This window comes from Equus przewalskii, chromosome 9, assembly GCF_037783145.1.
Source record: "Equus przewalskii isolate Varuska chromosome 9, EquPr2, whole genome shotgun sequence".
Taxonomy (NCBI): domain Eukaryota; kingdom Metazoa; phylum Chordata; class Mammalia; order Perissodactyla; family Equidae; genus Equus; species Equus przewalskii.
In genome coordinates, this window is record NC_091839.1 from 22,536,150 (window position 1) to 22,788,311 (window position 252,162).

The window sequence follows — 252,162 nt, forward strand, 5'->3', positions numbered from 1 at the left end:
TTTGTTATGGCAGGCCTAGAAACTGATAGAGATTTTATTTTACTTTTTGTTTCTTTTTTGCAGGGGAAGATTAGCCCTAAGCTAACATCTGTTGCCAATCTCCCCTCTTTTTTCTTGCATTTTCCCCCCAAAGCCCCAGCACATAGTTGTGTATAGTTGTGGATTCTCTACCTGAGCTGCCACTACAGCATGGCTACTGACAGACAAGTGGTGCGGTTCCGTGCCGGGGAATCGAACCTGGGCTGCCGAAGCAGAGCACACTGAACTTTAACCGCTAGGCCATCAGAGATTTTAGTACCTGGTAATGGGGTGCTGCTGTAATAGAAACCTAAAAAGGTGGACGTGGCTTTGGAATTGGGGAATAAATAGAGACTGGAGGCGTTTTGAGGTGCATGATAGAAAAAGCCAGATTGCCTTGACGAGACTGTTGACAGGAATATAGACAGGAAAGGGAATTCTGAGGACTCAGGAAGAAGCAAGGGGAGCTGCAGAGAAAGCTTCTATCGTCTTGGAGAACACGTTTATCGTTGTGAGCAGGTTGGTAGAAGCTGGAGTAACAACACCACCAACAGATACCAGCGAATGAAGACCTTCGACTCAAGTGCTCGAGTCCCTCGGGCCGAAGGGCCAGACTCCTCCCTTATGAAGATCCATCTGTGTGTTTCAACCCAAAATCACAGCTTGAATGAGTTCTTCAGTTACATGGGAATTGCCGAACATGATCTGTTACCTCCAAAGGCCGACATCTCTTAAATGTTTTAAAATATTTAACTTACAACTAGGATATATGACCATATACTGGGGCTTTGAGGAGGAAAAAAAAAATGTTTAACACAGAATTTGTACTGGATCATGAATACAAATGTACTGGTGTTCTGAGTTTGATTTTCTTAAATGTTTCTATATTTAATTATAAATTATAATTGTATAGAATAATATATATTATATATTATACTAGTATTATGTATAGTATATGATTATATTATAACCAACAGATTATATTAATAATATTATAGATATTATATTATGATATATTAATATATTCCCAAACATGTCTATATTTAATTATAAATTATAAATACAATTAGATATATAAGTACATATAATTATCACATGTAATAAATTATAACATTTACATAAATATATTAATATATTATATATACAGCATTCATAATATTACATATATGTAACATAATATTTATACAATATATTATGTTATATTGTATAAATATTGCAAATTTTATAATATAACATATATGTAACAATATTTATATAATACAACATATTATATTATTATATATAAATATTATAACATTATCATTGGGATAATAATTATAAATTGTAATTGTATTTTGACAGGGGGCTGGCCCTGAGGCAGTGTGGTTAAAGTTCCGTGCACTCCGCTTTGGCAGCAGGAGTTCGTGGGTTCAGATCCCGGGTGTGGACTGACTCCACTCATCAGCCGTGCTGTGGAGGCATCCCACACACAAAGGGGAGGAAGATTGGCATGGATGTTAGCTCAGGGCTAATCTTCCTCAAGCAAAGATAAAGGAGGGTTGGCAACGGATGTTAAATCAGGGCAAATCTTCCACACACACACACACACACAAACACGAAATTGTAACTATATTTTGACAATGATAAATTGTCCCAGGGTTGAAAGCGGTTCCCCTGAGGAGATCATTTTGCCAGTTGAGGAAACGTGGGGATAAGCCTTTCTTGATTAGCTGGGGTGGAGCCCTATCTCAGATTCAGTGGTGCATATGTAGGCAGTCTATTCTTTTCATATCTTTTGTGTGTGTATGAGGAAGATTGGCCCTACTTGAGGAAGGTTAGCCCTGAGCTAACATCTGTGCCCGTCTTCCTCTATTTTGTATGTGAGATGCCGCCACAGCATGGCTTGACAAGCAGTGTGTAGGTCCGCGCCTGAGATCTGAACCCACAAACCCTGGCCGCCATAGCAGAGCTTGCGAACTTAATCACCATGCCACCGGCCCGCCCCTCTCTTCATTTCTTTATGCACTGAACTCAGCATCGTGAGACAGCTGGGGATGGGCATTCGCTTCTTCATCCAAGTAGAGGAAGTGCCATTCGTGGTTGAGAATGTGAGCTCTGAGCACGGACTTCTGGTGTGAAACCCTGGCTCCATCTTTTGTAGCTTGAGCAACTTGCTTGACCTCTCTGTGCCTCTGTGTGTTCAACCCTTACAAGAGCTCATGGCAGTATTTACTTCCTCGAGTCACCACGAGGAGTAAATGCGGTAATAATCCTTGCAAAGCCCTGGAAGACCGTCTGGCACACGGTCATAACTAGATCAGTCTTGTTGTTGTTATTATTTATCGAGTGGCACTTTGGGCCTGGCATACAGTAGAGAGTAAAACGGGACCCCCGATGAGCTGACAGTCTGATGATGGAAACAGATATTAATCACATCGTCACACTAATGAATGTGTAATTATAAACTGAGATAAGTGGTAGGAAAAGGGATCATGAGCAATTTTTTTTCCACTTGACTTTGTGCCCTGCTAGCTCAGAGAAGCCCCAAGAGACAGCTGCCTCGGGGGAGGGGTTCTCTGGTCTTTGTCCAGTGGGGTCTTTACTCTGCACCCTCTTTCTTACTGGGGGGTCTTCATGAATTCCCTAAAAGTGGGAAAAGGAAATAGAGACCCCCTCAAAGATGAATAATGGGAATCACAAAATACTACGGGATGATTTCTCAAAGCATTAATTGCATCTCATCATCATATTTTTTCAAGTGAAGGAAAATAGAAGCTTCTTGAAATCCACAGCCCTTCCTGTCTTTTTTGTGCACATTTTAAAACTTTTTTGAACATAATTTCAAACTTCAGAGAAGTTGCAAGAAGCTAAATAATTTGCAGAAGACCCGCATGCTCTTTTCTCAGCTTCATCTGTTGTTAACTTTTCACCTTACATCCAAATGTGTCTTTTAAAAACCCAACAAACATTTATTTTTAAATGGGAAATGCCTCATATATGCAAAAGAGTGTGTAAAACTCTAACATCCCAATTAAAGAACTAAAATTTAAAAACTCTCATTTTCTCGGAACGTAGTATAAGAAACGGAGCTGGGATCTTGGAAGCTACTGGTCTGATCCTTGCTGGAACCATCCCCACCACGCCCAACACTCACAGATAATCAACCACCAACCTGAATTTTAAAGAAATCATCCCCTTGCTTTTCCTTCTAGTTTTGCAAACTATAATTCTATTCTTTTAAAAAAATGTTGTTACATTTTGCATATTTTTGAAGTTCATGTAAATGGAATCTTACCGTACATATTTTCCTGTGTAATGTATGTCTTTTTTTTTTTTTTTTTTTGGTGAGGAAGATTGGCCCTGAGCTAACATCTTTGCCAACCTTCCTCTATTTTATGTGGGGTGCTGCCACAGTGTGGCTTGACAAGGGGTGCTAGGTCCACACCCAGGATCCGAACCTGCAAACCCCAGGCCTCTGAAATGGAATGCCTGAATTGAACCACTAAGCCACCAGGCTGGCCCCAGTTTGTCTTTTTTTTTAAGGCCAAAGAAGAGGATTCAGACTCATAGCCAGAGGGCCAGATAAGACTCACACACATGTTTTGATAGCCTTCACAATGTTTACAAAATTATTTATTTCATTGAGGTAAAATTCACATAACATAAAATTAACCACTGACCACTCTAAGTGAACAATCCAGTGGCATCTAGTACATCCTCAAGGTTGTGCAACCATCACCTCTAACTAGTTCCAAGACATTTTCCTCACCCCAAAAAGGAAATCCCACACCCATCAAACAGTTACTCCCCATTTTCCCCTTCTCCCACCCCTGAAAACCAGTCATCTGATTTCTGTCTCTATGGATTTATCTATTCTGGATGTTTCATATGAAAACAGACATTCAGACAAATACTTGCACACAAGTGTTCCTGGCAGCGCTATTCACAACAGCCCAAATGTCCATCAGCAGAGGGATGGACGGACCAAATGTGGTGTATCCATAAAATGGAATACTATTCGTTCACAGAAAGGAATGAGGTACATGCCTCAACATGAATGAATCTCAAAAACAAATTTATTTTTGAGTTACTTTCCCATCTTTAAACATCAGAAGATTTTACATCAAAATCTGGGTTTCCAGGTTCTGTTGAAAAATGGAAGCTGGCAACATGGTAACCATAACATGGTATTTACACTTGTGGTTTTATTTCTTTATGTGAGTAGTCAATTTACCTGCACGTTGGAGGGAACCCTTGGTGCCTTAGAACTTTGTTACATGCCCCCTGAACTTTGCACAGCTCTAGCAGAGGCCCAATAACGTCTCACACCAAATTTCCCACCAGCCCTGCCTGCCTGGGATGGGTTCATAATATGTTCTGTTTCCTACATTGCTTTTTTCCTTAAGTGTATATTAAAAATTATTCCATGTCAGTTGTGGTAGGTCAGCCCCCGAGATGGCCCATGTGAGTCTTGACTCTTGTTTATTCACACCTGTTATGGTTAATTTTATGTGTCAACTTGGCTGGACCATGGTGCCAAAGATTATTCTGGGTGTTTCTGAGAGGGCATTTCTAGAAGAGATTAACATCGAAAACAGTGCTCTGTGAGTAAAGCAGATTGCTCTCCATAATGTGGGTGGGCCATATCTAATCTGTTGAAGGACTGAATAGAATAAAAAGACTGGCCTCCCTGAACAAGAGAGAATTCCTCAGCAGCCTGCCTTCAGACATCATCTTCCACATTGGCTCTTCCCGGTACAGCAGACTGCCTTCACACCAGAACTGCAGCATTGGCTCTCCCGAGTCTCTAGCCAACTGGCATGGATTTGACTTGCCAGCCTCGATAATCACGTGAGCCCATTTCTTACCATAAATCTTCTTCTATATACACCATACATCTTATTGGTTCCGTTTCCCTGGAGAGCCCTGACTAACACAGCCCCCTGTATAGTCCCTCCTATGCTGCATTAGGATTGATCTGTGTGACCGATAGCATATGGCAGAAATGATGGTGCGTCCGTTCCAAGATTAGGTTGCAAAAGATATCGTGGGTCTCATCTTGGTCGCTGTTTTATATTTCTCTCTCTCTCAGGCTCTGGGGAGAAATGTGTCTTGAGCAGCCCTCTGGAGAGGCCCAGGTGATAGGAAACTGAGGCCTCCTGCCAACAGCCATGCGAGTGACCTCAGGAGCCCATCCTCCAGCTCCCATCACAGCCCTGGCCAACAGCTTGAGAGGTCCTGAGCCAGAGCCACGCAGCTAAGCCCCATTTAAAGGTGTACAAACCAGTCCTAGCTTGTGGACTGCACAAGAAGAGTTTGCAGGATGGGTTGGGTGAGGTTTGTTGACCTCTGGTCTTGTTCAGGGGGACTGGCTCCTGGGACAATAGCCTTCAAGGACTCTTCTCCGTCCCAGCCCTTGTTGGGTCATGCCTGGCCCCGTCTCTGTCGCCTCTGCAATTGTCTGGAATAGCAGTCTGAGCTGACTGATACATATGTATATACCACATTTTATTCAATACTCTGTAACAGCAGTCTGAGCTGATTGATGCGTATGTATAGACCACGTCTTATTTATCCATTCATCTGTTGGTGCACACTTGGGTTGCTTCTACCTTTTGGTTATTGTGAATAATGCTGATGTGAACACAGGTGTATAAATATCTGATGCAAATAGACACATTCGAGTCCCTGCCTTCAATTCTTTGGGGTTATACCCAGAAGTGGAATTCCTGGATCACATAGTAATTCTATTTCATGAGTTCGAATCTGCTGGTCTGGATTTCTGTGGTGTCAGCTGAGGACTCCCAGCAAGAGAAGTTCAGCAAGGAATGGCTTTTAAGACGTCACAAGAGACACCATCTCATTTCCTGAAGGGTCAGCAGAACACAAACTGCGGGGCAGAAGACAGAGCCGGGGAGAGCACGTGACCTCCCCAGCTTTGCTCCGGTTCTCAAACTGCGGAACTGAACGAGGGTCTTTGGAATAGGGCAAAGGGGCGCCCATGTGCCTAGACCCCGCTCTGCTTTGGGGAGCCTCGTGGGGCTGGGCAAACGGCTTGAGGCTGGAAATGAGGGTATTTGTGTGGACACATGTAGGAGGAGATTGGGTTTCGGTAAGGAAATAATGATTACAGTCCTAAGTGATGTTGTATTAGACACCCGACTTAGGGCAGGAGCAGCTCAGTCTTAATTCTTCTCCATCTCCCTTTGGCTGGAGACAATCATTGGCCGCCACCTAGCTGCAAAAAATGGCAGCAACGACCTAGAGCAGAGACCACAGGAATAAAGGCTTTCGCCACTTCATTCCTTCAAATTGGGACAATTGCTCCTCGCAATGCTGCTTCTGTGTTCTGGTTATCTATTGATTTATACCAAACCACCCCAAACTTAGTGACATAAAACTACCATCATTTTATTACGCTTATAGATCCTATGGGTCAGGAATTTGGACAGAGCACACTGAGGATGGCTGTATCTGCTCCACGATATCTTCAGCTTCAGCTGAAGACACGGATGGTTGAGGGAGACATGAGCGGTAGGGTCCTGGAATCATCTAGAATCATCTGGAAGCTTCTTCACCTACATGTCTGGTGCCTAGGCTGGGATGACTCCAAAGCTCGGCTCAGCTGGGGGACAGTTGACTGGAGTCCCCACACATGGCCTCTCTGTGCGGCTTGGGCTTCCTCACAGTACAGTGGCCTCAGGATAGCTGGACTTCTTGCACGGTGGCTCAGCAAACAGGACAGAAATCAAATCACATTTCATGAATGACCTGGATTCAGAAATTGCATAAGATCATGTCTGCCAAACTCTGCTGGCCGGATCCACCAACATCTGAGGGGACAGGGTCATAGACCCCACCTCTTGAAGGATTGGGTGTCAAGTAATGTGCAGCGATGTTATAAAACTGTCACATTCTCCCTGAGGGTTTGATTGTAAAGAATAATTGCTTCATGGGGTGAAGCCAAATGGGAGTGATGATAGGGGGAAGGGGTGTCAGATGGACCAAGAATTCAAAATATGCATAAGACATATACTAAAAGAGATAAGGAAACACGTTAGCAATGTGAAACAAGAACAGTAATCCATAAAGCAAGAGTTTCATGGAAATGATAGATATGAAAATATATGATGGCAAAATAAAGGATATAATATTCCTCTGTAACAGGATATACAGTAGAATGGATACAGCTGAAGAACAAATTAGTGAGAAAATCCGGTTGAGGAACTTTTCCAAAAAGCAGGTATAATGATAGCAATAGCCGAAAAAAATAAGGAGATAAAATGTGTCGTGAGGTATAGAAGACAGCTCTATATCTAACGAGCTTCTTTGCTAAGAGAACCCTGGTTTTGTTTGGATGTCAAGTGACCATCCACCAATATCTTGATGATACTTGGCCCTTTTCTGGTCCCAGGTGTGAAGCTTGATTAGTCTAAGGCTTAGGAAGCCGGTGGTTCTCAAAGTGTGGGCCCCAGATCAGCAACATCAGCATCACCTGGGAACTGGTCAGAAACGCAACATCAGCGTCAGCTGGGAACTGGTCAGAAACGCAACATCAGCGTCACCTGGGAACTGGTCAGAAATGCAACATCAGCATCACCTGGGAACTTGGGCCCTCCCTCCCCCGCCCCCTGGGCCTGCTGAATCAGACACTCTGAGGGTGAGGTCCAATAATCTATGAGCCCTCCAGGTGATTCTGACACACATGAAATTTTAACACTGTTCTTAGCCCATTGTGTTAATCCCTCACCTACCACCAGAGGTTACTTGAGGAAGGTGCTGGATGCGAGTGTGCTTTGTGGGATGTGGGCAGAAATCTTATGAAGGCTTCAGCACGTTAGAAAGGGTCTCAGTGCTGAGATATGCCCTTCATCGGCTTCTTTATCTCGTCCTTTAAAGAAATAAACTCTGTTTTAGAATCGTTTTAGATTTACAGAAATATTGCAAAGATAAATAGAGATGCTCATTTACTCCATTATCTATTCCAGTTTCCTCTGTCTTTAACGTTTTACATTAGTGTAGCACATTTGCCACAATTAATGAACAATATTGATGCATTATTACTAACTAAAGGCCATACTTATTCAGATTTCCTTAGTTTTTGCTTAGTGTCCTTTGTTCTGTTCCAAGATTCGTTACATTTATATGTCACGTCTCCTCTTGATTGCAGCTCTCAGGCTTTCCTTGTTTTGAATGACCTTGACGATTTTGAAAAGTACTGGTTAGGTATTTTGTAGACTGTCCCTCAATTGAATGCTCACCTTGGAGTGCATCTTTTTAAACTTGTCATCTGTTATGTTTTGGGGGGGGGGGGTGTTTGTGTGTGTGTGCTGGGGGGTTCAGCTGAAGCGCTTTAATGTAGTTCTCAGTTGGAGAGACCAGTGGCTAACGGCTCTGAAGACATTCTGGGACAGCCAGGAGAGGGAGGAGAGAAAGAGAGAAAAATGAGTGAGTCAGGGGGTGTCTTATATGCTTTCCGCGAGCGCCACCTGGAGGTCGGACGCGAACCCCGCAGAAAGAAGCTGGAGACGTACTGATGGACCCCCAACTGGGGAAGTTTCCTTGCCTGACCTACGGAGGAGATGCATTTAAGGCTTGGGGGAATTGCAGGTGAGAAAATTGCAGCCTTGAGAGAGAGGAGGAGGAGGAGAAGAAGCTCTAGATGCGGAAACAAAGACAAAGCTGACCATGCCCACTGCAGCTACAGGCAACCTGCCAAAAGCATTTCAATTGCTGAACAGACACTGTCTTTTCCCTGCATGTGACTAAAAAAAACCCCTAGTGACTGGAAGTCTTTATTACTTAGGATGACTATAAAGGTCATGGAACTCGCCTTAGACGCCCCCCAAGGGCACAGGTAAAGATTAGACTTATGAAGTGAGTGTAATAGGGGAATGGGGAAAAGGAAAAAGTTCTTGGAAGCAATGTAATTATCACGCTGACGTCTTTATAACTCATATGCTTGCAGCTAGGGCAACCGACCCATTCCGCTTTGCCCAGGACTTTCATTTTAGCCCTGAAATTTTCTAGTCTTGGGAAAAATTGTTAAAATTAATTAAACCGTGCACTTCTGAATGTGCACCTTTATGCACATTTATGTTTAACTCCAAAATAGTTCAAACATTGCTCTGGAAGTAAAGGAAAATATCAGTGGACACATTTGGAAATAGAATGTACACGCTGGAAGAGATCATTGGGGAACTGGAATATAGGTCAGAACAAAACACCTATAATGTAGAATAAAGACAAAAAACGGTGAAATGTACGAAGAGAGGGTGAGAGATGTAAAGGATGCAGTGAGAAGGGCAGCATGAATTTGATTATCATTTTAGAGGAGAGGAGAGAGAATGGGGCAGAGGCAATATTGAAAAGATGATGGTTGAGAATTTTCCATAACTGATAAAAGATACCCATCCCCAGATTCAAGAGACCCAGAAAATATCCCAGGACATATCAACTGATTCCAAACTGGGTATATCATAGTGAAACTGCAGAATACCAAAAACAGTGAAAAAATATTCAAAGGAATAGGAGTTCTAGAGACTATAAAAATAATAGCAGAAAATGTGATTTTCACTTCAATCTATGGAAAGAGAACATCTTCTTGACCTAGAGTTTTGAACTCATTGAAAATTTCAAATAGTCTTATATGTAAATGAACAAAACAATCCAGTTAGAAGGAAATGTTTGATGGAACTGAGAAAATTAACATTCTGTTTCGAAGATACACATCAAAAACATAAAGATGTACAAGGCTAAAAGTAAATAAATAGAGACAAGATATATGATGCAAAGACTAAGCAAAAGAAAACCAGTAGGTGTCAAGACTCACTGTAGTGTTTGCTAAGAGGGGAGATCTTCTGCTAAGTGCTCTCACCACAAAACCAAACCAAAACAAAACAAAACAAGAAAGGGGGCAGGAGGAAACTTTTGGCGGTGGGCATAAGCATTGATTGTGGTGCTGGCTTCATGGATGTGTACTTATCTGCAAACACATTAAGTTGTATACATCAAGGGGGAGCAAAATAGCCCACCTCAAAATATGCCACTTTGGTGTATTCATTATTTTGAATTAAAGTAACTTAAGAAACAGCAGAAACAAGAAGCACACTCTGACCCTCCTTTGTCCCCTTGAAAACAGGGAATAAATCTCCCATGTGAAATTTACCCTCCCTGTACCAGCAGAAAGAGACACATCCTTATCACTGGACATGGAAATTCAGGGCCAAGAAGGCTGTATGAACAAACCTTGTTACTTCCTCACTAATTAGCTACCTTAAGCCCAAACTTCTTTGTCTTGTCAATTCTTCACAAATTTACTATATCTTTGTCTACAAGGCATAAAAGCTTCTGGCTCTGGTAACTTCTGAGAGGCTCATATCGTTGGGGCTCCTGTAGGTACAAAATTAAATTTGTTTTTCTCCTCTTCATCTGTCTCATGTCAATTTAATCATTAGACCAGCCAAAGAACCTAGAAGGGAAGAAGGAAAAATTTTTCTTCCCCTACAACATTAAATATCTACAGCTTATTGTATGTAAAAAAAAAAAAAAAGTGTGCAAAAAAACAAAAACAAAAACAAAAACAAAAACCAGGCATACTATGGCAATTAAAGGAGGAAGAACACCAGAGTGGATGTCCATAAATGTTTTCTATTAGGGTCATCGATTTTAACGAGGTTCGTCAAGACTGTTTGACCAAAACAAAATCCCTTCTCGGACTAGGTTAGATTCAAAGGTATTTTGTGTATTTTGTTGTTGCTGTTGTTCAGAGAGTTCCAAGAATGATTGAACAAGAAAGCTACAAGGAGGGAAAGGATGCTGAGTTTTGGAAGCAGTTAGAACCAGGAAAACCAAAGCTGAAGGCACTGTCACTCTGTCTCCTTTTCGGATACTCCCTGAGTCATCTTTGTGTTTCTCATTAAAGACCAGCTTCCTCCACATGGTGAGACAGATGGTCGCCAAGAGCTCCCAAGTTTTAGAGCGAATGACTTCTGTAGCGGGAGGAACAGAGAGATACTCCTCCACGCTGCTGCTCCCCATATGACTTCAGCACCTTGTCAACCAGGGACTGTGTGGTGAGGGGAGGGGAGCAAAGCGGATGCTCCCTCAGATGCACCATTCCTGGGAGCTTCTGGTTGAAGCTGGGATGCAAGCCTGGTCCCGACTGGATGCAACTGGTCCCAACAGGACCTCGCACTCAGAATGGGACCCCATGCTTTGGGTTGAATGCTCTGTGGTCGCCATCTTGAAGTTCTTAATCATTTCTCTTCCAATCTGTTTTGTTAATGAATTCCCACGGGACGATGGAGCATATGCGAGGGCTTGGAGCTGTGGCTTATACAGATCTTTGCTGCCTGCTGCCTCCCTACCTCCCTGTATTAATCCATTCAGGCTGCTACAGCAAAAGACCACAGCCTGGGCAGCTTGAACAGCAGAAATCTATTCTTTTGCAGTTCTGGAGGCCAGAAGTCCAAGATCAAGGTGTCGGCAGGGTTGGTTTCTGCGGTTCTATGGCTCATTCCTGGCTTCTGGTGTTTCGCTGACAGTTGTTGGTGTTTCTTGGCTTGTAGACAAATCCCTCCGACCTCTGCCTTCATGTTGACATGGGGTTCTCCCTGTGTGTGTGTCTCTGTGCCCAAATGTCCTGTCATATTGGGTGAGGGGCCCACCCCACCAGGGTAAAAAGATGACCTCATCTTTTTAACTAATTACATTGGCAATGACCCTATCTCCAAATTAGGCCACATTCTGAGATACTAGGGGGTTAGGACTTAAACATATGAATTTTGGGGGTGGACAAAATTTGGCCCATAAGAGTGTGGGTTGGTGTGTGATTGTGTGTGTGTAGAGGCTCTGTGTAGCTCTCTCTTTGGGTATCTGCATAGAATAGTGTGTATGTGTGTGTGTGTGTGTTATGGACTCAATGTGTCCCCCCACAATTCATTATGTTGAAATCTTAAAACACTGCGTGGCTGTATTTAGAGATGGGGCCTCTGAGGAAGTAATTAAGGTTAAGTGAGATCATAAGAATGGGGCCCTGATCCGATAGGATTAGTGTCCTTATGAGAAGAGACACCAGAGAGCTTTCTTCTCCCCTCGAGAGCGCGGAGGAAAGGTCATGTGAAGACACAGCGAGAAAGCAGCCATCTGTAAGGCAGGAAGAGCGCTCTCAACAGAAACTGAATTGGTTGGCACCTTGATCTTGGATTTCAAGCCTCCAGAACTGAGAAAATAAATGTCTGCTGTTTAAATCACGCAGTCTATGGTATTTTATTGTGGTAGTCAGAGGAGACTAATATGGTCTGTGAGGGTGAGAGAGAGAGAGGGAGGGGGAGAGAGAGTCTTTGTAGAGCAGAGAAACAGATACACCTGGGGGAGACATAAAGAAGGTGAAAGAATCAGGGACAGACCAGGACCCTGAGATTGAGAAGGCCTCTCTGCTCTTGGCCCCTTCACCCCCTTCCCAACATGGTGTCTTTTGCTGTACCCCCCCCCCTTTTTTTTTTGCTGAGGAAGATTGGCCCTGAACTAACATCTGTGCTCATCTTCCTCTATTTTATATGTGGGACGCCACCACAGCATGGCATATTGTGTGGTGCATAGGTTTGTGCCCAGGATCTGAACCTGCGAACCTCAGGCCACCGAAGCGGAGTGCATGAACTTAACCACTACACCACCAGGCCAGCCCCCTTCCCTGTATTTTTGATGTGACTTAGGCTATAAAAGCAAAGCAGCAAGCTGCAATGCTTCCTAGGAAACAGGCTCCATCCTAGCTGCAGAACCAGTTGGGTCTGTTTGCAAAGAGATGTTGGTTTCCCACTTTTACAGATCCAAAAACTGAGAAAGGGGCAAAAAAGTGTTTCCTGGCACTCTAGAACACATATTTCCCGGCTTAATTCAATTCTCATTCTGGCAATTCATTCAGATTTCAAAGAGCATTGGTTTGGACAGGGGTTGGCAAACTACGGCCCACCAGTTGTGTTTGTAAATAAAGTTTTATTAGAACAAAGCCATATCTATTTGTTCACATATCAGCTGTGGTTGCCTTCATGCTGCAACAGCAGAGATGAGTAGTCTCGACAGAGACCCTACAGCCCACAAAAGCTGAAAATATTACTTTCTGGTCGTTTTCAGAAGAAGTTTGTTGACCTCTGGTCTAGGAGTTAGCAGGCATGAATTTTAGATTGGATCTGCTGCTGTTGGGTATGATTTCAGAAAAATAAATGCCTTTGATTCTGACCATCTGATGTCCCTTCTGCTTTTTCTCTGGATGGTCTATCATGTGCGTACAGTTTCTGGGTGGAAAGAAACTAAACCACATCCTCTGTTATTATCCCTATGAAGCGGGCATGCAGTAGCCACAGACAAGACTTGGAGGTTTTCTTCTTTATGTGTTGGTTGTAGTAATTGTATGAGGAGAAACTTCGCCTCCTCAACTCTTTGGTTGAGGTACAGGTTATAAATGAAAGGCAGGATAAACGCTTGGGTTTTTTTCCTCTGTGTTTAACACTGTGAGTTGGCTTTCTAGCATCTACCATCTTCCAAAGGTAGCCAATAATATCTTTTTCTAAATTGATCCAGTAAGTAAAAGCCTCTTTTACATTTTTGGCTAAAATTCTGCAAGGCAGGCTGTATGTCTAGAATTGTCCCCATCAGTTCCAGATTCACAGGGACAGCTGGTCTGAATAATATTGATCACACAGAAATAAAAATAAAGATTAAAGACATAGAGAGGAAGAGCCTAAATGATATTTAAGTATACAGATATGGTTGTCTGAAGATATCTCTAGCTCTGTCTTTTCCTTCATTTGGTTACATGACTCAATTCCTTCCTTCCTTCCTCCTTTATTGTTTTTAAGTTTCTTCATGTTACACTTTTCCTTTTGGCATTTCCATCCAAGAGTCTGAACTACTCTAATAATGGAAGGCAGTGTAGGTGGAATAGATGTGATCCTATTGCATCAAACTGGAGACCCAGTTTGAATGAAAAAGAACAGGCCTTTCAATAAAGGGTACTGGGACAATTGATTATCCAAATGGAAATATTAGATCTCCACCTCACACCTTAGACAAAAATTAATTTAAAAAATTTTGAATTTAGAAGAACATATCGGAGAGTATATTTCTCATGTTAAGCTCATCAAGGCACAAAAAAATATACCTTCAAATATAAGTTAAAAGATGAATCACTTTGAGTAGCTCACATTAAAAGATACAAAAAGAATGAAAATACGAGTCATAGACACACAGGAGATATTTGCAACATGTAGCTTACAAGAGAAAGGTGTGCCTACTGTATAAATATACCCTCCAAATCAGTAAGGAAAAGACAGAAATTTGACAGAGAAGTGAACAGTGAATAGAAACCATCAATTCTATTCATCCATGATCAATTCATCATCCAATTCAAGAAGAGGTACCCCAAATAGTCAATAAACCTCACTCCTAATCAGGACAATGCAAATTAATGCAACAATGAGATATCTTTATATAGGTTATGATATATTTATATCTTTATCTTTATATAGGTTATCTCTATATAGGTTATCTTTAAAATGGGTTATGAGTTCACATACTTTAATAAGTAAAAATTATAAAGTTTGATATATTTGTGAATTGGCAAGGATGTGGGGAATTGGAAACACATACGTTTATCCATGGAAGTATAAATAGATGAAAGCACCTTAGTTATCAGTCTGCCTCTCCGAGTGGGATTAAAGATGTGGACCTCACAGAAGACAGGTTTTACTTCTAAATATATGCCCCAGAGAGATCACACAGGTGAACAAGCAGGCAGACACAGGATGTTTATTGCAGCATTTTGCTAATGGCGCAACACTGGAGAAAACCCAAACATCTAGAGGCAAGGAAAGAATAAAGAGAAACCATGGTTTGTGCAGACAACCAAGTTCTTTTTAAAAATTTATTTTATATTGAGATGGAATTCACATAGCATAAAATCTATGCTTCTGAAGTGCACAATTCAGTTTTTTGTAGTATATTCTCAAGGTTGTACCACCATCACCATAATCTAATTCTACAACATTTTCAACACTCCAAAAAGAAACTCATACTTATGTGCAGCCACTCCTCGTTCTCCCCTCCCCAGGCCGCCTGGAAACCATTAATCTGCAATCTGTCTCGAAAGATTTGTCCGTTCTGGATATTCCATATAAATGGAATCCTACATTCTGTGGCTTTTTGTGCCTGTCTTCTTGCACTGAACATCATGTTTTCAAGGTTCATCCATGTTGTGGCATGTGACAGTGCTTCATTCCATTTTATGGCTGAATAGTATTCCACAATGTGGTTAATAACTGAATTCTCTGCAGTAAACAATGAGCTAGACCCACAAAAACCACCTGGATGAATTTCAAAAAGCATAATGTTTAGGGCAATTTAAAAAGCCACAGAATTGTAATATATAATATAATTCCAAATATATATACTTTAATAACACTATATATTGACCGTCAATAGATGCCTATATAGTGAAACTATGGAAACATACATAAGCATAATATACACTACCTCGGATAATGTTTACCTCTAGGGGAGGGAGAAAGGAGAACAGATTGGGAGGGCAGAAATAAAAACACAGCAAAATGTTGATGTCTAGAAAACAAGGTCAGTGTGCACATTTCCATTTATATTATTTGGTGTTTTCCTTTATGATCAAATTATTTCATAATTAAAAAGAGAAAAGTTATCCAGCATATACTTATGATTTGAGGATATTTATATATACATTCCAAATCTTTACGCTTTCATTTATTCATATATTAAAAAATAGCTTTCAAACCTGATTGAGCGTTATAACTTTGGAAGCAAAGCTCGTATATTGGTGGTGTGCATAAGTGATCATTTGGTGCCTCTGTCACAGAAAAAAGACCACACTCAGAAAAATCCTTACAATGATGTATTAACGTAAATTAGTTAAGCTATGGGCACCAAGTGTCAAAATCTACATATATTTTGTAACTCTAACTTCACTGCATATTTTGATTTTAATAATAAAAATAATAATCTAAACAGAAATATGATGGCACTAAGGAAACTCATTTATGTCAGAGAGAAAACTGGGCTTGACTCGGGTCCAGATGGCTGCCCGGCACAGCACAAGAGAATCATGAACTAAATACATCTAGCTGTTTACCTGGGTGAATGCTACGTAAGGATGCTTTTGTTAGTTCACAACTGAATGTCTTATATTTTGTGCTCCTCTTCAAAAATCACTGTGTCTATAGGATGCCTCACCCGACAGCAATCACATGGGCTTCTCTGGGAAATCATTTTCTACTTACGTGGTGTCGTCCAGAACTCCCTAAGTGAGTATTATGAGTACCACCAGCCCACAGGACGTATTCTTAGCCTGTGTTTTGAGTCAAACCATACTAAAGTCAAACCCCAAATTCTGGGAAACCCATCCAGTAATTTTTGAGAGGTGTGGAAGCAAAAAGAGAGAAACTTAATTTTACGATTATGGATTAGGAGCCAAGAACACAGCATGACCTGGATTTCCAAATGTCCAGTCATCTCAGCTGTCTTCGTCCAAACTCTCCTTCCTAGGGAAGAAGCTCTTCCTGCAGTGGCTCCTGCTACCCCCCTTCTACGCCTTCGGCGTTGCGCATTCACAAGATCCTGCGGGCTCCTCGGCGGGGACAGACGCTGCCTCAGATGGCACTTTGGTGTTTAGCTCAGCACAGGTCACTTCCTGAGGTTCTTCGGTCTTTGGGGAAAAGAGGTGGGCATTTAGAGCTTAGCTGTCCAATATGGTAGCCATGAGTCACATATGGCTATTTAAATTTAAATGAATTAAAATTTAATTTAGTTTAAAATTCAGATCCTCAGTTGCACCAGACACACTTTAAATCTGCAGCCGCCACATGTGGCCGGTGGCTGTTGTGTTGGACAACGCAGCTATAGAACATTTCCACCCTCATAGAAAGTTCTGTTGGACTGAGCCATCCTAGAACGGCCGTGTTTCTGAGAGGATGAGGGCTTTGACTCTCAAATTAATAAAACAAAACTAACAATCAATAATAACTGACGTGTATGAAGATCAGTGCAAATGTATGGTTTTGAAATGAGAACTACCATCCTATGAGAATACCTACTGGTTATGTAATATATTATTTTTAAACAATTTTATTGAGATATAATTTGTACATCATAAAACTCCCTTATTATAAGTGTAAAATTTGATGACTTTTAGTGAGATTTTTAGAATGATGCAGCCATCACGATAATATAGTTTTAGAGCAAAAATTCCCTTATTCCTGTTGGTGCCTAAACCTTATGCTCCGCTCCCCTAATCCCCATCCTGGCTTTTTTTTTTTTTTTTTGGAGATTTTATATAAATGGAACAATACTATATATAGTCTTTTGTATGCAGCTTTTTTCACTGAGCAAAACGTTTTTGAAGTATATCCATTTATCACATGTATAGGTAATTTCTTCCCTTTTTTACTGCTAAATAGTATTGCATTGTATGGAGGTACCACGTCATAATATTATATTATTATACTCATTATTATCAACAATTTGCTAATCAATGCCATTAATCCAACATTTAAAATAGACAAGATTTGTTAATTGTTGCTTAATTTGTGAATCTGTGAACTATGCTTTTTCATATCTTTAAAAAATATCTATGTCTAAATGAATGCAATATGCATACATATTTTTTAAATGCAACAGTGAACTATTTGCACCTTTTGGTAATGCCTCTATTTACTTGCTTTGGCATAAGGAATGAGCCAACGGGGCTGGCCCCGTGGCCAAGTGGTTAAGTTTGCGGATCTGCTTGGGCAGCCCAGGGTTTCGCCAGTTCGGATTCTGGGCATGGACATGGTGCCACTCATCAGGCCATGTTGAGGTGGCATCCCACATGCCACAACTAGAAGGACCCACAACTAAAAAAAAACCACATATATACAACTATGTACTTGGGGGATTTAGGGTGAAAAAGCAATAAAAAAATTTATTATTAAAAAAAAAAAGAATGAGCCAATGAACCTCTGTGTCGTATGGAAAAATGTATGAATGTTATCTGATATTGCTCTTAGATACAATGTTAAATCACAAATAAACAGTATTTTAAATGGAAAAATTGATTGATGTAAATTGATTAACATTTGTTATTTGATGCTCTCATACCATCCACCTGACATTTAAAATTTGCTTGAAACTCCAATAAACTCTTTATGTTTATGACATTGCCAGATGCACCCAAGCTGTTCCAATGGAGATGTTGATTCCCATTAGATATGGAAAGAAATGAAGGGTACAGATTAGTGGGAATTTCATGATTTGTCTCAGAGCACACTGGTGATAAATAATGGGCACTGGGAGCTGGAATCCAGCTACTTTGGAATTCAAAGCACATGGCTTGTTTGTTTGTTTTTTATTATTAAGATACAATTGACATGTAACATTTAAGAACTGTGTAAGTTTAAGGTGTACAAAATATTGATTTGATACATTTATATATTGCAATGTGATTACCATCATAGCTTTAGCTAAGGCCTCTATCACAGTTACATAATTATCCTTTCTTTTTTTGCAGTGAGAACAATTAAGATCTAGTCTCTTAGCAACTTTGAAGTTTTATAGTACAGTATTGTTGACTATAATCACTATGCTGTGCATTAGGTATCCAGCACTTATTTATCTACTAGTTGCAAATCTGTACCCTTAACATCTCCCAAATTCCCCCACCCGCCAGACCCTGGTTACCACCATTCTACTCGTTTTTACAAGTTCACTCAAAGCACTTGTTTTTAAACATGCAGTCAATTGGCCTCCTGTCAGTTGTGTGAGTTGGGAGCATCCTTATGACCAGAGCACAGTGTGGGCTAAACCAGGAGGCAGACGTGAGTAGCCTGTGATAGTCCGTGAGCTCTTGGGGAATCCCAAAGGGGAGAACTCACCAAGATAGATATCCTTTCCATCTTGGATAAATCTGCATCTGAGTGAGAGAAAAAAGATTCAGTTCTCAGATTGCAGGAGTCACACAGTCTTTCTATCCCATCTCTTCTGGTTTCTTCTCTTGTCACTTACCTGTAGCCTCCTGTTCGGAAAATTTGGGATGGCTGGTCCTGCAAGAGAAACACCTCAAAGTATGGGATCTGAAGATCTGGGGGAGAGGATAAGGGCTTTGGAGAGGATGGAGGAAGAAGATCACAGCTCAGGCCGAGAGGTGGTGCTGGGCATGGGAATCATTGACGTGCACGTGGGGTCCCTGAAGAGCGGAGTGCAAGTTAAGGGGGACACGAGATATGTTAGGTATGTTTACCTCTTGGTAGGTTCTTCATTTGATGAACCTATTAAAAAAAAAAAAAACCCAGGGAGGAATTTATCTAAGGAGAAAATCCTTCCCTTTACTCCCCTTCCCCACCATTTTTAACAGGTGCTTCTCTGAACTCACCATGCCTAGTGCATCTGTAGATGAAGAGGACTGAGATGAAGAGGAGAAAGATGGAGAGAAGGCTGAAGGTGGTGAGAATGATGATGCTGGTGTCTGGAGAGAGAGAAGCAGGTCAGAGAGTCGGTTTGGCTCCTGATACACACTGATAGAGTTAAGCAGAGCAGCTACGAGGAGTCAGACCACCTGGCTTCAAAACTTGGAGCTGCCGCTTCAAACTGGCACTTCCGATTGCTTTAGGGAATTTGCTTAGTCTCTCTGAGCTTTCATTTCCCCGTTCAAAGTGAGGATAACAACAGTAGATACTCCACTTGGATGGCAGGGAGATGAAACGAGTCAGTAACTATAGAGAGGGTTAGCACAGGGCTTCACACGTGGAAAGTTCCCAATCGATGTTTCACCCATAGCAATAATACTGATCATCTGTTGTGAGCCACTCTGTGCTAGGTGCTTCATATATGTTCTTCCTCATCTTGACGATACGCGCAAGAGATAGGTTTACTGTTCCCATTTCATTCAAACGTAAACAAAGTATGAGGAAGTAAAGAATTGCCCAAAGTCAGACGGACGGGATGGGCTGTGGATCCTGATATGTCTAGCCTTTTAGGCCAGTCAGGCACAAAGTCAGGGCAGCTCTGTGCTGGCCACTGGGTATGGAAATACGAGAGAGATGGTATTCCAGGGAATTTATAATCTGGCGAGAAACACATTTCCCCAACGAACTGTAATGCTACAGAGGCAACAAGTCCAACCACGGAGGAATGAAAGTCCAAACTCTCACCAAGTTCAAGAATAATTTTCTATGTAGTGTGTATGGTGGAATATTATTCAGCCATAAAAAGGTGGAAATCCTGCCATTTTTGACAACATGCATGAACCTGCAGGGCATTATGCTAAGTGAGACAAGCCAGATAGAGAAAGACAAATACTGCATGATTTCACTTATAGGTGTAATCTAAAAAAAAAAAAAAATCGAACTCATGGAAACAGAAAGTAGAATGGTGGTTGCCAGGGGCTGGGGGTGGAGGAAGTGGGGAGATGTTGGTCAAAGGTTACAAACTTTCACTTCCACTTATAAGATGAATATGGTCTGGGGATCTCATGTGTAACAAGGTGACTATAGTTGATACCACAGTTTTGTATAACTGAAATTTGCAATTTCAGTTTGAAATTAATTTGAAACTTAAGAGAGTAGATCTTAAGCATACTCACCACAGGAAAAAAAAAAAACAGGATAAATAGGTGAAGTAAGGGATATGTTAATCAACTCAATACGGGGATCCTTTCACAATGTACATGTATATCAAATCATCACATTGTACACTTTAAATATCTTGTCATTTGTCAATTATCCCTCAATAAAGCTGGGGGGAAAAGGAGGGAGGAAGATGGTAGTAATACCTAACTTGAAGAGACAGGTAATGAGGAAAGATACTGGCTTTAAAGAGCTCAGTCTGGAATCTGACTCACTGTGTAGGATTCATTATCCTGCAGCGATAATGATTATTTTCTCACCCAATATTCCACCCACACCATCTCCCCCTGTGGCAGATGCTGTCATGCTCCTCCCTCCGTGTTCCCCAGATCCCTCTGCCATTTTTACACGCTCCAGATGATGGCTTCTTTCCCTTTCCAACGTGAACACTTGCATCTCTGCCAGGGGACTGCCTGAAAGGATCTGAAATCCCTTGGGATTACGTGCCCCAAGGGCACCCCTTTACCAATGACTGCCATTCGTGGGAAAATGGATGCCCTAGCTATGGCTTCCTATATTGGTGACTTTCTCCATCTCTTGTACTTTCCTGCAGGGTTGAGCAAAAGATACCAGCTGAGGGACCTGAATATCCCACCTTTGTTTGGTCTCTTTTCCTCCTAACCCTTCTTCCCCACTCTCCTAAGATGTCACTGTCACACTAATACTTATTTAAGAGTCTGCTTCTGGTGGCACTGAATCCAAGAGACCCTCAAAAGCACCAATGATATCGGTGCATCTCCACGGACGTATGAAAGCAGGGCAGGAAGGTTGTTCCTGGACCATGAGGGGCCTTCCATGGAAGAAGAGAAACGTCAGCCTTCCTTATCCTTTCAACTCTCTCTTTGCCCAACCTGCGGTTTCTCTCATGCAGAAATTCCCCAGAAATGAGAAGTAAATTATTACAAAATTGTGCTCTTCACAGGGCCCCACAACCTGCCTATCTGGGTTCACCCTGAGATGTCCACATATCCTGGTCAAATTTCATATCACTGTTTACAAATTGTCATAGTAAATTACAAAGGGTCTATGATATTGATCTGAAGGAATCTGACTGAGCAATGGGATACAGCTTGACATGGGACATAAATGAAGTCACAGGCACCAGAAAGAAAGCCTGGCCTTGTGTCAAAGTTAGGTGATGAAATTCATCGTCAGTCTCTGCACAGTATTGGAGCAGAGGGTCCTTTTCTGGTAGCTGTGAGGCTGGGGACAGCATATCTGTGCTTAAAAATATTTTATTCTGTTTAGAATTGTTGTGATATAAATCTGAACTCAGAAAGTACATCTTAAGAAATTATATACACATCCCCTAGGATGGCTGTAATAAAATAAAAGGAAAAAGTGTAGGCAAGGGTGTGCAGATATTGGAAGCCATTTTTATTACTGGTGGGACTACAAAACGGTACAACCACATTGGAAGACAATTTGGCATTTCCCCAAAAAGTTAAACATGCAGTCACCATATTCTCAGCTATTCTGCTTCTAGGTAGATACCCAAGAGAATTGAAAGCAGGAACTGAGATACTTGCACACCCATGTTCATAGCAGCATGACTTGCAATAGCCAAAAGGTACAAACGACCCCAATGTTCATCAACTGAAGAATGGACAAACACAGTGTGGTCTATCCACACGGTGGGATATTTGTTAGCCATGAAAAGAAATGAAGTGCTGATACACATTAAAACATGGATGAACCTTGAAAAGATCACGCTAAGTGAAAAAAGCCAGTCTCAAAAAAGAGCCTATATTGTGTGAATCCATTTATAGGAAATGTCCAGAATAGGATATTTGTCAATTATATGTATGTCTCTCTCCTACATCACTACATTTCCCACTTCATTTCTGATACTCCCATGCTCCTTCACCCTATCAGATCTCAGATCTCCCCAAGAAAACATTCCTAGTATGAACTATGCTCATAACTGGAGTAGAAATCATTTCCCAAGCCTGCTAATACTGAATGAAACATTTTCAAAGCCTATTACTTATTTGCAAGGACATTTTGGAGGATACCTTTTTAAAAAAAACCGGATTATACCAACATAGATTCTAATGACAACCTTGAACAATTTTGGCTCTTTGGAGTAGATTACAGGGAAGTCATGAGTTGCTGAAAGAAAGGATGATTAAGCATCTTGCTGCCAATTTGTATGCTTGGCCATTAAAGTCCAGATGAGCTCCTGTTTCAGTCTAAAGGTGCTGAAAGCTCTAACTTTTATGAGAATCTCTGAGGACAAAATCTTAGTCAATTCTTCATGGAAAAGCAACATCAAAGAAAAAGAATTTAATATTCATCTATTTTTGAGAACTTTAAACTCTTAGCAACATATTCCCAAAGAACCTGGACTCCACGGGTCTCAGTCTTGCTCCCCAAACCAGTCACACAAACTCACCTCCATTCTTCACGAAACTCTACTGCAGTTTTTCGTTACATGAAATGGCAGACGATGCTCCCTGTGCTGTTTTACTCATTAGCTTTTTCAGAACCCAGGAGTGGCTTGGAGGTCGTCTCCCTCCAAAAGGAAGTCGTTCCTCCAATAGCATTGAGAAAGTGGGCATTAAGATTCTTCTTGTGCCTCTTAAATGAAGAGGATCCCTGCCCCATGAGGTGGATGTAATTGAAAAAACAACTCCTCTCTAATTATTTTACCTGTTTTTATTGAAGGAGCTACACGTCCATCGTGGTAATCTACAAAACAGAATGCAAAAGAAGGAATCACAATGATTATATGGAAACTTTGGGGACATAAGTGCTCATGCTCTACTTAGGGACCCTATGCCCTCTTTGAGAAGCAGAGAAGAGAAGGTATTTTCCATTCTCTAGATGCTCGCTGTGTCCCCAAACTAGGGCCAGCATTGGATTACTCTTCTTAGTACTCCTGGAGTTTGATGTTATTTTTAGTAAAAATATTTATGAATGACACCATTAATTTCTCCCCTTCCAATCCTATTCCTTGCCAATCTTCCCTATCTCAGGAATATTTTCTCTCATTTGGTAGGTTGCCTTTGTATTTTGTAGCTTGTTTCCTTTGCTGTGAAAAAGTCTCTTAGTTTGATATTGTCCCATTTATTTATTTTTCCTTTTGTTTCTTGTGCTTTTGGTGTCATATCCAAAAAGTCGTTGTCAAGACCAATATCAAGGAGATTTTTCGCTGTTTTCTTCTAGAAGTTTTATGGATTTGGGTCTTATGTTTAAGTCTTTAATCCACTTTGAGTTATTTTTTGTGAGTGGTGTAAGATAGAGGTCCAATTTCATTTTTCTGCATTTGAATATCCAGTTTTCCCAGCACCATTTGTTAAAGAGATCATCCTTTCCCATTGAGTATTCTTGGCTCCCTTGTCAAATATTAGTTGACCATGTATACTTGGGTTTATTTCTGGGCTCTTAATTCTGTTTCATTGGTCGATGTGTCTATTTTTATGCCAGTATCATGCTGTTTTTTTTTTTTTTTGAGGAAGATTAGCCCCCTGAGCTCGATGCCTGATCAGCCCCCTGAGCTAACATCTGCTACCAATCCTCCTCTTTTTTCTAAGATTTTATTTTTTTCCTTTTTCTCCCCAAAGCCCCCCCAGTACATAGTTGTATATTCTTCGTTGCGGGTCCTTCTAGTCGTGGCATGTGGGACGCTGCCTCAGCGTGGTTTGATGAGCAGTGCCATGTCCGTGCCCAGGATTCGAACCAATGAAACACTGGGCCGCCTGCAGCAGAGCACGTGAACTTAACCACTCGGCCGCGGGGCCAGCCCCAATCCTCCTCTTTTGTGCTGAGGAAGACTGGCCCTGAGCTAACATCAGTGCCCATCTTCCTCTGTTTTATATGTGGGACGCCTACCACAGCATGGCTTGACAAGCCGTGTATAGGTCAGCACCTGGTATCTGAACAGGCAAACCCCGGGCCACTGAAGTGGAACGTGCAAACTTAACCACTGTACCACTGGGCCAGCCCCATACTGTTTTGATTACTATAGCTTTGTAGTATATTTTGAAATCATGCAATGTGATGTCTTCAGCTTTTTTCTTCTTTCTCAGTATTGTTTTGGGTAGTCAGGATCTTTTGTGGTTCCATAAATATTTTAGGGTTGTTTATTCTCTTTCTGCAAAAATGCCATGGGAATTTTGATAGAGACTGCACTGAATCTATAGATGGCTTTGGGTAATATGGACATTTTAGCAATATTAATTGTTCTGATCCACGAACATGAGATATCTTTCCATTATTTGTGTCTGCTTCAACGTCTTTAATCAGTCCTGTAGTTTTCGACACATAGATCTTTCACTCCCCTGGTTAACTTTATTCCTAAGTATTTCGTTGTTTATGATGATATTGTGAATGGGATTGTTTTCTTGATTTCTTTTTCAGACATTTTGTTGTTAGTATATAGAAACAGAACTGATTTTTATCTGTTGATTTTATATCCTGCAACTTTACTGAATTTGTTGGTTAGTTCTCACAGATTTTTGGTCGAGTCTTGAGGATTTTTTTATATATAAGGTCATATCATCTGCAAAGGCAGCTTTACTTCTTTCTTTCCAATTTGGATGGCTTGTATTTCTTTGTCCTGCCTGACTGCTTTGATTAGGAATTCCGGTATTATGTTTATTAGGAGTGGTGGAGAGTGGGTATCCTTGTCTTCTTCCTGATCTTAGAGGAAAAACTTTTAGCTATTCACCATCAAGTATGATTATAACATTGGGCTTGTTGTATATGGCCTTTGTTGTGTTAAGGTATGTTCCCTCTTTACCCAATTTGTTAAGAGTCTTTATCTTGAAAGGATGTTGTATTTCATCAAATGCTTTTTCTGCATCTGTTGAGATAATCACACGATTTTTATTTTTCATTCTATTGATATGATGTATCATATTTTTTGATTTGTGTATATTGAACCATACTTTCATCCCAAAGATAAATCTGAGTTGATCATGTTGTATGATTCTTTTAAGGTATCGTTGAATTTGGCTTGCTAACATTTTGTTGAGGATTTTTGCATCTATTTTCATCAGGATATTGGCTGTAGTTTTCTTTCCTTTTAGTATCCTTATCTGGGCTTGGTGTCAGGGTAGTACTGGCCTTGTAAGATGAGTATGGGAGTGTTCCCTCCTCATCAGTTTTTTGGAAGAATTTGAGAAGGATTGGATTTATTTCTTCTTGAAACATTTGGTAGAATTCACCAGTGAAATCATCTAGTCTTGGGCTTTTCTTTCTTGGGAGGTTTTTGATTACTGATTTGATCTCCTTGTCCATCATTGATCTGGTCAGATTTTCTATTTCTTCCTGATCCAGTCTTGGTTTGTAGACTTCCACAAAGGCTTTCTCATCCATAGGTGATTACCCAAGTCCGTGTTCTCCAGATGCTCGTGGACCACAGCCAAGAGAGGCCAGAACTGGTTTACGGTCTCCTACAGGTTCCACAGCCGACGTCTGTTGCCCATTACCCAGTGCACAGCTGGGCAAGACTCTTAGTTGCCTTGGTGTATGGTGCTGGATCCCACAACTCCCAAAGAGGCACTTTTGTTCGTGGATGGATGCCGAATTTTTGTTGCTGGAGTGGAGGACAAAAACAAGGGATGTCTTATGCTGCCATGATGCTCAGTTTGGTTTCTTCCTATGTTCTTGACTTGTAACGGTTCTGGGATCCCCATTTTCAGCAGAGCAATAATGATGCATTCAGTTCCATTGTGTGGAATCAGACATCAGAGTGTGATACTGCAAACTGGAGTCATCTCAGCCTCTACGTTGACTGAGAGGGAAGGTTTTCAGACTGATCCTGAAGAGGAAAAGGCACTAAGGATAAAGGGAAGGGCAGAGAGCTTCTAGTATTCCACTGCACCTGGGGAAGTTCTCACCCACCTCTCTGTATTAACCCTGTCTTTTATTTTCTGCATTTGATGCTTTGATATCTTGGAACTTTGCTGAGCTTGAAGGGATTCCCCTTCCGGGGTTATCCAATTCCCAGAGATGGGAAATAATTCTCCCTGGAGCACACCTTTCAAATGCAGACCAACCCATCCAGAGCCCACACTCCCAACCACCTCCTTCACTGGGCTCTCACACTCAGGGCCACTATTCCCCTGGCCTAATCACTCCAGGGTCATGTCCTGGACAACCAGGGACAGCCTCTATAGCCAAGAGCCAATCTTAAGCCTCTTTCTTCTCACAGAAACCACAATAAAGGCTCTTGCCCACAGTTCTTGCCCCCTGCCTTCTGCTTCCTGACCGACCCTGGTGCTTCTCTGTGTGGTCCTGCATGGCACAGCATGTCCCCTCTTCTTGGAAACTGTAACAAACTATCTTTTCAATGACAAGCATCTCTCCATCTTTGGCCTTACTGTATGTCAAATTTTCTATTAATGCCTCTCTTCTAAAACACTCTCCCACATCTACATCATTGAGATCTACTCAGAATCCCCAATAAGAGCCTTATCCCCACACTCGGTCTCTATTCCCCAGTTCCCTACACTGAAAGTGTTGCGTCTGTCCTTTTGTTTCCTGAATTCCTTCTTCCCCAGTCAGATCTCGTCACAAGAAAAGAAACATGTACATCAAAGAGTAAACCTGAGTCTGCCCTTCTCACCTGTGACCATCAGCTGCAGGTGTTCGCTCTTCTCTGAACACTCATGGGAGGCCATTGTTTTGTAGGAACAAAAGTAAGTTCCAGCATCCTTAAGCTTCAGGTCAGTGAGGAGGAATTCAACATGGTGTCCTGCTGATCTCTGCTCCCGCTTGTACCCAGAATCCTGCAACTTCTCCAATATGAATGTCACATTCTGGATGCGAGACTGGCACTTCAGGGTCACGTTACTACTGCGTTCAACCATTGAGCTGGGCAAGGCGATGAGGGAAGGTTTAGGAAGCTTCTCTGGAAAGAATTCAGAGTTAGTCTGACTCTTCACCGCGCCCTCCTAGAATTCAATGGTTTAAAGGGAATAGGTCATGAAACTTGGGATGCGGAAACAAATAGAGTTTACGTAGGAGACAACTCACCATTCTTTTTCTCATCTTCATGGCCCAGACAAAGTCCTGGAAGAGAAAACCTCATGACAGATGAATGATGTGCTTGTCTTTGAGTACAAGTCAGCAGAGAACACATGACAAATTTGTTAAAGATCTGTCCTAATCCTTCTAGCTATTTCCCTGGGTTTATTTTTTACCTTTGATTTTCATCCCATTGTGTGTCCTTCAGAAGTCATGTTTATGTAGAAAAAAACAGCAATCTTTTCTGATTTATTGCGTTGCTTTCATGATTAGTCCTTCTTTTGCCATCTAGCAATTGTTGAATGTTTACCTATATTTTCCTCGAATGCAGTTTTTACTCTTATCACTTAAATAATGCAAGGGTTATTTTACTGTGGAGCGTCGAGGGAGTATTTCCTCCCTCATTGAAACAGAGAGAAATTGCTCTCCCTGACCAGGTCATTCTCTTCACAAAGAATTCAAGACATTTTCTCGTCTCAAAGGCTCTCCTCACGTGTGGCTTTGCTCTTTAAATATTTTATCCCCTATATCTTCTGTGCTTTGTTCTCTATATTTCTTTCTGGGATGAGAACATCATCCCATAGATGGAAATATGGGACCCCAGCCTCATTTTCTGGGGGAAATGGGACACTGATCTCAGAGTCTGTTCATAAGTGAAGTTAGAATTTCTTTAGACACAAGAAATTTGACTCAGGAATCAACTCACAGCACAGACCCCCAGGCTTCACTGAGAAGGAAAGAGGTGGGAGCTTGACAATGGACCGAGGCTGCAGTGATGGTGAGAATGGTTGGGATGAACAGGTAAGGAATTGGCCTCTGAGTGGTCAAAGGGTCTTAGGTCTCATGGTCTCTTTTCAGTCCCTTCCCAAATCCTGCCCTCAGACTCTTGTCATCTCAGCTCTGTGATCAGTCAATCTTCTGTTCAAATAGTGATTCCTATTTCTTTTTTTAAAAATAAGCACACAGTTGCCCTTAGCTCGTTTTACATCACAAAACCCTGTGGGGGAATAGGCTGTTAGAATTGGGGGAGCAGTTCTATTTTTTGACAAATAAAATTGTAATATATTTAAAGTGTACAACGTGATGATTTGATGTACATATACATAGTGAAATGATTATTGCAATCAAGCTGTTTAACACATCCATCGCCTCACATAGTTACCTTTTTTGTGTGTGAGAATGCTGAAAATCTACTCTCTTAGCATATTTCAAGTGTACGATACAGAATTATTAACTCTAGTCACCATGCTGTACATTGTGCTGATCCTCAGAACTTATTCACCTTTCTTAGTAAGGGACCACACTTGATTAAGACAAAGAATTGGCTGCAATGGAGAAGTCTGTCATTAATGAGAAGAGACCCATTGTCATCCAGGATAACTTGAAAAAGTGAAGAATAAAGGTAGGTGTATAGATAGTTTTTGGAGTATTACTAGAATTCCCAGGTAGGGAGGAATGGGCAACATCAGGAAGCACATTTTTCGGGAGATAATTACAATAAAAAACTACCAAAGCAGAGGTCAAGATGGCCACATGGGAAGATCCTGAGTTCACCTCCTCCCCCGGACACAACAACCTACAACTACATTTGGAATAATTCCCTCTGAAAAGGACCTGAAAATTGGATGAACAGAGCCTCCACGACAAATAGTAAAAGGACAGCACTGAGAAGGGTCCAGAGGCAGACTCATGGGCTCACCAAGAAAAAACCACCCCTCAGCCACAGTGATCCACAATTGGGAGTGATCTCAAAGGAACGAAACCTTTCCCTGAGGAGCAAGGGATTCCAGCTCCACATCAGGTATCCAGACCCTTAGATTCTGCACAGGAAAGATGAGCCCTGAAAACACAGTTGGAGGCATCACACTCCTTGAATTCAAAATATACTACAAAGCTATAGTAACCAAAACAGCATGGTACTGGCACAAAAACAGACTCCCAGATCAATGGAACAGATTTGAGAGGCCAGAAATAAACCCACACATCTGTGGATAGCTAATTTTCGACAAAGGAGCCAAGAACACACAACGGAGAAAGGAATGTCTCTTCAATAAATAGTGTTGGGAAAACTGGACAGCCATACTCAAAAGAATGAAAGTAGACCAATATCTTACAACATACACAAAAATTAATTCAAATTGGATTAAAAACTTGGATGTAAGACCTGAAACCATAAAACTCCTAGAAGAAGAGAGAAGCAGTACACTCTTTGACACCAGTCTTAGCAGCAGCATCTTTTTGAATATCACGTCTCAACAAGCACAGGAAACAAAAGAAAAAATAAACAAATGGAACTACATCAGACTAAAAGGCATTTGCACGGTGAAGGAAACCAGCAAAATGAAATGGCAATCTACTGAATGAGAGAAGATATTTGCAAATCATATATCCAATAAGCGGTCAATATCCAAAGTATATAAAGAACTCATACAACTCAATATCAAAAAAATAAACAATCTGATTAAAAAGTGGACAGAGGATCCGAACAGACATATTTCCAAAGAAGACATATGGATGGCCAATAGGCACATGATAAGATGCTCAACATCACTAATCATCAGGGAAATGAAAATTAAAACCACAATGAAATATCACCTCCCACTTGCTAGAATGGTTATTACCAAAGAGACAAATAATAAGTGTTGTAAGGGTGTGGAGAAAAGGGAATTCTCACACACTGTTGGTAGGAATGTAAATTTGTACAGCCACCTTGGAAAACAGTATGGAGGCTGCTCAAAAAATTAAAAATAGAAATACTACATGATCCAGCAATTCTACTTCTGCATATTTACCTGAAGAAAATGAAAACACTAATTTGAACAGATATCTGCATCCCTGTGTTCATTGCAGCATTATTTACAAAAGTCAAGCTATGGAAGCAACCTAAGTGTCCATCTGTAGACAAATGGATAAAAAGATTGTGGTATACTGTATATATACAATGGAATATTACTCAGCCATAAAAGAGAATGAAATATTGCTGTTTGCTACAACATGGATGGACCTAGAGGGTCATATAATGCTAAGTGAAATAATCAGACAGAGAAAGACAAATACTGTCTGATTTCACTTATATGTAGAATCTAAAAAATGAAACAAACAAACAAAACAAAGCAGAAACAGACTCATAGATACAGAGAACAAACTGGTGGTTGCCAGATGGAAGAGGAGTGGGGGGTTGGGTGAAATAGGTGAAGGGGATTAGAGGTGCCAGTTATAAAATAAATAAGCCATAAAGATGTGATATACAGCATAGGAAATATAGTCAATAATATTGTAACAATTTTATAGGGAGACAGATGGTATCTAGGTTTATCGTGGTGATCGCTTCATAACGTTTATAAACATTGAAATGTTGTACACCTGAAACTAACATAATGTATGGGAATAATGTAACAGCAGGCCCTCCAGGACCGGTTCAACTAACCCCATCTCTTATCAGCAGAGTGGCTAAGAATTGCCTTTCAGAAAATCTGCAAAGTCACGTAGCCAGAGCATGCGCAAATGAAGAAATCTTGACTTGAAATGACCGTGGAACCAAAGATCCTCCTTCCCATAGAACCCAAGGAGTGGACGTGACCAGAACTTGAGAGCTGGACTCTGATCAGAAGGAAGGAGTCCCTCAGTCAGGGAGACCTGGTGTTAAAATTCCTTCCTTCCCTCATCAGAAATGTTTAGAACCCTACTATAAAAGTTTAGAATCTCATCATCAATGTTTAGAACCCTGTCATAAATGTTTAAAACCTTATCATAAATGCTTGAAGCCCACCAATTAAAAAGTGTCTCACCAGCATCTCTCCATGTCAGCCTGTTCTCCCTAACCTCTTAAATTTAACCTCAAATCCCGAATCAGGGAGACAGATCTGAGGGTGCATGCCCCCTGTTCTCCATGCAGATTGATCTCACAGAATAAAGCTGATCTCTTTTCCCAAAGGCTGATGCTGTACTTGTTTATGCACGTCAAGCAGAGCACCCCAATTTTCTGCAGTAGCAGTAATAGTTCAATTGGAAAAAGTAAAAAGAAAAAAATACCAGATATCCAGTATCTATTATTTGGCAGACTCTTTACGTACATCCACCATTTGCACGCACATTATTTAGCAGGTCGTTTACAGACAGCTATCATTTATGGTGCAGCTACCATCTTTGCTTTTCTCTGCCACTTGTCATACATCTAACATTTAGTAAGGTCTTTACATGCATCAAATGGAGATGTGTACAATCTCCATGCTGGTTAGATGCTATTACCTTCAACTGAGATAGGGAGGAGTGGGAGAGAACAGAAACCACATTCCCCTAGAAAAGATGACAATAAAAATTGCTGTGATATTGTGATTTGTAATAAGAAATATATATTTGGTGTTAGTCCCCATTCCTGGCACAGAGCTCCTAAAACCCTCGGAAATTCCTAAGAGATGAGAGCAGTAAAGGTGTGTTTTGCTATGTTAATGAGTTGACTGTTGGAAAGCACCTAAGGATGGGGCCTGGTTGACATTGGAGCCAATCATGTGATTAGCGGGTGTAAACTTTCAGTCCCACCACCTCATCCTAGCTGGCGAGAGCGGCTGGAAATTGAGTTCAATTACCAACGGCCAATGATTTAATCAATTATGCCTATGTAATGAAGCCTCCATAAAAACCCAAAAGGACGGCTTTTCGGTTGGTGAACATGTGGAGATTTGGGGAGAGTGGTACATTCAGAGAGGGCGTGGAAGCTCCTTGCCCTTCCCCCATACCTTGTCCTATGCATCGCTTCCTTTTGGCTGTTCCCTGAGTTATACCCTTTTATGATAAACTGATAACCTGGTAAGTAAAATGTTTCTCTGAGTTCTGAGAACTGCTCTAGCAAATTAATTAAACCCAAGGAGGGGGTCAGTGGAACCTTCCATCTGTAGCCAGTTGGTCAGAAACACAGATGACAACCTGGGCTTGAGATTGGTGTTAGAAGGGAGAGTAGTCTGGTGGGACTGAGCCCTCAACCTGTGGGATCTGACACTATCTTCAGGTAAATATTGTCAGAATTGAGCTGAACTGTAAGATACCCAGTTTGTCTCAGACAATTGCTTGGTGGTGTGGGAATGCCCCTCTCTCTCCACATCAGAATTGGGTGCAGAACCCTACTTGATGTCAAGATTGGAACTACTAATAACTGGATACCTACAATTTCACAGATCCTTTGAATACTTTATCAGAAACCTTAAAATTTTTGTGTAGAATATTATTCAGCCACGGAAAAGAACATAGCACTGATAAGTGCTACATCAGGGATGAACCTTGAAAGCATTATGCTAAGGGAAAGAAGTCAGACACAAAAGGTCACATATTATACAATTTCATTCATAGGACATATCCGGAATAGATAAATCTAGAGAGACAGAAAGCAGAGGAGTGGTTTCCAGGGGATGGGGGAAGGGAGCATGGAGAGTGACTGCTTAGTGGGTACAGCGTTTCCTTTAGGGGGGATGAAAACATTTTAGGACTATGTAGTGGTGATGGCTGCACAACATTGTGAATGTACTAAATGCCTCTGAATTGTGTACTTTAAAATTGTTAATCTTATGTGAAGTTTACCTCAATACATTTTTAAAATTTTATGTAAGCTGGGTATTTTTACCATCTCTAATAAAGATTCATACAAATTCAAATATCATAAGTCCACCCAAAATAAGATTAAGTCTAAGAATAATTAGTTGTTTTAGTTCATGCAAGCAACCTCAATAAGGACAGTGGTGGATGTGGTGTCCAGAACAGCCTGATCCAGAGGTTCGATTCTGTTAGGCTCTTTTCTCTTAGCTCTCATCTCTAGCTCCCTCTGGATATTGTCTGGATAGGACCAAGAGCCTGGAAGCAGGACCATGGGCTGCTACAGTCTTGCATCTTTGGAAAGTTGCTCTTGTAGAGGAAAGAAGTTCAAATCTCAATGCCAATTTGAGAAATTCCTGACAGAATTGGACTGGCTTGTCTTGCATCATAGACCCATCCCTGGAAAGTGATTATAGCCAGAAGGAAGGTGTTATGGGTTGATTTGTGCCCCTTCAAAAGATCTGTTCAAGTCCTAACCCCCAGTACCTGTGAATGTGATCTTATTTGGAAATAGCATTATTTGATCTTCATAGATGTAATTAGTTAAGTTAACATGAGGTCACAGTGGAGTAGGCTGGGCATCTAATCCAATATGACTGATGTCCTTATATAAAGAGGAGAAGAGACATGGAGAGAGAACACACAGAGGGAAGATGGGCATGTGAAGATGTGATGGACTGGAGTGATGCATCTACAAGCCAAGGAACGCCAAGAATTGCCTACTGTCCCCTAGAATTGAGGAGAAAGGCTTGGAACAGACTCTCCGTCAGAGACCTCTGGAGGAACCAATCCTGCTGGCACCTTAATTTTGGATTTGTGGCCTCCAGAACGGTGAGAGAATAGATTTCTGTTGTTTTAAGCATCCCAGTTTGTGGTAATTTTTTACCGCAGCCCTCAGAAATGACTACGGCAAGGATGAGGTCAGTCTCTTCACTTCCTGGCTTATACTCCCTTGAAGCTGGAGGTTTGGGGTATGGTGACCGACAGCCACCTCTAAAGCTCAAATGTGTGTGGAAGAGGTGCATACCCCAAAGAGAATGGCTGTACCCAGAAGAAGGAGGAAGGAACTGGGGCAGATGGTGAGTCCTGATGTCCTCCACAACCCCCACTCATGAAGGAGGAACTGGGGGCTTAGTGAGGTGGAACTGAGTCAACGCTGGAGCTCTTATGAGACTGAGCCAAGAATATAATCCAGGTCTTCCTTTTTACAGGCTGAGGTCTGTTTGATTACATGATGTTCAAGTTGAGGATGGTAAAAATTAGGCTAAGGATAGTGCTGGCCAGAAAATTTTCTTCTTACCCGTCATCCCCATGCATAGGACTTTTCTATATTCTTCATTTATACCCAAACTCACAGCTTTTCACACCCTGTAGACCCCGCCCCCTTATATGCCAATGGAACATGCATGACAAGACTGGGGTATTTAGACGATACAGACGAGGAGATCCCATCTGAGCTCTGCATTTCTCAGCCGAGTAAACAGAGGGTATTATTACACATCTCTGAACTTCAGGTTCCTCATCTCTTATGCGCCAGCAGAAGGGAGGCATGTTGATACCATAGCCCACAAAACTCTGACAGTTAGCATGTATCCAACACACAAAGCCATCATATCTGTATTTTCCATGTTTCCCCTGTTCACCCCCACTCCACCGTGAATTTTTCTCACCCATCCTAACCCATCTGCCACAGTCCCAGTCTTGGAGACTCACCGAGGCAAAACAGGGACAGAAATTCTACGATCATAGCGTCCCTTCTGCCAGGACCAAGATCCCGTCTTCAGTTTTACAGTTCAGAGGAAGAAGTGAGCCGGGGACAATTGCAGCTCCCTCCTGCCTGCTTTGTCCCCAAGATGTGTGAGGTGAGGTTTTGTCCTGACACTTTGGTTCACCATGACCTGGTGTAATTTCCTTCTTGCAACCGACTCAGGAAACAAGAAGTCATCAATGATGACATCTTCCCCACAAATCCGGTGTGTGTGGCTCTGGCTCCAACCACCCTGAGATCCATCCTATCTCATCTGAAGTCTGGCCCAAGACATTTTCTTTGAAAAAGCTACTTTGAAATAGTTTTAGAGTCACAAAAAATAGTACAGAGTTCCCACATACCCCTGAACCAACTTCCCCCAATGGTAATATAACTACAGTACATTATCAAAACCAAAAAATTGGCATTGGCACAACACAATGGCTGGGCAAGAACACAGTAACATCTAAAGTACAGGGATCTCTGGTAAAAGCTGGACACTCATTGCCCCTGAGAGCGGGTAGGTCAACAAGGAAACAGAAATGGATGTTTCTGCCTTTGAGACTGAGTAAACTTGTCCCCCAGTAAACCTTGAAAAATAGGTCACAAAACAGTCAGATTTTTAATGTGCTTTCTTTTACAGGGGAGAAAGTGGTTAAGGGAAATTGGAAAGCTTCCACTCAACTATCTTCCCAAGTAGCAAGAGAGTAATCTCATCTTCTAGGAGCTAAGGAAGAAACATTGATGAATTAAGGGAGGAGATTCCTCTCTCAAACTACAACATCCATTCATCTTTCCTTCCCAGCTACTGATTGCTTCCTAAGTTAGTTGAGGCTTTTGTTGACTGATGATTGCCCCTCATAACTGAAAACACTAGAGTTGTATTGAGTTCAAGCATGGGTGGGCCCAGATGCTCAAATTATGGCATTAGGGATCTGTCTTTCTCCATGTCTAGGTGCCACTTTCTACTGTGTAGACTTTGTTCTCAAGTAGGTTCTCTTCCTGTGCTGGGAGGATACCCATCGGTATCTCCAGGAAGAAATAGTGTGCTTTTTCCAGACGCTTGCAACAAAATTCCTGAAGCCGATTCACATTGCTTGAGCTTGGTTTATGTGTCCATTCCTACATGGACAGATGTAGCCGGAGTGATGGATTACAGTGGGGTGCCTCTCTGGGGCACATGAGCACACTAGGAACTAGGAAGCTGGATCAGTCCCAGTTAGCCACAGAGAGTGGATGACAGATAGTTGGTTAATGTCCCAATCAAGATAATCTTCCCAGGATACATGGGGTATTAGTAGGTGGATATACAAAAATCAATAGTGTTCACTATGTGCCTTTTTCGGCCCATATCGGGCTGTGGCCCAGCCAAGAGTTGTGCCTCATTTCAAGAACTAGCCTACAATTCTTCTATCCTTTAACCACAAGGGCACTGAAATCATGTGCAGGTGCCATCATGTTATAATACCTACACATGAATTTCCTAGAATTATTAGATCCCATGCCTGAAGATTTGAGGGGTGGGGAGGAAATATGGTTCTCTACTGATACACAATGTTATAAGGCTTGAAAATCTTACAGCACATCTCAAAGCAGATGCCAACACTTCAGATACACAATACCCTAAAAGAGGCAACACACAGCTGAGGAACAATCTAGGAGCAGATTCTCATACACTCGATAAGAACAAAATTGACTGAGTCCCCCTGATTGGAATGAAATTATTGAGGAGATTGAGATTGAAAGAGAAGACAGATAAGTGGATAAAATCCCCTATTCTAGGTCACTTCATGCCTATAAAAGACACTTTATTTGAGGCTCATATAGCCTCGTCACTCTCTGATTCAACCTCAACTTTGTCCTGCAATTGACATTTTTTTAAGTGCAATTTCTCTAGAGTTAAGCTTCCAATAAATTACCAATGAAAAATGAGTTCTGATTTTTATGAAGATTTGAAGTCACAAAGGTTCAGTCCTAACTAGTAATAGGAGTGTGAGAATGCACATATGCACCCATGCCCTCCATCTCTCTCAGATCAGCTTATTTCTGTCCAGCTCTACCTGCGTTTAGTTGGCACAACTTGGCTCTTGCTCACATGTCCCTCATCTTCCTCCTGGGAACAGTGTGCTAGCCCTCGCATGTTCTTCTCATGGAAATGGAAGACGCACAAGAGGGTGAATCAAAATATTCGATGCATCTAAAGACCTACATGGGAACTAATATATTGCCGCTTGTACCTTATCCTATTGACTAAGGCAAATAACATGGATGAATCTATAGTCAAGGGCTATTAATGCAATCTATTGCATTATGACTTCTTGACCACAATTATTCATATCTGCATCATGTACAAAATATGCTCATCCCCATCCCAGGACCCCCAAAATTTTTCACCCAATAATGGCATCAGTCTCTAAATTCAGGATCTAGTGATCATTATCAAGTCTGGCTGGGGGTCCTTTTGATCCAAGACTCATGAACTAAAAGGACAAGTTGGCTGCCCCATGCATCTGCCATGTCATGGTGAAACAGGGACAGGATAACCACAATACTCCCATTTGAAAGGGGGAAGAATGGGAGGCACAGAGCAATCACTGGTTCACAGCAATCTTGAAATCACGCTGTCTTAAATCTGAAGTGAGTGTCTTGTAGGTAGCATATATATGGTTCTTGTTTTTTTTTTTTAATTTTTTTTTTTATTAATGTTATGATAGATTACAACCTTGTGAGATTTCAGTTGTACTGGTTCTTGTTTTTTTTATCTGTTCAGACACCCTATGTCTTTTGATTGGAACATTTACTCCTTTTACATTTAAAGTAATTACTGATGGGTAAGTACTTTTTGCCATTTTGTTAACTTTTCTGGTTGTTTTCATAATTCTTCTCTGTTCCTTTCTTCTCTTGCTCTCTTCCCTTGTGGTTTGATGACTTTCCTCAGTGTTATGTTTGGATTCCTTTCCCTTTATTTTTTGTGTATCTGTTATAGGTTTTCATTTTGTGGTTACCTTGAGGTTCATAGATATCTACCTGTGAATATAACAGTCTATTTTAAGTTGATGGTCTCTTAAGTTTGAGGGTGTCCTAAAAGCTCTACATTTTTACGCCCTCCCCCCAATGTTTTACGTTTTTGAGGTCATATTTTACGTCTTTTTACTTTGTGTATCCCTTAACTAATTCTTGTAGATATAGATGACTTTGTTACTTTTGTATTTTAACCTTCAAACTGGCTGGATAGATGCTTGGCTCAGTACCTTGACTATATGTTTGCCATTGCCAGTGAGATTTTTTCTTTCATAATTTTATTTCAAGTTATAGCCTTTTCTTTTCCACTTAAAGATGGAACTTTAGTATTTCTTGTAAGGTCAGCTTAGTGGTAATCAACTCCTTTAGTTTTTCCTTGTCTGGGAAACTCTTTTATCTCTCCTTCCATTCTGAATGATAACCTTGCTGGCTGGAGTACTCTTGATTGTGAAATTTTTCCTTTCAGCACTTTGAATATATTGTTCCACTCCCTTCTGGCCTGTAAGGTTTCTGCTGAAATATCCACTGATGGTCTTATGGGGCTCCCTTGTATGTAACTAGCTGTTCTTCTCTTTCTGCTTTTAAGATTCTCTCTTTATCTTTCACTTTTGACATTTTAATCATAATGTGTTTTGGTGTAGGCCTGTTTGGGTTCATCTTATTACGGAATCTCTCTCTTCTCTGAACTTGGATGTCCCTTTTCTGCCCCAGGTTGGAGAAGTTTTCAGCCATTGTTTCTTCAAATCGTTTTTCTGTCCCTTTCACTCTGTCTTTTCCTTCTAGGACCCCTATAATGAGAATGTTAGTATGCTTGATGTCTTCCCAGAGGCTCCTTAAGCTACCCTCATGTTTTTTATTAAGATTATGATAGTTAACAACCTTGTGAAATTACAGTCTTATATCATTATTAGTCATGTTGCAGTACCCTCATTTTTTTTATTAGCTTTCTTTCCGCTGTTCCAACTGGGGGATTTCTACCATCCTGTCTTCCACATGACTGATCCATTCTTGCGCATCATCTAATCTGCTGTTGATTCCCTCTAGTGTATTTGTCACTCCAATTATTGTATTCTTCGTTTTTAATGAATTTTATTTTATTTTTTAATGATTTTTGGTGAGGAATATTGGCCCTCACTCACCTATGGCTGAGTGGTTAAGTTTGTGCACTCTACTTTGGCAGCCTGGGGTTCACCAGTTCGGATCCTGGGTGCGGACCTATGCACCGCTCATCAAACCATGCAGGGGCGGCATCTCATGTAGAAGATCTAGAATGACCTACAACTGGCATATACAACTATGTAGTGGGACTTTGAGGAGAAAAAAACAAAGAGGAAGACTGGCAACAGATGTTAGCTCAGGGGCAATCGTCCTCACCAAAAAGTGTAAAAAAAAAAAAAAAAAAGACTTAGTGGAACATTTTATGGCTTCTTGTTTCCTAAATGTAGTTGTGAGAAAAACCCCGTGGGTCACATATGAGGAAGGAAGGGAAGGGCTAGAGGAAAGACGTCATGGCTTACATCGAGTTTTCTTCCCTTCTGTGGTTGAAAATTGAAGAAGATTCCTAGAGCAAGCTACAGGGCCGGTATGATCCTTGAACTCCTTTCCTTCATCTGCTTTGGTAAGTTTCTTGGGCCTGTATGTTAGGATTAGAGGTGAGGGTAGGTTGAGAGAAATGTGACTAATATAATTGGAAAGAGATATGACAGCATCAGCTTTTCATAATGACTGTTTCATGGGTGTTAGGGACCCTGCAGGAAGCTTTAGATACATCTTACCAATCAAGGGTTTTTCAGCATGCCAATATTTCCTTTCCATATCCATGATCTGTCCTACATGCCTGTACTCTATTTATTTCAATTTTCATTTTTATTGACTCAATATCTTTATTTTAAATAAGTATATTCATTTGAAGATAGAAACTGTATGCCAATAGCTTAAATAAAAAATAAACTTTAAAAGAAAATCCAATGTCGCTTACCAAAAATAGGAGGTTAATGTAAACATACATACAATGAAAAGGAAGAAAACATGACATTCTAATCAGGCACTGTTGCCTGTCAAGTTCCTGAGCCCTTGGCTGGCTGCTTCCTTATTACAAAGGGTGATAAGACAGACATAGCTGTGTGCAAATGCTGATCTTTAGTTTGAAAAATTCTCCTCGTTGTGATCAAAGAGATGAAAGTGATTTGAAAGGACAATAACTTGCTGATCCCTTGATCAATCCTATAGGATACTGGGTCACGGCATCATCTAAAATGATCCCATATAACACCTGTGGTTCATGTTCCACACTGTGAGAAATAGGACTCTGATCCTTCCAAACAACCCTGCCTGATGAGAATTAGGTCCAAATGGATAAATGAAGACTCTGACATGGAGAGCTGAGGATTTCTGCCCTGGGTCATACAGAGAATGAACAGAAAAGTCAAAATTCAAACCCATGCCTGCCTGGCTTCAAAGTCATTGCTATTTCCACTTGGTCATAATAGTATATGAAGAGTGACACATGCACGGGATCTTCTGAATGGAAAGGTTGTGGGGGATAAGTGAGCAGATGCCAGGTTGGAGAAATTCTAAGGTGATAAATGAGGAAAGATTCAAAACGTCCCTGAGTGTGGAGCTGGGGGCATCTCAGGATGTCTGTTTGCAGGAGCCAAGAAAACCTGTTTTCCACACACAGGGACAGTGTGTGGGTCTTAGCTTGATGAGGTCACAGTGCTATAATTTAGTCTTCACCATATTTTCTAATCCCTAGATTCTAGGATATTCCATGGGGCCCTCAACCTCTTCATGCTGGTCTATCTGATGGGATGAAGAAAGGACATTATTATAAGTTTGCATCTTTTTTTCATCCTTGAAAATCTCTCTGAGTGATGCTTAAACCAGGGCATCTCATCAATTGGTCAATGTGCATTTGTTGAATCTTACAATGTGCCAGGATATGTGTAGACACTGGAGATGCTGGGGTGAATAACGCAGAGTAGCTCCTCCAAGATGTTCACAGGCTAGTGACATCTTGTGTGTCCCACGGCATGAGGTACATAAACTCTCTTAAGATTTTACAACCAAATGATTTGGTCTTAATTTATGTTACCCAGAGCACCAAGTAGCTTTTACTATGGGGGATGGTTCCTGGTTGCTCTATCCCAGATGACACTCTCAGGGGAAACTAACGGTCACTTAGGAGCTTAGACAACTTCAAGAGATAAGATAGGGTTACACCCAGTCACAGGCTTCCCCAATTCCCTCATGGTTAGTGCCTCCCACCCAAGATTGAGAGATCCAGAAAACACCACAGACTCTAATAGAAATGGTAAGACTGAATGGTTCAGGATGGAGGCGGAGAATGAGAGGGCCTGCAGGTTTTTCTGAAACCAAGAAAGGTCCTGGAGCCTTGGGAGGTGATAGCTGCACAGGAGAACCTCTGTGAAAAGTGACAGAGGAGCTGAGTGCAGAGCTGAAGCCAGAGTCTTGCATAGAGACAATGAGAACTCCCAAATGCATGACCTCCAAGGGTTCCTTCTCAGCAAGAGCCCCTGGGAGGGTCCCTCAGGGATGAGGGCAAGTGATGGTGTGGGCTCCAGGCTGATGCCTACGTGTCATGGACCGTTCTTTTGCAGGGCTTTGTGTTGGCCAAGGATACAGGAGAAGGGATGGTGAGTGTTTCTTCTATTAAACCCTCCTTGATCCTTCAGCCCCAAAGGCCCCATTTTCCTTTCCATTCTTTAAATGGGCTCCCTGAGAGCAGGTGAGAGAACCAAACCCAACCCTCCACTCTGCTTCCTTCCAGGCTCACTTCCCAAGCCCTCTCTCAGTGCCTGGCCTAGCTCAGTGGTACCGGCCAAAAGTAATGTGATGCTGCGATGCAGGACTCCTACCAAGGATGTAAACTTTGATCTCAGAAAGGGAGGACACATCATTGAGTCCTCACAATCACCTGATTCTGCAGAGGGCCTGGCTGAATTTCACCTCACTGATCTGAAAATCAGTCACGCTGGAGAGTACACGTGTGAATACTACAGAAGATGGAGACCCTACATAAGTTCACAGCCCAGTGATGTCCTTCTGCTGCTGGTGACAGGTGAGGAGGGGGCCTCAGCATGGCACGTGGTCTTCCTAGAGACAGGGGATGGTGGAGGAACCAGAGCAAGAGGGGGCGGGGTGTCTCACCTCCAGTGCCGTTGGGGAGGAGGAGATGGAGACAGACAGGAAGGGAGCTGACAAACTTGGCTTTATCCAGGGCTGACAGGAGGGAGAATCTCCTTCCTGGAGTCAGAGAAGAAAGAGGGTGAGATGAGGCATCTGTCATTCTCCATACTCCATGGGAACCCCCAGTCAGAAGAACACAAGTGAGCGGGGGACCCCGGGCTTCTCCCCATGACCTCAGAGCCTCCCTTCTCTTACAGGAGGTTTACCTAAACCTTCCCTCCAAACCCACCAAAGGAGTAATGTGACCACAGGAGAAAAGGTGACCCTGCAGTGTCGGCTGCCAGACATTTTTCAGGGGTCTGTAAAGTTTGCTCTGCTGAAGGCAGGAACTTCAATGCCCGTCCAGACCCGGGGTCCAAAATGGAAGGAGACAGACTTCTCCCTTCAGAATGTAACAGTCAACGACACTGGAAACTACAGCTGTGTGTACTACCGGACAGAGGATCCTTTCCAGGCCTCAGACCCCAGTGATCACCTTGTGATCTGGGTGACAGGTGAGGTTTTGCACAATTTTTAAGTGTTTTTTTTTAAATGAAAGAGTATTTGTTCTATTACTTTCTCTTTTTCTAAATTCTGACAGGTAAGGTTTTGCACAATTTTTAAGAAGTGTTTTTTTAAAATCAAAGAGTATTTGTTCTATTACTTTCTCTTTTTTTAAATTATTTATTTATTTATTTATTTATTTATTTATTTATTTATTTATTTGAGGAAGATTAGCCCTGAGCTAACATCTGCCACCAATCCTCCTCTTTTTGCAGAGGAAGACTGCCCCTGAGCTAACATCCATGCCCATCTTCGTCTGCTTTGTATGTGGGACACTTGGCAGAGCATGGCTTGACAAGCAGTGTGTAGGTCCTCACCCGGGATCTGAACCGGCGAACCCCGGGCTGCCAAAGTGGAACGTGTGAACTTAACCACTGTGCCACCTGTTCCATTACTTTCTGAATCTTGTTTCTCCATCACTTTCACTACCACCTCCTTTTTAAATCTTTCGTTTCATAATTTCTACTCCTTTGCCTTTTTTGTTCTATAGTCTAGGATAATTTCTCTAGTTGTTCTTCAAAATCATTAATCCTTCCGTCATTAGAATCCTTTCTACCAGTCTCTGCATCTCCTAAAGTGTTGGTTTATCTTGGCGATATTGATTTCATTCCTAGTGGCTCTTTTTCTTCAACCGCGGTGTTTCCACAGCCTCTTGCTCTTGTGTCACAGATGCAGTTTCTTCTAAAATTATCTTCTGTTTTCTGCCAGAATTCTGCTTCATTGGATGCTATACCCTCTGCTTCCGCAGCGTTGTGAGTTTTCTTTTATGCTCTTCAGTCGTACTATGTAGTCAGCGAACATTTTATAATTAGAATCAATGTCTGTATAGTCAGTGTTGAGAAGTGGAGAGAGCATCCTGGTCTGGGAGCATCCTTATAAAACTCTCCCTGTGGCTTTTGTCTCCAAGCAACATGGTTGGGTTCAGAGAGGATCTTTGCAGTAATTGGGATGCAAGAGGTAGGATGATGCAAATACGGGCTTCTCTTCAGGAACCAGGGCCAATGCCAAGCTTGAGCCCTTCTTGAGTGAAGCTGAAATGCACAGTGGCCCAAATGCTTAGCCGAGAAGCTCAAACTTTTGAAAAACTCACTGCCTGCATAAAATTAAGGTTTCCTTCGAGGATGCTAAGCCAGCCATTGAATTTCACCATTCTGTGGTGTTCCTTAGGTCTTTAATGTTGCTCCTAAGCCTGATTCCTAATATGCATTGGGAGACAGAGAAGAAGAAATACGGGAACGTGGAAATGAGATAAAGGGCAAATAAATGAAAGAAGAGCGATAAGGCAGAGTGAATACGAAGGGAAGAAGATGCAGGAAATCCCACTAGAACTCCCGTGAAATCCCGTCTTGTTTTCAGTGATTAAAACTTCAATGAAGGTACAACTGACCACCAGCCAGGAAATACAAGTGGGAGTGTGAGAGTCGCATTTGGAAGATCCATTTGAGAAGGAGGGAGACTCTTTTATGGCTGGTGCTGACCCTCTTCTCTCTCTTATTTTCCCCAGATGCCACATCAAGAGACTATACCACGGGGAACCTCATCCGACTGGGTCTGGGTGCCATAATTATGGCTATTATGGGGGTTTTCCTGGTTGAAGCCTGGTATAGCCAGAAGGAGTCTCAAAGTGGATCCAGGTGAAACAACTGAGCACTCCTTCTTTTCGTGGGATGTTGTAGTGATGGGGTTTTTTAAACGCCAGGCTCTACCATGCGGACTTCTTATGCTTCTCAAAATGGGCACAAACGGCATTTTAGGTGGGATATTTCTTTCCCATATGGGACTGTCCTGTTCATTGCAGGGGCATTTAGCATCAATTTCCCTTTCCCATTAAATAGCCATCGAAGGCTCAATCATTGCGGAACAAGAAAAAAAGGAAGTACTATCATACTTTCTCAAACATGCCCTGATATAGAGGATGGGGCATGGGGGTGGTATTCTTCTGGGGGAGAACCTGTGTTTGGCAGCCAGCAGAAATATTCCTCCTCTTCCCCCCTCCCTTGATCTCAAGTCAGTCCTTCTCTACCCACAGGCCCACAGCTGCCCAAAGGAACGAGTCCTTGATTGAGTTAACAGCGTGTTAGATTTTCTGGTTCTCTTCCACCCCGGGAGTGAAGGTACCAAACATGGGGGAAGTTTGGGAGGCCTGGAGATGGAACGTGATCTCATTTATTTTCTTTAATTTTTGAGGAAGATTAGCCCTGAGCTAACTACTGCCAATTCTCCTCTTTTTGCTGAGGAAGACTGGCCCTGAGCTAACATGCATGCCCATCTTCCTCTACTTTTTATATGTGGGATGCCTACCACAGCATGGCTTGCCATGGACCCGGGATCCCAACCGACGAACCCCAGGCTGCCGAGAAGCAGAACGTGCCAACTTAAACGCTGCGCCACCGGGCCGGCCCCTCATTTATTTTCTGACGTTATCTAAGACCCAAAGTGGCCACTGAGGTCTCCTAAGAGAGTCATCTGGGATCAAGTGACCAGGAACTGCCCCCCATATTAAAGGCTTCTAGGTGATCTGGATGACAAAGTAAAATAGAATAAATTAAAATACAGTCATTTGCTTGCAAAATCTTCTTTTTTGTCAAAATCAAAACTCATCAAACATATGGCACCAGCTACCCTTTACTGGTACTAGGATATGGAAAAGGGACTTTAACCCTCAGATTTTAGAATTAGTTAAGTGTGATATAGCATTATTTCACAGCGTTTTATGAAAAGCATCATGACTTGCAGGTGTTTCATTACCTGACAAGTTCAAAAATTAATACCTTTTACTTAACTATAATCTTATTTTCTGAAAGCAAAAAGTAGGCACAAGTGGGCTGACAAAGGATTTTCTGATCTTTGAATTTATATGAGACATATATATGTCTTATATGAAGACATATATGAAGTCGCATATGAAGACATATATTGAGGTCATATATATGTCTTTGAAAAGCATCAAACCGTCCAGTGCTCTCAGGACTAAGCCCCAAAGCATCATAACCTGCTCCTGTAGGTCAAGAAAATTGGAGTTCACTTCTCGTGAGACTTCTGCTTCATAAAAACTGAATAAGTGTAAAAACAGTTTAGAAAAACTGTAGTATGTTTTGAAAGTTTGTGTCTAACACATACACAATGCAATGTAATCGCGCTACTCACAAGTTAATTACAAGATTTACAAAAATGGATTCATGTAGCAACACAGGCCATGAGGTCCAGATACTGGACACAAGGAAGTCCTGTGATGTCTTTTATTTCTATCTGAAGATGTGTCTCCACACCTGTACTTATAGTTTCCATTGGAGAAAAACTCAAAACAGAGGCCCTTCTGAAACTGAGGCCAAAAGACCCTCGGGTCCACTTCCCCACCTGAGCCCTGCTCACCACGCTCCAACATAAACCTGCCACTGTAGCCAGATCAGACTCTTTATACTCCCTGCCACCTCCATCCTTTCACTTTTGCAGTTTCCACCTAATCTAAGCATTTCACATTTCAAAGCCTGATTCAAGCCCCACATCTTCCAGGAAGTTTTTTCTGACCTCCAATAGTACATGTAATTCATAATTTTTGTTCACCACATTCTACCTTGCAAGTTCATCTAATTTTTTTTTATTGAGGTCATATTGGTTTACAACATTGTGTCTATTGCAAGTTTACATTATTAGATTTTGGCTTCTGTATAGACTGCATCGTGTACAACATCAAAAGTCTAGTTTCCATCCATCACCATACATATGTGCTCCTTTCCTCCTTTCACCCTGCCCCCACTCCCATCCCCTCTGGTAACCACCCATCCATTCTCCATATCCATGTGTTTATCTTCCACATATGAGTGAAATTATACCATAATTATGTTTCTCCATCTGACTTAGTTTACTTACCGTAACACCCTCAAGGTCCATCTATGTTGTCACAAATGGCACAATTTTGTCTTTTTTATGGCTGAGTAGTATTCCATTGTATATGTATATACACCACATCTTCTTTATCCAATCATCTGTTGATGGGCACTTGGGTTGCTTCCACATCTTGGTTATTGTGAATAACGCTGCAAAGAACATAGGGGTGCATAAGTCACTTTGAGTTGTTGATTTCAAGTTCTTTGGATACACACACAGTAGTGGGATAGCTGGGTCATATAGTATTTGTATTTTTAGTTTTTTGAGAACTCTCCATACTGTTTTCTATAGTGGCTGCACCTGTTTGAGTTCCCACCAGCAGTGTATAAGGGTTCCCTTTTCTCCATATCTTCTCCAACATTTGTTATTTTTCGTCCCAGTGACTATAGCCATTTTAACAGGTGTAAGGTAGTATCTTAGTATACTTTTGATTTGCATTTCCCTTTGATTAGTGATGTTGAGCCTCTTTTCATGTGTCTATTGGCCATCTGTATATCTTCTTTGGAGAAATGTCTGTTATTAACCCCTGCCCAGTTTTTGATCAGATTGTTTGTTTTTTTGTTGTTCAGTTCTGTGAGTTCTTTACATATAATGGAAATTAACCCCTTGTTGGATATCTGATTTGCAAATATTTTCTCCCAACTAGTGGGTTGTCTGTTTATTTTGATCCTGGTTTCCTTTGCGTTGCAGAAGCTCCTTAGTCTGATAACATCCCACTTGTTTATTTTTTCTTTTGTATCCCTTGTCTGAGTGGCCTCTTTCACATAAATTTCCATCTCCTTCTCCAGGTTTGGGAAGTTCTCCACTATTATTTCTTTGGACATGCTTTCTGCTCCATTTTCCCTCCTTTCTTTCTCTGGAATACCTATAATCCTTATGTTGCATTTCCTAACTGAGTAGGATAATTTTCAGAGACTTTCTCCATTTCTTTTCAGTCTTACTTCTTTCTCCTCCTCCATCTGAAGCATTTCTATATTTCTGTCCTCAATCATGCTGATTCGTTCCTCTATATCAGCTCTACTGTTCAGAGAATCTATATTCTACTTTACCTCATCTATTGTGGTTTTCATCTCCAATATTTCTGATTGGTTCTTCTTTATAGTTTCAATCTCTTTTGTGAAGTACCTCCTGAACTCATTGTCTATCTGCATTCTCTTTTAACTTAGCAAGTTTTTTAATGACAGCTATTTCAAATTCTCTGTCATTTAGGTTATAGATTTCCGTGTCTTCAGGATTGATTTCCGGGTACTTGCCATTTTCCTTCTGGTCTGGAGATTTAATATATTTTTTCATACTGTGATATAGCATGGATTTGTACTTCCGCATTGTGGTAGTATTTGATTGCCGCTTCTACCTTTCGCCACTGGGTGGGGGTCAAGAGCTCTGTATTCTGAGCCTGCTGCAAATCACTGGGACAGCTCCAAGGTGCTGGGCTGGGGCTGAGTCTGGGGCACCAGATGGTGGGGTGGGGCACTTTCTTCTCCTGTGCAATCTCAGAGGCTTCTCGCTCTGCCCTTGCTATCGGCTTTCCTGGTGTTGGCTTGAAGGACACACCCCTGAGACAGCTGGTCCCCTCTGTGAGGGGCTTTCTCCTGGTCTGTGAGGGACCTCAGAGATCTATGGTGTTCCCTCCGAGGGCTGCTGCTCCCTCTCTGCTTTCCTCCCTGAGGCTGCAGGTAATCCCTGGGTCGCTCTCCTTCAGGGAGGAAGAGAAACATTCTCTTATCTCGTTCCACCTACTGGGGTGGGAGGGGCGTACTCCAGCACCTCCACCTCCTGACCTATGTCTGTGTGGGTCTCTTAGACATCTTTTGTGTTGTGTGGACATCCTCTGTTGGAATATGAATGTCCTTTTCCTTGTATTTTTGGGGGGAGAGTTTACTGGGAGAGCTCACTCTGCCTTGCTGCTGACGTCACCAGCAAAGTTCATCTCATTCATGGTCATTACATTCTATCTTGCAAGTTCACCTTTCTGCTCAACCTGAAGTGAAGCTGACGATTGGAGCATGAACTCATCTACTGTCCCCAATCCTAGCAAGGTGTTCAGCATGCAGAAGGCACTCAATAAATAATGTGAACCTGGATTTGATGCAAATCAAGCACCGCTCTCCAATCCTGTAAAATGGAGTGTTTCTCAACCCTGTTAATTCACAAAGGGGATGACTAATAGGTCGACCAGGCCCTGGGGACTACAAGTCCCAATGGCCCCTGCGGGTCTGGCCCTGGTTACTGGGGGGCGAGGGGACACGGGGGCTGGGGCACTGGATTTTTGCACAGAGCAGGGCTCCAACCAGCTCAAGTACTGGGGTGCCTGAGAGGGACAGGTTGGGGGACGTTAACGGGCAGGACAACAGTCACCTGGATGGACAGTGCACTTTTGCTGTCTCTGGGCAGTGAAGGCAGGACGCATCATTTACTGTGCACTAGGAGAGGTCACCAACCAGCCCGCACTGATCCAGATGCTTGCACCCCACAACTGCCGCCTGCCTCATGCTCTCTCCCCAGGCTTGACCGCCAGGTGGTCCACAGGCCCGCACAATGTGCGCCTCAGCCGGTGGGTTCTGAGCATGCGCAGTGTGTGCCTTCGGGAAGCTGTGGGTTCCATCTGTATACTCGCAGCCTGGGTGAGCATCCCAGTGGCTGCAGTTGCCATGGCGTCTGTTCCGTATGAGGCTTTAGAGCAGAGTTCCTGGGTCATGGGATCCCCACGCCTCTCGTGTCACAGAAAGGAAGAACAGTATTCCCAATGGGTGAGTATCGGCTGCAAGCTCCCGGCTGGCGCGACCCCACGGCGACAACCACAGTCTCCAAATGACCACGTGTTCCGGGGGGAGATGCTCCCGTGGGCAGCCGCCTGGCACAGAGGGGCGCGCAGGCCAGGGGGGCTGGAGGGGCTGGCAGTGTGGGTTGGGGCACTTGGTGCAACTGCTGGACCTGCCTCCGCTTTTCCACCACCTCTGCCTTGCCAGGAGGAGAGGGGATCTTTGATTTCTGGTGCTTTGGGTGTGGCATCCCAAAGAAGAGTCTAAATGTGCAAGGAGCTGTTTTTCTTTTCAGAGCTTGCTATTAGTTTAACCAATTTAATATTTTTTTTTTGAGGAAGATTAGCTGTGACCTAACATCTGCTGCCAATCCTCCTCTTTTTGCTGAGGAAGACTGGCCCTGAGCTAACATCTGTGCCCGTCTTCCTCTACTTTATATGTGAGACACCTGCCACAGCATGGCTTGCCAAGCAGTGCTGTGTCCGCACCTGGGATCTGAACTGGCGAACCCAGGGCTGCTGAAGCAGAATGTGGGAGCTTAACCACCATGCCACCCCAATTTAATACTTTTTGAAGACTTGAAATAGGGCATACTAGACATGCTTACTCATGTCATGTCATCTTTTTAAAAAAATTAATTTAAGGTGCTGGCCCCTTAGCGGAGTGGTTGTTTGGGTACTCTGCTTTGGGCCCAGGATTCCCCAGTTCGTATCCTGGATGGGCACCTACACACCACTCATCAAGCCATGCTGTGGCACCTGCCCACACAGAAAAACTAGTATGATTTACAAGTAGGATATACAACTGTGTATTGGGGCTCTGAGGAGGAAAAAAAGAGAGAGAAAGATTGGCAATAGATGTTAGCTCAGGGCCAATTTTCCTCACCAAAAGAAAAGAAGAAAAAAGTGTACCTTTAAAAACAAATAAATAAATAAACTTGATATGTAGCATTATGTAAATTTAGGATGTACAGCATGTCACTTTGACACATTTATATATCATAATATGATTGCCTTTGTAGCAATATTTATCACATTACATAATTACAGTATAATATTATCGTATATATTCATTATACTGTGGATTAGATCTCTATGGCTTATTTACTACTCGCTGTAAGTTTGTACCCTTAAACAACGTCAATTTTGTTCCCCATCCCCCATTCCCTGGTAACCACCATTTTACTCTCTGTTTTTTACAGATTTAGATTCCACATATAGGTGATATCATATAGTATTTGTCTTTCTCTATCTGACATCTCACTTAGCATAATGTGCTCAGGATCCATGCCTGTTGTTGTAAATGGTAAGATATACTCCTTTCTCTTGGCTGAATAATCTTCCATTGTATGTATGTACCACATCTTTTTTATCCACTCATCTGTTGATGGGCACTTAGGTTGACTCCACGTCTTGGCTATTGTGAATAATGCTGTGATAAACACGGGAGTGCATATATCTTGTCAAAATCCTGTTTTCATTTCCTTCAGGTATATACCCAGAATTGGAATTCCTGGGTCGTGTGGTAGATCTATTTTTAATTTTTTGAGGATCCTGCATATATTGTTTTCCATAGTGGATGGATCAATTTACATTCCCACCAACAATTTATAAGGGTTCTCTCTTCGCCAGCACCTGTGGTCTCCTGTCTTCTTAATGGTAAACATCCTAACAGGTGTGAGGCGATATCTCGTTGTGGTTTTGATTTGATGGTTAGTGATGTTGAACAGATGTTCATGTGCCTTTGGGCCATTTTGGTGTCCTCTTTGGAAAAATGTCTATTTAGTTCTTCTGCCCGTTTTCTAATGGGATTGCTTTGTCGTTGCTGTTGTTGTCAAGTTTTATGAGCTCTTTATGTATTTTGGATATTAACCCCTTATCTGATATATGCTTTGCAAAAATATTCTGTCCTACAGGTTGTCTTTTCATTTTTTTATTCTTTCTTTTGCTGTGCAGAAGCTTTTGAGTTTGGTGTAGTCCCATCTGTTGATTTTTGCTTTTGTCGTTTGTGCTTTTGGCATCATGTCCAAAAACTCATTCCCAAGACCAATATTGATGAGCTTCTTCTGTTTTCTTCTAGGAGTTTTATGATGTCAGGTCTTATGTTTAAGTCTTAGATTCACAGCTTGGTGCCACCACAACTCCCTTGGCTCCATGGCCTTCTCCAAGGTCCTGGCCCCCCACCTTTGGATGCACAGATGGATGGACCTCTCAGGTGTCCTGGTGTGCTGTGCAGAGGAGCTAGTGTTTCGTTATGGATGCCCAACTAGTTGTAAATTGAAGAGGAGAGGAAAAAAAAAGAATGACTCATGCCACCATGATTCTGATGTCAATCTGGTTGTAAAATCTTAAGAGAGTTTATGGATGTATGTGTACCTCTAGCCATGGGAAACGCAAGAGGTAACCCACTACCTGTGAGCACCTGGAAGGCAGGGACTCTGTGCTATTCACCTCAGCATCCCCAGTGTCTACACAGGTCCTGGCACATAGTAGGGCTTCTACAAATGCATGTTGACCAACTGCTGAGATGCCCCCTTTTAAGTATGACTGAGAAATTTTACCAGGATGTGAAATGATGAGGCCTTACAATATCGTCCTTCCTTCCTCCCACCAGCTCGACCCATCCCTGCCTCGTACCGTAATGAGCCACACCCATTTGACGAGGTAAGGAATTGCTGAGACTGAGGAAGCCCTATCATGGGAAAGTACTAGCTGGACAACCTTAGCTTTAATCCTTAAAGGTTTCTGATCCAATCTTTGTTGTTATGTGTTTTCACCCCTTGATATCCAAATGGTACCAACTTCACTGCTTGGTGCTCTAAAACAAGTCTCAAAAAATCCAAATGGATATTTTAGAAAGGCGAAAACATACGTTAGCCCTTGTCCCACATACAGTTGCATTTATTGGATACTCCAACCACTTGTTCTCAATCTGCTGTTGGCAGATCAGGGCAGAGGGAAGCATTGAGGTGTGAAGATCCAGCTTAACGTATAAATTAAGCTTAGTTAAGAAAAGATAGTATCATGAAATGGAAACCTGGTGATGTCAAATAAAACATTCTGAAAATGACAAAATTATAGAGGTAGAGAACAAACGAGTGGTGGCCAGGGTCGAAGAATGGTGTTGGAAAGAGGTGGGTGTAAAGGAACAGCATGAGAAACGTCTTTACGGTGATAGACTAGATCAGTATGTAGATTGATTGTGCTTGAGGCTATATGACTCTAAACATGTGATAAAATAATGTCGAACTGTACACACACATTGTACTAATGTCTACTTCTTGGTTTTGATATTGTAATGGATGTAGAATGGAACCATTGGGAGAAACTGGCTGAAGGGCACAAGTATCTGACTATTTTTGCATCTTCTTGTGAATCTATAAGGATTTCAAAATAAGAAGTTTAAAAGTGGGATCCGATTAAAGAGGAAAAACACAATGTAAAATAGATGTGGACAGTCATGCATTACAGAGTGGGAACATCACCGAAGCTGTTCCATGAGTGGCCAAGGTGGAGACTGAGGCAAGAGGTCATTGTAGAGGGAGCAGTTGGTGTCCGTCTGATGTTCCACACCCGTACTGGCTATAAATTCAGAGTTCTGTTCATTTGACTCCTCTTGACCAGATAGCAGCCAAAAGGGTCTATTCTCAGTAGGAACCATAGTTTTACTAATTGGGTGAGAGGGATAGAAAAATTCTCCTGGTATCTGAGGCTACCAGGAGCCACCACATTGAGAATGCCAGTCACAAGATACGCAGCCCAGTCTTCTCCCCCAACACCCTGAGGAGTGCAGAGGACAAAAACAGGCTGCCCTCACCTAATCTTATCCACAACTGCAGCGGCTATGAAAGGAAGATCTCAACTTCAATGATGAGAAAACAAGCAAAACTCATCCGTGGGGCCGGCTCCGTGGCCAAGTGGTTAAGTTCGCTCGCTCCGCTGTGGCGGCCCAGGGTTCAGATTCTGGGCGCGGTCATGGCACCGCTCATCAGGCCACGTTGAGGCGGCGTCCCACATCCCACAACTAGAGGGACCTGCAACTAAGATATACAACTATGTACGGGGGTGGGGGGAGGGTTGGGAAATAAAGCAGAAAAAAAAAAACTCATCCATGATCTGATGAAAGTTGACACAATGAAAGGAAGCAGATGAAATGAAGAACTTAGATCTGAGACAATCGTTTCTATTACAATCAGAACTTGGTTTTCATAAGTATATCTCATGAACTATAATGGAGGAGATAATAGTTCTAAAATAAGAATGAGTATTAATGAAAAAAAAAAAAACCAAGATTATTAACAAGAAACAACCACAGATCTTGAAAGTAAAAATATAATGGATGACTTTTTACACCTGTGCCAGAAATACTGGATATAACTGGGCGGAACTGGATGCCAGGGAATACAGTGGAATTCTCCCAAAATGAGGTAAAATGTTGGGAATATATGAAATAAAATTTAAAAGACATCTGTGGTAAATACAGAAATTTCAATGGCTAATTGCTGGTCCAAAAGTACAAAACAGTGAGAATGGAGGGGAGCAATAATAAATATACAGGAAGCAATGTTTTCTTCACTTTTCAGTGGAAGAATGGTTCCTGCCCCTTCAACCAAACATGCCACCCAGCCTGACTCTGAAGCTTTCAGTATTTTTTCCAATCATCCACATCAAAACGTGTTAGGTGAGTCTTTATGCTCAGTCCTGTTCTTGGCCCCAGGTGAACAGTACAGGAAGAAGAAAGCCATCCTCTTGCCTTGCAGTGGCTCTCAAGAGAGCTGAGAATGCAGGATCCACAGAACTGTTAAGAATCAGCAGGTCTAGCTTGATCAAGCACTTGTCTTCCCCACCCCAGCAGTTGTGGGACCTATGGGTAGAGGACAGACTTAAGATCAAGGAAAGGAGGAAGAGGAAGAATATAATTTCTCAACAGCCTCCAAACACAGGTTCTCAACCAAGAACACCACCCCTCTCCCCATCCTCCGTATCCAGGGATGTTTGAAGAGGTGTGGTAGTACCTGCTTTTTTTCTTCTTCCACAGTGATTGAGGCTTCAACTGCTGTTTAATGGGAAAGGAAAAGAGATACTAAACGTTCCTACAGTGAACAGAAGAGTCATTCGTGATGAAGAAAAATCCCACCTGAAACGCTGTTTGTGGCCATACTGCAAAACGTAAGGTCCCATGGTGAAGTATGATGTTTAAAGACCCCCGCTTCTACAACAGCCCGTGAAAAAGAGAAATGCTCAGTTGTTTTACCTGGATCCACTTTGAGACTCCTTCTGGCTACACCAGGATTCAACCAAGAGAGCCCCCATAATAGCCAAAATTATGGCACCCAGACCCAGTCGGATGAGGTTCCCCGTGGTGTAATCTCTTGATGTGGCATCTGGGGAAAATGAAACAGAGAAGAGGGTCAGCACCAGCCATAAAAAGATATCCCTTCTTCTCAAATGGATCTGCCAAGTGCAACTCTCACATACCCACTTATATTTCCTGGCCAGTGGTCAGCTGTACCTTCACTGAAGTTTTAATCACTGAAAACAAGATATTGGATTTTGTGAGAATGGTACTGGCTCTTCCTTCATCTTCTTCCCTTCATATTCCTCCACATTATCACCCTTCTTTCATTTATTTGCTCTTTATCTCATTTCCATCTTCCTGCGTTTCCTTTTTCCTTTCTCCATCCATATATTAGGAATTCATCTTAGGGAGCTATGCAAAAAAATCAAAATTGCCCCACAGAGCCCTGAAATAATTCAGTGGCTCCATCTGCGTCTCTCTTCATAGAATGAAACCTTTTTGCAGGTAATGAGCTTAAGAAAGTTTGAGCTGAGGAGCTAAGCTCCTGGACCACTGTGCGTTTAATTGCAGCTTCACTCAACAGGGGCTGAAGGTTGGCATTGGCCCTGGTTCCTAAAGAGAAGCCCGCATTTATATCATCCCACCTCGTGCATCCCAATTAGTGCAAAAGTCATCTCCGAACCCATCAATAACAATGTTCCCTGAAGACAAAATCCAGAGGGAGAAATACATAATGAAACCACCGTGATCAGGAAACCCTCTCCACCTCACAGTACTCACCACACTGACTTTTGTTTCTAACCATAAAACATTCACTGAAATCATGGGAACTCAACAGCATAAAAGAAAATGTACAAAGCTGAAAACGTAGAGTGTGTAGCAGCCAGTGGAGCAAAATTCTGGCAGGAAACAAGATAACGTCAGAAGAATTTTAACAGTAAGTGCTGTGAGATGTGAAAAGATATGGCATCCATCACCCCAAAGCAGGAGGCTGTGGGGATGCCACATTCTGGGAACAAAAAAGAGCTGTTGGGAATGAAATCACTATCACCAAGATCAACCAACACTGAGAGACGCAGAGAGTAGTAGAAGGGATTCTAATGAAGGCAGGATTGATCATTTTGAAGAACAGCTTGAGAAATTATCCAAACATGCAGAACACAAAAAGGCAGAAGAGTGAAAATTAGGAAACAAAAGATGTTAAAAAGAGATGATAGTGCAAGTGGTGTAGAAATGAGAATCCAAGGATAACAGATCAAGGATCTCTTGTTTAAATTTTTTTTTAATTCCTAAAAATCATGTAAAACTTTACCTGTCACCCAGATCACAAGGTGATCACTGGGATGTGAGGCCCAGAAAGGACCTGTTGTCTGGTAGTAGACACAGCTGTACTGCCCAGTGTCATTGACTGTCACATTCTGAAGAGAGAAGTTTGTCTCCCGCTCTGCTGGACCCTGGAGCAGGATGGGCATTGGACTTCCTGCCTTCAGTAGGGCAAACATTTTAGGCCCAGTCTCAGAGTCTGGCTTCTGGCACTGCAGGGTCACCTTTTCTCCTTCAGTCACCTTACCCCTTTGGTGGGCGTGGAGGGAAGGTTTAGGAAAACTTCCTGGAAGAAAAGGGAGGCTCCAAGGTCATGGGGAGAAGCCTGGCGTCCCCCACTCACTTATGTTCTTCTGGCTGGGGGTTCCCATGGAGTGTGGGGAATGACAGATGCCTCATCTCACCCTCTTTCTGCTCTGACTCCAGGAAGGAGATTCTCCCTCCTGTCAGCCCTGAATAAAGCCAAGTTTGTCAGCTCCCTGCCTGTCTTTCTCCATCTCCCCCTCCCCAACGGCACTGGAGGTGAGAACCCCCGCCCCCTCTTGCTCTGGTTCCTCCACCATCCCCTGTCTCTAGGAAGACCACGTGCCATGCTGAAGCCCCGTCCTCACCTGTCACCAGCAGTAGAAGGACATCACTGGGCTGTGAACTTACGTAGGGTCTCCCTCTTCTGTGGTATTCACACATGTACTCCCCAGCATGACTGGTTTTCAGATCAGTGAGGTGAAATTCAGCCAGGCCCTCTGCAGAATCAGGTGATTGTGAGGACTCAGTGAGGTGTCCTCCCTTTCTGAGATCAAAGTTTACATCCTTGGTAGGAGTCCTGCATCGCAGCGTCACATTACTTTTGGCCGGTACCACCGAGCTAGGCCAGGCACTGAGAGAGGGCTTGGGAAGTGAGCCTGGAAGGAAGCAGAGTGGAGGGTTGGGTTTGGTTCTCTCACCTGCTCTCAGGGAGCCCATTTAAAGAAGGGAAAGGAAAATGGGGCCTTTGGGGCTGAAGGATCAAGGAGGGTTTAATAGAAAAAACACTCGCCATCTCTTCTCCTGTCTCCTTGGGCAACACGCAGCCTTGAAAAAGAACGGTCCATGAGACATATGCACCTGTCTGGAACCTACACCATCACCTGCCTCATCACTGAGGGACTTTCCCAGGGCCTCTTGCTGAGAAGGGACCTCTGGAGGTCATGCGTTTGGGAGTTCTCATTTTCTCCATGCTGGACTCTGGCTTCAGCTCTGCCCTCAGCTCCTCCATCATTTCTCACAGAGATTGTCCTGTGCAGCTGTCACCTCCCAAGGCTCCAAGACCTTTCTTGGCTCCATCAAATTCTACAAATCCTCCTCCTCTCGGCTTCTATCCTGAGCCACTCTTAATCTTATATTTCTATTAGAACTTGTGCTATAGTTTCTAATTCCCCCTCCTCTGAGCCGGGGGTAAGAGGCATGAACCACGAAGGAGGTTGGGGAAGCTGGCGACATGAGTGTGGCCCTCACCACCTCTGATGTTATAAGGCCCTAATTAAGCCTGAGCATCTCCTGACAGTCTCATCTCTGATAGAAGAACCACCATAAGAAAGCTTCCTTGGTACCTTGGATGACATAAATTTAGACAGAACCATTTGGTTGTAATTTCTTAAAAGACTTCATAGGAGTTTATGTAACTCATACCATGGGAGACACAAGATGTCACTACCTGTGAGCACCTGGATGGCACGAATTCTGTGCTATTCACCTCAGCATCCCCAGGGTCTGTGCAGGTCCTGGCACATAGTAGGACCTCTACAAATGCACATTGACCTACTGCTGGGATGCCCCTAGTTAAATGATTGAGACATTTTACCAGGATGTGAAAAGATGCAAACTTACAATATCTTCCTTTCTTCTTCCCACCGGGTTGACCCATCCCTACCTCACAACATAGTGACCCCCACCCATTTGGTGGGGTAAGAAGTTGCTTGAGAGACAGAGGAAGCGCTATCATGGGAAAGTGCTAGCTGGACGTCCTTAGCCTTCGTCCTTAAAGGTTTCTGATCCAATCTCTGCCATTATGTATTTTCATAATGAGATAATGTCAGAAGAATTCTAACAGTAAGTGCTGTGAGATACGAAAAGCTTTTGTCTCCATCACCCTAAAGCAGGAGGCTGTGGGAATGCCACATTCTGAGAACAAAAAAGCATCGTTGGGAATGAAACCACTATTGCCAAGGTAAACCAACACCTTAAGAGATGCAGAGAATGGTAGAAGGGATTCTGATGATGGCAGGATTGATCATTTTGAAGAACAACTTGAGAAATTATCCACAGATGCGGAACAAAAAAGGGCAAAAGAGTGAAAATTAAGAAACAAAAGATGTTAAAAAGAGATGGTAGTGCACGTGATGTAGAAATGAGAATCAGAGGATGACAGATCAATGATTTCTTATTTAGTTAAAAAGAAATTTCTCAAAATCATGGCAAGCGTTACCTGTCACCTGGATGTCAACGCGATTGCTGGGCTCTGAGGCCCAGAAAGGAGCCTTTGTCTGGTAGTACACACAGCTGTACTGCCCAGTGTCATTGACTGTCACACTCTGAAGGGAGAAGTCTGTCTCCTTCCCTACTGGAGTCCGGAGTTGGATGGGCTTTGGACTTCCTGCCTTCAGTAGGGCAAACATCACAGGCACGATCCCGAAGTCTGGCTTCTGGCACTGCAGGGTCACCTTTTCTCCTTCAGTCACCTTACCCCTTTGGTGGGCTTGGAGGGAAGGTTTAGGAAAATTTCCTGGAAGAAAAGGGAGGCTCCAAGGTCATGGGGAGAAGCCTGGCGTCCCCCACTCACTTATGTTCTTCTGGCTGGGGGTTCCCATGGAGTGTGGGGAATGACAGATGCCTCATCTCACCCTCTTTCTGCTCTGACTCCAGGAAGGAGATTCTCCCTCCTGTCAGCCCTGAATAAAGCCAAGTTTGTCAGCTCCCTGCCTGTCTTTCTCCATCTCCCCCTCCCCAACGGCACTGGAGGTGAGAACCCCCGCCCCCTCTTGCTCTGGTTCCTCCACCATCCCCTGTCTCTAGGAAGACCACGTGCCATGCTGAAGTCCCGTCCTCACCTGTCACCAGCAGTAGAAGGACATCACTGGGCTGTGAACTTACGTAGGGTCTCCCTCTTCTGTGGTATTCACACATGTACTCTCCGGCATGACTGATTTTCAGATCAGTGAGGTGAAATTCAGCCAGGCCCTCTGCAGAATCAGGTGATTGTGAGGACTCAGTGAGGTGTCCTCCCTTTCTGAGATCAAAGTTTACATCCTTGGTAGGAGTCCTGCATCGCAGCGTCACATTACTTTTAGCCGGTACCACCGAGCTAGGCCAGGCACTGAGAGAGGGCTTGGGAAGTGAGCCTGGAAGGAAGCAGAGTGGAGGGTTGGGTTTGGTTCTCTCACCTGCTCTCAGGGAGCCCATTTAAAGAATGGAAAGGAAAATGGGGCCTTTGGGGCTGAAGGATCAAGGAGGGTTTAATAGAAGAAACACTCACCATCTCTTCTCCTGTCTCCTTGGCCAGCACACAGCCCTGCAAAAGAACGGTCCATGAGACATAGGCACCTACCTGGAGCCCACACCATCACCTGCCCTCATCCCTGAGGGACCTCCCTGGGGCTCTTGTTGAGGATGGACCCCTGGAGGTCATGCATTTTGGAGTTCTCATTGTCTCTATGCAAGACTTTGGCTTCAGCTCTGCCCTCAGCTCCTCCATCACTTCTAACAGAACTTCTTCTGTGCAGCTTTCACCTCCCAAGGCCCCAGGACCTTTCTTGGTTCCACCAAATGCCACAAATCCTCCTAGTCTCATTTTCTCTCCTGAACCACTGTTAGTCTTACATTTCTATTAGAACCTGTCTTATACTTCCTAGATCTCTCAGTATTGTATAAGAGGCATGAACCATGAGGGAGATTGGGGAAGCCGGGGACACGAGTGTGGCCTTCGCCCACTTCTGATGTTCTGAGGCTCTATGTAGGCCTAAGCATCTCCTGACAGTCTCATCTGTAGACAGAAGAATCACCATAAGAACGGATCCTTGGTGCCTTCAGTGACATAAATTAAGATAGAACCATTTTATTGTAATTTCTTAAAAGAGTTCATAGAAGTTTATGTAACTCATAATGTGGGTGACATAAGATGTCACTATGATGAGCACCTGGAGAGTAGCAACTCTGTGTTATTGGCCTCAACATCCCCCGTGTCTGTGCGTGTTCTGGCACATAGTAGGACTTCTACAAATGCACCTTGACTTTCTGATGTGATGACCCCGTTTAAGCATGATTGAGAAATTTTACCAGGATGTGAAAAGTTGCAACCTCTCCATAGCTCCCTTTCTTCCTCCCACCAGATTAATTCCATTTCTGGACCTCACCATCGTCACCAACATCCATTTGGTGAGTAGGGGTTTTCTCAGAGATGGAGCAAGTCCTATCACTGAGAAGAGCTAGTTAAGTCAATCTCAGCGTTTAATCTGAAAAGTTTCTTATCCAATCTTAGCCATTATCTCTTTTCATCTCTTGATACTCCAGATGGGACAAAGGTTACTGCTTGGTACCATGAAGCCAGCCTCAAAAAATCCAAATGGATGTTCCAGAAAGGAGAAAACATACGCACCTCCCCTCCCTTGTCCCATGTGCAGGTGCATTTGTAGGATACTCCAACTCAATTGTTCTTAATCTCAGCTACTCATTTTGCTCCCGTTGAGGGCAGGGCGTTGTTGAAAATTCCAGTGCACAGACCAAGCCACACACAGGCTTTGAGTCAGAATCACTTGCAATAGGACTCAGGCCCCAAACTTTCAAAATCTCCCCACATTGGGACCGGCCTGGTGGTGCGGTGGTTAAGTTCGCACGTTCCGCTTCTCAGTGGCCCAGGGTTTGCCGGTTCGGATCCCGGGTGCGAACATGGCACAGGTTGGCAAAAAGCCATGCTGTGGCAGGCATCCCGCGTGTAAAGCAGAGGAAGATGGGCATGGATGTTAGCTCAGGGCCAGTCTTCCTCAGCAAAAAGAGGATGATTGGTAGTAGTTAGCTCAGGACTAATCTTCCTCAAAAAAAAAAAAAATCAAAATCTCCCCACAAATATTCGGCCACGGTGGAGAACCACTGCTGTATGTGAACCCGGAAAAACCTTTCTCAAGACTGAAACTTAGGTATTCAAAGTCAACCGGCTTAGAAAGAAACTTCCAAGTGAAAGTAATTACATACATCTCTGACTGTTCACGACCACCCTGCCATTAATGCCCAGTGGTGGTAGATACAGTTTTGCCTGAGTGCCCAGATCTCTTTGAAATTAACATCATGCCTGTTTGTGAATATTATGGCAAGAAAGAGATTGATCTAACTCAACAGATGTTGATTAGGCCTGTGTTTCTAAGCGATTTCCTCTTTTTCCCCCATGTGAACTAAACGGTTTTGTGTCTTCGTGAAAAGGAGAAGTTACCAGGCTTTTGCACTAAAATTGCGTGGGCCAATCAAAAATATTATATTTCACTTTTTGAAAACAGTGACAGTAAATTGCCAAAATTTGAAGAGATCCAGTGTCCAGCAAAGGATGAATGAATGAGCAAAAAGTGGGCTATACATACTATGGAATACTATTCAGCCATGAAAAAGAATTAAATTCTGATACATGCTACGAGGTCCAAGGATAGACCTTGAAAACCTTATGCTCAGTGAAATTAGCCAGACACAAAAGGACAAATATTGTGTGATTCCATTTACACGACGTGGAATAGGCAAATTCATGGAGACAGAAAGTAGAATAGAGGTTACCAGGGGCTGAGGAGAAAGAGAGAAACTGGGTTATTGGTTCACGAGTACGGAGTTTATGTCTGGGATGATGAAAAAGTTTTGAGTGATGGTTGCACAGCATTGTGAACATATTTAATGCCGCTGAACTCTACATTTGCAAATAGTTAAAAGGATAAATAGTATTTATATATATTTTACCATAATAAAAAAAAGGAATATAATGGATATGTTTAAGGTATTGAAAAGGAATCTGTCTTACAGTCTGTGAATCCACAGAGAATGGAAAAAAGAAGGGTTGAGAGAGCAGACACCTGTGGACACCTGAACCCACTGGAAGCTACACCTGGGAAGCACATGACCGTGAGCTCTGGGTAGAGAGCCTGGTCTCTGAGCATCAAAGTCCTGGGAGCCGCCCTGCTTTGCAAAGAAGTGGGACCCACAGCACAGACCCTCTCCCCTTCTAATGGATCATGCTGAGTGTGCAAGGTAAGCGCCACTCTGCATAACAGGTGGAAGATTATCAGTAAATGTCAGCCTCGTGTCCTGGCAAAGCGCTAAGGGAATGGAGAGAACTCCAGCACCTCTCTGCAAGAGGCTGTAAAGTCTCAGGGACTTAGAAAGTCTGTAGGCTGTATGTGATGCCCAGAGAAAGTGGGAGTCTAATCTGACAAAGTAAAATTAAGAAAAATAAATAAATTCTGGATGGTTTGGAGCAACTCATGAGGGAATTGTGATTGGGACTGAGAAGTCAGGATGTGCTGCTGTCTTGGCTCATGGGACATTCTGGGGTCTATGGAAATTTAGGGTCTTTGCAATCCTAGTCCCTTCTCCATCAACCCCCACCTGTACGCCTCAAGACACTCAGATCCTGAACACCTTTGAGGGAGGACAGGTACCTCTTCAGAGGCCTCCTGTGCTCTGTTAGCCTGGAAGGGTTAAGAGCTTTGTGGAGCTGGGTAGACAATGGTCGGACACTCCATCAGGTCGTGTGGGATTTACCATACACTCCCAGGCCCCAGAACATCTCATCTGATGTCATCTCTGTCTTCAGCAGGACATGCCTGAGTGACAGCAGGAAGCCTGCTCAGAGGCCTCATTACTTGGAGAGCAGCAGGAAGTCCATTAAGAGAGACTCACTGTCTCTCAAAGACAAAATGGGAAGGAAAATATTAAACTTCTCATTGAAGGAGGGAAGATAAGGAATAGCTGAAAGGTGGAAACAACCCAGGTGTCCATCAACAGATGGATGGATAAATAAAATGTGGTCTATATCGAAGTAGAATGTATAGACACATGCATACCTAAGTGGAATACTATTCAGCCATAAAAAAGATTGAAGTGTTTCATACTTGCATCTAGGGAAGAACTGTGGAAGGAATTGCTGTGGAATCAATGTCTAACCAAGTAAGAGGAGAATGAATGATAAAAAGAATAACAAACTTAAAAAAAATCATTTATCGATGGGGCCAGGCCCGTGGATAAGTAATGATTAAGTGGATAAGTAGTGGTTAAGTTTGCACACTCTGCTTCAGTGGCCCAGGGTTCACTGGTTCGGATCCTGGGCACAGACGTATACACCACTTATCAAGCCATGCTGTGGCAGGTGTCCCACATATAAAGTGGAGGAAGATGGGCACGGATGTTAGCTCAGGGCCAGTCTTTCTCAGCAAAAAGAGGAGGATTGATGGCAGCAGGTGTTAGTTCAGGGCTAATCTTCCTCAAAAAAAAGAATTCTAAAAAATGTCATTTATTGAGCTTGAATAATGTGCCTCAAGTCATGCATACTTGAACCTAATTGTGAAGCTAACCCTCAAAGATGAGCAAACTTTTAAATATTGACATGTGTTTCCCAAGGCCCCACAAATAGTGTGTGCAGGAGCTGAGTCTCCAGAACATATGCTGTATTCACTACATCCATCCAGTTCCCTCCAAAAACACAACTAGATGTGTCTTCCTAAGACAAGCCTCTGACGTAAGGAGTGCTCTGGGGTGTAGCCTAAACTCTTGGGATCAGAGACTAGCGGCGATAGGAGAAAGCCAAGTGCAAATAATCACGCCAAGGCAAGTGCTCCTCCTCTGATATTTTGTGAATGTCAAGCTCTATTGGTTTCTGGAAACCAATTTATTTTGAGTTTGCATTCTAGCTCCATAGCTGGGAACATTCTGAACCACTCGTCTTTGCCTCCTCAAGCTTTTTCCAATCCCAAGTCCTTTCATACTGTCCTAGATGCTTCCATACAAAGGAGTCCATGCAAGTGACCCTCTTACGTTAACATCGTGGCTGAGAGGAACAGCATTTTTAGAGCTAAGAAGTTGTGGGTTAAAACTTTGGCTTCCTTTGTACCACTTGTGCAATCTGAGGCAAGTCACTTCACTTTTCAAACTTAGATTAATTTCTAATCTGGAAAGGTGGACCGAATTTCCTCTTACTGGGTTTTGGGTTTTTTTTTTTTTTTTTTGAATGATCAGGGTGGTATTTTCCAAATGTGGAAATGTGGAATACATCCCATTGGTGTGATGTATGATGATTTTAGGTGGAAGGAAGGATGATTAAAGCATTGCATGACAGCATGCAATCAACGCTCTCATAGCGCCTTGGATTAAATCAACAAGGAGGCCTATTTGAAGCTAGCCTCTGATGTATCTTGATCATGGCAATTGCCTGGATGGCAAAGAAATAGCAAGTTTCAGGCTCAGAAGCTTGACAAGGAACAGTATATTGTTAGACTATCCTAACATTGTTCCCCATATTCCTCATATAAAGTAAATTGCATCTACTTTATAGTTACCTACGATTCAACACTGGATTTTTATTCATAGTATTGATACAAAGTTTCTATCTTAAATACTTTTATTTAAGAAAAAAGCCTGAGTCGCTATTAAGAAAAACATTAAGCCAATAAAGTACTGGTGGTAGAGGCATTCATCAAAAGTCGTGATGTTGGAAGAAGAATAATTGAAATTTGGAAAACACTGGTTTAGAGGTCACATGTGTGCTGCAAGATTTCTGTTACATAATATGCACTCAATAAACCAAAGTTGATGTTACTCTTTCTCTTTCCATCCCCAATCCAAACCACACACCAGTTATATTATTTTCTATGGTCCCAGTGTACTGCCCCATGAGACTTACTGAAACAGAGGAGGAAAAGGAGTCTAGGGATCATAGTAGCATGTCCACCTGTTCAAGGGTCCTTCGGTTTTGCAGTCCACAGGAGGGAGAAAAGCCAGAATGGTCACAGCATCACCCCGGACTCCAGAGTGTGAGAAGTAATGACTTTTCTCTGAACTTCCAGTTCCCTCCTCCCACAGCCACTTTCCGTAAACGTGTTGATGCTGCTGATTGCAACATGTTCCTCCCATGCCAGTCTTTAAGAACTTACCTCACAGAAAATCTTCATCTGTCTCAGTCACATTTCAGCCATCAAGCAGGTAACCCCTCAAATGCTTACAGCTTGGATCTGAAGGATTCCTACTGAGAAGATGAAGGCACTCCAATGTTGAGAACATTGGAAATCCTGGGCAAACCTTCAGGTCACTAGACGTTGCCCACCGGCTAAGAACTAAGGATGTTGCCAAATGGTTTCTTTACTAACTGTGGCAGTCAGAGTTCAATTGCTAAAGAAGACTCATAGAACCCAAAAGGGTAATGCTGATGAATCTACTGTGTGTTACAGGACAAAGATCAATGTATCAGCAATATACATATAGCATTAAAATGAGGATACGCATCTCTGGCAAAAAGGATCCCCAGACATAAGACATGAGCCCCAATTTTCTCCACTTTCCAAGGGCTGCATGGATGGGCTTTCTCTCTTGGATCAGAAACCACTGCTGTGTTCACAAAACACAGAAGCAGGAAACTGAAGCCTTGACTGGAGTTTCTTATTCCATGATGGTGATCTTATTCCATGATGGTGATCTTGGTGTATTGTTGCTACATTGCCAGTCCCGATGGCACAATCCTCTGGGATCTCACAGGACCAAGTGTGAATTATCACTTTCACACATACCAATAAACCATGCCAACAAGCTGATAGAAACCTTGCCAGAACTCCTGGGACCCATGGTTACAAAGCAACACCATGAACCAGTATGTTCCAGTCCATGACCAGGGGTCAGCGTCATGGGGGTGCATTTTTACATCAGCGAAATAGCTTAGACCAGTTCCTACTGGAATCAACCCTCACAGCACAGTCCTCAAATAACTGTCATGCATGGGAGTTGCGCTAAGTTCTTTGGGCTTTGCAGTGATTTTGTGAGACCCTGGTCTCCTCACTTAAAACCATTTTAGACTCCTAGAAAATCTGCGTGTGGCTCACAGGCTCTTACTGAGCCAGTGGGTCCCCCAGAACTGAAATTATCCCCAGAAGGTCTGAAACTGCAAACTTTTGTTTCCTTTTTTTTCCTCTATGAGCTTATATGAGTCACCCTCACTGATTTTTGTCTCTAGGTTGAAAAATACTTGTGTCTCTGCAACTTAAAAATGTAAATCCCAATTTATCTACCTTTTGACCAATTTTCCAACTTCACCATACAGGTGAAATAGGGTGCCTCCTACCAAGTTGTATTTGGTAAAATTTCTTTGGGCCAAATTAACTGGAGAAATGTAAACTGAGCTGCAACAAGAAGAGATTCTCTTGCTCAAAGATACAGAAGTGGGAAAGGCAGGTGCAGGAATTGGAACCCAGCTCTGTTTGTCTCAAAAGCCCCATTTCCTTTCCAGAGAATCTTTTGAAACTTCCCCCATCTCACCCCACAGTGGTGAAGACGTTTCCGTCTCAGGCATCATTCTGTGGAAGGATGTCCAGAAATGTCTAAGTGACGCCGTTAGTTATCTGTTGCTGTGGTAGCAATATTACCACAAACTTAGTGGCTTAAGCAACACATATTTATTATCTTATAGTTTCTGTGGGCCAGGAATCCCGGCACAACCTAGCAGGATTCTCTAGGGGCTGTAATCAGGGTGTTGACCAGGGCTGGGGTCTCATCTGAAAGATCAATTTGGGAAGGATCCACTTCTGAGCTGCAATATAATTCTGACACTAACTACCCAGAGTTAGCACAGACTTCCCAGGTTAAAGGCACAGTATCCGCAGGACTGTCCTCACTTTAGACACCAGCTGTGAGCACAGATGTTCCCAGGCCACCTGCAGTTCTGAACAACTCCCTAAAAATTCGGAGCTTCCCACTACCCCCCTCAAATTCAATAATTTTTGCTAGAAAAACTCAAAGAATTCAAGAAAGTGCCATACTCATTATTACAATTTTATTGTGAAGGATACAAACCAGAACCAGCTAAACAAAGAGACACATAGGATGAGGTCTGGGCCAGCCCCCAAAGGGAAGCTTCCTATATTCTCAGACTATGCCACCCACCCTTTCAGAACATCAATGTGTGTCACCAGTCAGGGAACTCCCCCGAGCCTCAGTGTCCAGAGTTTTCATTGGGGTTTCATCACATAGGTGTAATTGATTGAACCACTGTCCACATGATTGAATCTATCCCCAGCCTCCCTTTTCCCCCCAGAGGTTGGGCTGATATCTCCTGGCTCAAAGTCCTAACCCTCTAATCACATGGTTGGTTTGCCTGGCATGACCAGCACCCCCATCTTGAGTTATCTCCTTGTCATATTACTCTAGGTAAACGGTACCTCTCACTTTAAAAAAATAAATTTTTTAGAGAGGGAAACCAAAAAAAAGAGAAATAAACAAGTCTTCATTAGAGATTTGATGAAAGGGATCCCCATGTCCCTAGTCTTCCAAGAGACCTCTTCCCCATCATCCAGTCCCTTTCCAGCAGTTCTTTCTTTCAGGCTCCAGATCTTCTCCTGGCTATGTCTTAAGGGCTGAGTACACACAGGTTTCCAGAGACTGCTTCTTCTTGCTGGAAGGGCCCTCGCGTAGGGCTCTGGTGTCTAGCTCAGCATAAGTCACTCCATGGAGCTCTTCAGCTCTTGAGACCTGAGATCCCTCATCCTGAAGGTAAGCAAGGAGAAAAGGATCAGGTATTCCAGGGAGGACTATTGGATTATGAAGATTTAACAATCATAATAACAATGTGGCAGACAGCTTTCCAAGATAACTCCCAAGAGTCTCCTACTCTTCAAGCCTTTGTGAGGTCCTCTCCCCTCTTTAGTGTTGGCTGGACCTAGTGACTTGTATCTGTCAAAAGAATACAGCAAGAAAATACAGAAGAGGAGATGGGATGTCATGCCCAAGACTAGGTTGTGAAAGACCATGACTTCCATCTTGCCTCACTTCTCTTCCTCTCCCTTGCTCACACTGATGAAGCCAGCTGACATGTTATGAGCTGCCCTATGAAGAGGCCCATATGGCCAGCATGGTTCTCATCCAACAGCCAGCAAGGAACTGAATCCTGCCAACAACCACCTGAGTGAGTGTGGAAGTAAATCCTCTTCTAGTCAAGCCCTAATCAGCCCTGGCCAACACCTTAATCACAGCTCTGTGAGGCCCAGAGTGAGAGGACTCACCTAAGGCACATCCAGATTCTTGACCTACAGACACTGTGAGATAATAAATGTTGCTTTAAGCTGATACACTTTAGGATGATGTGTTATGCAGTGTTCTGAGGTATTATGCAATTCATACATACAGCTATCAAAATAAGTGTTAATATGAAAGGTCCAGAATAAGCAAATCCATAGGGACAGGAAGAAAATTACTTATTGCCAAGGACACAGAGTTGGAAGGAGGAGTTAATGGGGAGTGACTGCTACAAGGGTGTGGGATTTCCTTTGGGGGGCGATGAAAATGTTCTGGAACTAGATAATGGTGACTATTGCACAACATTGTGAATGGACCAAATGTTGCTGAATTGTCCACATTAAAATGGTAAAGTTTATGTTATGGCATGTTGCCACAATTTTTTAAAAATTGAGAGAATTCCTCATGAGTGACGTCAGTGTCATGGTGGAGTAAGCTGTTCCCTTTGTCTCTCACCTCTAAGTTACAACCAGTGGGACATGCATTAACCAACAATGGACCCCCTGCACAGCACACAAGAATGCCTGAGAGATCCGTGGAGCTATACATCAGAAGGTGGGAGGACTGGATCCCTGGGAATCCCTGGAACTAGGGAAGTGGCCCCACACCCCCTGGTGGCACCCATCCAGGTCCTGGATCCTCACACAGCAACCAGCACAACTGTGAGTGGAGGTGGGGGCAGCTTGGCCCACATATGAATGCTTTTGGAGTGGTAGCCTGGCCTGTGAGAGTAGGCAGCCCCACTCATGTCAATGCTCCCCATTGAGTGGTAGTAGCTCAGCCCCCATGAAGGCACCTTTCCCAGCAAGCAGAGTGCCAGCCCATGTGAAGTTGCCCTGACTGCTGAGCACAGCAGCCTGCAGGATCAACCCATGGAGTGCAGTGACCAGCCCATAGGAAGATGCCCTGCCCATGCAAGCACAAACCACCAAGTAGCAGCAGCTCAGCCTACATGAAGGTGCCTTGCCCACCAAGCACAGCAGCCTGTGGGACCTGCCCACGAGTGCAGCACTGGCCCGTGTGACCCAACGAGCTGCTGTGGCCAGCCCATGGGAAGGCAGAACAGCTTGACCAGCACAACTACCAGCAGAGGGGGTGGGATTAGAAAACACAGCTGTGGCAGGTGAAATCTGAGACCTGATACTAACACAAATGCTCTGGCAGAGGATCTACTAATCAAACACCATGAAGAACTAAAGTAACACTGCAGAACAGAAGGAAAAGGACAAGTTTCCAGGAACCAAACCTGAAGTCACGGGAGATTACAATTTAAATGACAGGGAATTCAAAATAATTGTCATAAAGAAATTCAACAAGTTATGAGAAAACACAGAAAGACAGTTCAACGAGCCCAGGAACAAAATTAATAAACAGAAGGAATACTTCACCAAAGAGACTGAAGCCCTTAAAAAATACCAAACAGAAATTCTGGGTATGAAGAACAAAATTAGTGAGATAAAAAAATAATGTAGAAACCATAAAAAATAGAGCAGATTTTATGGAGGACAGAATTAGTGAACTAGAAGACAAAAATATGAAAATGCTTCGGGTGGAGGAGGAGAGAGAACTAAGATTTTTTTAAAATGAAGAAATCTTTTGCGAACTCTCTGACTCAATTAGGAAAAGTGATGTAAGGATTATAGGTATTCCAGAGAGAGAAGAGAGGGAGAAAGGAGCAGAGAGCTTGTTCAAAGAAATAGTAGCTGCGGAGTTCCCAAACCTGAGGAAAGAGCTGGACTTACCATTACATGAAGCCAATACAACTCCTACTTACATCAATGCAAAAAGGCCTTCTCTAAGGCATATAATATTAAAAGTGTCAAAAGTAAATGACAGGGGCCAGCCCCATGGCCAAGTGGTTGTTTACATGCTCCACTTCAGCTGCCCAGAATTTTGCCAGTTCGGATCCCTGGTGCAGACATGGCATCACTCATCAGGCCATGCTGAGGTGGCGTCCCACGTAACACGACTAGAAGGACCTACAACTAGAATATACAACTATGTACTGGGGGGCTTTGGGGAAAAGAAGGAGGAGGAGGGGAGGGGGAGGGGAGAGGAGAAAAAGAAAAGAAGAATAAAAAGAAAAGAAGAAGAAGAAAAAAGATTAGCAACAGATGTTAGCTCAGGTGCCAATCTTTAAAAAAAAAAGTAGGGGCCAGCTCCATGGCTGAGTGGTTGAGTTTGTGCACTCTGCTTTGGCAGTCCAGAGTTTCACTGGTTCGAACCCTGGGTGCAGACATGGCACTGGTCGTCAAGCCATGCTGAGGTGGCATCCCACATGCCACAACTGTAAGGACCCACAACTAAAAATACACAACTATGTACCTGGGGGGCTTTGGGAGAAAAAGGAAAAATAAAATCTTAAAAATAAATTAAAAAGTAAATGACAAAGAAAAAATATTAAGGGCAGCAAGGCAGAAGAAAATAACCTACAAAGGAATCCCTGTGAGGCTTTAGCTGATTTCTCAGCAGAAACCTTACAGGCTAGGAGAGAATGGAATGATATATTCAAAATATGGAAAACAAAATTTTTCTCCAAGAATACTCTATCCAGAGAAGTTATCCCTCAGATTTGACAGAGAAAGAAAAGCTTTCCCAGATAAACAAAAGCTGAGGGGGTTCATCACCACTAGACCTGCCTTACAAGAAATGAGGAAGGGAGCTCTCCTACCTGAAACAAAAAGACAAAGGTTTACAAAGCTTTGAGCAAGGAGATAAATAGACAGACAAAATAGGAAAATTGCAGCTATCAAAATAGGTTATCAAACATTTAATTATAACATAAAAGATAAAGGGAAGGAAAGTATCAAAAGCAATTCTAAACACTTCAATTTAGTCACAAACTTACAACACAAAAAAGAATAATTTGTGGCAACAATAACTCAGAAGGGGAAGAGGAAATGGATAGAACCTGCTTAGGCTAGTAGAGATAAGAGGCTATCTTGGAAAATGGAGTATCTCATCTATGAGATCTTTTATACAAACCTCATAATAACCACTAAACAAAAAATCAGGGCAGAGCCATATATCATAAATAAATACAAAATTGAGAAAATCATCACAGAAGATGACCAAACTGAAATGGCAGTCAGAAATACAAGGGAAGAGAAACAATGGAAATATAGAACAACTGGAAAACAAGAGATAATATGGCAGTATTAGGCCCTCATATATCAATCACTCTAAATGTAAATAGATTGAATTCTCTGATCAAAAGACACAGAGTGGCTTAATGGATCAAAAAACAAGACCCAAAAATATGCTGCCTCCAGGAAACACATGTCAACACTAAAGACAAACATAGACTCAGAGTGAAGGGATGGAAGATGATATTCCAAGCAAAGGGCAAACAAAAGAAAGCAGATGTTGCCATACTTATATCAGACAAAGTAGGCTTCAAGATAAAAAAAGATAATGAGAGACAAAGAGGGACAGTATATAATGATAAAAGGGGCTTTCCACCAAGAGAACATAACACATGAATATATGTACACTTAAAACACAAGCAACAAAGCATATAAAGCAACTATTAACAGACCTAAAGGGAGAAATTGACAGCAATGCAATAATAGTAGGGGACCTCAACACCCCCCCCACACACACACACACTTACGTCAATGGATAGATCACCCAGATAGAAAGTCAACAAGGAAACAGTGGCCTTAAATGCAACACTAGACCAGATGGACTTAACAGGCATATATAGAACATTCCATCCAAAAACAGCAGAATGTTTATTCTTCTCAAGTGTGCATGGAACATTCTCAAAGATAGACCATATGTTGGGAAACAAGGCAAGCCTCAATAAATTTAAGAAGATTGAAATCATATCAAACATCTTTTCTGACCACAATGCTATGAAACTAGAAATCAACTAGGAAAAAAGCTGGGAAAGACCCAGATAAGTGGAGACTAAACAACATGCTACTGAACAACCATTGGCTCAATGAAGAAGTCAAAGGAGACATCAAAAAATACCCAGAGACAAATGAAAATGAAAACACAACATACCAAAACATATGGGATGCAGCAAAAGTGGTACTAAGAGGGAAGTATGTAGTAGTACAGGCCTACCTCAAGAAACAAGAAGAATATCAAATAAACAATCTAACACTATACCTAAAAGAACTAGGAAAAGAAGAACAAATGAAGCTCAAAGTCAGTAGATGGAAGGAAATAATAAAAATCAGAGCAGAAATAAATCAAATAGAGACTAAAAAAAAAAAATGGAAAGGATCAAAGAAACCAAGAGCTGGTTCTTTGAAAAGATAAACAAAATTGACAAACCCTCAGCTAGACTCACTAAGAAAAAAAGAGAGAAGACTCAAGTAAATAAAATTGAAATGAAAAAAGGAGAAATCACAATGGATACCACAGAAATACAAATGATTATAAGAATACTGTGACAGGCTATACACCAACAAATTGGATAATTTAGAAGAAATGGATAAATTCTTAGAATCATACAACCTTCCAAAACTGAATCAAGAAGAAACAGAGATTTTAAACAGACAAATCACAAGTAAAGAGATTGAAACAGTAATAAAAAACCTCCCAAAAAACAAAAATCCAGGACCAGATGGCTTCTCTGGTAAATTCTACCAAACATTCATTTCATGCCTATCCTTCTCAAACTTTTCTGAAAAACTTAAGAGGATGGAACACTTCCAAACTCATTTTACAAGACCAACATTACCCTGATATCAAAACCAGACAAGCACAACACAAAAAAGGGGGCAAATTACAGGCTAATAATGCTGATGAACATAGACGCAAAAAGACTCAACAAAATATTAACAAATCGCATACAAGAATACATTAAAAGCATCATACACCATGATCAAGTGGGATTTATCCCAGGAATGCAGGGGTGGTTAAACATCTGCAAATCAATCAATGAGATATACCACATTAACAAAATGAAGAGTAAAAATCACATGATCACCCCTCAATAGGCATAGAGAAAGCATTTGACAAGATTCAGCATCTGTTTATGATAAAAAAAAAAACTCTCAATAAAATGGGAATAGAAGGAAAGTACCTCAATGTAATAAAGGCCAGATATGACAAACCCACAGCCAACATCATACTCAATGGGGAAAAACTGAAAGCTATTTCTCTAAGAACAGGAACAAGACAAGAATGCCCAGTCTCGCCTATCTCAGGCAACATAGTATTTGAAATCCTAGCTAGAACAATTGGCAAGAAAAAGAAACAAAAGAGATCCAAATTGGAAAAGAAGAAGTAAAATTGTTGCTGTTTGTGGATGACATGATTCTATATAGAAAACCCTGAAGAATCCACCAAAAATCTATTAGAAAAAATTAACGAATACAGTAGAGTTGCAGGGTACAAAATCAACATACAAATATTCACATTTCTATACACTAACAATGAACCAGCAGAAAGAGAACTCAAGAATACAATCCCATTTACAATCACAACAAAAAGAATAAAATATCTAGGAATAAGTTTAACCAAGGAGGTGAAAGACCAATACACTGAACAATATAAGACATTATTGAAAGAAATCAAAGACAACATAAAGAAATGGAAAGACATTTCATGCTCATAAATTAGAAGAATAAATAGAGTTAAAATGTCCATATTACCTAAAGCAATCTACAGATTCAATGCAATGTCAATCAGAATCCCAATGACATTCTTCACAGAAATAGAACAAAGAATCCTAAAATTTATATGGAACAACAAAAGATCCCAAATAGCCAAAGCAATCTTGAGAAAAAAGAAGAAAGCTGGAGGCATCACAATCCATGACTTAAAAATATACTACAGAGCTATAGTAATCAAAAGAGCATGGCTGGCACAAAAGCAGACACACAGATCAATGGAACAGAGTTGAAACCCCAGAAACAAACCCACACATCTATAGACAGTTAATTTTCAACAAGGGAGTCAAGAACACACAGTGGAGAAAGGAAAGTCTCTTCAATAAATGGTGTTGGGAAAACTGGACAGACACATGCAAAAGAATGTACTGAATGTAAGACCTGAAACTATAAAACAGCTAGATGAAAACATAGGCAGTATGCTCTTTGAAATCAGTCTTAGCAGCATCTTTTTGAATACCATGTCTCCTCAGGCAAGGGAAACAAAGGCAAAAATAAACAAATGGGACTACATCAGATTAAAAACCTTCTGCACAGCAAAGGAAACTACCAACAAAAGAAAAAGACAGCCCACCAACTGGGAGAAAATTTTGCAAATCAGATATCCGATAACATCTAAATATATAAATGATATATCCATTAACATCCAAAATATATAAAGTTATAACTCATACAACTCAACAACAAAAAAAAACAAACAACCGGATCAAAAAATGGGCAGAGGATATGAACAGACATTTTCCCAAAGAAGATTTACAAGTGGCCAATAAGTGCATGAAAAGATGTTCAACATGACTAATTATTAAGGAAATGTAAATCAAAACTACAATGAGATAGCACCTCACACCCGTCAGAATGACTATTATTAAAAGGATAAGAAACAACAAGTGTCAGAGAGGATGTGGAGAAAAGGGAACCCTCATACACTGCTGTGGGAATGAAAAGTGGTGCAGCCACTATGGAAAACCGAATGGAGAGTTCTCAAAAAAATAAAAATAGAAATACCATATGTTCCAGCTATTCCACTTCTGGGTATATATCCAAAGAACATGAACTCAATAATTTGAAAAGATATATGCAACCCTATATTCACTGGAGCAATATTCACAATAGTCAAGACTTGGAAACAACCTAAGAACCCATCAACACGTGAATGGTTAAGGAAGATGTGGTATACATATACAATGGAATACTACTCAGCCATAAGAAAGACAAAATCGTGCCATTTGCAGCAACATGGATGGACCTTGAGGGTATTATGCTGAGCAAAATAAGTCAGATGGTAAAAGACAAATACCATGTGATCTCACTCATATGTGGAAGATAAACGCACACATAGATACAGAGAACAGATTGGTAGTTACCATAGGGGAAGGGAGTGTGTAGAGGGTAAAAGGGGTAAAGGGACACATATATATGGTGACAGGTGGAAACTAGACTTTTGGTGGTGAACCCAATGTAGTCTATACAGAAGCTGAAATATAAAGATGTACACCTGAAATATACATAACGTAATAAACCAATATGACCTCAATAAAATTTTTAAAAATTGAATTGTAAAAGAAAAAAAGTATGACTATTAATAACTGTTACCAATAACTGATGCAGGATCTACTACGTGGTGTACATTGTGGCAGTTGCTTTACAAAGGGGTCTTTCCATACTTTCACAATGACACCAGGAGATGGGATATATTATCCCCATTGCCTAGATAAAGAAACTGAGGTTCAGGGTGGGAAAGTCACTTGCCCAAGGTCACACAGACGTTTATAATAATAATAGCTTCGAGGTACTGAATGCTTACGCCATCCTGGAATCCTACTGATCATTCTCTGAGCTCATTAAACCTTCCTTTTAATCCCATGAGGAAGGCGGTGTAACATCCCATTGTAGAGACAGAGAAATGTCCTCTGAATGGACAAGCCATGGGATGAAGATCCCATGGCCAGAGAAGGCATAGAAGAGTTCAGACCATGTGTTCCTGAAATGCGGAGGAAGTGTTGGAGATGGATGAAAGCAAGGGCCAAAACCATTGACAAAACCAGAGAGGGAGTGATGGAGAGCTTGGAACAAGGGAGGGGCTGAGGAGAAGTCACCAAAATGGAAACTCACCAAGTCAGGAGAGCAGCTCTTCATAGCTGTAGATGTGTCTGGGAGGGAAAACATTCTTCCATTGCTTCACACCCAGGCTCCAGGAGTCAGGTCTACACACACACACACACACACACACACAATGCACCCACTCACATGCACATGCACCATACACACACCGACACATGAACATACCCACATGCACATAGACTCACACACGTGTGCACATACTAACACACACGATATTCACATGCATGCTCATATATACTCATGTCCACACACATGCAAACCGCACACATGCATATATGACACATACTCATATACACAGGTCATATACACACATTCATACTCACACATGCACACATATTTGTGCACTGCTACAATCATACACATGTTCACATGTATAGAACATACCAGCACACCTACATGTGCAGACTCACATAGGTACATTCAAATACCCAGGCTCACATGCACACAAACAGCACCCATGTGTGCACACACCACACATAGGCATGCATCATATGTATCACATACTCATACACACACAAACACACACACACATGTACCCACCACCACTTTCTTTCCCGGGTTGATTACTTGTCATCAATTCTTCAGGTTCATTAGAAGAGAAGGAGCTGAGAGAGAAACAGTGAAGCATTGAAAATAAAGGAAATTTGAGAGAGAAATCAAGATCATTGTGGGTAGGTGGAGGTGAGAAAAAAAAGCAGGGTCATCTGTAAACCAGTCTCTCCACCTGCTCTCAGCTTGCACAGCCCACTCTAGGGTCTCCAAGTCATTTGGATGCTCAGGGAAGTCTACAGAGGTGAGGGGTGGGAGGTGTTTGGGGGCAATGTGGTCCAAGAGGAAAGAGTCCAAGGAAAGAACATTGAATGAGAAGCGGAGGATGATTGTAAGAAGAGAGAGCATGGAGAGAAGCTTGAGATGATCATTGGAGCTGGTCTGGGGCACATAAAAGGTTGAGGTAAGAAGGAAGGGTAAGCAGTCCAGGAAATGATGGAAGAGTTAAGTATTGGCTGGTGGGATTCCCTGAGTGGATCTACCTTGTGGTCATCTGGTTAGGAGCTGCCCCTGGGGATAAAAAAAGAGAAGGGGGAGGATTAACCCTGTGGTGTTAGCATCCTCATTCTGTTTCTCCCATTCCCCATAGAAGATTTTGCCATTATTTTCCCGAACTCACCACAGCCGGTGTATTTGTAGATGAGGAAGGATCCGAGAAGGAAGAGGAAGACAAAGATGACAATGAAGATGATCCCAAAGGTCTCTGGTGAGAGGAGAGCAGGTAAGAGGGCCAGCGGGTTTCCTGAGACATGTCCTGATGCCTAAATATGTCTACTGTTGGTTGAGTTCCTATTACATGTTAGACATTTCACTACATTTCTCTCACACTTAAAAACATCCTGAGAGATGGGGCCGGCCCCGTGGCCAAGTGGTTAAGTTTCCGCGCTCCACTTTGGTGGCCCAGGGTTTCGCCGGTTCGGATCCTGGGCACAGACATGGCACCGCTCATCAGGCCATGCTGAGGCAGCATCCCACATGCCACAACTAGAAGGACCCACAACTAAAAATATACAACTATGTACCGGGGGGCTTTGGGGAGAAAAAGGAAAAATTAAAAAATCTTTAAAAAGAAAAATATCCTGAGAGAGAGATAGAATGATGCCCATTTTGCAGAGGATATGAGCGTCAGAGAGTTGAAGCAAGATTTCCAAAGTCATGCAGTCGATGAGTATGCAGAGCTGTGACTCAAACCCTACCCATCTCAAAAGACCTTGCCTTGAACCACAACCTTCGGGCATCATCAAAATATAGACAAATATCTCACTACCTCACAAAGAAGCCACATCCCATGTTTGAATGACTCTGTGTCCCGAGAAGCTCTTCTCTTACCTTGTCCTGTTTCTGCTTTCTCAGAAGACTTCCTTTCAGTTTTATCTAGAAGATGGAGTTCTTGAGTTAAAAAAAAATCAAGTTGCAGACAACAATCACAATATTATACCACTGATGTACAGTTTTTAAAACTCTATGTATTGTTTACAAAGTTGTACCCACATAGTAAAAGTGTAAAAACATGCACGGAAATGATAACACCAACTTCAGGGTAGAAGTTTCTACTGGGAAGAGGCAAAATGATGGAAATAGTGTTGGGAGGAAAAGAGGACTTTCTTTTTATCTTTATTTAGGGAAAGAAAACAACTCAGGGCAAAAATGGCTAAATGTGAACAAGTGTGATTCTTGGTGATGGATGCATGACTGTTTGTTATTTTATTATTATTATTTCTATCAGGTAGTTGTTTTCAGATTTCTCAAAAAAGGAAATTATTATCATATATATGATATTTACTATATGTTTTATATATATTATATCATACATATGATATATGTACATATAGGATATTATACTTGGAGATATATATATATGTATATATTTCCTATTGGTTGTGTTTCTCTGGAGAACCTTGGCTAATACAACTGGGCAGCAGAATTCTCTTAAATCAGATATGGCTGTGGTTCCCAAGATAAATGGGCTATCTTAGCCATTTTCTGTAGTGCTTCTGGGGACAAAATAGTAATAACTCAAACTAATGTGTAGTGAGCACCTACTCACATACCTAATCTTTAATCTTCCCCATAGTCACACAGCTGTTTTGCACAGAGAGGTCAAGACAGAGCAAGAGTCGGGATTTTTCTTACAGATAAGATAACTAAAACTCAAAGAGGTTATGTGAGTTGCCCAAGGTCATACAGTTGGTGAGTAGCAGAGCCAGAGGTTGCAAAGACAGCTAGGCTTCATTAAGCGCTGCTGATGCAATGTGCTCACCACATCGCTCCTCAATGTCTTTCCCACCCAAAACGGTGTTGGCCCTGTCTCTTGGAGTTGACCAGAGCAGAAGAAGCAGACCCTTGAGGAGAAGACCCCTTCCTTCAGCTCTGTCCTTCAAAGAAGGCAGCAGACCTGCCTGTGAAGTTCAGTTTGCTCCCAACCACTTATTTCCTCTGTTCCCTTTGGCACCACCTTCAGTTCTTCACTTTCTGTCCTCCTATCTTAGTTTCCATCTCACAACCACCATCAGGAAGGGGGGTGCTATTTATCACAGCTGCCACCTGTCAGCTCAGCCCTCCCTGCCAGCTGCATGCTGCTTTCTGCAGAACCAGAGACCACATGGATCTTGTACAAAGTTCAGAAATGATGAAGAAACCCCATGAACCATCAGATTCCTAGGGCATGGCTCTGAAGAAATCAGAGTGGGAAACTGAAGACAGATCACACTTTGGAATAAAGGGGGGGGAAAACCCACACAGGTGACCTTAAAAGAAAACAGATGATGCCAAGTTAGGTAACCAGTATCATTATTAAAGATTTCTTGAATAGCCACTGGTTTGGGGCACCAAATATTTTAAGTAATTAGAAGGTTCAGCGATTGGAGGAGAGTATGGTCTCCATCTTTAAGGTCCCTACCAAGAACTTTGGTATCTAACCAGAAACTAGACAAGGGGTCTACAGTAGGATTTCTCAACTTTGGTACTATTGACATTTGGGGCTGGATAATTCTCTGTCGAGGAGAGGATCCTGTGCATTGTAGAATGTTTTGTGATACCCCCCATCTCTACCTCCTAGATGCCCCCACCTCCAATTGTGACCACCAAAAATGTCTCCATACATTGCCACATGTTGGCAAAATGGCCCCAGGTTGAGAACCAACAGTCTAAGGAAAATAAGAGATGAGACTAAGATCAGTTACTTCTCTTCCCTTTTCTTCTGTCAGGATTACTCACACATACTTTGTCTCTGCCTCCTGTCCCCTGCCTTGGACAGTCAGATGACCCTCACATCTCCACGTGGTAAGCACACTGGTGTAACAACAGGTTCAGAGTTCTGGTCCAGCAATAGCTTCATACAACTAAGAGGTTGATAAAAGGCTCTGGGGAATCCCAAAGGGAAGCTCTTGGCCTCAGTTTTCAATAATCCATCAATGCACCTGCACCCAGTCATCTACTCTCCAAACATACCCCCCAAATGCCATCCTCCTCTCTTCCTCAGCCTGTCGCCCTTGGCGACAGTTGCCAGGATTTGAGCAGTGGCCAATGGAAGACGGGAAAGGTCAAGGTGGAGCTTAACAACACCTTCCTGGGTTATTCCAGTCACCCATTATATCAGCATATTGGTGTCAGAAGCCATAGTATTGATCGCCATCAGGCAAGAAACTCAGAATGTTCCTCATATGTCAAGAATAAATAGAGGAAGGGAAAAAAACCCACAATTATTCATCAGATGTTGAATAACTCGAAACCACTTTAAAGTTCCCCCTTCTACGGAAAGCAAATCCAACTTACTATACTTTTCTTCTTTCCATTTTGTCTCCCTATTTTATCAACATTTTTTTTAAAAGACCACCTTATCTGTGTTTAACCTTGTCACATACAATTGAACTGAGTTAAAGGCACAGACACACCCCTGGCCTTTTTAGAAGCTGGAAAACCTTGAGTGCTCATATAATTTTCCACCAATATTCATAATTAATAATAATGATGGGGGCCGGCCCTGTGGCCGAGTGGTTAAGTTCACGTGCTCCGCTTTGAAGGCCCAGGGTTTCGCTGGTTCGGATCCTGGGCGTGGACATAGCACTGTTCATCAGGCCATGCTGAGGTGGCGTCCCACATAGCACAACCAGAGGCACTCACAACTAGAATATACAACTATGCACTGGGGGGCTTTGGGGAGAAGAAGAAGGAAAAAAAAAGAAAATTGGCAACAGATGTTAGCCCAGGTGCCAATCTTAAAATTAAAGAAATAATAATAATGATAAGAATATTTACCACTATCATTCGAGGGCTACGCATGTTCTCTAGTGTCCTATTTCCTGGAAAGTCTTCCTACAGGACTGTAGCTCTTGAGAAATGTATTTTGGAATTCGGAGGGAAAAGTTTGGGTCTTCCTAATGATGATGATAGCAGGTACTTATATGGTATTTGCTATGCGCTAGACACTGTTTGGAAAGGATTTAGGTAAAATAATTCTTCAAAATCTCAGCCACCTCCATCGTGTAGGTACTATTTTCAACCTCGTTTATTTATTTATTTACTTTTGTGAGGAAGATTGGCCCTGAGCTAACATCTGTGCCAATCTTCCTCTATTTTGCATGTGGGATGCCACTGCAGCATGGCTTGATGGGTGGTGTATAGGTCCTCATCCAAGATCGGAACCTGTGAACCCTGAGCCCCCAAAGCAGAGTGCTCAAACTTAAACACTATGCCACCAGGCCAGCCCCTCAACCCCATTTAACAGATGATAAAACTGAGACAGACAGAGGCTAAGTAATCTGTGGGGAAAGAGGTTATTAGTCATTGGGTCCAACTTAGATCCAAGCAGCTGTAATTATTTGCAGAACAAGAGTCCCTTTACACCCTTCTGGACAATGGGGCCGTCTACCCAAGTGATGAGTGCCCATTCCCTGTTCAAATGTTTGTGGTGGTTTGAATGTTCTCTTTCTTTCAAGTTATTTTACCTCTCCCTGAGGAGACACAAATATCCTTCACATTGACCTAGAAAACAGAATGGGGTAAATGGATCATAAATGCAGGAAAGGTGTCCCTAGGCTCACGGACTCCCTGCCTAACTCATGGGCTCCATGGTCCCAGCGTGGGGTAGAGAGAAAAATTTCCCTTTGCTCCATGTGGTCATTGGTCTACAAACCAGCATCAGTACCTTGGAATTTTCCTCCTGCGGCTAGGGGTCCGTAATCCTGCAGCAAACACCTTTGCTGAGCATACCTCCCCCCTCATTAGGTGCCTTAGTCCATTCTGGCTGCTGTAAAAAAAAATACCACAAGCTGGCCGAGTGGCTTATAAACAAGAGAAATTTTTTCTCTCTGTTCTAGAGGCTGGAAGTCTGAGATCAGGGTGCCAGCACTATCGGGTGAGGGCCCTTTCCCGGGTTGCAGACTTCTCGCCTTGTCCTCCCGTGATGGAAGGGGGCAAGGAAGATCTCTGGAGCCTCTTTTGTAAGGGCACTAATCCTATTCATGAGGTTTCTACTCTCATGACCTAATCACTTCCCAGAGGCCTCACCTCCTAAAACCATCACATTGGATATTAGCATCTCAACATATGAATTTGGGGGGGACAAACATTCAGACTGTAGCAGCAAAGAGTAGCGCCCCTCCTTCGTTTAGGAACTGCTCGTTCACTGCCTACGTTCATGTCACTCTGGACGGAGCTGGGTTTTTCTTGCGTTACACTCCAGTGGGCATTTCCCATGATTGAGCCAGAGGCTGAACTGACCAGGACTGTCCACAGTGCCTCCCCTGTCTTTTTGTTTGTTTGTTTTGAACTGAGTCTGGGAAAGAGGGTCAGTGCCCTCTCCAGGAGTGGAATTTACGAAATGCAAAACTCAGCTTTTGAAAGCCAGGCTCTCTGCCCAATAGTGGAAGCCAGTCCAGGCTAAAAGAGATGGAAACGGATACAAGAAGAACACGAACAGGTGTCAGAGAGGAAAAGAATCCGGGCAGAATTCCAGCCCTGGTTCCAGTTTCTGACACCAGCGGCATCCATGGCCTTCCCACCGTGTACTAGTCTGTCATCCCAGTGGTTTCCAGCCGGTCTGGCCTCCCAGCGAATATTTTGCAACATCTAGGGACAATTTTGGTTGTCACAGCTGGAAAAAGGATAGGTAGAGGGTAGAGGTCAGAGATGCCGCTCAACATCTTATGATGCACAGGATGCATTTTCCTTCCTCCCAAAAAAGAATCTTCCAGCTCAAAATGTCAATAGTGCCCGGTTTGGAAACTGTGAATGATTCCTTTAATTCATTAATTCATGATCCAATATATTCCCCCACTTTTTCTAGGCTTCTTCAAGGTAGATTTTTGTTACTTGCAATCAAGTGTCTTGACTAATACAGATCCTCTCCTTAAAAAAACTAGTTATATTGATTACTTATGTTATCTTTAGTTCCCACAGAAGTTGTATGGGTTGCATATAGGAACTGCAATTCCCCACTTTACAGAAAAAAAAGGCATACAAAGAAATAACTTGCATAATACCTCACAGACAGCAAAAGCCACAGCTGTGGTTTTTAACTGGGGTCCATCCAACTTCAGAACCTGTTTTCGTACGTTATACTGCCTTCAGGATCATGGCGTTTCTCAGGGGCCTCAAATCTCTGTCCTGTGTGCTTTTTTGGGAAATTCTTGGATCTTTGGTTACTGCCCTTGAGTTATGGTTGGTCCTCAGATCAATATTGGGGGATTCAGCCCCCATCCAGGATGACACCTGGTTCCTCCTGGCATATCTTCCTCTCCTTGTCCTCAACAAACTCAGTCCTCAAGAATAGCACTTGCAGGGGCCAGCCCATGGCCAAGTGGTTAAGTTCGCGTGCTCCACTTCGGAGGCCCAGGGTTTTGCTGGTTTGGATCCTGGGCGTGGACCTAGCACAGCTCATCACGCCATGCTGAGGTGGCGTCACACATAGCACAACCAGAAGGACCCACAACTAGAATATACAACCATGTACTGGGGGGCTTCAGGGAAAAGAAGGAAAAAAAAAAGAAGATTGACAACTGATGTTAGCTCAGGTGCCGATCTTTAGGAAAAATAAAAAGAGCCATTGCATACAAGGGTCAAAAAATATCCCTTTGAGAACCCTCATACACTGCTGGTGGGAATGCAAACTGGGGCAGCCACTATGGGAAACAGTATGGAGATTCCTCAAAAAACTAAAAATACAAATACCATATGACCCAGCTATCCCACTACTGGGTATCTACCCAAACAACTTGAAATCAACAATCCAAAGTGACATACGTACCCCTGTGTTCAGTGCAGCACTATTCACAATAGCCAAGACATGTGCCCATCGATTGATGATTGGATAAAGAAGATGTGGTATATATATACAATGGAATACTACTCAGTCATAAAAAAGACAAAATCGTCCCATTTGCAATAACATGGAAGGACTAGAGGGAATTATGCTAAGCAAAATAAGCCAGACTGAGAGAGACAAACACCAGATGATTTCACTCATATATGGAACATAAAGAAAACAGTTCAGTGGTTATCAGGGGGAGGGAAGTGGGGGGTGGGCACAGGGGGTGAAGGGGAGCAGTTGTGTGGTGACAGTCAAGAAATAATGTACAACTGAAATCTCACAATGACTTAAACTATCATGAACTCAATTTTTAAAAATCCTTTTCAGAAACAAACAGAACCCTTGTGCACCGTTGGTGGGAATGTAGAATGCTGCAGCCACTGTGAAAAATGGTACGGAGGCTTCTGAAAAAAGTAAAAATAGAACTAGCATACAATCCAGCAATTCCACTTCTGGGTGTACATCCAAAAGACTTGAAAGCAGGGTCTGTAAGAAATATGTGTCCATCCACGTTCATAGCAGTGTTATTCACAAAAGCTGAAAGACGGAAGCAAGCCTCGTGTCCATCAACAAATGAATGGATAAAGAAAATGTGGTGCACACAGACACTGGAATAGTACTCAGTCTTAAGAAAGAAGTCCAGTCCATGCTGCAACATGGATGAACCTTGAACATTATTCTCAGTGAAAGAAGCCAGACACAGAACAACAAGTACCTCATGATCCCGCTTATATGAGGTATCTAGAGAAGACAAATTCCTAGAGACGGAAAGTAGAATGGTGGTTGCCAGAGACTAGGGGAGGGGGAAGGAGAAGCTGTTGTTTAATGGGGACAGAGTTTCAGTTCTGCAAGATAAAGAGAGTTCTGGAGACGGATGGAAGTAATAGTTGCACAACAATGGGAATGTACATAACACTACTGAACTGTGCGCTTAAAAATAGTTAAGATGCTACATTTTCTGTGATGCATTTTTAACACAATTTAAAAATATTATCCTTTTCAAAAAAAGAAAGAAAAGGCTAGGCAGGAAATGGAAAGCTCCACTCCGTGGAGCTAAAAGGCAAGGACAGTGGTGCATGAATGACAGTGAAACGCAGATCTTTCTGGAAGTCTCTGAGTCTGTTGGGAAAGGTATTCCCTGGGCCTTTTCTTATTCTCTCTCCTCCTTTGCCTTCTTGCTGGAACCTCCTTCTGCATGACTCCAAGAGGAGTCATTCACACTTTAGTCTAAATGAATGCCCCCCGCCCCCCCCCCCCAGAAGATATGCATGACGTTGTGGCTATATCTTATTTTCCTAGTGGGGTTCAGGTATTATAAATCTTTCCCACAAGCCTGGCCCCCTCAGAACATATCTGGTCACCTGTTTGGGGGAGCCCCCTGCCCTGCATCCTTTTATGTGATTCTCCACCATCCACATTCCCTCTCTTAGCCGAAGATCCTGTTCACTATTCCGCAGGATCCTGGACCTGACTCAGTTGTTCTCAAAGGTTTTTTCCAAGCCCTGGAGTCTTGTGTGGACAGAATCTCTCTCAAAGTGCACTCCAGGTCCCAGAACCTTAGCTGGCATACAATCCAGCTATAGTTCTCCCGATGGTAGAAACCTCACCTGTCACCCAGATCGCAAGGTGATCACTGGGGTCTGAGGCCTGGAAAGGATCCTCTGTCCGGTAGTACACACAGCTGTAGTTTCCAGTGTCGTTGACTGTCACATTCTGAAGGGAGAAGTCTGTCTCCTTCCATTTTGGACTCCGGGTCTGGACGGGCATTGAAGTTCCTGCCTTCAGCAGAGCAAACTTTACAGACCCCTGAAAAATATCTGGCAGCCGGCACTGCAGGGTCACCTTTTCTCCTGTGGTCACATTACCACTTTGGTGGGTTTGGAGGGAAGGTTTAGATAAACCACCTGTAAGAGAAGGGAGGCTCTGAGGTTGTGGGGAGAAGCCTGAGGTCCCCCATTCACCCGTGCTCTCCTGGCTGGGGGTTCCCATGGAGTGTGGGGAATGACAGATGCCTCATCTCACCTTCTTTCTGCTCTGACTCCAGGAAGGAGATTCTCCCTCCTGTCAGCCCTGGATAAAGCCAAGTTTGTCAGCTCCCTGCCTGTCTGTCTCCATCTCCTCCTCCCCAACTGCACTAGAGGTGAGACCCCCGCCCCCTCTTGCTCTGGTTCCTCCACCATCCCCTGTCTCTAGGAAGACCACGTGCCATGCTGAAGCCCCGTCCTCACCTGTCACCAGCAGTAGAAGGACATCACTGGGCTGTGAACTTACGTAGGGTCTCCCTCTTCTGTAGTATTGACACGTGTACTCTCCAGCATGACTGGTTTTCAGATCAGTGAGGTGAAATTCAGCCAGGCCCTCTGCAGAATCAGGTGATTGTGAGGACTCAATGTGTCCTCCCTTTCTGAGATCAAAGTTTACGTCCTTGGTAGGAGTCCTGCATCGCAGCGTCACATTACTTTTAGCCGGTACCACCGAGCTGGGCCAGGCACTGAGAGAGGGCTTGGGAAGTGAGCCTGGAAGGAAGCAGAGTGGAGGGTTGGGTTTGGTTCTCTCACCTGCTCTCAGGGAGCCCATTTAAAGAAGGGAAAGGAAAATGGGGCCTTTGGGGCTGAAGGATCAAGGAGGGTTTAATGGAAGAAACACTCACCATCCTTTCTCCTGTATCCTTGGCCAACACACAGCCCTGCAAAAGAACGACTCATGAGACACAGGCATCAGCCTGGAGCCCACACCGTCACCTGCCCTCATCCCTGAGGGACCCTCCCCAGGGCTCTTGCTGAGGATGGACCCCTTATCATCATATTCGCCAGCAGTCCCAGCCTCCTCTCCAGGAACCCATTTGTCATCAGCGTCTGTTTACAGCTTATGTTAGTTCCCTATGGCTGCTACAAACGCAGTGGCTTTTAACACCACAAACTTATTGTCTTATAGTTCTGTGGGTTAGAGAAATCCAACAATACGGGTCTCACTGGCTGAGATGAAGATGTTGGCAGGGCTGAGTTCCTTCTGGAGGGTCCAGGGGAGAATCCATTTCTTTACCTCTTCCAGCTTCTGAGACCACCTGCATCCCTTGGCTTGTGGGCCCTTCCTCCCTCTTGAAAACCAGCACTGGTGGGTCGAGTCTGACCTCCTCTTCTACCTCTTCTTACTGCTTTCAGGACCCTTGTGATTACATTGGGACCACCCAGATAATCCAGGATAAGTTCCCTAGTTTAACGTCAATTGGTTAGCAACTTTAACTCTATCCTTTGCCATGTAAAGGAACGTGCCCACAGCTTCCAGGAATCAGGACGTGGACATCTCTGGGGTCTGCCACACGGTCTCCCTATCACTTCTCATAGTGTCCCACTTCACCACCATGTTCCTCTCCCTGCACAAAGCCCCCAGGATTTTGGGTGGCCCTGCCATTTTGCCCCAGAACCTACCCATTTCTTCCCAGCATCCATCTTTTATCCACTTTATTCTTCTATCGTATCCTGTGATGTCACCTCTAGATTTCATGGTAGAGGAGAGGAGAAGGACCTGCCTCCTGATCACCTCTGTCACCCTAAGTGTGTCACCTTGGATATCTCTGGAGTGTGTCAACATTATAGAGGTCATAGGACCCATCCCTTCCCCTGGTGCCATGGCTTCTAGAGTGTGACAGACATCAATGATGACAGAAACCATCTGGCTGGGAAAAAAACACTTAGATTTTAATGACACCTATTATGCATGATGCTCTTGGGTTCATAAGATATCTGGAGTCACTAGAACTTAATCCTTGAGGGCAGAGATGACATCCTCCATGCTTAGAACAGTGCCTGGGTTTTGGCAAATGCTCAATAAATACATGTTGACTGACTGAGCCTTATGTAAAGAGAATTGTTTGCAAAGATTTTTGAAGCTCCAGAGATGATGATTTCCCAAATTCCCTCCCATGTGTGGCCGTCCCCTCCCAACCCAACATCATCACATCCACATCAACTGAGAGGTGGGGACAGAGTGAGGGAGATCCCTACCTTATGATAAGGGGCATCCAACTGCTGAAAACTTACCCATGAGATATTTCCTTTGCCCTGAGATATTTCTTTCTGCCATGATAGAACAGCCTAAATGCATCTCTGACATTCCACTTGGCCATAAGGAATCTCCTTGGTACTCCAGAATAAATCTCCAACATCTAAAATTGATATTACTTGGAAAGGTGAAGCCTATGTTCCCCACCTTTCTCGTACTTACAGATCTAGATGAGACTGACCCTAAGAAATGTGTTCCTAGACATCAATATAGGTATTCTAGCTCAATTAGCTTATAATAGTGGTTCTCTACTGGAGACAATTTTGTCCCCCAGGGGACGTTGGGAAATATCTGAGGCCTTTTTTTGGGCAACCTTCAAGTACATGATACCATATTGTTAACTACAGTCATCACACTGTACATTAGATCCCAAGAACTTATTTAGCTTAGAACTGGAAATTTGTTTGACCAACATCTCCCCATTTCCCCCTCCCCTCAAGCCCCTGGTAAGCGCCATTCTACTGTCTGTTTCTATGAGGTGGCTTTTTTAGATTCCACATGTAAGTGAGATCATGCAGTATTTGTCTTTCTCTGTCTGACTTATCTCACTTAGCATAGTGCCATCAAAGTCCATCCACATCATTGCAAATGGCAGGATTTCCTGCTTTTTCGTTGCTGAATAATATTCCTGTGTGTGTGTGTGTGTGTGTGTGTGTGTGTGTACCACATTTTCTTTATCCGTTCATCCATTGATGGACACTTAGGTGGTTTCCATGTCTCGGCTACTGTGAATGATGCTACAACGAACATAAGAGTACAGATATGTCTTTCGAGATAGTAATTTCATTTCCTTCAGATATGTGGCCAGAAGTAGAATTGCTGGATTATATGGTAGTTCCGTTTTTAATTCTTTGAGGAACTTCCATACTGTTTCCATAATGGCTGCACTAATTTACATTCCCACCAACAGTGCGCAAGGGTTCCCTTTTCTCCACATCCTTGCCAACAGTTACCTCTTATCTTTTTGATGACAGCCATTCTAACAGGCATTGAGTACTTGCAACAGAGACTGTGTGGCCACAAAGCCTATTTGACTATCTGGCCCTTTACGTAAAAAGATTGCCAACATCATCGCAATCCCTGACTTCGAAATATATTACAAAGCTATAGTAATCAAAACATCATGGTACTGGTACAAAAACAGACACACAGATCAATGGAACAGAATTGAAAGCCCAGAAATAAAACCACACATCTATGAACAGTTAATCTTTGACAAAGGAGCCAAGAACATACAACAGAGAAAGGCAAACCTCTTCAATAAATGATGTTGGGAAAACTGGACAGTCACATGCAAAAGAATCAACGTAGACCATTATCTTTCTCCATACACAAAAATAGACTCAAAATGGACCAAACACTTGAAGGTAAGACCTGAAACCATAAAACTTCTGGAAGAAAATATAGGCAGTACGCTCTTTGACATCAGCCTTAAAATACCATGTCTACTCAGACAAGGGAAACAAAAGAAAAAATAAACCAATGAGACTTCATCAGACTAAAGAGCTTCTGGAAGGCAAAGGAAACCAAGATCAAAATGAAAAAAGCAACCCACCAAATGGGAGAAAATATTTGCAAATAATATATCCGATAAAGGGTTACTCTCCATAATATATAAAGAACTCACAAATGAACTACAAAAAAACAAACAACCCAATCAAAAAGTGGGCAGAGGATATGAACAGACATTTTCCAAAGAAGACATACAGATGGCCAATAGGCACATGAAAAGATGCTCAACATCACTAATCGTCAGGGAGATGCAAATCAAAACTACACTTAGATACCATCTTATGCCTGTTAGAATGCCTGTACTCACCAAGACAAAAAACAACAAATGTTGGAGAGGTTGTGGTGAAAAAGGAACCCTCATCCATTGCAGGTGGGGATGCAAGCTGGTGCAGCCACTATGGAAAACAGTATGGAGATTTCTCAAAAAATTAAAAATAGAAATACCATACGACCCACCTATCCCACTACTGCGTATCTATCCAAAGAACTTGAAATCAACAATTCAAAGTGACGCACACCTCTAGGTTCATTCCAGCATCATTCACAATAGCCAAGACGTGGAAACCATCTAAGTGCCCATCGACCAATGATTAGATAAAGAAGATGTGGTAGATGCAGACAACAGAACACTACTCGGCCATAAAAAAAAAAATCATCCCATTCACAACCACATGGATGGCCCTTAAGGGCATTATGTTAAGCAAAATAAGCCAGACGGAGAAAGACAAACACCACATGATTTCACTCATATGTGGAATATAAACAAACTTATGGACAAACAAAACAATTTAGTGGTTGCCAGGGGGAAGGGGGATGGATGGTGGGCACAAGGGGTGAAGGGGCAGACTTGTATGGTGTCTGACAAATATTAGTGAACAACTGAAATTTCACAATGTTATAAACTATTGTGACCACAATAAAATAAAAATAAAGATTGCCAACATCTACTAAGATCATTGGATTCGCTGTTCACTTACCTTCCTGAGGTTTTCCCACCAGGATTCCCCTCGGTCCCATTCCAAACATTTCCACCCCAAAGCCCCCAGATGATGACCTTTTTAATTTCCTAGTATGGCTCAGTGGAAAATTACAGTCTTTGGAACCATGCAGACCAGAATTTGAATTCAGCATCTCCACTCAGTATCTGAGTGGCCTTGGCATGTCTGTCACTTCCGCCGTCAATCTCAGATTCCTCGCAGGCAATACAGGGATGAGGACTATTTTGCAGAATTTTTCTAAGAGATGTAAAATTATTTCAGGTAATTCAATGACACGAGATTAAGTAACATTGAATCTGTGTGAGAAAGTCATTCTCTTCTCAGTTCTTCGTTTTGACCACATAGAAGAATATCACAGCTAGGTGCTGGTCTCTGACTCATTTCTTGCATTCACTCATATCTCTTAGAAATAAGACTAGGAAGAAATGTGGCTCAGTGTCAACAGATAGGCAGCCACATCTAGTTAGAGCTTAATTTGTATTACTTTCTCTCTCCACTGGCTAGGTACTGACCATTACCTTCTATTTTTGATAAGGGATACTGGTTTTACCTTCATAGAGCTGTTTTACAGATTTTCTTTTAAAATAGAGTTAAGTATAAAAATAATGATGTAAAAACCCAAGCCAATTTGAAGAAGAAGATCAGGTAGGAAAGAATACCAATGTCACATACATAGGGCAGAATGTCATTGGGAAGTTTGGGAATGATTGAATTTTGAAAAACAGAGGAAAATGTGTGTGAAGCACCCAACACATTCCTCGTATTAATGTACATTCGGGAAATGGAAGTTTCTATTTTTCCTTATTGATCTGATCTTATCACCCACCGCGCAAGTCACACCAACTCCAGCAGCGTCCATAGCCAACTCACTGCCAACTGCAGTGGCCCTCCCCTCCCCTCTCCCCAGACTTACCAACGCAAAACAGGATCAATATTTGGGGGATCATGGTGGCCCCCCCAAACCTCTCTCTTCTAAAGATCTTTCTTCAGTTTTGCTGTTTGTGGTAGGTCAAAATGTTCTCTTGATTCCAGAAGATGCAGTGAACAGCTTTGCTCCAGAGTTTTAAGCCTCTATTCTTTTGTACCCACAGTTTCTTCCTTCTGATTGCAATCAGGAAACGATGACTATTTATTGCAACACGCCCACAGGCTTGACTCACAGAGTCCTTCTTCGAAGAGTTCAGAGCACCCAATTTTAAGGGATAGTCATGAATCAGAGCAAAATATGTGAGAAGTTGCTAGTCGGGTCACAGGAGCCATTGCCCCTTCTACTCAGTGACAGAATATAGCTGGACCCATGGCAATCCAGAGTAGCAGTTACATTTCTTCCACACAAAGAATTGTTGGTCTTTCTGGTCAACAGGACATAAGAGGAAGTGATACGGACAACTTCTGGGTTATACCCCAGGGAACATTTGAGGCTGGAGCTGGGACAGAGCTGATGACAAGTTCTCAAAGATGAGAAGTTGTAGAGGCATCAAGGGAGGAAGGAGGGGCTGGCCCCGAGGCCGAGTCGTTCAGTTTGCAAACTCCTCTTCGGTGGCCCAGGGTTTCGCCGGTTCGGATCCTGGGCGCAGACCTAGCACCGCTCATCAAGCCATGTGTGAGGCAATGTCCCACATGGCAGAACTAGAAGGATCCACAACTAGAATATACAACTATGTACTAGAAGGCTTTGGGGAAAAGAAGAAGAAGAAAAAAGATTGGCAACAGATGTTAGCTCAGGGCCAGTCTTAAAAAAAAAAAAAAAAAGGAGGAAGGAGAATCTAGGAGAGTGAGATAACAGACCCTGTAAAGAAAAGATAAGAAAAACGAATCATTTGGCAGTTTTGGGGCCCAGGGCAGGGTGCCCCAAAATATCCCACAATGGCAAATTGATTACTTTGAATTAAAGCTACTTATTTTGACTTAAAATTTTGACCCTGCTCTCTGTTTCCCCTGAAAGCAGGAAATAATCTCCCATGTGAAAGGTACCCTCCCCACACCAGGAGATAGAGACGTCCTTATCACCAGAGCCAGGAAATTCAAGGTCGAGAAGCCTGTATAAACAAATCTTGTTACTTTTACTAATTTACTACCTCAAGCCTAAACTCTGCTCACATTCCTCACTAATTATGTACCACAAACCTACGTTTCTTTTTTTGTTTGTTTGTTTAAAGACAGGTACCTGAGCTAACATCTGTTGCCAATCTTCTTTTTTTTCTTCATCTTCTTCTTCTTCCCAAAGTCCCCCAGTACATAGTTGTATATTTTAGTTGTGGGTCCCTCTAGTTGTGGCATTTGGGACACCGCCCCAGCGTGGCTTGATGAATCGGTGTTAGGTCTGCACCCAGGATCCGAACCGACAGAACCCTGGGCCACCAAAGCAGAGTGAGTGAACTTAACCACTCGGCCACGGAGCCAGCCCCCTTTGTCTTGTCAAATCCTCACAAATTTATTGTTTCTTTTCTTTTTTCTTTTTTTTTTTTTTTGAGGAAAATTAGCCCTGAGCTAACATCCATGCCCATCTTCCTCTACTTTATATGTGGGATGCCTGCCACAGCATGGCTTGACAAGCGGTGCCTTGTCCGCACCCGGATTCGAACTGGCGAACCCCAGGCCAGCAAAGCGGAACGCGCGAACTTAACTGCTGTGCCACGGGGCCGGCCCCTATTGTTTCTTTATGTAAAAAGATATATATACTGCCTGCTTTGTTCTCTCTCTGGGCATCATTTTTATGCTCTCCCATACGTATGCATTAAATTGGTTTTTCTCCTGTTAACCTGGTCTTGTATCTGGTTTATTATTAGTCCAGCCACAAGAACTCAAGAGGGATAAAGGGGGAAATTTCTGCTTCCCCCTCAGCAGTATGGCAGAAAAGGAATTTGAAGAAGAGTAATGTCTGTGATGGATTTATAAGTTGCTTCCTGTGGAGGACATCATGTAGACTGTCTCCTCAATATCGTCTATGAAATCTTCAGTAAAATCACCCTCTTTATTAAATCTCTGGTGGAAAGGAATTCTTTAGGAGAACCCGGGGAGCCGTGTTCCACATCTGGTTGAGGTGTAGAGGGAATGTACAGATAACCTAGGTGGTGGTTTCAGATGATGGCCAAGAGCTGACATGCACGTGGAAAAATCTGGAAAGTTATAATCTAGTATTTTTAAAGTACTATTCTCTGAGTAGTGGAACTGGGGTCAATAATTTTTTTTTCCATTTTGCTTATGTGTGTTTTATAAATTTGCTGCAATTGATATGTTAATTTTATCACTTTAAATGTCTTTAAATGTTTAAGCTTTTAGAAATTTTAAGTGAGGTGCTGTGGGATGAGAAAAAGTAAGTTTAAAGAAAGAGTGAACTCTTCTAAAGCTTAGAGTTTGGGAGGTATGAATTTAAGGACAAATGTAAAGATTTTCACATAGACGTGCAGACGGAACAAACACTTTCTTTTCAAACCTCAATAAGGGGCCGGCTCCGTGGCAGAGTGGTTAAGTTGGCGTGCTCCGCTGCAGCAGCCCAGGGTTCAGATCCTGGGCGCGGACATGCCACCACTCATCAGGCCACGTTCAGGTGGCGTCCCACATCCCACAGCTAGAAGGACCAGCAACTAAGATATACAACTATGTACAGGGGGGGTTTGGGGAGATAAAGCAGGAAAAAAAAAAAAAAAGATTGACAACAGTTGTTAGCCCAGGTGCCAATCTTTAAAAAAAAACCTCAGTAAAAGACAGTAAGGGGATTTATGAAGAGGAGATAAAATTCGAAGGAATAAAAGTATGAGAGAGGAGGGCCCAGCTCCGTGGCCGAATGGTTAAAGTTCCGTGTGCTCCACTTTGGCAGCCCAGGTTTGCTGGTTCAGATCCCGGGTATGGACCTATTCCACTCACTAGCCACGCTGTGGAGGTGACCCACATACTAAAACATAGAGGAGGGTTGGCACAGATGTTAGCTCAGCGAGAATCTTCCTCAGGAAAAAAAAAAGTGTGAGAGAGGCACTAATAGAAGGCAAGAAATGTCGATAAAGTTGGAAACTGGAGAACAAACAGATGTGTTCCTACAGCACAGGTGGCCAAGAAGCAAACTAATTCACATCCGCCTGCCCCTGGAACTGCACAGAAACCAAAAATCAGATTAAATTAATTATTATCCAGCAATTCCTCTTCTGTGTATATATTCAAAAGAGTTGAAATGAGAGTCTCCAAGAAATATTTGTACACCCATGTTTATAGCAGCATTATTCACAATAGATAAGAAGTGGAAGCACCCCAGGTGTCCATCGGCAGGTGAATGGATAAACAAAATGTGGTAAATACATACAGTGAAATATTGTTGAGCAATAAAAGGAAGTGAAGTACTGATAGACGCTACAACATGGAGGAACCTTGCAGGTTTTATGGACGTTCCATTACATGGGCATGATTGACTAAATTATTGGCTGTTGGTGATCAGTTCAATTTCCTCCCCTCTCCCTTCTCTGGAGGTTGGGGTGAGGGGTGCTGACAGTTCCAAGTTTCTAATCAAGGCTTGGTCTTTCTGATGACCAGCCCCCATCCTGAAGCTACCAAGAGCAGGCTAGTTAGAGCCAAAGATGCTCCTATCATTCTTATCACTCAGGAAATTACAAGGGTTTTAAGAGCTCTGTGCTAGGACCAGGGACAAAGATCATATATCTTTCCACCATACAACAAGAGTCAAATCTAAATTGCAGCTAAGCGTTTTTATACTCTGCAGCTCCAATCTGAGGGGAGCAAGGCAGGAAGCCTCACACCTTATCAGAACCCAAGAGGTGACAAGAAACTGTCTCATGACAGCCTCCCAGGGGAGATAGCAATGTGAGTGGGAGATGGCCTCATAGCAGCTCCTTGGGAGCCCCTCATGTTCTCGTGTTCCAGGAGGATCAGAAGGCATTCTGCCGAGACTCAGATTAGCTGCAGTTGAAGCCTCTGACTGTGGATATGTGAAAGGGTTCCAGAATGCCATAGCAGAGCCACCCCCTTACGATGGCATGAACTTTCCATAGCTCTTGAAAAATAAGCAATGGCTACAAGATCTCCAGAAGGATGCTGTTATGGGCTGAATGTCAGTTTCTCCACAAAATTCTTATGTTGAAGCTGTAACCCCCAGTGTGCTGGTATTGGGAGGTGGGGCCTTTGGGAGGTAATAAGGTTTAGATGAGGTCATGAAGGCGTAGCCCCCATCATGGGATTAGCACCCTTATAAAAAGTGACCAGAGATCTCCCTCTGCCTTCCTCTCTCTCTCTCTCCTTCCCCCATGAGGATACAGCAAGGGGGCAGCTGTCTGCAAGCCAGGAAGAGAGCTTTCTCCAGAACGATGCTGGCCCTCTGATCTCAGACTGCCCAGCCTCCAGAACTGTGAAAAATAGGGTCTGTTGTTCAATACTCCCAGTCTATGACACTTTGTTATAAAAGCCGGAGTTGACTGAGACAGGTGCACAAAAGGATGGTAACATTGATTGGTTCCTAGGAGGGGTGCCTGGAGCCAGGTATGGGAGAGACAGCTGGCAGGGTGCTCCGTTCATCTTTGCCACTCAGGCATCCAGACCAATGGGGCAGCCACGCTCTCACACATTGCTGGTCACTGTGTCAGGGGAAAGAGAGAGCTCAGGCCGGGGAGGAAGGAGTTCTTAGAATCCAGTGCTCCATCCTGGAAGTGACACTCGTCACTGCCATTCACAACTCATCTTCCAGCCAGAATAGACAACAAAAGCTAGCAAATGCAGTCCTGTTGTGCCTGTGGTGAGTTCAGGGATTTCGGTGCAGATCAAGGAAGATGGTCGATCATAAGGTGGCAGCATCACACAACGAGTGTTATTCGGCGTCCAGTTTGACAGGTCTGCACGTGAGGAAGTCCATAGCGGCATGGAACCTTCCAAAGGCAAAGAAGGGGAGGAGGGCAAGGGAACAAGAGGAGGGAGGGGTATTGCAACAGCTAGATCTTAAGTTAACATGAGGGAAGCCATCTTGGGGAAAGGAAGCAATATTGTAACTATGACCCTGACTCCCTATGACTCGCTAGTCTCTGTGAATACATTCTAGCCTGCACATAGCCTAAATGATTAAGCACCTCTCACTTTCACAAAATACACGATCTGCTGGTTCTATGACTCTTGCTTATGTTTATCTCCCAGCTGTGAAAAGACAACTTTGTTCTCTGAGTTCCCCGGGAACATGATGACCTCCAGAAAGAAAAAATTCTGTGTTGGTACCCATCACGAATGACAAAAGAAAGAGACGATGTGGCGCCTTGAAGTTTGTCACACCGGATGGTTGACATCCCTAAACCCTCTCCTTCCCTGCCCATTTGCCCTGTAGAACTGCCTCAAGATTCTGTAGGATTTTAAGACGGTTCTTTAGGACACTAGTCTGCCATCTTCCCATTATGCTGGCTAATCGTATAAATTTTCCTTTCTCCACCACCGGTTTGTTTGCAATTGATTGGCACCCGATTGCAGTGAGCAGAGGGAGCCCCTTTTCGCTCAGTTACGGCATCGGAGAGGGGGCTGATGTAATGGGCAAAGTTGCAGCACAGCACAGCAGGGAGTATCCAGGTCAGAGAGCGCCAATGGGCGGCAGCAGCTTGGGGTCATTTATAGGTACAGGGTTTACCTATGGCTGACGTATGTTGGGTGCAATTTTGTGGGGTATGCAAAACAGGCAAGCTCTAACTAGTCTAAAAATCCAGTTATTTGGGCTATGTTTAAAATAATTGGATGTGTAAAAATTTGAGTTTGGAGCCCATGGGCTTTCAAGCTAATGGACTCAGCCTCCTGTGAAGTCCACAAGCCACAGAAGCTATCTTTGGCTCGTTTATATAACAGCTCCCCCAATAGGAGACATTGGGAGACCTTTGGCGAAGAACAGAGATGACCACCACACATTGTCTTTCCAAGAAAGGGGCACACTGATTTTCATGGGACTTATTTAAGAACAGAGTTCACAATGTTTTATTGCCCTATGTCCCCCTAGAGAGAAGAAAAATAAATCAATGTTTAATGCCTGTTAAGGAAGATACAGGCTTACAGAATTTCATCTAAGACATTTCCAGAAAATCCATCGTAGACTCTAATCTCCATGAGGGCCAGGATCACGTTTGTCAAATTCCCCTTCAAATAACAAACGCCCACACAGTTCTTATTGTAGCTCACAAAGCCCAGCATAGGACAGCCAGAGTGACACTCCAACCTTACCTCTACTCTCTTTGTCTCATCCTTACTCTGTCTATTTCAGCCACCTTGACCATCTTTCAACTGCAGTCCTATCATGTGCCTGTAGTGAGTTCAGGGATTTCAGCCCTAAGCAAGGAAAAAGATGTAACTGCAAGGTAGCAGTAGCACACAACTTTCAGTCCCTCACCAAAGTCACTGTGCTTCCTTCCACCACAGGGCCTTTGCACATGCTGTTCCCTCTGCCTAGAACACCCTTCCAGCTCCTCTTTACATAGTTAACAACTGCTCAACTTTCAGATCTCACATCACTTCTTCAGCAAAGCCATCAGAGATCTCCGTGATTAGATCAAATTCTCCTATTACAGGCTTTCAAAACCCCCTCTTCTTTTCACTATAATTGTAATGATGGAGATGCCTAATGGTTTCCCAACACCCGAATTTCCCTTCTTCCTTTTGTCGATGAAAATAATCCATAACCAATCTATAAATGAAAATTTGGGTGAGTTTATTCTGAGCTGAAATCTGAGGACCATGGCCCAGGGCCTTTCTTCCCGAAGGAAGAAAGGGCACCAAAGAAATGAGGTATATAGAGTGGTTATATACCCCCATACAGGACATTTCACATATGATTGAAATGTCCCTCCCACAAAAGTCACAAGATTACCCTGTCGGCACAGCGCTTGATGGACACAGCAGGTAGTGGGTCTGCTATCTCAGAGGGTGTAGCAGGAGGCAAGTCTATTGTCTCGAGCTGGGCGGTCACAGGTGAGCGCTTGATGGACACAGCAGGTAGAGGGTCTGCTATCTCAGAGGGCGTAGCAGGAGGCAAGTCTATTGTTTCAAGCTGGGCGGTCACAGGTGAGTGCAGCAATCAGTTCCCAGCCTAAGGAAAGACGCTTAATCCTTAAGGGAATGCCAATGTTGGGAGGGGGAGAGAAGTTGCACCTTTATCTCAAGGGCCTTTGTTCTTGCCATAGGGAATCTCTAAAGCAGATATACAATGCATGCTCAACAGCCATGGTCAGGCCATTTTGGAAAGACAAGGTCAGGCCGAATTAGGTTTACACCAAATGGCTTCCACATATTCTCCAATATATCCTATTGCTTGCCATTTTTATTTGTCATTTTCCCCTTTTGATCTCTAATCTTTCAATAGAAAGCATTGATGATCAAAATATTGTCCCTCGGCGCCAGGGTGGTTGCTGTCTGCCCTGGGTCCATCATGTCCCTCGGTGCTAGGTTTTTATCTCATTATTTGCCTAGTCATCCACGTTGGGGGGAAATAGTGGACAAGCATGGAGATACATGTATTAACAGAGGAAGCATTTCATATGTCATGTAATTTCCAATTAATTAGATTGTTTCACAAACATTGTATATGTGCTTCTCTATGACACTTTGCATTTACATTGCATATGATTATAGAACAAGTACAGTAATCATAATTCAATATTTTTAAAGACATTAGTTTAAAATGAGTTCTTAGGTAATGTCTTTATCAGAAAAGGAAATTTGTCCAGGGTTGTAGGACAGATCGACCATCTCAAGCCATCGAGCAATCATTACTTTAGTTTGTATGCTACTCTTACAACACTGAGTAAAGAAAACAACAATTAGTTTGAATATTATGACCAGTACAAGGATTCCAATAAGTAATAGAAATAGGAATTGCAATCCCGATCAAAAAAGGGAACTGATATTGAAAAGGGAGCCAACCAAACAAATCAAAGGGGGTGCAGGATTCACATAAGGCATCCACTTGCTTCTTCATGTGCTTTAGCAGAGATGACACATTGGAAGATTCATCACGTATAAAAACACAGCATTCAGTCTGAATAATTGTATACGTACCACCTTGGGATGCAGTAAGAATATCCAAGGCCATTCTATTTTGAAGGACAGCCCTTCTCATTAAAGACATTTCAGTATTTAAATAAGGGTATCCTTCCTTGACTATCATTAAGGGCTTCTTGAGTAAATTTAGTCAGAGATTCCATATGTAATAATGACATCTTTTAGTCCCAAAGAAGAAGCACATATAGTTGCAAATACAGCCATACCAGTGGAACACTGAACAAGCCCGTCTGGCCTTAAAGAGAGGGAGGTTGGCAACAGGTTTTAACTCAGCCTGACTCCTTCCCTGCTTTTAAAGGAAACTCAGGGTGCAGTGTTTTAGCCATCCAGATAGTAGCCAAGGTCAAAGATTTGTTCCACATAACCACTGAGTTCCATTAGGAGTCACTCGATAAATTCCTGACCTTCAAGACCAGTCTGTTCCAAATTAATCCCTTTCTTTAAGTATGATAGTATTCCAAACAAATTATAAAATAGGTACACAGTTTAAGCATAACAAAGGTTTAAATGAGGAGATATAAGTTTGGGAATATAGGCCTGGTCCGAAGTCTTGGGACAGCTGTCTACAACAGATGCCGTCTTCTTCTCCTTCTGGTATGGTCCTTTTCAACTGGGCTGTATAGAGTCTTTTATTTGATGTCTCTTTCAATAAATAAATTCTCCAGGTTATAGTCCATGATCCTTAAGTTCTGGGAGTTCTCTGTGACAGCCACCAATCTTTCATTTTTTTAAGCACCTCAATAAGACCATGACAACAATTTAATATAGCCCTTAAGCAAAGTTTGTTTATATATTTCTTCATCTAATTGCATAGGCTGTTTTATTATTTCAAAAGGAGACAGCCGATGTTTACAAAAAGTATAGATCTATAAGATTAAGGAGCACGAGCACAAGAGCTTTTGGCCGTGAGAGAGTAAATGCCTCTGAAAGCTTGCCAATTAAGTTCTGGTTGTGCCATTAGTTCTTTTTACCAATCCTGAGGATCGAGGATGGTAAGCGCAGTGGAAATGCTGCAATATTTGCCAAACACTACAAATAGATTCAATTATTTATCCGGTGAAATGAGTTCCCCAGTCACTATGCAACTCGGTAGCAATTCCCCAAACAGGAATTATTCTCTCTAATAGTAATTTACCTACTGTTAAAGCTGTTGCTCTTCTGCAAGGAAAGGCCTCAAAACAATGTGAGAACATACAGATCATTACAAGATATATTTATCCTTGAGATGGTGGCATTTGGACAAAGTCCAATTGTCATACCTTAAAGGGTCCCTTAGGAAGGGGAAAGTGGCCTCGTGACTCATGAAGTGGCTTCTCTGGATTATACTTTGGGCATATAGCACAAGTAGTAGAGGCTATATGAGCTACTGGGAGAAAGTTTCCAAAAGCATTATTTTTCCCTTTTGTTGCAACCTATATATATTATTTAAGAGCCATTTGTGAACCAAATTAAACAATAGAATGCAGTCATGATCTTCTCCCTTTGTGATGTTAGAGGCAACATAGTTGATGTGGGGTCGGTGAACCGAGGAGTCAAAAGAAAGATTTTTTGGACTCTCTCAAGGTCTGGGAGTAGTGCTCTCCCATCTAGAGAATAGCATGGGGGCAGGACCCATGAACAGGAGGAGCTGCTGCTGCAAACATGGGTTCACAGTAGAGCTAAATCTAAGGCATAGGCATGTGAATTATCTCTTTACAAGACAAAGGAAAGAATATGTAAAAAAGTTAAAATGGTATCAGTGCAGGTGGGGTCTGGCTATTGGGTGGTCCTATAACTTTTAGATAAGAATCAAATCAGATTAAGTAAATGCCAGAAGCCACCACCCTAAATACTATTTTCAGCTAAAGACAAAGGAGGACGTTGGTGGTGGGAGGAGTCAGCTACATGAGGTTACCAGACAAGCATAAAAAACAAGACTTAAGTCCTTGCCATCCGCATTAAAAGTTTCTAGAGATAAGGTTATCCCTTCTTCCTCCTGGTGCAGAGAGGAGGCACCCTTACAGATGGAGATCTCCTTTACAATGTAAATGTCTCTTAACAAAAGGCAAGCAAGTTCCACTCCTCAGAGCCTCCTTCTCATCTGCAGTGTCAACAGTAACCAGCCAAAAATAATCCTCATCAGTAGCAAGGTTAAAATAGTAAATAATATTTACCTACACAATATAACCTAAGGTTTATTAGCATTTACTTGACAATGCTTCTCATGCAATTTAGCATTCAAACAAGCCTAATTAGTAACCCTCCTTTATGAGAAGAGAGAACAAATTTCTTTGAGAAGTTTCAGGGGCCCTCTGAAAATCCTCAGAGAAATTCTCTTCCTTCATCCAGATCAAAGGAAAACCTTTATTCAGGACTTGACTATTTGTTTGAGGGAGAAGCTTGTCAAAAATACCAAAAGATTTTTAAACACTTACTTAAACAAGGTCAAGAGGTTGCTGACCTTGTCATCGTGAAACAAGGGTCAATGAAACAATGCTAGTAATATTTAACCAAAGTGACAACAGCAAAAAAAAAAAAAAAAAAAAAACCTTAATAGAGAGACCTCTGTCTTTTTGCACCTAGGAAATTACCTTAACAAAACATAGATCTTCTGTAAACTTACTCAGAAGGAAAAACCTTTTATAACTTCTTTATCAAGAGCAGACTAAGAGTTTAAGAAAATTATCCTTTTAAAAGAGAAAGCCAAATTTTAATTTCTGCACCAGCTTATTTTTAACATTAAAACTCATTCACTTAATTGGATTTACTTTAATCTTAGCCAACTTGACAAGGCATAAAACTCCTTTCAGAATTTCTCTTTCACAAACCTTCTACAACTTTTTTTTTGCCTTCAGAATTTGACCCATGTCTTTCTCTTTTTTCTCCTAGTACTTTAGGACAAATTTATCTTTCTTAACAAACCAAACAAAATTTTCCATTCCTTTTATACCTTCTTTACTGAAAACTTACACCTTTCTTTCCTTGAATATAAATACATTTTCCTTGTTAACTTCTAGTAGCTTTAATCACATATATTAGAACTCTTTAACCTTTAACAGACCATAGCAAACACTAAAAAGGTAAGCAATTATGAATTGTCTTTTATATCAGCATTCTAAACACTTTTCATAATTTCTAGAAACACGTCACACTTTACAGTAAAACACAAGTCATACTTTCTAATAGACCCAGACACTTTTAGCCTCTTTGCAATAAGAAGCCAAAAGTAGATAACTCAGATACACTTAGCAATAATGTTTCAGTGCTCTATCCAACCCAAAAATGACCTAGATACTCAGATTTTTATCACTTAACTTAGCAAAACTCACGATTGTTACCAAAAAGAATTTTGAAGCTGTTTTTTCCCAAGTATAGAGACTATAAAACAGTTATTGTACCCACTTTTGTATATTTAAATCATTTGTTTCCAACAATTATGTTCAGGTTACCTACAAAAACCTCGAGATGTTAGACAAAACTGGTCATCATTTAAAGCTATTATTTTGCTGATGAATTTCTAACAGACAACATGAGCTTATTTGACTAGTTAACCCAGCCTGCATGCCTGCATCATATTCAAATACCAACAACTTTTGAGGACATGCCTTTTCAATCAAACCAACAACTTAAACTTTCATTAACCAAAGATTAATCTATATCATGTTAACTTGAAAGATATTTGGGTTAGTTCTATTTAGAAAAAACTTTTTGTAAGCGCTTACTTTAATTCAATGGAATAGAGCTCTTTAGAAATTCTACCATCCGAAGGTAAAATATAAAAACTTTTATAACGTATATAGACACAGACAGACAGACAGACATATATAACAAAGATTTTCCTTAGATTTCTGAGTTAGGTGTTCTCATAGCAGACCATGGTGGAAAAACTTGTTTTCCCAGTTTTTGTCCTCTTTCTATCTTTCTTTTGGCCTTAGCAATCTGGCTTGGGATCCCCCTTTGTTAAGCAATTGCAATCACAGCATGAAGTCAACCGGAGTCTGGTGGAGACACTGCCCATTTGGGAACTGATCAGGCTGTTTTAGAAGCTCGATTTCCCACTTCCTTTTTAGTTTGTTTTGTTATAAAGTCCGAACAACTTCTAAGGACAGTGTAATGGGTCAGAAAGTGTGCTGCTTGTGAGTGTTACTCCCTATAGAAAGGTCGTAAACACTCTCTTATGTGCCTCGGTTTTCTCTCGCCAGCCGCCTAATACTGCCGTGGGAGCTCGGAGCGCGGGGGTGACCAGCCCTTATGTGCATATCCCCGGATGAGCCTGTAATTAATTACCACAAATGAGAGTGGAGTTCCCTATGGGACCGCTGCACATTGAGAGGATTGATCCTCTTGACACTCCCGCTGAGGTCCTTAGTCACCTAAGGATGCCTTTTGGTAAAGGCCAGGAGGAGCAAATGTCCCTTTTCTTCAGAGCTGAACACATTCAGCCTCTCATTTCTCTATCAAGCAGTTTGTTCAGACTTTATAAACACAATTCTTTCCAATTTAAAGCCAAATTAAAAATGTCAGCCTTCCCCATTCACTCCCAAGTTCCTCTAGGCTCCTTTGACCTAGGAACTTCCCTCTAGGCTCCTGTGGCCTAGGAACTTCCCTCTAGGCTCCTCTGGCCTAGCAAATTCCTCCTAGGTTCCTCTTACCTAGGGTATGTACCGGTACCCCTTAAAAACCTCTAGTCTTAAGACCTTACCCAGCTCATATAAACTCTTGGACCATCAACTTAAAATAAGGAGGTCCGGGTTTCGGGAGAACTCACCAAGGTCACCTGAAGAATGCAGTGATCCGGGGGCTCAATGGGCCCTTATTGGTACCAAATGCTGGCTCAGTGTAGATTCCAGGTGATCTCCAGTGGGTTTCTCTGAAATCCTGCCGACTACGCCAAGAAGTGTCTATGAAAATAATCCATAACCAATCTATAAATGAAAATTTGGGTGAGTTTATTCTGAACTGAAATCTGAGAACCATGGCCCAGGGCCTTTCTTCCCGAAGGAAGAAAGGGCACCAAAGAAGTGAGGTATACAGAGTGGTTATATACCTCCAAACAGGACGTTTCACATATGATTGAAATGTCCCTCCACAATAGTCACAAGATTGCCCTGTCAGCACAGCACTTGATGGACACAGCAGGTAGTGGGTCTGCTGTCTCAGAGGGTGCAGCAGGAGGCAAGTCTATTGTCTCGAGCTGGGTGGTCACAGGTGAGCGCAGCAATCAGTTCCTAGCCTAAGGAAAGATGCTTAATCCTTAAGGGAATGCCAACGTTGGGAGAGGGAAGGAAGTTGCACCTTTATCTCAAGGGCCTTTGTTCTTGCCATAGGGAATATCTAAAGCAGATATACAATGCATGCTCAACAGCCACGGTTAGGCCCTTTTGGAAAGACAAGGTCAGGCCAAATTAGGTTTACATCAAATGGCTTCCTCATATTCTCCAATATATCCTATTGCTTGCCATTTTTATTTGTCATTTTAATAGAAACCCCCCTCCGATTTTTAGAAGGGCACATGCCAGAGCTTGTATTTCCTCCAGCCACCTTTGCAGCTAGACCTGGCCATGCAACTAAGTTCTGGCCAATGGGATGTGAGCGAAAGAAACATGTTCAAAATCTGGGTTCTGATCTTAAAAATAATCGAGTGAGCCCTTCTCTCTCTCTTTTCCTCCTTTCCTGCTGGCTCAGAATCGGATATGAAAGCCACATGTTGATAAAAGCAAAGCTGTTGATAAACAGCCCTAGCTATTCAACTATGTACTATTAAGAGAGAGAGAAATAAAATTATATACAGCTTTTTTCTTGGAGGGGGCTCTTTGTTACAGCAGCTTGAAGTTGTAGGGACCTGAAATTGGCCACCCCAAGATATGTCTCTTTGGCATCAGGATTATTTGAGGCTGATTGCTTTTGATAAACTGGGACAGGGAAGGAGGCTCTGAAGAATGGAACTTGCCCTTTGTTAGGACACATTTACATTTGTAAGGTAAATCTCTATCTGTAAAGGTGCCTCCCTCTCTGTACCAGGAAGAAGAAAGGAGATGACCTTCTCTCCAGAAACTCTTAATCAATACCAAAGGCAAGGACTTAAAATCTGCATTTTATTGTGCCTGTTTCTGGTAACCTTCTGTAGCTGACTTCCCTCCCGCTCCCAACTTTGGCATTTCTTTAAGGATTAAGCATCTTTCCTTAGGCTAGGAACTGATTGCTGAGCTCACCTGTGACCACCCAGCTCCAGACAATAGACTTGTCTCCGGCTACGCCCACCTAGATAGCAGGCCACTACCTGCTGTGTCCATCAAGCGCTATGCCGACAGGGCAATCATGTGACTATTGTGGGAGGGACATTTCAATCACATGTGAAACACCCTGTTTGGGGGTATATAACCACTATGTGCACCCCACTTCTTCGGTGCCCTTTCTTCCTTCGGGAAGAAAGGCCCCCGGCCATGGTTCCTCATAAAGCTTTGTTTAATTTTCTCTTGCTATTCTGTCTCATGTGAATTTAATTCGTTCTCTGGCCAGACGAACCCACATTTGGGAAGAGGAAATGTCTTCCTCCCCTACAAAGTGCTCCCCCATCAACACAGTGAGCAGTAATTGGGTTAATGTCTTTCTCGGTGAGCTTCATGAGAGTCGGGCTTATGTCGGCTGTTACTCCCCATTGTATCCCCAGCCCCTAGCACCGTGCCTTGTACGTGGTAGCCATTAAGTAAATGTGCGATAAGTGGATGAGTGAGAACTTGGGGAAGCAGGGATGGGGACCAAAGTGGAAGTCCCAAGGGTGAAGATGCCCGAGTTTGTGGGATGAGAGGAGATTCAATTGAAGTGAATAGTATTTGTTTTTCTATTACTGTTTTAACAAACTAAGCGGCTTAAAACAACATAATATTTTTATCTTTTGGTTCTGGAGGTCAGAAGTCCCAACTGGGGGGGGGATGCTGCGTTACTTCTGAAAGCTCCAGGGGAGAATCCAATTCCCTGCCTTTTCCAGCTTCTAGAGGGATGTGCATCTCTCAGCTTGTGACCCTGCATCACACTGACCTCTGCTTCCTTCCTCACATCACCTTCTTTGACTCTGACCTGCCTGCCTTCTTCTCATAAGGACCCTTGTGCTTACATTGAACACACATTGTGATTACATTGAACCCACCCAAATGACCCAGGATCCTCTCCCCATATCATGATTCTTAATCACATCTGCGAAGTTCCTTTTGCCACGTGTAACATCTCCACAGCTTCCAGGAATCGGGACACCGCATGTTTGGGGGAACCATTATTCTGCCCACCACAGAAGGGAGAAAGTACAAAGCCTGCTTATGTCACCTTTGGCGTGGAGAGCTCATCCAGTGAGACTGTGCATGTTTCCTGAGACCTATATGCCAGGCCCTGGGGATTTCAAGATAAAATAACCTGGTCCCTTGGGAAGAACTTGTGGGCTATTCTGGGGGAGAGAGAGTCAGAATACAGTAGGGTCAGTACTCAATTGGGGTATGATAAGGCACTATGGAGGCACAGAGTGGTCAGGCGAGAGTTTGCAGAGGAAACAGCATCTAACCCGAGATCCGAAGGATGAGCAGAGCTAACCAGGCAAGAGGGAGTAGAAAAGAGAGATCAGTTGAAACAGATGTGTCACAGTCTCATTATGAACATCTTGCAAACTCTGAGCACTGATGGGTGACAAATACAAGGAACCACTGGCGCAGAAGAGTATAAATTGATTTGCTAATTGTTAACCGTAATAACATCCCCCTTTCTCTTCCTAATTTAAAAGTGAACGTGAAGGAGGAGACTAAAGCCCGTAAAACCCAGAGGTCTTGACTCAGCAAACTGGAAGAGACTGTTGTTGTCATTGTTATGTTGAAGAGGCAGCCATAGGAAAAAAAACCATCAGTCCAACCACAGACTCTGAAGTCCCAGGTTAAACACTGTATTCGTCCTGGAGGGCTGTTGGTGACAATTAGGAATAACATCTTTGGATGGCCTGGAAAAATGATGGCATAGAGACATGAATGATGGTAGAAGTGAAATTGTATTATGACTATTATTCACTCTCGATGTAAACTTTGCTTGTTACACTGTGTCATCTCCTGGGACCGGAGTGGGGAGCAGGGGGCAGTTAAAGCTGCTGTTCTAAGATTTTGTAATCTCTCTCCACGTGTTGGGGACAAGTTATCTCGTTTGATTCTCTCTAGAACTGACGTGGTAAATATTTTTAGTTTCCGCTTTCACAGATGAAAACTCTGGCGGGTCTATAGATTCCTCAAGGTTACCCACCCAGTGGGTGTTGGAGCTGGGGCTGTCCAAAAAATGGGAGATATCCTCTTCTCCATAAGGTGGGGAAAAGGAGAGGGGAAGTTGGAAAATTTAATAAAAATAAAAGATGCATGCTCCACCAAAATTAGGCATACATCAAGAAAGGAACACATGAGTGTTGAGTGGTAAGAAGTGCATAGGGATGGAAAACGTGTGTATGAGGATAAGATGTCAAGGTTAGCTACATAAAAAGAGAAGTTAAATTAACAAATTCAGGAGAAACTGTGCAAGTAGCTAGGCCTTTGGGAGGAAGAGAGGCAGGATAAGGAGAGCAAACTGCAAAGTGGAATTGGTTTGCAATGTCTTTACCACAACTGGGAGGGCAGCCAAGAGCACAGTGGGAAGCAGACCAAGTGGAGTTTATTCGAGTCCAGGTCACAACTCTATTGCACACATGCCACTTGCTGTTGCCTTGGCAACAGACCCATGCTTAAGGATAATGACTGATCAAAGAAAATAGCCCGAAAGGCATGCAAATGACACTGTAACTGGGGAAGAAGTTCTGCTTGGTCTGATCTTGGTCCGATCTTGGTCCACCTTTGGGGAAGGTCTGAGGAGGAGTTTAGGAGAGGTTTGTTGAGAGACCAAGATAATGTCATGCAGGGAATGACGGTGAGTTGCTTAAAAGATGAGCTGGAGCATGCGCCGTGGAAAAAAGGACTAGAACTCCATTCCAGTTCTGCAAGTCTGGTAGAAATCGCTGTTATACAATAGCTAACATTTATTGAGTATTTGCTACATATGGGTCAGTCACTGTTTAAAACGCTTCACGTGTATTGTGCACTCAGTCCTACAACAATCCTAGAAAGTGGGTATTATCAGTGCGCCCATTTTACAGTCAAGGTAATTGAGGTTTGGAAGGGTCGCTTTCATAACATCCCACAGTGAGTGAGCAGCAGCACTGGGATTTGAACCCAGGTCTTCTGGATAGGAAGCCTTAACCACTGATCGCTCATTCCACTGATCCAGGGAGTCTTGGAGAAATGATCCAGAAGGAAGATAGAGGGCACGGTACAAAAGTTATTGGTACTCAGGAAGCTGGGCTCAGTTGGGAGAGCTGTGGGGCTCCGGGAAGGGCTAGTCCAACCCAAGGGCTCCCTGCTGCTTCTCTGCCCTCTCTGGGAAGTCTTCTCACGCTGCAGGCGTCTATATCCAGTTCTCTGGGCCTCAGGGTCAAACGTTACCAAGGGCAGGACTCTGGCTGCGCCAGTCGAAAACGACCAGTGTGCCCAGGGAGATGAGGACCAGGCCAGCCAGTCCCAGGCGGATGAGGTTGCCCCGGGTGTAGTCCAAGGAGCCGGAGCCTGAGGGGCCAGCAAGGAAGAGAGGCGTCAGCGCTCGAACCCGCGGCCTCGGCCCCACTCTCCTGGTCTCTGACACCTCTAGGGTGGACTTGGGGACACAAAGCTGAGGGGTATCGACGAGGGAGGGACCGCGACTCTTGGGTCTGAGGGAGGAGGGGGTAGGAGGCCTGGCCTCCGAGGTCTGGGGGAAGAGGGACTGGGGGCCCGGACTCCCTGATCTGAGGGAGGAGGGGCTGGGGGCCCGGACCCCTGGGTCTGAGGGAGGAGGGGCTGGGGGCCCGGACCCCTGGGTCTGAGGGAGGAGGGGCTGGGGGCCCGGACCCCTGGGTCTGAGGGAGGAGGGGCTGGGGGCCTGGACTCCGAGGTCTAGGGGAAGAGGGACTGGGGGTCCAGACTCCCGGGTCCAGGGGAGGAGGGGATGGGGGGCCCGGATCCCAGGTCTGAGGGAGGAGAGGCTGGGTGTCTGGGCTCCGAGGTCTGGGGGAGGAGGGGCTGGGGGCCGGGTCGCGGGGCCCCTCACCCTCCAAGCTGATGACCAGCGGCTCGCTGCGCCGCGACAGCACGTAGGGGGAGGAGGGCGTGTGGTAGTAGCAGCTGTAGGTGCCGGCGGCGCTGGCGCCGAGCAGCGGGAAGTCGGCCCAGGGCTGCGGCGAGTCGCGGTACTGCACCGGCGCCGCCTCGCCCTCGCGGTACAGCGCGAAGCTCATTCCCCGCCAGCGGCCGGCGCAGCGCAGGCTCACGTTGGCGCCGGGCGCCACCACCGGCCCCGGCAGCGCCACCAGCGTCGGGGCTGGTAGCTCGTCTGCAAGGGGGGAAGGCGGGGACCGAGGGCTGGCGCCGCCCAGCGTCAGCTGGTCGACTCCCTCTCTCTCCCACCTTCCCCCTACTTTCCCTCTCTCTGTTCCCCGCCCCCCCTTCCCTGTTTTCCTGCGTCCGTCTCCCCCCTCTCCTACTCTCTCAGCCTTTACCTCCCTCTCTCCTTTCGTCTCGGCCAGTGTCTCCATGTGTCTCGCCTTCTCTGTGTGTCTGCCTCAGCTTCTCTGTCTCCCTGAGGGTCTCCGTGCCCCTGTGGCCTCCTGTGTCTTCGTCCCCAAGCGTGTCTTTCTCTGCATCTCTGTCTCTCCTTCCTTGTAAGTCCCTTTTCCCTCTGTGCCTGTGTCTCGCTAAAATTCTATGTTTTTCTGTCCCCATCGGTGCATGTTTCACTCCCTTTGGGTCTCGGGTGGTGTGTCTCCTTCTGATTTTTCTCCTTGTGTTTCTATGTCTCTCCCAGGGTCTCTCCACCTCGGCACTAGTGACATTTTGGATAAATCTGGATAATTCTTTGTTATATAGGGGAAGAGGAGCTGTCCTGTACGTTATAAGATGTTTTGCAGCATCTCTGGTCCCTACGTACGGGATGCCGGTAGCACACCCTCCTTCAGTCATAACAACCAAAAATTGTCTCCAGATATTGCCACAGATCAGCTGGGGGGCACAGTTGCCCCTGGTTGAGAATCACTCCGGTTTCTCTTGGGTTCTCTCTTTCTCTCTCCATGTAGCTCTTTTTTCTATGTGTCGTTGTACAAGCCTGTCTCTGTATGTCTCTCTCTCTCTCTCCTCCTTCCTCCCTCATACCGCGTCTGTGTCCCTTCTCTCCCACCCACAGGACCTCACCTGTCACCAGCAGTTCCAGGGCATCACTGAGTTGGGAACAGACACCCGGCCTCCAGCCTCGCTTCTTGTAGCAGCAGCGGTAACTGCCTCCCTGTTCCGTGGTCACCTCCTCCAGGAAGAACTCCGCCAGCTCCAGGAACACATCCCGTTGCAGGATGGACTCAATCTCTCCAGATTTGAAGAGTTCAAACCTCCAGGCAGGTAGGGGCGCCCTGCACCTCAAGGTCACGTTGACCCCAGGGGTCACAACTGCGGCCGGCTGAGCCCCCAGCCGCGGCTTGGGGTATAAGGCTGGGGGGACTGAATAAATGAGGATGTCTGGGTCCTCGGGCTTCCTGAGAGCCCAAGGAGATGAAAGGGAAGTTGAGATAGGAGGAGAAGCACCTGGGGCAATGACTGCCCCTTTCTCAGCCTCAGTGGCCTGTTTGTAAAATAGGGGAGGTGCTGAACCCCAATTGAGGCTTATCAAAATGAGCTGTCAGTCAAAGGACCAGAGCATCAACTCCTGAGCTTACAAACACATGGGTTTGTCAAGGGGATGGGTTCATGAAATCTGCGATTTTAAATTGCTCTCCAGAATATCTGTAACATAGTCAACATGTTTCAGTAGTTGCCAAAACTTGCTGTCTATTGGGGGGGAAAAAAAAGTTGGATCCCTACCTCACACCATTCCCCCAAACAAATTCCAGATTAATTAAACACCTACATGTGTTTTTAAAAAAAAAAAAAAAACAACTATAAAAGTATTAGAAGAAAATATATTTGTTTTGTGGATAAGGAAGCCTGTCTTAAAATATAAAATGAAAAATTCAGAAGAGACAAGGTTAATTCACCACTTCAACATTTTAAAGTTGTGTATTAGAAAAAACAAATAAATGAAGCTAGAAGACAACTGACAGCACTGGCAGGACTAACTTAGTCATAAGCCACATAGATTAAGAGTATAGAAAGAAATCCAGAGCCAACCCAATTGAAAGTTGGGCAAAACATATGAGAAGACAATTCACAGAAGAGGAAGTCCAATTGACCAGAACACATTTGGGCGGGGGGGGGGGGGGGCGCCGCAGGGTGAAAGTTGCTCAAAATTAAAACAGGTTGTCAAAAATTAAAACAATAGTTAACATTCCGTTTGGGTGAATGTGTAGTGAAACAGGCACCCAGGTGCACTTGAGTGCACCTTTTGAGAATGCAATTTGTCAGTTTCTATCAAGATACACAAAGAGCGTGACCAATGACCACATAATTCCAACTGCTCTACCCTAGACTAATGCATATGCATGGGCACAAAAAGCTCATACAGAAGCATTGATCGTGAGGGGCAAGACTGGGAGCAACCCAAACATACGGCAAGAAGGCCAAATAAACTAGAATCCAGCCAAATGCTAGACAGCATTTAAAAAGAGAAAATAAAGGTACAGCTGGCAATAATGACGTGGAACTATCTCCAAGAGAGATTGTAAAGTGAAAAATGTAAGATGCGGAACTGTGTGAGTCACGAAATATCAATTTTGCCTTGGCAAGAAAACAAAGAAGTATATAAATACATGCATCTGTTTGAATGCATGGAAACTTTCTGTAAGGATCCAGAGATTATTTAAGGAAGATGAGGAAGGGGAAGAGAGAGGCTGTTATATGTCCCTTGAGAATGATTGAATTTTTAAAACCATGAATATATATTAGCTTTATCATTTAAAAATAAATTGATACCTAAGGTAGTAACGGTTCTCCAGCTGGTTCTTATCTGAGGTTGGAGTGTAGCAGGGGGAAACTGAGAGAAAGAAGAGGTCTTATCTGTCCAAAAGCCTGGAAAGAAACACAGGGCTATCTCAGGGTAAAGGACCCTACTTTTGCGGAAACGGGGTTACAAAAGCGGGAATAATTGGCTTTACCAGAGACCCTATTTACTGAGCCCTGCACTATGCCAAGCCCTGAGCCAAGGGTTTTTACACATGTGATTTTATTAAATCTTCACAACAACCCATTTCACAAAGAAACTGAGTCTTAGCAAGCAGTGGTTTGTTCAAGGTCGTAAATGAGTAAGATGGTGAAACTGGGGTTCCAGCTTAGGTCTTTTTAGCTCCAAAGTCCATGGCCTTCACTACTCACCCATACTGGTCACTAAGGGGAGTGAGGGAGGAAGGAAGGAAAGAAATAATGGAGGGAGGGAGGGAAGGAGACTAGGCAAGAAGGCGTGGGAGGAAGGGAAATAAGGAAGCCTGGGGTGAGGTTGGGCACCAAAATGAAATCTGAGCAGTTGGGAATGGGGTGTCAGCAACATGCAGAGGAGTGGATGGGTCTGTTACTCACCGGTCGGAGTGGTATACATGTGACACAGACGCCCTGTAGAAGGTTGAGGGGGCTAGGTCTTTTCCAAGCCCTAGGCTTCTCCCAGCCCCACCTCATTGGGAACCCAGGAATCTGAGTCCCCAGGCCCTCTTTCCTCTGAGAAACAGGAATGTTACCCCTATTTCTCCTGTCTCTGTAGCCATAAATCCAGACCTCCAGTCCCTACCTACTTAAGAAGCCAGAAGGCTGGAGCCAGCCCCCTCTTGCCTCGACACCCAAGAGTTCAGGCCCTTGGACCCCACCTTCTCTGGCAGACAATAATCTTGGCCCACAGTTTCTCCTCCCTGGGGTTCAGGAGTCTGAGCTCCCAGCTCCCTCCTTTCCCGGGGATCCAGGTGTCGTGGCTTCCATCCCCCTCCCACATCAGAATCTGGGACTCTATACTCCCTCGTCCCCAGATGCTCAGGTCTCCAGCCCCTCCTTCCTCTAGATCCAGAGAATCCTGCCCCCAACTCCGTCCTCTTCCAGGAACCCAGGTGTTTGGGGACCCTCTGTCTTCTGACTTTAGAAGGGGGTGGGGTGGCTCACAGAGGCTCAGCAGCTGGAGGAGCAGCACCAGTGCCATCGTGGGCAGGTCTTGGCCGGAGTGGAAGCAGGAACCAGGGCTTGGCCTGCTCTCTCACCTCCCAGGAAATGAGGCAACTTCAGAAAGCCAGAACCAGGTCCTGTTTAGGGAAGGGCGGAGCGAGGTGGGGGCCCCTGGGTGACTGTATCACAGCCCCATGCTGTGGTGGAAAAAGTTGGGATTGGAGCAGTCATAACCTTGTGTTCATTAATTAAGCTTAAAAGAAAAAAAACTAGCACCTATTATATGCCAGACCCTGCGGCCCGATTCTGGGGACAGAGAGGAGTCAGACCACATTCGGGCACTCAAGCGGCTCAGTCTGATGGAAAGACGGATCCAGACCAGGTCAGTTAAAAAGAAAAGAAAAGAAAAGAAGTGATGTGCACTATAATGGAGGTCCCATAGGACACTGTGAGAGTCCACAGAAGATCCCTAACCCGCCTGGGATGAGAGGCAGGACTTCCAGGACGAACTGATATTGAGCTGAGACCTCAAGAGATAGGTCAGTCCATTCGTCCTCTCCCAGCCTCTGTTTCTCCACCTGTAATGGGCTTTGATAAGTAAACTATAAAATGAGGACTACTGCACTCTGCCTGAGCTGGGTCGCAGCAGGAGGACTGGAAGTCACTCCTGGGGAGCGACTTTTAGGTTGAGAGTGAAGAGAGCGCAGTGGCAGGTATGCCAAGACATGCTTTCACTTAAAGCTGGGGCGCCGCCTCCGTTCCAGCGGCTGCCCCGGACTTCTGTTCTGCGACTGGCACACGCGTGGCTCACTCAGCGAAGCCTCGCGCGCAGGGACCACAACTCCCAGAATGCTCCACGCTCTCGCCACCGCCTTGGACCGGTGTTTTGCGCCAGTGCGCACGCGCAGACTCAGTCAGCGGCGCCTCTCGTGCCCGGACTACGATTCCCAGAGGGCTCTGCGACCTCGCTGCCTCCGAGACCAAGATGGCTGCGAGTAAGTGCGGGCGCCGCAGGTGCGCGGGGCGCGGGTAGTTCCGGGAGCCCAGGCGGCCAGGTGTAGGGCGCGGCGGAGCCCTCGTGGAGGCAGTGGGGTCCAGGCCAGAGGGGGTCGCGGAGGTCACCAGAGGGCTCTTCCAGGGCGGGGGTGGCGCGAGGGGGTTAGAGGTCACTGGGGGCATCCCCTGCAGGGGTGACACTCCACGCCCACCCATCTAGGACTCGCCGCCTTCCTCAAGAATGCCTGGGCCAAGGAGCCGGTGCTAGTCGCCTCCTTCACCATTGCGGGCCTCGGTGCGTGAGCGGCAACGTGCATCACCCCCAACCGGCGTCCCGGCCTCCCCTCCCCTCCCCGCCTAGGTCCCCTCGCCTTACACCCCGCCTCCATCACCCCGCCAGTGTCCATCCTGTCCCCCGAGACCCCATCACCGCCCTCAGCGTTCTGTATCGCCACCAGCGTGCCACACGCCACGACGCCCCCTGGCTTACCCCCTTCCCTAATACGATGGCCCCTTCACCACCCCCACCCCGACACACCGACCCAAGAGGCCCCTAATCCCTCCAAAGGAGAGGTTCTCAACCTTGGCTGTGCATTCAGAACACCTGAGCGCCAAAAAGAAAAGAGAAAAATAATGTAGGAAGCCTCCCCCCTTTCACCATCACCCCCCAACAGTTTCTTTTTTTTTTTTTTGAGGAAGATTAGCCCTGACCTAACATCTGCTGCCAATCCTCCTCTTTTTGCTGAGGAAGACTGGCCCTGAGCTAACATCGGTGCCCATCTTCCTCTACTTTATATGTGGGATGCCTACCACAGCATGGCTTGACAAGCGGCGCCGTGTCTGCACCCGGGATCTGAACCAGTGAACCCCGGGCTGCCAAAGTGGAACGTGCAAACTTAAATGTGCACACTTAACCGCTGTGCCACCGGCAGGCCCCCTTGCAACAGATTCTGAATGTAGTTAGGCGGGGTTGGGGAATCAGCCTCATGTGAAAATCCCTGATTCTAAGGTGCTGCCCTGATTGAGAAGCTCTGCTCTGGGACAGGGCTACTGGAGCATGGGGCTCACTTGTGGGTGGGAAGTGTCTTGTTAAAAATGCAGGCTCTGATCTAACAGGTCTGGGGTGGGGCCTGGGATTCTGCATTTCTAAAGAGTTCCCAGGTCTTGTTGATACTGTTGGTGGGCACACCACACACTGGGTTAAGGTTCCAGAACACAGTTGTCCCATTAGGCAGCCACGGGCCACACGTGGCCGCTGGAAATAGGGCTAGTATGAATTGAGATGGTATGTTATGCTCATGTGAAGTGCAGCCGATTTCAGAGACTATGACAAAAAGCATATAAAATATCTCAATTTTTTCCAAGTTGATTCTATGTTGAAATGATGTTTTGAGTATACCAGCTTAAATATATTTTAAAAACTAATTCTGTATGTTTTAACTTTACTTTTAACATGGCTCTTAAAAATGTAAAATTACATTTCTGTCAGGCAGCACGGACCTGGAACATTCCTTTATATGCCCTACCCCACCCCTCACGCCCAGGACTCCTGGCTCCCACCCTGGAGGGACTGTAATTTCTCAGCGACCTTCCTTGTACAGCCCCTCCCTCCCTCAGGTTCTAATAGTTCATGATTCCTCTGGAACACTCCCAAGCCCCCCCCACCCGCCATGCTCCATGACCACGTCTACACTCAAATGCACTCATTCCATGAGCACGCCCACCCCTTCCCTCCTCTGTGCCCTCTAGGTTCCACTATCCCTGAGAGCTTGACTCCCACCCCCTCCTCCAAAAGAAAAGAGTTATAAACCCTTCTGATGTATGGGGATCTCAGGGTGCCCAGAGGAAAGGGGCCTCCTGGAGGTGCTGGACCTCTCTGCTCCCCTTCCTCCATGCATTTGACCCCCACTTTGCCAAGGTTCAGCCTCTCCCCACTCTCCCCCCTTCTCCCCTCCAAAACGGCCTTCCCCTGGGCCTCACCCCTGTTTCTCCACAGCTATAATTCTGCCCATCCTCAGCCCCTACACCAAGTACTCCATCATGATCAACAAGGCGACACCCTACACCTACCCAGGTGAGTGGGAGCCGGGGGGGGGGGGGCTGGGGGAGGAAGAATGATGGGCAGGTCTCCTCAACAGGTCTCTGAGCTTCTGCAGTGCAGTCTGGACTTTTCTGCCCTTTCTCCTTTTTTTTCTTTGTATTGGCTGAGGAAGATTCGCCCTGAGCTAACATCTGTGCCAGTCTTCCTCCACTTTGTATGTGGGTCACCGCCACAGCAAGGCTGATGAGTGGTGTAGGTGGGCACCCGGGATCCAAACCTGTGAGCCCCAGGCCGCCAAAGCAGAGCACACTGAACTTAACCACTATGCCACTGGGCCGCCCCTCTTTTTTTGGGGGGGGGATACCATTCACATGGCATAAAATTCACTTCCTGTCCATTTTTGCACTTCTGAGTTTCTGTTCCAGATTTCTGTTCCTCTCTGGGTTCCCATCTCTAGTGATTTCTGCATCTCCATCTCTCCAGGTCTCTGTCCTCTCTCTGTTGGATCTCTTTCTCTCCGAGTCTCCTTTCTGAATCAGTCTCTCTCTGGTCTCCTATGTCTCTGGGTCTCTATCTCCCTGCATGTCTGACTCCCTGACCCTCATTCTTCTCTCCCATCTCTCCCTTGGGGTCCCATTTCCCTCTTTGACTATAAACTGACAGGGCAGCCCTTCTCTGCGGGCCCCTGGAGATCTGCTGGTCTCAGTGGCCCACCCTCTTGCTCCACAGTGCCCCTCCGAGATGACGGGAACATGCCCGATGTGCCCAGCCACCCCCAGGACCCCCAGGGCCCAAGCCTGGAGTGGCTGAAGAAACTGTGAGCACCTCCGTTGACAGGGAGGAGATCCCCTCCCCTGTGGCCCCCAATAAAAATGTGAAAACTGACCCCAGAGTCGGAGAGTGTGTGTGATTAGAGGTGGGAGCAGTAGACAGCAGCCCAGGAGAGTGTGGGGCTCAGTTTATTGGGGGGATCAGTCAAAGGGGGGGCTGGCTAGGGTGGGGTAGGGCAGCAGTTTGTCTGGGCCCCGAGAAACCCAACTGGAATCCAGGGCCTCATCTGCTTCGAAGCCAAAGTCTTCCTCGACCTTGATCTGGGGGGAGAAGGGCGAGGGCGTGAGTAGAGATGGCCCGGGGCCTCATTTCTGGCTTCCTCTGTGCACCTCCGAGAAAAATGCCAACCCTCCGGGGCCCCTGTGTCCGGTTCTTCTGGTCACCCACCTTGTGGCCCTCCGCTCCCGGCCTCTCGTTATCTTTCCTCCCCACCACCTCCTCCAGGGCTTCCAACTTCCTCCTCCAGCCAAGCCCTTGCCCCACTTTTTCCAGCTCATTCTCCTTCCCCACCCAACCCCGACCCCCTACAACCCCTCCTGCTCCCCGTCCTTTCTGTAGCTCTCCCCTCCCCACCAACCCAGCCCCTAGGGGTCCTGGTCCTGCCCTGCCCGGTCCCTGCGCCCCTGGCTCTCCCACCTGCACCGGGGCCAGTTCTGGCGTCAGCGCGGCTCCTGCTCGGCGTCCATCCCGGGGCGCTCGCCGCCTCTTCCGCCCGCTGGGCCCCTCACCCGGGGCTGGGCTGCTGGGTTCTGGGGGTGCGGGCGTCCTTCTGGGCGGGGACAGCCCCTCTTTCTCTGGAGGCTCGTTCTCGGCGTTGCCCGGGGTGGGGGCATCTGTGCCCTGGCTGCCCTCGTCCTGGCGGGAGGTGAGGGGGCGGGTGAAGGCTGGGTCCTGGGCTCCCGGTTTGCCCAGCCCCCCGGAGACCCCGCGCTCACCTCCAGCACAATGGTGAACTGGCCGGCCCTGTAGTCATCGCCGTAGGAGTCCAGCACTCTCATGAGAAACCTGCGCCCAGAGAGAACCGCCAGTGGAATAAGTCTGTTCTGGCGGCTGGGGAAAGGGGCACCCGACAGCCCAGCTCTGACTGTGAAGCCAAGGTGCCCTCGACCCAGAAGCTTCAGAGCTCCCAAGTCTGAGACCTGGGTGCCAAGCACTGGACCAGCCGGTGGGACTTTAGGCAAGACAAGGTGACCTCTCTGTGCCTCGGTTTCCTGCCCGGCCAACAGGAGATGATGACTCCGACTAAGTGGAGTGCTGGGAGTGACACTGCAGCTAGATGATCGCTTTCAAGTACTCAACGGGTATCGGCTTAGTAAACATTCAAGCGTAAGTTGTCATTTTTTTCCCAAAAGGTATGCCTTTTTTTTTTTTTTTTTTTTGGTGAGGAATATTGGTCCTGAGCTAATATCTGTTGCCAATCTTTCTTGATTTTTTTTTTTTAAAGATTTTATTTTTTTCCTTTTTCTCCCCAAAGCCCCCAGGTACATAGTTGTATATTCTTCGTTGTGGGTCCTTCTAGTTGTGGCACGTGGGACGCTGCCTCAGTGTGGTCTGATGAGCAGTGCCATGTCCGCGCCCAGGATTCGAACCAACGAAACACTGGGCCGCCTGCAGCGGAGCGCGCGAACTCAACCACTCGGCCACGGGGCCAGCCCCTTTCTCGATTTTTTTAAGTCCTTCTAGTTCTATGTGGGATGCCACCACAGCATGGCTTGACGAGTCGTGTTAGGTCCACACCCAGGATCCGAACTGGCGATCCCCAGGCCGCTGAAGCAGAGCACACAAACTTAACCACTGTGTCACTGGCCGGCCTGTAAAAACTGAGAGGCAGGTGCAGACCACCCTGCGGCCTTCTCTTCTTTCCTGTCCCTGCTTCTAAAAGCTTTTTTTTTTTTTAAAGCTCTGATTGATTGAATGCTACCTGTGAGCCAGTTCCTGGGCAGAGCATTTTACACGCACAGTCTCACTCCTTCTCGAGTATGCATCATGCCCTGCCCTGTCCCAGGCAGTGTTCCAGGAGCTGGTCATGTGTCAGGGAACAGAACGAAGGTCCCTGGGCTCTTGGAACTCAGAGTCTCGCAGGGAGACAGACAATCAGCAAATCAACAAACCACAATGGGTCAGAGAGGCGGAAAGAGGCAGATGATACCTGATTGGGACTTCAAAAGGACGGTGGGGGAGGCCTCACTGAGAAGGTGAGGGAGTGGCAGAAGAACCTTTCTGGCAGGAGAAACAGCAAGTGCAAAGGGCCTGAGGTGGGAAGGTGTCTGGTGTGTTCTAGGTAGAGCAAGCAGGCAGGTGTGATGGGCCGTTTGATGCAGGGCCTGGGTGGCTGTTTAAGGACGTTAACTCGGAGTCAGGTGGGACCCCTGCAGGGTTTTGAGCAGAGAAGTGACTTGGTCTATCTTACATTTTATTCTAACTTTTGAAAAAAATGACGTATTTTTTAAAATTGCGATAAATAACATGAAATTTACCACTTTAACCATTTTTAAATGTACAGCGCGGTGGCATTAAGTACATTCACGTGGTTGTGCAACCATCACCACCATCCGTCTCTAGAATTCTCTTCATCTTGCAAACTCTGTCCCCATAAACAACAACTCCCCGGCCCAGTCAGCCACCACTCCGCTTCCCGTCTCCATGACTCTGACTACCCTGAGAACCTCAGGCGAGTGGAATCACACAGTATTGGACCTTTGGTGACGGGCTTATTTCACTTCACATAATGCTTCAAGATTGAGCCATGGTGTAGCATGTGTCAGAACCTCCTTCCTTCCTAAGGCTGGATAATATGCCAGCATATGCATACACCACATTGTTTATCCGTTCCTCCATCCATGGCTGCCTGGGTTGCTGCCACCTTTTGGCTTTTGCAAATAACACTGCTATGAACATGAGGTTACAACTATCTGCTCATGTCCCTGCTTTCAGTTCTTTTCGGTATGTACCCAGAAGTGGAATTGCTGGGTCACACGGTAATTCTATATTTAAAAATCTGGGGGAGCTGCCATACTGTTTTCCATGGTGGCGTGTCTTACATTTTAAAAGGACCACTCGACCACCCTCCATGTTTCTGATGGTCTGGCGAGAGGCCCAGAACTTGCATTGTGACAATTCCCAGAGGTCTGAGGCTCGATGTCCAGGGCCCACACACTGAGACCCACAGAGCTGGGCTCCAGACACAGAGCTCAGAAGGCGTCTCCAGGGGCTGGCCCGTTGGCATAGTGGTTAAGTTCACACACACTGCTTTGGCGGCTTGGGGTTCGCAGGTTTGGATCCTGGGCGCAGACCTAGCTCGTCAAGCCAGGCTGTGGCAGCATCCCACATAAAATAGAGGAAGATGGGCATGGATGTTAGCTCAGGGCCAATCTTCCTCACATAAAAAAAAATAAAAATTAAAAATAAATTAAAAAGAAAGCATGACTCCCTGACGAATCCACAGGGAGTTTAGCGTGTGCGGATACTTCCTCTGCCTTTTGAGGTTGTCACCATAAAGGCCACCCCTCCCCTTCCCTAGACTGGGTCCTGCTGTAAAATACAATCTTGGCTGATGGTACAAATAGGACCAAAAGGGTTCAGCCAGGCCCACCCCGTTGTGACAGACTTGGAGGGGCACGGCAGGTGCAGGGAGACGAGTCAGAGCACAGCAGGAATCGTGTGAGAGGTCACATCCCTGGGCCCAGCTCGGCGGCAGTGGAGGTGACAAGACGTGGGGTTCTGGTATATTTTAAGGTGCTGCTGGGTGGGCGGGGTTTTAAGGGTAGAGTTGACAGGAGCTCTGGTGGGTGAGATGCAGGCAAGAGGAAGCAGCACAGGATCCCCAGCCCTTGGGGGAGGGGCCAGGCTTGGGGGAAGTCAGGGTTAGTTCTGGAAGCATGTCAGAGAGCCAGTGTCACCGTCCTGCGGGCAGCCAAAAAAGAGAACAGAGAGCTCCGAGGACAGCTGCAGACAGGATCTGGAGGTCCGAGGCCGCCAGGTGGCCTTTAAAACCACAGCGCTACGAGCTCTGCAGGCGGGGCACACCCCCAGCACTGACCAGAACTTCCCGTGAGGACAGACATGTCCCGTACCTGCGCTGACCACTGCAAAAGCCACTGGCCAGCTGCTGCTACCACTGGGCACCTGGCACGTGGCGAGAGTGACGAGGAACTGAGCTCTTAACTTCATCCTCTTTAAATTAAGTGTACATCACTTCTTGTGCCATGAAGCACCTCACACGCGGCGAGTGCAGCTGAGCAACTGAAATTTTAAATTTCATTTAATGTTAGTTAATTTAAACGAAAAGTGGCACCTGTGGCTCGTGTGCCGGAGGAACTGGATTCCTAATTTCACTTCCTTTCAGCTGACTTCAGTGTAGATTGCCCCCTGCAGCTACTGAGCGCTTGCGTGGTGGGAGCCTCTCAGGAACTGAATTTTCAACTTCATTTTAATGAGTTTTAATTAAATTTATTCATGTAGTTACAGTGGATTTTAATTATGTGTCAATGAAAGTTGCCACCTGTGGCTACCGTGCTGGACAGCACAGAGATGGACAGAAGAGGACTTAGGGCCAAGCCCTGGGGGACAGGGTTTGGGAGGAAGAGGATGGGGCAGGGAAGTGGCCGACGGCCAGGGGGCAGGGGAAACCCAGGAAGGTGAGGGACCTGGACCCCAAGAAAGTGCTTCACAGAGGCATATCCACTGGCCAGGGAGGCGGAGGGCTGAGGACCAAATGAGGGGCTGAGCATTGTGGAGCCCTTCCTCACAAGATGAAGAGGGAGACACAGCCAGTGGCGGGGTCAGCATCAGATCCCGGGCGGGCTGGCCCCAGAGCTCACGCCCCTCCCAGTCACAGTGACACAGGTGCACAGAGGGAAGCTCTGAGCTCAGCTCACCCCCTGGGAGCTCCCACTTAATCCTCAGCAGCCTCGTGACTTTGGCATTGCTCTTGTTGACAGGAAACTGGGGCTCAGAGAGGGCATGTCGCTTGCTCAGAGTCACACAGCAAAACAGTGCTTGAAACTGAGTCTGTGAGCACACCTAGGCCCCCCAGGCTCAGGTGCAGCTCTTGCCTGCAAGGCCCAACCCCACTTCTGGCCCCTGTCTACCTCAGCCCCGGCCCTCCTGTCCAGCCTCGCTTTGTCCTGGCCCAGTAGGGCGGGCAGACAGGATGGTGGTGGGAAGGTCAGGGGGCGAGGCAGGGCTTACCTCCGCTCCTGCTGCAGTCTGCGCGTTATCCGCTGGACCTGATGGAGCCTGCTCAGGACCCGCTCGTTCACCTGTGCGGGGGTGGGAGGGCACACGTCAGCGCTCCATTCATGCTCCCGCTCAGTCGGTCCTAGATGGTGAGTGCAGCCCCCACCGTGCACTAGGAACCAGCCGTGGCCTCTGAGGCCTCCTGCACATCCCCCTCCTCACCCGTTCCCCACCTTTCCTGCTCCTCTCCCGCCTCCACTGCACCCGCTGGCCTCCAAGCCGATGCCCGAACCCCTTGCGCGCCTTCCTGTCCCGGGGGTTTCCACACACTCTTGCCCCCCATGTCTGCACCACTCATTCCCTCAAGTCTGTGCAGGGCATCCACTCACCTCCCCCTGAACTGCAACACCCCCCCATGCCCACGCCAGAACCCCGCCCACCCAGCCGCGCTCCTCAGCTTCATCTTTCCTTACAACGCTCATCATTGCCTTCCATGCTATTTACTTGTTTTGCTCCCTGTCTCCCCACCAGAACATAAGCTCCCAAAGGATGGGGATTTGTGCCCGTATCCCCGTGCCATGAGCAGAGCCTGCAGGGGAGGGTGCTCTGTCACATCTCTGAACAAGCAATGTCACACAGTGATAATGTGTGGGCGGACGCCAAGCAGGCCCCCGTGCTGGGGAGCAGGGCAGGAGGTGGCTACTTCAGTTAGGGCTGTCAGAGAAGACGTGTGGGCCAAGACCTGAACGACGACGTGGAGACAAATGAGCAACAAGCCAGGAGGAAAGGAGTCCAGGCTAAGGGAACAGGCACTGCACAGCGTCTCAGGACCCCAGCCTAGACACGGGGTGGGAGAGAGGTGACTAAGCCCAAGCAGAGGCTTAACACAGTGGCTAAAGTGTGTACTGCTCCTGAGTCAGACAGACCTGGGCTGGAATCCCAGCTTGCTGCTTCTCAGCTGTGTGAGCTTGGGCAAGTTACTCAACCTCTCTGAGCCTCAGGTTTCTGCATCTGTAAAATGGGAATAATAACAGAACCTATTCCTAGGGGGTGGGCTAAGGGCACTCAAATGCCAGCTCCTTCGAGCGGACGATCGAGTCCCTCTGGGCCCCAAATCCATCTGTTAAACAGGGCTCGGAATACCGCTGCTCAGCGGGTGGGGGGAGCAGGGATGAAAATTCTGAGACATCCTTTGCGCAAAACCCCGAGGGCAGGCCTGGCACACGGCGGCTGTGACGGCACCTCCCTTGCACTGAAAGACCCTGCGAGCACAGAATGCCCGGGATGAAATATTATTGCTAACGGTGGACAGAGGGATTCACGTGAGGAGTCTTGAAAACACCAGAGGAGAAGAGGACAGAGAGGAGTGGTCCTGGAGGGAGGAAGGGAGGGGGGAGAGCTGAAGGATGCAGCCGAGGCAAAGGCTATATGGGAAGAGAGACACCGTATCTGGTTTATGTACAATAGCTCTGAGTTACCTCTGTAATGTCTACTTTATATGTACACATACACACGTATGTAAAACTAGGTTACAAATAGCACTGCTACGAACACCCTGGTAACTGTCACTGTTTCTGCTGGCTACATATGGAGGGCTGGCACTGCGGGCCACAGGGTATGCAGAGGTGCGGCTTGGTGCAGCTTCAGGGGAATATAATTTAGACCCGGAGCTGACCCTGCTCCGAGCGCTCCACTGCTCCCACTGCCCTCAGCCTGGCATTCAAGGCCATCTCCCCTCTGGCCCTCTCCAGCATCGCCCATCCAACCAAACACCCCTCCAGGCCTGAGTGAGGCTCCTGCTGCCCAGAGTCCCGCGTGCGCCTCTGCCTCCAGTCAGTCTGACCCGCTCCCGCTTATCCTAAAACTCGACTCAAACATTGCTTCTTTATCATTTCTCTGCCTCGCCCCCTCCTCTTCATGGCCTTGACTCCTACCCCAGCTCAGGCCTCATCCTCTCCCGCCTGGACCACTACACCAGCCTAGCCTCCCCCTTCCCAGAGCTCCCCGACACCACTGTTATGGGTTGAATGGTGTCCCCCAAAACAGGCGTGTTGGAGTCCTAACCCCCAGGGCCTCAGAATGTGACCTTATCTGGAAATAGGGTCTTCACAGAGGTAAACAAGCTAAATGAGGTGATTAGGGATCCTAATCCAATGTGACTGGTGTCCTTATAAAAAGGAGAAATTGAGGGGCCAGCCCAGTGGTATAGTGATTAAGTATGCACTCTCCACTTCAGCAGCCCCCAGTTCACAGGTTCAGATCCTGGGTGAGGACCTAGACCGCTGGTCAAGCCATACTGTGGCGGTGTCCCACGTACAATATAGAGGAAGAGTGGCACAGTTGGTAGCTCAAGGACAATCTTTCTCAAGCAAAAAGAGGAAGATTGGCAACAGATGTTTGCTCAGGGCCAATCTTCCTCATCAGAAAAAAAGAAAGAAATTGGTTAGGACACAGACACACACAGGAAAATGCCACATGAAGATGAAGGCAGACATCTAGAAGTCAGGGAACACCAAACATTGCCAGCAAACCACCAGAAGCTAGAGAAGAGGCCTGGAACAGATTCTCCTGCACAGCCTCAGAGGAACCAACCCTGGTGACACCTGGATCTCGGACTTCAGCCTCCAGGACTGTGAGACAACACATTTCTATTATTCTGCCACCCAGTTTGTGGCACTTGGTTACAGAGGGCCTAGGAAACTAATACAACCAAATTCAGAGAGTCTTTCAAACACCCAGCTCTGACCTGGTCCCTCCCCTGTTTGAAACCTTTCAATAGCTCTCTCCCACTGTGAAAAAAAAAATTCACACTTCTTGCCCTGGTGTTCGCGGCCTTTCAGGATCTGGGCCCTGCCTATGGCTCCATCCTCATTCTCATCAAGGAGCCTAAAGCAGTGATTCAGCTGAGAGAGGCTGAGTCTGGGGCACGGGCCCTGGGGATGGAGGGGATGAGCAAGATCCAGGCAGATGTGACAGGCAGAAGGGACAAGACGGGAGGAGTGCCTGACGTCAGGGCTATGGGAGACCAGAAGAGCCCGATCAGTGGGGAGCATGAGGGGCACCTGTGAGACATCAGCCAGCCGACCTGGGCTGGGAAGCTCCTAGAGGAGACTCCCCGTGCCCCGCACCGTGCCTGACACATAACAGGTGCAAAATGAAGGAAAGATCCCTTCACCTAGTCAGGGATGGCTGGGCAGGTGGACCGGCGGAGGCTGGGAAGGGGTGGTCATTTAGGCCAGGGGACCCTAAAACGGGGCAATCCGCACTCACCTACCTGCTCGATCTCCCGGCAGCGCCGGCCCAGCGCCTGATACTTCCTGCGATTTAGTTCCCGCTGGCGGCGCCGCCGGCCCCGGGCTGCCTCCTCCTCTTCGTCCCGCTCTCGGAGCCCCGAGCCGCCAAGACCGCCGGACACAAACTCCACTTCTGTCTCAAGCTCGCTCTCCAGGATGTGGCCACCGAACAGCGGAGGCAGCGCCAACTCCGAGCCTGGCGGCGCTGAGAATTCTTCAAAACCCACGGCTGCCATGGTCCTGTAGGGTCAGGGGGGCTCAGGGACCCTGAACTCCTGGCCCCCAGCTCCTCCTCCCTCAGACCCAGGAGTCCAGGCCCCCAGCCCCCTCCCCTAGGCTGCTCGAGTACAGACCCCAGTCCCTAAAAACAGTTCTAAGCCAAAGCAGTTGCATGAACTACAATCCCCATCAGCCCTCAGGGTAAAAGCGCGGATACCTGCACACTCTGCAGCCGCAATGTCTTTTGGGATTTGTAGTTTTCCCCAAAGCCACTCACCCCTCTCTCTGCTCCAGTTCCATCGCTCTTCCGCTCCGGGCGCCCCAGACTTCAGAACTTACAACTTCGAGAAGCTCTAGGTTAAGTCGTTAGCAAAACTACTTGTCCCATCAGTCTTCACGGCCAAGAGATAAGGGACTTAGCCGCTCGGCCTTCTGGGAGTTGTAGTTCCCAATTTCCAGCCCGCTCCCCTCCCCCTCTCCCTCCACCCCGAGTCCCGGCTTAAAGGCCTTGCTTTCTCGTCGAACGCCTTCACCCGTCGTCCGAGTTTTCCCCGTCTTTATTCTTGTCTCAACACCCTGTCGTCCGACTACGGCGATTCGCCACTTGGCAGGCTCAGTCCTCGGAAGACCGTGAGCCGAGTGAGCCCCTTCTCCCTTCTGCGGCTCACCCCTTCTCAGCCTAGCGGCATGTGCTAATAAAGTTGTTGTTCCAAACGCGGCCAGGAACGTCGCGGGGCGAGGACCAATCAGAGTGCGGCTTTGCCTGCGTAACGGCGCGAATGTGAGACGTCATCCGTGAGCGTCGACTGCTGTAGGGAAGCTGGTTTCTTAGAAACGGTGGTGCGAAGAACGAAGAGGTGAGTGTGATGGAGACAAGGGAAGGGCTGGAGGCCGGGTTCCCGCGTCTGGGGGAGGCAGTGCGGAGGGAGGAAGGCGGGCTTTCGTAGACTGACTCCGCAGAGATCTTATATGCTCCTGCCGTGTCGGGGCTCTGGGGACATGGCAAGAGCAAAAATTGTTCCCTCTCCCCTTCGCGCTTCGCCTGGTGCCTTAGTCAAGTAATTACTTACCTAAAGAGTCAGAAATGCGTGAAGCGCCTTCGGGTGCACGCAGGGCCTGCGGGGGTGTGCACCGAGCACCCCGTGTCGTCTGGAGCGGGGTGCGTGGGTCGGGGATCTGCGATATGAGATGAGGCCTGAAGGCTGAGGCGGTGTGGAGCCAGGAAAGAGGGAGGGAAGCAGTTGGCAAGCGAAGGGTATGTGAGAAGGAGCCGCCGACAAGGGGGACAGTGGCGGAGGTGCGGCTGGAGAGGTTGGCCGGAATCAAGCGAGGTCATCGTGCCCACTCCGTGCCAAGGGGCCGCGCTGGGGATAGGGAGCAACGAACAAAACGGACACGGTCCCTGTTGTTACAGAAAATTTAGCTTAATGGGGAAGATGGGCATTAAACAAAATGTTAGAAAAGTAGAGGATCTTAGGGGTTGAGGCAAACTCAGTGGCTCGTAAGGTGTCTAACAGTGGGGCAGGATTAGTCTAGGGGTCAGAGAAGATCCATGATCTGAGGCATATTTATGACGCTACCCTGAGGGATGAAAAAAAAAAAACACATTCAGAGACCTGGAGAAAGGGAACTATAATGTGGTGGGTGTAAGTATTAGATAACATTGTTCATTTCCCCAATGTTTCTTGAATGTCTACTGTGTGCTAGATGTTCCGTTAGCTGGTGGGCGTATAGCAGTGAACAGACAGATGTGGTCCCTAGTTTTGCTTATAGTTTAGTGGGGGAACTGAAGAGAGAGCGTATGAAGAGATACTGGAGTCTTATATATGGGGAGCGATTTATGTTCTGTGAAAAAGGAAGAGTTCCTCTATTCAGAGAAAGAGGAGAGTTTTAGAGAAAGATCTGTGTGAGGTAAGGTAGGTGCATTTATGAGGAAAAGCTGTGTGATATAAAGGGGACATTGCATCTTCGGGAGAGAGGAGGATATGAGTGGAGATTGATCTCGTAGAGACAACTGGACATCCAGGGGTCTCAAACTGGCAGCACAAGGGCCCACTCTGTCCTGTAATCTGTTTGGTTTGGTCTGTGTCGTGGTGGTTTGTTTTGTTCTGGGTGTTATTTAAATTGCTCATTTAAATAATAAAAAGGAAACTTTTCAAACCAAGAGATTCCACATAAAAATTCTGAATTTCTTACTTCTCTTGAAAAAATTGAGAAAACCTGGCAACGTGGAGCCCACATTCCCACTGGCAAGGCGAGTCTGAAGCCGGGCACTGGCTACTCCTTTCCATTGGGCCTGATTCACGAGTTCTCCAGGCTCCACTCCTCCCTGCTGACCAGCCGTGCCTCACTTGGTTATGTCACCCCCTTAGCCTCTGGAGGCAGCCTCTGTTTTTATACATTAGAGGAGCGTGGTATGGAAGGGAAAGGAATGAGAAAGGGGATTTGTTTTATGGGGAGAGGAACAGAAACAGGAAAAGGGAGAAGTTTCTTATTTAAAAAAAAAAAAGCAGTGAGGGGATGGAGTGGTGGGGCTTGTACCCTGTTGAGTTGTGCTTCCCAGCCTTTGCCACTCCACGGGTCTCCCAGAAGATGCTAATATTTGTACAACCCCTGGGGTAGATGAGGAGGCTGCTCGTGGCCAGAGGTGATTGGCTTGGGGCCCAAGACTTAGGCCCCGCCTGGTTGCCCTGATGGCTGTGGAGATCAGTATTTTAGGATGTCTCTCACCCATTTGGGGCCCAACAACTAGGGAGGAGGGGCCTCTGTTACAGAGAAAAAAAGGGATGTGAGGAGAGGTCACATCTCATCAAGGGGAGGGTATATCTTTTAAGTCTTAGCAAGGTGGTGGCGAGAGGCGCATGCTGTTTCTTGTCCACTGAAGTGGGTGTGAGAAAGGTAGGTGGTGTGAGTGACGCCTGGAGACCTTCTGGTTCTGGGAGGTTTCTTCATGGATTCACTCAGGAGGTTTTCATTGAGCACCTATTGTGTGCCAGGCACAGTTAGGAGGTGGAGAAGAAATCAAATGACAATAGCTGTCCTTAAGGAGCCTGCACGCCCCGTAGGGTTGATCAGGGAGGACCGGGGCCTCCCGGGGGAGAAACCCCTCCCGGTACTGAGGGGGAACCCTGCTCTCCCTCCCCACAGGCCTCGGGATGTCTCTGGCAGACGAGCTCCTGGCTGACCTTGAGGAGGCGGCAGAAGAGGAGGAAGGAGGAAGCTATGGCGAAGAAGAAGAGGAGCCGGCGATCGAGGACGTGCAGGAGGAGACGCAGCTGGATCTTTCCGGGGATTCGGTCAAGAGCATTGCCAAGCTATGGGACAGCAAGATGGTGAGCGGGTTGTCAATGGGAGCCCCCAGGAGGGGCAATGAGAAGAAGAAATGGCTCTTCTTTCTGAAGAGTGCTGGGTTCTCACTCCCCTGTCCTTCCCGAACAGTTTGCTGAGATCATGATGAAGATCGAGGAGTATATCAGCAAGCAAGCCAAAGCCTCGGAAGGTACCTTCTCCCCTCCCACACGCCCTCGCCTGCCCCGCTCTTCTCCGGCCAGGCTCCTGGGCTCTTTGCTGCTGCAGCCTTGGAAGTTGGGTCTGTCTCTCAGCCTTTTCCAGAGCTTCTCCTCTTCCATCCCAACCCAGTCCCCTTCTCCGGCTAAAATGACATTGCATTATAAAGCCGACACTCCTCGAGTTCTTGCTCTGTGCTGAGCCCTCACTAATTGTGATGGGACTTGTCTCACAGCATCCCAAACGGCAGTGAGTCATGTGACCAGTTCCAGGGGTTTTGCCACGTCTGTAAACCACTTGTCTTATTACTTAGTTCACGTTTTCTTTGAATCAATGTGCTTTTTTCCTTCAATTTACCTAAGAAGGAGAGTTGTCGCTGCTGTGAATGGAAAGCTGATATCGTTTGCTGCATAGAAAGTAACCATAAAAACACACAATTACTAAAGCCTCACCTGAGGTTTCTTCTCACTTCCAACTGTGGGGAGCTCTGGGTTATCTCTAGAATGTTCACCTCCAAGAGGATGATCCTGTTAAGGCTGGGCTCTCAGATGCAGTTGTCCACAGCAGGAAGCCACGGGAGCTGTCGGGCGCAGGAGTGGTGTGGTCAGAGCAGTGTCAGGGAGCCGCACTCATTCCTTCCTTCTTTAAAGTGTTCTTGAGGCACCCTGGGGGCCAGGCCCTTGTGGGCTCAGCCGTGGTCCCTGCTCTCAGAATGCAGAGGGTGTGGTGGAGCCAACAGGCCAGGTCCCAGACAGTTAGTGGCGGGTGGTGCCCCTGGGATGGAGGGAGCTCAGGACACTCTGGAGCTGCAGGAGGGCCCGCCGACCCTGCCTCAGGGGTCAGGGAAGCACTGATACCTGAACTGGAGCTTGAAGCATGAATACACACACCAGGCTGAGAACAGGGGGGCATGTGCCCAGGGAAAGAGAGCTGCCTGTGCAAAGCCTCGAGCATCCGGAGTGACAGGGAGGCCGAAGAAGGTGCCAGATCTGGCAGGGTTTCGAATGTCAGGCTGGGGAGAGTGCCGTGGGGAGCCATAAAAGTGACATTTCCTGATGACCCAATCCACCCAGTGTCTAGTGGGGAAGGTGGACACAAAATGTCTCAGAACTGGATGTCAATTGTGTCTGATGGACACGGCAGGAGTGCCCAAGGCACAGAGGAGACATCTGACCCTCCTGAGAGGTGGGCGAGGACTCAGGCACCGTCTGAGTCTTGAGGACATAGAGGCATCTGAGCATCAGGGTTAAGAACACGGGCTCTGGCGTAACATCTGAGGTCTGCCATCTGCTGGCTCTGTGACATCAAGCTATGTCCTTTCATGTCTTTCTCTGCAAAATTGGTCTAATTTAACACCCACCTCGCTGGGTGATGTGGATAAAATAAGTTAATACCTGTAGGGCACTTGGACCAGTGTCTGATGCATGGTAAGTCCTCTGTGTGTCAGCCTTGGCGACTACTGCATGTGAAAATACCGTCATCATCACTGTTGTGATTATTATTACTGTTAAAGCCTGAAGAGAAGTTTTCCAGAAACAAATTTAGAAAGGGACGCACCAGGAAAAGGGGACAGCATGTGCAAAGGCCGAGAGCAGTGAAGCAGCCCTGAGTGTTCAGGGCTCTGTAATCAGTCTTTCATGGCTGTAATGTAATAAGACAAGGGCGTGGTGGTGGGAGGATGGGGCTGGGAAGGTGGGGAGACCAGACTGGATTTGGCGAGTCAGCCAATATCCACAGAGCAACTCCCACGTGCCGGGTGCCATTCTGGGCACCGAGGGTGCAGTCGTGGGAAACAGGCACAGTACTTGTCCTCATGGGGCTTCTGGGAGGTCTTCCATCCTCAGTCAGGGGAGCTTGGCCATTAGCCTTAGGGACGTGGGAGCCCCGGGAGGGTTTAGTTCCAGGGAGAGATGGGGTCAAGTCTAGACTGGCCTGGAGGCCAGCCTGGAAGGAGAGAGGCAGGAAGTTTGCAGACATAAACCCCTCCTCTCGCTGATTCTTCAGCCCCTCCTCCTGCTCCCCTCCAGGCACCTCCCCAGCCTCCCCTAGCTCTGGGGCTTGGGACGGTGTGGGGTCAGTGGGGCGGGTGCTTAGCCACGCTCACACCAGGCTGTTTCTTACCTGCACAGTGATGGGACCAGTGGAGGCGGCCCCTGAATACCGTGTCATTGTGGATGCCAACAACCTAACTGTGGAGATCGAGAACGAGCTGAGTGAGTGCTGGGAAGGGCAAGCAGAGATGACCCTGCCTGGTGTCCTTCACACCCTCCTCCCATCCCCAAGGAAGGGACAGGCAGGATCCTGGGCTGCCTTCCCCACTGTCCTTTCCCAGGGTCCTGCCCCCAAGCCCTTTATATTAGTTTGAATCCACGTTCAGCTGCTGTAACAGAGTGGCTTAAATAAGAAGGAAGTGTATTTTCCTCTCGTATGAAAGCCTGGATGAGGGGTCCAGGCCTGGTGTAGCAGCCTCTGGTGCCCAGGCTCTTTCTGTCTTGTTGATCTGCCGCCTGTTTCATGGTGCAAGGTGACTGCCCTCCACCAGCCATCACCCCCACATCCCCACCAGCAAAACGGGGGAGAGAAGAGGAGGGCACAGTTCTCTTCAAGGGGGTGACGTGAGAGTTGCACATGTCACCTCAGCTCACATCCTGTAGACCAGAACCAACTCATGTGGCCTCATCCAGGAGTAAGGGCAGCCAGGAAACGGAGCCCTCATGGCGGGTGTCCGTGCACCCAGCTAAAGCTCGGTGGTTTGGTTACTAAAGGAAGAGGGGAAACGGCTGCTGGGGCAAGACTCTGCCTGCCCCTCATCAGACACTCCCGTCTCTGTTCTCCTCAGACATCATCCATAAGTTCATCCGGGATAAGTACTCGAAGCGATTCCCCGAGCTGGAGTCCCTGGTCCCCAACGCCCTGGATTACATCCGCACCGTCAAGGCAAGTGGAGACACGTGGGTGCCTGGGAAGAACGGAGGCTTCTCCACGCCGCTCGTGTGAAGGCGGGCAGGGCCCTGCTGTCGGACCCCTAGGCTAATGGGAAAGGCTCCCATTGCTCGGCTTTTGGCTCGAGACAGGTGGGCACAGCGAGCAGGTGAATGAACTGGAGTGAGCGAGCTGGAGGCTCCGGCTGCTTTCTGCTCCCTCTCGGAGTCTGGAGATAGTGGAGAAGGGTCTACCCAGCGTGGGAGAGATGGAGCCCAGAAAGAACATCCTCACGGCTCCCGCCCCACCCTCCACTCCCTCTCCTTCCCCACCTGGGTCTCCTGAGAGGGGCCTCAGCTTGTTGAGGCCAAGCAAGCAAGAGAGGGAGATGAGGGGGTGCCCTCTAGCACTCCTCCGGTGGTGGTTGGAGCAGCTGGTGTTTGAGCTGATCTGAAGGCTGACAGAGGGGCAGCCACACAGAGATTTGGGGGAAGAATCCTAAATGCTAAGACTCCGCAAGTGGTAATGAGCCCTGGTGCCTTCAAGAAACGAGAAGGGGAGTGAGGAGAGGAGCCGAGGGGTCGCTCACATCTGACCTCTAAGGCTCTGGGTCTTATGGGAAAGCCCGGGGGGGGGGGTCAGGCGCAAGTGAAGGTGGGACACCAGCAAGGAGGCTCCCGTGTGACTCCAGGAGAAGGTGAGGAGGCAGCAGGGGATGTCCGTGTGGTCAGCAGGCCTGTCGAGGCAGTGGGTCCTCTGTGGCTGTCCATTCGCTTGGGTCTGTTTCCAGATCAGCCACCACAGGCAGGCAGGGCTGACCCTTTGAGCAGTGACATTCAAAGTGACCACTTTGTACAGACCAGTGTCCCCAGAAGAGCCCTGAGTGGGTGCAGGAGCGAGAGAGAGTCCAGAGCCTTCCTGAGCCTCTGCCTGCCCGCTCTTGCCTTCTTACCCGCAGGAGCTGGGCAACAGCCTGGACAAGTGCAAGAACAATGAGAACCTGCAGCAGATTCTGACCAACGCCACCATCATGGTCGTTAGCGTCACCGCCTCCACCACCCAGGGGTGCGTACATAGCAGGGAGAGGGCGCTGTGGCCCACCTCAGGCCCAACTAACAGCAGACGATGATCTTAGGGTCCCAGTGGTACAGATGTCAGCCTAAGGCAGACAGTTCATTTCAATTCCACACGTTTGATCAGCACTTCCTGCGAGCCAGGCACCATACTGGACTCGGGCATCCCCAGTCAGGAAGCAGCCTTCCCCGACCAGTAGCCTGTAGTCTTGAAGGCTGAGGCAGAGGGCGAGCCCGTGATTAGAGGTGTTTATCTCTGGTGTGTCGTCCCCTGGCTAGAAGGAAAGCATCTGTGAAGGCAGGGGCTTTGTTTAGCTCCCTCGGTCTCCCTGCACCCCTCTGGCTCCTGTGCCATGCCTAAGAGAAGGGGACATCTTTAAAGCCCAGAGCAGAGTCCTGTGGGATGGGGACCTCCCGAGGGCCGGCTTCCTGTTCGTTGAACAAACGCTGACGGAGCAGCGGGCGCTGTTCTGAGGACAGGGCTTACAGAACCTAGCAAAGCAGAGGTGGCCGTGCTCCGCTCAAGCTCCTGTCTGGGAGGAAGCAGGTGCATACACGGGTCAGAGGCTGAGTGTCAGGATGCGTAGGGAGTGCCGAGTAGCGTGGGGCAGGAGGAGGGGCACCCACCTGGAGCAGGTCAGGGTGGCTTCCAGGAGGAGGTGAAACTCAGCCTCTGAGGGGAGCCATTGGGGCCGGCAAGGCTGAGACCTGAAGGCTGAGGAGGAGCTGCCACAGGGGGCTCAGGGGAGAGCATTTCAGGAAGAGGAAAGAGGTGTGAAGGCTGTGATGACACCCGGAGACCAGAGTAGGCAGGACAAGGCCCCCGCCAGGCCGATGAGGGTGGCGCTGCCTGAGAACTACGATTCCCAGCTGCCCTTGCTTCCGGGCCTCAGGACTTGTGGTTGTCTTGAAGTTGCACACACGTACATGCATGTGCACACACAGCTGGGAACACGGGGGCTCCCACGCCAGTCAGACAGGATCCCCAGGAGGGGCCAGCATCGTCCCACCTGCGTCCCCACCCCTGCAGGCAGCAGCTGTCGGAGGAGGAGCTGGAGCGGCTGGAGGAGGCCTGCGACATGGCGCTGGAGCTGAACGCCTCCAAGCACCGCATCTACGAGTACGTGGAGTCTCGGATGTCCTTCATCGCACCCAACCTCTCCATCATCATTGGAGCGTCCACGGCCGCCAAGATCATGGGTGAGGCCCCGGGACCACGGCAGAGGGGCATTCCGGGCAGTGATGGTCCAGGGTCTGCAGATGGGCCATGCGCCCTTGGGGAGTCACATCTGCTTTCTGTAAGACAGGATTTGGCCCCGGAGCCCGAGCACCATGTCCCCCTCGCACTCTCCCTGTCAACTCTCCTGGAGATCACAGGTTGGCCAGCCTGCTTTTTCCACAGACTCCGAGAAAGGATGATGGCCTTGACCTGGTCAGCCCCTGAGCCCCAGGAGAACCGAGGCCAGACAGGCTGTGAAGGAAAGAGGTAGCAGGGCCCGCGGAGAGGCCAGGAGGCTGGTGCTCCTCAGCCAGCATGTCCCGGCAGCTCCCAGCTCTGCCACGGACCCGCGGGCTGCCTGGCAATAGTAAAATTGGTTCTCTGAGCCTCAGTGTTCTCTGAAGACGGGGTGCTAGTCCTGGCAGTGTGTTAGGACGAAAGGGTGGGTCCCCAGAGCACCCCCTTGGGCTCCTGGCCCCTCCCCTGGAAGTGGACAGACGCTTCTGGGGGAGTTTGGTAAAGCAGCTGTGTTGGTTGGCTAGGGCTGTTGTAACAAATTACCAGGGACTTCAACAACCGAGCTTTATTCTCTCAGCCCTGGAGGCTGGAAGTCCAAGATCAAGGTGTTGGCGGGGTTGGTTCCTTCTGAGGCCTCCCTCCCGGCTTGCGTGTGGGTGTCTTCCCTGTGTCTTCACATGCTCTTCCATCTGCATCCTAATCCCCTCTTATAAGGCCATCAGTCAGATGGACCAGGGCCTATCCTATGATGTCATTTTATTTTAATCACCTCTTTAAAGACCTTGTGTCCAGGTACTGTCATATTCTGAGGTACAGGGGGGTTAGGACTCCAACATAAGAAGTTCGGGGGACACACCTCAGCCCATAACACAGCCTTGGGGGAAGGGGAGAAAGAGGCAGTGGTTTCAGGGCAGGAAAAACCGGGGTGTGGATCCTGCTTCCTCCCCTCGTTGACCCCACATCCTTGGGCAAGTGACTTCATGTGCCTCAGTTTCCCCAGTGGTGATTGGGGGATGTGCTCGTTTCCTACAGCTGCTGTTAACAAATGACCACAAACCAAGTAACATGAAGAACGCAATTTAGGATTGTACGGTTCTGCAGATCAGAGGGCCGCCGTGGGCCTCACTGGACTAAAAACCGCCGTGGGCCTCACTGGACTAAAATCAAGTGTGGACAGGCCTGCGTTCCATTTTGGAGGTCTAGGGAGGAATCTGTTCCCGTGGCTCTTCCAGCTTCTGGAGGCCGCCTGCATCCCTTGGCTTGTGTCCCTGTCATCAGTCTTTAAAGTCTCCTTTCTCACATCACTCTGACTCTGCCTTTTTCTTCCACTTTTGAGGACTCGTGGTTAACTGAGCCTGCCTGGATCCTCCAGGATGATCTCCCCACTTTGAGATCTTTAGTTTAATCGTACCTGCCCAGTCTCTGGCTCTGTAAGCCGCTGTAGGCGCGGGTTTCGGGGTGATGGTGAACATCTGCGCGGGGCCGTTTCTCTGCTCCCTCACTGCTTATGACAGCTGTGGTGCTGGAGGCTTGTTTTAAGGATTCGTTGGTCTGATGAGACAGTGTAGTCCTTACAAACACCAAGCACGGGGCTTAGCACCCAGCAGACCCCATCAGAGGTGGGAGTATTCACCCGCAGCTCCTCTTCCTCTCCCCCGTGCCTGTAGACAGGCTCGCGGCAACCCGGAGGTGTTCACAGCCAGGCCCTGTTGTCAGGGTGCCTCTGGTGAGGTGAAAGCTGTTCTAATACATTCAGGTCGCAATCCCCAGGGCAGGGGCCATGCAGCTTTGCAGACTCTGCGGTCAGGTTTCTGTTGGGCCACTTGCTCACTGTGCACCCTCAGGCAAGTTGCTTCACTTCTCTGAGCCTCCTCCCAATTCCCCTCTGAAATGACACACGGCGCAACCTGGCAGGGCCACCTCAGGGATCCAGCTGGAAACTCATGTAAAGGTGTGCAGCACACGGTGAGCCCCCAGACAAACGCCCCGTGTTTCTTCTCACCTCCTGCCTCCCTCTCCCTCCCTCCCGCCGCAGGGGTGGCCGGTGGCCTGACCAACCTCTCCAAGATGCCCGCCTGCAACATCATGCTGCTCGGGGCCCAGCGCAAGACGCTGTCCGGCTTCTCGTCCACCTCCGTGCTGCCCCACACCGGCTACATCTACCACAGCGACATCGTGCAGTCCCTGCCCCCGGTGAGCCCCCTTCACCCCATGTCGTCGCCTTTGGCCCCCCAGCTCCCCAAGGACGGAGCCTTCTGCTGATTGGAAATAGCCTTATCTCAAGGGGCTGTGTGAGCCTGAGCAGGTGGCCCCCCACTCCTCGTTCCATCAGTCACAGCTGACGGTGTGGTCAGGAACCCGGAGGACGTGGTGGCACAGGGCGGAAGAACAAAGATGCTGGAGCAGGTGCTGGGTTGGGTTCCGGCAGCACCACTTGCCAGTTGGGCGACCTCAGGCAAGAGGCGCGAGCCCTGTGCCTCCGCCTGCCCGTCTGTAACGCGGGGAGAACCGAACTCATCCACGTGAAGCCCTTCAAATCAGGCCTCACGCCCGATGAGCAGTGTAAGGCCGGGGGTTCCCAAAGCCACCCTCGGGGGTAGTGACCTTCTGGAAGGGTTCATGGAACTCACTGAGAGCTGATCGTCTCAGGGCGATGGTTTGTCACAGCGAGAGGACCCAATAACATCAGCAGAGGGAGCAAGTGCAAGGGGCGGGGTCCAGAAATACCAAACGGAGCTTCCAGTCGTCCCGTCCCCGTGGAGTCAGGACACGTTACTCTCCAGCCGTGCACATGTGACAGTGCACAGGGAATCACCAGCCAGGCCTCACTGTTCAGTCTCTGCTGGGGCTCAGTTACATGGACATGACGGGATTGCCTGGGTGGCCGACAGAGCCCATAACCCAAAGAACCCACCTGACATCACACGGTTACTGTCTGGCCCCCAGGCCACCAAAGGTCCCCACCCAGGGGCCGAGGGCCAAGGTTAGACCTCTCAGGGCAAGGTTAAATTCTTCACTACATGCAGCCACTGCTCACTTTATTATCATTATTATTGTGCGTTGAGACCTGTGGCCGTGGGTTTTACATGTACCTTTTTGGTCTTTCCCAGGACACGGGCCGCCTTCCTTTCAGGGCATATAACATGGTTTTCAGTCACACACACATGGATATTTTCTATTTTAATAATAACATACTTATTTTTAGTGTTTGATGATCTTTCATCTGTAGTACAATTAAGTTGTCTAGGCAAACCGGTTTAAGTTTTTGGAAAGTAGGTTGACAACACATTGATGATAATTCACTGCTAGGCTGTGTCATCTAGGGACGCACAGCACGAACGCGGAGATGCTGGTGGGCACAAGTGGAGACCGTGGGGGCTGGAGTTTCGGAAACTCTCAGTGATCTCATTGACCCCGCTCCCTTTCCATTGCTGCAGGATCTCCGGCGGAAAGCGGCCCGGCTGGTGGCTGCCAAGTGCACGCTGGCAGCCCGTGTGGACAGTTTCCACGAGAGCACGGAGGGGAAGGTGAGGGGCGGGCGGGTGTCTGTCCATGTGGGTCTGTGGTCTGTCTGGCGGAGAGCTGTCATCGGTGACCCACCGCACAGGAGCCCTGCCTTAACAGACAGCCCTGTGTCTGTCTCTGGGTCCCAGCGAAGCCAGCTTCCCTCTCCCCTGCTATACCAGTGTCCTGTCGCTGCTGCTTTAGCAAATTACCACACACCTAGTGTCTTAAAGCAGCCAGAGTTTGTCATCTTAGTCCTGTAGGTCAGAAGTCCACAGGGGTTTTACTGGGTTAAGTCAAAGTGTTGGCTGAGTTCGTTCCTTCTGGAGACTCCACGGGAGGATCCATGCCTGTGCCTCTTCCTGCTTCTAGAGGTGCCTGCTTGTGGCCCCTTCCTCCATCTTCCAAGCCAGCAGCGTAGCATCTCCCATCTCTCTCTGACTCCGCTCCTGTCTTCACATCTCCTTCTCTGACTCTTTGAAGGACCTGGCTAGGACACTGGGCCCACACTGATAATCTAAGATACTCTCCCCATCTCAAGGTCCTTAACCTGATCACATCTGCAGAGTCACTTTTGTCATGTGACAAACGGTGACATATTCACAAAGACCAGAGATTCGGACTTGCCTGCTGTACTTGGATCTGTCCCCTCTGCCAGCCCTTGTTTTCATTCAAGTAACAATCAGTTAATCTCTGTCTTCCTTGGCGGACCTGTTCCGTGACTGTAGATATGTTTTCTGTCCTGTGTAGTGGTGTTCAAGCACCCAGCCTGGCACAGTGTTCAGGGGTTCAGTTTCTCTGCCCCCTCTCACTCTCTTTGACCCTGGTCTCGATGCTGGGGGTACAGTAGTGAACAGCACAGACGAAAGCCCTGCCTCTGTGGCATTTACGTTCTAGTCAGAGATGGGGCGAGGGGACAACAGCAGGTAATCTGTAGTGTGTTCAGCAGTACTGAGTAAATAGATGCTAAGAAGAAAAATGAAGGGCATGAGTGGCAAGGGAGGTTAAACTCAGGGAAGGCTTCTCCCAGGAGGTGAAGGTTTAATGTAGACCTCAGTAAAGTTAGCGAGTCACATGGGTTCCCAGGGGAAGAATGTCCAGGGAGCGGGAACAGTCAGTGCAAAGGCCCTGGGGCCAAAGTGTGGCAAGCCCAGAGAGAGGAGGCTGGTGGGACCCGGGAAGATCATGTAGAGCCTTCTGTGCTGTGGGGAGAACTTGGCTTCAGCAAAGGTTCTGAGATGGGGGCTGATTTGGGGTCTTGCCTGAAGGCAGAGCCCGGTGGGTTTTGCAGGGTGCGAGAAACAACAGAATTGAGGCTGACTGACTCTCGGCCGCCCCAGTCACTGACCTGTGGAGAGCTAGGGCAGAAGGCTGAGGGGGCGCAGTTCTGGCTGCCCTGCTCACCTGAGGCTCTTCACAGCCGTGTAAAGGAGACGGTTGTCTGTGGGGCACAGTGTTCAGAGGAGAGTCTGAGCCTGAGATACGAGTCTGGGGGTCATCAGGTCGCAGGTGGACCTTAAACCCGGAGAGCTGAAAGCGGACAAGATCCTCGGGGCCCAGGTGCAGGGGAGGCCCCAGGAGGAAGGAGTGAGCCCCAGGGTGGGAGCTCCGCTCATGCAGATGGAAGGACAGACGGACAGACAGGCGGGGCCCATGTCTGCTGCCCACGGGAGCAGCTTCAGCACCTTCCCCCACCCCCCGCCCAGGTGGGCTACGAATTGAAGGATGAGATCGAGCGCAAGTTCGACAAGTGGCAGGAACCGCCGCCTGTGAAGCAGGTGAAGCCGCTGCCCGCCCCCCTCGACGGGCAGCGCAAGAAGCGAGGCGGCCGCAGGTGGGGCCCTTGGGGACCAGCAGGGGCGAGAAGGGAGGGGAGGAGGCTCACACCCTCCCAGCTGACTCCCGGGTGCCCCTGTCCCCTGTCCCCAGGTACCGCAAGATGAAGGAGCGGCTGGGGCTCACGGAGATTCGGAAGCAGGCCAACCGCATGAGCTTTGGAGAGGTCAGCCCCCGATCCCCGGGCTGTGGAAGCTTGGGGCTCCTCTTCCTCACCAGGCCCTGCCCCTCTGTCCCCTGCTGCTTCCTTCCTCTCCATCCTCTGGCTCTTGCTCAGATCTGGAGCACCGCCCCAGCCTCCTCCTTGGTCTCCTGGCCTCCAGTCTCACCCCTCCCCATCCAGCCAGCCCCAAAGGGGTCTACCCAACACTTAGCGCCCGGGGTCCTTGTCTGGGCACCAAAGGCGGGTCAGGATCAGTCCCCTGCAGGCCTCCCTGCCTCGCCCTTCCCCGCTCCTCTTCCTACATTCTGCCCTGCCATCCTGCGCTTCCCCAGGCCTCACCCTGCCAGTCTCATTATCCGAACAGCATCCTACTAGTCCTGGGCTTCTAGCTGATCAAGGGGGTGGCTAACCCCAGGACATCTTCCCATCCCACCAGATCGAGGAGGATGCCTACCAGGAGGACCTGGGCTTCAGCCTGGGCCACCTGGGCAAGTCGGGCAGCGGGCGTGTGCGGCAGACGCAGGTGAACGAGGCCACCAAAGCCAGGATCTCCAAGACACTGCAGGTACGGGCCGGGCCTGGGTGGGCCAGGAGGGGTGCACGCTGGTGACAGAGCCCAGGTCACAGCCTGGATCTCCTCTCCCCGCCCCACAGCGGACCCTGCAGAAGCAGAGCGTGGTGTACGGCGGGAAGTCCACCATCCGCGACCGCTCCTCAGGGACCGCCTCCAGCGTGGCCTTCACCCCGCTCCAGGTACCTGCCCAGCCCCTGCCACTGCAGTCAGGGGGCTCTGCTCCCAGCCCTCTGAGTGGCCCTTGGGAAGCCCCTGCCCTACCTGGGCTTCGGCTGCTTCGCCTGTGAAACAGGCGCACGATAGAGCCCTCACACGGCTGTCTCGGTCGGCGCCCTGGTGAAGCACCTAGAGAGCATAGTGTGGTCCCTGGCACCCAGTGAAGTCAACAGGGACAGGCAGGAAACAGTCGTAGCCGCGAGCACGGGCCGGCTGTAGAATCCAGGAGACCAGTTCCTCTCCATGACCTTGAGCAGGCTCAACTCCTCTCTGAGGCTCCAGTTCCTCTCCTTCCAAATGGGGGTGTGGTTGGGGCAACCTCTGACCCCATGCAAGAAAGTTCATAGTTCATCCCAGCCCGGCCACTGAGGCACGGGATGGAGCGAGGATGAGTCACTGCATCTGTCCGTGCCTCCGTTTACTCACCCACAAAACAGGGTGAGCGTGTCCTGTGGTATCGTGAGGAATAATTGAGCTCATTCCTTTCCATCAGCAAGTGTCTCCTGAGCACCTGCTGAGTGCTGAGCACTGTTGTAGGCGTTGGGGCTAAAGCTGCAAACGAGACAGTAAGTCTCGTCCTCATGGAGCTCATGGGGCTCATGGGGCTCATGGGGCGGCAGGGGACGGATAAATAAGTGAGATACACAGTGTGCTGGGAGGTGGAAAGTGCCGGGGAGGAAGGAAGGGAGATAGAGAGCCACCAGGGAAGGCCTCTGCGAGGAGATGAGAATTACCAAATTTAAGATATTTTGAACAGGGCTGGCCATGTGGTGGCTCCCAGAGCTGGTCATTGTCATCAGTGGGGTTGGTGTGATTTGTTGATACCACAGGGACTCAGTTTCTTTATTCAGAAACCGAATGGAATCAGCTGTTCTCAAATGTTGGTGGGGAACTTGTTACAAATTCTGATGCCCAGGTCCTCCCCTCCACCCTGCCTCCGGGCCCACTGAGTCAGAATTTCCCAACGTTGGGGAGATTTGGGGACTAGAAACCTGTATTCTTGTCCACCTAGAGCCTGAGGACCATTGACAAGGGCCTGTGGGGCCCTGACATTTCAAGCTTCTCTTACTGGGGCAGGGGGGCTGTCATTAGGGGCCAGGCCATCTCCCAACCCCGTCATCCCGTCTCCCTCATCTGTCCAGGGCCTGGAGATTGTGAACCCACAAGCAGCCGAGAAGAAGGTGGCCGAGGCCAACCAGAAGTATTTCTCCAGCATGGCCGAGTTCCTCAAGGTCAAGGGCGAGAAGAGCGGCATCATGTCCACCTGAGGACCACAAGCTGGGCAGCCACCCACTGACGGGACACGAGGCCCTGCCATTCTGAAGGGGCCAGGTCAGGGCTGGGAGGTTCCGGCACGGAGAGCCACCCTGCTGTCGGCCCAGAGCCAGGACTGTCCAGGAGGCACGGGAGGAGGCCCGGCCCCCTAGCACCAAGGTTGCCACCTCCTTCGGGGGGCAGCGTGTCTTCTTCACACCTCATCTTTTTTATTTTAACTGGGAAAGGAGATAGTTTTGGAAAAAGTGTAATTAAATCACACTATTAGTATCTGTTCTTGGGGAGTGATTGTCAAATACCCAGGTGACTGGAGGACGAGAGCTACCAGGTTTGGGGGACAGAGTTTGTGCTCCCCTTCCAGGTGGTATCCGGGGGACCCTGTCATTCCCTCATCACGGGACCCCAGGAAGAGAAGAGCCCTCTCTGTCTCCAGGCCCCTCGGAGAACAGCAGTCGTTGACACCCAAGCAATGTGGCTGCTGAAAGCCCAGCCTGCCACGCAGCTGATGCCTGAGTGGTCGTGGCTTCCTAGGCGCGTGGCCTCCCCTTCCCAAGCCTCCAAACTTAGACCACGAGGCGCCTGTGAGGACGTGAAAGATGCCCAGGAGGCACCTAGCATGGGGCTCACCATCAGGGCCGGGGACTGGGCACTGTCGTTACTGCTATCCAGTGTTTGCTCTGTGCCCCCATTCCCCCTGGCGCGCCGAGCCCCGACTGGGTCGGAGGTGACGGGCTCCCTGCCCTGGTGGGGACTCGTTGCTGTAAAAGATCCTGCCAGGTTAGCGAGAGGAGGCCCCGGTCTGTCCTGGAAGTGGGGCTCAGCCAGGGCCTCCTTCCCTGTGGCTGAGAGGTGCAGGCTGAGGCGCATGTGGCCCGCAGACAGCTGGGGGAGAGGCCATCTGCAGGGGAACAGCGTGCACAGTCCCCGCACATAACACGAGACCCTGGTTACCCTACAGGGGTTAATTGAGGAAGAGTGCCGCCAGGGGCCCATCTACTCTGCTCAGAGCTGGGCTTCACAGTGACACCAAGGAGGAAGCCCAGGTCACTTAGCTGCGTGGTCACTGCTTCTCTTAGTTACTCAGGAGGCAGGTGCACAGAAAAGAACCCGCCCTGTGGGAGGGCACTCCCTCCAGCTCAAGCTCTCTCCTTGGGTCTCTCTCTGGCTCACTGGGTCCCACCTGAGCTCTCCCTCTGTCTGTTCCTCTCTCTGGGCCTCCCCTTGTCAGCACTCCGGGTGCCATGGTTCCATGTGTGTCTCTGGGGCCCAGTCCCTCCCTCAGCCCCGGGCCCTGTCTTGACCTCAGCGGCTGAGTCTGTCTCCCTCACGTCAAACAGTCTGCGCACCTGGGAGATTCCTTCTGACGGCCCAGTTACCCCAAGTCATGTAACTCTTTCCCCAAGTTTATCCCTGAGCCTTTAGATCAGCCCTGTTTAAAAATGACAGCCTTTGCTGGTCGCTGCTTATGGGTGTGCCGGGAAGGACCATCTGTCCACAGCGCTTCAGAATCCCCATCTCGCCTGGCCAGAGTGAATCTATGGGGGAGGGGGGACTTCAGGGAAGAATCTGCATCACCTGGCCTGCAGCCCTGCACCCTCTTAGAACGGAGACCCTCATAGTTTAAGATGCTTCAGAATTACCTGGAAGCCTTGTTAAAACAGGTTGCAGGGCCCAGAGTTTCTTACTCAGTTGGTCTATAGCCGGGCTCAGAATTGTGCATTTCTAACAAGCTCCCCGGTGATGAGTATGCTGCAGATTCAGGGACCACGCTTTGAGAGCCACTGCTCTAGAAAACTCTGTATCAGATTAGCTGCATGTTGGAATCATCTCAGGACTGAAAAATTCCTTAGGTCTGATTCCCATCCCTGGAAATTCTGATTTCATTGGTCTAGGGTAAGTCCTGAGTATCTGGATGTTTTTAAAGCCCCCCAGGTGATTTTCTTTCTTTCTTTCTTTCTTTCTTTTTTTGAGGAAGATTAGCCCTGAGCTGACATGTGCTGCCAATCTTCCTCTTTTTCTGAGGAAGACTGGCCCTGAGCTAACATCCGTGCCCATCTTCCTCTTTATATGTGGGACGCCTACCACAGCATGGCATGCCAAGCAGTGCCATGTCCGCACCCAGGATCTGCCAGGTGATTCTTAATGTGCAGCCAAGTTTGAGAACCTTGCTGATCACAGTGCAAACTGTGAACCATCAGCACCACCTGGGAGCTTGTTAGCAAGCAGAATCTGAGAGCTCCTGGATCAGAATCTGCATTTCAACAAATCCCCAAGTGATTCCTGAGAAGTCTAAGAGGCACTGCCCCATCCAGGGACCACACCTTGAGTAGGAAGGCTCTAGATCAATAACTCTTAAACTCTAATGAGCACAGGGGTCACCCTGGAAGTCTGTGCAAGTGCAGACCCCTAGGCTACATGCTGCTCTCTGAGGACCTGAGAACGTTGCCCTTTTACAAGCATTCTTCCCTCCCTCGCCTGGGGCGATTCCGATGCAGTTCTCACGGTTATCTCCCTGGAATTTATCTGATTTTCCTCCACCTAGAGGAGATAGGCAGATCTGGCTTCCCATCTTGACCTTGTGACCCTGGGCAAATGCCTCACGGTTCATGAAAGCACCAATGCCTAGCAATCTTAACCACAAGTCATTCCGGCATCCATTCAGCAAATGGTAACAGTGCTTCCTGAGGATGCAAAATCCGGAGAGGGAGATTTGAATGATTACGAAAATGATGGTAGACGTGCAAAAGTAAATCTGAATGAACGGAGAGGGGGAGAGAGAATCTCATCTGTACCTTGTGCAGCGTCCTCACAACATCGAGGAAACAGAGGTGCAGAGGAGAGTTACTATCCCACGATCACGGTAACCAGTCAGACAGGACAAAAATTCCATGCCTCCATGGTGCTTCCCAATCAACTGGGTTATGCGTGGTGCCAGTGACTTGGGGCACTTTCTCCTACTTCCTTCCCTCCTTAAGCAAATACTGAGCCTCAGATATGTGCCACACACAGGCACTTGAAGACGATGCATGTGAGAGACGGCCTGGCGTGCCTGGCCTGGACACAAGGGATGCGGAAGGATGCGCGCACGTCCCAAACCTGCGTGCTGCTCCGTTTCACACGCTTTAGGAGCGGGTGCCACCCACTCGTTACGCTATTGGACGACCTGGGATGAATGATAACAGGGCCAACGAGGGGAAAGGGGTGGACCCTCTTGCCCAGCTCCTCCCCCTTGGCCCAAGAGCTGTTTTGATTGGCAGATGACTTCAGCTCGGCCCCCGCTTTGAAGTCACCTGTCTGTCTCCGATTAGGTACGCGGCCTTTAACGCCCACTCTCCATGCCTTCCTCCGCTTTCCCCACCCACTTCCAGGACCAACCAATGGCTTCAGGGAAGAACATTCCCCCATAACCAATTAAAAAGGCCTCCAAACTTGACGGACGACTTCCCGCCCCTGATCAGCCTAGCTCCTCCCTCCTGCCAATTGGTTTAGGAGAGGGGGGCGGGTGCATCCAATCAGCACGACACAGGCCTCTTGATTGACGCACCGGCCCTCGCGCTGGCGTGTTGTGCCCTGAGGCGGGAGGAGGAGGAGGAGCGGGGAAGAAAACCTGAGCCAATCCTAGAAGCCTGCGCGGGAGGCCAATCGAACGCCGCGCCTTGGAGCGATTGCCCAATCCGCGAGAGGGGGCCGGTCGCATCCCTGACCAGGGCCAATAGGGCGCGCCCGAGGGGCAAGAGCGACGTGCCGCCGGAGCAATGATCGGCCTATATTCGGGGCTCGGGGGCGGGTCGGCGCCAGAGACGAGAAGAGAGGAGGGGAGGCCTCCTCCGCCGCCGCCATCTTGGACCGGGCCCGGTCAGCTTCCGCGGAGCCATCGGCAGACGCCGCGGCCTCCCTTGAGCCCCGACCCCGTCGTCAGAACAACCCCGGGCCCACTTCCCCCAACCCCACTTCCGCTTCGCGCCGCTATCGCGATAGCGCCCGGGCCCGGGGCGCGAGAAAAAGGCGGCGGGCGCTCGCCTCCCCCGCCTGTCGCGATAAGCTCCTCAGCGGCGGCGCCAGCTCCTGTGGTGAGAGCGTCAGGCTCGACTGGGCCGGACCCCTTCCCCTCCTCCCCCCGGCGCCGTCGACCGCCCTCCCCGCCGCCTCCCGCCCCGCGACACCGCCGCCTGTCGCGACATGGCCGCCTCCGCCCCCGTGCGGCGCCCCCGCCCCCGGCGCTCGCGGGCTCCTCGCGGCCGGCCCCGCCGACCCCGCTCCCTCCTCCTCCACGCTCCCCGGCGGCGCCCGGGGGCCTCCCGCGACCCGGCCCCGCGTGGCGTCCGCGTCGGGCCCCGGGGGGTGTGAGGGGTGAGCCCCGTCCGCGTCGGGCCCGGCTCCTCGCTGGAAGGATGGAGGCGCGCTGGCCGCAGGTGCTGGCCCTCGGCGGCGTTCCCCTGTGCTGGGGGGCGGTCTCGGGGCGAGGCTGCCACCTTCCCGTGGGCGCGGGGCTGCGAGCCCTCTGGACGGGGACCCCAGTGGGGGCGGGGCCGCGGCTCCCGCCACGTCCCTGCGCCGGGATGCCGGCCGTCCTCGGGGGACACGGGTGGGGGACGAGCGCCCCCGGAGCGGAGCTGCCGGCTCCCGCAGTTGGAGCCTCCGCCAAACTTTGCGCTGGATGCCGACTCTCTGCCTCTCCGTGTGGGTTCCTCTCGCCCACCTCGGGGTCCATGTGCTGGGGGCGACACCTCCTGAGCGCCCGCTTTTTCCCCGTTGCTGGCGATCCCCTGTTGTGGGCAGTGCAAGCGCCCGTTCTTGTACCCGCCTCTCCGTTCAGGGACTGTCACCTCCCTCAGCACGAATACTCCCGCCCTTTTGGTTCGGGTTTGGTGACACCTTCCCCCACCGCCCTCCCCGTGTAGGCTGTCCCTTCCCCGAGTCTCTGGTTTCTGCCCTCGTTCACATGAGCCCCTCCGTTGGGGTGTAATCCTTCCCACCCCACTGGGTATTCGTGTCAGGTCCTTCCCTGCGGATGTGTCAGCTTCCCAGCGCCAGGCAACCCTCTTGGTGGAGAGGTGCGGTGGTGGGACCGGGGCTCACAGCTACCCACGCCCACCCTGCTGGAACCCCCCCCCCCGGGAGTATGAGGCTTCCCAGACCTGAGGTCCCTGTACCGGGAGGTGTGGGCCTTTCTGGTCGGGGTTGTGCTTTTTGTCCAGGGTGAGGAATCTTTCTTGGTGTTGCCATTCCTAGGGGTAAGGTTCCTGCCTTCCTTGGTATTGGCCCCTCTTGGATTTGAGGTGTCTGCGCCCGAGTGTGTGTGTTCCCACTGTGGGACTAAGGACCCTCTCAGGTGTCAGAGCCCAGGGCTGATGCTTCTGCCTCCTCCTCATGATGTCTCACTCCATGGGCCTAAGGCTTCTGCCTCTCTCCGGAGCCACAGGTTCCTGGCTGTGAGGGGTGTAAGATGCCTGAGACTTAGGGAGAGACCCCATCGTCGTCACTTTCCTGAGGACTAAAGATCCCTCTGCTGTAACCTTGCCAAGGGGGCTTCCCAGTCCCCCACGTTGGTATTGAGCCTCGCAGTGGGGAGGTAACTATCTCCACCCCAGGACCTAACATCTGCCTTCCAGAGTCTCATCCTCTGTGTGGCAACGTCAGTAGCCTCCTGGGTTAAGGATCGCCCTCCAGCATCACTTCCCAGTAGGCCAGAGCTCCTCACTCGTGGTGCAGGGCCTCTCTGCATGGGCACAGGACAGCCCCCGGACTAGGGACGGCTTGGTGTTATTTCCCAGGACTAAGCCTTCTGCCCCGCCTGCCCTGCTCCTCATCAGGCCTCCTTGTGTGACAGTGTCATTTTCCCCAAGGTGAAGTTTTGGGACCTCTTTGTTAGTCTTGGCCCTCATTTAGGGTCGTTGGCTCCTGCGGGTCTGGCGTGCTGCTTACCTCACCCACCCCCTCAGTATGGGCTCCTTACTTGTAGGGATGTGCCTTCCTCTTGGACAAAGAATTTCTTTTGGTTAAGTCTCCTGGGCTGAGATTCTCAGATTCCTTAGTGCTGTTTGAGACCCCTCACTATGAGAGCACAAGCTCTTCTGTGCCCAAGATGCCCCCTTGTCTCAGAGTAGGCCTGCCATGGTACCTTCCCTGGGAGATCTTGGTGGATTCCCCAGAGCCGTGGGGTTCTTCTGTGGTGGCATCTCCACTTCAAGACTCAAGCTCCAAGCTTCCTTTCTCTCTGATCCCTCACTGAGGGATCTAAGGTACAGGTACCACCTTGATGTGGGGTATTTCTTTGGAGGGATGGGTATGGCCCTAGGGCTGAGGCTCCTGCCCACTGTAGTACCCAGCCTCTAGAGGGTGTGAGTGCCCTGGGCCTGTGGTACTTGCCTTCTCAGCTGAGGAGCTGCCTCCCTCAGATCAGGTGGCGTTCTCTCTGGGTCTCAGCTGTTGCCCACTTGGAGGTTCTGTCTGAAACATCACTTCCTGGGCTGGGGCTCTTGTTCCCCTGGCACCTTGCTTCTAACACCTTCAGGACTTCTTGCTGCCACAGTTCTGTTCCCCTCTGGAAGTATCACCTCCTCCCCTGGTCTGGGTATCCTGACCCCACAGTGTGGGGATTTGGAGAGGGCACCTTCTCCCTAAGGAGTGCGGTGCCTTGTTTAGGGTAGAAACTGGGTGTCTTCCCCCTCTGGGTGGAGCACCTGCCCCTGCCCTATTGCTGGGCTCCTGGGGTGGAGGCCAGGAGTGCAAGCTCGTGTTTAACATTCCCAGGCAACGAGAGGCTTTTCTGTGTTGGGGTGTTGGAGCTCAGGCCCACTCTTGGTCAGGATCGCTGCACACCTCAGTGTTGGGGTCCAGCCTCGTGTGCTCCCAGTTGCTCCTCAGTTTACTGAGTCCCCTCTGTGCAGCTATCTCCTGGGTCTGTTGTCTCACTGCTTTGTTTCCTGGAGCTGGGATTTTCCTCATGTCGGGATTGGGCCTCACCTAGGCATGTCAGCTGGTCCTGGGTGGAGGGTGCTGCCATTTCTCTTGGTTAGCCCTTTACAGAGGAGATTACACTTGTACCTCAAGTCTAAGGTGCCACACCCACTACCACCCTCCAGACTGGGTCCCTAAGGAGGGTGCCAGTACAACCTCCCTGAGGTTGAGGGACCTGCCCTGGCCGTGGTGGGCCTCTGGTTCTAACGCGTGCTCTCTGATAGACACCGTCCCACGTGGTAACTACTAGCCACACGTGATTTAAATTTCAACTAGTTAAAGTAGAAATGAAAGTTCAGTTCTTCCATTGCACTAGCCCTGTTTCCAGTGTTCGGTGACACAGCGCAGATATAGAACATTTCTGTCACTGCGGAAAGTTCTGTTGGACAGGATTGTCCTTGAGACCTTCTTCCCTTGCCAGGAGTGGGGACCCTCTTAGTATGACTTTTCTCTGGGTTGATGCTCTTAGTCCTTGGTGTAGGGCGTTTCTGCCTTTGCAGTTAGTGCTGCTCTGGGGTGTCCCTGCCCTGGGTCTGTAGAATTTCAGTACAGGCCCCTCTCTGGGGGGTGACCTCTCCTGGCAGTGCAGGAGCCCTCTTGGCATAACCCTCTCTCCTCAAGGCTCCTGATCTCCCCTGGTTTTGGTGTCAGGCCCTAAGATTTGGCTTCCCCTGGGCTAAAGCTCCTGGTGACCCCCGCTTAGACCTCAGACTCCCTGGGTTGCATGAAACTTCCCTTAGGGTGGAGATGCTCCTCTCTTTCAGGATTGGGCACTTGCCCTGATGGTTCATGTTTCCCTGAGTCTCAGTTACAGTCCATTTGATATGGAATTCCTTCGTGAGTGCAGACAGCGCTCTCACAGTGGAGTCCCTCTGGCTCTCTTGTCTCCATAAGAGTTCTCTCTTCTCGCAGTCCTCTTTGGTTAATGCCTTCTGCCCCCAAACCGTTAACTCTTGTTGGTGTCAGCCTCTTTGGGTTAGGAGTGTTGTTGCCTTTGGTTTAAGGATTCTGCTCTAGTATAAACTTTGTAGAGGTCAAAGGCCCTCTTCTGCTTGAATCCAGTCTGCCTGTATGGGTGGGTTTAGCTCTTCACGGTCACAGGCATCCCCCACAGCTCTGCACGTACAGTGTCAGGCTCTCCTCCATGAGGAGCAAATGCTCTGTCTTCTGACTTGTCTGACAGGGTAACCTCTCCCCGTGTTAGGATTCTGGTCACCTCTGCAGGAAGTGTGGTCTCCAGGTCTCTCCCTCCATCCCTAGCAGTCAGTGTGCTGCGTGATTTGTTCCTGCTCTGAAGAATTCTTTTGAGTGTCATCTGGAGAGAAGGTGCTTCATGCTCTAGGAATTTTCCACTTAGTGGGTCAGAGGCACACAAAGAGTACATCTATTTCCTTGTTTCAGCAAACTTCCAGAGTCCTCTTGTGAGCCAGACTCTGTGCTGGGCAGTCGAGGCAGCACAGGGAGAACAGGGCCTGGTCTGTCATCGGATAGTAAATGTGTCTTCCCTTTACTGTCCCATGCATGCCACTGTTCCCAGCCTCCTTCACGTCTCTGGGTTTGGACCAGCCTGGAAATAAATGTGTACTCCTTTCTGATCTCTCCCAGCAGCGTCCGCCTCCAAGAGAGTATGAAGAGAGTGCGTCTGTAGGGCAGGGAAGATGGCGGACAAGCGCAAACTCCAAGGTACCGTGTTGACTGCCCACTGCTGTGTGGCCATGTGCTCACTCTCCTCGGAGCTCCTCTTTGGATGCCTGCTGCTTTGGCAGGATATTAACAGCAGCCCTCCTTCCTCTCTGGCCAGGTGAGATTGATCGCTGCCTCAAGAAGGTGTCCGAGGGCGTGGAGCAGTTTGAAGATATTTGGCAGAAGGTACTAGGGCTGGGGCCCTAGAAATCTGGGTCTCCAGGGAGGACAGCACAGGAAGAGGTTCAGGATCTCTGGGTCTGCATGTCCAGATGCTAAGGACCTGAGAGAAGCAGCTTTGAGATGGATTCGAGGGTGGGGGGGTCCCAACAGTCCCTGACCCCCAGAGAAAGAGCCTAGAGCTTCACCACTGGAGTGGGCACTGGGGCAGCCATTGCCACACTGATGCCTGGTTCTCTCCATCCCTCAGCTCCACAATGCAGCCAACGCGAACCAGAAAGAAAAGTATGAGGCTGACCTAAAGAAGGAGATTAAGAAGCTTCAAGTGAGGGGCTGGGGGCCTGGACTCCTGTGTCCTGAGGGTGGCGGGAATGGGAAAAGTGGACTGCTGGGTCCCAGGGAGAGGAGGCGGCTGGGGGCCTCAGTGCCCGGGCCCTTAGGCAGTCTGACTGTATGGCTTTTCCTACCTGCAGCGGCTGAGGGACCAGATCAAGACATGGGTAGCGTCCAACGAGATCAAGGACAAGAGGCAGCTCATAGACAACCGCAAGCTCATTGAGACGGTAGGAGTCCAGAGCCTGGTACCTGAGGGGTGGGAGGTGGCTGGGTTCCTGGGTCCCCAGAGGGCAGAGGTGGAACAACCAGACTCCAGAGGTCCCCAAGAAAAGTAAAGTGTCTGCACCTAGGGGAATGGGAGGGGAGATGGGCTGGAAGCCTGAGAGTTGGGCTCCCGAGGCTCAGGTCTGAGTGTCTGCTGGCCCTTAGTCGGCTCCTCTCCCCACTTCGGGAGTCCCCTGCCAACTGCGCTCTCCACAGCAAATGGAACGGTTCAAAGTTGTGGAGCGAGAGACCAAGACCAAAGCCTACAGCAAGGAGGGCCTGGGCCTGGCACAGAAGGTGGACCCTGCCCAGAAGGAGAAGGAGGAGGTCGGCCAGTGGCTCACGGTGAGTCAGAGTAGAGAAGCCGGGATGACCTCAGGGCCCTTACCCCCAGACGTCTGAGGAGACTCTGACTGACCACTTGCCTTCCCCCTCCCTCCCCCAGAATACCATCGACACCCTAAACATGCAGGTGGACCAGTTTGAAAGTGAAGTGGAGTCACTGTCAGTGCAGACACGCAAGAAGAAGGGCGACAAGGATGTGAGTGGGGGGACCCAGGTGCCCAGAGGACAGAGATGGGCTGGCAAGTGGGAGAGGCCAGCTCTTCTGGCCTATAGGAGTCAGAGTCTGGGATCCTGAGGCAGAGAGGGCCAGCAGCTGGGGCTAGGGGTCAAGAGACAGGATCAGGAGGGCCTAGCAGCTGCCTGGGGGTGATGCAGGGAGCAGGTGAGGCTGTCTTGGGTCTAACCTGCATATCTGAGTACAAAGGGGCCCTCAAGAAGAGAAGCGGTGGAGGGGGACAGCGCTGAGTTCTGCATGGGTTGCAGAGTAAGTGTGAGACCTGAGGGACATCCAGGGCTGGGAGGTCCAGCAGTTGAAGCTGTGGCCTCACAGCACATGTAGGGCCCTAGGTCCTAAGGAGAGGACAGTAGGTACAGACAAGAGGGGACACGGAGGAATGGTTCATTCGGCCTGAAGGAGAAGAGGGGTCTGGGACAAAGCCAGGTGCTAGGGACTCAGATTCCCAAGATCCAGGATTGCAGAGTGAGTTCACAGGGATGCAAAGCATGTCTGTGTGTTGGCACAGGAAATACAGGGAGCTGAGGGGAGTGGGGGCCTGGGAAGTGGGGGATGTGCCAGAGTTGAGCGTCTGAGACTCTGAGGGGTTTGTAAACCAGGGACTTGGAGAGGAGGTAGAATAGCTCCTTGCACAAAGTGGGGATTTGGAACTGGGGCTAAGATGTCGAATCCCACAAGGAATTGGGGCCTTGGCAGGGACCAAGGGCCTAGGTGCTAAGCTTCTGAATCTGGGCTCCCTAGGGGGTATCTGTATGGGGGGCAGGGTGATGACAAAGATTCTCATGGTCATCGACAGCGAGCTTTCCCCAAATGGGGATTGCCATTATTACTGTGGGAGCAAGATGGGGAGGGGCTGTTTCCATATCCCAGAGGGTGGTCAGAGCTGGTGAGTGGGCTCAGCCGAGATGGGGGGAATACACTTGAGAGATCTGGGTGGGCAGGTGAGGTGCAGCTAGGGTCAAGTTGAAGGGGAGGCACAGGGGTCTCTGGGTCCTCTAAGGTCTCCAGGGATGTCTGAGGAGGCAGCTGTGGGATCCCTGAGGGGTCAGGAGCCTAAGATTGGGTTCCCACAGAGATCAGAGGGCAGGCAGACTCCACACTGCCCCATGCCGAGAGGGGTGGAGTGGAGCCTTTGGGTCTCCATAGGGGTCAGGGACTGAGGACAGGTTCTGTGGGGGCAGGAGGGGCCGGGGCAGGCACCCTGCAGCCCCTGAGCCTGGCCCTGGGCTCGCCAGCAGAAGCAGGACCGGATCGAGGGGCTGAAGCGGCACATCGAGAAGCACCGCTACCATGTTCGCATGTTGGAGACCATCCTGCGCATGCTGGACAACGACTCCATCCTTGTCGACGCCATCCGCAAGATCAAGGACGACGTCGAGTACTACGTCGACTCGTCCCAGGACCCCGACTTCGAGGAGAATGAGTTCCTCTACGACGACCTGGACCTCGAGGACATTCGTGAGGCCCTGGGTTGACCTGTGAGCGCAGGGTGGTGAGGGCCAGGTGGGAGGGCGTCTGAGCCAGCTAAGCACACCCTACCCTGCCCCCACAGCACAGGCGCTGGTCGCCACCTCCCCCCCTAGCCACAGTCACATGGAGGATGAGATCTTCAACCAGTCAAGCAGCACGCCCACCTCGACCACCTCCAGCTCTCCCATCCCGCCCAGCCCGGCCAACTGCACCACGGTGAGGCCTGGGGATCTAAGTCCCTGAGGAGTGAATAGTGGGCAAGGGCTGAGGAGGTGGGGGGCTGGGTCTCTCAGAAACACCTGGGTAGAGTAATCAAGGCACTGAGGATCCTAGGTGTCAAGGGTCTGGGTTTCATGGGTCCTGGGTCTGGTGGGAGGCCGGTGCATGGAGTGCTCAGGCAGCTGATGCGTTGGGCAGGGATCAAGGGTTGGATTCCCTAAGGAGAACAGCTTCCTGGTTCCTTAGAAGGCTGGCAGGTAGTGCTGGTTCCCAGATGACAAGGACCCTGGGGAGCAGGATTTCATTAGGTTCCCCAGCGAGATAAGGTTATAGGTACTGGGGCCAGAAGGTCAGTCAGCTGGGTCCAGGTCCCTGGGAGGTTCAGAGATTGGCATCTGTCAGGGTCCTAGAGGTCTCGGGTTTCTGACCATGCCTCTCCCACCTCAGGAAAATTCTGAAGATGACAAGAAGAGGGGACGCTCGACAGATAGTGAAGTAAGCCAGGTGAGTGGGATGGGCATTGGACATTGATGAGCACGTCACTCATTTGTTGGTTGGTTTTCAAAGGCTTATTAAGGCCTGAGTATGGCCACAGTGCTGGGCTTTAGGGACACAGGAGGGTCAGAAAGTAGTGCTGCCCTGAGGGAGGCCTGTGGCATTAATCAGGGCAGGTGTGGGTGGGCAGGCAAACAAGGGACTGCTGGTGCTGTAGTTGAAGGGGTGGCACAGGGCGCCCGCCTGGCCTGGGTGGTCAGGAGATGCTGCTCCAGAGGCACCTGCCCTGGGTGTGAGAGGAAGACTTGAGTTTGCTTAGTGGGGAAAGCTGGATGTTGCAGGGTGGGGTAGCAGCAGGTAACACAGGCAAGTCGTGACTGAAAGCTTGGAAGGGTCGAGAGGTGAGCCTGGCCAGGCCTGCAGGGCTGACCGTGAGTGCAGGACCGTGGGTAGTTGAGTGAGGGGCCCCGACTTTGTGGACCAGCTCTGAAAGGGCCCGACAAGCCTGAAAAATGATAGATTTCTCAAAAACCAAACAGGTTTCTTTTCTTTGGGACTTCTCAAGGCCTTGGCTGCACTGATGATGTACACTGCCAGTGTCCAATAGGGGAAGCACTTCTCAGGATTTCTTTCTTTCCCCTAGTGAGCCCTGTGAGTTCTGTTAACACTCACAGGCTGGGAGCACACTTTAGGAAACACTGCTGCACAACAAGGAGGTCGTTAGACAGGAGCTTGCTGGACCCAAAGCCTCTCTAGGCTGACAGGAGGGCCAGTCCCAAGGAGGACCCTGAGGCAGGCGGTGCTGAGGCTGGTGCGGGACCTGGGCAAGCGGGCCTGGTGCCAGAGGGAGTTGGTGTGAGCTGCCCGTGGGGCATCAGGACAAGTCCAGGAGGCAGTGAGGATGGCAGCCCAAGTTGACCGAGAGCGCTTGTCTATCAACAGCCTGGGGCAGGGGCTGCTGTGGGCATGTTACCAGCCTCTGCTGGCTGGGGTGTTACTCACTAACAGCCCACGAGTTGCTTTTGTGACCCTTTAAGTGATGTGCAGAATTACTGTCTGATTCTCAGCTGTTTTTCGCTTCTCTTGGACTTTGGGCTGCTTCCAGCTAATGTCATACTGAGGACATTTAGGTGTTTCTCCACCACTCCCTGTTGCCGGACAGAGGGGTTTCTCTTACACCCAAGTTATGTGTCAGATCCCTGTGGGACATTGTGGGGAGGTGTCCAGGCAGGACGTGGAAAGCTGGGTGCAGGCTAGAAATGCATGAGTGTTTTAAGCATGAAGGTGGTGATTGAGGCCATGAGGGTGAGTGAGGTCACCCAGGTCCCCAGGAGAGGAGGGGGCAGTGAGGCCAGCGATGACAATGGAGCCCATCTTGTGGGAGGAGGGGCTTGCGGGAGGCCTGGCAGACCTCCTGGCCCGCTGGTTCCTGACCCTCTTTTTCTCTCCCACCCGCAGTCTCCAGCCAAAAACGGCTCCAAGCCTGTCCACAGCAACCAGCACCCTCAGTCCCCAGCTGTGCCGCCCAGCTACCCCTCTGGCCCCCCACCTGCTGCCTCTGCCCTGAGCACCACCCCCGGCAACAACGGGGCCCCCGCCCCAGCAGCGCCCCCAAGTGCCCTGGGCCCCAAGGCCAGCCCCGCTCCCAGCCACAACTCGGGCACTCCCGCCCCCTACGCCCAGGCAGTGGCTCCGCCAGCCCCCACTGGGCCCAGCGCCGCCCAGCCCCGGCCCCCCAGCGTCCAGCCTGGTGGGGGAGGTGGAGGCAGCAGTGGAGGCAGTGGAGGAGGCAGCAGCAGTAGTAACAGCAGTGGAGGTGGAGGCGCTGGCAAGCAGAACGGTGCCACCAGTAAGCGGGGAGGCTGCGGGAAGCAGGGGCGGGGCGCGGTCCTGGGGTAGCTGCTGACAGCCCCTTTCTTCCCTCTTCCTTCCCCCAGGTTATAGCTCCGTGGTGGCAGACAGCCCGGCGGAGGTGGCTCTCAGCAACAGTGGGGGCAACAACTCCAGCAGCCAGGCTCTGGGCCCTCCATCTGGCCCTCACAACCCACCTCCCAGCACCTCGTGAGTGTCTGGCCTTCGGCAGGGTTGTGGACAAGCGGCCTTTTGGCACAAAATTCCCTGCTCTTGCCAGTTGGGTCTTCCCCACACGCTGTGTGTCTCACTCACCTGGTTAGGTGCTGTGTCCCCTCCTCTTTCCAGCTGGGACGCTTGTATCTATATGTCCTCCAGCTTTGCCCTCAGGAATATCGTAAAACATTCCTCATCTAATTGGGATTGTTCTCAGAGCCCCACACCCCTTGGTGACCTGTTGGAAGGCGCTCTGACTTTCCCTTTCCTGGAGGAGCTCTGGTTTTGTGCTCCCCACTTTACTGTTACTTGCTCCAGGGCCCACCTGACTCCATTGGAGGGCTAAGTGAAAGATCCCAAAGTCGTCCTCCCCCTCCCCAGCCATCCCTCCAAATATTAGATGAAACTGATCCACTGGGTCTGCATTTTCTGGAAGAATGCCCCAAGAGAGCGCCTACCCTCCTGTGTGGGATGGGGGAGGACGAGCCCAAGGGGGCATCTGTCCAAGGCAGCTTGTTTTGTGCTTGGAACATTCACTTCCCACACCCTCCACTTCCATGGACTATTCCAGAAAGCCTGTTTCCTAGTGCACATTCAGCCATGTGGTCTCTGTTGGAGCATCCTGAGGATCCTCATTCCCAGCTCCACAGCTCTTCTTTACTGATAGGAAATGATCCCAGGGGCTGGTTCTGCCTTTGCCCTAAGCCCTCCCAGGTCCTGTCTCTCTGTGTTCTCCCTGTTCTGACTCCTTCCCCTGATCGCCCAAGCCTTCCTGTCCATCTCACCCTCAGGGGCCCCCTTCTAGCCCCCCTCCCTTGTCCTCTCCCCAGGAAGGAACCCAGTGCGGCAGCCCCAACAGGTGCTGGGGGCGTGGCCCCAGGCTCAGGGAACAACGCGGGGGGACCCAGCCTCCTGGTGCCACTACCTGTGAACCCTCCCAGCTCCCCAACGCCCAGCTTCAGCGAGGCCAAGGCAGCCGGCGCCCTGCTCAACGGACCTCCACAATTCAGCACCGCCCCGGAGATCAAGGTGGGCCCCGCATGTCCCCAGCAGGCCCCAAGTCTGTGTCCTGGCCATGTCGTCTGCACTCCAGACATTCGCTGTCCCCTTTCTCCAGGTCTCTGCCTGCCACCTCCACCCCTTGCTCTCTGCTCTGGCTCTCTGCCCGTGGTGCACTTGCTTCTCCTCCAGGTCTCCCTTCACCTTGTCTCTGGGCTTCTCTTCTCTCCCGCCCCCAGACCTGTCTGCCCTCCAGGTTCCCGCCCTTGCTCCTGGTGGTACTGGCTCACTTGCTCCCCAAGTGTCCACCATCATCCCCTCCAGCCCTCAGTCTCCAGCCCCTTCTCCTCTTAAGATACACCACTCTACGCCACGTGACCCACTGTCCAGCTCACCATCCTTTTCCTTGGAAGAAACCATTTAAGTCAAGAAAACACTGTTGACGTCTGCTCTGAGCCATGTTTGTGCTAGGTGAACGCACCCAGTTCCTGCCTTCTGTGTACATGGAGCGGAGTGCGACGGTACAGGGCGTGTCTAGTCAGGGCTGGGGCAGAGGGTGCTGTGGACCCACACAGGCACATCTGACTTGGGGAGATGGCCCAGCAAGGCCTCTTGGGGGAGTGATACCTAAGCTAGGACCCAGACCTGGGCAGCTGGGGTCCCAGTGGCAGGAAAGGCTATCAGGAGGAGTGGTTCTCCCGTGCCGTTCTAGGAGGGGCTGACGTTGGAGTGGTAGGTAGAAGGCTGGGCGGGGCTCAGCAGAGAGAGGAGGACAGGGGTGTCTATTCTGCAGGAGAAGGTGCAGGCTGGCTGCAAAGCTGTGATGGAGGGGTGTCTCTGGAGTGGGCACTGGGGTGCCGATGGCCAGGGTCTGGAATGGCAGCAGCAGGACGTCAGGTAGACTTCCTGGGCCAGTGTCTTTTCACCTGGGTTGTGTAGGAGGCAGGGTGAGAGTGCCCGACTGCCCAGGTCCAAGGCCCAAGGATTGTCCTGGGTGCCTGCCTTCATCTGGAAAACAGAAGTGATCTCTCTTACACTTTCAGCGTGACTGGATTCTCTGGAAGGCTGTCATCTTCATACATGTAGCTCTTGGAACAGTTTCTGGCCCAAAGAGTAAGCACTCAAGCATAAGAGGGATGATGGACAGGAAGTTCAGTGTGTCCATTTTTCTGGAGAAAGGGATCAGTAGCTTTGAGATTCTCAAAAGGGGTCCATAACATAAAGAAAAAAACGGTTAGTGGGGTGGGTGACGGGGGGAGCTTGGAAAAGCTTTGAGTGGAGAGAGGACAAAAAAAGACCTGGTTGGAAAGGCCCCTCCAGAGCTGGTGAGAACAGGATGAGGGGAGGGGTGGTGTGAAGGTCTGGGCGGGAGAGGACAGGCCCAGCTATGGGGGCATGGTAGGGGGACAGCCCTCCAAGGGAGATTCAAGCACGACAGAGACACCTCGGTGACTGAAGGGAGCAGGGCTCAGGAGACTGCTGCTACGCAGGGATGGAGGAGTCAGCCCTGACTGCTCTAGGCTGCGGCCTCGGGGCTGGAGGTCCAGTTTTATCTTACCACCGAGGAAATGGCATTCCCGAGTTGGCAGGAGCCTGCCGCGTGGCCCCATGCCAGCCAGCAGCAGAGGGGGTAGATGCGGACATCTGCCTCCTTAGTGACATCATGTGTGCAGCTGGCAGTGAGTGGGTGTTCTCCAGGTGTGTCAGAGGTGCGTGCCACTGTGTCTCCTGTGACAGGAGTGGTGCACCAAGTGCTGCTGCTTGGGCTTTCCTCTGTAGTGTGTCGTCATATGTAGTATGTACCTTCAGCATCACCACACGGTATTGCATAGTAGGGCCCACACCTACTAGGCTCTCCTCTTCAGTGGGTGGCTCCCTGTGTCCTGTTTTTCTCCTCAGTGTTGGGGGCGGCTGTGAACATTCCTTTATACTAACGGCCTCTGCTTAGCTGACCCTCCCACTAGAGCAGGTGAGAGTGTCAGGACCTGTAAGTACTGTACCAGCTCTCTGCCCCGCAGCCTGAGGCTAGGCACCTCTTCCCTCCCCAGGCCCCTGAGCCTCTGAGCTCTCTGAAGTCCATGGCAGAGCGGGCAGCCATCAGTTCGGGCATCGAGGACCCTGTGCCGACGCTGCACCTGACCGAACGAGGTGAGGGTCCGGGCATGGTGGAGGCAGCCCAGCGAGGAGAGGCTGGCCCCACACCAGCCTCACCTGAGGGCCCGGCCCTGCCCCTCCCCACAGACATCATCCTGAGCAGCACGTCGGCTCCCCCGGCCTCGGCCCAGCCACCCCTACAGCTCTCGGAGGTGAACATACCGCTGTCGCTGGGTGTGTGTCCACTGGGGCCTGTGCCCCTCACCAAGGAGCAGCTCTACCAGCAGGCCATGGAAGAGGCCGCCTGGCACCACATGCCCCACCCCTCAGACTCCGAGCGTATCCGGTGAGGGGCTGCGGGCGTGGGGCTGGGGGCTGGGACCCGAGTCTGAGGGAGGAGGCCACGATGGGGATCTGGTTCCCAGTCCTGAGAGACTAGGTAAAGCTTGCTGGGCAACTGCCTTGGGGCTCTCCACAGGAGGCGAGGACTGTGGAGTTCAATATTGGGGTGATGAGGTAGCCCAAAGCTCCCACTGACGTATGCAAGGTGGGGAGCAGGGAGGCCAGGTTCTGCCTTCCCTGATAATGGAGAGGCTGTGGGCAGATAAGGGGGTGGGTTTCTGCCCACCCTCGAGACAGCAGGAGCTGGTGGGCACTGGAACTAACCCTCTTGTGCCCCACAGGCAGTACCTGCCCCGGAACCCCTGCCCGACGCCCCCCTACCACCACCAGATGCCACCCCCACACTCGGACACCGTGGAGTTCTACCAGCGCCTGTCGACTGAGACGCTCTTCTTCATCTTCTACTATCTGGAGGTACAGCAGGGCCCCCGGGGCAGCCTCGGGCCCCCCGGCTTCGCCGCCACCGCCGCCGTCCCCCCTCGGGCTGGAGGGGCGAGGTGGGTGCCCCACTGCGGCCACTGGGACCGCACCCCCTCCCCATCCCCGAGTCCCGGGCCCCCCCCCCCCAACCTGCCCCTGTCCCCACTTCCAGTGCAGAGGTTAGGGCCAGGCAGCCCCAGCCCCCTGTCCAGTCACCCTCCAGCATGGCCCACAGTGCCCGTGCCCAGTTTAATCTCAGCTCTCCCTGCACACTGCTTACTGGCACATCTCTGAGCCTCCCTGGAGACCACTAGGGAACTGTCCGACCTCTGCCTGACCCCAGTGAGTCACGGAGCACATTCACCCTCATCCCACCGTGGGAAACTTTCTAAATTGCCTCCTCTCAGCTCTCATCACACGTTAGTTTCTTTTCCTTCTCAAAGCTTCTCTGAAAGCAATTTCCACCTCCTGTCTCATTTTCCTTCTGACCAGCATTGGTACGTTTGTGTGCCCCAGCCCATCTCCTAGTTGGACTGTCCAGCCCACCCTTGGTCTGTGGCGGGGCCCGGGGTCAGCCCTGATGCCCTGCCCTGTTCCCCTCGACCCCTCCCATTTTGGGGGCCCCCTGATCCCCCGCTCCACCCTTCCTCCCCCAGGGCACTAAGGCGCAGTACCTGGCAGCCAAGGCCCTAAAGAAGCAGTCGTGGCGATTCCACACCAAGTACATGATGTGGTTCCAGAGGCATGAGGAGCCCAAGACCATCACTGATGAGTTCGAGCAGGTGAGGGCCCCTCCCTGTGCCCCGCCCACTCTGGTCCCGCTGGTGGAGTCAGGGTAGAGTCCTCCCTCCACGGTCAGGATCGCACCCCTGCTGGCCTCTCCTGCCTCCCCCTTCTCCCTTCACCACCAGCCTTCAGCCAGCTTGGTTCCTTGGGCCATTTGTTCACCTGAGCCACTGTCATCTTCATTCTTCACTTGGCCAACTCCCAGTCACCCCATAAGTCCTAGCCTTAATGTCCCCTCCTCAAAGGAGCCTTCCCCAGCCACACAGCCTGTGCGTGCGCTGTGCGCCCCTCCTCTGGCACGGTGGGGTGTGTGGTGTCTATGACCCACGACCATGGGCTGCACTGCACAGGGACCTTGTCAGTCTCCTTCCCCCCATGTCCCCAGCACCCAGCAGAGCAGGGGCTCAGCAAATACAAATGGGGAAGCCATTTTTTCTAATGACCATCTCATGTTCTGGTAATTAATTGGAACCTCCCACTTCTCACAAACACTCTGGAGCCAGACTACCTGGGTTTGAACCCAACTCTAGCTGGGTGACCTTGGGCAGATCACTTGAACCTGTGTCTCCATTTCCTTATGTGTAAAAACGGGGTGACAGGACCCGCCTTATGCAGTTGTTATAAGGATTAAATGAGTTAATAACATGTAAGTACTTAATGGTGCCTGTTACGTAGTAAGTGTCATGGGCGTATTGTATTTTGTTTCAAATTACTTTCAGTTGGTGTGTTCTGTTTCACAGTGGTTTTTTCCACCAAATATTCGCCTGATGCCAAGTACTGAACAAGGTCCTTGTCCTCAGAGAACTCAGTCCCCCCCCCTCAGTTCTTTGAAGCATTTCAGACATTCATGCAGAACCCAGCCCCATTCCCACTGTGTCCTCTGACACTAGCCACAGACTTCCTGCCCATCCTGGTTTGGTCCAAAAGTAATCCTCCGAGTTAGTATATTTCACAGCATCAGTCCTTCAGAGAGTCCCACAGCGTCACTGTCACCAATAAAACGTCTGTCCCGGCAGCGTGCCTGGATGTAGACTCCGAGCCTGTTCCATTCTCTAAGGATGGGGGAATGGCCGCAAGGGTTTTGTGAAGACTAAATGCTAGGACATACGTGACGTTCTCAGCACCTGATCAGTGCTCAAAAGCTGCAGCCATCGTGAGAAGCAATAGAAGGCTTTGCAGATGTGCCGGGTTGAGGCCCAGCTCTGGCACGCGACCGCGGGCGTGACCGTTCTGCGCCTCCCCGTGTTTCCTCTAAAGCGGGCCTGATGAGCTTTCCTACCTGAGAAGAGCATTGTGAGGGTGGAGTGAGACGGCGAATGCATGCAGGGCAGCTGGCCTGGTGCCTGGCACATCCGTGGCCCTAAGAACTGTCCCCTCTGTCTGTTGGTCCGGCCCAGATCCCTGACCACCTCCTCGTCCACTCACTGACCGCCTTCTCCCCCGGCCAGGGCACCTACATCTACTTTGACTACGAGAAGTGGGGCCAGCGGAAGAAGGAAGGCTTCACCTTTGAGTACCGCTACCTGGAGGACCGGGACCTCCAGTGACACCGGCCCCTCCCTCCACCCTCCCCTCCCCCCGCATGCTGATCCCCCTGCCCAGGTGAGGGCCCTGCCCTGGAAGACTGGGGGGAGGCCCCAGGCCATGGGGCAGCCCCCTCCCCCAGGAAGCAGGGAGGGGGCCGGGAGGTTTTGTCTTCCTCTCAGCCCCGCCCTGGGGGCCCGGGGGCGAGGGCTGCCCCCTCCTCCCCTCCCCAGTGAGGGACATTTTTTGGTAAACCTATTTTCATTTTGGAAAATATTTATGAATAAATAGTTTTATATGACGGCTGGCAGCAGCGGCCTCTCCTGTACCCCTCAGGAGTCAGTGAGCCAGGGGGGGTCCTGCCGCCGGGGGCGCCGGGCCAGCTGGGGGTTGAACTGGGAGTTGTACCGCCTCCGCCGATCGTCTGCCTCTTCTGGCTGATCCTCCTGGGGTGCTGTGCCTCGGACCCGGGCCAGCAGGGCCTCTGCACGGGCCCTCTCAGCCCCTTCTCGCCGAAGACGTTCGGCTCGAAGCTGGTCCAGGGACGGGGGTCTGCGAGGAAAGGAGTCCAGTCAGAAAGCTAGGAGCCCTGGAAGGACCCACCCTCTGCCAAGAGGGAGCTGCACCTGGAGCCCCTGCCTGCGTGTGCCGTGCTCCCAGCTCAGCTCCTGAGGGCTGCTGGGACCCAGGAGCTGGCCTCACCTGCCAGGGGCGAGGACCTGGGCCTCCCCAGGCTTTACAGTTATGTGCCCCTCAGAAAAGCCACTATTCATCAGCTGTGTGACTCAGCACACCCTGGCGCTCTCGGCCTCAGCTCCCCCTTCCGTAGAAGGAAGGAGACTGGTCAGTCTACGCTCTTCGCTGAGGGGTCCTGGCATCCTGGGGCACAAATCCGCTTTTATGTAGCCCCATGGTTCTCAAGCTCTTTGGTCTCTCAAAAATTGTGGGCCTCTGAGAGTTTTTGTTTCAGTGAATTTTATCTGTTAATACTAAGAAATCTTGAAAACAAACATTCCACTAGCCATCAAAGCAGTAGCGTTTTCTCACATCACGGAGCCTCTGGAAACCACTTGAGAATGAGAGTGAAAAAGTTAAGTGATGGTGATATCAAAACAGGTGTTATGAGAGGTGTCACTACCCCCGGGGTCGCCGGGCCACATGCTGAGAACCACGTCTCTACCCAGCCAGCCCCTGACCTCGTGTTCTGTCGCGGGTGGAGTGTCCCTGGTGCCCACATGGGCCCCAGCAGGCTTCCTTACTCTTTGGGCCGATGTTTCTCAGACCCCTCCTTTTCCTTTTTGCTGCAACGACTGTCGTCACCACTGTGCCTTCTCTTCTTCCCCAAGTGCTTCTGCATCTCCCGCAGAGGGTCTAGGCGGTTCTTGATCTTCGCATCTGGTCCTGGGCCAGGCTGGGGGCCCCCTCGCCCAGGGGGGAGCTGGTACCAAGGGGGCTGCGTCTGGGCTTCCGCTGCACTCTGGCCCAGGTACGTTAGGATGCCCAGAGCCTTCTCTTGCTTCTCCTGAGGGGCCGGAAAAGATGGAAGAGACAATGTCAAGTTTGTCTCCCCTCAGGGAGCCTTAGATGTGACAGTGGGGACACAGAACCAGTCATTCAGCTAACAGGTGTTGAGGGCCTGTCATGAGCCAACTCTGCCATGTGCTGGGGACACAACAGACCAACACAGGTGGGCTCCTGCCCCGGAGGGACAACGGCAGGTTCAGTAACAAAAAGCATGGGAAATGGAGGATGGGATGGAGCTGCTCTAGGGTTCAAAGGTGGCACCTTCAGGGAGATTAATTGAAGAAAAACCTGAAAAAAGCAAACAAGGCAAAGGAGGGACCGAGGCAGGGGGCTGGCCATCAGAGTCTGACGAGAAATCCCTGAGAGCAGGTGAGTGACAGAATCTGATCTACACTCTACAAAGCTCCCTAACACTTCCCAAATCCCTTTAGCGCCTGACATCAGGTTGGAGACCCACTTCCTAAGCCTGGCGGGCTGGGATAGCAATACTCGCCACTTGTTGAGCGCTGTTTCGGTTCTCTCACCCCCACTCTCTCCCTCTACTCCTGCCAGTCACACCTGAGGGCAGAGTGCCCCTCCCCCAGCTCTATCCCTGACTGACGTGATGAAGTGGGCAAAGCCAGCTTACTTTCTCCTGTCGCTTTTCTTCCTCGTACTCTTTATTGCCTCTGGTCACCCCTTTCCCTTCCTCCAGCAGCTCCCGAAACAGGTCCACAGGGCCAGAACTTGGGGCTCCTGCCTCTGCTGCTCCAGGCTCAGGTAGCGAGTTCTGATGCCTGGCTTTCTTCCGTAGGAATTCTGTGCGGGCCTGGGGGAAAAGAAAGTTACAGGCAGAACACTCAGAAGGAACTGGGAGTCGGTGCCGACCACAGAAAATCACCATCCACGGTGCTGGGGGCTACAAGGAATGGAGCAGAGGCACTGGGAGCCCAGAAGAGGCACCTGTCCCAGCCTGGGGAGAGAGTAGGGGAATGAGGAAACGCCTTTCAGACAGTAAACCAAAGGGGTTCCCAATCTTGGGTGACAATAAAAACAGCTACAAAGGCAGCCAAAACGGGTCTTAGGACAGGCACTCTGAGTTCCAGACAGGGCTCCAAGTCGCTACCCGCAGTTGATTTGCAATTTCTGATAAATGTGAATTTTAAAAGCCAAGCCCAGCTCCCAGCCAGTGCTGAGGCTCAGATCAGCTAAAGGACTGAAAACTGGGTGTAAACCAAACAGGTGGGGCGCTATAAAGAGCCTCTGGTGTTAGGGAGCGGGAAGGAGGGCCGCTGCAGGGAAAGGGCTCGCCCCACGGAGAGGTATTGACTTGTCCCACTGTCATTTCGCTGTGGCTTCCTCTCTGAAGCCATCTCACTTCTCTGAATGTAGGTGACAGCGCCCCTCCAAGAACGAACGGCGCTTGAGAGATTTCGCAAGTCAAGAGCTCTGTAAGGGGCGAGCATACAGTAGGCTCTCAATAAACAGGGTGTGGACGCAAACTAACAAGTGGTCCGAGTTTCCTTGAACTGCCCAGGGGTTCATTTACTCATAAGTTCCTACTCTATGCCAGGCACTACTCTGGCCTCGTGAAGTACACGAATAGAGGAAACTAAGACGAGGACGAGGGCGAAAGGATGCCCGCGGAGACAGGGACGTACTTCCACCCGCGCCCGGTCCCTACAACCGCAGGGGACACACTGCGCCTGCACCGCCCCCCACTTCCGGTCCCTCCCCAGGCGCCTGCGCGCTGGGCCCGGGAGCCCCGCCCGGCCGCACTCGGACTTTACCTCCTGCTGAGCGAGTAGCACCCTCCGCTCACGCTCTTTCTCCTCTTCTCGGGCCTGGGCCTCGTCACGCCGCACGCGGGCGACATTGTCCTTGTTCCGGACGTGCCAACTCTTCTTGGGCAAGATATTCATGGCGTCGTAGCCGTTCACAGACTGGCAGGCCCGCCTCCTAGCACTTCCGATTGGCGAGAGGATGCCCCGCCCTGTTATTCCTGCCTCGGACACGGATTGGTCCTGGGATAGTTAACACGCCCCCCAAGGTCTATAGCGAGAGCTGATTGGCTAAGATTCTCGCCCGAATCTTGGTGTCACCTAGCGACTGCCTCTCATCGAGGTTCCGGACCAATCACAAATGTCCCCGCCCCCGACGCTACCGGACGCCGCCGCCGATTGGCTAGCACGCCCGTCGAGTCCCTCCCGAGGCCAATACATCTGATTGGCTTGTCTCCCCGCGGAAGCCTTGCCCCCAGGCTTCAGGGCGCAAGTTTCAAAGAGCGCTCAGCAGCCTCGGCTGTGTTTATTGATACAAGAAAGAGGTTCCTTGGGGAGTCCGGGACTGGCAGCGAAATTCTAGGGCTGGAAGGGCGTAGGGTCTTCTCCAGATCTCCTATTTTACCGATGACATGGCCGAGGCTTGCAAAGGATCTGGGGGCAGGTCTGGGTCTGAAAGTGGGCTGTCACCCTGAGCCAGGCTGGGGAGGTCAAAGAGCCCCTTGGACCGAGCTCAGCGCCACTGCACGCTGTGCCAGGAACACTTTATCCTGCGCCGCCTGGGGTAGAGGGTAAAGAGAGGTGGAGGTGAGACAGACCTTCTCTCCCCCATGTCCCTTTACATCCCCCAGCACCCCTTCCCAGGGACCTGGCCTGGCTCACCGTCTTTATTTGACGCTTGAGCTCAGAGATGAGGCGTCCATATGAGTTAGCCAGGGCCAGGGTATACACCATCAGGACGCTAGAAGAGACAGGAATGAAAGCCACTCTCCAAACCCTTTTAGAATATCTTCAACGTATGGCTCATTAGAAACTAAGGGTCTAGACCCCCAAACCCCTCTTCAGAGCCAGGAGTCCAGGTTCCCAGCCCCCTCCTCTCTCGGACACAGGCAGCGGGGGCCCCAGATCACACACATTCAAACTCCCCCTCACCTGGAGATCAGCAAAAGGGGCACAGCAAAAGCCTGGGTCCCCAGGAAGAAGAGGAAGTTCTGGGTGGTCTGAGAGAGGCTGGAAATCGATATAGGGATCTGAGACCAGATGGATGACAACTCCCGGAATGGACCACACGGCTTAGAAGGCGGGATCCTGAAATTAAATACAGGCAGAGCTCAAGGATGGCCAAGAGTCAGAACCCTGGGTGAGGGCAGAGGGAGAAAGAGGCAGCACCTTTCACACTTACAGGAAGATACTACACAGCACAGGAACGGTGGAGATGGCCAGACCCAAGAGAAGGACCAGGGGGAAAAAGAAATTCGCCGTGGAGGCCCGAAAGGTGCGGGAGGCTGGGGAGCAGGTGGAGAAGAGGGTGTGCTGGCGAGGAAGGAGAGAATCTGAGACGCAAGAGTCTGAGCCTGGCCTCTCCTTCGTCACCATCTAGGAGTCCTGGCCCCTGGCCCCCTCTTCAGTAAGGATCCAGCAGTCCCCGATCCTTTCCCACCATCAGACCCAGAAGCCTGAGTGCCCTCTTCCCGCAAACCTAAAAGTTGGGATGCCCTAGACCTCTCCTTCTCTGACATCCAGGAGTCTGTCCTCCAGCCCCCTCCTTTCTCAAGATCTAGTAGTCCGGGGCCCCTCGCACCCTCCTCCCCCAGGACCCAGGAGTCACATCCCTCAGTCCCCTCCCTCACCTCAGGACCCAGGAGTCCACGCCCCAATACCTCCCGCTTCAGACCCAAGGGTGCTCCCGCCACCCCTCACCTTCTTCAAATAGAAAAGCAGCAGGAACTTGACCGTGTTGAGCAGGGGCAGTAGAGGGCAGAAAAAACTCCCCACCCAGACCACTGTCTGCGCGTAGATGAGCCCCAGCACCTCGTCGGGCACCTGGAACTCCTGAGTCCCCACCATGCGACCCAGCGCTCCAGGACAGAGCGCAGAGAACAGCCTAAGGGGCGGGGCCGGGCCAAGTCAGAGGCGCACCCGCTCGGATTTTCCCGCCTCCACCGTCCCGCCCACCAATGAGAAGTGAGCCTATCTGACAAGGGGCGGAGCTTTCAAGGTTCTGGAGGTGGGTGTCAAGACGGCAGGGCCAGAGGGAACTACCTAATATATGGGGGGCGGGGGGGGGGGAGTCTGCAGACTCAGGGCTAAGAAACTGAGCAGTCAGAGGTGGGGCTAGGAAAGGGGGCGGGGCAAAGAGGAAGATCCCAGGGGGATGGGCGGGGCCAGTTCCAATAGGGCGGGGCCAGAGTGAGGGGCGGGGCTCTCACTTCCGAGGAAATTGGATGAACAGCGAGATTGCCACGCCGGTCAGCAGATCAAAGATCAGGAGTTTGTACATCTCCTGCCCCACCCGAGTCTCCCAGCACTGAGGAAGGAAGAAAAGTGTCAGAAAGTGCCCTGGCGTCTGGAGGTCCAAGCATCCAAGTCCCCGAATCACAAGCATATGATCAATAGGCTTATCAATAGCAGAGGACTCAGGCGGGGGTGGGGGGGGGTCCTTAGTTTTTTCAAACATCCATACTTCCGTCCTCAAGAGGAGGCTGTTCTAGCAGCCAAGCTCCTCCTTCCTCCCAAACCAGGAGTCTGGACCCACCCAGCTCCTGCTTTCCTCCAAGGACCCAGGAGTCCCGGCCCCCTGGCCTCCTCACTGGAATTTCTTTGTAATTGTAGCCACAGGTTTTGCAGTCTTCAGCCTCCGAATTGCCCCCGCAAGTAATCTGATTCCAGAGAGAGAAGAGCAGGACCAGCAGAGAGGCCAGGCGGAGAACTATGGTGCTGGCAAGGGGAATGAAAAAGGGAATCAGCACTAACCGAGTGCCCACCAGGAGCCAGGACCCTCCTGCGTGGAACACGCTCACAATTCCCCCCACCTCACAGAAAAAGAAACAGGTTCAGCGACAGAGAGAATCGGGATCTGAATCCAGATCTCATTGGATCCCACATCCTCGGGATTTCCACGCCTTATCTGCTAGAAGCAATGTCCCTAGATTGGTCCCACCATCATCCCCAGCCCACCCCAGAAGGCTGGAACCTGAGCAGGATGAAAACAATCTGGCGGCTCCTGGTATAGCGCTCCAGCGGGGCAATGAGCTTGAACACGGGTGGCAGCACAAAGTTGACCGCGGAGATGAAGATGGACGGGAGGTAATTCACCACGAGCTTTAGCAGCGGCAACTGCTGAACATAGGACACCTCCTGGGAGGCAGGATGGGCCAAGAGAAGAGGCTCGGGGTCCTGGAGGAGCCACGCTTGCCATCCTCCCCCAGCCCCTACTCCCTTCAGGATCCTAAAGTCCGAGGTCCAAACATAACCCCCCTCCCCCACATCCCTCCTCTCTAAGGTCCCAGAAATCATAGGCCTCCGTCTCCTCCCTTGGAAACGTAGGTTCCAGGACCCCCAGACCCTCCTCCCCCGTGACCCTCCACACCTGCAGCTGCACGGTGAACTCTGTAGCCCAGTAGACGCCGTAAAAGGCTGCCCCCAGGAGCGCGAGGACCAGCAGGTTGAGCAGCACCCGCACCGACCACAGCTTGGCATGCTGGCCCAGGGTCCGCAAAGCAGCCTGGCGTCGCAACTCGGCTTCCTCCAGCTCCACCTGAGGCCAGGAGAGACGTCCATTTGAGTTCTAGTCCCCGAGGCCCGTGCGGGTGGGTGGTCCAGAGCCCTCAATTCAAACTGACGCAGTACTGCCCCTCTAAGGACTTCTGTAATCCTTGTCCCAGCCCATCCAGGGCTCTCCCCAAGACCATTTAGGTCTGGCCCCGCCCCTCCACGGCCCCGCCCAACACCCGAAGCCACACCCCTCCACGGCTTCGCCCAGCACGCCCCGCCCCTCCACCGCCCATCTCAGCACCCAAGCCCCGCCCATCATCGCATGCCGCTCCCCTCCGCGGCCCCGCCCAGCACTCATGTCAGGTGAGGAGTTCCGGTTCTACTTTCGCCAGCCCTTTCTGGCCACACCCTTCTCTGAATTTTGAACCAAGGAGCTTTAGGCCCCGCCCCTTTCCTGCTGCTTGCTTTTTTTCCTGTACTCTTTGACCTCAGGCATCCCTACTGTGGCCTCCTCCCAACCAGCTCATCCTCCAAGGCCCGCCTCCTTAGAGGAAAGCTGCCCCCAGCATCTCTCCCGAAGCCCCATCCCTGCTCTAGGCCCGCCCATTCTCAGCCCCGCCCCCTCTGGACCACATCTAGTTGTAGACCCGGGCTCCCAAGCCCACCTGCAAGTCAAATAGGATGTTGCGCTGGCGCAGCCGCACGTGCACATCCCCGCAGAGGCCAAAATCCCAGGCGGAGAACACCCGGTGGCTGTAGCTGGTCAGGGCCCCCGACTCCGCCAATAACGTCTGCTTCAGTCCGGACACGGAGCTGAGAGAGAGGAGACCCGAGAGACGGGGTGTGGCAGGATAGCCGTGAGCAGGGGACGCAACCCCTCTTATGGGACAAACAGGGAAAATGAACCCTAAGACCTCTGGCATTCGTCAAGCTGCTACCTGGTGGAGAAAGAGTCCAAGAGGCAGAGATCCGGTCAGGGGGACAAAGACCAAGAGAGAGATTCAGAGAGAGACCCAAAGGAGGATGGAAACCTAAATGAGACAGACAGAAACCTAGGAGGTAGGGACAGAGCTCCAGAGAGAAGGTGACAGGGACCCAGAGTGAGAGGGACAAAGACCCTGGGGACAGACATTTAGAGAGGAGGCTGAGACCCCACAGGGGACAGAGATTCAGAGAAAGGGAGACAAAGACTTGGCGAGGGGAGATCTAGAAAGAGAGGGTCAGAGACTCAAGAGTGGGGGAAGGACAGACATCCAGAGAAGGCGGGTGGGGGAGAAAGACCCAGAAAAAGGAGGACAGAGAGTCAGAGAAGGGGTAGGGAGAGATAAAGAAACTCTAGAGAGGGAGGGAAAGACCCAGGGAAGTGACAGAGAACCAGTGAAAGGAAAAGAAACAGAGAAAACTGGGCAGAGACTCCACATCCACCTTCACTGCCCTGGTGCAGGCTCCCACCACCTCCCCAGTGGACAACTACAGAAGACGCCGCCCCCCCCCCCCCCGCCCGGCCTCTTTGCTTCCACCTGTGCCCTCTTGGAATCCATTCTGTCTTCAGCCAGTGGAACCTTCTTTTTATACAGATCAGAGGTTTTCCACTTTAAAACCTATTCCACGGCTTCTTGTTTTTGAAGTCTAGGCTCCTTCATAGCACAGCCAGCCAGGGGCCACCTGATCTGGTCTCCACCTACTTCTCGAGGCTCAAATCCTGTGCCTCCTCCTCTTACTACAGGCCTTTCGTTTTCCACAACACTCCAAACCTCTTTCCACCACAGAGCCTTTGCACCTGCAGTCCCCTCTGCCTAGAACGCGTTTGTCTTGGCCGTTCACCTGACTGGCTCCTTCTCATCTTTCTGGTCTCCATCTACAGGTCACCTCCTCAGAGAGTCCTTTACCGATCAGTCCATCTAATGAGGATCCCCATCCATTACTTGCTATCACAGGGGGTGGCAAACTATGGCCCATGGACCAAATGCTGTTTTTGCAAATAAAGTTTTATTGGAACACAGCCACGCCCACTTGTTACATAGTCCTGCCCTACAAGAGCAGAGTTTAGCTGAGACAGAGACCTTCTGGCTGGCAAAGATGAAAATATTTCCTACTTGGCCTTTCCTTTTTTATCAGAGGAAACGTGCTGATCCCTTCTCTTTCACACCATCCCATTCGTTTTCTATATAGTATTGCTCCCAAACTGAAATTGTTGATCTGCTTCTTTATTTAACAGTCTGTCTTGAAGCTTATCTCCTTATTGGTTTCTGTGGAAGCTGGGGAGTGTGGTAGCTTGAAGGGGTTTTGAGGGGGCTTCTGGAGGCTGGTCGTGTTCTATTTCTTGGTATGGGTGGGAAGGTAACAAGCTCTACCCTTTGATTTGTGCATTCTTCTGGAAGTGTGCGATATTTTAAAAACAAAGAATATATACAGTCAACAATATTTGACAAGGGAGCTCACATACCCAATGGGGAAGAGAAAGCCTCCTCAATAAATGGTGTTGGGAGAGCTGGATAACCACATGCAAAAGAATGAAATTGGACCCCTATTTACACCACTCACAAAAAGTAACCCTAAATGGATTAAATACTTAAACATAAAACCTGAAACTGAAAAAGTCTTAGAAGAAAATATAGGGGAAAAGCTCCTTGACATTGGTCTTGGCAATGATTTTTTGGATATGACACCAAAAGCACATGCAACAAAAGCAAAAATTAACAAGGGGAACTACAACAAACTAAAAAACTTCTTCACAGTAGAAGAAACAATCCACAAAATAAAAAGACAACCTACAGAAGGACAGAAAATCTTTGCAAATCAGATATCTGATAAGGAGTTAATGTCCAAAACATATAAAGAACTCATACAACTCAATAGCAAAAAAATCCAAACACCCAAACAGAAAATGGGAAGAGGACTTGAATAGACAGTTTTCCAAAGAAGATATACAGATGCCCATAGGCACATGAAAAGATGCTCAGCATCACTAATCATCAGAGAAATGCAAACCACAATGAGATATCACCTCCCACCACCCATCAGAATGGCTATTATCAAAAAGTCAAGAAATAACAAGTGTTGGCAAGGATGTGGAGAAAAGGGAATAATCATTGCGTACTGTTGGTGGGAACTGGTGCAGCCACTATGGAAAACGATATGAAGCTTCCTCAAGAAATTAAAAATAGAATTAGCATATGACCCAGCAATCCCACTTCTGGGTATCTATCCAAAAGAAATGAAAACAGGTTCTCAAAGAGTTATCTGCACCCCTATGTTCACTGCAGCATTATTCACAATAGCCAAGACACAGAAACAACCTAAGTATCAATGGCTGATTGGATAAAGACGTGGTACATACACACAATGGAATATCATTCAGTCATGAGAAAGAAGGAAATCCCGCCATTTGCGACAACATGGATGGACCTTGAGGGCATTATGCTAAATGAGATAAGTCAGACAGAGACAAATACTGTATGATCTCACTTTTGTGCGGAATCTAAAAAAGCCAAACTCATACAAACAGAGAGAGAATGGTGGTTAGCAGGGGCTGGGTGGGGCAAGTGGGGAAATGTTGGTCAAAGGATACAAACTTCCAGCTGTAAGATGAATAAGTTCTGGGGATCTAAGGTAGCGCATTCTGACTGTAGTTAACAATACTGTATCACACACTTGAAAGTTGCAAAGAGAGTAGATCTTAAATGTTCCCACCACAAAAAAGAAATGGTAAGTGGGACAGGATGGAGGGGCTGGCTAATGCTACAGTAGTAAGCATATTGCAAAATACAAATGTATCGAGTCAACATGTTGTGCACCTTAAACTCACATAATGGTATGTGTGTCCATTATATCTCAATAAAGCCAGGGGAAGAAAAGAATTCAGTTTTTAAAAATTCAATGCAAAAAAAAAAAAAGAAAAAGAAATCCAGAATTGACCACTTGTCCCCACCCTAGTCCAAGCCACCATTGTCTCTTGCCTGGATTATTACAATAACCTCATAACTATTGGACCTGCTGCTGGCTTGCTCATCCTTAAACTCTCTCCCTCGCTCCTTGCGCTCCTGTCTTCCCCTCTCCTCCTTCTCTCCCTTTCCCTCCCCCTCACCCCTCTGTCTTCCACAGAACCACAGAGGAATTCTTTTAAAACCTAAATCAGACCTGGAGGATCTTCTGCTCAAGAACCTGCAACGCGTCCCAGCTCACTAAGAAAGAAGCCACATTCTTTACAGAACGCGGCCCCTTCTCTCTTGGCTCTCCCCCTGCCTCCCTCTGCTCCAGTCGCACAGGCTGCCTTACACCCTCCAACACGCCAGCCCTGCTCCCGCCTTGCTCCAGCCATACCCTCTGCCTGGAATACTCTCTCCCCGGGTATCTGCTTGACCAAATCCTTCACCTTCTCAACGTCTTTGCGTAAACATCACGTTCTCAATGAGTCTTCCCAGACCCCCTATTCGTACAGCAGCCTGGCCCAAGATCACGGTCAATCCCCCTCACTACTCTGCTGGTACGCAGAGCCCTGATCACCTTCTAACACGCCACACAACTGACTCATTTACGGCTTATTGCATATTGTCTGTCTCTCCCTGCTAAAACGTCGGCTCCATCAGCACAGGATTCTCTTGGATTTGTTTGTTCTCCTGTTTTACCAACTGCTTAGAACAATGCCCGGCACATGGCATATAGCACCTGCTCAGGAAATATTTATTTCATGAGTGAAGGAACCACCCTTATTCATTTCTGACACAGCACTCTCCCCTCCTGAAAAGATGCCATTCATTTGCTTACTTGTTTAATGCCTTACCTTCCCCACTGGACTCTAAGCCACAGGAGGGAGAAACTTCCCACCTTTATCCCTGGTCTTCAGCATTTTTTTTTTTTTTAAGATTGGCACCTGAGCTAACATCTGTTGCCAATCTTTTTTTTTTCTTTTTCTTCTCCCCGAAGGGCCTCCCCCCCAGCACCCCCCTTCACATAGTTGTTTATTCTAGTTGTAGGTCCTTCTGGTTGTGCTATGTGGGACGCGGCCGCAGCATGGCCTGATGAGCTGTGCTAGGTCCGTGCCCAGGATCCAAACCTGCAAAACCGTGGGCCGCCGAAGCGGAGGGCATGAACCCAACCACCTGGCCAAGGGGCCGGCCCCAGGAAGCATTTTTTAATTGGATTTCAACTCAAACAGAGAGAAAGGGATAACAGAGCAAGACTCAGGATTCTTGGGGAGGGTGCCTCTACCACCACTACTCCCCCCACGGCCCGGGGGGCTGGGTGTGCGGGTGTCACTGACCGGTGCAGGATGAGCAGCAGGTGGAGGAGGCCAATGACGAAGACGCAGCACAGGTAGCTGACCGCCAGGTGCGGGCGGGGTGGGTAGAACCCATAGAAGAGAGAAGACCATTCTAGAAAACTCTGGGGAGGGCAGGGTAGGGGTCACATGGGGCTGGGTAGAGGCAAGGTTCAGGGAGCTGGGCGGTTGTGGGGGCACTGGGGCTAAAAGGGGGGGGGGTCTCCCAGCGACCCAGGCGCGCACCTCTCCAGAGAGCAAGCTGAAGAGCTGGGTGGGGAAGGCGATCAGGCCCTGGGGGCGGGGGTCGTAGGAGCCGCAGTGGGAGGAGGTGTCAGGACCAGGCGGACCCGGGGGATCTCCTTCCACCCAGGTGGGCAGCAGCGTCATGCAGAGCTTGAGCACCGAAGCCAGCACGTTGAGCAGCAGCAGGAAGCGCAGCAGAGAGAAGTAGGACTCCGTGCCGGCGCCGAACTGGCCTGCAGGGGGCGGCAGAGAGAGGCCTCGGGCTCCTTTCGGAGTCCGACCCAGCCTCCCTCCCTCAGATCCGGGAGTCCAGACCCCAGCCCCTCCTCCCTCAGACCCAGGGGTCCGGGCCCCCACTCCCTCCTCCCTCAGACCCGGGAGTCCAGCCCCCCAGCCCCCCAGCCCCTCCTCCCTCTGCCCCTCCTCCCTCAGACCGGGGAGTCCAGCTCGCCCCAAGATGCCAGCTCAACCCAACCGCACCCCCGATCCTCTTCAGCGTCCACACCCAGGGCTGCAAGGTGCGCAGTCCTTCCTGCGTCTTCTCCTTGGACCATCCAAGCACCAGGGCCCAGCGGGCCACCCTGGACCTTGAGCCCAGAGCCACTTGGTCCCTGGCTTGGCTCTGCCTGGGAGAGAAAGAGTCAGAGACAGAAAATGAAGGGCCTAGCAGCCCCAGATGGAAACCACCCAAATGCAGAAACAACCCAAAAGGAGGACCAGGAAGTGAACTGCAGCGTGGTCATCCCGTGGAATACTCTCTAGCAACAAAAAGAAAGAGCTGACGCTAAGCCTAGGAAGCAGGGCAGAAAATGAAGACTGCAGCATTCTGTTCCCACACGGCTCCACAGCGAGCACAGGGAAAGCTGGCTCTCGAGGGAGGCAGGCACAGGTGGCAAAGCTAGGAAGACGAGGAAGCAGTGACCACCGTCCGAGGCTGGGAAGGCGTTCCTGCGGGGAGAGAGGGGTGCTTCTGCGGAGCTGCGATGTTGCCGCGATGCTGCGTCTCTAGTTCCAGGAGGAGTTCAGCTGGGCACTCGCTATAGGAATACGCTTTGAGTCTGGACACCTTGTTTCATGCACCAGGCAAATATCATCATCAAGTAAAAATGAAAAAAAGAAACAGAGAAAGGAAGGAAGGTGTAATACTGTGATTTATAATAAGAAATATTTATTTGGCCTTTGTCCCCTTTTCTGACACAGAGCTCCTAAAACCCTCGGAGTTTCCGAAGTGTGGAGAGGGACTAAGGTGGCTTTTGTTATGTAAATGAGGTTCCTTCTGGAAAGCACCTTAGGATGGGAGCAGGTTGCCAGGAGAACCAACCACGTGACTAGAGGGTTGGAACTTTCCGTCCCAGCCCCTGATGTCTGGGGAGGGGAGAGGGGCGAGAGAGGTTGGATCAGTCGCCCATGGCCAATGACTTAATCAATCCTGCCTTAGTAATGAAACCTCCATAAAAACCCCAAAGATGGGGTTTGGAGAGCTTCTGGGCTGGTGAACACGTGGCGATTCAGGGAGAGCGGTGGGCGCAGAGGGCAAGGAAGCCCCGCACCCTTTCCCCATACCTTGCCTTCCAACTGGCTGTTCTTGAGTTATATCCTTTTATAAGAAACCAGTAATCTAGTAACTAAAGTGTCTCTCTGAGTTCTGTGAGCTGTTCTAGCAAGTTAATTGAACCCAAGGAGGGGTTTGTGGGAACCTCTGATGTATAGCCAGCGTCAGAAGCACAGGTGACAAGCTGGACTTGCAATTAGCATCTGAAGTGGGGGTCGGGGGGCGGACAGTCTTGTAGGAGGGAGCCCTTAACCTGAGGGATCTGAAGCCATCTCCAGGCAGATAGTTCAGTTGAAGTGTGGACCCCCATCTGGTGTTAGAGAATTGCTGGGTGGTGTGGAGGATGCCTCCCCTCCCCCACTGCCATCAGAATTGGCGCCAGGACTGTAGCACTAAACAAGGGTGAGTCACACAGGGCCCCACTCTCAGAGGGGCCCCATGGCTGCTTCCAATGCTGTTGCCATCTTGAAATGCGTAATAACATCTTTCACTGGGCCCTACGAATTATGTAGAAGGAGAGAGGAAAGACAGAAGTAAAAGAGTGACAGGCTTGGGAGAGGAGGAGGCAGAGACAGAGAAAGACAGAAAGCAGAGAGGAAAAAAATTAGTAACAGATTTCAGACACACAGAAAGAAACAGAGGCAGAGACGGGCTTGGAGGGAGAGAAGACACTGAGAGGCCAGGAGAGGGGAGTCTGGAGCCACAGAAAGACAGGACTCCTTGGAGTCAGAAAAGTAAAGACACAGAGACACAGACGGGGGCCTGAGGGAGGCAGGGAGGATGAGACAGCAAGTAGACAGAGCCCCAACAAGTGGGAAGGTGGTCCCCACCTGGCTGGGAAGTGGGATGTGGGGCCCTCACCTGTGTACCCGTCTGGCCTGCATAGGCCAAGGCAGTTCCCGGGAAGCGTGAGGTTCCTGCAGCTCCTTTTGGGTGGCTTCTGCCAAGGCCTGGATGCTCCTCCCTCCGTCCTCATCCTCCTCCTCCAGCATCCCCCAAGGCAGCACCCCAGGGCCTCGGTACCGAAGAGTAGCAGCACTGGGGAGCTCATTGAGCACAGAGGAGAGCGACGGGCCTGGTGCAGGAGGGTAGGGGGCTGGGAAGACTCAGGAATCCTCCTCCAGCCCCTCATCCCTCAGACCCAGGGGTCCGGGCCCCAGCCCCTCCTCCCTCAGACCCAGGGGTCTGGGCCCCCAGCCCCTCCTCCCTCAGACCCAGGAGTCCGGGCCCCCAGCTCCTCCTCCCTCAGACCCGGGGGTCCAGGCCCCCAGCCCCTCCTCCCTCAGACCCAAGAGTCTGGGTCTGCTGTTCAACTTCCTCTTCCCTTATTTCAGGATCTTTGGACCCTGGCCCCTCCCATTCCTCAGACACCTGAGCCCCAGCCGGTGGTCCTCTCCTCCCCCAGGACTTGAGGCTGGGTCTCCAGACTGCTCCCCAGGACCCAGGAGTCCCCGCTGCCTTCTCCCCCAGAAACCCAGGAATCAAAACCCCTCCCCCTCTGCCCTTCAGACTGGAGTCCAGGCCTCCATTCTTCATCTCCCACAGGACTTCCGCCAGCCTGAGGGGTTGGACCTGACCCCCCAGGGCTCCCCTACCTGCTCGGGCCTCCCGGGGTGCTAGCCACCCCCCAGAGGAGCCCCAGGCCTCTGGTTCCCACGTCGGGCTCCCCTCCATGGTCCCAGGCAAAGCTGTGTTTCCGTCTCTAGGAGCGGGCTGGGCTCGGACGGCGCCAGGTGAGGGAGGGGCCAAGGGCAGGTCTGTAACTGACCGCCAGGTGGCCTGGAGGGAATACTGTGCACTTCCCAGAAACCGTCAAGGCCACTGCTGCGGGCTCTCCTGGCAGTGCGGTTCAGGGAGCAGGGACAGTAGCACTTCACACCAGGACTTGGGGGCACAAGCGCCCCTCTGTCATTGATCCCCCCCATACACACACAGTCTTTGTGCAACACTTTATTGGGAGAGCTTTACACATTCTGACCCTGTCTTGGGCCAAAGGATGACAAGAGGGTGACAGGAGCACTGGGACCCTGAGGTGGCTCAGATGGAAGCTGCAAGAACCACAGTCCAAAAGCCTGCTCACCTGTGGCTCAGTTTCCCCTTTAGGAAACGAGAGGGTTTTGTTCCTTTCTAGGTCTGAAACACTGGTTGGATGAGATAAAAGAGAGTGAAAGCCACAAGGAAGAGGTTCCCCACTCCCAGAACCTGAAGCTCCTACACCCGCCCTCTGGATCCAAAGGGCACTTGCCCGAGGAGCCGGGTGGCCCATTGGCCCTGCTGTTGGGGGAAGCGCAGCTCTCTCTGAATACCTGGAAAGAGCGGCAGGGACAAAGCGAGATTCTCATCTGGACACCTTGATTTGACAGTAGGGAAAACTGTCCTGCAGCCTTCAAGGCGAAGGGCAGGGAAGCAGAGAGCCCCCAGCCGTGCTTCATCGGAGGCAGGGTGCTGAGCTGGGGGAACGGGAATCCTCCCCAGGCCCCCAGCCAAATTCAGGACTCTTTCTGAGCAAGGAGACAGCCTGGTTCACGGAATTCCCAGGCAAAAGCTCGGTGGCTTTTGACGGAGAGAGCGTTGCGGCAGCTTACTCCTCCCGGAGCTTTTCCGGGGCAAGGCTGGTGGGCTGCGACGCCGTCTTCCTCCGGCTGGGGCTGGCCCCACGCAAAGCCAGCCCCAGCCCCAGGGCCACCAGGGCCAGGATGTGGATGCAGAAGTAGACAGACGCCCAATACCGGAGGGTGTCGCCCAGCGAGAGCAGCACAAAGCCCATGCACATGTAGTCGTAGGCTCGCATCTTCAGGAACCAGTGCACCCAGTCCCAGACCCTCTGGCCCCCGGGGCTGAGCCGTCCCCGCAGGGCAGACACCAACTGGTCCTCGGCCGCCAGGCACAGCGGGATGGTCAGGAAGCTTAGGTAGTAGCCAGGGTGGAGGCCGTGCCAGTAGGCGCTCAGCAGCATGGTCCAGGCGCTCCTGGGGGAGGCGCTGGGAGTTAGGACCCAGGAGCCCAGGCCCCCAGCCCCTCCTCCCTCAGACCCAGGGGTCCAGGCCCCCAGCCCCTCCTCCCTCAGACCCAGGAATCCAGGCCCCCAGCCTCCTCCTCCCTCAGACCTAGGAGCCCCCAGCCCCTCTTGGAGACCCCAGTAAACCTAATCCTCTGTCCTCTCCCCATTTAAGGCTTAAAGGTTTCCTGTTCCATGGCCTATTCTCCCTTAGGACCAAGAAGTCTGATTCCTTTGAGAGCTCAGTGGTTCTCAGTGTGTCCCTGGTCCAGCATCAGCGTCACCTGGGAACTTGTTAGAAACACACATTCTTGAGCTCCAGCCCACTCCTCCGGTATCAGAAAGTCCGGGGGTGGGGGCCAGAAGCAATCTTCGATGGAACAAGTCCTGGAGGTGATTCTGATACAAACCAGCATTTGAGAACCACTGTCCTAGCCCATGAAGACCCAGAGTCCCTGGTCTGTGGCCCATCCTTATTCTGGGGCCCAGGAGTCCTGGTCCTCTGCCCTCCAAGCCCCAGAGCCAGCTCCCTTATTCTTGAAGAACCAGGAAGTCAATGGTCCCTGCCCTGTAGGGAAAGAGGAACCCTCAGCCCTCCACCCTCCTCTATAACTGAGGTCCCACCTTCCTCCAAGAACCCAGGATTTCAGAAGTCTGTCCCCCCTTCCCCGCTCAGGACCCACAAGTCTCAACTCCTCTCTTCAGGAACCCAGCTCACCCTCTCCCAGCGCCCCTTTCCTTCAGCACCCAGGAAGCTGAGCCCCCAGCCGCTTCCTCCTTTGGGGATCCAGGAGTATAATTCCTGATCTGTGAAGATGCAGGCATCTCTAGCCATGGTCCCTTGTCCTTACGGACCCCAGAATCGAACTCCCTAGCCCTTGAGGACCCATACTTTCAGGTTCTGATAGACACTTCTTGGACGGGACAGAAACCACAGCAGGCTCTGCCACGGATTGTGGCATGGGTGAGGGGGGGAGGGCCTGCCTTTCTTGCCCATGGGCATCAACCTTTCCCTCTGACACATCAGGGTGCTTGAAGTACCACAAGCTAAGGACAGAATAATGCTGACCATCCCAATCTTGAGGACATAAAACTCCACAAAGAAGCTTCAATTTTTCTTGTTGCCAAAAAGAGAACTTTTCCTCCCTCTCTTCTCTTAGGCCATTTCCTTGAAAAACCTAGTGTTTGAGAATCTTCTCTGTGTCCTTTGGACATAGGTGGAGATCTTTGAAAAGGCGAAATAAGCCTCTAGAAAGCATTCCGATCCGGGCATACTTTTCTTGAGGGTCTGGGAACCATCCCTTTGAAACGTAAACGTCCCTGTCTCCCAGCCACTGTGGGGGTTTATCCTAAGCCTGGCCAGCTGTCACCACCTGCTTGTCACACAGATATGAGTTTTGTTCTACCTTCAGATAAAGACTACTTAGCCGGCACAGGTGGCTACCCCAATTCCCAGGTGACCTTGGGATGAACTTGAGAGAATGCATAGCAAAGAGTGCTGGGGAGCCCTCTTACTTGAGGGCAAGCTATGGTTTCTCTTGAGAACATGCTACGTAACGGACCGTAAGGGATGGGTGGTATAAAAAGCGTGAGATTTCTTTCCATCTCAGTAACCACATTAGTGGGTACTTGCAACATGTGTCGCAATCTGGTTTAATGCTTATTCAATAAAAAAAACTGCTTTCTTTCTTTCTTCCCAAGGTGGAGAGAGAATTCTCTGGGTGGCAGGATTTAAGGAAATTTCCTCCAAGGGGGTGAGGGAAGGGGATGGGAACAGACAGGACAGTAGGACACACTTGGCACGTTTAAACTCAACATGTGCACACCTGAACTCTTGGTCCTTGCTCCAGCCGCTCTGCTTCCATCCTACCCTTCTCTCCCATCTCGCCGCTCCCATGTAGTGAACACTCTCCAAAGAATCGTCTTGCACTTCGTCGACACTTCTCCCTTTCCGTTCTGTCTTGAACCCACTCCAATCAGGCTTTTACTTCCGCCCTCCAAACTGCTCCCATCACGCCCAACCCGGTGGTCATAGCTGTCTTCATACACTGAAGCTCCAGGCACCGTACAACACAAACCATCCCTCCCGTCTCCTTGAAACATGTGGTTCCCTTGGCTCCCTTGGTTCCCTTCTGGGAATGAACTTTCCTGATGGTCCTCCTTATCTCCCTGGCTCCCTTTGCGGGCTCCTCCTCCTGTGTCTAGTCTACACCAGGGTTTCTCACTCTTGGCACTACTGACATTTGGGGCCAGATCATTCTGTGGTGGGGGGCTGTCCCCACACATCAGGAGCATCCCTGGCCTCCACCCCCTAGATGCCAGTAGCACCTCCCAGTTATGACGAAAATGTCTCCAGACATTGCCAAGGCCCCCTGGGGATGCGGTACAATTGCCCCCTCTTGAGAACCCCTGGTCTAAGCGCATCGGAACACCCTGTGCTTTGACCTGATGCTCAGCCACAGAACTTTAGTATCACCTATACCTGCCGATGCTCAAGTGTCCACTTCTTACACTGACCTTTCCCTTACGCGCCCGAATCACATAACTAACTGCCTATCCGATAACTGCAGCTGGACGGCCAACAGCTACCTCAAAGTTAGTGAGACTAAAGCGAAGTCTCGCTTCCTCACCCTACCCATTCCAGAAATCTCTTCCTGCCCAGTCTTCCCCTGCTCTAGAAATGGCCCTGGAGTGCCCTCAGTCACTCACACCTCTCACCGGGGTATCATGCTTCATATCCTCTTTCTCACGCCCTACATCCAGTCTGTGCCAAGCTCTGACTCCACTTCTCGAATCCATCCACTTTCTGCCCACTGTTCCCTACACCAGGACACCATCATCTCCCACCTGGCCAGCCCCAAAGGCCTCCGAATTGGTCTCCCTGCTTTACCTCCTGCTCCCTCCCCCGACCTCAACTCCATTCCCCACACAGGGCCAGAGTGGATCTTTAGATCATAAATCGGATCATGCACCAGGTAAGTCTGGCTCCAGAGCAGCCATCGTTAACAGCTTCATTATGAGAACATGTCCTGGTGCATCCTGACCTCATCTGCTGGCTCCAGGATGGCTGAGTGACACTCAGCAGGTTACCTAACCTCTCTGAGCCTCAGTCTCATCTTTAAAATGGGATGATGAGTTTCTGCTTCCTAAGGTTGTAAAGACAACAACATCTTGAGTGGGACGAAATCTCCACTCAAGAAATATCCGATGAGTGAAGAATAATAAAAGCTAATAAATAGCGAGCACACACCTGTCAAGCCTCACCTTAAGTACATTTCACACTTTAGCTTGCTTAGTGCTCATATCAATCTATGAAACAGGTAATAGCATTCCCCCCACTTAACAGCTGAGGAAACAGAAATCAACCAACTCCTCAAGGTTTCTCGGTAGCTGGTAGGGTCAAATTCCAGAAGGTCTTGCTAGAGTCCAAGGGACTCGCCACACTGGTACTGTCGAACGAGGCTGAACTTGACAGAAGTAGTAACTGAGGCTCACAGAGCAGCAACGATTTACCCACGAGTAACGCAAATCAGCGGCAGCGCAACGGGACTCAAGAAACTACAACTTCCATGATTCTCAGCAGCGGAAGCCTGGCCGAGGAAGCTGCAGGGGGCCCCAAGAGCTGCTGGGAGATGTAGTTCTGCAAATGTGGCCTGAGGGGACGGGGCTCACCTGAGGACGTAGGAGCGAAAAGGCGCGCTCTTGTAGATGTACTGCGCCAGCCACCACTGCACCGTCATGTTCCAGTGCCGCATGCCCTCCCGCACCCGCGTGCAGAAGTCTGTGTCATAGCAGTCGATGTTGCGGATGGTCTCATAGTTGTATTCCACGGAAGCCGCCTTCTCCAGACTGGTGGGGTGGAGGATGAGGGTGGGGGACAGACATGCAACTCAGCCAGGCCCCCTCCCAATGCTGGCTATCCCAGCCCCAGATGCCAAGGAGGGGATCGTGGACAGGCAACAGCTCTCTGGCTGTCTCATTTGCTAAGGCAACAGGGGAAGAGTAGCCCAGAGGGAGCCTTTTTGGGGAGGAAGGTGGGGAGGGGTTGGGGGCGCAGGTTCACCAACAATGGGTTTCTCTTCCTGGTAATGGGGTCCACAACAGCCATGAAAAGCCTCCAAGGGCTTTGGATGCTAAGCTGCGCACCTTTAGCAACCTGACCTTTCAGTCTCCAACGCTAGGGAAAGGCCATTCCTCAAGCAACCAAGCTCAGTGTACTCAAAGAAGCCTCCAAGCGTGGTCCTTTCTAGGTTGTCAGACACTGCAGTTGCTAGGGAAGTAGCATCCCTAACCAGATGGTCTGTGGTTGCCAGGGAGATGTTCTAGGCCCTGTGATACCGCCATGGTCTCTGTTGCTAGAGAAAGGGCATTCCTTAGCAACAAGACAAGAGGATGCTTAGAAAAGCTTCTGGAAAGGGCCTCTCCTGGCTATTGGTCCTTAGGATTGCTCAAGAAGTATCACCTCTTGCAATATGGTGGTTCCTGGATCACTGGTGCCAACATCCCCAGCAATGGGGAATTGTCCACCTGAACCCTTGGTGGCTTCTGATAATGCGACGGGAGTCATCCACTAGGAGTGGGGCCCAGAAGGGTTAGAAAAGCCTTCAATTCCTGCTTGACATTTTCTGGGGGACACCCTCTGTAGCAACTGGAGGTCTGCCCATAGTTACCAGGGCAGTGAAAATCACTTTGTGTGGGGGTGCTGCTTCCCCCACAATGGACTGGCAGTTTGTAACTACTCAGGGATGGCCTGACTCTATTGAGGAGGAGCGGTTCATAATTTCCATTGAAGGGCTGCTCCCCTAGCCGCAGCCCTAGGCAGAAGGCCTACCAAGGTTGCTGGAAACAGAGGGGCAGTCCATTCCTGGTTGCAAGGGGCAACACAGGATCAATACTTCCTTAGCAACAAGAGAGCCCCTACTACTAACAGTGCAACTTACCTAGCAATTAAAGATCTAGGGGGGTAGCATCATTAGCAACAAGGTCAATCCATAGTAACCAAGGAACTCGGTTTCCTTAGCAACAGTAGGAAGTTGACCTGTGGTTGCTAGGAATGATGTCTCCTCTGACAGAGGACAACACGGTCAGGGATGTTATTTCCTTCGAAACAGAGAGCAACTACAGGCTGTTATGAGATGACATCCCATGGCGGGGGGGGGGGGGGTGGCTCCTAGCAACAAAGGGGTAGTTTAGGGGGTGCCATTCCCATAGCAACAAATAGCAAGCCTTCCGGCAGGAAGGGATACACCATGGTTGCTAGGAAACCTGCTTCCTTAGCAAATAGAGGCAGTCCAGTTGCTAGGGAACCGTTTCCCTAGCAACAAAGGGCAATCGTCACTGCCCCATGATGGCATCTGAAGCAACCAGGAACAACTGGATTATTGGAGTGACACTTCCATGGCAACAGAGGGGCTGCACATAGTTGCTAAAATACCACTTTCCTTTTCCTAGCAACAGAGAGCAATCTGCCATCCCAAGGGGTGACAAGCCTAGCAACAAGGGGCCATGGGTGGGTATAAGGAGTGCTGTTTCCCTAGGACAGGGGAAGGTAGGCTGCGGTGGCCAAGGGGTGACACTGTGCCAACAACAGGTAGTGGATCTGCCCCCTGCTCCCTGCTATCCTCCCTGCTAGGGGCAGGGCCAGCCCGTGGTGATGGGGCTTGCCGGGTCTTGGGACACCTCCCTCCCGCCGCCTGACCTGCTGGGGGGTGGGCATTGGAGGGTCGGGCCGCCCCCGGGCCGGGCTTTGGCAGCCACGGGGTAGGCCCCGAAGCCAGCGGCAATGCAGCCGCACTCGGCGGCAATCCAGGCCACGTAGAAGCGCATGCGGAAGGCGAAGAAGACGGGGATCATGTAGAAGAGGCGGTCGGGCAGCGGGCGGGCGTAGAAGGCGTCCTCGCGCACAGCCTCCAGCGGGAAGAGATGCGAGGACAGCAGGAAGAGCAGCCCGAAGAGCGGGGCCGGCCAGGCGCGGCACAGCAGGGGCCGCAGGCTGGGCACGGCCCCCGGGAAGGGCTGCTCCAGCCAGTCCAGGTACGTGCGGTAGCGGAAGAATGGGCCTGTGGCGGGAGGGAGGGACAGCTGGTCAGAGACTGGCACAGACAGGACGGGGGCGGAGCTCAAGTGGGGCGAGGGAGACAGGAAGGGATTGGGGGGGGCCAGGAGCAGAGACTAGGGTTGGGGTATGAGACCCTGGAGGGAGGGGACAGACACCCAACCCAGACAGAAGGGACAAGGAACTCAAGAAAGAAAGAGGGACAATTACAGAGAGGGACCTAAGAGCATAAGGGGTATTGAGATGCTAAGACAGATGGAGACGGAGACCAGATCCCCTCGGCAGGAAGGAGCCCCAGGAAGTACAGCAGTGCAAGTGGAGAGGAAAAGACTAGTGTGAGAAGAAATCCGGGGGGGCTGGGGCTGGATCCCCAGGGGATCCCAGGACGCCTCTGGGTTGGCTGTGGGTTTTGTTCTGAGCACTGGGAAACCCCTGGAGGCTTTTCCAACAGGAAAGTGCTGGAACACCATTCTCCTTTTCACAAAACCTCTCTGGCTGCTGAGTGGGGAGGGGCCTGCTGGAGGACAGCGATGGAAAATAGCAGCCTGTTGGCACTTTAGATAAGATACAATGATGGCCGGCCTAGGGAGGGAGGAGCGGGGATTAACAAAAAGGACAGGGGTTCAAAGCCCTCTATGTCACAAAAGACTACATAGTGTATGATTCCATTTACAAATGTTCAGAACAGCTAAGTCTACAGAGACACAAAGTCAATTAGGGGTTTCCTGGGACCAGGGGAGGATGGAGGTTTGGGGGATGATGGCTAAAGGGGTACAAGGTTTCTTTCTAGGATGATGAAACTGCTCTGCCACTACATGGTGACAGTGGTCGCACAACTCTGTGAATATACTAAAACCCAGCAAATTGGACATGGTTCTAAGTGGGTGAATCTGTCAATTACAGCGCAATAAAGTTGTTAGAAAACGGAAAACCTTCTACGAGGTCAACATGAATGAGAAATATTTTCTGAGACTAAAATGGGATCATAAGCTGTGAATGTCTGTTCCCAGGGCGACAGGAACATCCGGATTATAAAGACTTTTCTCCTTTATCTCCTGTCTCCTCCCAAGAAGCTACAAGAAATCATTAGGCTGAGAATAGTTTGTCTTCCCTGGAGGAGTCCTGGGCCCAGTGAAGAGTCAGACAGAGACCCGGGAGATGCTCACCCTCGGAGCCGCAGATGCCGGAACGAAGGGCAGGAACACAGAACAGGCACAAACTCCGGGGGACAGTGGAGACACAGGGGGAGCAATGCGGAGAGGCAGGGCACTCACCTGTCATGATTCCCACGTAGCAGTAGCTGTAGCTGAGCGTCTCCAGCAGAGAAGGGACGTCAGGCAGCAGCCCTAGGTTGGGCCCCTTGCTGAAGCCCGAGGCCATTTCCTTCCTCTGGGCCAGGTGCAGGTCCTGCACTTCACTGGCCAGACTCACCAGCTGGGAGGAAGGGGCATGGGCGGGGGACAGGTCAGACCCCGGGGCCTTCCTCACACCCTCCTCCCTTACACTACCCCTCTTAGCAGTCAAGGGATGCCCAGGGAGTGCAGCCAGAAGCTGAGGTTGCACGCCACGGGCAGCTCTGGGCATCTACAGTCGTGAGCTGCAACTTAATGCCTGCTGCTGGCGGGTGTTTCCCAGGACTCAGACCTGGGCCCTCCTGTCTTTCTCTGTGTTTCGTCTTTCTGTGCTCTCCTGCAGTCGTGGCTTTAGATACCACCCACTCTCATGACTCCCAAACACTTCCCCCTGGGCTGGACTTCTCCCCAGCGCCCCAAACCTATTCATCAAGTTGCTTCATCATCAATACTCAGATGTCTACTGGGCACCTCGAATCTAACACATGCACAGTGGAACTCAGTATTAGCCACTCCCCACACCAGCTCCTCTTCCAGCCCCCTCCCTCAGGAAAGGCCACTACCATCTAATTAACTGCACGGGCCAGAAAGCTTCCTCGAAGCCCAGATCTAATGCCTTATGTCTCTCAAGTCTGTCCCTTTTGTTGTGCCTCTACCACCAGGCTGAATATGTTCGGCCCGCCCCTCCAGATCTCTTCTCTTCCCTCCTCCACACAGACCCAAGGCCAACCCCACAAGAGAGAGCCCCAGGCAGAGATGGAGGAAGGCAGGAGAGTGATTCCCCTGCAAGATCACCTTGGGCTGACCATGACCCTAGATAGACCTTCTCAAGGTGAGCGGCTCTACACCACCCTTTTTCCTTCTGGGTTCCACTACCTGCCCCTCCTCTTGTCCCCTTGGGCCCAGGGTTGGTACCGGTTCCCCTGCTGCTGGTCCAGGATTCCTGCGCTGTCCCTTCTGGCTCCTCCATATCCTGCCCACACCGTCATAAGTAAAAGCTCCTCAAATTATTCTAAACGTGGCATTTCCTAGTGGCAGCCTGCATCAAGCCACCACTGTTTGTCACCTGGACTTTGATGCAGGAGCCCTACTTCATCCCATCTTGCCTTTTCTATTGCATTTCTACTTGCGGCGCCCAGGCGAATATTTTTTAAACACGTAGATCTGATCACATCACCTCTCTGGCAACAAACCAAAAAAGCTCTTCCAGTGGATCTTGGGCCCCCACAGGAAGAAGTCCGAACTCCTCACCTTGGCCAACTAGGCCCTGCCTGCTGTGGCCCCTGCTCCCCTTCTCCTTCCTTCTCTTGAACAGTCCATGTGGCCAGCACACAGTGGATGGAACTCAGCCTGCTGCCTTCCACACACGCTATTCTCTACATCCTGAAAGGCTCTTCCTCCAGCTCTTCTCTTAGCTAATCTATGCCTGCCTACCCTTGAACTCCCATCCTGAAGAGACCTGCTTCACTACCTCGCCTGACTGTTCTGTTCATTGACATGTCACGGGAGCCCAGCACATAGTAGGAACGCGTCACTTTTCGGTCCGGGAATCTGTTTTCACCCATTTTCCCAGGTGATCTAGAGCCAGACGTAGCTGTCCTGGTTTTGTGCCCTTAGATAAGTGCCTTCTCCCCAAACTGGTTTTCTCCTTTGCCAAATGGCTTGCTACAAAGGTGCGAGGAGAGCATGTTGGTAAGCACTTAGCCTTTGGCACACTTCAAACACCAAAGGGCACCCACGGTTACATGACTCAGGATACTTATTTACCCCAAGGAAGGGCTGAGAGGTGAAGTCCACCCCCAGGGTGTGTGGGAGAGAAAATGCCCTCCTCCTCTGATCCCCACGGGAATGGCTGCGAGGAGGAGGTGACGCTGGGGAGGTTAACTGGCACAAAGCGAAGGTTGGAAGGGAGTCTGACCTTCAGTGTCAGCAGCAGCTGGACGGCATTGGTGAAGGGCGTGGGAGTGGGCAGGCCCAGGAGGCTGAGCGCTCGGAAGAACAGGAGGTAGGAGAAGGTCCAGGCTAGGGCCAGGGCGTGGCAGGAACTGGGGCAAAGGCAGGAGGCGGGCTGTGCTGGGCACAGAGACCTGGCCTCCGCCTCCCCCAGATGCCAGCTACAAACCCTCCCCCACCTCCCCACCTTCAGAGATAGAAAACCGGGAGAGGGAGAATGAGCATGATTAAAACAGCAGCAGCAGAGGTGCAGCCACACAAAAATGAGCAGCAAAAGAGAAGAGAAGGAGGAGGGGTTATGAGAGCTTCAGGGCCAAGACCCTTCAATCTTCTGTATTTTCTTGCAGGGAAGGAGGGAGGGAGAAAGAGAGATTACGAATATGAATGCTGGCAGGATCAGCAACAAGTAATGTCCTCCTCTCTCCTGAATCCATGACATGGATGTAAAGGATTGGGACAAACACAGGGGGACAAGACCCAGAAAAAGGCAGAAGAGGAAGAAACACAGACCAGACTAAGAATACAGAGAATTCAGAGGTAAACAAGAGACTTCCAGAAACTGAGGCAGAAACGGAAGACTCAAAGAGGAAACAGGTTGCTTCCTCCTCCCCAAAATCCTTACCAGGGCTGGGCCTGAATGAGAGCCCAGGTCCCAAGGATGGTGATCAGAGAATGCAAAGTGTGGGGGCCACAGGTGAACAAGGTGAGCCCCAGGCCCACGGCTGCTGCCCCCCATCTCTTCAGTCCAGGTCCTGGAGGGAGAATGGAAAACATAAAACTGGAACCTTCCAGGGGTTCCTCCCCCCCACCCCCACCCCCATTTTCCACTGGGGAGGGAACCTGACTCACCAGCTTTCTTAAAGAGGAAGCCGATGGGGATGGAGATAAGAAGGACCACTAGATATGTCCACTCTTCGGGCGACATGGTCTGGGGGAGGGGCGGAGGTTTCTAGTGAGAACCCCAGAGTCTCAGCCCCTCCCCCTTCGAGGATTCAGGAACCCGACCCCTTAGAGGATCATGCAGTCCTACCCTCAGCTCGTCTCCTCTGAGAACTGAGGAATCTAGACCTCCAGACTTTTCCTCCTTTGATAGAAGAATCCACTCCCAACCCCGCTCTTTTGAGAACCCAGGAATCCAGACCTCCCAGCTCCCTCCTCCTTCGAGGATCCAGGAATCCAGCCCCCGGTCTTTGCGAACGCAGAAATCAAAGGTACCCCCCTCCACCCCCATTGACGACCCGGGTATCTAGACGTCGCTCCGTTGAGATGCCAGAAACAACCCCTCACCTGGCCCCTTCCCTTTGAGAGCCCAGGATTCCAGACTCCCAGCCTCCTCCTCCCTCGAGGATCCAGGAACCCAGATCTCCAGATCCCCAGCCGGTCTTCGAGAGGACTCAGAGGAGCCCAGGCCTTCAGCCTCCCCCTCTTTCGGAGCTCCGGACCCTTCCCCGGCCTAAACCCCGGAGAGCCGGTCCCCTCCCCCAGCCCCGCTCCGGCTGCGCGCACCCCGCGTGGGTCACATCCGCCCCGCAAAGCCACAGGCAGTTGCGCCACCCGCGAGCTCCCGGCTCCGCCCCGCACCCGTCAGCCCCGCCGACCTGCAGCCATCCCACCTCGTCTCCGGATCCCGCTCCCGGGCCCACCTGGGGGCCTGCGGGGCAAGAGGCGGTCGAGCAGTCCCGGCCCGCGGTCCACCCCGGGTCCGGCCACGCCTCCCCCGCCCAGCTCGGCCCCGCGCCCCCGCCTCTCTCGGGGGCCGGCCAGGCTGCGCGGTCCGGAGCCGGGTGCGCGGCCGCAGACAGGGGCCTGGCTCGGGCAGGGAAGGTGCCTGGACCCGGCGCGGGGAGCACGAGTCCGCAGCTGCCCTGGGACCCGGGATCTAGGAGCCGCGACCACGTAAAGGGGCGGGGCCTCGGGCTCGGAAAGAGGAGGGGCCAGAGCTTTGGGCTCCAAGGGAACGCCACGGGACCCGGGAAGGAGGCGGGGCCTGGAGCTCAGCGTTCGGAAAGAGGCGGGACCTTCGCTTCGGGTTGCTTCGGGCAGGATCGGGCAGCAGCTTGGAGGCGGGGGCCACAAGCTTCGGAGATAGTCGAGTCCTAGAAGTCTGTGTTCGGAAGCCCGCGAGGGCCAGGAGCTTCGGCCCGACGCGGGCGGGGCCCCAGCTTCGGTTTCTTTCGGAGATAGTCGGGTACAAGCGACCCTGATAGGCTGCGCTGATAGGTGGAGTCGCGTGTTTAGGGGTAGGCGGGGCCACAGGCTTAGGCCAAACGAAAGGCACGAAGCACTCCAAGGAGGCGGGGCGAACAGCGCCCTGGCTTAAAGGGGCGGGGCCCCCGGGGAGGGGTCACGTCAGCCAAGAGGGCGGGGCCAGGGTAAAGAGCCTGACGGTCCGAAATCGCTGAACCGAATCGGCGGAGGGAGGTGCGCTTCGGAGGGCGGAGCCAAGGTGTTCAACTTGAGGGGGAAGGCGGGACTCCGGCCCCGCGGGGCGAATGCCGGACTTCCCGCTTCGCTGAGGTGGCGCAGTGACGAAATTGACGCAGGGGGTCGGCATGGCAGGGGGTGGAGGAAGCAGCGCGTGGCGCGCTACGTAGGGGGTGGCTCCGCCGGGGCTGCGACTTGGTGTTTCCGAGGTGACTAGCTGCTTCTGTCAGAGTACGGGGCGACTTTCTGAAGGGAAGCGAGGAGGCGGGCCGAGCGCTCACCAGCGGGGTGAGCCCGCCCGAGGGGACAACAGACAGCGGGCGCACAGGGGGCGGGGCCTCCGGCTGTGGGACTCGGATGTGGGGCGGGAACTCCCCAACTGGGGGAGCGCTTGCAGTCGGAGGGGGCGGGCCTCAGGCTGCGGGGTGACAGGAGCCGATGACGTCCGAACGCCGGACCGCTTACGTTCGGCAGAGGGCGGGGCTGTGCATTCGGCCGAGCCGAGAGCTCCCGAACGCCGAACCGCTTCTGACGGATAGCTGCGGGGCCGCGGATTCGGCCGAGCCGCGGACGTCCGAACGCCCGAACCACTCGCGCTCGGGCCGGGCTGGGCTTCGTTCTGTGCGAGTCCGACTCCGAACGAAAAGGCCCTGAGGCCGAACCTCAGTGTTTCGACAGGGGCGGAGCCAAGTCCTTAGTGGGCGTGGCCTCGGCGGAGGATTGGCCTCCGGAGGTCCCGACACCTGACGGGAACACCCGAAGGGAGAGGGCCGCTTTGCGAGGGGCGGCGCCAAAGTGGACCTTTCGAAGGGGGCGTGGCGCTGCCCTGGGGGCCGCTTTTCTCTCAGGCGCGGAGGCGCGAAGGCAGGACCGCAGTATTGGCCCAGGCCGAAATGCCGACCATGGGGTCTGAGCGGCCCGGCCGAGCGGGGCCCCGGCAGCTCTGCGAGGGGCGGGGTCTCGTCTCCGGCTGCCCCGGGGCCTGGCGGGATCGCCGAGGGGCGGAGTCCAGCGCTCTGGGGGCGGGGCCTGGCGCGTCTGTTCGGCAGGTGGCGGGCTGCGGCCCCCGGCGAGGCTCCGCCCCCTGAGGCCCGGCGGCGGGGCTTCCGCGAGACCCCGGAGGCGGAGGGTGCGCCGTGTCGGTGACCGCTGTGTCCCCTGGCCCCTGCAGGAGGATGCTGGTGGTGGAGGTGGCGAACGGCCGCTCCCTGGTGTGGGGGGCCGAGGCGGTGCAGGCGCTGCGGGAGCGCCTGGGCGTGGGGGGCCGCACGGTGGGCGCCCTGCCGCGCGGGCCGCGCCAGAACTCGCGCCTGGGCCTCCCGCTGCTGCTGATGCCCGAAGAGGCGCGGCTGCTGGCCGAGATCGGCGCCGTGACCCTGGTCAGCGCCCCGCGCCCGGATCCCCGCCAGCACAGCCTGGTAAGGGGGCGGGTTGAGGGCGCGCGCCCCTGGGCCTGCGGGAGAAGAGGCTGGAGGCCCGGACTGCGTGTCCCTGCGGTGGGAGGGGTCTGGGAGTCCTGGAATCTGGAGAGCGGGAGCCTGGGATCCCCGGGTTGGAGCCCTGAAGTTGGGAGGGGCCGGGGAGTCGGGATTCCTGGGTTCCGAAGGGAGGGCGTGCCTGGATCCTGACGCTCCAGCTAAGTTTCCTTCTCAGACTCTAGCATCCTTCAAGCGCCAGCAAGAGCAGGGCTTCCAGGAGCAAAGCGCCCTGGCAGCTGAAGCCCGCGAGACCCGTCGTCAGGAGCTCCGCGAGAAGATTGCGGAGGGCCAGGCTGCGAAGAAGCAGAGGCTGGAACAGGATTCGGGGGCCGGCGAGAGCCAGGAGGCCAGTGGGAACCCAGCTGCTGGAGAGAACGAGGCCAGCGCTAGCCAGGCCTCGGGAGAGCAGGAGGAAGCCGGTGAGCGTGGGAGTTAGAGTCCAGGGACCAGGAGGAGGAGGGGAGACATCTTTTAGGAATTTTGGCTGGGAATCTAGGGCCTGGGTCTCCCTGGGGGATGGAAGGACCTTGCTCCTAGGATTCACCAAACTCTCTCGGATTCATCTCCCATAGGCTCCTCCTCTCCCCAACCAGGGCCTTCAGATGGGGTGGCCCCCTTGCCCAGGTCCGCTCTGCTCGTCCAGCTGGCCACTGCCAGGCCTCGACCCATCAAGGCCAGGCCCCTGGACTGGCGTGTCCAGTCCAAAGACTGGCCCCACGCTGGCCGCCCTGCCCATGAGCTTCGCTACAGCATCTACCGAGACCTGTGGGAGCGCGGCTTCTTCCTCAGCGCCGCCGGCAAGTTCGGCGGCGACTTCCTGGTCTACCCTGGTGAGTTTGCGCTGGGGCCTCTGGGTGCTGCTCCTTCCTTCATCCCACCACATGCTGCAGTTTTCCTTTTTGTCTCAATTTTCTCAGCTTCTGAAACCCATGGAAGGACAGGAAACCTTTGGAACTTAGACTCATTTGGAGGGCAGTTTAGTAAATTTTGTTAAACCTTCCTTTCATCCAGAAGTTCCTCTTAGAAATACTTAGATATGTGCACAAAACACACAAGAACTATGCATTGCAGGATTCTTTACAGTATTAAAAAGTTAGAAAACAACCAGAATGATTATTAATAGGTTAGTGATTAAGCATCACTGTTAGTTGTCAGGGAAACAGCATTTAGTTGTCAGAAACTGTTGTAGGTCCCTGTACATTTATCGAAAAATGACCAAAGCGGGGGGAAAAGAATAGCTTGTAGGAAACATGTATAGTAAAAAGTAAATCATGCAGTTATATACACATTATTTAAGTAGCCTTAAAAAGTTGTGGCTCTGGGGCTGGCCCTGTGGCTGAGTGGTTAAGTTTGCGTGCTCCGCTGCACGCGGCCCAGTGTTTCATTGGTTCGAATCCTGGGTGCGGGCTTGGCACTGCTCATGAAACCACGCTGAGGCAGCGTCCCACATGCCACAACTAGAAGGACCCACAACGAAGAATATACAACTATGTACTGGGGGGCTTTGGGGAGAAAAAGGAAAAAAATAAAATCTTAAAAAAAAAAAGTTGTGGCTCTGGTGAAAGACTATGAAAAGGACTTAAGATAAAATGGAGTACTAGACTAAGAGAATCCTATCAAGCAAGTAGAAAAAGGCATGAAAGGGTGTACTCCAGCCCAACTACAGTGGTTACCCTTGGGAGTGAATTTACATTTGTTATATAGGTAAAGGAGACTTCTGATGAATCAGTTAATTTTTAATTTGTAGTAAGGGCACCTTTCTTGTATCACTAAAAGTTTAAAAAAATTGCAGAAAATCACCCTTTTTGTTCCCTCTAAGAATGTGGAAAGATCGAACTACCTGATAAGTAGTCAGATCTTAGCTATTGATTGGAGACCGTCCACTAAGTCTTCTGCAGGTGAGCCGAGAGCTGTAGTCTTTTCTCAGATTAAAGCTTAACTCACGGGCCGGCCCAGTGGCGCAGTGGTTAAGTGCGCACATTCCGCTTCTCGGTGGCCCGGGGTTTGCCGGCCTGGATCCTGGGTGTGGACATGGCACCGCTTGGCTAAATGCCATGCTGTGGTAGGAGTCCCACGAATAAAGTAGAGGAAGATGGGTGTGGATGTTAGCTCAGGGCCAGTCTTCCTCAGCAAAAAGAGGAGGATTGGCAGCAGTTAGCTCAGGGCTAATCTTCCTCAAAAAAAAAAAGTGACAGATTTAGGAGCTGGGAACAGTTTATCTGCCCCATTCTCCACAGATAACCATGGTTTATGACTTCCTTACTATTTTTTTGGTGACTTTTGTACGTAAAAATTATTTTGGCTTTGAAAATGAATATTCAATTTACTAAACATACACATGCTAATATCTAGTTCTTTTCTAAGCTTTCAGTTCAATGTACAGATCTAATTTTTTTCCAGTCGAGCAGATTTTAAGTGGCCTGTTGGTTCATGTTTGATCCCATTTGCAAAAGGAGTTAAATAGTTTTAAATATTAAGCTGCATTTTACATTTGAATATATTTATTTTGTTTTTAAGTTCTGCAGTTTTCTGATTATGGAACTTGTCAATAGCTTAAATGTAGTAAATTATAAAGGGGGTGAGTTTTAGGTTTATATATTTGAACACTGTTAATAGATTTACTAAAACTTCGGGTTAAAATAAGTTTAAATCAATCAATTAAAAACACATTTGAGGGGCCGGCCTGAGGCTTCTCGGTGGCCTGGGGTTCGTCGGTTCGGATCCTGGGTGCAGACATAGTGCCGCTTGTCAAGCCATACTGTGGTAGGCGTCCCACATATAAAATAGAGGAAGATGGGTATGAATGTTAGCTCAGGGCCAGTTTTCCTCAGCAAAAAGAGGAGGATTGGCAGCAGATGTTAGCTCAGGGCTGATCTTCCTCAAAAAAAAGAGAAAAAAACATGTTTGAAACTGAACCATAAGGCTGACCTGTTAGTTCTAATAGGTTCGTATTTTTAAAACAATAAATACTCAGTGTGCCAGCTATACATGGAATCCTTGTCCCCTGAAGATTAGTATTGAAGAATTTCTAAGTCTAATTCTAAATCTTCCTGAGGTTAAAAGGTGCTGAGCCTCTAAGAAAGCAATTTTGGGGTGGCTTCACGACCCTCCTCAGCTGGCTGAGGCACCACAACAGAGAGGTGCCTGGCTCCTGGGGAGCTTCTTGCTGAAAACCCAGCTGCCAGACTAGGCCTTGTTTTATAGTTGCTGTGACGTCCCCTCAGATGGGATGTCGCAAGCCTTGCTCTTTCAGATTTGCATTAACTATTACTTAGTCTTCTGTATCGTGCCCCACGCGGGTTTCTGCTCTACTTGATCAGATTCATCTAACCCAGGAGCAAACCACAACCAGGTCAACTCTGGCCCACCCACCGGTTTTTCTGTTTTTTGGGGGGGAGGGGAATATTAGCCCTGAGCTAACATCTGCCACCAATCCTCCTCTTTTTGCTGAGGAAGACTGGCCCTGAGCTAACGTTGTGCCCATCTTCCTCTATTTTATATGTGGGACGCCTGCCACAGCATGGCTTGCCAAGCAGTGTGTAGGTCCGCACCCAGGATCCAAACTGGCCAACCCTCTGCCACCGAAGCAGAATGTGCAAACTTAACTCTTGCGCCAGCCCCTACTTTTTTTAAAAATAAAGTTTTATTAGAACACAGCCCTGTCTATTTTTTTTTTAAAGATTGGCACCTGAGCTAACAACTGTTGCCAGTCTTCTTTTTTTTTTTTAATTCTTCTCCCCAAAGCCCCCCCAGTACATAGTTGTATATTCTAGTTGTGAGTGCCTCTGGTTGTGCTATGTGGGACGCAGCCTCAGTGTGGCCTGTGAGCAGTGCCGTGTCTACACCTAGGATCCAAACTGGCAAAACCCTGGGCCTCCGAAGCAGAGCGCACGAACCTATGAACCTAACCACTCAGCCATGCGGCTGGCCTCCTCCATTTGCTTACATATGGTCTGTGGCTGCTGTTGTGTTGCAGAGGCAGAGCTGAGTATTTGCAACATGGCCCAGAAAACTGAAAATATTTACCACCTGGCCCTTCTCAGAAAAATTTTCTTGACCCCTTTATCCCATCTATTAATTACTCCATCTTATTGTAAATTCTTACTTCTTTTAGCCTGTTGGAGTCACTTCTCATTGGATATTTACATGATATCCTTTTAAGTTCCTCATGACTTTGACTTTGTGGTTCTGGTTCTTAGGTCATGACAAGGATATGTTCAGTTATTTGTTTTTTCAAAGGTTTTATTTTTTTCCTTTTTCTCCCCAAAGCCCCCTGGTACATAGTTGTATATTCTTAGTTGTGGGTCCTTCTGGTTGTGGCATGTGGGACGAGGCCTCAGCAAGGCTTGATGAGTGATGCCATGTCCGTGCCCAGGATCCGAACCAGCGAAACCCCGGGCCGCCGAAGCGGAGCGCGCAAACTTAACCACTTGGCCACGGGGCGGCCCCTGTTTGTTTTTTCAAAAAAGAAGATTATGCTATCCATGTGTGACACCTTGCCCCTGTCCCCCTTTCACTCTTACTCAATGTATCATTGACCATTTTCCAAGTTGGTACATTCTTTTATCTTAACAGTTGTATAATTTTCAGTCTTACAGATACACATGAATTTAACTAGTCCATTTGGTTGTTTCCACTTCTTAGCAATTGCAAATGATAACAAAGTAAACATCTTTATAGGTATATTAGTGTTGCTGTACTTACACTTACAAGAGAAAAATTACGAGAAGAGGGATTTCTGGATCCAAGGCTATCTGTTTTAAAATATTCATAGTGATTGCTAACACCATCCCCTGTCCCTGCTGTGGACTTTCCAGTGTCTTCCAGCCTCTGCCACTGGAAACTGCTACAGGCCTCTCTTCCCCACCCAGGTGACCCGCTGCGGTTCCACGCCCACTACATTGCTCAGTGCTGGGCTCCTGGGGACCCCATCCCACTCCAGGACCTGGTTTCTGCCGGCCGCCTCGGAACCAGCGTCAGAAAGACGCTGCTCCTTTGTTCTCCGCAGCCTGATGGTAAGGTGGTCTACACCTCCCTGCAGTGGGCCAGCCTGCAGTGAACTCCAGAGACCCATGGGATGTGGCTGAGTCTGTGGCAAGAGCCTTTCTAGACGATCCCAGGCTCATTTCTGCGTGGGAGGCCAGGACACCCTCCTACCTCCCTCTGCGGGTAGTTTTTGATTCCGGATTTGTACACACTACATCCTTTCTGTGCCCCTCCCTGTTTCAGAGCACTTACTGGCCGTGTTGTTTTTGTAGTTACCCATTTCCAAACTGTGAGCTTCTCGAGAGTGAAGACTGGGTTGGATTCATCTCTGTTTTCTACAGGGCTCAGGTCCCAAGAGGTCCCAATAAACTTGTTGACTAAACGTGAAGTTTGTGATTTGAATCCTTACAACAACCTTGGGAAGCGTGGGCATTTGCATCTGCTTACACAGTTGAGGAAAAGGCCTGGAGGAGGGGAGATGACTCGCCTGAGGTCACACAGCTAGTAAGTAGCAGGGCTGGGATTGAAATCTTTCTGAGCTCTTCCCACTGCACAGCCTTCCTTTTGAAAAGAGTTTTATAAAACATTTCAGGGGCCAGCCTGGTGGCGCAGTGGTTAAGTTCGTGCACCCCGCTTTGGTGGCCTGGGGTTCGCTGGTTCAGATCCCGGGTGTGGACCTACTCACTGCTTATCAAGCCATGCTGTGGTGGCATCCCACATATAAAATAGAGGAAGATGGGCACAGATGTTAGCTCGGGGCCAATCTTCCTCAGCAAAAAGAGGAGGATTGAAGGTGGATGTTAACTCAGGGCTGGTCTTCCTCAGGAGGGAAAACAATTCAGATGCATACAAAGGCATAAATAAAAGTAACACATGGAAGAAGGAAGTGAGTGTTGCAGTTTCAGGACAGGAGTTTGGAGTGGGGAGGGGAATGTCAGGAAGGGCATGTGGGCTTCTGGAATGCTGGCGGAATTCTTTTTCTTGGCTCGAGCGGTGTTTATTCAGGTGTTTGAGAATTATTTTTTATACTGTATATTTATATTCTAGATCCTTTTTTTATATGTGTGTTATATGCCACAATTTTTTACAAAAGCTAAAACTCATATGTATAAAATACGCATTTATAAAACACTGCTATATCCACCTTTCTGCTTAAGAAATGACTAGAACGTTACCAGTACTGACTTCCAGTATTTCTAGGTATATTTAAACTGCGTAGTTTTGTCACACAGGTTTCGTTGCAGTAATACGCTCACGTGGTAAAAATTCTGGGGCTGAAAGTCTCTGCCTCTAGTTCCTCAGTTTCTCCCCCTGCGATTTCTTCTTTCTTTCTTGCCCTTCTCAGGAAACAACCTTGATAGAATCTCACTTCTCTATAAGTTTGGATTAATTTAAAATAGGACACTCACCCCTGCCTGGCTAGCACTGTTCTTTGTGCCTCTTTGGTAATTGGCTTTAAATATATTCTCCAACCTCTCTCTTCTGTCTATAATAAAGTACTTAGAAGTCTCAGTACCTGTGTCATGAGTCTTCCCTCTCCAAAGTTCCTCATTAAAAACTATTATGAGGGGCTGGCCCGGTGGTGCAGCAGTTAAGTGTGCACGTTCTGCTTATTGGTGGCCCGGGGTTCACTGGTTCAGATCCTGGGTGCGGACATGGCACCACTTGGCAAAAGCCATGCAGTGGTAGGCATCACATGTATAAAGTAGAGGAAGATGGGCAAGGATGTTAGCTCAGGGCCAGTCTTCCTCAGCAAGAAGAGGAGGATTGGCAACAGATGTTAGCTCAGGGCTGATCTTCCTCAAAAAAAAAAAAAAAAAAAAAAATATTGTGAGGGCGTCACATGCAAAATACCAAAACAAAGCGCAAAAAAAAAAAAATCTAGACACAGACTTTATACCCTTTACAAAAACTAACTCAAAATGGATCATAGGGGCCTGCCCAGTGGTGCAGTGCTTAAGTTTGCACATTTCACTTTGGTGGCCCTGGGTACACTGATTCAGATCCCGGGTGTGGGCCTACACACTGCTTATCAAGCCATGCTGTGGCAGGCCTCCCACATATAAAATAGAGGAAGATGGGCACGGATGTTAGCTCAGGGCCAATCTTCCTCAAAAAAAAAAAAAAAAAAAGGGGATCATAGACCTAAATGTTAAATGCAAAACTATAAAACTCCTAGAAGATAACTTAGGTGAAAACCTAGATGACTTTGGGTCTGGTGATGACTTTTTTTTAAAGATTTTATTCTTTTCCTTTTTCTCCCCAAAACCCCCCGGTACACAGTTGTATATTCTTCATTCTTCATTGTGGGTCCTTCTAGTTGTGGCATGTGAGACGCTGCCTCAGCATGGTTTGATGAGCAGTGCCATGTCTGCACCCAGGATTCGAACCAACGAAACACTGGGCCGCCTGCAGCGGAGCACGCGAACTTAACCACTCGGCCACGGGGCCAGCCCCGACCTTTTTTTTTTTTCTTTTTTTTGAGGAAGATCAGCCCTGAGCTAACATCTACTGCCAGTCCTCCTCTTTTTGCTGAGGAAGACTGGCCCTGAGCTAACATCAGCGCCCATCTTCCTCTACTTTATATGTGTGATGCCTACCACAGCATGGCTTGACAAGCAGTGCCATGTCCGCATCTGGGATCCGGACTGGCGAACCCTGGGCCACTGAAGCAGAACGTGCGAACTTAACTGCTGTGCCACCGGCCCAGCCCCTGGTGATGACATTTTAGATACAACACCAAAGGCACAATCCATGCAAGAAAGACTTGATAAGCTGGACTTCATTAAAATTGAAAGCCTTGAGAAAATCTTGCAAATATTTTCTGATAAAGAACTGTTGTCCAAGATACACAGAGAACTCTTAAAAGTCAACAATAAGCAAACAACCTGATTAAAAAATAAGCCAAAGACTTTAACAGTTACCTCATGAAAGAAGATAAACAGATGGCAAATAAGCATATGAAAAGATGCTCCACGTCATATGTCATCAGGGAAATGCAAATTAACCATGGGATCCCACTCCACACCTATGAGAATGGCCCACATCCAGAACACTGACGACACCAAGTGCTGGTAGGGATGTGGAGCAGTAGGCCTCTCTCTCATTGCTGCTGGGAATTGCTAGTACAGCCACTTTGAAGGGAGTCTGGCAGTTTCTTATAAAACTAAATGTACTCTCACCATGTGATCCAACAATTACTTTCTTTGGTATTTACCCAAAGGATTTGAAAACTTAGGACCCCACAAGAATCTGCACATAATGTTTATAGCACCTTTTTTCATAATTGCCAAAACTTGGAAGCAACCAAGATGTCCTTTAGTAGGTGAATGGGTAAATAAACTGTGGTACATCCAGACAATGGAATATTACTCAGTGCCAAAAAGAGATGAGCTATCAAGGCTTCAACAGACATGGAGGAAGCTTAAATGCATATTACTAAGTGAAAGAAGCCAATCTGAAGGCTACATCTTTATGAGTCCAACTGTATGGCATCTTGGAAAAGGCACAACTATAGAGACAGTAAAAAGATGAGTGGTTGTTAGGGGCTGGAGGCGGGTGGGAGATGAACAGGCAGAGCACAGAGGATTTTTAGGGCAGTGAAAGAGCACAGAGGATTTTTAGGGCAGTGAAACTACCCTGTATGATACTGTAAAGATGGATACAGGGGCCAGCCCCCTGGCCGAGAGGTTAAGTTCGCGCGCTCTGCTTCGGCAGCCCAGGGTTTCGCCAGTTCAAATCCTGGGTGCGGACACGGCACTGCTCATCAAGCCATGCTGACTCGGCATCCCACATGCCACAACTAGAAGTACCCATAACTAAAAATAAAAATACACAACTATGTACTGGGGGGCTTTGGGAGAAAAAGAAAAAAAGTAAAATCTTTAAAAAAAAAAAAAAGATGGGTACATGTTATTATACATTTGTCCAAACCCATGGAATATACGACACCAAGACTGAACCCTAATGTAAACCATGGACTTTGGGTGATAATGATGTGTCAAGACAGGTAATAAATGTACCACTCTGGTGGGGGATGTGGATAATGGGGAGGCTGCGCGTGTGTGGGGGCAGAGGATCTTTGTGAAATCTACGTACCTTCTTAATTTTGCTGTGAGCCTAAAACTGCTCTAAAAAACACACACACACACACACACAATTATGACTGGTGTTCCTATACCCAATTGGTCACTAAATCCTGTGGGTGATACCTTTCAAGCACCGTAGACCCAGAATTTGACCACTTTGCTCCATCTTCACTGCCAATGTGTTGGCAAAAGCCACGATGTCACTCACTCGGATGACTGCAATACCCTCCTAACTCAGCTTCGTTCCCACTCTTGCCCCTCTATCGTCTGTTTTCAACAGAGCAGCTGGCATAATTTGGTTAAAACGTAGGTCGGACCATGGCACTCCTCTGTAAAAACTCTCTGATGGTTTCCCATCTTGAAGTAAAAGGAAAGGCCTTGCACTGCAGGTTCCTCTTTCATCCTGACCCCATCCATTCCATACTCCCACTACCCTTCCTGGAATGCTCCTCCCCAGGATGGCCACATGGTCTGGTCCCTCCCTGCCAGCTGGTCTTTCCTTCACCATCACCTTCTGAGGCCGTCCATGGTCACCCTACCTTAAAATTTAACTCCCCTCCTGCACGCTCCTACCTTCTTGATTTATTTGCTTTACTACTTATCACAAATGTGATATTGTGACTTATTAGTAGATATATTTGGTCTTGGTCCTCATTTCTATTTTTCTTCTCCCCAAAACCCCCCAGTACACAGTTGTACATTCTAGTTGTACGTCTTTCTGGTTCTGCTATGTGGGATGCCACCTCAGCATGGCCTGATCAGCAGTGCTAGGTCCACATCCAGGATTCGAAGTGGCAAAACCCTGGGCCGCAGAAGCAGAGTGTGCAAACTTAACCACTCTGCCACTGGGCTGGCCCTCTTGGTCCTCATTTCTAACACAGCTCCTAAAACCCTTGGACTCTCCTAAGTGATAAGAGGGATAAAGGTGTCTTGATATTCTTAACGAATCTCTTTCAACTACACCTAAGTTTATGTAAATGAGGTGACTTTTGGAAAGCACCAAAGGATGGGGTCTGGTTGCCAGGGGAGGTAAGCATTTGATTAGGGTGTTGGAACTTTCAGTCCCAGCCCCCCGACCTCTGGGAAGGGCAGAAGGGCTGGAGGTCGAATCAGTTCCCGATAGTCAATGATTCAATCAATTCTGACTACGAAGCCTCCATAATAACCCAAAAGGACGGAGTTCTGAGAGCTCCTGGTTGGTGAACACATGAAGGTGGTGGAAGAGTGGCGCACTTGGAGAGAGCACAGAAGCTCTGCACTTTCCCCATACCCCGCCCTATGCATCTGTTCCATCTGGCTGTTCCTGAGTTATATCCTTTTATAATAAACTGAGAATCTAGTAATTAAAATGTTTCTTTGAGTTCTGTGAGTTGCTTTTCAAATTAGTCCAACTCGACGAGGGGAGCATGAGAACCTCCAATCTACAGATGATGCACATTACTAGTTATTCATACATTTAACAATTTATTGACTATCAACTATATATTGGGCCTATGCTAAGAGACTAATAAATAGGAAAGATAAGGGTGGTCCCTATTCTATAACTTTTTCGGGAACTAATCGGTAAACAAGAAAACAAAAATGAACAAGGTAGTTTGAAAGATCTAGAAATACAAAGAAGAGAATGATGATGATGTTAGCTAACACTGAGCGCTTTCTTTGTGCCAGACACCATCCTAAGCACTTTGCAGAGGCTGCATCATTTAATCGTTACCGTAACCCTCTGAGGTAGACACTGCCATCACCCCCATTTTATAGATGAGGAAGCTGAGGCACAGAACGGTTGAGAAACTTGTCCAAGGTATTGCAGCTAGCAAGTGGTGACTGCCAGATTTGAACCCGGGCACTTGGCTAGAGCAGGGTGATGTGGTGGAGAAAGGAGTGAGTGGAACTGCTCCTCTGAGGAGGTAATACAGCTGACTGTCCGGGTGAGCAACAGTATAAAGGAGTGGTGAACGGCACACGCTATGGAGCCAGACGGCCCAGCTGCGACCTTGGCCGGAGCTCTAGTTGTTGAGAGACTGCACATACAGGCAATGAACAGGCTGTAATCATCAGCCCTCTAGGACCAATTGCACTGATTCCATCTCGTCAACTGAGTAATCAGAGTGTTTTTTTAGGAATTGAGACCCCTTGTCCAGTTCAGGACAGTTGAGACCATCAACCCATCAATTGGGCCTGAGCAAATGCCTGATAAGTGACCTTTTTGATGTCAAAAGGCTGAAAACTCCACCCTCAGATCATACTACCACCACCATTTTGGGAACATGAGTCCTGTGAAGACCCATGAAGCTTGACTATGCTCGCGCAGATTCATGAATTACCTCACCTCTCCTTACCTCCAATCATCTAACTCCACACTTCAGACCCCTATGCCCGTCAGCCCATAAATTTTGCCCCAAGCCCCGGATCAGGAGACAGATCTGAGAGCACATGCCTCCTGTCTCCTCGCAGATAGATCTCGCAAATAAAGCTACTTTTCTTTTCCCAAAGGCTGATGCTGTAATAAGCGGCTCTTTATGCACACTGGGTGGCCAGCCCTTGCTCAGTAACAAGACCCTATATGACAACGGAACCTTAACCCACAACCTGCAGCAACCTGCCCCCGAAACCAGCCCCCTTATCTGTAATAAACTGCACAGGAAGCCAGCCGGCTATGGCAGGACGTCAAACTGCTCTCTCCAGTAACAAGCAGGAAGGCAAACAAAAACCCCTGTAACAATCAGTCTAAACGCCCTGGGGGTCTTTTCACGGAATGGGAGAAGGCTGCGGTCTAGAAGGTCTACTAAGCCATTATACCGAACTCAGAGGTTAGTTGGCGGGACTAAGTCACCGCCCGGGAGCAGAAAAGGCTCTTCTCTTCTCAAGTCACCGGCTCCGCGAGCCCGGGTCTGGAAGAGAAGTGGTCCTCCCAGTTTAGCACGCCACTCTGGCCCAACCTCTCGTCTCGACTGCTTTTCCGCCCGTCAACGCCTTTTCTGATTGGTGCAGGTCTTCGCCGTGCGTGATGACGTCACGAAACGGCGGCGTTTCTATAAGAGCGCGGCGGAGGCTGTGGCGTTTCTTTTTCTCGGTTACAAGGGGGTGCGCTCAGGTGGGTTGTGCAGCCTTGCTTTGTAATCTGCTTGTGGCTTGTACGGTCGCGTGGGTCTTGTGAGCTTTGAAGAGTACGGTAAAGAGTTTGGGGGTGAGGTGAGGGTGGTTGGACAAGGCCGCAACGTGGTGGTTGAGTTACACTAATTATAAAACTTTCAGGGACGGTTCTCGCGAGATGATCTTTGGGCTCCACGAGGTTCTAACGTAGTTGTGGGACTGCGCAGGCGCCACCGGAACTCAAGCTTAGCTTTCCTTTCTGCGCAGGCGCAAACAGGCGAGCGGGGCAAACATGCCGGTGGCCCGGAGCTGGGTTTGTCGCAAAACCTATGTGACCCCGCGGAGACCCTTCGAGAAGTCTCGCCTCGACCAAGAGCTGAAGCTGATCGGTGTGTGGCCAGGGCAGGGTTTCGGGGTCGAGGGAGGCCCGGCACGTGGGTCAGGCCGCGCACGTGCTGGTTCTGTTCGGGTCCTCCAGCTTGTCTCCCTCCGTCTCCCCCAAGTTCGGGACCGTTCGTGGTTTGGGAAGATTTTCAGTGTCCCGAAGCCGCCAGTCCGGCTTTTGCACGCGTCCGGGGGACTCAGCTGGTTTTCCCGTCAACACCCCCGTTCTCTCTGCAGGCGAGTATGGGCTCCGGAACAAACGTGAGGTCTGGAGGGTCAAATTCACCCTGGCCAAGATCCGCAAGGCCGCCCGGGAGCTGCTGACGCTGGACGAGAAAGACCCGCGGCGGCTGTTTGAAGGTGCGTGCGAGCCCGCAGGAGAGGGGCGAGGGGCTGCGGTTCTGCCAGGCCCGCTGGGCCGGTGATCGGAGGTGTCACACTGAGCGGGTGGAGCCAGCTTTTAAACCTGGGAGTTCAGTGGGAATCGTGAGGTAGGAAAGTGAGTCTGGATCCAAATCTCTGCCCTATTCCTCGTGTGTGTGACTTCGGAGCTTAGATTTATTCTTGACTAGAATTAGGATTCATAATGTCCGGCAAGCCTGGGCACCTGGCTGTAGCCGTGTAAAATGGAGCAGAGCAGTTCTCCTTAAGTGTCCTGTTGGAAGTTTCTGAAGTGTCTGGTGGTGCCAGCAGGGAGGGGGCTCGGGGGTGTACATTGCCTGCTTTCATAAGGTGGTCAGGCACATTGAGGTGACGTCTCCAGAGGCCTGAACTGGAGGGGACCTGTGCATGTCTCAGGGAAGAACATTTCAGGGAGGGGATGCAGGTTGTATAGCAACTTGAGGCTTTAAGAAAGGTTGTGGTAAGATACACGTTATGTAACAGAACTTACCGTCTTTTTTTTTTTTTTTAAGATTTCTTCTTAAAGTCTTAAATTTCAATTTTGAGGTGGGGGAATTAATGGAGGGCTTTCTAGAGCAAAGATTGGCATGATCACACTCAAATTTTAATAGTGCCTCTGAGGTTGTGAGGTGGCGGTGAGATTAAAATAGCCGATGTCTTGTAAGGATTTGCTGAATGTCTTTTGCTAAACTCTTCACCTGACAGCCTTGTAGGGGTAGTTGTATCACTGTGTTACCCGTTAGCAAATGGTTGGAGAGGCCTCCCACCATAGTGGGACGGAGGGCAGGCTCTGGAGTCCAGGTGAACTCAGTGACAGGGATGGAATGAGATGATTTTTGAGGAACGTTAGGGAATGGAACCAAAACTTGAAACAGTCTCTTAAATGTAAGAAGTAAACTAAGCAGTTCCTTAACTTGGTGAGAGTGTGTCCTGGGTGTGGAAGAGATGTGTGTACAGTATGTAGTTCCGACAGCTGTGAAGTCGGGCTGTCGATGGATCTGTAACTTGTTTCCTTTTTAACAGCTTTTATGGGGATAAAATTTACGTATCTTACAATTTACTCATTTAAAGTGCCTGAAACTTGTTTTTAGGTACCTGTGAAATATGCCACCTCACAGCTGTCATCTTGAGATAGCACTTGTGGCCTGAGCTTAGGGAATCTTGGTTTGTGGTGAAAAGCAGAGGGGCTGGGAGTCGGGAGGCCTGGCTCCCTCAGGCACCAGGGTTTTCTTAAATTTCAGTCAGGTTACTAGTGTGATTTTCCTCCCAACCCATGACTAAGGAAGGAAGTGCTTGTACACCTGAGCCTTGTTAAGCGTGAGTGGTTGTCTGCATCAGAGGTCAAGAAAGGCTTGGTGCTGTTTAACCATTACAAATTTATCGCATTTAGATCTGTTCTAGGCTCATGAATGTTAGAGGTGTTCATTCTTATTTTGTTCATAAACGAACCCCTTTGACAGTCTCATCAAAGTTCCAGAGTCTGCTGCCCCACGGATGCTGATGCTGGGTGGGGCCTTCTCCCGGAGTGAGGCCAGGCGCCTGCTGGTTCTGGTCTGGGGGACTTTCTGAAGAGACAGCTAATCACAGTGAAACTTGTTCAAGTCTGTAGTTAGATGATAACCCATCATGGGGCAAAGAGATGACCCAAGCGGGCTTGAGCAGCAGGTGTCCAGGGATGATCTGTGGTTTTCCAGGGCAGAAGTGGAAGCAGCAAGGGGAAGGCAGCAGCTCAGGTAGTACACTTTCTAGTAAGTGAAGCCATTCAGGCGCAGGACAGGAAGGAGCCTGCGAGCTCTGCCTCTGGTACAGCCTGGCCTTTCCCACTGAGGTGTGCGACTCTGGGCAAGAAGGTTCTGTGAGTCTCATCTGTTGGAAAGACTCATTCTCACTACAGCCAACATTTGGCTGGCGGTTCATTCAGGCACTTTAGAGGTATGAACTCCATCCTCACAGCAGCTTAAGAAGGACAGGTGTTATATCCATCTTTCGGGTCAGAAACTAAGGCACTGCAATGCTTGCCGCCTGCCATAACGACCAGGACTCTTTGCCACAGCGGTGCCCACTGGTTGACATTTGTAAAATGTGATTGTTAATGCTTTGGCCAAGTGGAGGCCCTGTCACCGTTTTCAGTCATTGGACGTGCTCCTGTTGAAGATAAGTTTATCAATGTGCATTGAAAATTAATTTTGTGTTCATATCTGATAGGGCTTTTCCTATATTGATGGAATAGTTGACCCTTCCTCATTGTTCTTTTTTAAGGATATAGATGGGTAATAGTAAATGTGAAATAGTTTGTTTTTTTTTTTAATAATAGTGGTTTTATTTTATCAAGAGTCTCTAAAAGGTTTTAAACTTTGAATTACTGTCAGATTTCTATTTTATACTGTAAGGAAAAAAGGCACGCTATGTCCAAACTGGTAGATAATCCCAAACTCATTTATATTTACCTTTGGATATAGTTTTGTATTAATATTGGAATATCATTAAGTCTTTAAGTTCAGCATTCATTAGAGCAAAGAATGGGGCCATGTTGCCGTTTGGGGCGCTGGGAAAGGTGTAACGTGTGTCTCATTGTGATTCCAGCCCCCTCCCTCCGTTCACTCTGCCAGGAGGTTTTGTCTTCACAAAGGCAGCCACCTTTCCTTCACGCTTCCCCTGGGGGACAACGGTGCCGGGGATATTGGACAAGCCCAGTAACGCTGGTCCGTTGTTTATGAAGTGTGCTTGGATTTTGTTTTGCTGTCACTGAAGATAAGACGACACTTCACGAAAAGTGAAACTAATCCTTTCTAAGGAAGAACGTTTTGGGCTTTCACCCCACTGTCAGGGTGTTGATTATGAGGCTGTGTGGAGATGAGCACAGTGAGCCTGCGTGTAGGGGCTTGTCCCCACCATCCCAGGGGCAGGGCAGAGTAGTGTTTGGAACCATGGGCTTCGGTTGACCCTGGGCAAGGCCTCCTGAGCCTGCGGTTGTCGGACTAAAGATAGAAGCTGACATCTGCTGGATTACTTATGCCGTGCATTGTTAGGTTATATACACGCCGTCTTTTTTTTTAGTGGAAGCTCCCACAGATAAAATGGTTAAATGAATGACATACTGAGCTTAAACATGCCCAGTCTTAGACTTTTTTCAGCCCAGTGTCAAGTCCTTTGAAGGGCGTTATCTCATTTATTGCTGTCAACTCCGAGGGAAGTTCTCCTTTTTTCAGGTGATAACACAGTGGTGGGTAGTCACCTGGCCCCATTGGTAAAGTGGATATAATCATAGTAATGTGCCTTAGGGGATGTGAGGATTACCTGAGTCTCCCAGTGGCTTGTACATTGAGTTCTGTATCAAATTAGCTCTGACTTCCCACTTCGTCGGACGACCATGATATGGCGCTACTAAGAGGAGGAGGATTTGCACTCAAAGAAGTCTGAGGTCAGCCAGAACCCCAAATCAGTGCTTCCTTCCCCTCTTATCAGGCAATGCTCTGCTGCGGCGACTAGTCCGCATCGGGGTGCTGGACGAGGGCAAGATGAAGCTGGATTACATCTTGGGTCTGAAGATAGAGGACTTCTTGGAGAGGCGCCTGCAGACCCAGGTCTTCAAGCTGGGCTTGGCCAAGTCTATCCACCACGCCCGAGTGCTGATCCGCCAGCGCCACATCAGGTACTAGCTCTCACAGGCTCCCTGAGTCCTCCCCTACTCCATCCCTTCTGATGGTTCCCCTCACTAAGCCTGCTCGTCCCTATCTTCTATGCAGCCCTTGGAGGTGACAAAGGTGTGAGCTCCCCTTGAGGGTACAGACTGCCCCCCTGCGAACAGCCCGTGGGGGATCTGGGGGCAGCCTCATCCCCCCATAGCCCAGCGCAAGGGTCACTGCGGCTTGAGCCGTACACCTTGCGAAGGCTTCTACCAGGCGTGCAGGCAGCTGGACAGGTAATAATAGCTCTTGGTGTTGCCAGTTGAGAGAAGTCATTGGGCTGCGACTGGCTTGTGTGGGTTCAGCTCTCTACTGGGCCCACTTGTGAATTCATTCCAAATCCTCATCATCATTGCATTCTTGCACTTCACTGGGAAGTGCAGTGTTGTGAAGACTGAACTTGGCGAGTTCATTCCCCACAGTCCAGGGTCTGACACTCGAATGCCAGGGACTGTAGGAGGAGCCTGGCTGGTCAGGGTGGCAATGAAGAGATCAGAGGGCACATGAGTCTTTGGGTACTCAACTTGCCCTTTCTGTAAAATGGGCACCATTTGGGGGAAGTTGCAGTAAGAGGGTAAGGTATATTTGCACACTGAATTTCTGCCTCAGCCCTTCACTAGCCCTGTGACCCATGAGTTTGAGTTTACACGCTGCCACCTCACCTCATTGGCTTTGTGGTCTTCGGTGGGCTACCTCTGAATTTCTGTCTCCTGTAAAATGTGAACAAAAAACTTGTCTCAAAGCGGTTGTGAGTTGGGTGATGCCCTAAAACCCCCCCGAGCAGCACGGGAGTCCACAAGATCAGGAATGCCCCTTGGTGGCACTCAAGTCACTGCAGCTGTAGTACCAGCCGTACCAGCCATACCAGCTGCAAAGCACAAGTGAAGAGTAGAGTGGGGTCTCGTCTTGGCGTGGGGTCCTGTTTCCTCCAGTCCCCTTCACCTGCCACCCCCCGCCCCCCAGGGTCCGCAAGCAGGTGGTGAACATCCCATCATTCATCGTCCGCCTGGATTCCCAGAAGCACATCGACTTCTCTCTGCGCTCTCCCTATGGGGGTGGCCGCCCAGGCCGCGTGAAGAGGAAGAATGCCAAGAAGGGCCAGGGCGGGGCCGGAGCTGGTGATGATGAGGAGGAGGATTAAGCCCACAGCCTCTGCTGGGCTGGTGGAGTGTTTAGTTTTCCAGTCGGATAATAAAGCAGCATCAACGCTTTGGGACTGGTGTTTGTTGGTGTCTTTCCCTTCCGCTCTGCACAGCGCCTTCTGCACTGAGAAGCAGCTCCGGTGGGTCCCTGACCAGGTTACCTCAAGCCTAGTCATACCTTCCGAGTGTCGCCTCCTGCTGCAAGGGGCTGGCTGTCTCTGTGTTCAGATACTTGTGACTGCCTACTAGATGGTGGTCCTTGTCCATTTGGGGGAGGGCTACTGTAGTGAACAAAAGAGCATCTTTACATGCCGCTTCATATCACAGCTGGGAGAAGTGTTAGGGAAAAGTTCTTTGAGTCAAAGGAAATTCTCAGCGCACCATTTACATGTGGGGGTGGGGAGGAGTTTTCAGGCAGAGGAAGGAGCAAGTGAAGGTAAGGGCCAGCCTGGATTTCCGGCCCTTTAACCCTGAGCCCTGGCTTTCTGACTGAGCCCATCAAGGATAGCCCACCAGGGAGGAGTTGCTGGTGAAGATGAAATACTTTAATTGCATTTTTGGTGGGGAGCATTTGATGAAACCTGTAGGCTGATTTCAAAGCTTAGGGTGTGGTTGATGGGCAAGTTCCTGGTTTTATTCCTAAGATGTGAGTTCAGTGAAGTGGGAAATAGTAAGTCCAGATTAGTGGGGACTAATTGGGGACTTCTGAGGTTCCCTGCACCTGCCCGCCCCCCATCCCCGCATTTGGAATTTCTGAACACATGATCAGAGGGAGCAGGCTTGGCTTCCCTTTTCTCTGCTGCTTGAAAAGCCTCAGGAAGAAGGGGCTTGGTCTCAGGAAATGTGAAACACTTGGAATTGAGCAACCCCTAAGCGATTGCAGCCGCTCCCTGCACGCTGTGGTCGGTCCCTGTCTGGGGGCGTTTGGGCTCAGCTCAATTAAGTGCCCACCCAGCTTCACAGAGACTCGGGATCCCTTGACGCTGCCAAATTGCTGTGAAGCCTCCGTAAGACTCCAGTCCTTGAGCTGAAGGGCTGGGCGGTAGGCCCTCCCCTCCTCGCACCCCAAGGTTGCCATTTGTGTGATATGGCCTTGAGCAGTTCCATGGGATCCCTGCAGTCATTGGGGTCCTTTAGTAGGGACTAAGATCAGTTTTGTAATGTTGGTGGAATCCCAGGCGGCAAGGTCCCAGAAGCTCCTGATGGCCCACATTAAGTCTCCAAGGGGCTGGAGTTCATTAGATGGGTGTCCCTGGGGGTAGCTCCAGTGCCCTCTGGGGTCTCTGCAGGCCCCTTCCTCGGAGTGTGGCGTCTACGTCTTGTCCTGGGCTAGTGGGTGGCCAGAGCAGCGTACATGCTGGGCTCATCAGGGGACTCCCTTGACGGGGAGGAAGGGGGTGCAGTTGTCTCCCGTCTGAGGGACAGGTGGTTCAGCTGGGCGTAGGTCACGTCTTGGGTGTCTTCAGATGTCACAGCCTAGAGTTGGGCGAGAGGAAGGCATGTGGTTGGGGTGGAGGGCGATGGGGAGGAAAAACACTCTCTGGGGGTCGTCGTCAGGGCCCTACTAGAGTCAGTGAGTGGCGGTGGGGGTGGGCTCTTCGATTCTACCCTTGCCTCTCCTTCAGTCTGTGTCTTTTGGGGTCTGAGGGAGGATGGATGTGAAATTTCAACGCCTGTGATGGCAGTTGGAAGTGTGAGTCTGGTGCTGATGAGAGGTCCGGACTGGAGACAGGAATTGGCCATGGAGCCAGCAACATGAAGGGACAGTCAGACCCCAAGCACCCCTACAAGGGAGTTAGATTATTCACTGGGGTGAGCTGGCTGAGCCTGCTGTGGTGTAAGGAGCCGATCTTCACCTGCATTACGTTGGAGGCCCAGTGGGTTTGACACAACCGTGGGACAGACGGGAAAGAGAATGAACAGAAAACCGAGAGCTGAGCTGGGCTATAGGACACTTTGTGCGGATTTAAAAGGCCCAGGGCTTGGATTTCAGCCCCTTTGGGCAGGGCACAGACTTTTCAGCCCTAACCCTCATCCTGCCAGCTCCACCTGAGCTCAAAGGTCAGAGGAGGCCAGCATAGGTGACCAAGGAGAGCGTGAGGTTGCAGCAGCTGGAGATAGCCGTGTGCTTCCAGAAGGGAGACGCTGCAAAGGCTGAGTGGTGTGAGGGAGAAGTTTCCACTGGATTTAGGGTGTGAACAAGGAGATGTAGGTGTCCTGGTCAGGACTAGAGGGAGCTCACCTGAATGTCCAGCTGTCTGTCCTCCTCGGGCTCTGTGTCTTTTATGACAGCATCTGGTGGGGACAGAATAAGTGGGTCCCGTCTTTTGCCAAGAGTCCCTGAAATCTCACATGGCATGACCCAGAGACGGTCAGTGACTTGGCTAAGGCCGCATAGGACCAGTTTCCTGCACTCTCACCCCCAAGACCAGAACCCCCTCCAGCCAATCCCCAGTCTCCACTGCCCCCTTCTCTGGGCCCATCTCCCCAAGGACAGCCCCTCGTCCCCTTACACAAGTTCTCCTCCTGGACCTCAGCAGGTGGGCGGGAGCTGGGGGAGGAGACAGGAGTGTTAGGAGGCAGCGAGGGGCCCTGGGATGGGGTGGGAGTCTGGGGGTCTTCAGGAGAGGTCTTACCTCTTCTGCAGGCCTTTGTCCTCAGGCGCTGACGCTGCAGCCACTGCAGGAAGTTGGAAATCAGCCTCCAACCCATCCAGAACCCTCCCCTAGGGCCGCATTAAGATCTGCGGAGGGTCTAAGAACTGAAAGGGTGGTAATTCCCTCCCACCGCCATATGGAATTCAAGAGAAAGCAGTTCTAAATGATAAAAAAGCTAAACTTGTATGTATTTCCAGACATTTCATAAGTGAAGAAGCTGAAAGAATACTCCAGAATACTTAGGTGTATATGTTGACATTAATCAGTTCTTTTTTCTCTCACTGGGAAATGCTGCAAAGAATCTTTTTCTAGGCTGACTTTCCCTTCTATTTGGCTTCCCTCTGGCTGGTTCCCTAAGCCCACGTCCTCCTGTGACCTGGGTCACCCTGTTCCCTACTCACCCGACATCCTGTGTTTGCCCTCACGCCGGTGCCGGAAGAGGAGGAGGAGGAGGAGGAGGAGGGAGAGCAACAGGACGAAGGCCACTGAGACCCAGATCAGAGGCTTCAGGTACCACTGGAAACCTTGGGCACGAGTGACGACACACATAGGCCAATGATGACGTTTAATTGAGCACCTACTGTGTGCCACACACATGCTAGGGTCTGTGCGTTCATCTCTAACCCTTGCAACAGTCATGCAGCATCTGCAAACCACCTACTTTACAGATGAAAAAAATTGAGGCACAGAGAGGTAAATCATGTTCCCAGGTCACCCAGCCTGAAGTGGCAGAGCTGGGACTGGAATCCAGAACGGTGGGTTCCCTTGTTTTGTCTATTATCATTTTTTATGACTGTCCCCTTACTCTCCAGGCAGAACACGAGTGCAGAGACCTGTCCTGCAAACACAATCCCTCCCCCACCCCCCTCTCCCAGCCCACGTCCGTCCCCTACTCTGCAGAGGGCTGGCACCCCCAATGGGGGCCTGTGTGCACATGGAGTGTGTGCGTCTGGGAAGGGCAGGAGGGACGGCTGTCCTCCCTGAGCTCTCGGGGCTAGGCCCCAGGCTGAGGGCTTTCTCTCTGAGGGGCATGGTGGAGGCCTACTGTGCAGAGAGGACCCTCAGGCTCGGAGAGCAGTGTGCTTCGTCCAAGATCCCACAGGTGGGCAGTAGCAGCATTGGTGTTTGAACCCGGGGGTGTCCTTGCCCCAACTCCACGGCTCCTCCTGGACGGGCTGCGCCCCTGAGCGTGTGGAGGAGAGCTCAGACACCGTCTCTGTCCCCACACTCTGTCCACGCAGCCTTCTTGGACCGCGCAATCGGAGAAACTGGTCCCAAGGAGAAGGTGGAACTTTCCTCAGGTCACCATCTGAGAAAGGGACTGAGCCAAGACCAGACCTGAGCCCCTCCCACGCACCACCTCCCCACAGAGACCCTCACCTACCCCTCCTTGTGCCTGACTCTGGGTGAGGGGCCGATTCTCAGAGCCACCGCCAGATCAGGACGGGAGGTGAGGGGGGCTGCCATTCTCCTCACTTCAGCCTGGCTGCCACTGCCCTCGGCTGGGTGCCAACGTCTCCCTCTGCCATGATGCTCCATCTGCTGTCCGCCCAGCCTCACAGCCCCTGAAGCCCCATGGCTCCCCGTATCTCTGCCCAACTCAGCCCCCCTGGGAGACAAGCCACGTCAGAGCGGGTCGTCTTGGTCCCCTGGGGATCAGCCTCTTCTAGGCAACATTCTTCTGTCTCTGGGTGAGGGGCTTCTAGGACTGGACACTGGAGGAGGATCAGGAGGCGGTGCCTCTGGCCTGTTCTCCTTTTGTCAGCCCTGAGTCCTCCCCAGCTGTCTCCACTCAGCACAGATGTATCTGGACCTCAGGGATGAGGATGAGGATGAGGATGAGTCAGGAATGGAAATTGCTTCGGCTTTTTCCATCCCTCTGAGAGGGGAGGTTCCCCTCTGGCTGACCTGCCTTCTGTGACCCCCTCACTCCCATCCCAGCCCAGATCTCCCCTGGGAACAAGACCCTGAACTGACCGTGAGGACACAAGGGGCACCACTGGGCCTCCTCACCTGAGACCTGGAGCTCCAGGGGGTCACTGGGCAGTGACAACAGGTGGGGGGAGGTGCTGTCTGAACCGTAGCACCTGTAGGTCGCCTCGTGGTCTGAGGTCACAGGACCGATGGTGAAGTTGGCCTGAAAGGGGGCGGCCGTGTCCTGCAGACGAAGGAGCTGGGGAGGAGCAGGTGACCCCTCCTTGGACAGATGGAAGGTATCCAACCAGATCTCAGAGCGACACTGCAGGGTCACGTTCTCTCCCCAGGACGCTGAGGGCCCCGGCTGGGCTGAGAGGGAGGGTTTTTTGTACATTCCTGAGGGAGAGGAATGTTGTGATGTGTAGAGAGCTGCCCCCTCCCCACACGGCCCTTGACCGGAGTTGAAGACCACCATCCTCTCTCCAAGGACTCTGTCTGTGACCCCCTCTCAGCTCCTCTCTGTCTTTTATCTCCTGGAGCCTCACTCCGCCTTTCTCACTCCCTCTCCTTAGACCATGGCCCCATCTCAGTCCCTGCTCCAGGACCCTCTCTCTGGACCCCATCACCACGAGGGGTGACCCTAGGCCCAGCACCCTGGGCAGACGATCAGGACATGGGGCTCCTCACCCATGATCAGGATGTCCAGGGGTGCGCTCGGGGCCGACCACGCGTAGGAGAGGTTGTGTCCACCATAGCATCTGTACTGGCCCCCGTGGGTGTGGCTCACATGGCCGAAGGGGAAGTCAGGCGCTGTGCTGCCCATGAAGATGCTGCGGGGGTCTGAGTCCCTCATCCCTGGTAAGAGCGAATCTGTCAAAGTCGGCCTCTGAGCGACACTGGAGGGTCAGGTTGTCTCCAGAGAGCACCAGCGAGCCTAGGCTGGGCTGAGAGGGAGGGCTCCTTGTACACACCTGGAGAGAAGGAACAGTGGCATCGAAGGGGACGCACACCCCACATTGCCCACTGGGGCTACAGTGAGAGCTCTCACTGGTCGACCCCCAAACATCCTGCTCTGTGGTTCAGGACCCAGGAGGTCAAGTCACCAACCCTCGTCACCCCCAGGGCTCCACTGGATGCACAGCTTAGGTTAGTCATTTTGGGGTCCCAGGAAAGAGGTGGGTCAGGGGACCCCTCACCTGTGACCTCAAGATGCAGAGGGCCACTGGGGTGTGACCACACATATGGGTAGGAGTGGGGATTATAATAGCATCTGTAGGTTCCCCCATGGGAGGTGTTCACTGGGTCCACAGGGAAGACAGCCGGCTCCCTCCAATGATGGATCCTCGATTCCACGTGTCGGGGAGGATCAGCTCCTCCCTCCTTCAGCAGATGGAAAGTGACAAATGTGACCTCTGAGCTACACAAGAGGGACACATTCACTCCTGATGCCACCACAGGGCCTGGGTGGGCTGAGAGGGAGGGTGCGCTGTAGACTCCTGAGGGAGAAGGAGGGAGCTGTGTTAGAGAGGCGACCGTCAGCTCACACGCCCCGGGTGTGGACTGTGAGGGCTGAGGTCCCCTGAGCCCACACTCCTTTCCTTCTGCCTGTGAGGAGGAGCCCACAGTGGGAGGGGACCTGGCTCCTCCCCCTTACCTGTCACCAGCTAGGCGCAGCGGGTCACTGTGCTCTGACCAGCCGTTCCTGTTCCTGCGGATGTGATAGGCACACTGATACAGCCCTGCAGTCTGTGAGCTCATAGATTCGATGGAGAAACTGGTCTTGTTGCTGGAGTCCTGTTAGGCCTTTTTGCCCGTGGCTGTAACCTCCCACAGACACGTCAGCCTGCAGTGAACCCTGACACCAGATGGTCACAGTGCTTCCCCGGGTGACCATGGGGCCTGGGTCAGCCCAGATGGAGGGTTTTGGGGGGGTTCCTGGAAAGAAATCAGAGCTGAAGTGTCAGCGGAGACCTTCTCCCCTCAGCTTGCCCGGCTGTCAATCAAGGCCCCTCCCAGACTGGTCACCTCAGCCCAGACCCTCTGAGCTCCTTCCACCTGCCCAGGGCGTTCACTGGGCTGAAGCAGGAGGTGTGGGGAGGACTCACCCGCCTGTACCTGGTTCCACAGGCCCCGACACAGCGCTGGAAAAGAGTCCCCTGTGAGGGCACATCCCCCAACCCGCACACAGAAGCTCCAGGCCTGGTCTGGGACCCTGAGCACTGGGGTCAGACCTAGGACTGAGCACGTCTGTCCTCCCCCAAGAAGTCCTGCCCCCACTGAGCCTCCTGAGTCCTGGGTCTCAGGGATCAAGACCTGGGAGGGGAGCAGACACTATCCCTCCTCTTTTCCCCAAAGCTCACCGAGGCAGAGGAGGGCAGTGAGGGTTGCGTTCCTGATGCTGCCTCCCATGGTCCCCAGTGGTGCAGACGACTTATAAAGTCCACAGAACCCTGCAGGACAGACAGACGACCAGGATGTGACAAGATCCAGTCTCTGTGTCATGGTTTCCTCATAAGCAGTTTCTCACAGGAAGGGGAACAGCCCCTCCCAGGGCCGTGCTCTGCTCTCCCTGAAGGATGGGACTGCAGAGACCTCAGGCCCAGGGGACCTTCCAGACCAGATCTGAGTCCCTGCACACAGACACACTCTGCTTCTATGGCTTATGCCAAATGAATCCAGAGAGACGCTTATCCCAGAACATGAGAGTAGAGGACGATGCAGGACAGGGCCTGGGAGCCAGCCCATTTCAGTGCCAACGCTGACTCTCCCTCTTATAGGGGCTTTGTGGCCTGTGGCAAAGAACTTCCCTTTGCTGAGCTTCTGTAAATGCAAATTTTCTTCCTTTGTTTCATCAGCCGGGCAATCAGTCAATATTTACTGACCAGTTACCATGTCCGGTCTCGGTGCCAAGAGCTGGAGGGTCATTGGTGAAGCTGACAGATTCTTTCCTTGGACTCAAGGGTTCGGATGACTGAAGACAGACATTACAAATATTTAGGTGGCAAACAATTCACTTGTAGTCTTGTTTTAATACAAGTTGGAAGAAGAAGGAAAAAAAAACAGGGGACAATGAGATTCAATAACAGACTTCCTGCACCGTGGGCCTTGGTTGTGAGAGATCTTTTGGGGGAAGCAGTGACCCAAGGCGTGAGCAGGGGTTAGCCCAGAGGTGGTGGTGGGGGCTTCCTTGCCTACAAAGATCTGAGCTGTTCTCAGAATTGAGAGCAATGAGGAGAAGGCTGGGCCTTGTCCCACAGGATCTTGAGCACCGTGCAAGTAGTTTGGATTTTACTTTTAAAGCAATGGGAAGATTTAAAGCAACAGACAGGGTGAACATATGTCTGGGTTTTTTTGTTTGTTTGTTTGTTTTTTGTGAGGAACATTTACCCTGAGCTAACATCTGTGCCAATATTCCTCTACTTTGTATGTGGGATGCCACCACAGCATGGCTGATGAGTTGGGTAGGTCTACACCTGGGATCTGAACCTGCCAACCCAGGCCACCTAAGTGGAGTGTGCGGAACTTTAACTCTTGGCCGTGGGGCCAGCCCCCATATTTCTGTTTTAAAAAGACTACCACCATGTAGAAATGTAAAGCAGGAAAGCTCTATTGATAATTAGCTCTATTGATAATAAAACTCCAACAGTAATCTGGCCCCTGGATGGTGTGTTGATCAGTATTTGAAGTCGTTTATGTGGTTTTCTCGTATAACCCTTGCAAAAACCTATAACACAAAATACATTTGCAGTTGAGTGGAATGAGACAGGATGGCTTCTTGGTCCCTCAGGTTGGAAAGGAGTCAGCTAGGTGCAGACTTGATGAGGGAGCAGCCCGAGGAAGGCACAGAATTGTTAAGTAGCTCAGTTGGTGTGTGTGTGTTTGGAGGTGTGTGTGGTTAACTGTGATGAGTTTGGTTGAGGAGGAGAGTTGTGTTTGCTGGGGCTGGTGAGTTTAGCTCAGGCCTGATCATTCACAGCCCTGAACATCAGATGGTGCAACTTGTATTTTTTTGAAGATGGAAACTGTAGGAAGAGTTTTGAGCAGGACAGGATCAGACCAGACAGGGTTATTAGCAGAACCTTTTGGAGGCAGCGAGAGAAATGAACTGGAGAAAGGAGTGCGGGCTTGGATTGAAAGACCAGGAAGGAGGCTGATGTGATGACACAGATGAGACCTCCTGACTCTTGTGGTGGATTGTGATATTGTTAATAAGGACTCAAGGGGCGTGGTGGTGTGGATGTGACGATTGAATGTGAAGTGCAAGGGACTGAAGAACTGAGGGCTGATCCTCTCTCTGCCTTGGTGCCTGGAGGAGCCAATGGGGCCCTCATAGGGAGGATGACCCTGTGGGAGAAGGAGGCTTGGGGAGATGCTTAGAGGGCTGATCACCATTTCTTAGAAGAAATCACAGCCCTCCCTCCCAACGTGGGATTGAGGGTTTTCTTCTCCTCAAAACACTTCCCTTCACTGACTTCCTTGTTTCTAAAGTCAGCACCATCTTTTTCTTCATCACTTTCCTTCAAAATCTCTGAGTCATTTCTGCCTTCTTATTGCCCCTTCCTCCCATGAGCAGAGCTCTTCATCTCATACTGTGGATTCTTTCTCCAGGCACTGAGCGAGAGCACGGGTCGGAGGCAAAAAAGTTTAAAAAAAATGAACACAGACTCAGGGATCTGTGAGATAAATTATATCATTGATCCTGCAGCAAAAGGAGATTGATATTAATGAAGAAAAACATATTTGAAAAAATAAAAGCTGACCATTTCATAGATTTATTGAAAGTCGTAAATTTATACGTCCAAGATGCTCAGCAAACGCAAAATAGGATGAGCTTTAAAAACTCTGCCCACACATCATAATCATAATCAAATTAGTGAAACCCAAAAAAACAAATTTCCAGAGAAAATTGCCATGAAACACAGAGGAAAAATGATCTGAATGATTACAGATTTCACATTAGAAACCGTCCAGGTCAGAAGATGTGAAAGTTCTGAGAGACAAGAAGAGCCACCTGGAATTCTTCTGAATGTGTCCTGAGGAATGAAAGCAAAATGAAGTCATTCTGAGAGAAAGGAAACCGAGAGAATTTGTCACAAGGAGACCTGCTCTAAAAGAAATAAGGTAAATTCTTCAGGCAGAAAGGAAATACTTCTAGAGGGAAACTTGGACACTCAAGAATAAATGAAGAGTGAAAAATAGTAAATAATCTAGATAAATGTAATAGCATATATTTCTCCTTTAAGTTCTTTAAAATATGTTTGGTTTCGTCCAATTCGAAACTGTTAACATTGTCTGGTGGGGTTTTTATGTCTGTAGATGTAATACACAGAACAGCTCCAGCGTGAAGGGGTGAGGGTGAAAGGACCTATGCGGGGATAAGGCTTCTCCATTTCTCTTGAAGACATAAAATGTTAACTCTTTGTGGAGTCTGTGAAGTTAGGTGTGTATATTATAATGCCTACAACAGTCACTTAAGAAACAACATGCAAAGAGTTACAGTTAGGACATCAGCAGATAAATTAAAATGAAATACTAAAAAGTACTCCAAAAAGCCAAAAGAAGACAAGGAAGGGACACTGAAGAACAAACAATATAGGGACAAGCAGAAAACAAACAATACAGTGATAAACCTTAAAAGAACTTTCAATAATACGTTAAATATAAATGGTGCAAACACAATTAAATGGCAGAGATTAGGATTAGATTAACAACAACAAGTAAGACCCACCTACATGCAGTCTACCAGAGGTTCACTTAATACAATAATGTAAATTTATTAAAAATAAGAGGATGAATATATTATGCAAACCTTAATTAAAAGAAAGCTTAAGTGGCTGTCTAGGTTTCCCATTGTTGCTGTAACAAATCACAAATTTAGTGGATTTAAACAATACAAATTTATCATCTTACTGTGATAGAGGTCAGAAGTAAAAATTCAGTCACTGGGTAAAGTTGAGGTGTCAGCAGGGGTGGTTGCTTTTGGCGGCTCTGCCATGAGAAATGGTTCCTGGCCTTTTCCATCTTCCAGGGACTGCCTGCTGTACTTGGCTCCTGACCACTTCCTTCCATCACAGCAGCCTCTTGGTTCCCCCATCACATTTCCTACCACTGACTCTGGCCCTTTTGTCTCCCTCTTACAAGAAGCTTTGTGAATACCTCGGGCTCTCCCATATAACCTAGGAAAATTTCCCTATCTCAAAATACTTATTTTAGTCACATTTTCAAACTCCCTTTTACCCCATAGGTAACATATTCACAGGTTTCAGGGATCAGGGTGTGGATATCATTGAAATTTGGGAGAAAGCAGCATTATTCTATCTGCCACAGTGGCTACCATATGAGACAGAACAATAAAAGATGTCAGGTAAAGTAGACTTTTGAACAAGAAAATTATCAAGGATAAAGAAAGATATTACATAAAGATAAAAAATTCAACTCACCAAGAAGACATAGTAATCCTAAGTGTGTATGCACAAAACCACAGAGCTTCAAAATGCATGAGGGAAAAACTGTCAGAAATGAAAGGGCAAATAGATAATTCAACAACTGTAGTCTGGGATTTTACACTCCTCTCTTGGTAATTGTTTGAGCAAATGGATGGCAAATCAACAAGAACACAGAAAACCTGAACAACGCTATCAACACTTGATCTAATTGACACACGGAGAAAACTCCACCAACAGCAGAATGCACATTCTTTTCAAGCGCACATGGAATATTGCCCATGATAGTCCATATCCTTGGTTTTAAAATGAAGCTTAACAAATTTAAAAGAATTAAAAGAAGTGATCATCCATCACTTCTTTTCTGATCCTAATGGAATTTAAGTAAAAATCTATTACTGGAAAGGTATATGGAAAATCTTCAACTATTTGGAAATTAAACAAGACAGTTCTAAATAATTCATGGGGCAAAAAGGACTCAAGGAAAATCAGAAAATAGTTTGAACTGAACAAAAATGAAATACAGCATACTAAACATTGTGGGGTGCAGCCAAAGCAGAATTTAGAAGAAAGAGAAGAGCAGAAAGTACTCATTTTAAATAAAGAGTGGTTTCCAATCACTAACCTAAGCTTCCATTTAAGAGACAAGGAGAAGAGGAGCAAACTCACCCCAAAGTAAGCACAGTATGATAATAACAGAGGGCAGAAATCAATGAATCTGGAAATCAAAACACAGGAACAGAAATCAATGAAATCCAAAGCTGATTCTTTAAAAAGACCAATAAAATTGACAAACCACTAGAAAGGCTAATGGTAGAAAAAAATAGACAAGACACAACTTGCCGACATCTAGCATGAATGATGGAATGTCACTATAAATAGGATTATTTTTAATCAATTAATAATTAATAGGATAGTAAGAGAATACTACTACAAAAACCGCTGTGCCCATAAATTGGACAACTTAAATAGAATGGCCCAACTCTTGAAAGACACAAACTACCAAAACTCACTGAAGTGGAAATCATCTGATATTCTTGAAAAACATTAAATTGAATTTGTAGTTAAAACACTTTCCAGAAAAGCAAATTCCTGGCCTCAGTGGTCTCACTGGCACGTACCACCAAACATTTGGGGAAGAATTAATACGATTCTTCACATTCTCTTCCAGAAAACAGAAGAGAGAGAAACACTTTGCAACAATTTTATGAGGCAAGGATTACTCCAAACACTAATCAGACAAAGACAGTACAAGGAAAGAAAGGTGCAGACCAATGTCCCTCAAGAACATAGATGTCAAAATCCCCACCAAAGTATTGGTAAATAAAACCCAGTAATATAGGAAAAGAACAATCATCATAACCAAGTGTGATTCATGCTCAGATGCCAGGCTGGTTCAGCATCTGAAATTCAATAAACGCAATCCACCACATTAAGAGACTGACAAAGAAAAACCACATCCTTACATACTTACATGCACACAAAGATTGGATCAAATAAATAAAACGCTCAGCAATACAGGAATAGAAGGGAATTTCCTTAATCAGATAAAGAGCATCTATGACCTATGCTTAGCTAAAATTATACTGAATGTTTTTCCCTTGTGATTGGGAAAAAGGCAATGATGTTTTCACCGCTTCTATTCAGAAGTGGCCGGTGCAGTAAGACAAGTGAAAGGGAATAGAAGGCATAACGGAAGGGATATAACTGTCTTTATTCCCAATCCGTATAATCAGGTGGAGGAAATCCCAAGGAATCTACAAAGAGCTTCTACAACTAAGAGGCGAAGGAGCAAGTTCTCAAGATATAAGATCAATATTCAAAAATCAGTTGAATTTTATTCTGTAAATTAACAAGGGACAATTGGAAAGCAGAATTAAAATACAAGACTATTTACAATAGCTCCCCAGACCATAACATGTAGGGAGAAATGTAAGTATAGAGGTGTGAGATCTGAAGACTGAAAACTATCATTCTTAGCTAAGAGAAATTAAAGAACTAAAAAAAGAAGCAGTATCCCATATTTATTGATGAAAGGATCAATATCGTTAAGATATCAGCTCTCTCTAAACTGGTGTGTATTCAAACCACCTCAATGAAAATCCCACCTAGCTTTTTTAGCAATTGACAGGCTGATACTAAAATGTATGTGGAAATACAAAAGAGCAGTGATAGCACAACAGTTTTGAAAAGGAATAAAATTGGACATGTTCTTACACCAAGACTTTCTATGGAAGGAACAAATGTAACGGCCAGTGTGGTATTTGCGTAAGGACAGGAGGTAGAAAAAATAAACAGAATGGAGATCCTAGATTAGACCCACACGTAGACGATCCATTGACTTTCAACAAAGACAGAAGTTCTTCCTTGAGGAAAACATCATCTTCTCCACAAATGATGCTGGTGCAACTGGATGTCTATTTGGAATAAATGAACCTTGACTGTTACCTCACACCAGAAACAATAATTCACATGAAATGAATCATAGATCTAGTTGCAAAAGTCAAAACTGTAAGCTAATGGAAGACATTCATGAAAATCTTTACAAACTTAGATTAGATACAGATTCCTCAGAAAGACACAAAATCAAAAACAGCAACAACAACAAAAAGGTTAATTGGAGTTTAAAAAATTAATAACTTTTGCTCTTCAAAGGACAGTGTTAGGTAATGGAAGAAACAAGCCAGACTGAGGGAAAAAATATATATATTGTGTGTGTATCTGATACAAGATTTGTATGTAGAATAAGTAGAGTTTTTACAAATAGTAATAAAACCCTCCCACATCAGCAAAACAGTTTGAACAGACATTTCTCAAAAGAAGAGATTTAAATGACCAGTAAACACATGAAATAATGTTCAATATCAATAATTATTACAGCAATGAAACGAACTAAAGTGAGATATCAATAATATGAACAAATTTTTTAAAAATTACTGCACAAAAGAGGGCAGATACAGAAAGCACATGCCTTATGATTTCATTTCTGTGAAAGTCCAGATCTGGCAAGACTAACACCTAGTGAAGGAAGTTGATTGCTGTTTGCCTCAGTCTGGGGTTGGGGGGCATAGGTTGACTGAAAAGGTCACTGTGGAATTTTAGGAGTTTTGGAAGTTTTGTATACTGATTGTGGTGGTAGCTGTTACGTGAATTTCTACATTTGTCAAAGGTGATCAAACTACACACTTAAAGGGGGCACATTTTATGCCTCAATGTTCACACACACATACGTGCTAGTTAGGCTCAATCAGTGTCCATTCCATCAGGGCTGAAATCAACTTGCAGCCACATGTCTGATGCTTCCATAAGGAATGATACCATATTAAGGACTCTCTGTTGGTCTCCGCTGCTGAAACGATGGCCATCCATCAGTGTCTGTAGTTGCATCACTCTCAGTGAAAGGCAGTCCATGACACCAGGCTCATCAAGAGCCTCCATCTCTCCCACAGTGGCTGTCCTTCATAGGCCGCTCTGTAAAACACTGGGATGATGAAGAGCAGAGGCTGGCTAGTATGTGCTGAAAGAGCCAACCTGTCCCCTTGGTTGTTAAGAACCTTGTCTACAGTGGGGCTCTCTGGGGACATCGATACCTGATTCAAAGATCCAGTGCTTTGAGCCCAGTCCTGTACATCTGTCCATACACATGGCTCCTTCCTGGATATCCTTGTCTCCTCCATTCAGTTATGCTCCTTCCAGTCCCCTGACCGTATAGGCAAGATATTTGCTACTATCCTGCAGTCCGTGTACACCTTTACATTTAGCCGGTTCTCTTTCCACAAAATGTGCATTATCCTTTTCATTGCACGAATATCTGCCCACTGAAGGCATTTCCTCTCATCAGAGTCCCCTGAGTGGGGCTGTAGCGCAACACTACTCCAAAACATCCCACCACCCAGACATGACCCAGGCCACAGAGCTGTAGATGATGGCTCAGGAGAGGTGCCATTGTGATGCGTACAGATGTGGGCATCATCTGCATCTAACCACATCTTTGTACGACTCACCTTTGTCTTCTGGACCTTTCCATGGCTCCAGGTTTCCACTCTCACCCAACAATGGATTGCAACCTTATGGCTTGGTGGGAATGACAACTGTCAGCTCGTCATGGATGGTTCCACTTGCGTGGACACTTGATGTCTCCTTGTCAGTCATTCAGTTTCTATTGGGAACTAGTAGCACGTCAGGAGCAGCCTTTTAAGTGGCGTCTACTCTCTGCTGCAGGTGATGTGATGGCATGAACCCAAGGGCACTGAACTTGAACTCTGCCAGTGGGCTGGGCAGGGAATTCCCATAGCCTCACGGTACAGGGGTTCATACAGCACCAGGGGACCTGGCAGGTCACTTGGCTGTGGCACTAGGGTCCTGGTACTGCAGACCCCTGTCTTCCTCTGGGCTCCACTCAAACCCATAGCCTTGTCACTCACCTGATAAGGGAGAAATATGTTTTCTCAAGTATGGTATATGCTGCTTCCACCATCCAAAGCCTCGTACCCAGAATTGTGTCTCTTTCTTAGTGTGAAGTGTTGCAAGGTGTGATACAGGGTATATCATGGCGGGACTCAGAGAGCAGCACATCTATAAAGTTCACTGCTTTGGCAAGCCTGAATCTTTTTTTCTAACTTTTTATTGAGATTATAGTAGTTTACAACCTTGTGAAATTTCAGTTGTACATTCTTGTTTGTCAGTCGTGTTGTAGGTGCACGACTTCACCCTTTGTTCCCACCACCCCCTTTCCCCTGGTAGTCACTAATCTGTTCTCTTTGTCTACATGTTTAACTTACACATGTGAGTGGAGTCATACAGAGATTGTCTTTTTCTATCTGGCTTATTTCACTTAACACAATTCCCTCAAGGTCCATCCATGTTGTTGTGAATGGGACGATTTTATCCTTTTTTATGGCAGAGTAGTATTCCATTGTATATATATATATATATATCATATCTTCTTTATCCCGTCGTCAGTTGATGGGCACTTAGGTTGCTTCCACATCTTGGCTATTGTAAATAATGCTGCAATGAACATAGGCGTGCATGGGACTTTTGGAATTGCTGATTTCAAGTTCTTTGGATAGATACCCAGTAGTGGGATGGCTGGGTCATGTGGTATTTCTATTTTTAATTTTTTGAGAAATCTCCATACTGCTTTCCATAGTGGCTGCACCGGTTTGCATTCCCACCAGCAGTGTATGAGGGTTCCTTTTTCTCCACAACCTCTTCAACATTTGTTACTTTTAGTCTTAGTGATTATAGCCATTTTAACAGGTGTAAGGTGATATCTTAGTGTAGTTTTGATTTTCATGTCCCTGATGATTAGTGATGACGAACATCTTTTCATGTGCCTATTGACCATCCATATATCTTCTATGCAGAAATGTCTGTTCATGTCCCTTGCCCATTTTTTGATCGGGTTGTTTGATTTTTTGTTGTTGAGTTGTGTGAGTTCTTTATATAGTATGGAGATTAACCCTTTGTCAGATATATGACTTGCAAATATTTTTTCCCAATTAGTGGGTTGTTTTTTTGTTTCAATCCTGTTTTCCCTTGCCTTGAAGAAGCTCTTTAGTCTGATGAAGTACCATTTGTTTATTCTTTCTGTTGTTTCCCTTGGCTGAGAAGACATGGTGTCCAAAAAGATCCTTTTGATACTGATGTCAAAGAATGTACTGCCTACATTTTCTTCTAGAAGCCTTATGGTTTCAGGTCTTACCTTTAGGTCTTTGATCCATTTTGAGTTTATTTTTGTGAATAGTGAAAAAGAATGGTCAATTTTCATTCTTTTACATGTGACTGTCCAGTTTTCCCAGCACCATATGTTGAAAAGACTTTCTTTTCTCCATTGTACACCCTCAGCTCCTTTGTCGAAGATTCGCTGTCCATAGATGTGTGGTTTTATTTCTGGCCTTTCAATTCTGCTCTGTTGATCTGTGCACCTGTTTTGGTGCCAGTACCATGCTGTTTTGATTACTATAGCTCTGTAGCATGTTTTGAAGTCAGGGATTGTGATGCCTCCGGCTTTGTTCTTTTTTCTCAGGATTGCTTTAGTGACTTGGGGTCTTTTGTTGCCCCATATGAATTTTAGGATTCTTTGCTCTATTTCTGTAAAGAATGTTATTGGGATTCTGATTGGGATAGCGTTGAATCTGTAGATTGCTTTAGGTAGTATGGACATTTTAACTATGTTTATTCTTCTAATCCATGTGCATGAAATGTCTCTCCATCTCTTTATGTCGTCATCAATTTCTTTCAGGAAAGTGTTGTAGTTTTTGTTGTATAGGTCTTTCACTTCCTTAGTTAAATTTACCCCAAGCTATTTTATTCTTTTTATTGCGATTGTGAATGGGATTGTGTTCTGCAGTTCTCTTTGTTAGTTCATTATTAGAGTGTAGAAATGCTACTGATTTTTGTAAGTTGATTTTATACCCTGCAACTTTGCTGTAGTTGTTGATTATTTCTAGTAGTTTTCCAGTGGATTCTTTGGGGTTTTCTATATACAAGATCATGTCATCGGAAAACAGCGAGAGTTTCACTTCCCTTCTTATTTGGATTCCTTTGATTCCTTTCTCTTGCCTAATTGCTCTGGCCAAAACCTCCAGTACTATGTTGAATAAGAGTGATGATAGAGGGCATCCTTGTCTTGTTCCTGTTCTCAGGAGGATGGCGCTCAGTTTTTGCTCATTGAGTATGATGTTGGCTGTGGGTTTGTCATATATGGCCTTTATTATGTTGAGGTGATTTACTTCTATCCCTATTTTGTTAAGAGTTTTTATCATAAATGGCTGTTGGATCTTGTCAAATGCTTTCTCTGCATCTATTGAGATGATCGTGTGGTTTTTATTCCTCAATTTGTTGATGTGGTGTATCACTTTGATTGATTTGCAGATGTTGAACCATCCCTGTGTCCCTGGTATGAATCCCACTTGATCGTGATGTATAATCCTTTTGATGTATTGCTGAATTCGGGTTGCCAAAATTTTGTTGAGAATTTTTACATCGATGTTCATCAGTGATATTGGGCTGTAGTTCTCCTTTTTCGTGCTGTCCTTGTCAGGGTAAGGCTTAATTTTTGAATTTCCTTTTCCTTTTTTATTCTTTTAAATCTCCCACCATCTAGAGTACATACCAGGGCAACCAGAGTACTTGCCTCCCTCTAGTCATCAGGTCAAAGTAACACGATGTCACCAATATTGTGAACAAATGTGATGTTCATCTCCAATGTCAAGATGCCGAGGGTCCCTTTGGACGATGCTGTGAAAGAGGGAGCATTAGTTTATCCCTGGACACAGTGAACGTGTACTGCAGTCCATCCCAGGTGAAGAAGAGCTGCTGCTTAGTTACCAGATCACAGCTGCATAGAAGTGACCAGAGGCTACAGAATTCTGCCCTAGAAAATGCGTCCATCGTGCAGAGCAGCTGTGACATGAGTCAGTATTGGTGAGGACCGTGGCCCTCCACCGTCCACTGCCCGTGATCCGTCTAATTTTTCAGGGGCCGGGCTGGTGCATCAAGCAGGGGTACGATGGGACCCCCGCTGCCTCCATTAAGTCTTCGAGGGTGGCAGTAACCTCTGTTTGTCCACCTGAGTGCAGGGTTGTTTTTAATGAATATGCCAAGCAAGATGAATGTTATACTCCTGAGTACACAGATTCTGCTTTCTTTCTTTAAACAGCAGGTAACCTCTGTTACTCTGTTTTGGGAGTTGATTAAATGACTTTGTGGTTCAGCTTTTCCTTTCAAGGTTTTATTGCTCCAAGTGATCCACAGGTCCCTGTGCTGCGCGGAATTCCAACATCTCCCTTCTCTGTGTGAGCTCGGGGAATTAAATACAACTTCAACTTACCCTTGTTTCCTAAAACGTTAGTCGATTAACAAAGGATGCAAACATCATTGCATCAGTGCGTGTATGTTTGTGTTTGCTGCCTCAAGATTTGAAAATAACGTGAGGTGAGTGCTCATGGAGGAAAAGCAACTGGACAGTTTCGACTCTCTGTCCTCTGCGCTGTCCCGGTGTCCACGTGTTTTCTTCTCATTCTTCTTTCTTCCTTCCTCATGTTCCAAGATTCCTCCCTTTATCAGTTCCTTTCTGGGTCAAGAGCTTCCTTTCCCATCCATTTAGGGGAGGCCTGCTTGTGATCAATCCTCTTAGCTCCCTCACCTGAGAATGTTTTTGTTTCCCCTTCATTCCTGGAGGATAACTTCACCATCTGCAGGATCAGGGTCAACAGTTCTTTTCCTTCAGCAGCTGAAAAATGTTGTTCCATTTGCTTCCTGCTTCCATGGTTTCCGATGGGAAGACCGTTGTCATCTGAATGGGTTTCCCTCTGTGGTCAGGTGGCATTTCTGTCTCACTGCATTCCAGAAACTTGTCTTTTGGGGCCGGCCTGGTGGTGTAGTGGTTAAGTTTGTGTGCTCCACTTCTGAGGCCTGGGGTTCGTGGGTTTGGAGCCCGGGCATGGACCTTTACACAGCTCATCAAGCCACACTGTGGCAGCATCCCACATACAAAACAGAGGAACGTTGGCACAGATGTTAGCTCAGGGACAATCTTCCTCACCAAAAAAAAAAAAAAAGAAAAAAAGAAGACACTTGTCTTTTGTTTTCCTTAGTTGGATTATGATGCATCTTGGCATGGCTTTCTCTGGACTTATCCTGTTTGGGGTTCACTAAGTGTCATGAATACGTAGGTTTATGACTTTTGCCAAGTTTGGGGAAATTCCAGCCATGATTTCTTGAATAGTTTTGCAGTCTCGTCTTCTTTCTCTTCTGCTTCTAGGACCCAGATGACACGGATGTGAGATCTTTTGTCATAGTCCCATAGGTCCTGAGGCTCTGTTCATGTTCTTTTCCAGTTTATTTTTCCTGTTGTTCAGATTGAGTACTTTCTATTGTCTGGTCTTCATGCTCATTGTTTCCTCTGTCCCCTCCAATCTGCTGTTGATCCCATCCATGGAGCCTTTTATCTTGATTATTGTGTTTTTCATATCTAAAATTTCCGTTAACTTCTTCTTTGTATCTTCTATTTCTTTGCTGAGGCACTCTTTTTAAAAATTCATTTTAAACGTGTGCAATTGCTCACGAAAGCATTTTTATTATGGCTGCTTTACAATCCTTATCAGATAATTGCAACGTCTGTCATCCCAGTGCTAGCATCTGTTGACAATAGTCTTTCCTCATGCAAGATGAGATTTCCCGGTTCTTGTTTTGAACTGGACATTTTCGATATTATATTGCGACAGTCTGGATCTTATTTAAATCTGGTCATAGGAGGCCTTTTCTGACACCTGGCTGGGGTAGTGACTCATTACTGCCAGGAGGAGGGTACTGTCCAGGTCCCCCACGTGGCTCCTTGGACACCCACTGTGTCACTCCTGGGGTCCTGACAGTCTTAGCCCATGTGCTGCCTTCTCTGCACTGTCTGGCGTGTTCTGCTGATGTTGTGTGTACAAGGTCCAGGAGTTCTACTGTGCCTCATGGGGGTTAGGGAGACATAGCTCTACTTCCTCTTGGTCCAAAACTGGGAGTCTGCAATGCAACTGATTTTTAGATATTGATGACATATAGTGACATTGGATCAATCCTTTTCAAGTTAGAATATCAGATGTTTCTATTATTTGTGGTTTTCCATGCACACAGTTTTGTAACCTGTGAGTAACACAGTTTTTTCCATCCATTCACCTGTTTTTTTTTTAAAGATTGGCACCTGAGCTAACATCTGTTTCCAATCTTTTTTCTTTTCTTCTTTTTCATCTCCCCAAAGCCCCCGAGTACACAGTTGTATATTCTAGTTGTGAGTGCCTCTGGTTGTGCTGTGTGGGATGCTGTGTCATTATGGCCTGATGAGCGGTGCCCTGTCTACACCCAGGATCCGAACCGGTGAAACCCTGGGCCGCCAAAGCGGAGCGCACGAACTTAACCACTCGGCCACGGGGCCAGCCCCGATCCATTCACTCTTCTCACTTCTTTTTGGCTTTATTTAATTGGTTGGTTCTTCCACTGCCCTGCTGAATAGAAGAGGTCGTAGTGAACATTCTTGTTTATTCTCAGTCACAGGTGGAAAGATTTCAAGTTTTTACTTTTGAAAATTATTTCTGTTGTGGATTTTTAAAGATGCTTTGATGAATGATAGGAAATTCCCTTTTTTTGAGGTTTTTTTCATTTTGAATTGGTGATGTATTTTATCAGGAGCTTTGAATCTGTTGCTATGATCAGTTTTTTGTATTTCTTCTTTTATGTTTGAAATGTATTGACTGATTTTTGAATATGAAACCAATCATGCATTTCTGAAAAGGACGTACCAGCATGGTCATGCTATATTATCGACTTTATATACTGATGACTCTTATTTGGGAATATTTTGTGTAGGAATCTACAGCTAAGATCCTGTGAGAGAGCTTCCTGTGATTTTCCCATTATGTAGTTTCCTTGAGAGGTATTGGTATCAATTTTTTTCTGGCCTGATAAAATGTGTTGGGAGGAATATTGCCTCCTTCTCTATTTTTGGGAGAAACTGATTTAAATTTGGTATGTGTATGTATGTGTGTGTGTCTGGGCGTCCATGTGTGTATGTCATCACTATTTGGTATGTGTATGTATGTGTGTGTGTCCGTGTGTGTGTCTGGGCGTCCATGTGTGTATTTCATCACTATTTGGTATGTGTATATATGTGTGTGTGTCCATGGTGTGTGTCCAGGCGTTCATGTGTGTATTTCATCATTATTTGGAAGCTCTCATCAGTGAATCTTTCCAGAGTCAGAGTTCACTTTGTGGGAAAATTTTTAGTTATACCTTCAACATATTTGATATACATGACAATTCAGATTTCCTGTTTATGTTTATTTCCACCATTTTGGTGAATTGTATTTTTGAGGATTTTTGTCCATTTCATCTAGATTTTCTAGTATATTGGCATAAAGTTGTTCCTAATGCTCTGTTATCTACTGAAAGTCTGTAGGGTCTGTGATGCTGTCCTGATGATGTAATGTGCCTCCTCTCGTTTTCCCTTGGGTGTTGTGGCTGGGATCTGCAAGAGTGAATAATGTTCTCAAGAGCGAAAAGTCTTTATTGACTTTTCTCAGTTTTTTATTTGTCCTCGTTAGTAGCTAATCTTGTCATATTATTTCCCTCCCTCCACCTTCATTTGGAATAATTCTCTATTCTTTTTCTAAATTCTTGGTGTGATAGTTCAGGTAACTGATTTTTTTAGGCTTTTCTAAGATATTCATTCATTCATTCATGGTTCTTAATTTCCCCGTTTTGTAGGTTTGATGTGTAATGTTTACGTTATTATTCAGCTTAAAACATTCTCTCCCTTCTGTTTTGGATTTCTCATTTCACTCATGCATTACTGAGAAGTCTGTGGCTTTATTTCCAAAATGTGGGGATATCAGTTATCAGACTGCAGAATCAGGTGACTCCCAATGAGTCCCAGAAGCTCCTGGTGGTCCACATTAGGATTCCAGGCTGGCTGGGGGTTATTAGCTGAGTGTCTAGTGGGGGCAGCTTCTGTGCCTTCTGGGGTCCCTGCAATCTCCCTCCCTGGAGGATGGGGTCCGGGTCCTTCCTGGGCTAATGGATGGCCAGAGCAGCGTACACGCTGGGCTCTGCTGGGGGCTCCTCTGACTGGGAGGAAGGGGGTGTCATCTCCCGTCTGAGGATCAAGTGGTTCAGCTGGGCATAGGTCACGTCCTGGGGGTCTTCAGATGCAGCAGCCTAGAACAGGGGAAAGTGAGGGATAGGTATGTGGTTGGGGTGGGGGCAGCCTGGGGTCTGGGAGAGCATGGGACCCACCTGTCTGTGCATCTGTCTGTCCTCTTCTGCTTGTCTGTGCTTAGAGTTCAACAGTTCCTCTGACAGTGGGGCAGGAGAGGTGGCCACTCCCTGCCTGAGTCTTGCTCTTGAGTGGTTCACCTGGGCGTATGTCGCTCCTTGGGGGTCTTCATCATGGAGGCTCTGCTGGAGGGAGACAGAGGGACAGAAACAGTGTCTCCTTGATCCCACTGCTGACCTCCTCCAGTCAATTGTCCACACTGCTACAGAGTGAGGTCACTTTCCTGATGGAATCTTCAGGTACATACTAAGCCTGTGACATCTGGATGCTTCCTACAGTTCTGATTCTTATCCTAACATGCTATCTCTTCGTCTTTTGAATCCAGCCACACGGCCCATCCTCCTGAAAAAGCATGTTGCTGCCTCAGGACCTTTGCCCCTGCTGTTTCCTCTGCCCCCACCCTGCACTCTACCCCCTTTCCTTACTTTATTTTCCTTAACAGCACTTTACACTCTAGGAAGCTACTCTCATATTTGCATGTGGTCTCTTACCCACGAGGTGAGCTTAAGGAATGTGGAGACAGTATTGCTCACTGCTGTACCTACAGCACCTGAATGGAGCCAGGTAAACAGGGAGCTCCCTTTTCACAATGTGGGGTGAAAGAATGAAGGGGAGCCTAGGGGACTTGTGGGTGATTCACTTATTCGTGCATCCTCTTGAGACCTGGGGGTGCATCCAACAACCAGAAGGTCAGACAGTGGACAGGAACCAGAAAAGGGGACCACAGAGGAGGAGCACTGAGGTCACAGAAACCAGGAAGAGTGAAGTCACAGCAGGACGCCCCAGGTGCCTGAGAGGAGGGATCAGTGTGGGACGCTGCTGAGAGCTGGGTGACGTGAGGACAGCCAAGTGTCCATTGGGTCAAGTTTGACAACAGGAAGGTCCCTGGTGGCCTGGACAGGGCTGGGGTCTCACCTGATGGCCCAGCTCCACGCCTTCCTCAGGCTGTGTGTCCTTCACGGCAGCATCTGCTGGGGCAGAACAGGGGGTGTGTCTCTTGTCAGGATTCCCTGAGGTCTCTCAGGGCTGCAGCCCCTCCTCTGCTCCCAGATGGGCCACTGAGATCCAGGGGTGAGGAGATGGGCCCGAGGTCACTCAGGGGAATTTCAGTCCTTTTCACCCCAAATCCCCAGACCCTTCCAGCCAATGCCCCCATGGCCCACTGAAATCTGTGCCCCCACCCCCGATGGGGGCCCCTTTTTCCTCTCACAGAGGGTCTGTTCCTGGGTGTCAGCAGCTGGACTGGAGCTGGGGGAGGAGATGGGAGTGTAAGGGGCAGAGAGGGGGCCGAGGGTGGGGTGGGAGTCTGGGGTCTTCAGGGCAGGAATTACCTGATCTTCAGGCGTAAGTCCTTGGGCTGTGGGTCTGCAGCCCCTGCAGGAAATTGGAGATCAGCCTGTGTCTGGGCTGGGTCAAGATGGACAGAGTCTCAGCCCTGGGAGGTGATGACCACCCGCCCTCCACATGTGATTCGGGAGAAAAGAAGAAAACCGTAACCCTTGCTTGTGTGTATGTTTCAATATTTCATGAGACTGAAAAGGTGAAAGAATTCCTTCAATGTGTACATATGTGTTGGATTAAGTGTTTTCTTTTGGATTTTCTGATTTGAGATTCTGGAAAAGTCTTTTTCTGGTTGACTTTCCCATCTACTTTTTTTCCCCTTTGGCTGGTGCCCTAAGCCCACGTCCTCCTGTGAGCCGGGTCACCCTGTTCCCTACTCACCTGGTGTCCTGCGTTTGTCCTGACACTGGTGTCGGTTAAGGAGGAAGAGGAGGAGGAGGGAGAGGAGCAGGACGAAGGCCACCGCGACTCCAATCAGAACGTTCAGATACCATGTGAGACCTTGGGCACATGTGATGTCATGAATGAGCCAATGACGCTATTTAACTCAGCACCTACTGTGTGCCACACACGTGCTGGGGTCTGTGCACTCACCTCCTCTAACTCCCAACAATCATGCACCAAAACACTGCCATCCTCCACCCACCCATTTCACAGATGAGGAGACTGAGGCATAGAGAGGTAAATCGTGTGCCCAGGTCACCCAGCCTGAAGTGGGGGAGCTGGGACTGGAACCCAGAACGGTGGGTTCCCTTGTTTTCTATTATCATTTTTTATGCTGTGCCCTTACTCTCCAGGCAGAACACGAGGCAGAGACCTGACCAGCAAACACAATCCCTCCCCCACCCACCTCTCCCAGCCCATGTCTGTCCCCTACTCTGCAGAGGGCTGGCACCCCCAAGGGGGCCCGTGTGCACATGGAGCGTGTGCATCTGGGAAGGGCAGGAGGGAGGGCTGTCCTCCCTGAGCTCTCGGGGCCAGGCCCCAGGCTGAGGGCTCTCTCTCTGAGGGGCATGGCGGAGGCCTGTTGTGCAGAGAGGACCCTCAGGCTCGGAGAGGAGCGTGCCTCGTCCAGGGTCCCACAGGTGGGCAGTAGCAGCCCTGGGGTTTGAACCCGGGGGTGTCCTTGCCCCAACTCCACAGCTGCTCCTTTGCGGGCTGCGGCCCGAGCGTGTGGAGGAGAGCTCAGACACCACACGTGTCTCCACACTCAGTGTCCACGCAGCCTTCTCGGACCATGCAATCAGTGAAACTGGTCTCACGGAGAAAGACGAACGTTCCTCAGGTCACCATCTCAGGAAGGGACTGAGCCAAGACCAGACCTGAGCCCCTCCCACGCACCGCTTCCCCACAGAGACCCTCGCTTACCCCACCTTGTGCCTGACTCCCCGGGGGAGAGTGGATCCTCAGAGTCTCCTGGGGTTCAGGATGGGAAGTGAGGGGGTGGCTGCCATTCTCCCCACTTCAGCCCGGCTGCCCCTCCCCCGAGATGGGTCTCAACGTCTCCTCCCTCTGCCATGACGCCCCATCCGCCGTCTGCCCAGCCTCAGAACTCCTGAAGCCCCGTGTCCTCTGACATCTCTGCCCAACTCCCCTGGGAGACAGGCCATGCCCGAGTGAGTGATCCTGGTCCCTCTGGGGATCAGCCTCTTCTAGTCAACACTCTGGTGTCTCTGGGTGAGGGGCTTCTAGGACTGGACACTTTAGGGGGATCAGGAGGCGGTGCCCCTGGCCGTTTCTCCTTTTGTCAGCCCTGAGTCCTCTCCAGCTGTCTCCACTCACCGCAAATGTCTCTGGACCTCAGGGATGGGGATGAGGATGGGGATGAGCATGAGGTCGGCTGGGAATTGCTCTGGCTTTTTCCATCCCTCTGAGAGGCGAGGTTCCCCTCTGGCTGACTTGCCTTCTGTGACCCCCTCACTCCCATCCCAGCCCAGAGCTCCCCTGGGGATGGGACCCTGAACTGACCATGAGGACACAAGGGGCACGACTGGGGCTCCTCACCTGAGACCCGGAGCTCCAGGAGGTCACTGGGCAGTGACAACAGGTGGGGGGAGGTGCTGTTTGAGCCGTAGCACCTGTAGGTCCCCTCATGGTCTGAGGTCAGAGGACCGATGGTGAAGTTGGCCTGAAAGGGGGCGGCCGTGTCCTGCAGACGAAGGTGCTGGGGAGGAGCAGGTGACCCCTCCTTGGACAGATGGAAGGTATCCAACCAGATCTCAGAGCGACACTGCAGGGTCATGTTCTCTCCCCAGGACACTCTGCCCCGGCTGGGCTGAGAGAAAGGGTTTCTCATACATCCCTGGGGAGAGAATGTTGTAGTGTGTAGAGAGCTGCCCCCTCCCCACAGGCCCTTGACCACTGACCTCTCTTCAAGGACTCTGTCCGTGACTCCCTCTCAGCTCCCCTCTGTCTTTTATCTCCTGGCGCCTCACTCACCCTTTCTCACTCCACTCTCCCAGACCACGGCCCCATCTCTGTCCCTGCTCCAGGACCCTCTCCCTGGACCCTATGACCACCAGGGGAGACCCTGGGCCCAGCACCCCGAGCTGACAATCAGGACATGGGGCTCCTCACCTGCAATCAGGATGTCCAGGGGTGCGCTGGGTGCCGACCACACGTGGGAGAGGTTGTATCCACCGTAGCATCTGTACTGGCCCCCGTGGGTGTGGTCTCACATGGCCCAGGGGGAAGTCAGGGCTGTGCTGCTCGTGAAGATGCTGGAGGGGTGTGAGCCCCTCATCCCTGATCAGAGCGAATCTGTCAAAGTCGGCCTCTGAGCGACACTGGAGGGTCAGGTCGTCTCCAGAGAGCACCAGCGAGCCAGGCTGGGCTGAGAGGTAGGGCTCCCTGTACACACCTGGAGAGAAGGGACAGTGGCATCGAAGGGGAGGCACACCCCACATTGCCCACTGGGCCTACAGTGAGAGCTCTCACTAGTCTCTCCTCAAGCCTCCTGCTCTGTGGTTCAGGCCCCAGGAGTCCATGTCACCGACACCGACCACCTCCAGGACTCCACTGGGCACTTAGTTCCGTCATTTTTGGGTTCCAGGAAAGTGATGGGTCAGGGGGGCACTCACCTGTGACCTCCAGATGCAGAGGGTCGCTGGGCTTTGACCATGCATAGGGGTAGGAGCTGTGAGAACCATAGCATCTGTAGGTCCCCCCATGGGAGGTGTTCACAGGGCCCACAGGAAAGAGGGCCTGCCCCCTCCATGATGGGTCCTTGATTCCATGTGTCTGGGATGAGTCAGATTCTCCCTCATTCAGCAGATGGAAAGTGCCAGATGTGACCTCTGAGCTGCACCAGAGGGACACATTCCCTCCTGATGCCACCACAGGGCCTGGGTGGGCTGAGAGGGAGGGCGCACTGTACGACTCCTGAGGGAGAAGGAGGGAGCTGTGTTAAGGGAGCGATCCATCAGCCCACACACCCCTGGTGTGGACTGTGAGTGCTGAGGTCCCCTGAGTCCACACTCCTTCCCTTCTGCCTGTGAGGAGGAGCCCACAGTGGGAGGGGACCCGGCTCCTCCCCCTTACCTGTCACCACCAGGCGCAGGGGGTCACTGCGCTCTGACCAGCCATTCCTGCGGATGTGATAGGCACACTGATACTGCCCTGCAGTGTGTGTGCTCATAGATTCGAGGGAGAAACTGGTCTTGTTGCTGGAGTCCTGTGGGGCCTCTTTATCAACGGGGCTATAGACCCCCTCTCTATACAGATGGTAGACATCAGCCTGCAGTGACCCCTGGCACCAGATGGTCACAGTGCTCCCCTTGGTGACCCTGGAGGCCGGATCAGCCCAGATGGAGGGTTTGGGGGGTGACTCCTGGAAAGAAATCAGAGCTGAAGTGTCAGCGGAGACCTTCTCCCCTCAGCTTGCCCGGCTGTCGATCAAGGCCCCTCCCAGACTGGTCACCTCAGCCCAGACCCTCTGTGCTCCTTCCACCTGCCCACGGGGGTTCACTGGGCTGAAGCAGGAGGTGTGGGGAGGACTCACCCGCCTGTACCTGGTCCCACAGGTCCCGACGCAGCCCTGGAAGAGAGTTCCCTGTGAGGGCACAACCCCAACCCACACACAGAAGCTCCAGGCCTGGTCTGGGACCCTGAGCACTGGGGTCAGACCTAGGTACTGAGCACGTCTGTCCTGTCCCCAAGAAATCCTGCCCCCACTGAGCCTCCTGAGTCCTGGGTCTCAGGGATCAAGACCTGGGATGGGAGCAGACACTGTCCCTCCTCTTTTCCCCAAACTCACCCAGGCAGAGAAGGGCAGTGAGAGCAGGTGTCCTGGCCCTGCCTTCCATGGTCCCCAGTGGTGCAGACGACTGAGAACGTCCACGGAGCCCGGCAGGACAGACAGACGGAGAGGGTGTGACAAGGTCCAGGCTCCATGTGACACATCACAGTTTCCTCATCTGTGGCCTCACAGGAAGGAGAACAGCCCCTCCCGGGGCCTCCCTTTGCTCTCCCTGAAGTGTGGGGCTGCGGAGACAGCAGACCCAGGGGACCTCCCAGACCAGCTCTGAGTTGTCTGCAAACCCCAAACACTCTGCCTCCAGCTCATGCCAAACCCAAATCGCTGAGAGTGACACATATCCCAGAACATGAGGCTTGGAGAGGACGGGAGAGGAGCCAGTACAACCTCTGTTCCAACTTATCTGCTCTTATAGAGGCTTTGTGACCTGGGGCAAATCACTTCCCTTTGCTGAGCTTCTGTAAATTCAGATTTTCTTTCATGAGTCAGGCAGTAGTCAGTATTTATTGAGCAGTACCCCTGTCCAGTCATGGTGCCAAGAGCTGGAGAGTCATTGGTGAAGCTGACAGAGTCTTTCCCTGGACTCATGGGCTCAGATGAATGAAGACAGAGATTACAAATATTGGCGTGTCAAGCAATTCAGTTATAGTCTTGTTTTGATACAAGTTGGAAGAAAAAAGAAAACAAGGAGACAGTGAGATTCAGTAACAGGTAGTCATCCTGCAGCCTGGGTCCTGGTTGTGAGGGGTCCTTCTGGGGAAGCAGTGACCCAAGGCATGAGCAGGGGTTAGCCCAGAGGTGGTGATGGTGAGGGCATCCTCTCCCAGAAAGTCCTGAGCTGTTCTCAGAATTGAGAGCAATCAGGAGAAGGCTGAGTCTTGTCACACAGGATCTTGAGCACCATGCAAGTGTTTTGGATTTTGTCTTTTAAGGCAAAGGTAGGATTTTACACAACAGACAGTATGAACATATTTCTGTTTTAAAAAGACTGACCATAATGTAGAAAATGTAATGCTGGAAGGCTCTATTGATAATTAACTCTATTAATAATAGAATTATTATTAGTACCCAGGGGCCAACATTAATCTGGGCCCTGGATGGTGTGTTGATCACTATTTGAAGTAGTTTATGTGGTTTTCTCGTATAACCCTTGCACAAACCTGTAACACAAAATACATTTACAACTGAGTGGAATGAGACAGGATGGTCTCTTTGTCTCTCAGGTTGGAAAGTAGTCAGCTAGGTGCAGACTGGCTGAGGGAGCAGCCGGAGGAAAGCACAGAATTGTTAAGTAGCTCAGTTTGTGTGTGTGTTTGGGGGTGTGCGCATGATTAACTGTGATGAGTTTGGTTGAGGAGGAGAGTTGTGTTTGCTGGGGCTGGTGAGTTTAGCTCAGGCCTGATCATTCACAGCCCTGAACATCAGATGGTGCAACTTGTATTTTTTTGAAGATGGAAACTGTAGGAAGAGTTTTGAGCAGGACAGGATCAGACCAGACAGGGTTATTAGCAGAACCTTTTGGAGGCAGTGAGAGAAATGAACTAGAGAAAGGAGTGCGGGCTTGGATTGGAAGACCAGGAAGCAGGCTAGTGTGAGAACACAGATGAGACCTCCTGACTCTTGTGGTGGATTGTGATATTGTTAATAAGGACTCAAGGGGCGTGGTGGTGTGGATGTGATGATTGGATGTGAAGTGCCACAGACTGAGGAACTGAGGGCTGTTCCACTCTCTGCCTTGGTGCCTGGAGGAGCCAGTGGGGCCCTCACAGGGGGATGACCCTGTGGGAGAAGGAGGCTTGGGGAAATGCTTAGAAGGCTGATCATCATTTCTCAGAAGAAACAGAACCCTCCCTCCTGATCTCGGATTGTCGGTTTTCTTTCTTCCAAACACTTCCCTTCACTGACTTCCTTGTTTTTAAAGTCAGCACCATCTTTTTCTTCATCATCCTCCTTCAAAACCTCTGAGTCATCTTTCCCTCCTCAGTGCCCTTTACTTCTCCCGGCACAACTCCTTTTTTTCTGAATTATTTTATTGAGGTCATGTTGGTTTATAACACTGTGTAATTTCAGGTGTATGTGATTATGTTTCAGTTTCTGATTAGACTGCATCGTGTTCACCACCAACAGTCCAGTTTTCATCTGTCACCATACATATGTGCTCCTTACCCCTCTCCCCCTCTCCTCTCCCCTTCCCTCTGGGAACCACTTAATCTATCGTCCTTATCGTTGTGTTTGTTTATCTTCCACATATGAGTGAATCATACAGTGTTTGTCTTTCTCTGTCTGGCTTACTTTACTTAGCATAATACCCTGAAGGTCCATTGATGTTTTTGCAGATGGCACAATTTTGTCTTTTTTATGGCTGGGTAGTATTCCATTGTACACATATGCCACATATTCTTTGTCTATCCATCTGTTGATGGGAACTTGCGTTGCTTCCACAACTTGGCCGTTGTGAATAATGCTGCAATGATCATAGAAATGCATAAATCTCTTTGTATTGTTGATTTCATGGTCTTTGGATAAATACCCAGTAGTGGGATAACTGGATCATACAGTATTTCCATTTTCAGTTTTTTGGGAAACGTTCATACTGTTTTCCAGTGGCTACACCAGTTTGCATTCCCACCAGCAGTGTAAGAGGGTTCGCTTTTCTCCACATCCTTTCCAACATTTGTTTTTTTTTTCTTGTCTTGGTAATTATAGCCATTCTGACGAGTATGAGGTGATATCTGATTGTAATTTTGATTTGCATTTCCCTAATAAATGGTGATGGTGAACATGTTTTCATACACCTGTTTTCCATCTGTGTATCTTCCTTGGAAAAATGTCTGTTCATATCCTCTGCCCATTTTTTTATTATTTTTTTTATTTTTTTAATTTTTTCCTTTTTCTCTCCAAAGCCCCCCAGTACATAGTTGTATATTCTTCATTGTGGGTCCTTCTAGTTGTGGCATGTGGGACGCTGCCTCAGCGTGGTTTGATGAGCAGTGCCATGTCCATGCCCAGGATTCGAACCAACCAAACACCGGGCCGCCTGCAGCAGAGCACGCGAACTTAACCACTCAGCCACGGGGCCAGGCCCCCTCTGCCCATTTTTTGATTGGGTTGTTTATTTTTTTGTTGTTGAGCTGTATGAGTTCTTTATATATTTTGGAAATTAACCCCTTGTGGGATATATGATATGGAAATATTTTCTCCCAGTTGGTGGGTTGTCTTTGCATTTTGTTCATGGTTTCCTTTGGCTTGCAGGAGCTTTTTAGCATGATGTCGTCCCATTTGTTTATTTTTCCTTTTGTTTCCCTTGCCCAAGTAGACATTGTATTCAAAAGATGCTGCTAAGACTGATGTGAAAGAGTGTACTGCCTATATTTTCTTCTAGGAGTTTTGTGGTTTCAGGTCTCATATTCAAATCTTTAATCCATTTCAAGTTAATTTTTGTGTATGGTGTAAGATAACGGTCTACTTTCATTCTTTCGCATGTGGCTGTCCAGTTTTCCCAACAACCTGTATTGAAGAGACTTTCCTTTCTCCATCGTATGTTCTTGGCACCTTTGTCAAAGACTAACTGTCCATAGATGTGTGGTTTTATTTCTGGGCTTTCAATTCTGTTCCATTGATCTGTGTGTCTGTTTTTGTGCCAATACAATGCTGTTTTGAATACTATAGCTTTGTAGTACATTTTGAAGTCTGGGATTGTGATGTCTCCAGCTTTATTCTTGTTTTCTTTTTTCTCAGGATTGCTTTCACTATTGGAGTCTTTTGTTGTTCTGTATAAATTTTAGGATTCTTTATTCCATTTCCATGAAGAATGTCATTGGGATTCTGATTGGGATTGCATTGAAGCTGTATATTGTGTTATTTAATATGGACATTTTAAATATGTTTGTTCTTCCAATCCACGAGCATGGGATATCTTTCCATTTCTTTATGTCGTCTTCAATTTCTTTCAATAATCTTTTATAATTTTCATTGTATACGTCTTTCACCTCCTTGGTTAAATTTATTCCTAGATATTTTATTCTTTTTGTTGCGATTGCAAATGGGATTGTATTCTTGACTTCTCTTTCTGCTAGTTCGTTATTAGAGTATAGACTACAACTGAATTTTGTAAGTTGATTTTGTACCCTGCAAGTTTGCTGTAATTGTTGAGTATTTCTAATAGTTTTCTGATGGATTTTTAACAAGTTTTCTCTATATAAAATCATATCATCTGCAAACAGTGAGAGTTTCATTTCTTCCTTTCCAATTTGGATTTCTTTTTCTTGCCTAATTGCTCTGGCCAAGACCTCCAGTACTATGTTGAATAACAGTGGCAAGAGTGGGCCCCCTTGTCTTGTTCCTGTTCTCAGAGGGATGGTTTTCAGTTTTTGCCCATTGAGTATGATGTTGGCTGTGGGTTTGTCATATATGGCCTTTACTGTGTTGAGATACTTTCCTTCTTTACTCATTTTATTGAGAATTTTTTTTTTGTCATAAATTGACATTGGATCTTATCAAATGCTTTCACTGCATCTATTGAGATGATCATGTACTTTTTATTCCTCAGTTACTTAACGTGGTGTATCACATTGATTGATTTGTGGATGTTGAATCATCCATGCGTCCCTGGTATAAATCCCACTTGATCATGCTGTATGATCCTTTAAATGTATTGCTGTATTTGATTTGCTAATATTTTGCTGAGGATTTTTGCTTCTATCTTCAACAGTGATATTAGCCGGAAATTTTCTGTTTTTGTGTTGTCCTTCTCTGGTTTTGGTATCAGAGTATCATTGGCTTCATAGAATGAGTTAGGAAGCATCCTGTTTTCTTCAATATTTCAGAGAATTTTGAGAAGCATAGGTATTAAATCTTTTTTGACTGTTTGGTAGAATTCACCAGAGAAGTCATCTGGTCCTGGACTTTAGTGTTTTTGGAGATTTTTGATTACTGCTTCAATCTCTTTACTTGTGATTGGTCTATTCAGATTCTCTGTATCTTCTTGATCAGTTTTGGGAAGTTGTATGATTCTAATTTATCCATTTCTTCTAGGTTATCCAATTTGTTGGTGTATAGCTTCTCATAGTATTCTCTTATAATACTTTGTATTTCTGCAGTATCTGTTGTAATTTCTCCTCATTCATTTCTAATTTTATTTATCTGAGTCTTCTCTCTGTTTTTCTTAGTGAGTCTGGCTAAGGGTTCGTCAATTTTGTTTATCTCTTCAAGAACCAGCTGTTAGTTTCATTGATCCCTTCCATTGTTTTTTGAGTCCCTATTTCATTTATTTCTGTTCTAGTTTTTATTATTTTCCTCTTTCTGTTGACTTTGGGCTCTGTTCTTTTTCTACTTCTGTTAGGTGTAGTTTACGATTACTTATTTTAGATTTTCCTTGTTTCTTGATGGAGACCTGTATTGCTGTAAATTTCCCTCTTAGTACCACTTTTGCTGCATCCCACAAGAGTTGGTATGTTGTGTTTTCATTTTCAATTGTATCCAGGTATTTTTTTGATTTCTCCATTGATCTAATGGTTGTTCCATTGTATGTTGTTTAGTCTCCACGTGTTTGTGACTTTCTCAGCTTTTTTCTTGTAATTAATTTCTAGTTTCATAGCCTTGTGGTCATAAGAGATGCTCAATACGATTTCTTTTTTTTTAATTGTGGTAACACTGGTTTATAACAATATATACATTTCAGGTGTACATCATTATATATTTTGAATTCCGTGTAGATTACATCATGTTCTCCACCCAAAGACTAATTACAATCCATCACCACATACATGTGCCTAATCACCCCTTTCGTCCTCTTCCCTTCCCACTCCTCCTTCCAATCTCTGTTTCTGTGTTTGTTTGTCATTGTTTTAATCTTCTACTTATGAGTGAGATCGTATGGTATTTGACTTTCTCCCTCTGACTTATTTCACTTAGCATGATACCCTCAAGGTCCATTCATGTTGTCACAAATAGCCAGATTTCATAATTTTTTATGGCTGACTAGTATTCCATTGTGTATATATACCACATCTTCTTTATCCATTTGGCCTTTGATGGGCACCTAGGTTGCTTCCAAGTCTTGGCTATTGTGAATAATGCTGCGATGAACATAAGGGTGCAAGTATCTTTATACCTTTGCGTTATCAAGTTCTTTGGATAAATACCCAGCAGTGGAATAGCTGGATCATATGGTAGATCTATCCTTAATTTTCTGAGGAATCTTCATACTGTTTTCCATAGTGGCTGCACCAGTTTGCACTCCCACCAGCAGTGTACAAGGGTTCCCTTCTCTCCACATCCTTTCCAACACTTATTGTTCCTGTTTTGTTAATTATAACCATTCTGACAGGAGTGAGGTGATACCTCATTGTAGTTTTGATTTGCGTTTTCCTGATAGCTAATGATGTTGAACATCTTTTCATATGCCTACTGGTCATCTGTATATCTTCTTTGGAGAAATCTCTGTTCAGATCTTTTGCCCATTTTTTAACTAGGTTGTTAGTTTTTTGTTGTTGAGGTGTATGACTTCTTTGTATATTTTGGATATTAACCCCTTATCTCATATATGGTTTGCAAATATCTTCTCCCAATTGTTAGGTTGTCTTTTCGTTTTGTTGATGGTTTCCTTTGCTGTGCAGAAGCTTTTTAGTTTGATGTAGTCCGATTTTTTCATTTTTTCTTTTGTTTCCCTTGCCCGGTCAGGCATGGTACTTGAAAATATGCTGCTAGGACCAATGTCAAAGAGCATACTGCCTATGTTTTCTTCTAGAAGTTTCATGTTTTCGGGTCTTACATTCAAGTCTTTAATCCATTTTGAGTTGATTTTTGTGCATCGTGTAAGGGAATGGTCTACTTTCATTCTTTTGCATGTGGCTGTCCAGTTTTCCTAACATCATTTATTGAAGAAACCCTCCTTTCTCCATCGTTTGCTCTTGGCTCCCTTGTCGAATATTAGCTGTCCATAAATGTGTGGGTTTATTTCTGCGCTCTCAATTCTGTTCCATTGATTTGTGTGTCTGCTTTTGTGCCAGTACCATGCTGTTTTGGTTACTATGGCTTTGTAGGATATTTTCACATCAGGGACTGTGATACCTCCAGCTTTGTTCTTTTTTCTCAGGATTCCTCTGGCTATTGAGGGTCTTTTGTTGTTCCATATAAATTTTAGGATTCTTTGCTCTATTTCTGTGAAAAATGTTGTTGGAACTTTGATAGGAATTGCGTTGACTCTATAGATTGCTTTAGGAAGTATGGACATTTTAATGATGTTAATTCTTCCAATCCAAGAGCAAGGAATATCATTCCATTTCTTTGTGTCTTCTTCAATTTCTTTCAACAATGTTTTGTAGTTTTCAGTGTACAGACCTTTCACCTCTTTGGTTAAGTTTATTCCTAGGTATTTTATTCTTTTTGTAAGCAACACACTTCTAAATAATCCATGAGTGAAGAGAAGCTCAAGGACGATTGGAAAATAGTTTAAACTGGATGAAATGAAGATCCAGAATACTAGACACTTTATGGTGCAGCCAAAGCAGTATTTAGAAGGAAGGTAAGAGCAGCAAGTGCTCATAGTGAACAAAGAATGGTTTCCAATCACTAACCCAAGCTTCCATTCAAGACACAAGGAAAAGAAGAGCAAACTCACCCCAAAGTAAGCGTGATACAATAATTATAGAGGGCAGAAATCAATGAAACTATACACAGAAACACAGGAACAAAAATAAATGAAACCCAAAGCTGATTCTTTAAAAAGACCAGTAATATTGACAAACCACTAGCCAGACTAATCATGGAAAAAAGAGACAAGACACGACTTGCCAGCATCTAGCATGAATAATGGGATGTCCCTACAAAAAGGAGTACTTTTAATTAATTATTAATCAATAGGATAATAAGATAATAGTACTACAAACAACATTGTGACCACAAATTTGACAACTTAAATGGAATGGCCCAACTCTTGAAAGACGCAAACTACCAAAACTCACTCAAGAAAAAATCATGTGATATTCTTGAAAAACATTAAATTGCATTTGTAGTTAAAACAACTTTCCAACAAAGAAAACTCCTGGCGACAGTGTTCTCACTGGAATGTACCACCAAACATTTGGGGAAGAATTGATACACTCCTTCACAATCTCATCAAGAAAATAGGAGAGAAAGGAACACTTTGCAACAATTTTATGAGGCAAGGGTTACTCCAAACACAAACCAGACAAAGACAGTCTAAGGAAAGAAAGGCACAGACCAACGTCCCCCGAGAACATAGATGCAAACATCCTCACCAAAATATTGGTAAGTATAAGCCAGCAATGTAGGAAAAGGACAAGACATCACAACCAAGTGGGATTCATCCTCAGGTGCCAGGCTAGTTTAGTGCTTGCAAATCAGTGAAGGTACACCACCGTGTTAAGAGACTAACAAAGAAAAACCACATCATTATAAACATACATGCACACAAAGATTTGATAAAATAAATAAAATGCTCAGCTACACAGGAATAGCAGGGAATTTCCTTAGTCAGACAGTATCTATGATCTCTGTTTAGCTAACATTATACTGAATGTTTTCCCCCTGTGATGGGGGACAAGGCAATGACGCTCTCACCACTTCTATCAGAACTGGCCAGTGCAGTAAGACAAGTGAAAGGGAATAGAAGGCATCCAGATTAAAATGGAAAGAACAAAACTGTCTTTATTCCCAATCCAGATAATCATGTGGAGGAAATCCTGAGGAGTCTACAAAGAAGTGTCTACAACAAATAGGTGAAGGAGCAAGTTCTCAAGATATAAGATCAATATTCAAAAATCAGTTAAATTTTATTCTATAAATTAACAAGGAAAATTGGAAAGCAAAAGTAAAATACAATACTGTTTCCATTAACCCTAAAACTGTAAGCATGTCGGGGTATATATAAGTACAGATGCGTAAGATCTGAAGACTGAAAACTATGATATTTGGCTAAGAGAAATTAAGCACAACAACAACAACAAAACGAAGAAGCAATATTCCATGTTCATTGATTGAAAGACTCAATATTGTTAGGACTTCAACTTTCTCTAAACCCGTAGATATTCACATCCCCCCAAAGTCCCAGCTAGCTTTTTTAGCAATTAACAGGCGGATACTAAAATATATGTGGACATACAAAAGCGCAATAGTAGTGCAAGAATTTTGAAAAGGGAGAAAGTAGGACATTTTCTTACACTAAGACTTTCTATGGAAGGAAAAAATGTAATGAGTAGTGTGGCATTTGCATAAGGATAGGAGGTAAAAAAATAAACAGAATAGAGATCCCAGATGTAGAGATCACACAGATGATCCATTGACTTTTAGCAAAGGACAGAAGTTCTTCCTTGAGGAAAACATCACTTTCTCCACAAATGGTACTGGGACAACTGGATGTCTGTTTGGAATAGATGAACCTTGACCGTTACCTCACACTATACACAATAATTCACATGAAATGGATCATAGATCTAATTGCAAAAGTCAAAGTCATAAGGTGTCTAAAAGAAACCATTAAAGAAAATCTTTACAACCTTAGGTTAGACAAAGATTCCTCAGAAAGATACAAAATTATAAAGCACAACAAAGGAAAAATTAATTGGAGTTTATAAAATTAAAAACTTTTGCTCTTCTAAAGACAGTGTTAGGTAATGGAAGAAACAAGCCAGACTAAGAGAAAAAGTATACTTATTGTGAGTGTATCCGATATGACATTTGTATGTAGAATAAGTAAGAGTTTTTACAAATAATAATAAAATCCTCCCACATGAGCAAAACAGTTTGAACCAGACATTTCTCAAAAGAAGATATTTAAATGACCAACAAAGATGTGAAAAAATACACAACATCAATAATCACTGGAGAAATGAAAGTAAAACTACAATGATATATCAAGCAAATGGATGAATTTAAAAAAACATTATACTGTGCAAAAGAGGGCAGATACAGAAAAGTACATGCCTTATGATTCCTCTTTTATCAAATTCTAGATCTGGCCTGACTAACACCTAATGAATAAAGCTGATTGCTGTTTGCTTCAGTCTGGGTTTTGGGGGTGTAGGTTGACTAAAAAGGTCACCGTGGAATTTTAGGAGTGGTGGCAGTGGTTTGTATACTGATGGTGGTGATAGTTGTTACATGAATTTCTACATTTACCAAAGCTGATGAAACTATGCACTTAAAGGGGACACATTTTATGCCTCAGTGTTCACACACACATACGTGCTAGTTAGGCTCAATCAGTGTCCATTCCATCAGGGCTGAAATCAACTTGAAGCCACATGTCTGATTCTTCCATAAGGAATGATACCATATTAAGGACTTGGTGTCTATCTTTGCTGCTGAAACGATGGCCATCCATCAGTGTCTGTAGCTGGATCAGTCTGAGTGAAAGGCAGTCCATGACACCAGGCTCATGAAGAGCCTCCATCTCTGCCGCCATGGCTGTCCTTCATAGGCCACAGTGTAAACTCTGAAACAATGAAGATCAGAGGCTGGCTAATATCTGCTGAACAAGCCACGCTGGTCCCCTTGGTTGTTAAGGACCTTGTCTACAGTGGGGCTCTCTAGGGACATTAATATCTGATTCAAAGATCCAGTGCTTTGAGCCCACTCCTGTACATCTGTCCATACACGTGGCTGCTTCCTTGATATCCTTGTCTCCTCCATTCAGTTTTGCTCTTTCCAGTCCCCTGACCATGTAGAAAAGGCATTTGCTGCTCTCCTGGAGTCCGTGTACACCTTTACATCTAGCTGGTTCTCTTTCCACAAAAAGTGCATTGTCCTTTTCGAATATACCTTGAATATCTGCCCCCTGAAGGCATTTTCTCTCTCAGAGTCCCCTGTGTGGGGCTGTAGAGCAACACTACACCAAAACATCCCCCACCCAGGCAGGACCCAGGCCACAGAGATGTAGATGACGGCTGAGGAGAGGCGCCATTGTGAAGGGTACAGATGTGAGTGTCATGTGCACCTAACCCACACCTTTGTGTGACTCACATTTGTCCTCTGGACCTGTACATGGCCCTCGGTGTACCACTCTCATCCAACAATGGATTGCAACCTTAGGGCTTGGTGGGAATGACAATAGCCAGCTCATGATGGATGGTTCCAGTTGCATAGACACCTGATGTGTCCTTGTTAGTCATTCAGTTTCTATTTAGAACCAGTAGCATGTCAGGAGCAGGTTTTTTTTCTTAATTTTATTTTTTATTGAGGTTATGATAGTTTACAACCTTGTGAAATTTCAGTTGTACATTATTATTTGCCAATCATATTGTATGTGCACCACTTCACCCTTTGTGCCCACCCCCCATCCCCCTTTCCCCTGGTGACCACTAATCTGTTCTCTTTGTTCAGGAGCAGTTTTTTAAGTGGCATCCACTGTCTGTCGCAGGTGATGTGATGGCATGAACCCAAGGGAGCTAAGTTTTAACTCTGCTGTTGGGGCTCAGCTTTGAATTCACACAGCGTCCCAGTGCACACAGGTACCTAAGGGACCACGGAATCTGTCAGATCACAGGGCCATGGCTGTAGGGTCCTGGTACTGCATAGCCCTATGTTCCTCTGTGCTCCACTCAAACTGGCAGACTTCTCAGTCACCTGGTAAGGGAGAAATTTGTTTTCTCAAGTATGGTATTTGCTACTTCCACCATCCAAAGCCTCATACCTTAAGTGTGTCTCTTTCTTAGTGTGACGCGTCTGCAACGTGCAATACAGGGTATGTCATGGCAGGGCTCAGAGAGCAGCACCTCTATAAAGTTCACTGCATTGGCAGGTCCTGAATCTTTGGATTTCCTTTTTCCCTTTTTTGTTTTTTTTTAAATCTCCCACCCTCTGGAGTACATACCAGAGCTACCAGAGTACTCACCACTCTCTACTCATCAAGTCAGAGTAACACGATGTCACCAATATTGTGAACAAATGTGATGTTCTCCCCAATGTCAAGGTGCTGAGGGTCCCTTTGGACGATGCTGTGAGAGAGGGAGCGTTAGTTTATCCCTGGACACAGTGAACGTGTACTGCAGTCCATCCCAGGTGAAGAAGAGCTGCTGCTTAGTTACCAGATCACAGCTGCATAGAAGTGACCAGAGGCTGCAGAATTCTGCCCTAGAAAATGAGTCCATCGTGCAGAGCAGCTGTGACAGGAGTCAGTACAGGTGAGGACCGTGGCCCTCCACCGTCCATGACACATGATCCATCCTGTTTTGCAGGGGCCGGGCTAGTGTCCTAAGCAGGGATACGACGGGACCACCACTGCTTCCTTTAAGCCTTTGAGGGTGGCCCTACCCTCTGCTCGTCCATCTAAATGCAGGATTGTTTTCGATCTTGATGCCAGGCAACATGAAAGTTATGCTGTTGAGTACACAGATTCTGCTTCCTTTCTTTAAAGAGTATGTATCTTTGTTTTGGAAGTTGATTAAATGACTTGGTGGTTCAGCTTTTCCTTTCAAGGCTTTAACAACAGTCTGTTTAGGCAAATCTTACAGCTCATTTGGCCTCACTACCAAGGCCTGGCTCTTCAGGGGGTGTGTTGATGGCTCCAAGTGTTCCACAGGTTCCCTGGGCTGTGTGGAATTCAAACATCTCCCATCACTGTGTGAGCTCGGGGAGTTAAATACAACTTTAATTTATGCTTACTTCCTAAAGTATTAGCCCATCAAGAAAGGCTG

The 252,162-nt window shown here is 48.2% G+C and overlaps 16 protein-coding genes across 55 annotated transcripts; 6 read left to right on the forward strand and 10 right to left on the reverse strand.

The window, feature by feature from the left end:
• Positions 1–14,906: 14,906 nt before the first annotated feature.
• LOC103556200 (V-set and transmembrane domain-containing protein 1) lies at positions 14,907–35,141 on the reverse strand. Of its 3 annotated transcripts, XM_008528183.2 has the most exons (9): positions 34,950–35,141; positions 27,663–27,698; positions 27,253–27,537; positions 23,331–23,369; positions 19,427–19,519; positions 19,295–19,322; positions 19,060–19,097; positions 18,930–18,967; positions 14,907–16,726 (listed from the first exon to the last, which is right to left on the reverse strand). In XM_008528183.2, exons 1-9 carry the CDS (start codon positions 34,981–34,983, stop codon positions 16,607–16,609), a joined length of 711 nt encoding a protein of 236 aa, XP_008526405.2. In that variant the 5' UTR covers positions 34,984–35,141; the 3' UTR covers positions 14,907–16,606. The 3 variants fall into 3 exon arrangements, with proteins under 3 accessions (XP_008526405.2, XP_008526406.2, XP_008526407.2); XM_008528184.2 differs by lacking the exon at positions 27,663–27,698 and having other exon boundaries at positions 34,950–35,092; XM_008528185.2 differs by lacking the exon at positions 27,253–27,537 and having other exon boundaries at positions 34,950–35,092.
• A 4,378-nt stretch (positions 35,142–39,519) lies between these two features.
• Positions 39,520–45,315, forward strand: LOC103556201 (T-cell-interacting, activating receptor on myeloid cells protein 1-like). Of its 2 annotated transcripts, XM_008528187.2 has the most exons (7): positions 39,520–39,622; positions 41,625–41,660; positions 41,795–42,085; positions 42,411–42,707; positions 44,261–44,390; positions 44,786–44,870; positions 45,063–45,315. In XM_008528187.2, the coding sequence occupies exons 1-6, from the start codon at positions 39,589–39,591 to the stop codon at positions 44,835–44,837; spliced, it is 840 nt and encodes a 279-aa protein (XP_008526409.2). In that variant the 5' UTR covers positions 39,520–39,588; the 3' UTR covers positions 44,838–44,870; positions 45,063–45,315. The 2 variants fall into 2 exon arrangements, with proteins under 2 accessions (XP_008526409.2, XP_008526410.2); XM_008528188.2 differs by lacking the exon at positions 41,625–41,660 and having other exon boundaries at positions 39,555–39,622.
• An 8,406-nt stretch (positions 45,316–53,721) lies between these two features.
• LOC103556202 (immunoglobulin superfamily member 1-like) lies at positions 53,722–65,113 on the reverse strand. 2 transcript variants are annotated; one of them, XR_011543880.1, is made up of 10 exons: positions 64,930–65,082; positions 59,539–59,574; positions 59,114–59,404; positions 58,492–58,788; positions 56,639–56,929; positions 56,017–56,313; positions 54,884–54,937; positions 54,660–54,789; positions 54,421–54,461; positions 53,722–54,269 (listed from the first exon to the last, which is right to left on the reverse strand). XR_011543880.1 is itself a non-coding variant. In XM_070633360.1 (9 exons), exons 1-8 carry the CDS (start codon positions 64,961–64,963, stop codon positions 54,455–54,457), a joined length of 1,383 nt encoding a protein of 460 aa, XP_070489461.1. In that variant the 5' UTR covers positions 64,964–65,113; the 3' UTR covers positions 53,722–54,269; positions 54,421–54,454. The 2 variants fall into 2 exon arrangements, 1 of the variants encoding a protein (XP_070489461.1); XM_070633360.1 differs by lacking the exon at positions 54,884–54,937 and having other exon boundaries at positions 64,930–65,113.
• A 1,930-nt stretch (positions 65,114–67,043) lies between these two features.
• On the reverse strand, positions 67,044–91,857 carry LOC103556203 (T-cell-interacting, activating receptor on myeloid cells protein 1-like). Of its 2 annotated transcripts, XM_008528193.2 has the most exons (11): positions 91,398–91,857; positions 90,464–90,721; positions 86,563–86,598; positions 86,141–86,428; positions 85,520–85,816; positions 77,933–77,977; positions 77,223–77,306; positions 77,086–77,113; positions 76,595–76,659; positions 76,046–76,083; positions 67,044–67,775 (listed from the first exon to the last, which is right to left on the reverse strand). In XM_008528193.2, exons 2-11 carry the CDS (start codon positions 90,615–90,617, stop codon positions 67,632–67,634), a joined length of 1,179 nt encoding a protein of 392 aa, XP_008526415.1. In that variant the 5' UTR covers positions 90,618–90,721; positions 91,398–91,857; the 3' UTR covers positions 67,044–67,631. The 2 variants fall into 2 exon arrangements, with proteins under 2 accessions (XP_008526415.1, XP_070489462.1); XM_070633361.1 differs by lacking the exon at positions 90,464–90,721.
• A 16,272-nt stretch (positions 91,858–108,129) lies between these two features.
• OSCAR (osteoclast associated Ig-like receptor) lies at positions 108,130–113,741 on the reverse strand. Of its 3 annotated transcripts, XM_070633396.1 has the most exons (6): positions 113,629–113,741; positions 113,062–113,094; positions 112,462–112,557; positions 110,755–111,054; positions 109,619–109,900; positions 108,466–109,098 (listed from the first exon to the last, which is right to left on the reverse strand). In XM_070633396.1, exons 1-6 carry the CDS (start codon positions 113,663–113,665, stop codon positions 108,968–108,970), a joined length of 879 nt encoding a protein of 292 aa, XP_070489497.1. In that variant the 5' UTR covers positions 113,666–113,741; the 3' UTR covers positions 108,466–108,967. The 3 variants fall into 3 exon arrangements, with proteins under 3 accessions (XP_070489498.1, XP_070489497.1, XP_070489499.1); XM_070633397.1 differs by lacking the exon at positions 112,462–112,557 and having other exon boundaries at positions 108,130–109,098; positions 113,629–113,732; XM_070633398.1 differs by lacking the exons at positions 108,466–109,098; positions 112,462–112,557 and adding an exon at positions 109,113–109,450 and having other exon boundaries at positions 109,555–109,900; positions 113,629–113,734.
• On the forward strand, positions 110,816–117,550 carry NDUFA3 (NADH:ubiquinone oxidoreductase subunit A3). Of its 3 annotated transcripts, none has more exons than XM_070633402.1 (6): positions 110,817–110,955; positions 113,919–114,010; positions 114,393–114,623; positions 114,845–114,919; positions 116,621–116,698; positions 117,395–117,550. In XM_070633402.1, the coding sequence occupies exons 3-6, from the start codon at positions 114,614–114,616 to the stop codon at positions 117,484–117,486; spliced, it is 255 nt and encodes an 84-aa protein (XP_070489503.1). In that variant the 5' UTR covers positions 110,817–110,955; positions 113,919–114,010; positions 114,393–114,613; the 3' UTR covers positions 117,487–117,550. The 3 variants fall into 3 exon arrangements, with proteins under 3 accessions (XP_008526420.2, XP_070489503.1, XP_070489501.1); XM_070633400.1 differs by having other exon boundaries at positions 110,829–110,955; positions 114,393–114,642; XM_008528198.2 differs by lacking the exon at positions 113,919–114,010 and having other exon boundaries at positions 110,816–110,955.
• A 58-nt stretch (positions 117,551–117,608) lies between these two features.
• TFPT (TCF3 fusion partner) lies at positions 117,609–126,697 on the reverse strand. The gene is made up of 6 exons (XM_070633399.1): positions 126,464–126,697; positions 125,949–126,207; positions 122,687–122,757; positions 118,432–118,501; positions 118,133–118,351; positions 117,609–117,756 (listed from the first exon to the last, which is right to left on the reverse strand). Exons 1-6 carry the CDS (start codon positions 126,484–126,486, stop codon positions 117,637–117,639), a joined length of 762 nt encoding a protein of 253 aa, XP_070489500.1. The 5' UTR covers positions 126,487–126,697; the 3' UTR covers positions 117,609–117,636.
• Positions 126,698–126,912: 215 nt separating this feature from the next.
• Positions 126,913–142,763, forward strand: PRPF31 (pre-mRNA processing factor 31). Of its 2 annotated transcripts, XM_070633374.1 has the most exons (14): positions 126,913–127,043; positions 129,334–129,518; positions 129,625–129,685; positions 131,823–131,906; positions 132,533–132,630; positions 133,574–133,680; positions 134,719–134,888; positions 136,961–137,118; positions 138,363–138,452; positions 140,136–140,263; positions 140,359–140,431; positions 140,865–140,993; positions 141,083–141,181; positions 142,361–142,763. In XM_070633374.1, the coding sequence occupies exons 2-14, from the start codon at positions 129,342–129,344 to the stop codon at positions 142,484–142,486; spliced, it is 1,500 nt and encodes a 499-aa protein (XP_070489475.1). In that variant the 5' UTR covers positions 126,913–127,043; positions 129,334–129,341; the 3' UTR covers positions 142,487–142,763. The 2 variants fall into 2 exon arrangements, with proteins under 2 accessions (XP_070489475.1, XP_070489476.1); XM_070633375.1 differs by lacking the exon at positions 140,136–140,263.
• A 3,495-nt stretch (positions 142,764–146,258) lies between these two features.
• CNOT3 (CCR4-NOT transcription complex subunit 3) lies at positions 146,259–163,273 on the forward strand. 13 transcript variants are annotated; one of them, XM_070633367.1, is made up of 18 exons: positions 146,259–146,563; positions 151,059–151,136; positions 151,255–151,322; positions 151,567–151,641; positions 151,790–151,879; positions 152,133–152,261; positions 152,362–152,457; positions 153,735–153,954; positions 154,049–154,182; positions 154,633–154,689; positions 156,139–156,529; positions 156,618–156,741; positions 157,578–157,776; positions 159,795–159,894; positions 159,988–160,186; positions 160,524–160,656; positions 161,319–161,444; positions 162,897–163,273. In XM_070633367.1, exons 2-18 carry the CDS (start codon positions 151,112–151,114, stop codon positions 162,993–162,995), a joined length of 2,265 nt encoding a protein of 754 aa, XP_070489468.1. In that variant the 5' UTR covers positions 146,259–146,563; positions 151,059–151,111; the 3' UTR covers positions 162,996–163,273. The 13 variants fall into 13 exon arrangements, 9 of the variants coding, with proteins under 9 accessions (XP_070489468.1, XP_070489463.1, XP_070489464.1 ...); XR_011543882.1 differs by having other exon boundaries at positions 146,287–146,563; positions 151,062–151,136; positions 153,732–153,954; positions 160,524–160,739; XR_011543883.1 differs by having other exon boundaries at positions 146,287–146,563; positions 151,062–151,136; positions 160,524–160,739.
• LENG1 (leukocyte receptor cluster member 1) lies at positions 162,124–166,871 on the reverse strand. The gene is made up of 4 exons (XM_008528201.2): positions 166,266–166,871; positions 165,125–165,304; positions 164,232–164,494; positions 162,124–163,524 (listed from the first exon to the last, which is right to left on the reverse strand). The coding sequence occupies exons 1-4, from the start codon at positions 166,395–166,397 to the stop codon at positions 163,305–163,307; spliced, it is 795 nt and encodes a 264-aa protein (XP_008526423.2). The 5' UTR covers positions 166,398–166,871; the 3' UTR covers positions 162,124–163,304.
• On the reverse strand, positions 166,764–178,803 carry TMC4 (transmembrane channel like 4). 2 transcript variants are annotated; one of them, XR_011543885.1, is made up of 15 exons: positions 178,624–178,792; positions 177,890–178,103; positions 175,957–176,102; positions 175,477–175,709; positions 175,234–175,355; positions 170,636–170,783; positions 169,846–170,013; positions 169,450–169,613; positions 169,067–169,193; positions 168,686–168,783; positions 168,177–168,360; positions 167,659–167,761; positions 167,409–167,564; positions 167,139–167,217; positions 166,764–167,035 (listed from the first exon to the last, which is right to left on the reverse strand). XR_011543885.1 is itself a non-coding variant. In XM_070633372.1 (15 exons), the coding sequence occupies exons 1-15, from the start codon at positions 178,700–178,702 to the stop codon at positions 166,967–166,969; spliced, it is 2,118 nt and encodes a 705-aa protein (XP_070489473.1). In that variant the 5' UTR covers positions 178,703–178,803; the 3' UTR covers positions 166,764–166,966. The 2 variants fall into 2 exon arrangements, 1 of the variants encoding a protein (XP_070489473.1); XM_070633372.1 differs by having other exon boundaries at positions 167,659–167,789; positions 178,624–178,803.
• A 160-nt stretch (positions 178,804–178,963) lies between these two features.
• MBOAT7 (membrane bound O-acyltransferase domain containing 7) lies at positions 178,964–191,587 on the reverse strand. 10 transcript variants are annotated; one of them, XM_070633379.1, is made up of 8 exons: positions 191,405–191,562; positions 190,236–190,314; positions 190,009–190,138; positions 189,352–189,478; positions 187,356–187,515; positions 185,725–186,085; positions 183,699–183,875; positions 178,964–179,997 (listed from the first exon to the last, which is right to left on the reverse strand). In XM_070633379.1, the coding sequence occupies exons 2-8, from the start codon at positions 190,309–190,311 to the stop codon at positions 179,610–179,612; spliced, it is 1,419 nt and encodes a 472-aa protein (XP_070489480.1). In that variant the 5' UTR covers positions 190,312–190,314; positions 191,405–191,562; the 3' UTR covers positions 178,964–179,609. The 10 variants fall into 10 exon arrangements, with proteins under 10 accessions (XP_070489480.1, XP_070489479.1, XP_070489477.1 ...); XM_070633378.1 differs by lacking the exon at positions 191,405–191,562 and adding an exon at positions 191,030–191,165; XM_070633376.1 differs by lacking the exon at positions 191,405–191,562 and adding an exon at positions 191,000–191,134.
• On the forward strand, positions 190,421–198,656 carry TSEN34 (tRNA splicing endonuclease subunit 34). Of its 8 annotated transcripts, none has more exons than XM_070633395.1 (5): positions 190,421–190,597; positions 192,982–193,228; positions 193,464–193,707; positions 193,861–194,118; positions 198,160–198,656. In XM_070633395.1, exons 2-5 carry the CDS (start codon positions 192,986–192,988, stop codon positions 198,345–198,347), a joined length of 933 nt encoding a protein of 310 aa, XP_070489496.1. In that variant the 5' UTR covers positions 190,421–190,597; positions 192,982–192,985; the 3' UTR covers positions 198,348–198,656. The 8 variants fall into 8 exon arrangements, with proteins under 8 accessions (XP_070489496.1, XP_070489488.1, XP_070489495.1 ...); XM_070633387.1 differs by lacking the exon at positions 190,421–190,597 and adding an exon at positions 191,144–191,282; XM_070633394.1 differs by lacking the exon at positions 190,421–190,597 and adding an exon at positions 191,428–191,807.
• Positions 198,657–205,356: 6,700 nt separating this feature from the next.
• RPS9 (ribosomal protein S9) lies at positions 205,357–211,141 on the forward strand. Its single transcript, XM_008542625.2, has 5 exons — positions 205,357–205,456; positions 205,723–205,844; positions 206,077–206,199; positions 209,707–209,893; positions 210,891–211,141. Exons 2-5 carry the CDS (start codon positions 205,748–205,750, stop codon positions 211,066–211,068), a joined length of 585 nt encoding a protein of 194 aa, XP_008540847.1. The 5' UTR covers positions 205,357–205,456; positions 205,723–205,747; the 3' UTR covers positions 211,069–211,141.
• Positions 211,142–211,592: 451 nt separating this feature from the next.
• Positions 211,593–239,618, reverse strand: LOC103566289 (leukocyte immunoglobulin-like receptor subfamily B member 3). Its single transcript, XM_070558456.1, is given in 12 exon segments — positions 211,593–212,545; positions 213,312–213,364; positions 213,583–213,620; positions 213,706–213,748; positions 215,740–216,039; positions 216,331–216,451; positions 216,453–216,578; positions 216,580–216,614; positions 216,840–217,139; positions 238,792–239,080; positions 239,252–239,287; positions 239,507–239,618. Coding segments are annotated over 10 exon segments (1,260 nt in total). The 5' UTR covers positions 238,889–239,080; positions 239,252–239,287; positions 239,507–239,618; the 3' UTR covers positions 211,593–212,398.
• LOC139073669 (leukocyte immunoglobulin-like receptor subfamily B member 1) lies at positions 233,425–238,635 on the reverse strand (the record flags this gene model as incomplete). Its single annotated transcript, XM_070559509.1, is given in 12 exon segments — positions 233,425–233,792; positions 233,871–234,035; positions 234,826–234,881; positions 235,121–235,158; positions 235,242–235,317; positions 235,633–235,752; positions 236,620–236,667; positions 237,256–237,503; positions 237,505–237,553; positions 237,829–237,925; positions 237,927–238,111; positions 238,332–238,635. Coding segments are annotated over 12 exon segments (1,530 nt in total), but the record flags the coding sequence as incomplete, so codon positions are not given.
• Positions 239,619–252,162: the final 12,544 nt, after the last annotated feature.

What these genes read in the sequence shown, in the direction of transcription:
- RPS9 (XM_008542625.2), top strand. Translation starts at nt 205,748, where the DNA reads ATGCCGGTGGCCCGGAGCTGGGTTTGTCGCAAAACCTATGTGACCCCG. An exon ending in CCAAGAGCTGAAGCTGATCG is followed by an intron (nt 205,845 to 206,076) that starts GTGTGTGGCCAG and finishes TTCTCTCTGCAG; the next exon opens with GCGAGTATGGGCTCCGGAAC. An exon ending in CCCGCGGCGGCTGTTTGAAG is followed by an intron (nt 206,200 to 209,706) that starts GTGCGTGCGAGC and finishes CCCTCTTATCAG; the next exon opens with GCAATGCTCTGCTGCGGCGA.
- NDUFA3 (XM_070633400.1), top strand. Translation starts at nt 110,910, where the DNA reads ATGGACTCAATCTCTCCAGATTTGAAGAGTTCAAACCTCCAGGCAG. An exon ending in GAGTTCAAACCTCCAGGCAG is followed by an intron (nt 110,956 to 113,918) that starts GTAGGGGCGCCC and finishes ATTATATGCCAG; the next exon opens with ACCCTGCGGCCCGATTCTGG. An exon ending in AGTAAGTGCGGGCGCCGCAG is followed by an intron (nt 114,643 to 114,844) that starts GTGCGCGGGGCG and finishes CCACCCATCTAG; the next exon opens with GACTCGCCGCCTTCCTCAAG.
- LOC103556202 (XM_070633360.1), bottom strand. Translation starts at nt 64,963, where the DNA reads ATGATCCCTAGACTCCTTTTCCTCCTCTGTTTCA. An exon ending in CCTTCTACTGCTGGTGACAG is followed by an intron (nt 56,314 to 56,638) that starts GTGAGGACGGGG and finishes CTTTTCTTCCAG; the next exon opens with GAAGTTTTCCTAAACCTTCC. An exon ending in CCTTGTGATCTGGGTGACAG is followed by an intron (nt 54,790 to 56,016) that starts GTAAAGTTTTAC and finishes CATTTTCCCCAG; the next exon opens with ATGCCACATCAAGAGATTAC.
- OSCAR (XM_070633398.1), bottom strand. Translation starts at nt 113,665, where the DNA reads ATGGCACTGGTGCTGCTCCTCCAGCTGCTGAGCCTCT. An exon ending in CCTCCAGCTGCTGAGCCTCT is followed by an intron (nt 113,095 to 113,628) that starts GTGAGCCACCCC and finishes AACCTTCTACAG; the next exon opens with GGCGTCTGTGTCACATGTAT. An exon ending in CCTCGGAGCCCAGACACCCA is followed by an intron (nt 109,451 to 109,554) that starts GCCTCTCCTCCC and finishes CTCGGAGTCCAG; the next exon opens with GCCCCCAGCCCCTCCTCCCT.
- TFPT (XM_070633399.1), bottom strand. Translation starts at nt 126,486, where the DNA reads ATGGAACTGGAGCAGAGAGAGGG. An exon ending in AGACTGCAGCAGGAGCGGAG is followed by an intron (nt 118,502 to 122,686) that starts GTAAGCCCTGCC and finishes CTCTGGGCGCAG; the next exon opens with GTTTCTCATGAGAGTGCTGG. An exon ending in CAGAACTGGCCCCGGTGCAG is followed by an intron (nt 117,757 to 118,132) that starts GTGGGAGAGCCA and finishes TTCTCCCCCCAG; the next exon opens with ATCAAGGTCGAGGAAGACTT.
- MBOAT7 (XM_070633379.1), bottom strand. Translation starts at nt 190,311, where the DNA reads ATGTCGCCCGAAGAGTGGACATATCTAGTGGTCCTTCTTATCTCCATC. An exon ending in CTACGTGGGAATCATGACAG is followed by an intron (nt 186,086 to 187,355) that starts GTGAGTGCCCTG and finishes CTCCCGCCACAG; the next exon opens with GCCCATTCTTCCGCTACCGC. An exon ending in TTTCGCTCCTACGTCCTCAG is followed by an intron (nt 179,998 to 183,698) that starts GTGAGCCCCGTC and finishes CGCCTCCCCCAG; the next exon opens with GAGCGCCTGGACCATGCTGC.
- LOC103556203 (XM_008528193.2), bottom strand. Translation starts at nt 90,617, where the DNA reads ATGCTGAATTCAAATTCTGGTCTGCATGGTTCCAAAGACTGTAATTTT. An exon ending in CCTTGCGATCTGGGTGACAG is followed by an intron (nt 77,978 to 85,519) that starts GTGAGGTTTCTA and finishes TCCATCTTCTAG; the next exon opens with ATAAAACTGAAAGGAAGTCT. An exon ending in ACCCGGGAAAGAAAGTGGTG is followed by an intron (nt 76,084 to 76,594) that starts GTGGGTACATGT and finishes TTTCCCTCCCAG; the next exon opens with ACACATCTACAGCTATGAAG.
- CNOT3 (XM_070633362.1), top strand. Translation starts at nt 151,112, where the DNA reads ATGGCGGACAAGCGCAAACTCCAAG. An exon ending in AGGAGATTAAGAAGCTTCAA is followed by an intron (nt 151,642 to 151,789) that starts GTGAGGGGCTGG and finishes TCCTACCTGCAG; the next exon opens with CGGCTGAGGGACCAGATCAA. An exon ending in GCACCGCCCCGGAGATCAAG is followed by an intron (nt 157,777 to 159,794) that starts GTGGGCCCCGCA and finishes TTCCCTCCCCAG; the next exon opens with GCCCCTGAGCCTCTGAGCTC.
- LENG1 (XM_008528201.2), bottom strand. Translation starts at nt 166,397, where the DNA reads ATGAATATCTTGCCCAAGAAGAGTTGGCACGTCCGGAACAAGGACAAT. An exon ending in TGCTACTCGCTCAGCAGGAG is followed by an intron (nt 165,305 to 166,265) that starts GTAAAGTCCGAG and finishes CTTTTCCCCCAG; the next exon opens with GCCCGCACAGAATTCCTACG. An exon ending in GAGAAACATCGGCCCAAAGA is followed by an intron (nt 163,525 to 164,231) that starts GTAAGGAAGCCT and finishes CTTTCCTCGCAG; the next exon opens with ACCCCCGTCCCTGGACCAGC.
- TSEN34 (XM_070633395.1), top strand. Translation starts at nt 192,986, where the DNA reads ATGCTGGTGGTGGAGGTGGCGAACGGCCGCTCCCTGGTGTGGGGGGCC. An exon ending in ATCCCCGCCAGCACAGCCTG is followed by an intron (nt 193,229 to 193,463) that starts GTAAGGGGGCGG and finishes TTTCCTTCTCAG; the next exon opens with ACTCTAGCATCCTTCAAGCG. An exon ending in GGGAGAGCAGGAGGAAGCCG is followed by an intron (nt 193,708 to 193,860) that starts GTGAGCGTGGGA and finishes CATCTCCCATAG; the next exon opens with GCTCCTCCTCTCCCCAACCA.
- LOC103556201 (XM_008528187.2), top strand. Translation starts at nt 39,589, where the DNA reads ATGATCCTTGAACTCCTTTCCTTCATCTGCTTTG. An exon ending in CCTTGTGATCTGGGTGACAG is followed by an intron (nt 42,708 to 44,260) that starts GTGAGGTTTTGC and finishes TATTTTCCCCAG; the next exon opens with ATGCCACATCAAGAGACTAT. An exon ending in GAGTCTCAAAGTGGATCCAG is followed by an intron (nt 44,391 to 44,785) that starts GTGAAACAACTG and finishes CTCTACCCACAG; the next exon opens with GCCCACAGCTGCCCAAAGGA.
- TMC4 (XM_070633372.1), bottom strand. Translation starts at nt 178,702, where the DNA reads ATGGAGGGGAGCCCGACGTGGGAACCAGAGGCCTGGGGCTCCTCTGGG. An exon ending in ACCCCGGGAGGCCCGAGCAG is followed by an intron (nt 178,104 to 178,623) that starts GTAGGGGAGCCC and finishes CTCCTGCACCAG; the next exon opens with GCCCGTCGCTCTCCTCTGTG. An exon ending in CTGCTGCTCATCCTGCACCG is followed by an intron (nt 170,784 to 175,233) that starts GTCAGTGACACC and finishes CCTCTCTCTCAG; the next exon opens with CTCCGTGTCCGGACTGAAGC.
- PRPF31 (XM_070633374.1), top strand. Translation starts at nt 129,342, where the DNA reads ATGTCTCTGGCAGACGAGCTCCTGGCTGACCTTGAGGAGGCGGCAGAA. An exon ending in AGCTATGGGACAGCAAGATG is followed by an intron (nt 129,519 to 129,624) that starts GTGAGCGGGTTG and finishes CTTCCCGAACAG; the next exon opens with TTTGCTGAGATCATGATGAA. An exon ending in GCAAGCCAAAGCCTCGGAAG is followed by an intron (nt 129,686 to 131,822) that starts GTACCTTCTCCC and finishes TTACCTGCACAG; the next exon opens with TGATGGGACCAGTGGAGGCG.
- LOC103556200 (XM_008528183.2), bottom strand. Translation starts at nt 34,983, where the DNA reads ATGATCGTAGAATTTCTGTCCCTGTTTTGCCTCG. An exon ending in AGCTCCTTCAATAAAAACAG is followed by an intron (nt 19,520 to 23,330) that starts GTAAAATAATTA and finishes CTCTCTCTCCAG; the next exon opens with ACACCAGCATCATCATTCTC. An exon ending in TGGAAAGGATATCTATCTTG is followed by an intron (nt 16,727 to 18,929) that starts GTGAGTTCTCCC and finishes TTTTCCCCAAAG; the next exon opens with ACCGAAGAACCTCAGGAAGT.